At 39.7% G+C, this 288,358-nt stretch overlaps 2 protein-coding genes across 5 annotated transcripts; one reads left to right on the top strand and one right to left on the bottom strand.

The window, feature by feature from the left end:
- Window positions 1-61,038: 61,038 nt before the first annotated feature.
- On the top strand, window positions 61,039-187,086 carry epha7 (eph receptor A7). 4 transcript variants are annotated; one of them, XM_044107216.1, is made up of 17 exons: window positions 61,043-61,287; window positions 62,755-62,819; window positions 63,365-64,034; window positions 87,684-87,839; window positions 108,797-109,132; window positions 151,373-151,497; window positions 154,033-154,201; window positions 159,325-159,433; window positions 161,075-161,130; window positions 163,804-163,929; window positions 164,389-164,574; window positions 165,958-166,019; window positions 166,234-166,443; window positions 168,850-168,999; window positions 177,736-177,929; window positions 178,571-178,726; window positions 182,806-187,086. In XM_044107216.1, the coding sequence occupies exons 1-17, from the start codon at window positions 61,176-61,178 to the stop codon at window positions 182,918-182,920; spliced, it is 2,997 nt and encodes a 998-aa protein (XP_043963151.1). In that variant the 5' UTR covers window positions 61,043-61,175; the 3' UTR covers window positions 182,921-187,086. The 4 variants fall into 4 exon arrangements, with proteins under 4 accessions (XP_043963152.1, XP_043963154.1, XP_043963153.1 ...); XM_044107217.1 differs by lacking the exons at window positions 151,373-151,497; window positions 154,033-154,201; window positions 159,325-159,433; ... (7 more) ...; window positions 178,571-178,726; window positions 182,806-187,086 and adding an exon at window positions 109,626-110,027 and having other exon boundaries at window positions 61,039-61,287; XM_044107219.1 differs by lacking the exons at window positions 87,684-87,839; window positions 108,797-109,132; window positions 151,373-151,497; ... (9 more) ...; window positions 178,571-178,726; window positions 182,806-187,086 and adding an exon at window positions 67,664-68,929 and having other exon boundaries at window positions 61,039-61,287.
- Window positions 187,087-254,621: 67,535 nt separating this feature from the next.
- LOC122825702 lies at window positions 254,622-257,103 on the bottom strand. The gene is made up of 5 exons (XM_044107220.1): window positions 256,969-257,103; window positions 256,549-256,869; window positions 256,311-256,476; window positions 256,105-256,229; window positions 254,622-255,728 (listed from the first exon to the last, which is right to left on the bottom strand). The coding sequence occupies exons 2-5, from the start codon at window positions 256,687-256,689 to the stop codon at window positions 255,414-255,416; spliced, it is 747 nt and encodes a 248-aa protein (XP_043963155.1). The 5' UTR covers window positions 256,690-256,869; window positions 256,969-257,103; the 3' UTR covers window positions 254,622-255,413.
- Window positions 257,104-288,358: the final 31,255 nt, after the last annotated feature.

Raw genomic sequence — 288,358 nt, 5'->3', positions numbered from 1 at the left:
GGACTACTGATTACTCCTTGAAAAAGTAACTTAGTTAGATTACTGACTACTTGACTTGCAAGTAACTAAGTTACATTAAAAGTAACCTTTTAGTTACTTTCAGCAGCTGCTAACAACAACGCTCCGCCTCCTGCCAATACTTAATTATCAGCTATTTTATAATGGTAACATCAACAATGTGTCTCCACTTATAAGGTTGAACTGAAGAGGAGATTGTACAAAAAAACAAAAAAAGTGAGTAATTTGTGTGGTCCACTGTTGTCGGAAAACTCTAAGTAGGATTTTAAAGCCCCCCTCCCCCCAGCCTCCAGATTCTGTTACGGCCCTGCGTTTGGTGTCAGCGCAGCGTACAGAGCTCCTCCTGAAGCTCCACAGCTCAGATGGTTGCACAGATTTGTGACACTTACCGTAATATTAATTATTATAACGGTGCTAACTTGCCATTATAATTATTGCCAACTACGGACACGTTTATTCGTGGCTGTTTTCACGTTTATTGCGCTGTTCATATTGGTCTCGATGTTTGCAGTTTTCTGGAGCGCAACGCGAAGCTCGACGTCATTGAGAGGTAATAAATTAAGTTGACATTAACAAAGACACAGCGGGACGGATCATCCGGGAAATGATGAACAGGGAGAGACTGACTAAAACTACCTTAATGACGGACAAATTCTGGGATTTATTATGAGTCTCTGCTTATTTCTAAGCCCAAATGAGTAACTTCACGTTCAAAAACGAGCCCAAAAAGGCGCAACCCGCCACTCATTAAATTTTCAAGCGACTTTAAAAAAATGAAGCCCAAAGCCGTTAATAATAATCGGACTTGGCGACAGAAACTCAAAATAGTTCCAGTTTTTCCACCGACAAAATGCGCATCTCCCTCCATTGTTTACATTTCTGTTGCATAGAGACGTCGGTCACTCGACAAGACGCGTAGAGGAAATACGATTAAATAACAAAAGAAGACAGTAACGCACAGTAACGCAAAAATGATTTTGATAAGTAACTGTAGTCTGACTACTGGATTTGAAATAGCAACGCGTTAGATTACTTGTTACTGAAAAAAGTGGTCCGACGTCAATAACGTTACTGACATCACTGGCCAAAACATCCTTTAAGGGGGGAAACATTTCCACTGATCCCCGCTCCACACGCGCACCCCACAGTACCAACTTTTTCCTAAATCCACAGAGTTGATCGTGTGCGTAAAAGACGTTTCTCTCACATCAGTAGACAGCAAGCAGATATCTTTTCCGGTTTATTTTTTCCCTCGCACCGCGCCTCCCCTAAAGTGCTCTGGCGCCCCCCAGGGGAGGCGCGCCTCACACTTTGAAAACCGCCGCTGTATCATATAAATCACTGAACGGTTTAGTACCACAATACAAGATCTACAGTTGTTTTATGAACCTTCCAGACCTCTCAGAACTTCTGGTTCTCCACTGCTCTGCATCCCCAGAACCAGAACCAAACGCAGAGAAGCAGTATTCTGCTTCTATGCACTAATCTAGAATAAACTTAAAGATAACTGCAAAACAGCTGAAATACTGTGCCTTTATATCTTAACTAAAAACCCACCTGTTTAGAGTTGCTTTTGAAACATTGTCAATGAATCAGTATGTCATGTTTGGCTCAACTTTCCTAACCCACATGCAGAACACGACAGGAGAATAGATGTTCCGTTAAAGGTTTATTTACAAAGAAATCAGAGAAATGTATCAGCGCGGGAAAGCTTCCAGGGAACGGCTCGCAGTCTGAATGACACACTAGGAAGGTAACAGAGATGGTGAGTTTTAGGTCATGGGAATTGGGAGCTTGAAGAAAAGGAGTGGTCTTACTTGTGGCGAGGTGGATTACGAGCTGGGGAAGGTTCCGGGCCGAGGATCGGGTAGGTCTTCGAGTGGGTCCTTTGAGGTTCCAGGGGTCCAGAGGGAGAAGGCTGCGGCGGAGGGCGGACAGGTAAGAACAAGCGGGACAAGTTCTCGGAAGGGAACTCCACGTTTCCAGAGCGGCACCTGAAAGTGACAAGCAACAGGTGATTTACTCGAGAGGAAAACTCAGGTAAACACAGAGAGGCTCTTGTTCAGTGGCTCGGGCTACCATTGCAGGTTAACACTCAGGCGTTGAATGAGTGTCGGTCCGCTCCTCTTCAACATCCGAGCAGATGAGTGATCAGCAACCGGTGTGTCGGGAGATCCGACACACCCCTCCGGGACGGCAGCCTCTGGCACCCTCTAGTGGTAGGAACAAATAGGAACCCAACCCACAACTAAAACAAAACCAAAAACCCCAGTACCTAACAGTACCCCCCCCTTAATGGTCGCCACCCGGCGGCCTAGAAGAGCTGGATTGAAGCGACGGTAGTCCCTTATCAGGGATGGATCCAACCTGCAGGAGCCGGGGACCCAGGAACGATCTTCCGGGCCGTAGCCCTCCCAATCAACGAGGTATCGCCAGCCGCGACCTCGTCGACGGGAGTCCACGATCCGGCGGACGGAGTAGGCCGGATGGCCATCAACTTCTCGGGGAGGAGGAGGGGGCTCGGAAGGAGGGCAGAGCGAGCTGGTCTGGACGGGTTTGATTCGAGAAACATGGAACGTGGGGTGAATGCGCAGGGAGGGAGGGAGGCGCAGGCGGACTGCAGTAGGGTTAATAACAGACTGAATTTCGAAAGGACCTATGAACTTGGGAGACAGTTTCTTGGACATAGATTTTAGCGGTATATCTTGTGTCGACAACCATACCTTCTGGCCCGGGGTGTAATCAGGAGCGGGGATCCTCCTGCGGTCAGCCAGCCTCTTGTTTTGGCCAGCTGTGCGGTTGAGTGCGTGAACCGTCTCCCTCCAGATCTTGTGACAACGGCGGATGTGGTGTTGCACCGATGTAACGGCAATGTCGTCCTCTTCAGTCGCAAACAGCGGTGGCTGATACCCTATAGAGGCTTCGAAGGGGGACCGACCTGTGGCTGCAGAAACATGACAATTATGAGCATACTCCACCCATGGGAGAAAAATGCTCCAGTCAGCAGGGTTGGTGGATGTGAGGCAACGGAGAGAGGATTCCAGTTCTTGATTCATACGCTCAGTCTGGCCATTGGTCTGTGGGTGGAACCCAGATGTCAGCGCTACTCTTGCGTCAGCGCTGAACAGAAACCTTTCCATACCTGTGGCGTAAACTGGGGTCCTCGGTCAGACAAAATCTCCACTGGAATGCCATGCAAAGCGAAAAACATGTTTAACCCGTAATTGAGGTGTCTGATATGCAGATGGTTGTTTACGGAGGGAAATTAAATGACAGGCCTTAGAGAAACGGTCTATTATGGTAAGGATTGTTGTCATACCTTTAGAAGAGGAAGGCCAGTGACAAAATCAATCGCAATGTGCTAACCATGGGCGCTTGGGGACGGGTAAAGGTTGGAGGAGGCCCGAGGGAGGTCGGTGGGAGGATTTATTCCTAGAACAAACAGGGCAGGCAGAAACGAATTCTTTAACATCCTTATGTATAGATGACCACCAAAACTTCCGGTTAATAAGAGCGATGGTACGGCTGATGCCCGGGTGTGCAGAAAACTTAGAGGAATGGATCCAGTGGAGAAACGGGACCTGACTGTAGATGGAACATAAATTTTATTTGGGGAACAGGACTCGGGAGTGGGCTCGGTTCGCTGGGCTTGTCTTATAAGATCTTCGATCTCCCAAGAAACTGACGCTACCACACAGCTAGGAGGCAGAATCGTGGTAGAAACTCTGTCGGAGTCATCTGGAGAGTGAATACGTGAGAGGGCATCAGGTTTGATATTACGAGAACCAGGACGGAAGGAAATGGTGAGATTGAACCGGGAGAAAAACAGGGACCAGCGTGACTGCCGAGGATTAAGTCGCTTAGCAGATTGGAGGTAAGCCAGGTTCTTATGATCCGTCCAAACCAGCACGGGATGTTCAGCGCCCTCCAACCAGTGCCGCCACTCCTCTAAGGCCAGCTTGATGGCCAACAGTTCTCTATCGCCCACGTCATAGTTTCGCTCCGAGGGAGAAAGCCTACGGGAAAAAAAGGCACAGGGGTGAGTTTTGCCGTCAGTGTTCGAAACCTGTGATAGGACTGCTCCTACCCCCGTGTCAGAGGCATCAACCTCAACAATAAACTGCTTCTGCGGGTCGGGTTGAACAAGGACCGGTGCAGACGCAAACAGGGATTTAAGTCTCTTGAATGCAGCGTCTGCTGCTTGGGTCCAACAGAAACTGGACTTGGTCGAAGTTAGTGATGTTAGGGGTAAGGCAGTCTGACTGTAATTTCGAATGAAACGACGATAGAAGTTTGCAAATCCTAGGAACCGTTGGAGCTGTTTACGTGAGTCCGGGGTGGGCCAATCCAACACGGCTTTGATCTTCTCCTCTGTGGGTCTTATCTGCCCGCCCTCTAGAATATAACCAAGAAAGGAGATTGAAGCTTTGTGAAACTCACATTTCTCTGCCTTCACAAACAGTCTGTTTTCCAGGAGCCGCTGGAGGACGAGACGGACATGGCGACGGTGTTCCAAGAGGTTCTTAGAAAAGATGAGAATATCATCAAGGTACACAAAAACAAAAACATTAAGGAAGTCTCTCAGGACGTCGTTGACAAGTGCTTGGAAAAAAGCAGGGGCATTAGACAAACCAAAAGGCATGACCAAATACTCAAAGTGACCTAACGGAGTCTTGAAGGCCGTCTTCCACTCGTCACCTTGACGAATGCGAAGAAGATGGTACGCGTTTCTTAAGTCGAGTTTGGAAAAAATGGTGGAGCCGTGGACCGGTTCAAATGCAGATGATAATAGGGGCAGAGGATATTTATTCTTAACAGTTATTTGATTTAAACCCCTATAATCAATACAGGGACGGAGAGAGCCATCTTTCTTTCCCACAAAGAAGAATCCCGCCCCTAGAGGAGAGGAGGATGTGCGGATGATACCTGCAGCCAACGACTCCTTAATATACTTCTCCATAGTCTCCCGCTCAGGTCGGGAGATGTTATAGAGACGGCTGGATGGAAGGGGTGCTCCGGGTAGGAGATCGATGGCGCAGTCATATGGACGGTGAGGCGGAAGTGAAAGGGCCTTGGTTTTACTGAAAACTGGTGCCAGGTCATGGTACTCTGAGGGAATTGTAGACAGATCTAGTGAGGCTGCTGGTTCAGATTGCCTCGTGGGAGGACCTGGGGGAAACGCAGAGCGGAGACAGGAAGCATGACAGGAAGTGGACCATGACTCGAGACGTTTGTCAGCCCAGTTAATATGTGGGTTATGACGTTGCAACCAGTTAAAACCGAGGATCACAGATGAGTTAGCGGTGGGGAAGACAAAAAAAGAAATCAACTCGCTGTGGTTACCGGAAATAATGAGACGCAGAGGCTTAGTCTGGTGAGTGATTCGGGGGAGCGACTGTCCGTCAATAGCTGTAACTCGGAGCGGAACAGGCAACTGAACGGTCTCTAGAGACAGCTGGTGGACTAATGCTGTGTCCATAAGATCTCGTTCGCACCCCGAATCAATGAAAACAGACAGCGGGAAATCATGGCTGCCGATGGCGAGGTTTGCCGGCAGTAACAGGCGAGGAGTTTCTTTGTTAAGAGGGAGGTCCGCCAGCCTCCTCATTCTTACTGGCGGACCTGACGGTTTAAACGCTACGGGCAGGTGGCAATAAAATGGCCCGGGGCCCCGCAATAAAGACATAGCCGGAAACCATGCGTTTCTGCCTCTCCTCCGGAGAGAGGCGAATGGGCTCGGGATCGCCAGCCCTTGGTGGTGGGGATTCAGGCAGAGTAATCGAGGGGCCAGCAAACATCTTAACCGCAGAGACTCTTCGGTTTCTTTCTTTGACTCGGGAACGGATCCTGGTATCCAGTCGGATAGATAGAGCTATTAACTGCTCTAAAGTTTGCGGTTCATCAAGGATGGCCAATTCATCCTTTATCGGTTCGTTTAAGGCGTGAAAACGCACTTTTAAAGAGCTGCGGCATCCCAGCCGGAAGCTGCTCTAATTCTAAAGTCTATGGCAAAATCCGAAACGGTTCGTTGCCCTTGCTTCAAATTCCATAGCTCCCGTGAGTTAAAGGCTGTGTCCTGGTCCTGACCGAAAACTTGTTTAAACTCTTTTAAAAACTCATCAAAAGAGCAACCATAATTAGTGGGTGTGGGAAAACGGGCCTCAGCCCAGCATAGGGCGCGGTCAGACAGTAAGGACAGGATGTAAGCTATCTTCGAGCTATCATGTGAAAAACTTTGGGGCGAATGATTAAATATTATGGAGCACTGTAATATAAATCCCTTACATTTGTTGTGATCTCCAGAAAACCTTTCAGGAGTCGGCGGGCGGATCTCTGAAAACGTGGTTCTGGCCGGTGGAACTGGATCCGGAGTAGCGACTGGTTCTGGTGCCGGGGGTTGCGGAAGAGAATTCCGTAGAAATGTGGTTAACTCATCCAAGCGGCGATTGGTTTCAGCTTAGCACTCAGCTCCTGCAGGGCGGACTCGTGGGACTGAATTAGAGAGTGTTGTTCAGATAAAGTCTTCCTTATCGCGTCCGCTGGGCTAGGATTTTGGCCTGAGTGTTCTGTCATGTTTGGCTCAACTTTCCTAACCCACATGCAGAACACGACAGGAGAATAGATGTTCCGTTAAAGGTTTATTTACAAAGAAATCAGAGAAATGTATCATGGCGGGAAAGCGTCTTCCAGGGAACGGCTTGACTGAATGACACACTAGGAAGGTAACAGAGAGATGGTGAGTTTTAGGTCATGGGAATTGGGAGCTTCAAGAAAAGGAGTGGTCTTACTTGTGGCGAGGTGGATTACGAGCTGGGGAAGGGTTCCGGGCCGTAGGATCGGGTAGGTCTTCGAGTGGGTCCTTTGAGGTTCCAGGGGTCCAGAGGGAGAAGGCTGCGGCGGAGGGCGGACAGGTAAGAACAAGCGGGACAAGTTCTCGGAAGGGAACTCCACGTTTCCAGAGCGGCACCTGAAAGTGACAAGCAACAGGTGATTTACTCGAGAGGAAAACTCAGGTAAACACAGAGAGGCTCTTGTTCAGTGGCTCGGGCTACCATTGCAGGTTAACACTCAGGCGTTGAATGAGTGTCGGTCCGCTCCTCTTCAACATCCGAGCAGATGAGTGATCAGCAACCGGTGTGTCGGGAGATCCGACACACCCCTCCGGGACGGCAGCCTCTGGCACCCTCTAGTGGTAGGAACAAATAGGAACCCAACCCACAACTAAAACAAAACCAAAAACCCCAGTACCTAACACAGTAATCAACATTTTGATGTGTAATGATGACACTTGACAACCGCTAACTGTGTGGACTATAACTTTTTATTTTTTTGCGTGTTTTTATGATGTCAAGCCCTTTGAACTGCCTTGTTGCTAAAATGTGCTATACAAATAAACTCCATTGTCATGGTGAGGTCTAATTTTCTTAACCACATGCAGAACACCACTGGAGAACAGAGATCAGCAAAATATAGTTTATTAATGTAAACACAGATACGGTGGATTAAAACGACGAACTGTCAGGAGAGGGCTTCTGGTGAGGTCGGCACACTGAGAAGTAGCAGAGGGAATGGTAAGTTCAGGAGTAATCGGAAATGGGAGCTGTGAGAGTAGTAACCAATCTTACTTGGGAAAATGATGATGACAGTCCTGGAGGCACTCCGGTGGATACCGGGTCTGGGCTTACGGTAAGTTTGAGTGGCGTCCAGGAAGATCGGAGGAGGCTGCGGCAGAGAGCGGGCCAGTGGGTTCAGTGGTGGAGGACAGACGAGGAGCGGAACCACAATCAGCCGAATAATCCGGAAGAGGCTTTGAGATCCGGCCGAAGGAACGGGAACGGGGCTCGGGCAGCCCGGGGGGTAGGTGCTGTCTCGAGGTGAGTTAAACCAGGAAGGATTTTTCAGGGAGGCCGCTTGGCGTCACGAAGGAACAGCTGTAGGAGGAAAGACAACGAGAGGGATTACTCAGAGGATCTTTCTGGAAAGGCTCGGAGGTAGCTCTCTATGGGCTTAGAGTACCATATAGGCTAACACTCAAGCGGCAAGTCCGCTCCTCTTAAGCTCCATGACTGATGAGGTGATTAAACACCGGTGCGCTGAACCAAGGCACGTCCCTCCAGAGAAACATCCGCCTCTAGACGCTATCTGGTGGATAAGGGATGAAACGGCAGCAAAAAAGAAAACCCCCCAAAACCCCGGTTCCCAACAGTACCCCCCCCCTCAACGGTCGCCACCTGGCGGCCGGGAAAAACAAGAAGCCTGATAATCCCTAATGAGAGACGGGTCCAAAATAAAAGAGCCAGGGACCCAAGAACGATCCTCCGGACCGTAGCCCTCCCAGTCGACGAGGTACTGCCACCCACGACCTCGCCGACGGGAGTCCACGATCCGGCGGACAGAATAAGCTGGATGACCATCTATGTCTCGGGCGGGAGGAGGGGGCTCGGAAGGAGGGCACAGCGTGCTGGTTTGGACGGGTTTTATCTGTGAAACATGAAAAGTGGGATGGACGCGCAGAGAGGCTGGGAGGCGTAGACGAACAGCAGATGGATTGATAATGGACTCTATTTCAAACGGGCCGATAAATCTGGGAGAAAGTTTCTTGGACATAGACTTCAGCGGAATATCACGGGAGGATAGCCAAACCTTCTGACAAGAGGCGTAGGAAGGAGCAGGGGTTCGTTTGCGATCGGCCAGCCGCTTGTTCTGTTCGGCCGTGTTGTGGAGGGCGTGTATTGTGTTCCTCCAGATGTTCTGGCAGCGACGGATGTGGTGTCGAATGGAAGTGACAGCGATGTCGTCTTCCTCGGATGAGAGTAATGGTGGCTGGTAACCTAGAGAAATTTCAAATGGAGACAGACCAGTAGCGGCAGAGACATGGCTATTGTGGGCATATTCCACCCATGAAATGAATTGACTCCAGTCAGAGGGATTAGTTGAGGTGTAACAGCGGAGTGTTGACTCTAATTCCTGGTTCATACGTTCAGATTGGCCATTAGTCTGTGGGTGAAATCCCGAGGATAAAGAAACTTTAGCATTGAGCGCCCTACAGAAATTTTTCCAGACTTGAGAAATAAACTGAGGTCCTCTGTCAGATAGTATTTCCTGAGGAATGCCATGCAAACGGAAAACATGCTTCACTAGAAGTTGAGCCGTCTGAAATGCGGTTGGCAGTTTACAAAGAGGGATTAAGTGACAGGCCTTAGAAAAACGATCAATAATTGTAAGAATAGTGGTCATGCCCTTAGACGGAGGTAGGCCAGAGACAAAATCTACAGAAATATGGGCCCATGGACGTTTAGGAACAGGTAACGGTCGAAGAAGCCCTGATGGAGGTTGATGGGAAGCTTTATTTCTAGCACAGACTGGGCATGCCAGAACATATTCTTTAACATCTTTGTGAATAGATGACCACCAGAACTTACGGTTTATAAGCGATATAGTGCGGCTAACCCCTGGATGTCCAGAAAACTTGGACGCATGGATCCAATTAATAAACCTGGCCCGGACCGCAGCAGGTACATAGATCCTATTAGAGGGACAAGAGACAGGAGCTGGTTCTGATTGTTGGGCTTGTCTGATGAGATCCTCAATTTCCCACGTTACCGCTGCAACCGTGCAACTGGGGGGCAGAATAGTGGCTGGAATCTTCTCCGAGTCATCCGAAGAATGCAGGCGAGACAGAGCATCAGGTTTGACATTACGAGTTCCTGGCCGGTATGAAATAGAGAGGTTAAATCTAGAAAAGAATAAAGACCATCGGGATTGCCGGGGATTTAGCCTTTTAGCTGATTTAAGATATGATAGATTTTTATGGTCAGTCCAAACCAGCACAGGATGTTCGGCCCCCTCCAGCCAATGCCGCCACTCCTCCAGGGCCAACTTAATTGCCAGACGTTCACGATCGCCCACATCATAATTGCGTTCCGGAGAAGATAATCTGCGTGAGAAAAAAGCACAAGGATGAGTCTTGTTATCTAACTCGGAAACTTGTGAGAGTACAGCTCCAACTCCGGTATCAGATGCATCAACCTCGACGATAAACTGTTTTGTTGGGTCTGGTTGGATGAGCACGGGCGCACTGGCAAAAAGGGCCTTAAGTTGTCTGAAAGCCGCATCTGCCTCTGGGGTCCAACAGAAAGTGGTCTTGGTTGATGTAAGGGCAGTTAACGGCAAGGCGGTTTGGCTGTAGTTTCGAATAAATTGGCGATAGAAATTGGCAAACCCAAGAAATCTTTGTAGTTGCTTACGTGTCTCGGGAATCGGCCACACCAAAACAGCCTTTATTTTTTCCTCCGTAGGTCTAATTTTCCCACCTTCAAGAACAAAACCAAGAAATGAAACTGATGCTTTATGAAATTCACATTTTTCAGCCTTTACAAACAGTTTGTTTTCTAAGAGTCGTTGTAAGACCAGACGGACATGTTTCTTGTGTTCTGCGAGGGACTTAGAATAGATCAGGATATCGTCCAAATACACAAAAACAAATACATTTAGGAAATCTCTCAGGACATCGTTAACGAGTGCTTGGAAGAAAGCCGGGGCATTAGATAATCCAAAAGGCATAACCAGATATTCATAATGACCAATGGGTGTTTTAAACGCTGTCTTCCATTCAACCCCTTGGCGGATTCGGAGTAAGTGGTATGCGTTTCTGAGATCCAATTTTGAAAAAATAGTGGCACCATGAACCGGTTCGAAGGCGGATGACAACAGGGGCAGAGGGTACTTGTTTTTCACAGTTATCTGATTCAGTCCTCTATAATCAATGCAGGGTCGAAGCGAGCCGTCCTGCTTGCCAACAAAGAAAAAACCTGCGCCCAAGGGAGAGGAGGATGGCCGGAGGATGGCCGGATTATGCCTGTGGCTAATGAGTCCCTAATGTAACTTTCCATCGTCTCTCGTTCTGGTCGAGAGATGTTATACAGGCGGCTGGTGGGTAGTGGGGCACCTGGGAGAAGATCAATAGCGCAGTCATACGGGCGGTGCGGCGGTAGAGAAAGAGCTTTTTTCTTACTGAAGACTGGTGCTAAATCGAGGTATTCAGGAGGAATGGATGACAGGTCTGGAGGGTCTGCTTTGGGTGGTTCTGCTGGTGTCTGAACTGGAGAAACTGCTGAATGGAGGCAAGATGAATGACAGAACGTGGACCAGGATTCAATATGTTTGTCCAGCCAGTTTATGTGTGGATTATGTTGTTGTAACCAGTCAAATCCTAGAATTATGGGGGAATTAGCGGTGGGAAAAACAAAAAATTAGATCAGTTCGCTATGATTTCCTGAAATAGTTAACTTCAACGGCTTAGTTTGGTGTGTAATTTGCGGTAAGGCTTTGCCACTTAACGCAGAGATTCGGAGGGGAACCTGAAGTGGCACTATTTCGATCGCCATCTGCTGGACGAATGACAGATCTATCAGATTTTGTTCGCAGCCGGAATCAACGAGAACAGACAATGGGACTGGCTGATCTTTGTAGATCAGAGTAGCTGGAAATAAAAGGCGAGGAGAATCTTCCCTCCGAGCTTGGTCCGCCAGCCTCCTCACAACTACTGGCGGACCTGGGGGTTTAACCGGACGGGGCAGTGAGCGATGAAATGACCCGGAGACCCGCAGTATAAACAGAGACGGGAGGTCATCCTTTTATGTCGTTCCTCCGGCGTGAGCCGAGTATGACCGATCTGCATCGGCTCGGGCTCCGTTGGAATCTGTGGAGGTGTTACAGAATGAGTCGGAGCGGGAACTGAATATGCTCTAGCTTGCGGTTCCTTTCTTTAGTTCGAGAGCGGATCCTATTGTCGAGGTGAATGGTAAGACTTATTAGCTCTTCTAAAGTCTCCGGTTCATCTAAGGTGGTCAATTCATCCTTGATTTGTTCATTTAAAGCGTGGAAATAGGTACTCTTTAACGAAGCCGCATTCCAGTCTGATGCTGCGGCCTTTATTCTGAAGTCGATTGCGAAATCTGCTACGGTTCGCTGCCCCTGTATCATTTTCCACAGCTCCCGTGAAATAAACGTCTTGTCCGACTCTTGACTGAAAATTAGTTTGAATTCCTTTAGAAATTCAGCAAAAATGCACCCATAGTTGTCAGGGATGGGAAATCTGGCTTCAGCCCAACTTAAAGCTCGACCTGACAGTAACGAAAGGACATAGGCAATCTTCGCGCTATCCTGTTCAAAACTTTGGGAAGCATGATTAAACATTATCGAGCACTGTAAGATGAAACCCTTACACTTGTCTAAATCACCAGAAAATCTTTCTGGTGTAGGTGGTCGGACCTCGGAAAACGTGGGGCGGACCGACAGAACCGGATCGGGAGCTGGTGCAGGAGTAGAGGGTGGAGTTTGTGGAACGGAGTTCTGCAAGAAGTTTGTTAGATCTAATAAGTGCTGGTTCGTTTCGGCCTGACGGGTGCACAGCTCACGTAGGGCGGATTCATGAGATTGAAGTAGGCCCTGTTGTTCTGACAATGTTCTCCTAATGGCATCTGCAGGGTTTGACGGTTGGCTTGAGTGTTCGGTCATGGTGAGGTCTAATTTTCTTAACCACATGCAGAACACCACTGGAGAACAGAGATCAGCAAAATTATGGTTTATTAAGGAAACACAGATACGGTGGATTTGGACGACGAACTGTCAGGAGAGGGCTTCTGGTGAGGTCGGCACACTGAGAAGTAGCAGAGGGAATGGTAAGTTCAGGGGTAATCGGAAATGGGAGCTGTGAGAGTAGTAACCGATCTTACTTGAGGAAATGATGGTGACAGTCCTGGAGGCACTCCGGTGGATACCGGGTATGGGCTTACAGTAAGTTTTAGTGGCGTCCAGGAGGATCAGAGGAGGCTGCGGCAGAGGGCGGGCCGGTGGGTTCAGTGGAGGAGGACAGACAAGGAGCGGAACCACAATCAGCCGAATAATCCAGAAGGTGCTTGAGATCCGGCCGTAGGAACGGGAACGGGGCTCGGGCAGCCCGTGGGTAGGTGGTGTCTCGAGGTGAATTAAACCAGAAGGATTCTTCAAGGAAGCCGCTTGGCGTCACGAAGGAACAGCTGTAGGAGGGAAGACAACGAGAAGAATTACTCAGAGGATCTCTCTGGAAAGGCTTGGAGGTAGCTCTCTAGGGGCTTAGAGTACCATATAGGCTAACACTCAAGCAACGAAGTACTGGTAGTCCGCTCCTCTTAAGCTCCATGACTGATGAGGTGATTAAACACCGGTGCGCTGAACCAAGGCACGTCCCTCCAGGGAAACATCCGCCTCTAGACGCCATCTGGTGGATAAGGGATGAAACGGCAGCAAAAAAGAAATCCCCCCAAAACCCGGTTCCCAACATCCATTGATTTATTGATTGTCACAATTTCAAATAACACAGAGGGCATTTATCTCATTGACAGCTGCTTTTTATCTGTATGTTTGGGAGATTATAATGATGATGCATCAGGCTGAATATGGTCTCTGGAGAGACCTCTAGAAAGAAAGAGCTCTAAAAACCCTTACAGTTGTACTAGAACAAGCAGTAGGTACACCCAGGGGCATGACAGGCTACACACCTCACCAGTTTGTCCTTCAGTAGCTGCTGGGAAGGTCTTACTACACAAGACCAATAATGAAAGCAAAAGCAAACGTTTGGATTCTGCACATAAATGATAATCAAAAAATATTGATGTATCAAAAACCAAAAATCTAGTAAAAAGCAACTTAGAATAACTGTCATTGCAGGTCAGCCATGCAGAATTATCACAATGTTCACAACTACACTTATCTGTCTTCAGTATGGTTTGAGTTCATTTACATTCTGTAAATTTCCTGCTTTTATCAGCCTAGAAAGAATGATAAAAGCATAAATACAGTAGAACAGAGAAAACTGCACCTAGGATGATGCTCTGTTTTTAATTTGGAAGTCAATAAATAAAAGACCATTTTGCAGAATGTACGTTGGATAATGAGGGTTTTAAAGTTCATGATATATCTCTGAACTACTGTAAGTAGAAAATAAGATTAGAAATAGCAATTCCAGACATATTTACAGCTACAGTGCTATTCGCTAGCTTTGTATTGCTTTATTTTAATTTGTGTGACAACATTATATTGCTAGAATTTTGTGTGATAAGTCAACACATTCTTTCAGGTTGTGTTGCTACCTATCTACATGTTTGTCCCAATGTTAACTAATAAGTTCAAGCTTAGTCAGATTGCATAGAAAGAATCTTTGGACAGGAGTTTTAGATTTATGCAATGAGCTACAACTGAACTCTGTTGTAGGGTCGATTTCCTGCTGGGGGGTAAACATCTGCTTTAGTCTCAAGTCTCCTGAAACATATAGGAGTAGTTTTATTTCCTGAGGATTTTACTCAGGAAAAAACTACTAGAGTTGGCCTTCAACCCTAATAGCATCCCTGGTCCTGCTGAAGAAAAGCTTATCCACAGCCTGGTGCTGACACAGCATTGTTTCCTGTGCCGATGTTGTATTCAGAATGATGGGTAAGGACTAAAAAGTTGACCTTCTCCCAAATGTTTGCTGTATGTTCTACATTATTTGAGGCAAACTACAAACATGACCATGTGGAATGTAGGACTTCTGCTTGTTCTTATACTGTTGTCACACCATTGTTTTAGATGCAGGAGCTTCTCCCTGTAGCCTGATAAATTGTTGTCTTTAATTACTCATGTTATGGTGTCTTCATCAGATTTTATTATGGAGTTGGTACTCTGAATAGCAGAACAGTCATGACGTTCTTTTTTTATTTTTTTTTTCCATGTTTTTTCTCCAAGGAGTTTTTGCGGCGCTAGTGGCTCGTATTATTTGTGACAGCAGGCAGACAGGAAGGAGGGTGAGGAGAGGGGGGAAGACATGTGGCAAAGGTCGTCGGGACCGGGAGTCGAACCTGCGACGTCCGCGTGGAGGACTAAGGCCTCCAAACGTGGGGCGTGCTAACCCCCTGCGCCACCACAGCACGCCCCATGACGTTCTTTTTTGAAGAAAAATTACATAAATTAATCTTTAATCCTAAAGCTGATTGAGAAGAAAGGGTGTTACCATCCATGAGTCCCTCTGGTTTTTTAGAATTCTGTGATATCCACACCAAACAATTGATCTGATAAAATGTGCACATTGAATTTCATCAGCAAGGCAATTCATTTTACATCTTCAAAGTACAAAAATCAAAAGTCATTAAAACAACATGCAGTCAAAATCAACAAATTCACACATTTTTTGCAATAAGCCCATATACTTGTGGGCTTAAATTTTCTGCAAAATTAGTTAAAAATATTGGGTTTAAATAAGTTAGCTCCCAGCCACGGCAGCATTTTTAACTTCTACTGCCCTTCTGCCTCAGTCTTACTTAATGTTAAGTTATAGTTTGTGGGTGATATGGCAAATAACCAAAAGTCACATTTACCTTCATATATAGGTGCAAATATTTTAACATTTCTTGCAAATATTTCTAGAATAGCAAATCAGTGCTTCTGATTACAAAAAAAAAACACAAAAACAATTACAACATTGTGGAAGGTCTGATAAATTTACTGTCACAAATAGCTTAACAGAGTGCTAAATTGAAATGATAAGTATACAAAAAAGTTTCTAGGAGAAAATAGAAGTAAAAATGTGTTCATCAATTCACAAAACTAAACATGCAGGAGCTCAGATGTTACTCTGCTTTCTCCAAATGAAGTCAGATGAGAAAACGGTTCCTGAGTTTTTAACAAACTGAGGCTCAAAGCATTCCCCCTCTCACTGAAAAGATAACCAAACACTATTTAAAACAGCCAGTTGTCTCATTTACACACTTTGCTGTCAGCATTCCCACACGCTGGCATTATGACATGACAAGATAATTATGTACCATGGAAACAGGTTGAGCCTGGGAGCCTTCTGCAGCCGTACGGCTGGAGGGACTGAGCAAAACCATTCTTTTCTCTGAGCCATGTTTGGTTCCTAATAAGTCCTTATGTAGCAGCCGACAAGCCTCCAAAGCTGCTAAGCTCTTACTCAAACATGATCCTTGCCATGTTGGTGATTTGCAGGACAATTGGTCCACTAGCAGTGTGAAAAGGTCAGACTGAGGGGCTTGTCCAGTCCCAAGCAATAAGCTGGCACCCAGACCTCCAAATCTGACCTGCAGGTTATAGGTCTTCATGTCACCAAGAGGAAAACCTGACTGACTGGTAGAGAGCTGGTTGATGTCCAGAGAGTAAGAAAAGAAGTCTGAGGAGCTGACATAAAAGTTAGTTTCTTAATAACATGAATAGATTTGAATCCTAGATTTAAATATTTATAGAGATTCAAGTAAAAACTTCTATATATTCCAAAGAGAATTAAACTTACTTGTATTTTTATTAGAAAGAATAGATGCAATCATGTTTTTGTGTGACATTGATATGTTATTAACAGGGAGAATTTTCTTTCACTTTTCAGACACAAATTTCATCCATCCATCCATTTTCTGTTCATCAGAAAGTCCTACCAATGGCTGGAAAAAGCTGGACTGAAGGACAGCACAGAGGCCCTCATCATGGCAGCCCAGGAACAGGCCCTAAACACCAGAGCAATTGAGGCCCAGATCTACCACACCAGACAAGACCCAAGGTGTAGGTTGTGCAAGGAGGCCCCTGAGACAGTCCAACACATAACAGCAGGGTGCAAGGTACTGGCAGGGAAGGAATACATGGAACGACACAACCAAGTGGCAGGCATAGTGTACAGAAACATCTGTGCAGAATATGGACTGGAACCCCCAAGATCAAAGTGGGAAACACCCCCGAAGGTAGTGGAGAATGACCGAGCTAAGATCCTGTGGGACTTCCAGATCCAGACAGACAAAATGGTGAGGGCGAACCAACCAGACATAGTCGTGGTGGATAAACAACAGAGGAAAGCCGTTGTGGTGGATGTGGCAATACCAAGTGACTGCAACATCAGGAAAAAGGAGCATGAGAAACTAGAGAAATACCAGGGCCTAAGGGAGGAACTGGAGAGGGCCTGGAAGGTGAAGACCACAGTGGTGCCTGTGGTCATCGGGACCCTCGGGGCAGTCACCCCCAAACTGGAACAGTGGCTACAACAGATCCCAGGAACAACATCAGACATCTCAGTCCAGAAATGTGCAGTCCTAGGCACAGCCAAGATACTGCGCAGAACCCTCAAGCTCCCAGGCCTCTGGTAGAGGACCCGAGCTAAGAGGAAGAAGAATCACCACCCGCGGTGGGTGAGAAGGGAATTATAATTTTATTATTATTATTATTATATATATATACATATATACAGTACATATATATAGGGCTGCACAGTGGTGCTGTTGGTACAGCTGTTGCCTTGCAGCAAGAAGGTCCTGGGTTCGATTCCCGGCCCGGGGTCTTTCTGCATAGAATTTGCATGTTCTCCCTGTGCATGGTGGGTTCTCTCCGGGTTCTCCGGCTTCCTCCCACAGTCCAAAAACATGACTGTCAGGTTAATTGGTCTCTCTAAATTCTCCCTAGGTGTGAGTGTGTGTGTGAATGGTTGTGTGTCCTGTATGTCTCTGTGTTGCCCTGCGACAGACTGGTGACCTGTCCAGGGTGACCCCGCCTCTCACCTGGAACGTAGCTGGAGAGGAACCAGCAACCCTCCTGACCCCATTAGGGACAAAGGGTGAACAGAAAATGGATGGATGTATATATATATATATATATATACACACAACTGATCAGATGCATCAGATTTACAAATATAGACGCCTTGCATTGTTTACATGCGGAAATTTCACATGCGGACAACTACAAGACAGAAGGGTACCACTCTCTTAAAAAAAAGACTGTATACAAAAAGAAAGACAGGCTTTGTGGATGTCCTCGCAGAAACAAACTTTTTTTGCCTTCTTTGCGATCTTTTATCAACTTGTGTCGAGAATTAGCTCTGGATGAAGCAATATTTTTGTGCAGAATGAGTGGCGCACAGACTTCATTTATAGTAAAGGTAGTAAAAGTACCTGTAATCATTTTTTTGTTTAGTTTTTTAATGAAATGTGCCTGTTGTGGGGTACAGTTTGTATGTGTGGGTTATGTTTCTTCTTCATTCTTTACAAACCGCTGTTAGCTTAGCTAATAGTAGGGTGACCAAACGTCCGTATTTCCCGGGACATGTCCGTATTTCACGTCCTGTCCCAGGCGTCCCGGGATATTTTTAGAAAGTGAGGAAATGTCCTGTTTTTTGTGGTGTCCCCCGCTCAAAGGTGTCCCGGTTTTTCCAAATGAATATATGATCACCCTAGCTAATAGCAGTGGTAGTTATAATCTACCAGATTGATTACTTATTAATAATCACAAAATAAACATTAAGCCTAAAATCATACCACTGCATCAGACTGAATGTTCTGCTCTTTGTGTGATTAATATCTGGGAGTTTTTTGGTTGAGTTTTTAATCTTGAAAAATAAAATGGCAACAGTCAGTTGCTATGGCAACGAGTCTTCGTGTAGCTTAGCAATCCAGTGGTTTTCAGTTGTACTTGGGTTTTTCCCATTGCTGTGGAGCATAGCACCAAATTAATAATCCTACATTTCCAAGATTCATTGAGTTAACAGAATTGCCGTACGGTAAAAGAATAGTCTTTTTGTCATCGTGTAATATTTCTATATGTGAACAATAACATGCAAGCTGTCTATATTTGTAAATCTAATTGTGATTGAGTCATGGCCTCACCAGCTATGAACCTAACTATATGTCACTGATATGTTTTTATATAATTTATAGGGCCAGAACTGCAATAATTTTCATTTTATAATAAAAAAAAAAAAATTGTTAAAAATTTAAACTGCTGATCGCTTTTTGAGATTTTTTTTGTTACTGCATTTTTTCGTTTCTGGTAAGTCCATAAATCTGACCCACAATCTATATCTGCAAAAGACAGCGATGGATGACAAAGCCGCTTCTCTCCACCCATTATGGATTTATTTCTTCTTCAAAATCCGATCTGATTGGATACTGGAAAAAACTATTGTGTTCACGTTGTGTTAAAAGGAGTTAGCCAACCAGCAAAACTACTCAAGCCCAAAATAGCATCTCAATGCTAAACATGTTGCAGACCCCAATGCGAATGTCAGCATCTAAGTCCACGTTTCTAAAGAAGTTCCAAAAATGAGGTTTCCTGGAACACTGGAAAGCTGAATGGCTAGAATAACATTTTGGAACAATCCAGTGTTTGAAAAACTTGAATTACAAATAAAAACAATTTGTTGTTTAGCTCACATGCCTATCTATTCAATACTTTAGCAGCTGTTACATATAAATTTTCCAACTGGTGGACAGTAAAAAATATTTACTGTCCTACATAAGAATAGAATATTTTATTCTATTCTAATTCAGTTCGACAGTGACTTTGTGCTGAATGGAAGTAAACCTCTGGCTGTAACTCCACAGTAAATAAAATCATAGTGTAAGAAAAGCAACAGAGATCTTGAGACAGAAGAAAATCCGTTGCTCAGACTGTTAGCGTGGAGGAAAACATCATCATGACTGCTGCTGTTCTACCTGCGTCCCTGCCTGTTCAGAACTGAACCCATTTCACTCTTCAAATATGTTGTGAAAGGTCATAATGCTGCTTTTATGCCTCCTGTTTTGTCAGGCTTTTGTTTCCATCTGCAGCAGAGTGATGTTGCCTCCACAGCAGTTTGCAGAGCAGTAGGGAACCTGCTAGACATGAGACAGTTATTTTGGGGCTTTTGTATTTCCTATAGGCGGTTGAGCTTTTTGCTGGGAGCTGGAACAACGAGGCCACTACTCCTCCCTCCACTATAATATGAGCATCAGGTAAGAGCTTCATCTTGCAGTCCTGTTTTCCCACATTTTCCCACTTTAACAGTAGGAATCTGGTTGTGAGATCTAAAAGGGAGGATTTGCAGCAGGTACTCACCCCCCTCTCCGTGACAGTCCCTGCTCAGGAACTTGATGTGGTGTCAAGGCCAGGTGCTGTAGTGGCTCAGCTCCTCTCAGCATTCCAGACAGGCCAGATCTAGACTCTGACAGGCTTGGTCTGTAGGGACAGGCTGAGTCCAGACGCTGCTCTGACCCCGTTGCCCTCCTGTATGTTGTTTACCTTCAGGTGTTGGCACCTGCTCAAAGGAAAAAGAAAAACACAGCAATGTCTGCCTCTGCCTTTCCCAGACAGGAATCAGAAATTGACAATGCTCAGGCTCAAAACACCTCAACCAGGCGCTGTGGGCCCTTTGCAGCTGCCAAAAACTACCTGGACCTTGACCATGGCTTAAGTAGATTCTTGAGGCCAAATGCACCTGGAATCATTCTTTGCCCTGACAAGAACAAAAACGGTTTAATCAAAGGTTTTCTGCTGCTGCTCAGAAGAAATCACACCTAACACTCAGTTCATGTTTTACAGCAGTATGATTAAAAGTTTGAGATCACAAGAAAGTGAAATTGATCTAAAGTCCAAGAAAAACTTTCATTACCTCAGAGGAAGCATGAGCATCAGCCATGAGGAAGTTCCTCCGTGAGTTAACTCGTTTCCTCAGTGGCTCTCCTGCTGGATATCAGTCCTTCCTTGTAGCCAAGAATGAGGTCTAAATGAGGATTTGTAAATACAATGTGCATGTAATTTCTTTGGCCTTCCCATTTAAAGGTTGGGGTACTCAACAGCAGTGAGAGAACGCACACACACTAACTGATGCTTTCCTGCTCACAGCTCTATTCTTGTTGAGCATAAGTGCATGAGTAATTGTAAGGAATTATTCAACAGAACACGATTATGCACAAGTCCTTAAAATGACAGATAAATCCGTTGCATTATGTTGATTGTTTTGCGAATGTGGCTGATGGTTCTGTTATTTGTGTCTGGTTGTGCAGCACCTGTTCTGTGTAATTAAACCAAACTTTGACATTGGATTCTGACTGTAGCAATCAATTGAATTCTACTCAGTTATGTCTGCTAACTGAAAATATCGTCAGTTTATAATTCAGTGTTTGGACAGTGAGAGTCTGAGCCATGTGGACAACAGATGACCAGGCTGGTCAGAAAAGCAGAATTTGATTTCTGACACGATGAAAAATTATCAGAACAACCAACAAACATTAAATGTTGACACAATAAAAATTTTTCTTGTAGAATTTAAAATAAACATTTCATGTCTACCTGTTTAGTAAATAGATAAATGAATATGAATAATGGAAACATTGACATTAGCTTTAACACCAGGCAGTGATACAATCATGTTAAACGGGTCGGATATTCTGATGAAGGAAGTGACATTTTTGTGTTTTTGTTGTGTAAATTGTTTCAATGCTATGCTAAGCATAACTTCTAAGCTTCCACTTCAGTCTCGTCACATTAAGAAATGAATGATGAGAAATGGTCATATTTAATATTAACACGGCCTGTTATAGTTTTTGGTTTTTAAACATCACGGTATAAGTTTTTGACACGTAGCACCGACAGCTACCGACTTCCACCGACTTCCACCGACTTAGCTATTTATCCGTGCTACGGTAGGAACGACGAGGTAGCACAGGGGGTCAGAACAAGGGCTCATGCTAGATCCTTTCACCTTTCACCTGTATACGGTGTAATCGATGATAAATTCTTGTTGAACTTAAGGAACAGCAAATGTAATTATTATACTAAACATATAAATAGCTTTTCAAAAACTTTTTATAAGTTGCTTGTTTTTCAGGAGTGAATAAACAGAAAATGATTTGCAGATTTCTGAAGCAGGTTTCCAGAGCATAAAGATCACTATATATCCCACATTGCCAAGCTCTTTCTAGTTGGAGCCTGCCTCTTTATTTTTGGAGCCTGCCTCTTTATTTTTGGAGCCTGCCTCTTTATTATTGGAGCCTGCCTCTTTATTATTGGAGCCTGCCTCTTTATTATTGGAGCCTGCCTCTTTATTTTTGGAGCCTGCCTCTTTATTTTTGGAGCCTGCCTCTTTATTATTGGAGCCTGCCTCTTTATTATTGGAGCCTGCCTCTTTATTATTGGGACCTTGTTGGGTCTATTTTAGTTCCCAACCTGCAAGGAATCAACCAGAGACACAAATTACTTTTCTGCAGAAAAGGGAAGCTGAGCCAGACACGGAGAACCGTCGTCAAACACTGTCTGTGGTCAACTCCGTTGGCTCTCAGTCCCCAACTGCCTTTTATTACAAAGAAAGAGGTTGGCTTTTTCACACAATGGATCAAAGACCTTAACTACAGGATGATCTGGAACCTTCTGTTGACATGCCCTTACAAGGACACGAGGCTGACCATTACCAATCAGTTTCACAGGAAGCTAATAAAACAATCAGCTAATGACCACAGCAGCTGAAGACGCAAGAATGTGTAAATGTTTCTAGCCTCCAGGCAAACATCCTAAAACAGTTTATGATGTACTACAAAAGAAATAAACTAAGTAAGAAGCTAAGTAAATATCACACAGAATAATAATATGAAAACATTACCTTAAACTCATAAGTAAATGAACCTAGATTATTTTTTCTAACATTCCCTCCTGTTTTTCATATTATTGATGAAGTCTAATACAGAGATCAGGAATACATCACTTGTCACATTTTCAATGCATCCGTCATAAAATTAGACATCAGGATCTTCCACAGAGATAGAAGCAACAAGTTGATACTGATACATAACATGTCCAACAGATTTGGCTATCATTGTCTTGACACATGGGATTATGCAGGCAGTAAAAATACAAAACAAGAAAAGAATAACAATAAGAGGCAACATTAATTTCAACAGCAGATGCCACCCTGGTCCAAATATAAGCTATAAGAAAGAAATTCCTCTCGTGAGGGCACAGCATCCTGAGACATGGCCTGTTACAGGTTTTATAAGGCAGACATTGCTTCATCAATATGGGTTTCATTAGCATCAGAAATATAAGTACAACATTCTCTAGTGTCATCGTCATCAGTGTCAGCATAATCAAACAATGGCTTAAATTAAAAGGGTAAATTTGGGCTTTGTTATTTTCCATCAGGTGAAATTACTCTTTTATCAAAGAACGCAAACTTTGAATGAGACCACATCCACAGGACGCTAGAACAGCTGCAAAACTGCAATGACAAAACAGAAATCAGATTTTTCCAAAGACATCATTCATTTGTCTATTTGTGTTTTCAACACAATCTTCAATTCACTCTGTGTCGGAGTGAATTCTCCACCGCTCGTTTCCAACTGTGCCTGCTATCGTCTCGAAATAAAGATGGAACCGCTTATCCAAGCAATCGCACGATTCTTCATAGACAACAGCTTTTTGGCCATTCTGTGTGTAGAAAGCCATGAGCAACTCGTCATGCGAAGCCTCTGCTTGTCCAGTTCTACTAATTTCTGGTTATTAAATGGTGGATGTGACCCACTCAATTTACGTTTCTATTATTATAATACTACACCTCCAACAAATGGAAAACACAGAAACCCTGCTTCAGAAGACATGTTTCAAAATTAATGTTTTTCCTGAATGTTAAGCATGTGCAGATCTTCATTTTAGACAAACCTTGTAATACAATTCCAAAACATAACAAAAAATTGAAGATCAAATGTAGTTGAAAAAAACTACAGTTACCGTCAATCGAACTGTGAATATCAGTGTGAATTAACAGTCCAGTCTAAATTACTTTTATTGAACAAACTAGATCTTACTGTTTGTCTAAAGCATTCTATATAATTTCTTAAACAAAGTTTCCAAAAGAATTAAACATGGGGTAATTATTACAGTTAATGCATAACTTAACAAATCCAGACATTTTCTAGATACACCACTTTTTCTCTAGGTCTTTTACTGGTAGCAGAATTTTAAGTTTTATTCACAGTTTTTTTAAATGGATGTAAATCAAAACAAAAATCAAGTTTAGGAAAAATCATTATAGTCCCACATCTCAGACCCACTTGAGTACTCCTACTGATTAGTGTATAACTTAATCAATAACAGATATTTTGTCTACAGCTTGTCTGTTTTCTTCTAAACATTTCTTAAACCATTCTTAATCCATTAAATTAGTGCTCTGAAAATGGGTAGCACAATAAAAAGCTTTAATTTCTATAAATTTTCCATGTTAATTAACCAAAATGTCCTTCATTATCACTAGAAATTTGTCCAAATACACCATATCTATTGGAATTATCTTTTTCAAAATACTTTAGCCCATTGTCAGAACATCTTTTAATGGAAAACAACTCAAATCCATTTAAAATAAGAATATATTTTCAGCAGAAAATATCTTTCCTTTCACTTTTTGATTTTCCCTGTGAGTTATGTTTAGCACAGATCAGACATGTTCTTCAGAAAAACTTTTTTTGTTTAAGTAATATAAGTTTCAGTAATCTAATTAAGTAATATAAAAAGGTAACTCCATAACGTATTCTCCCCCTGTTGATGCATTATCTGCTAATGTATCACAATGTCTACTACTTCAAATAAAGATTTCAATGAAACAGGTTAATTATTTTACCAGAAAAATTCTACCCATATTCTATCCTGCCCTTTTTCCTAAAAGGTAAACTTTCAAAACAAACAGAGTAATTTATTTCAGCATGATTTAAACCTCAAGGATTACTCTATTTCTCCAAAACACTTCACATTACAGTTTATTTGTCTTTTAGCTTCTTCTCAATATTCAGGGGTAACCAGAGCAACCCAAGATAATTTCTATAATGTCAAATCATTAAAACATTCTGTGTTAATTTGACAAAACAGGCTTGTTCTCATCAAAGCATGAATTTAAATATTTAGCTAGATAATGTCCTCTCAAAGGATCACAATACCAAATTATTATTTTCTTTACATACGTGAAACATTTTAAGAAATATAATTTCTTTTTTTTACCAACTTTTCCTAAAGGTTTATAACTAATGTTCGACAAAGCATGTTTACCAATTTAGACTCAGCATTTTGATGCTAAAAATTTACATTTAATATTTTCCATATGTTATTGCTCTCTATTTATTTACTTGCTTAAGCAATCTGCTCTAAATAGAAAATGGTTATCTGAATTTTTAAGAAACTAAAACTTCATCCAACTTGCCTTATCTCTACAGTCAGATGGGCTGCTTCACACCTCCTTCATGAACTTTCCTGACCTTTTGGAGTGGATGGTTTTATGGCAGGAAAGAGAGCTGATAAGGATTTCAGGAGAAACTCCTAATTCTTCTGTTGTCCTATAGTACAAGGATAAAAACATACATATATGGAGACTGTTCTGCTGCTCCATTAGGATTGTATCATAGAATATGTTCCAATGTCATCTAAATTTAAAATTTGGGAGTCTTCTGTTTCTTACTTCTAAAGTTTCTTTTTACACACACTAGTGTTTTGCCACTGGGGCTTCATATGGTGGTCAGTTGAATCTAGTGGGGGTAGGAGTTACAACATAGCTGCAGCTCTTGTCTGTTCTACCCTGTTGAGCTGCTGTGTGTGGAGGTTGCAACTACTTCCTTTGTTTGATCAATTTCCATTTCATTCACTTCATTAAATTTAGGGGACGATGTTTCATTATATGAGTCTGGTGCACTCAGAGCTGATCCTCAGGTGTGGTGTTTTTCAGGACAGTTTCTAACCATATGTTTTAGTTTTTTTCTTATTTTATTTGTTTATCTCCATACTGTTGTACCAACACTGAGGTCATAAAATGACTTTTATGTAATCTGGTAATGCCAATGCAGTGCTAGACATAAGAACTCGTTTAATTGAACAAAATGCCTGTTCTGCCTCATCCATCCATTTCAATAATGATGTCATTTTGAGATCGTTTTCATACATTAAGCTGTATAAAGGTGCAGTTATTTCTACATAATTTGGTACCCAATTCCTGAAATAGTTTGTTAGACCCAAAAATTACATAATTTACTTTTAGTCAGGGGTTTTTAGTTCTTGCAAAATTACAGTTTTTCTCTTGCATAATAGTTCTTCCTCCTGCACTTTAAGTTATGTCCTAAATATTTCTCCTCTTCCTTGCACATTTGGAGTTTGTCTTGCTGACTTTGTGGCCTTCTCCAGCTAAATATTTTAAATTAAGCTAAAGTATCCTTTTGTTAGGGTCAATTTATTGAAATTTTGAACTGCAGAGTTATCCTAAATTCTAAATACAGCATTTCTCCTTCCACACAGCTCTGTTTAGACAGTGCTGTGTGGAGATTTATTTGGGAGATCTAATGAATAATCACAGGATGGTGGCTCCTTGGAGGCATCTACTTTTCTCTCGATTTCTCTGTTTAGTCTGTTATCATATATCACTACATTTTGATATTAATCCTCTACAATAATTTCACATTATCTTTTTTTCAATTAACCAATAAGTTATTTCAAACTTAATGTTATCCTTCAACAACAAATGTTGCAAATTTTAGCAAACTTTTCTGTATTTAATCAGTTGCTCTGAAGATCTTCTCTGTTTTATTCTCAAACACATTCTCATTCCCCTCTTTTTTATTTTTTCTTTAGTCCTGCCTGGGCCATGTTTTCCTTCTCAACTTTTGTTCCAGCTTCTAGATATTTTTCATTTATCATATTCATCTACTTATTCCTATATTTATTTATCTAGCTAGTTATTTAGTTAAGTTTTGTATTTAGTCATCTATTTATTTGCAAATACATTATTTTCATAATCCTCCATTTTCTCATTTTCTTGGCTTATTCTTTAGTTGTTTTCATTTATTATTTCATCCTGCAGTACAGTTAATTTTTGTGAATTTAGACGTCCGTCAAGGTTATAGTTTTTTATCCATTTATCTAAATGTTTTATTTTACGCAGATCCTGTTTTTCGACATATTTCCAGTCATTTGATTTTAAACTGTCTGTTGGCTTACGTTTGCTTATCCCTCACCCCATTTTTTTTTATTTTTTTTATAAAATTTGGTCCAGTTTGTCGACTCCTAGGGAATCCTAAAAACTGGAGATCTTTTCAGTAGGCCAGCAATTAAAAATACCTGTAGTGGTAACCTCCACTTCTACTCTTTCGAGTGGGAAGTTCTTTGCCTCTGCATCCAAAACAGGTTTGCTGGTTACTATCCTACTGTTTTATATGAGATAAAATAACAAGTGGCATTTATACCTCCAATCACACACAATCTTTCACAGCAACATGAATTGTAACACAAACAGAAACACAAAACGTAAAACAATTGGTCAGATTTGTAGTCAGTCAAAATTTCATCAGTCACCAATTTTCAGTCTGTCCTCATCATTTTCTTTACTCCAATTGTTTATCAAATTTTACTGAAGCTTCAGGAATTTTCCAATGTTTTGTTAACATTTTTCATGTTTTAATTCTTTAAACTCTAGTCTTCAGGAACCTGTTTTAAATAACTTGTGCACATTTAAAAAGAGATATCTCAAACTTATACTAGGATCTAGCAATGACCAATAATTTCCTGTTGTCTGGTACCAGTTTTTAACCTAGCGCTTATTTCAGACCTACACACCATGTGTTCAACTTTCAACACGCCATCTACACCGTACTTCTTCTTCCATTTAGTCAGATACATTACGTTTCCTGGCTTTTTACAGTGTTTTCATCACGATCATTAAACCTAGAGTGAACACTACAGAACGAGGGATAGGAAGAGTGGAGTGGTGGCACGTTCTTGTTGCTGTAATACTCGCTTCGACTCAACGGGTGATTGAGTGGAGAATTATCCACAACAAGCCCACCACTCACTTTTCCCACTGTCTTTAGGTGTCACACCACTTATTACCTTTCCCTTCATGTGTGCTTTTTATACAAACGGGGGACTTACAACCGCCCCCTTTTTACTTTACTTTACGTCAAACGGGGGACTTAAAACCACCCGGACCATTTACTTACTTGGTTGATTCCTGCTCTGTCTTGGTTTGAATCCCGTCAACCAGCCGCCAACAGAAGAAAGTGACCTAAAACGCTGGCCTAGCGAGGAATTTACCTCCCAGGACTTTTTAGACAGGTCCATAAAAGACCCGACTGCCAGCAGGTTTCAGCGCGTCGTTCTCCTTCCGTCAGCGGCGGGTATGTTGGGAATCCCGTACGAGCCTCCAAAATGTTGGGTCTATTTTAGTTCCCAACCTGCAAGGAATCAACCAGAGACACAAATTACTTTTCTGCAGAAAAGGGAAGCTGAGCCAGACACGGAGAACCGTCGTCAAACACTGTCTGGGATCAACTCCGTTGGCTCTCAGTCCCCAACTGCCTTTTATTATGATTACAAAGAAAGAGGTTGGCTTTTTCACACAATGGATCAAAGACCTTTACTACAGGATGATCTGGAACCTTCTGTTGACATGCCCTTACAAGGACACGAGGCTGACCATTACCAATCAGTTTCACAGGAAGCTAATAAAACAATCAGCTAATGACCACAGCAGCTGAAGACGCAAGAATGTGTAAATGTTTCTAGCCTCCAGGCAAACATCCTAAAACAGTTTATGATGTACTACAAAAGAAATAAACTAAGTAAGAAGCTAAGTAAATATCACACAGAATAATAATATGAAAACATTACCTTAAACTCATAAGTAAATGAACCTAGATTATTTTTTCTAACAGACCTGCCTCTTTATTATTGGAGCCTGCCCATAGCAATGCATGGCAAGCATTTATTGTTAGCAATTTGGCTAATTTTAACTTGTACACTAATTTCAACATACTGAATGGCATAAGTCCATGTTACTCAACATGCTTGTGACTCTCCACATGCTATTGAGTACACTGTAACTTACTTTAACATTGATGCTAATTTGTAGGATAAGAGCGCCCACAAAGTGTGCCAACCGACAGGCACACTTTGGCAGGCCCATTTAAATTTCTTCAGGAATTTTCTTGTTATATGGATGTCATTCAGACCCAGGGCAATCTCAGTACTGTGGTAACCATGGAAACCAAACATCAAAGCAGTTGGTTATTGTTAGGAAGATATTTTAACCGTTGAAACAGCTTTTTCAATATTTTCTCTGATCAATGGGAGGTTGGAGATTAGCCTGTAATCCTGAAGCAGTGATTTGTCCAGATTGTTCTTTTTTATCAGCGGTTTGATAACTACTGTTTTTAAAGCCTGGGGGAAAACATCTGATGAAAAGGGTGAGTTTACTATTTGAAACACATCCGAGGGAATGACAGGCAGGACTTTCTGTTTGGATCTGTGTTTATTTTGAGTTTCTGAGCCTCTGAGTCTCCATGTTGTCCTGTCTCCCCTTGATTGTTCCCAGGTGTGTCTTGTTTCCGTGATTACCCTCAGTGTATTTGAAGAATTTCTTCTGTCCTTCACTGCTCTCTTCAGAGCAGTAACTGCCATCAGATTTGTATTTATTGGTTTATATCACAATCAAATAGCTACTTAAAGTATCTGTTGAAGCACTGCACTCCATGATAAACACTTCTCATGAAAAAGAACATATTCCGTGGCCAGAAAAGGGCAAAGTGATTCTATCTTGAAGGAACTCTTAAGCAGATGCACAGAAGCAGGAAAATTCCCCCTTAAGCCTTCCTGGTGTGAAAACATTTCTCTGGTTCTAAGCTGAAAATGCACTGCCTTTTTATGCATGAGCTTTATCTGTGACACATCTAAAAAGGTCTTTGAGAAATTCACCACAGCTTACATCTAACCAGAATCCTGTGGTGTGGGCTCTTCACAGCATTTAAAATGGTGCGGCTGAGAAATTAGATGAGATCCATGCCTACAATCTCCCCCTTGGTATTTTAGATTCGAGCCTGACAAAGTGACAACCTGACAACACCTGAGCCCTAATAGGCTTACATTTCTCATCACTCGGAGATTTGAGGATCATTTCAGTGCACATTTTAAGCTCAGTTGAGGTATAATGACCACATCGAGGTAATCTCTAGTATGTGCTATACAAAAGGTGTGAATGCTGGCTTTTTATGGAGTTCAGTTTCAGTTCATTGCAAAAATAGATATTTTGTATGTTAGTTATTTATTTTGTAGGGAAGATCTGTCTTCCACTATTGGTTTTATTAAATGTTCAGCCATAGTAACACTTAGATGTCATCAAAAGCAATCTGAAGGTTTTCTAAAATGCTTAAAGTTTGTAAATGTACCAGATACACAGAGGTGAAAAGTTATGGAACCCCTTCCAGTGGGCTTTACTATCAAAGGGTTCCAATACAAAGTCATTTCAAAGGTTTGGGGCTTTAACAGTGACAGCCTTCATCCAGAAATGAGCAAACATGGAACCATTGTGAAATTTCCCAGTAGTTACTAGCCTACCAAAATACTGTAAAAGCTTACCCAAAACTCATCCAGGCAGGCACAAAGCACCTACAGCAACACTGAAATTTTTGCAGGCCTCACATCATAACCACATTTAAACCTGGTGGTGGCAGTGTGATGCTGAGGAACTGCTTTGCTTGACAAATCTGTAATTGATGGAGCCATGAATTCTGCAAATGATAAGGTCCAACCATCAGTTCATGACCTAAGGTCAGGGCCACTTGGGTTATGCAAGGAGGAAATAAGAGATTTTTTTTTTTCTGAAACATGAAGTCCTGTTATGTGTTTAAAGTAAATGTCACTTTTTTTAAGCATTCCTGTTTTAAATACTTCATCTATACTGGGAACAATGGGATTATTCATTCAGTGTTCTGAATGAATAATCCCACACTGCCACTCCGATGTGGCAGTGTTGATTGTTTTGGGTCAACAGGTAATGAGTCGAAGTATCAATTCTCTATGACTGCCCCAAAATGGTTTACAGCAGGGGTCTCAAACTCCAGGCCTCGAGGGCCGCAGTCCTGCAACTTTTAGATGTGCCTCTGCTGCACCACCTGAATAGAATTATTAAGGCTCTGGAGAACTGATCTACACAAGGTGGAGGTAATTAAGCCATTTCATTCCAGTGTTTTGTACCTGTGGCACATCTAAAAAATGCAGGACTGCGGCCCTCGAGGACTGGAGTTTGAGACCCCTGGTTTACAGGATGTTAACAAGGCTGACTTAAAAAAATAGGTCTACTAACTAGAATCCAGCATTCTGAGGTGAGTACTGGATCTTATCGGAGGGTACGCACAAAAATATCACACCTGATCCACGCGAACACAACCACATCCCCAACATGCATAAACAGCACAAACCTAATCCACACAAACATGACAATATCCCTTTATTCTCAGTGTATTTTCTTTTATTTTGTGTTCAAGAATGAATGGGGCTTACAAATCTTAGGTTGTTTACTACAGGACAGCAGTAAAGAAAAATCCCTATTCATCTGAAACAACCCTAGCTTGCCCTGATTACGTCTCGCTTGCTAAACTGGGATTTGGGGATTAGGCAAGAAGGCTCGCAAGAACTCCCTGACAAAACTTGTCAGGAGTTCCTAATTCAGCTAACCAGGTCCAGTATGTGCACATGACTTCAAGATATCAATAATCTCATTTGATCAGGCAGTTTCAGACGTGTATCTTATACTAGAGTTGTTAATGCTAAACAATGATTTATTTGGCCAATTAAACCTGTAACTAAGTAGAAGTGGACAATAAAGGAGCTGGGTGGGAACTTTCTCCAGTACACATATAAAGTGTGTCCAAACTTTTGGTCTGTACTGTATGTTACTGCTTAGTCTACTAGATATAATTGGGGTCTCTTAAGTGCACAAATTAGCAAGTTTCTGGTTTACCTGCTGTATGTCCCAATAGACCCAGTCATTGTTAGAACATCTTTTCCAAACTACAGTACACCCTTCTACACATTTGATCATGTTTATTTTTAATCGGATTAACAGTCAGATATTTTTCTTTCTTTCTGTACCAAATTATGAATAATGGAATAGGAAGGCATAGTAATTTTCTCAATGCACATGGTGAATGTGGATTAATTGAATAAAACAGAAACAAAACCTCCAGTGTTGCGAAGCATGCTAACAAAGATCACCATGCTTCCTTTGCAGATTTATGCTTTATTGACAGCATCGTTTGTCCATAATGAAGTAATCATTGTCTAATCAAATGGATTAAGTGGGTTTTTCCTACATTTGTTTATTCAATGAAAACTGTAGCTGAAACATTTAAAGAGAGGATGTCCAAACGGTGCCTTTCATTTTGGGTAATCACAATTTGAGGAATAATTACAGCATCCTGCTTGCGACATAATCATCTTTCAGCAACTGGGTCAAAGTTCAAAGTACTTTCACATAATCAAAATTAAAAGACAATTATAGTCCTTCAGATAATGGTGCTTAATTTAATTAATCAACTGATAAAAGAGCAAAGCTCTTTCCAGGTCATCTATCTATCTATCTATCTATCTATCTATCTATCTATCTATCTATCTATCTATCTATCTATCTATCTATCTATCTATCTATCTATCTATCTATCTATCTATCTATCTATCTATCTATCTATCTATCTATCTATCTATCTATCTATCTATCTATTCATCTATCTATCTATCTATCTATCTATCTATCTATCTATCTATCTATCTATCTATCTATCTATCTATCTATCTATCTATCTATCTATCTATCTATCTATCTATCTATCTATCTATCTATCTATCTATCTATCTATCTATCTATCTACTATCTATCTATCTTAGATAAACAGTGTAAGACATGAGTCCACCTAACCCTTCATTGTTTGCAGATTCATGGAATCATAGAGAAGATCTTTCAGTTGAAGGGTTTCACCTCTTTTACAGGTTCTAGAAAGATTGTTTTTGTAACCCTTGGTTGTATAAAGCAGTTATTTAAGGTCCCTAAATGGCTCTGGTACAGAAGTGCACATATGATCCTACATCTAATTGATGCCTGCATATATGTTCCAGAAAGAGCGGTTTCTGTTTTAACATACTAAATAATCTTTTGAGGTGCTGCAGTACAGAGACAACATGGAGGTCCACCATTGTTTTTGGTGTGCTGTGTGCAGGTGACAGCCTGGCCTGAGTGACGTGACTCATGTCATAGTTTCTAATTGTTTTTGATTTACATTTACACCGACATGACTCCAGACGTAAACAACAGGACAATATACAAGACATTTGCTTTTTAATGTCCTGAGATTGTGACGTACATGGGGCCTGAAAGTTTCTGCACAACATGTTAATCAGGTCGTTAGGCCTGAACTTTGACTGGACCACTGCAACATCATGTTTCTTTGGTTTTTCAGTCATTCTGTTGCAGAGTTCCTGCTCTGTTTGAAATAATTGTCTTGTTTATGAAGGAGTTAAGACCTTGATAACCGCCACATGGAACAATAATAATTGTTCTGATGATAAACAGTATTAACCGAAGAGACTGTTAAAACTATCTGACATTTCTTTAATATGATTGTGTCAATTCTACAGGTAATTAGGCTGTTTGGATGCATTATATGTGGATTAGCCAGTGCAACGTGTAGAAAACAAGTTCTTAGTAATTCTGGGTAAAGTCTCAAGTCTGACGTTAAAGGTACATCTCATGATTTGGAAATAGGCTGATGTCATGGTTTGGGTTTTCCTCATGCAAACAGGGGGCAGCAGTCTGGCTCTGATGACAGGGTGTTCTATAAAACATACACTGTCATAACCACATGAGGGAAACCATGAAGGAGAAACACACAATCAGGGCTGGATGAGGAAGAACAGCACAGTGTGAGTATTCTGGACCAAGGATCTCAGCTGAACAAGCAGAATTTTGCGATCCTTTTTTTCTCAAAACATTAAAATGTTTCACAGCCAACATCTGGTCCTCAGTCTGACAGAACAATAATCATAGAAGCTAAATAGACGTGTGATCACAGGAAAAGCGTGCTCATGACTGTTCCATCTGCCAAGATATAGCTGCGTCCAGTCTCCTTCTGTTATGCCTCTTAATATAGTCAAATTTACATCTATACAAGACAGTAACTGTTTCTTTCAGTCATTGCACAAACATATTTCCTGCAACAATTATATAATGAAAATGACCTGAAAGTGACATCTTACTTTCTATAGGATGTGTTTTTAGTTCAGATTAGAGAACAATTTATGTTTCTAATCTCGTGGAGATCAATGTTTCAGCTAGATGGCAAATGCAACAGAAAACCAAAATTAGATATGCTTTTTAAGTGAAAGTAAAACAAAAGTCAGGAACCCACAGCAGGTAACTGGTCAGTCAACTTTGTAACAGAATGTGAATCATTGCTGATCTGAAACCATGTCCTTCATCATTTTTACAAACAAAATTTCAAAAAAAGACTTGCAAGTGTTTATATTCACCCCTTTGAAAAATACTTTATAGCATCACTTTCAGCTCAGTGAGATTGAAATGAGAACATTTGCTATATAATTTTCTGAATACCAATGTTAATTTGGGTCAAAGCTTAGTTCAGTTTTGGTCTCATCTGACCAGAACGCCTTCTTCCCCATGTTTGATGTGATACCTTCATGGCTGCTTGTTAACTGCAAATAAGAATTCTTCAGGGTTGCTTTTTCTGACACGCCTCCATAATGTACGGACCTCACTAGACTCACTGGCACAAGGAGGGATAACAGGCCCTAGGATGTCAGTTCCTCTCTCTGAGGAGGAGGTATCGGGCTCCCCTGTGGTAGCAACAAAACTAACAGTGCTGTTCACCCAATGAAAGGTCCAAGGGTAAGAAGTTGACCTGGAGTAGGAGGTTGCAATGAACTGTCTTTTCACGTCTTGAGAAATCCCTGATCTTATAGAGGTTAAGGTCAGGTTTAGAAGCGAGAACCTCAAAAACTGTAGACTCCCATTTATCTGACAGATTATGTTACCCTCTCGCGCCCTTGTTTGCCAACAGCACCCAGTCCCCCACCGACAGAGGTAAGCCCTTGACCCTTTTGTTGTACTACCTTAATTGGTGTTTCTCCTCAGTAGCACTGTGTTCTTGAGCCAGGGCCATAGCAGAATGTAGATCATCCAAGAGTGACTTGACATAGGCATTGTAGTCACAAACTGTGTCATCACGAAGAACACTCTTGAAAATGAGATCAACCGGTAACCGTGGAACTCGTCCAAACATCAGGTAAAAAGGCGCAAACCCAGTCGTTTCATGTGCTGTACAATTGTACACAAATTTCATCGACTGAATCATTTGTGGCCACTTCTGTTTCACTCTAGGGGGCAGAGATCTCAACATGCTCCCCAAAGTTTGGTTAAACCTCTCCGTAACACCATTGCCCATGGGGTGGTAGGGCATAGTGTGTGATTTCATAATGCCCCCCATGTCCAATAACTCTGCTACCAACTCAGTCTCAAAGCTTGAGCGTGTATGCACTGAGGGAAACCATATATGCAGAAGAAACCCTCCCACAGTGTCTTTGCCACACTCTTAGCTGACTGGTCATGACAGGTGAAAGCATCTGCCAACTTAATAAAGTGGTCAGTGATCACAAGCACATCTACAGACTTGTTCTTGCTGTCTTCAGCTGTCCAGAAATCAATGCACACTAAATCAAGTGGGGCACAGATCTATATACTCTCCAGTGGTGCCCTGGCAGCTGGTTCAGGACCGGCATTCTCATGCATACCAGAAAGTACCACTGACTGCAGGGACTCTGATACAACAGACTGGAAGCACTTGCGCTTCGTTAAGGAATCTTTGGTGACACGGTAAAGAATCCCATCCAAAAGCACAAGTCTATCCCACTGCTTCAAAAGTCTTAAGCTCTGCTGACACTGGTTGTAGCATTCACGCCTAGAAGGCCTCCGCTTACTGGTCACATAATGGAGAACCTTGGAGAGCGTGGAGTCATGCTCCTGTTGAGACTGAAGCTCTGCCTTGGACAGTACATAAGCATCAACATTAGGAACCACAACTGATGATAAGTGGTCAGCCAGGGTCGTGGCACGGTGTCTGGATGCCACCTCCCAGTTGCTGATGGACGATAGCACAGAAAACACATCTTCAGACATGGAGAAGATGTCTGAAGATGTGTAAGTCAGCCAAAGACTGGGGGTGGCAAGTCAGATGGAAAGCTGCCTGCACAGACTCATCTGTCACATCACATGCCTGCTTCAATAGGTCGACATAGGGTTCTGCCAGCACACGGTCAGCCAGCGAACTGACAAATGGCCTTCTGCTCAGAGCATCCGCCACAATATTCAACCTGCCTGGGACATACTTGATGTCAAAGGTGTATGGAGAGAGCTTGGAGACCCAGCGTTGCTCACAAGCATCCAGCTTTGGCTTGGTCTGAATATACATGAGAGGGTTATCGGTCCAAACAGTGAATTTATGACCCTTGAGCCAATGACTGAATTTGTCACATAAAAAGCCAAAAAACTCAAGTCTGTGAGCAGGGTACTTGGTTTGGCCACAACTGAGAGACTTCCTAGCAAAAGCAACTGGTCTTGCCCTCTTCTCGCCCACCGGTACCTGAGAGAGAACAGCACCCAGACCATCAGTGGAAGCATCTGTGGAGAGGATGAAAGGCCTGTCAAAATCCAGGTGTGCCAAAACCACAGAATTGATTAATGCATTTTTCAACTGCACAAAGGCTTCCTCACACTCAGAGGTCCAATCAAGTGGTGTCAGTTTCCTGAACGTCCCAGGTCTCACATGACCACTGCTGCCCTTGTGTTTCCTCTTCTGGTCTGCAGTCAAGGCAAAAAGCGGTTTGGCAACACGAGAACATGCAGGGATGAAAAGTTGGTAAAATAATACCATTCCAAGAAATGATCTAACCTTCTGTTGAGGAGTGTGACCATCAGCCTCCATTAGATCTGCCTTTGTGAAGCCAGATATTACTCTCACCTAGGTCTGTTGCAATAAACAATAAATCAATTAATCGTTCAATAAATTAAAACTATTAACGTCATTTTAATTATCGCCTTTATCATCTCTCCCGGCCATTTTCTCTTTCTGTTGATGACATTGAATGAAAAAAGGCTCAACTCCGCTGCTCTCCACTGACCCTCCCTTCCTCACATCCTCAGTGTAATGCCCAGCACACACTACACCATCTTAGAGCTGTCAGTCGATTGTCGGCCCATTTTCAAAACCTGAGAGATCACACATTACCTGACAGAAATCCTAGGTATAACGGTTCTTCTGGTGTCCTACAATGAGCACAAAATAATGACTACAAGTCCAGTTATCTCATTTTAAAACCAGGCATTAATCAATGCTGTACTACAATCTACAATGCATGTGGCTCTAGTGTCAGCGTAACATCCTGACTGAATGAAAATCATTATAACCTATTTATGTCAGGTTAACGAAGAACAGCTGAAAAGTTACCGGGTTCATCAACTGCGTAGTAATTTCGCTCAAACTCCTCCCCTCGTCATTTTTATATTCTTTATACAAAATGTTTTAGAAACATTAATGTTATTTCCTCATATCATCTCCAATGTCCGCTGGACTTCGGGTTGTGCCTGTCAGCTGTTTGGGATTCCCCTCTGTCATTCGTGCTTTCTAATTGGCTACCTGTCACATTGACACATGTTGTAAAACCCAGAGGTCAGATCAATGGTGCTGAAAAAGGCATTCCCTCCCAGTGCAGCAAGACAATCAGCTTGGTGGGGCAGTGGATGGGCATCTTTAACCGTCCTAGCATTAAGCCAATGGAAATCAGTACATATTCTCAGGTCGCCATTCTTCTTCCACACCAACACCAAGGGTGAAGCATATTCACTGATTGATTTACTGATTATGCTTTTCATCTCGATCTCTGATTGCACTTCTCTCAACACTTGATAATGTGCTGGGGGCACCCTGTGGAAAGGCAACCTGAAGGGGTGAGCATCAGATAGATGGATCCGATGGACAAACCCTTTTGCTTCCCCACAGTCCAAATGGTCCTTGGAGAACACATCCTGAAAGCTCAACAGATCAGCCAGCTTCCTCCTCCACTCATCAGACACTTCACAACCCTCCAAGTCCACATCACCAAGGCCACAGTCCTTTAGCATCTGCACAGGATCTGATGATTCACATCCCAGAGGAAATGAGGAAGTAGTCTGGCTAGACTGCAACATGCATGAGCCTGGAGTGACAGGAAAGTCCTCAACAGCCACACAAGGGACTACATCAGCTAACCTGCTATTGTGGCGTAATAGAAGAGGCTTATTAGTGGAATTAAAAACCTTTATGGGAATCCAATGATCGCCCCACATCGGTGTAATGACGCGACCAACCAAGATGTTTTTCAGTGTGGAGTGAGCTGAAGTCGGTTCCACAATGACAGTGCGGCAGGACAATTTTCCCCAAACAATGTATTCCTTTCGGGGCAGCAGTGTAACAACCTGCTGCAATTTCACGTTTAGGGTAACACCTAGACCCAGTTACACACAAAGTTTTGTTTTTAAACAAATAAACCAATGATGTTTTACTGTTTTTAAATAAACATTTCTTTTCACAAATCATAATTGTGCATATTTATACCTCATTCTGCTTTCCAAGGGCGCTATTTTAAAGATTTTCTTCGAGTTCCTTCTGGATCCAATGCTGTCTCATCGTGCTTAGTAAGAATAGGAAGTGCCACATATCACAAAACACACGAAGAAGAAATCTACCGTTCATCAAAATAAAAGCATAAATTAACCACTAGGTCTCACTGTTTGATCAATGAACAAGAAGGATAATTTTACCATTTAGAAGCCATTTATATATAGTACCTGCATTGTTTGAAGGAAACAAAACTGGATCAGTGATTTCTCCAAAAAGCTGTCAACAAAATTGCCATCAGCTTTAGGTTGGTCGAAATGGTCCACCCAAACCTGGGTACATTCACTTTTAAAGTGCACCACCATTGCTCTATCCTTTGATTTATTATGAGATAATTTATTTTATTTTTTTCTATGCCAAAGGTGCTTCTTTTTGCAGTCTTCTCTCCAGAATTAATTTAACATTATGAGTTTCTTCCAAAACTTGCAAGATTTCAAGATTAGTAAAACGACTTCTGAAGTATAGCTCAATGATATTATCAATATCCATTCCTTTCTGTCAAGTTGAGCAACAATTTGAGCATATCTCAAACTATAGGGCCAACTCAAGTTATATCATTATTTTGAGATATTATCTCATTATTTCAAGATAGTATCTCATAATAAGAAGATAGTATTCCATCATTTTGAGTTACTCTGTCAATATTTTGAGATACTATCTCATTATTTTGACATAATGAGATGGTATCTCAATCTGGTTTCCGGTCTCACCACAGCACAGAGACTGGCCTAGTCAAAGTGTTCAATGACATCCATATAAATACGGACTGTGGGAGAACCACAGTGCTGGTTCTGTTGGACCTCAGTGTTGACATGACATATTACTGAATGGACTGGAGAGTTGGGTCGGACTCTCCGGTCCAGAGATTAACTGGCTTGAATCTTACATAAAGAACAGGGATTTCTTTGTTTCAACTGGAAACTTCTCATCAAAGAGGTCAAAGGTCACATGTGGGGTACCCCAAGGTTCAATCCTAGGACCCCTCTTATTCAATATCTATATGCTCCCACTGGCTCAGGTTATAACAGGAAATAATATTAGCTACCATAACTATGCAGATGACACACAGCTCTACATTACGATGTCACCAGGTGACTCAGAACCCATCCAATCACTGAACAGATGCTTAGAACAGATAAATGTGTGGATGTGCCAAAACTTTCTCCAGCTGAACAAAAACAAAACTGAAGTTATTATTTTTGGACCTAGAGAGGAACGATCTAGAGTCAGTGCACAGCTTCAGTTATTACAACTAAAAACCAGCGATCAGCCCGAAACCTGGGAGTAGTGATGGACTCTGACCTGAACATCCAGAGCCACATAAAGACAGTTACAAAGTTGGCCTTCTATCACCTGAAGAACATTTCCAGGATTAAAGGACTAATGTCTCAGCCAGATCTAGAGAAACTCATCCATGCGATTATCTTCAGTCGTATTGATTATTGTAACGGCGTCTTCACAGGTCTGTCCAACAAATCAATCAAACAGCTGCAGCTGATCCAAAATGCTGCTGCTCGTGTTCTCACTAAAACCAGGAAGATAGAGCACATAACACCAGTTTTAAAGTCCCTCCACTGGCTCCCTGTAGCTCAAAGAATAGACTTTAAAATACTGTTGCTAGTTTATAAATCACTGAATGGTTTAGCACCACAATACATTAAAGATCTGATGCTGTTGTATCAACCTTCCAGAACTCTCAGGTCTTCTGGTTCTGGTTCTGCTCTGCATCCCCAGAACCAGAACCAAACGAGGAGAAGCAGCATTTAGCATCTATGCACCACAAATCTGGAACAAACTTCCAGAAAACTGTAAAACAGCTGAAATCCTTTAAACAAGTGGATTTTTAGTTGAGATTTAGAGTTCTATTTGAAACGTAATCAATTGCAAATTTATTGACGGAATCTGACTTGATGTGTTTTTATTGTTGATTCTATGTTGCATTGTATTTTTGTGTTTGATTTGATGTAAAGCACTTTGAAATGCCTTGCTGCTGAAATGTGCTATACAAATAAAGTTTGATTGATTGATTGATTGATAAGAAGATAGTATCCCATTATTTTGAGTTACTATGTCAAAGTTAGTATTATTATCATAATTAGTATAGTATTGACATAGTATTTATTATAGTATTACGATGAGATAGCATCTCATTATTTCAAGATACTATTTCAAAATAATGAAATAGTATCTCAAAATAATGATAGTATCTCAAAAGTATCCCATTATTTTGAGATTCTATCTCATTATTTCGAGATAGTATCTCATTATAATAAGATAGTCCATCCATCCATCCATCCATTTTCTGTTCACCCTTGTCCCTAATGGGGTCGGGAGGGTTGGGCGCTGCCTTTCCAGCTACATTCCGGGCGAGAGGCGGGTCACCCTGGACAGGTCGCCAGTCTGTCACAGAGTAACACAGAGACACACAGGACACACAACCATTTACACACACATGCCCACCCACACACACACACACACACACACTTGTTATATACCAACAAGACATTTTCAGATTTAAATACTTGAATAACACATGGAAATCAATTTCATATGAAGACAAATTTGCCCAATCTGATATGGTAAAACTTCTAATCTGTCTTTTCCTACCTGCTAAGAGAACCAGAGAGGAAAATTGTGTTATAAAGAAACACCCCTCCCCTACCTGCTCTGAAGGTCGTCCAGCTGCTTATGGTACACTGGCCATGGGCTTCCTTCAGACAGCCAGCTTCCATAGGTGGACCTGCAGTCCCAAAAACAAACAGAGGAAGTCTGTGGGAGGAGCAGCTGGATGCCTACACTAAGGCCATTTTTTGTTGAGAGACTTCCTGAACACCTAACAGCAATATGAAGACCAAGCTATAATATTCTAAAAACATGCAGACACAATTTTCTCATCCTATTTGACAGTAATGGAACCAAATTTGTTTTAAGTGACTGAGGAACAGAAAATTCCTGAGCAGATGATGTGATTTTGCTTATTGCAACAGACTCATTAATTCCAAACACATCAGTAAAATTAGCCCAGTGTGAACAAAATTATGATTTGCTCCAGCTGGCAGCATTAAAAAGCCATGTAATTGCTTCTGGTGATTTATCATTACATTTACAGGGTCTTTTGTCTTTCAATAATCCAGTCTTACATATAAGGGGTGAGGGCTGGATCAGTCAAGATTATGAGACAACACGAATGCATGAAACAGGTCTCAGACTTTTATTTCTTTTGTATTCAGTATCTATTTTTTTAATTCTTCATTAAGGGTTTTGAATTCTATCCAGTACAAATACTTTTCTTTAGCATTGATGCGCTGTCAGTAATATTAAATTATTTGGGAAATGCCTCATTTCAGTCAGTCCTGTGAGATTTGCCAGCCTCTAGCCCAGCTGTTCCTTCTTGGCAGGTTTTCTACTTGGAGGATAAAGAACAGCCTGCCACCAGAAAACCTATGCAATGATCAGGAGTTTATCAATTAACACAAACAGTAAGGGCAATAAATTATCAAAATTAAATCTACACAAGAACATCCTGAGATGTACCAACTGTAAAGGTGTACTGACGGAAGCTCTCAGCCCTTTTCTGTTTCCTGAGCTAACTCTAGTTCTGCTGCTATAGGCTGAACTTACTGGTCTTATTCCCACTCCTCTATTCTCTCCTTTTCTCAATATATAGGTCATCATTGACATATATATGAAGTCATTATTGACATGAACTTTGAGTTATTACAGATGTGACAAATGTGTAAGATGTTTGGGATTCCAAACAAATGCCAGGAAAATCAGGCAAAAAGAGACGGGCAGGGACAAAAGACAAAAAAGGGACAAAAAATTCATAGTGACCAGTTCTGAAAAAATAAAAAAATCTGAAAGAGATAGGCATCATCTCTGAAAGAAGAGAAATCACTGCAGCAATTGAGAGAAGGAAAGAATAAAAACAGGTTGGACTCAAAGGGCCAAACCGTACATAATAGGATCAAGAGCAAAAGAAAGAATCTGATAACTTAATTAGTTTGTAAAACAGTTCACACACACCATAACAGATGGGAATTTTCATTAGATACAGGTGTGTTGTTTTACATTCTATTACTGCCAGAACAGCAGAGAATAAGATATTTACCATTAAACTCTGTGCATCCATCCTACTTTCTCTGCCTACTTCATTAGCATCAGAGGCAGCATCATTCCTCCACTAAGTCAGTCAAAGTTCTTTAAACAGGTATTAAAATGTGCATGTGCACAGTGCCAAATGAAGTAAACATTTTCCTCCAATGCCATTACAAAGTTTATGGACGTCTTGCAAGAATGCAGAGACAGAGCTCTCTAAGACACACTCTAAGTTCAGTTATGATATTTATGAAGTTTCTGTCTGCAGGTAAAAGTCAGAGTACCCAGCAAAAGTCAAAAGTCCCACAGAGAGAGGAAGCAGACCGGACCTACTGCTACGGCTACCTTCCAGTCCTGTGTTTGACTTTGAAAATGAATAAAAGGAAAAGATTAATGTGTAACAGTAAAATGGTCCCTCCAGCAGTGGCCAAAGACATTTTGTCTGCAATGTTAATGAACCACAGCAGTGTTTCTGTTGCAGTCTCAATTAGTGGCACAGTTGTTGAGACTCATTTTTAATTTTTCTGTTCATGTGACTCACTGACTGCCATGGGAAAAGAGGTGACCAGGATCTTTCTACTGTAAAAACATGTTCTCACTGTAGTCTGATGGTCAGCTAGGTGTTTTCCATGTCTGTTTTCAGTCTTGCCTTATGAGATCCATCCATTGCAGTAGTCTACAGCCAACACTGTTGGAACATAACAGTTTTAATAAATAATAGGTATGGTTTGGCTACATATAGCTTTTAATAAATGCCAAAAGAAATTAATAAAATTTCTTTGTAATAAGGCAATTTATTTCCAAATTACAAAAGTACCACCTGCTGAACAGGAAAAAAAAATCGGATATTTTATAATCAAATATATATTGTTATTTTCTCATGAATATTTGTCTGATAAGGCTTACGGTAGCTTTTAACAATGGATGAATTATTAAGTTCAGCTCTAATGTTGAATATCAAGGTCTACACACATAGAATATACATAAATAATTCCTCACCAAATTATGTTCACTTACAAAATAATTCAACTTCTAGATGAAATACTTTTATCAACAAACTCACAAAGTGCAATAATTGGCTAAAAAACTGATCAATCACAATCCATAATCCATCCATTTTCTAACACCCTTGTCCCTGGTGGGGTCAGGAGGTGCTGGTGTCTATCTCCAGCTAACGTTCTGGGTCAGAGGCGGGGTCACCCTGGACAGGTCACCAGTCTGTCGCAGGGCAACACAAAAACAGACAGGACAAACAAGACAAACAGCCATGCACACACACACACACACACACACACTCACACCTAGGGAGAATTTAGAGAGACCAATTAACCTGACAGTCATGTTTTTGGGCTGTGAGAGGAAGCCAGAGAACCCGGAGAGAACCCACCATGCACAGGGAGAACATGCAAACTTCATGCAGAAAGACCCCGGGCCGGGAATCGAACCCAGGACCTTCTTGCTGCAAGGCAACAGCTGTACCAACTGGGCCACTGTGCAGCACAGTGCCCGCTCACTAATGGGATTATCATGAATTTCATTTGGCGAAGTAGCAGCCACTCTGATGACTAGCCCAATGGTGTGGAAAGACAATTGTTGTGTAAAACCAGCAAGGAAAAAAAGGAATGAATTTACTGTGGGTGTTCATTTCCATGGACCTGTGTGAGGAGACGTCACTCAGGTTCCATCATTGGTGACAGCGTGGAAGCTTCTCCACATGACAATACCAGGCAGCATCACTGCTGGAGGCTACGGTAAACCTGATGAGCTGCTTAGTGGATGATATTATAATTTCAGTTATGTCAAGAAAAAAGCATTTCAATTTAGTGGCAAATATACCTTTACAATATTTCCCACACATAATATAACTTGTTCACATTTCCCTTGCTATATGGCAGATATTACTAAGCAGGCCTCTTGAAATAGAGCAAGTGCTCTCTGTAATTCACTGATGGTGTTCCACATAATAACCCCTTTTATCTTTTTATCTTTGTGTGTGGTGCTGTGGTGATGGGTTTCACATGTTGATTCTGACATGTAAAGGTGACATGAAGCACAATTCTTTAGAGATTCAATTATCTGATAGTATTGTATGAAGTATGGCCTTTCCAATTTTTACAAAATCTGTCTTAGCAGTCCTGACCCTGATCAAGTCCTCTCAGAGCGTCATTTGGAGCATAAACCAATCCGATTCTTTGTCTTCTACAAGCCCACTGTCAGTTTTCTCATACTTATCCTGTTAGTCACAAATCACACTGTCAGTTTTTTATTGCTTCCCTTCTCTGATTCCACATTTTCTACTCCCCTCAGGTCAGTGTTTGAAATAAGACAAAAGTGTGCATGCCTGATCCCAGCTGGAAAGACTGTGGGTGTTCATGGAATGTACACTGTAAAATGTAAAAGTAAAGTGTACTCAAAAAGAAAAGTGACCTGAACTCATTCCAGCCTAGTCTGTTGACTATACTAACTTAAACTTAGCAAAGACAACTTTCTACTGAGGCAAGTAATCAAACTCATCAGCAGCAAGTAACCCGAACTTGGAGTTATGAGTGAGCAAAACGCATCTGCATAACCAGCAAAAAACTCGGCATCATTCGGCAGCTCTCGTTGAACGCACATGCGCATTGGACACTGACGAGTGACGACGTGTTTGAAAGAAACGCCAAACTGTCAACAATACGGCGGTTGCTGCAGCTAAGTTTTGTCACGGTAAGTCCCACTGTTTTTTAGCAAACTTATATTCGTTATCTCGGCCGTATAATTCATCCGTAAGTCCAGGTTTTGAGGTTAACTTTATGTGTAATGATTTAGCGATGCCTGGGACTAACGTTAGTCGAAAATATCATGTTTATTTAGTGGCAACAAGATGGAGCGGCAGTGCAAAAAAGCTGTCCGGGCGCAAAACAAAAAAGGAAAAGGGATAAGGATAAAGATGTTGGCGGGTTAAAAAGCCGCTGTACTGTTATAGAAGGCTTATGATGAGTAGACTGCCATAGGTAGGGCAGCTGTAAACTGTAGGAGAAGCAGCCGTGATGAAGAAGTGTAGGGTCACCAGATTTGGGTTTCTGAAAAGGAGGACACTTTTTTTGTTGGCGGGGGTAGAATCGGACACACACATGCGCCAACGGGGTGGAGATGGGGAGAAGGGGGTGGGGGGATAGAACCAGCGGTAGCACAAGAAATCGGTAGCACATGTGCGCACATGTGCTACCGATTTCTTTGCCATACAAAGAAACCTGGAATGGAGTAGTGGAACGGAGTGGCAATGTAATCACAATGCACTGTAAGCTATGTAATGTGTTTTGAGGCAGTTGACCAAAATCCCGGAGGATTTTAAATTCCCCGGACATTTTTAGGTCTGAAAAGTAGGACATGTCCGGGAAAAAGAGGACGCCTGGTCACCCTAAAGAAGTGTTATGTTGATATGTAATTGTGGTGTTGTTCTATTGTTGTTAGGACTAAGACCCAGACGTGTCTCACACCCCCATTGGGATCCTGACCATCATTCCTGAGGACAGGCAGGCCTCCACTGACTCACTGCACCTCCAGTCTTCAAGTACAGCCATCATTTTGGAAGGAAGTCTTGTCATGAATGATCTTGGGAATCTTCCACATGCCATGTGCTTGCTCTTTGGACTTATTTATTCTCTGAATTTGGAATACCCTCAACAACTGAAGTTCACCTTTGACTTCATCCAAAGGGTGCTTCTGTCACTTGGACATAAATCCCTAAAACCAAAAATACAATCACTCAAAAATCTTCTGATGCAATGAGTGAATGTGATGTGACATTATGGATCAACGTTGATACCTTTACCCTTATTGGAAAAGTGATTTTTATTTCTTGTTTGATTCTTTTTTTGTTGGAGAGAGCATCATTGCATTTGCAGACTACTAAATGGTTTTATGTTAATGAGGAGAAACATTACTTCACTTCACTACTTCACTATTTACTTTATCAATGTTATGATAAATGTTGGGCTCTAGTATTGAGAATTGAGTTTTTGTTTCACACCAGTCAACAGACATTTAAGCAGGGATTCTCAAAGTTTTAAAGACTGAGGGCCATTTGAAGGATTCAATATTAGATTGAAGGCTACCCTAGAAAAAAAGTCATGTCATTTTTTTTCCCTAAAAAAAGTCTATGGAAAACTTTGTTTCCAGGTTAGTGTGTATGTAACCACACTTGAGAAACTTGTATTTAAGGTAAACTTGTTTAATTATTAAACTTTTTTTCCATTCAAACTGTTGTCTGTTGGCTCTTCGTTCCAATAACTTAACACTTTTGGTTCATCTTACTTGAACATATCAAGGCAATCGGTTTCCTGATATTTTGCAAGTAATGTGAACTCTTAAACGTGTAAACATAACTTATTTTTATGAGTATTGCTTAATTGACATAACTCACAATTTGAAGTAGTCATAATTGACATTTTATAGTAAACTTTACTAATGATTTTGAGTTAACGGCACTCAGGTTTACTGCCTTTATCTGAGTGGTCTAAACATAGTTATTTTTAGCAATAACACCTTAAAATGAATTAGCTACTTTACTTGAAGATTTTGAGGCAATCGGTTTCCTAACTTTTTTTAAGTAAAGTGAACTTATTACTTTTTACAGTGTAGACACACATCAAAACCTCAGAGCGACCAAATGAACAAACAGATATGGCCTTTGGTCTCTGTTTGTTTTGTCTTCTCCTCATTTCATAAAGGTTTGTCAAGTGCTCTGGTTTATCTTGCTCAAGAAATGGAGTTTGAAATCTTTATCCAAACCTCAAAAAAAAAAAAAAAAAAAAAAAATTCTCCATTTTGACATGTACATAATAGCCCTTATTTAATTCATTCAGTCTTTTTAATCTTCCCTGATCTCTAACTTAATTAAAAGACATTTTGTTTCCTTCTCACTTTTATTTTAGAGAAAATAAATCTTTGTTCTTTCTGTTGTGTTATTTGTTGTGTTGAAATGGAGCCTTGGAGAAAATTCAAACTGGGAGACTCGAGCAGCTTCTCCATCATCTAATCACCACGCTCAGCCGCAGCCAACCCAGACCAGAGCTCCACGCCGCTCCAGCCAATTGTTGTTCAAGGACACCTTTCAAAGTTCAAGCCACCCTGGGGTCTTCCTGCTCGCCAGCTGTGCTTCGATCCACCTCCTCCCCATCTTCACCTTCGCCATGAGGGACGTCCTCCAGGACCCTCCTTGCTCTCCCATCTCCAGGCTCCACCATCAGTTTTGGTCCTGGGGGAAGACTCTCCCGAGCTCGCCGAGCAGACCGCCTGATCACGGCGATCGTCGGCTCACGGTCTTCTGCCGGGTCCGAGCGCCAAAGATCTTGTACCATTAAACATTTTTAACTGCTATTTTCTTCTCTGTGTGAGTCTCTCCAGATTGAATTTTCATTATCATTTGTTATGATCATTATGCAGCTTGATCAAAACAAGAACTGTTGCAGTCTTGTTGACTAATTCAATTTTTTAAGCTTGAAAATATATATTTACATCTCCTGTATTGTTTTTACAAAGACCATAAAACCACATGTGAAGCAGACGAGAGCAAAAACGGCATCTTTCAGCTTTATTAATAATGGCTTCATGCCATTTCCATAAGACTGCATAAGTCCAAAAGCCTAAAACTCTCAGCTTAATGGAAAGCAGCAATCAGTGATGCTTAAGAATAATTTCCTTCCTAAAGTTTGCCCAAATAACTGCTGATAAAAGAGTCATAGCTTATACTGTAGCATAAATCATGGACACCTTCTGCCTCCAAGCCACCAACATAGTAAAGTTTTCAATGTTGAAAGCAACTTTAATCTTTAATTAGTTCATCATGAGCTGCATTTGAGAATAATTGCACACATATTTGATGTTGCCTCTTTGGCTCTAAGAACAGGACGGTCTTTAATGATGCATGGTGTAAAGTTGGTGGCTTGTTGTTAATGAAAGCACTGAGCAGCCAATCTTCATCTACAGAACAACAGTCAACGTGTGTTCACATGTTTACAGGACACTCCTATTCTCACACACCTTTCACACACAGCACAGACCACTCGTTGACTTCAGTGTGCCTCAGTCCAGTGGTTGTAAGCTTGTCTAACTGAAAGCACATGGGAAGCGGATTGCTTGGAGACAGACTTTAGTCATCCAAAGGTAATGGTTGACCACCTGAACACAACTGTGCCTGCTTATTGTTACGACCCGTCTAGGAGTGGCCAGATCATAACATGAAAGGTCCCTCCTCGTCCCATCCCAAGCAGCCAACACACACAAAGTTAAACATTTTATATTGATATTTATTAATATGTATGTATATGTCTTTGATTTAGATTTGACAAAATGGAGCATAGAACTGCAGAATGAGCTAGTGCCAAAACAACAAACAAAAGAAACTGTCTGAATAATAATCAACTTACCTAACTGAAAATAAATAAACCAAATGACAAAAACTTACCTCCCTAACTAAAAAAAACAGGAAAGAACTAAGGTAACATAAATGGCAGCTCACTCCTACAAACTCTAAACCAAGATGTTTAACATACTAAACAAACTGTGTGGCCGGTTGAGATGAGCAGAGGAGGGATTCCCAGGAAGTCCACGTCCACAGGTTTTCTACTCGTCACGTCCTGGAAGCCACCAATCAGACGTCCCCCGTCGTCCTCCAGGCACCAATCAAAAACAGGCACTTGCACACTCGTTTGCATAACCAGGTTAAACGACCCCAGTCGTATCATTATGCATACCCTTTAATGGCAGAGATATTTGGAAGAAAATCTTCAAATATCACATTGTTTCATACTGCAAGAATTTGGCTTTTTGCTCTAACTGCCACTATTCTCAGACCCATGAAACCAAATGAAACTGAGAGCCACCAAAACCAGGACTAAGAGACAATTCATGAATATGTTGTAGGTTAGTAATTTAGATGATTAACTCTTTAAAGTGATTGTTATAGTTATGTTGAGCATTACTTGAATTTCTTTGATTTGTGGCCTTAATTTCAGTTGTGCTTGTCTATCATTCTTTATTGTCTGTCACACAAGATCAGAGCTGACCTTTAGGCCTGCATGCAAACACTAAGTGTGGCACTACAGAATAAGCTAAATTCCCAATGTGACATACAATGTTGGCACTACCATGCAGTGAGGAGGCCTTTCTTTAGTGAGTACTGGGAAACTGGTCAGAGTTACTGGGGAGACTGAAAGCTAGTAAAAGAGCAATTCTAGAAAAAAACCTGTTAGATACTGCAGAAGACTCGAGACACTTTACATTTTTGCTGGTAAATAATTTAAATCAATGTATCATTTCCTTTCCCTTCATAAGCATATGTTAAGTATGCACTGTTGTTGGTGTTGGGCTGTCATCTAAAATTCAAAATAGAGCAATTGTACATCTACACTGGTTCCACATCAGCTGCATTAAAGGGGTTGTGCTCTGTTTCTTGCTCAGGTTTTTAGGTGACATGATTGTGTAAATAAGGATCAGATTTTTTTTTATATATATATTGTATTGACGCCAACGCCGCAGATGTAGTCCCACCTAACAGGGTTTATTAGAAATGAGTACGAGCTGTTATTCCTGAGGCTGCAGCTCATGCCTCTAACAAACTGGCACCCTCCACTGATAGCGTCACTGCGAACTCCCCTCTGAACAACAATAGAAAATAGTATGAGAATTATTGACAGACTTGGTGATAATATTTAAAATAGCTCTTTCTTGCATTTCTCTGTTCATAATTGAAAATTCTGAGCTTGTCTTTATAAATGTCCAACTGTCCACTGACTTTTTCCTTTTCTAACCGACTCAATGTTTTTCCAAGGAGGTTCACATTTTCCAGAGGTTACTTTTGTAATGGGAGCAATTGTATAAATAACATTTTCAATTTTCAATTTCAAATTATTTATTAAATCATTTAGAGATGTACAGGAGTGTGTAGTAGATGAGGAGAAAGCCTGGAAGAATTGGTTAACAGTTTCTGTGATGTATCCTTTTGACATTACTTGTGTACAGTTATTTTTATGAACTATAGTTACCTTCAGTAGTTAGTCACTGACTGGTTGTGCAACTTTTGCTCAAATCTATCACTGATATTTCTAAAACATTATATATATATATATATATATGTATATATATATATATATATATATATATATATATATATATATATATATATATATATATATATATATATATATATATATATATATATATATATATATATATATATATATATATATATATGAGTGCTTTTCATTTGAAAAGCACTCATTTTCTTTTCAAATGAATGCTGAATAAATTGTAGATTGAAATATGGTCTGTGAATCTGCTTTTTGTTGCTAAAATAATTTTTCTTGTGAGCCTTTTAGCTTTCTTTCTTCATTTGTCTTTTTTTAACATGTATAGTATTGTCCAACAATTTTTAGAAGTTCACTTAATATAATTTTTCATAAAGCCTCCATTGTTTGAAAATTAGTCTGCCATGCATTGAAATGATAACAAAGATCTGTTGTTGAACAGTAATGACTGTCTGACACAAACTGAGCTCATCATCGATGTGTTGCTATATAACCACATTCAGACTACCATATTTTTATAAATCCACAAGGCTTGATTTAGCAGTTGTTTGTGTCATTGCTACAGGCCAGCAGGTTCCCTCATAAAACGACCAGTTAAATTAAAGGTTTATGAAATGTATTATATTAAAACCAGTGTATGCTGCACATGACAGGCAAGATGAGTGGCTCAACAAATAACTAATTAATCCATGGAAAGAGAGAAAGGGAAATTTTAATATAGTAACTGTTTCTCAATGATGTGTTGCTCGATTTCTAAGCTAAGTTCATCAGTCCTCTCTCTTTTGACCAATAACTATCCCAATGACGAGGAAAACCATGATCCTAATAAATCTTACATAATCCCTTTCTTGTTTCCCTAAAGGGCAAAACGGACTGAATGTGGAGTCAAAAGTCCATGTGGGGGTTTTTAATGACGGAGAGCTGAAAAGTTTGCAGCTAGCCAGTGGCATCTCATTAATACATACGCACAGGCTGGAGCTGCTGCAGAAGGATGACTACCTGCTCCAATATCCCGGCTCAGCCAGAGCTAGCATACTGAGCCTGAAATGAATGGTGATGAGGAGGGAATCTAAGAAGGTGACTGATGTTATAATCATCACAGCCTTTTCACCAGGACTGCTGCCTCATTCCGCAAAGTCACAGGTTGACTGGAAGCTGCTAAAGATTGGCTACATTTTCTTAGACTCGCCCGAGGATGGAAAGGGCTAATTTCCTCACAGAGGAGAAACATGCATGAGAAATGTTGAAGAGTCCTACAGCTTAAATCAATTTTAGGCACAACCTATCCTCTATGACTTTCCATTTCTCCTAAAGTCATGGACTTTTTTGTTCAATTTATTGGTTCTACCACAAAAACTAGCCAACCTAATCATCAGTCTTTTTTAATTAGTCAGAGCCTGTTTACTTTGACACAATTTAGAATTAGCACCTATTTACAAACATTTACTTAGATTGCAAAGATTTTATTCATCCATCCATCCATCCATCCATCCATCCATCCATCCATTTTCTTATCTAGAGTTGGATTGTGGGGTAGCAGCCTAAATAAGGAGGCCCTCTCCCCAGCTACCTGTTCCAGCACTCTGGGGAAATCCCAAGTTTCAGGGCAGCCGAGAAACTTAGTCCCTCCAGTGTGTCCGGGGTCTCCTCCCAGTGGGACATGCCTGGAACACCTCACCAGAAAGATCCTAACCAGATGCCTGAGTCACCTCAGCAGGTTTTTCTTGACATAAAGGAGCAGCGGCTCTACTCTGAGTCCCTCATACTGACCTTCTCACCCTATCTCTAAGGGAGAGCCAAGACACCCAACAGAGAAAACTCATTTCGGCCATTTGTATTTGTGACCTCATTCCTTTGGTCATGACCCAAATCCCATGGATTTGGACCCAGATCCCAAAGATGTGTGAGCAAATTTGATGGTAGGTCAATCAGCAGTGGACCTGTTAGCTCTTCAGTTTCCGAAACTGCAAAAATACAAACAAACAAACAAAAACTGGTAAAATGGCGCCAGAACCACACACACACAGTTAAAAAGCTTAGGCAGCGCAGGTGACCCTAGCTTGTTTGGTGCCCTGGGCGAACCACCCTACTACACCTCCCTCCGCTACGACACAAGCGGTTTTGTTGTGGTTAGTGTGATGGTCATCTGTGTCTGTGTCATCCATAATGCGTCTCTTTATTTTGGAAAAGCTCATTTTAATTTGGAATTTCAAGTCTTCTTTCTTAATGCTTTTTGCCTGTTGTGTGTTGGGGAGAGGAAAATGAACTTGTTCTCCATTGGAAGCATGCAAGCAGAAATCATTTGGACACAGGACACCAAACCAAAACCTACAACAGCTTTAGCAATCCATTGTGCAGAAAGCTGATTAAAGAGCAAGTCCACAATGGAAAGTGAAAACATAGAATTTGTGTCCTTTCTCAGGGGTCCTGAGTGCCAGACATGCAGCGTTGGTGAGGACTGTGTCTGGGCAGAGGACAGCAGCTGGACAGGCTGGCTGGCCGGCTGCACCAGCCACACATTGCTCAAACTGGACTCCTTCAGCACTGCCACACAGGCAGCCCGAGAAACTGAAATCCTTATTTGAATCCTTATTTGTTCCAGCATTGAGGCACCTTCGTCTCTCATTCACTGGAAACCCTAACTGACTTCCTCACCCTGTATCCCAAAACTGAGCTTCAATTACAGGAGACACTTTGGTAATCCAACCCCTGACAGGAAAAGAATGAAACTATTTTTAAAAAATCTCATGTTGTGGATTAGTATCCAAAACCATTTATTCTGATACCACTGCAATTATTACTTTTACAATTCATCCATTTAGTAATTGGGGATTTTAACATCTAATAGTGCTCTGTTCTACCCATCATCTGACAATGTTAGAGAGAATGGTACAACTGCCGTCCATCTAAACTAGCAGGTCAGCAAAGGAGGCCATTAATTAGAGAAGAAGCCAATAAGACAAGATTTCTTCCAGGAAACCTTTGAAGAACTGCAGAGATCTACAGCTTAATTTTTAGTTGTGTGCACTTCAAATCTGAGACTTCTGAAAGTTTGGCAAGAAGAAAGACACATTAGAAGTCTTGGCCACCTTCATGGCATGAAGAGAAAGATGCTTTGATTGGATAAGATGAAAATGGAACTTTGCCTTTTACATGTTATAAGCTCTGCTTTTGAAAATGAAGACAAGTGTGCAAACAAGAACATTATGGACAACCTTGAGATTTATAATAATGAGTATATTCAGTCAAAATCTTCTTCAGAACCACTACAAGACAGACCACTACAGAAGATCCAACCTGCCCAAATCCAGCACCATGAAATTCATGTTACTAAACATGAATTTATTTAAATATTTGTGCTCAACATTTGAGGTAGTATCCCTTTCAAGCCAACTGGCCTTGGTAACTCTATGAAGCACCATTCATGCAATCCACTGGTATGTTAATCTTAATGCATTTCATATATGATCCAACTAAGAACTAGTTACAAAACATGTGCAGCAGGACAGACCACATGGTTCCGTTAAGCGGTGATGTTTGGATGACTTGTATTTTAACAATGCAGCTTTGGAAAAAGGACTGAGCAATCTGCACAAAAAACGGGAGGAGCAGCTTTGTGACATTTCACTCACTGACTGTGAACTTTCTATAAATCCATTGTATTTACGGCAAATGAAGAGCTGTGATCCCAGGATCATTTGAAATTAAACTATAAAAGCTGAGCAGTGCATGAGAAAAGGCCTATTAATTATTGCTTTAATGAAGTTCCACTTGCATGAAAAATCAAAGCCGACTAAAGAGGATAGTGTTCATATGTGGCAGCCATTAGTGTGCACAGCAACTGGTTGAATTTATGAAATGTTAGATTATAAGGGAATTTGAGGTTCTATTAGCTCTGTCTCCCATTATGTCCTCTGGTTGTTGTTCTTATTGTAATTGAAAGAAAGAATAAATTTTAATGGCATAATGTGACAAAACTGTAGAACCTACAATGTGGAACAGGAAGCTTAAGAAATACAAATCCATTTTCTCTTTGAATCTCCTAATTGGATCACAGAGAAATGTGGATTTTTGGTGTACTTCCTTGTTTCTTGATGAACCAATTTTTATAATTGCAACCCGAGGTACCCATGACTTCAAACACAAGGGAAGAGGAATAAGGGGGGAGACTTTGTTGTAGCATGATTACTGCCTTTCTGATGCTTTGCATTTTAAAAGGTTCATGGAGGTTGCTGACAGTATAGAGCAAGAATGTTATTATATCAACAAAACATTGTCAGGTGCAAATGGATATGAGTTGCCCCACAACTGTATCAGTTTGATTTTCAACACTTGAGTTTTTCTATGGGATGGCCTTTCTGCATTACCCATCTATAAAAAGAAGCAAATTGCCCGTTTGTGAAACCAAGCTGCCATTTGACAGGGCCTCTGGGCTGCTTCCTATGGTCGCTATTAAAGCTTGTGGTGGTGCTGTCCTCCAGAGCCCTGACAGACAGGCTTCAGACTGGCCCCAGCAGGTCTGCTGGGTCCCTGGACCAGCCTGCTGCTGGCTGAGGGACTTACCAACATAGTCTGGGAGGTGGATGGGAACAAGGTGCGGCTGTGTACAGAAACATTTCCAACTTCTTTACACACCTCAGCAGTCTGTAGGCGCCATAGCAGACATGTAATTTGAGCCTGGAGGGAGGAAACACTGGCACAGGAGTTAAGTGCTGCCTGCTGATGAAGACACTGGATGAATGTTTAACAGATTCCTGTGGAAAGGAAAACACACCTTCCCCCAAATAAAAGGACTGTTTAGAGCATAGTCAAATCTTTGGAAGTGCGCAGTTAGCAGCCCTATAGAGCGGAGTGACCCACACACCAGTTTACATGGAAGGGAGGTCACTGGGGCAGCATGAGGGATTTAAAGAGATTTACCACTTGAGACCAGAACACAAATTCCAATACATCTCAAGTCACTGCTGAAAGAAAATCACTAAGATTCATTTACCAGAGAGAAGAAACTGATTTGTTCAGAAAACTTGTGGGATAAATTTTTGTTTTCTTAATACACAACAGGAGAGAGCTGATGTCTTAAAGTGAAAACTTTGAACAATTAGATTTCTTTAATTGTAACAACATTCATTCTTCTGTCTGGAGATGAGAATTTAAATGTCTGATACTTTAAACTCTGTGTGTCAACCTCAAGGCCCAAGTGCCATATTTTTATTTTTAAAAATAAACGTCGGGACGTTATATGACCAAATTACATCAGTATGAAAAGCTGTTAAATATTATTTAATGTTAAGATGAATAATAAATCAACAGCAGAGAAAGCTATAATACTTTTTGGGTAAAATGACCTGCGACAGACTGGCGACCTGTCCAGGGTGACCCCTCCCGACCCCATTAGGGACAAAGGTGAACAGAAAATGGATGGATGGATGGATGGATGGATGGATGGATGGATGGATGGATGGATGGATGGATGGATGGATGGATGGATGGTTTTTCTCTGCTTCTATGTTTACAGAATATGTGCCGCATGTTACACTTTTATTTTAAACGCTAACATGTTTGGGATCATTTCAGAGTTTGCTCTGAATGGCTCAGTTAAGCACAGATGACATGATGGAGAATCTCAAAAGTATAATAATAAAAACAGAAGAAACTTTTGCCACTGATTCCAGTTATAGGTATGTAAGACTGTGTTTACCCATACCAAGTTCCAGTTAAATTCTTGGTAAAATCACTGTCAAGTAATGCCAGTGTTATACTAGAGCACTTTTATACTTTACCATATTAGTATCATACTTTGCATCCCCTCACCTAGCAGTGATATGTAGGATGTTCTGGCTGGAAAGTGGATCAATGTTTTATGTTCTTGCAGTGCTAACTTTTAAACAAAGGGCAGTCATTTTGGCTAACTATGTGATTTTACTCAATAAAGGGGAATATTCTACCTCCGTTCTTGCAGTGCTAACTTTTAAACAAAGGGCAGTCATTTTGGCTAACTATGTGATTTTACTCAATAAAGGGGAATATTCTACCTCCAGAAGGTTTTCTAAGGGATGACCAAATGGGAGTTTCTGATATTCTATGGCCGGCAGACCAAAACTATATGACCTTCCTGAATGTAGGAGAGTCATTGCACTGTTGTTACACAGTGAGGGAGCAGAGCAGATCTGGGGTGTGCTATGAAAGTAGAAAGAGTAAAAAACAAATTCAAGTCATTGTTCCCTCATAATTACTAAACATATTATGTGACTTTCTGACCAGAGGAGTCAGGCAGACAAACAATGATGAAGCCCAATAACTGGTTTTGCCAGTAGCAAGCAGTAGAGTCCAAAGCACTGGTTAAAATGAGCCGCATTACAACTGTGAACAACAAGAAGGAATCCACTATAGATCAAAGCATGATCATACAAACAGAAATGACAGAACAATGTTACAGTTTGCAACTGAAGTTAATTTATTTTTTTTTTTGCATGGTTTTACAGTGTTAGCATAGACAACAGGGTTGGTGAAATGTTATGTTTCCTAACTCTTCCAATCATCTTCAGACCAGTGGCTGAAGTAAAATATAGCCACTGGTCAGTAAAACTTGCAAACACAAATGTGCAATGTGTTTACCAGTATTGTGATGCTTAGATATTTTTTGATTTTGTTGCATTTATGATATTGATCTGTCTATGAAACTGATCTATGAATACATCTATCTGTCTGTCTGTCCGCCTGCCTGCCAATGTCCTAAAGAAAAATCTATTTATATAACTAAATATTAAAGATCCAAGATTTAAAGGTGCGAAGGGTATAAGAGTTTGGGTCTAAATCAAACTTGAGCAATGTCTGTGTTTCATTTCTCCATACAGAAGTGATCTGTTTGAACTGGTTTAATTCCAGTTCATTTACTTTTTTTCCCACTATGAATTCATATCTGGACTCATTTGCTTTGATCTTCTGATGTGTGGGGAATTAGGTTGATGTTGACATCTGGTGGGAATTTTATGTCATAAGAGATATAAGAAAATTATTTACGGAGAAGAAAGAATGAAATGAATGAGAAAACAAAGAAGCTACTCACATTCACTCACACTCCATCACCCTGAAACTGTATGCCAAGTGGAGAGAGAGGCCGCGGACAAGTGAGCAACAAAGCCAGTATTCAGGAGGAGAGATTTCACCCAGGGATGGAGTGCTTTGGCTGTTGTGTGCAGTTATTTTTCTGCCACAAATAGTATTTTGCTTGTGGGACAAAAAGATTGAATTTGGTCTCATCTGAGACGCTTGGTGCAAACAGGTGCTTTTCCTTCTCATCCTTCCTTTAAAACGAAATTTATGGAGTATATGACTAATAACTAATAACTGTCCAACCTGAGCTGTGGCTCTCTGCAGCTCCTCCATATGCCACCATGGGCTTCCTGGCTGCTTCTCTGACTAATGCTCCCCTTCCCTGGCCTGTCAGTTTGGGTACCATATCATGTCTTGGTAGGTTTCCAGTTGTACCATAGCTAGGGGCGTTAGAACTATTTGTAACATTTTTCCCACACACTTTTCATCCAACAACACAGAACACCTGGGGGAAACTCCTCCCACTTCAGAATATGTCACACCCTTATCCGTCCAGGTGGTCCCTCCTTCCCTGCACTCTCTCTTTTGCTTTTATGAAACAGTCACAAAGAAAGAGACTCAGCTTTCTGCAGGCTGCCTCCTCAGTGGGCAAAAATGTTTTAACGTCTATCCATTAATTTTTAGTCATTTGACAGCTTAAGTATTATAGTAAAACTTTAGTGAAGAATCATACAAATATAAATAATTCATATATTTTGAGGAATACTACCTCAAATTATTCATGTTACAGTTTTATGCAGTTAAAAAACTTGATAGTGGAAGCAGACTAGCTGAAGACAATTTCGCTGGCTGAATGTATTTCTGCAAAAAACACAGCAACAAACTTCTGACCAATCACACAACACTTAGTGTGGGGGACAAATACAAATATAGGCTGCATGCTCTTCTGAGAACATATTGTAAACTATTGATATTGTCTTTTCTCATTGCATTTACACTCATTACAGGTGGTTTGTCACACGACATGTTAATAATTTGGAATAAGATGTGATTATAAAATGTTCTTAAGGAGTATGAATACTTTTGCAAGGCTCTGTATGCATAACACTCCTGAAAAAGTCATGTCATGTCTGACGCTGGAAGGCAGAACAAGCTAGGTAAACGGAACCCTTGTAAAAATGAAACTTTTTTCGGTATGCATGAAACAAAGAAAAATCTGAGCTCCTGTCCCTCTCTCATGCTGTTTACTCCTTTGGCTCTGCTCAAATGCAAGCAATTAATAATAATAATAAAAAAGCAGTAACATTAATCCAGATTCATTTCAACAATCATTAGTTAAATACATCCATGCAGGATTCCAGTGCTTATTGAAGTCAGAAAGGATTAGAGGTAATTTGTATAATACACAGACCAAACAGACCAAATAAAAACCAATAAAAGCAAAAGTACATAAACCTTGATGAGAGTCCTTGTCGAGTCCTGACCATATTTACAAACACAGTTTATTAATCAATATTTGTGGACAATAATTACAGCTGCTTCTCCTGTTGGGGAGTAATGGAGATTAATTAGTGACCTGAAAAAAAGCTGTATGTATAAAGCATTAATGAGCCCAGCTTTATGCTTTCAATTTTAAGTGATATGCCAAGTCATCTGAGAAATGGGAAATTAACTTTCAAATTTTTAATTGTTTTCCACAATTATGATTATTATTTTTTCTTAGCTTTAAAGACCCCAGTCCATCCTTCTGGTGAATGTTTGAGAAGCAGCAGAGCAGCAGTGAATCAGTTCCTGTTGTGTGAACGCTTCGTCTCAGTGGGACTTTCCGCTACTTAAGGTGACCTTCTGCAGATAAAAACACCATTTAATGTCCCTCCATCAACTGCTATATTCGGCAAAAACATTAAAGACACAGGAGCCAGGGGGGAATTGAAAGTCTTTTCTCTAATAGGAAATTGCTCAATGGTCTAGATCATCTGTATCTTTGAAGCTTTAAAAGCCTTTGATGAAAAATTCGGATAACATCCAGTAGGCCATGTCAAGGTACTTCCCAGACGGGTCCGGTTCTTTGACAGTCATAAACAATTCAAACTTAGTTAATGTTAATTACATGAAATTATCAAATGTAATGTGGAAAATATGAAAAAAAGAAACAGTAGATTTTACTAACTGGTGTGCTCAGTGACCAGACTAAAGATCAATTATTACCCAAAATAATTCTTCACATTTGGCTCCTGTGTATTAGTTTGTAAATGTTGCCTGGAAAAATGATTAAATTCTGACAACATGAAGTTCAGCCTCTTCATCATGTGGGCTGGTCAGCAGATAACAGTAAGAATGATATATTTATATGGGTTGTATTATGAAAAATTATATTAGTTGGATAATTCAAATTTAAGTTATTTTTAATACTAATTGAGAAACATTTCATTTAGCAGCCACAAAGAATCTAAAAGTTTATTATTATCTCTTATGTAATGTTTTAATATTTCTTGCTTCTTTTCACCATACAGGACAGATGAGATGGAAAAAACCTTCAGCTGGGATTAAACACGGAACATCCTTGTTCCGTGTTTAATCTAAACTCATCTTCAATGTCTATCAAGAAAGGTGGATAATATCATGCTTGTTATAAACTGTTGGATGTGTTCCAGGTCAATTTAATTTATTAAATATACATTTTCTAATATAACCACAAGAAACTAATTTAGCTCGGTGTTTAAAATAATATTGGTAACACTTTATTTGACGGGTTGTGAATAAGACTGTCATGACACCGTCATAAACATAACACCTGTCATGAACATGAATATGTCTTCATGAATATTTATAACTGTTGTCATAAAGTGTCATTCGGTAAATCCTGACACTTATAATACAAAGTTGACGTTATTCAAAATGTCTTCGTTATGACAACTTGTCATTAACCAAGAAATCATGATCTGACATAAATTTGTTAGAAAACTATTACTGATTAAACTTTTGCATTAATAACATAAAGCTACATAATTTTAAAAGTTTAGTCATTGATACGAAAAATGGCAGAGGAGTCTTTCATTTTGACATCTGCGATACCAAACAAGATATTTTCAAAACAGAGTAAGAAATCTGGTTCGATATTAGAATATTCTTTTCCTTCAGTGACGTGGTCAGTCACTAACGGCCCAGTTGAACTCGAGGTTCCCTCCTTTTCCTCCCCTGGAAAACTTAAAATATCTTATCCATCTCCAGACCTTCCTCCTACGTGTACCTCTAAAAAAACCCGAGACACACACGCCCACGCACACCCACACACACGCGCACACACACACACACAAACACACACACAACACACACACAAAAGAAAACCAGCATTTCCTCCCTATTTGCTCTCTGTTTTCGTGACGTGTCTTTAGGCGCGCGCCCATTGGCCATTCACCCCGCCCATCTTGGTGACTGATAGCCGTGCAGTGCCTGTCTCCTCCCCGCGGCAGCAAACACTATTTGAGCTGGGACCGTCGGATCATTATAGAGAACCGCTTCAGTGTCGTCAATGGGAAGCGCAAGAGACGGTGGCAGCAGCGAGAGTTACGGTCCAGACTGAACCCGCAGCGGCACTATGCTCTCCAGCTCCAGCTCCAGCTCCAGCTCCAGCCCGTGGCTGTGGATTTCACCGTTCCTTCTCCTGTGCTGCCATGCGGGCGGCGGGGGAGCCCAGAACGCCAAAGAAGGTGAGTTCCCAAAGTTTGGACTGTTTTCGCTTGTCCCACGGAGCAGCAAGTCGTTGTCCGGAATAAACCGACGTCCTCGTGGAAAAAAATGAACAAAAGTCACGACATCCCTGGTTTTGTTATTTGTCAACTATTTTAACTTTTATTATTATTATTAGAAGCGAAGCGTGTTCGGCGATGACTTCTCGACAGCAACAACAGAGGCGGGTTGCTCTTCGTGTTTTTACGCACGGTGATCCAATCCTGAAACGTGGATTATTTGCAGATTATCTTGTTTTTTGTTCCAGGTATTAACAGCTTGTTTGCTCAGCACTAAAGCTGCTATCTGTCTTCACTAACTGGGTAATATGAGCGGATCGATGAGCAGGCTGGCCTTGCTCGGAGTGAGTGCGCCGTCCATCAGGACTCAGCTTTGGACGGTTATTTCCTCCAAAGTGGCCTCGGCTCTGACAGTCCAGCCTGAAATACGACAGTCCGCCACGGAGCCGCGGTCGCTTCCAGACGCTCAACTTCAGCCAGGCTGCGAGAAACAAAATAAGATAAAGGAGGGTACAACTGGAGGCGCTTTGCAAATCGGATCAGATATATTAAAAGAAGGACATTCTAAAATTATATATATATATATATATATATATATATATATATATATATATATATATATATATATATATATATATATATATATACATAAACTAGCCTGTCGATCAGCACTAATCGAGCGTTTTGTGCCGGCTGATCTGATGAGGTGAATTTTAAATATCTATCTGCGGGATTTTTCCGAATCCGCACAGCGCGTCGTCTGAGCGCAGCCGGCCGGGCTGTTTTTCCATCCATGCCTCTCAGAGAATCGATCTAACAGCTAATAATAAAACCTCTTTAAAGAAGTTGATTTCCAGAAGTCTCCGCGGTTCCGCCGTACGCTGCCAGGAAACACATACAAAATAAGCCGCTAGTTTTACAACATCCAACGGTCTTATGGTTATTATGATTTAAAATAATCAAGAAGCATACATGTTCTCATCTTCATATCATAATGAAACAATTAGAAGTAGCTGAAGTTAGCAGTCAGTAATTGCAAATTACGGTATAAATATTTATATATGCAATCTAAATTACACGTATATAAACTGGAAACAAACCTCGGATGTTTCCAGTGTTCAATAAAAAGTTTCCCAGCAGACCAGGACCTGCCTGCTGCTGCAGCACCTTTTGTTGCATGTTTCAGCCTTAGAGCTGCTGCTTGCAGGAATGAGGTCACAGGTAGCTATGCGTTGCAGACAGATAGACACACGCACACGCACACACACATGCAAACCTAGACAGAAAAAGGTTCCCACAAGGACACGCAGACATGTGCACACAAACGCCGCCCCCCCCCCCACACACACACATGGCCTATCAGTGATAGCAGGCCCCCTGCCCCTGGAGTGAGTTTTAACCACCTGCCTCTTGGTTTCCTGTCGCTAGTGATTCTACTGGACTCGAAGGCGCAGCAGACAGAGCTGGAGTGGATCTCCTATCCTCCCAATGGGGTAAGCCTGCAGAATCCCTGCATTGCTCAGATGCATTCCAGTGGATGCCCTCTGCATCTCGATGTTTTTTCACTCACTGCTTTCTCTGCTGTGTAATAGGGGACGATAATGGTTTAAACACACACGCACACACAGGTGATGCACTGTGGTTTTTTACTCCTCTTACAACAGGAGCAGGAGAGGGACGAGTTTGCCGGGCTGGTTTGTGCCTCCGAATGCAGCCGGCTTTTAACATTCAGAGCACAAAGGCCTTAAGTGAACCACTTGCACAAGTCTGATTAAAGCAAGCAGTGACGAACTTTTAAAATAAAAAATGCAAGGACAATCAGATGAACAAAACACAATCATTGCTTAAAGATGTGTGTGTAAGATAGAACATCCAATCTTCCTCCTCCCTCTGCAGGTTATTGTCTCTAGATTTCATACACCTTTGATCAGTTAGTTTGATCAGCTCCAATTTAAGTTTCCATCTGCATCTCACAGCAATATTGAAATGCATTTCCTTATGGATAGATTCATTTTTAATGCATCTTATTTCCTTTTAGTGGGAAGAGATCAGTGGCTTGGATGAAAACTACACACCCATTCGTACCTACCAGGTCTGCAAAGTCATGGAGCCCAATCAGAACAACTGGCTTCGGACTAACTGGATAGAGAAGGGTGATGCCCAGAGAATTTTTGTCGAGCTGAAGTTCACCTTGAGGGATTGTAACAGCCTGCCTGGTGTGGTGGGTGCCTGCAAGGAGACCTTCAACCTGTATTACCAGGAAACAGATTCCGAGGTTGGCCGGGGCTTGAGGGAGAATCAGTATGTGAAAATTGATACAATCGCGGCGGATGAGAGCTTCACCCAGGGAGACCTGGGAGAGAGGAAGATGAAACTGAATACGGAGGTGCGCATCATCGGTCCCCTGTCCAGGCGGGGGTTCTACCTCGCCTTCCAGGACGTCGGGGCGTGCATCGCCCTGGTCTCCGTCAAAGTCTACTACAAGAAGTGCTGGTCGATCATTGAGAATCTGGCCACCTTCCCAGACACAGTGACAGGATCGGAGTTCTCCTCGCTGGTGGAGGTGGAAGGCATGTGTGTGAATGATGCTGAGGAGGAGGCCGATAACTCCCCCAAGATGCACTGCAGCGCTGAAGGAGAATGGCTCGTGCCCATTGGGAAATGTATATGCAAAGCTGGATTTCATCAGAAAGGAGATGCTTGTGAGCGTAAGTAGTTGAACTTCATTCAACCTGTGTGACTAGAGGTGTCATACCACAGCAATAGTTTGAAAAGACGAAATGTGTAGTTCGCAGACTTGTAATTTGCTTAAATACCAAACAATAGAAAGCATATTAACAATATAGACATGGACAGCTGGATATTTGTGTTGGTAAAAGGATTCATACAGCTGAATCATTAGATTCTTTCTAATTGATTGTGAAGCTCTTCATTTTATCGACCTGAGTCTGTTCACTTAGGGATTACACAATAAGTTGAGTTGAGCTCTTCAGCACAAACGCTTTTCTCTTCAAGTGATCCAAAGCTGACTCGGTCAGCAGCGGAGTCCACTGGTTCAGAGGAAGCTGTGCCATCCTGTTCCCCCAAACAGTCCTGACACAACGGATAACAGATACGGCAGCTTCTTCTGTAACAGTAGAAGAAGACGGGTTCAATTGTTTTTGTGAGGCTGGAATAACAATATTACTGGAGAAGATGATTTGCCTTTCTTCTCCTGAAATATTTGCAGGATTGTTTTTTGGTGGCTACCCGACTTGAATGATAAAAATCCTTACAACAGATCCAGTAGATTAAACCGGGCCATCTCAGGTCAAGGAACTAAAGTGGCGTGCATCATCAGCCAAGACCTTTTTTTTTCAAAGTAGGCAACCTCAATCTAAACCACTTATAAGGAGCAGCAGCCAGTAATAAGTGAACGGAATGCGCTTTAGAACAAATTAGCATCCCTGGCAGACGAGCTTTCTGCCACGCTGTCATCCATTAGGGACCCCTCTGAGGGAGGTGTGCTAATGAAATATATTAGGCCATGTAATTTAGAGCAACACAGCCTGCCTCAAGTTGTGTTATGTCTCTAATGTTAGCAGGCTATCACTGATTCAGCCCCATGGAGCGACTTCTTATTGTTCTTGTTGTTTTAATATGCATAAGATCCAGAAGGATAAGATCCCTCAGGTTTGAAGAAAAGCTCAGAACTTCTCTCCACAGGGAGAACGCTGCAACTCAAAACTAATCGCTCCAACCACCTTTTCTTATTGTGTCTCACTGCAAAGCCCCCACAACGGAAGCCCGTCTTTATTAATTAATCTGTTTGAGGGCCAACTTAAGGAAGTACCTCTAGGTAAGGCAGCAGCACACTGAGTTTATCCCCGCATTGTTTAAATCCATGTGAATCAAACTCCAGCTATTGACGCTGCACCTTTATTAGCTTTATCTCTGCTGAGCCATGAGACACTTCTGTATTAAGGAGTGCTTAATCTAAATAAAATGAGAATCATGTTGCACCATCAGCACTTCTTGCAGTGGCTCCATTGACACCAAATTGTCCATTCAGTAGTTTCCTGAAGAACAGAAACTATTCAAAGTATTTCTATCAGCTGAACAACATCACAGTTAGTCCAACTGCCTGTGACTGTAAAAACAATATGAGGTAAATTTCACAAAGCTGCTCCAAAATAATTGATCTGAATGGCGAAATCAACATATAAGGGTTATTTTCTCACTGTAAGAAACAGAGTAGTGTCTCTTGGATGTTATTGCCTTCTTGCTTTCCAACTGCATTAACTAGGGTAAAAACTAATTACCATGGCAAGAAAATACCCTGGCTTTGAGGGTCACTTTTTGTTTCCCCACAAACGTTTGAGTTTTGTGGAGAGAGGGTGCTAGACATTATTTTTCAGTAATACTGGTTGAATATGGCTTGTGATTTCTGTTAACTGTCATTTAATAAAAATTTAAACTTCAGCATCTGTTTGTAGCAGTCTGGGGAGAAGAGTTGAATATCTCTAATGAGAATCCTCCTCAAACATATCGAAATGTTTATTATGTGAGGGAAAAATAAATACAAACAAAAGCCCTTTGGGATGTTAACAGATTTTTAAGAAAAGTGCTGTTGATGTGTAGCACATTCTTTTTTGAAACATGTTTCTCAGGCTCAATTTGTTAAAGATCTATGAATGCTGGTCCCAAAGGGATTAAAATACAAATCCACCACACAAACACCGTGAAGTTTAGGGCTACAACTTAAGATTTTTATCCCGAACTGACCTATCACCACTTTCCCTTGACTCCTCCTGAAACCTGGAACCTGGAACTGCCTTGGTAAAATCCCTTAGAATATGTTCTGACAACGGTTTTATGGGGAGTTTGAAGTAACCCTCTAGAATTGATGCAGCATAGTTGTTATGACAGAATTGTTAGTTATAGTTTTCTTGCTGAAAATCGTGATTTCCTCTAGTATTAGGAGCCTCGTAGACTCTGTCACCGTCAGTCGACTCTGCTGCAGTGGGATGAGTTAGATGCTCGATGTCTGAGATCTGTTTTGGATTTCACAGTGGACACACACTCACACATACATGCACACACATACACATAAAATTAATCTTGCTAAATCATAGTTCCAGAAAAAAATCTGTCTTTGTCAAATCCGACCTTAGGAGGATTTTAGGACTAGGTGCCATAGATTTAATTGGCAACATAGCTGTTTCTATTTTTTTTACATCCATTTAATTTGATGGACATGTCCTAATTTCAGATGAGCACCAGTTCTCATAAAGCAGTTATTATAATTCTAAAACAGGCTTGTTTTAGGAGAATAACATGAGCAGTGAGTAAAGCATCCAGCTGACATGTTGTTCCAGGTGGAGTTGGTGCTGTTAGCTGTCAGTCATTCCATTTGAAAACCCCCCTGTGTGGAGCGAAAGACCTTCTCCAAAACTTGTTGTGATCCACTCATTCATCACTCTCTGCAAAGAGGGACCCCTTGTCTTTCACTTGTGTCCACCCCCTTCCCTCTTCCCAGTGTGTCTTTAACTCTTTGTATTGCAGTAAATGTCACTCAGTCTCTGCGCCCGCTGCGTTCGTTCGGTGGCCTCCGTGGAGGGAGTGTTGAAAAAGGCCCGTTGAAGTGTCCCAGCAGCCTGCCAGGGTTTCACTTTGTGAAGAAGTGTGCGTTGTGAAAATAGCATCCATTCATCCCCTGGTTCTGTTCAGCACTGTCTGCTGGTTGTGGTGGAGCCACAGAGTTGTTCAGACAGAACGGGCCCTTGTTGGGGGACACTCATGTCTTTGTTTGACTCAGTGCCGAGAATGGATGTTGTCTGATTTTGATACATCACTACCAGCGCCTGTGAAATGATTAACTAGTGACCCTCGGCCAAACAAGGAAACCGACTGTGACGGCTAGAGAACAGATAAAATGCTTCACATCTTGCAGCTATTTCTCTTAGTGCATGCTAACAGGAGAATTAATGGGATACTGCAGCATCCTGTAGATGCTGGCACCATCCGTCTTGACTGTCTAGGACTTAGACAGAAGTTAGTTGGAGACTGATTGATGATTGAGCCCCCTGAGGAAAGGGGCAGAGCTTCATCTCCCTGAGACAGCTAACATGCATAGAAGCCAGTTGGCAGTTGGAGTAGCCAGGCCCAGCTTCAGGCATGGAGATAAAGTTTTGTTTAGCATTTCAAATGAAGGCAGGAAGCCAAGTGTCATGGGTCCTCATATGTCTTGATGTTCCCTCTGATTGATAAGGTGAGGATTTAATGCAGCAAATGACTGCCTTCTACTGCTCCCCCAGAGCTTAATTATGCAAATGACAGGTGTGTGCCGAACCCACAGGAGACCCAAATGGACCTAAATCACTCGGAATTGGAATAAATTGGTGATGGATGGGATCCTGTCACAACCGTGTGCTTTCTATGAAGAGCTTCCCAGGGCTTTTCCTGTCTGTTGTCCTGACCTGGCAGGTAGCAGTCAAAACACAGATGGAGTATTCTTTGCTCAAGATCCTACTTCCAAAACAGTTGACAATGTTATAAAATTGATTGCTTAGGGGCGGAGTCCCAAGATATTTAAATGAAACCAAAAGGAACTGAACTGAACTGAGTAATGAAAAGAGAACCTAAGTCATTGATCATGTAAAATGCCAATAATGTGCTGGCTCCTCTGAAAGGTGAAGATTTAGCCTTTGGCCCAGTTGACAGATGGAACTCTCAATCTGAATTGTTGGTCAGAGAGAGTCAAAAGGTTTTTATCTGTTTGTTAGAGTAATAAAGACATATTGCATTTAAAAAAAAAATTGATTTATTGTTTGATTTGTTTAAACCCACTGACATATGAAACCAACATTTTTAAACACTAATGTTTCAGAAAATATTTTGGATTTTTTCCCAGGTGATTTCACTCACTAGTCATATAAATAATTGTCTAGGGTCTTAGAGGAATTATGTTATATAACTTTTCATGTGTAAAAAGCTAGAACCTTATTTTTGATGCTTTGACATGGTTAAGTTACCTCAACTCTTTATCTCAGTGTCTCCACTAGTAGAAAGACAAAAAGCTATTTTTGTAGAATGTGAAAAAAAAAAGTAACAGATCACATTTAGTTTCAGATTATTATTCCTATATACAATCCTGACTACATTACCATATTTCTTTGTGGGTCTTTTGCTCTAATATCTTCTCATTCGTAGACAAAACCACTGGTACTTCCGCTTAGGAATGGACAAGCAGAAAGTTAGAAAATGTGGTTTGGCAAGCAGAGAGGAAAGCTATTTATTTTACTTTCACATCCAGGCCCTCACCCTCTCCCCTTTCAAATATACACTTGTGAATGAGGAGAAGCAAAGGGAGGACATACACACACTTTGGTCTGTGCCAGCTGTGCTTCCTGTGGAATTTAGCAGCGCTGTCAACACATTAAATTAAACAAAATGCCTCATTTTAGAAAAACTCTGAATCTGGGGCTCGGAGTTTGGTAAATATTTGTCCTCAAGTGTTATGTGATAAAGAAACAATGGGCTGGCATATACACTGAGAAGGCTGCATCATAAAGCACATAAAACATTAATATTCAGGTCTAGCAGATGTTGGGGCTGCTACTCAAATGCAAACGGTGTGTACCTAATGGAACATGGATCCTGTCCACCTTTATTGGATTGTGAAAATGTTGCAATAAATCATTATCAAAATTTTCTCAGGGCAACATTTTTAGATCAAAGTTTTATTTGCCAAAAAAAAGTGATTTTGGCCGGAAAAAAAAAATCTCACCATCTCTTTTTTTTCTCAAAGATATTTTAGGCAAAAAGATATTGTTTTGCCACAAAATCTTTTGCAGAGTTATTGTGCCCAATACCTTTGGCAAAAATTGACATAGGACAAATATATTATGAAGGTGACGACCTAGAATAAGACAATGCTTTCAATTAAGTTGAAGTTTTACAAATGAACAAATAAATGAGTAAAACATGTAAATGATTGGACCGATAAAGGACATTAACAGGAGTGGCTTAAATCCATGGAGGATGGTTCTGGTTGAGGTTATGGATAAAACAGATGTCTAGGCTGAAAATGGCGATGCAATTTGTTTCATGGAAAAATTGAGTAGATGTCTCAACCAAGTTCCAACATTTATTGGATGTTCACATGCAGATGTTTGAAGTCTCTCTTTACAGGCACAATCCTGTCTGTTGTGCTCTGGCCTCATGAATCATATCTAATTATTGTGAGTGAAGATAAAGCAGCACTGCCCAACATTTCCTAGAGGTGTTTCATCAACTCTGTGTCATCTGTTTTATGAACCAAAGTGTGATTAAGAGAAGTTTAATGTAAGCATGTTAAGGGACTGATAATGAGAAACTTACAGCAGTTTTGATGGAAAAATTCTGACTCATGTTGATCAATGGGAATTTTGTTTCCCTGAGATTTTCTGACTTTCATTTTGTCAGTACAGAACAAACATGCAGACATGTCTTCTTATCCACCAATATTCTCTCCCCTTTTTATTCTTCAAACATTTATCTCATACATTGATATCATAATCAGAATCTTGAAACTGATAAGAAGGTGAAAATAGTTTTTTTGCAAGACCTTTGGGACCAGTTATAGATGAAGAGCTGGCTTTTAGTATAAGTTTGTACTTTCTGGAATTTTTCTGTGATTTTTGATTCTTACACATTTTAGTTGATTCCTGTTAGCTGTGCTGTGGTTTCAATTAGGTTTTTTTTCTTGTTGAGTACATTTACGTGACGGATGACTGTCAGGCTTCTTAGACGTCTTCATTCACCAGACTCATTTGTAGAACTGAGCAACATTGCAAGCTAGCACATTTGAAATAAACTGAGAGACATTACTCTTTTTCATAAAGCATTTGGAGAGAAAATCTAAAATTAAGACAGTCATCAAATTTCTGATCTTTATTGAAAGTCAAACATCATTTTCTTTGTGATGGGGTATGCATTTCAGCCTAAGACTTCTTTTCAAATGTGAATTGGACATGACTATTTTAAATTTAGCAAGGCTTGGAATCTGACCTGCCAGGCCTAATTGGAGACCCTACGCCACATCACGTGAAGGGAGAGATTCCAAAAAAAAAATTCCTCATTCTCACACAAAGCCAGATGGTTAGCTATACTTTGTAAGCCCCAGAAAAGGAGACCTTTGTGACTTTATATCAGATAATGTTATTTCCAAGGTGACGCCAAGGTTCACATTAGACCATGCAGGGGTCGGTGAATATTACCTTCGTTTACACATGGCTGCAGACCGGCACAGGAACACAATGGAGGCCTGCCGGTTGTGTTTAGTAATGTGAGCGCATTGGTTGACAGGACACTGTCAAGAAGAAGATGGATGATCGCAGCAGTTGACCCCTGATCACCAGAGGAGTCACCTCTCTGTGCCCCTCCCCCCTGCATGACAAAGGAGCCCTCCCTGCAGTGCAGAGGCTCTCATCTCCTCTTGCACTAACAGGTTCAGACATCTCCATCGATCCCTGCTTTCAAACCTCTTGCCATTCTAAGCTTTTGCCCTTTTTAGCTATCCAAACTGTGGCACAGATGTCTTTTTTGTAATTGGTTGCCTGCTGGCTTCTTGAGAGGGATGTGATCAGACAGGCGAACTCCATGTCAGAAGACAATGGCTTTGGTGTTCTGTGTTGTGTCCCTGTGGCATGAAGGTGAAAGTGATATGTGAGGGGGGCCCTGGGGTCTCGCTACCTCAAGAAGCAGCAGGGAGCGCTGGGTTGTCAGTGGAGCTGCACTTTTGGGAAACCTCAGACCCCTGGCTCTGTGCTTCAATCTTTCTTTAAGAGGAAAATCAATAACTTATTACATAACTGCACAGTTTCTTCTCCATCAACATTCAGAGAGGTGGAAGCAGAACTTAAAAAGTGTCAAGGTGGTTTTATTGCAGAAAAAGCAGCTGCTTCTGTCAGAATTTCTTCCCAACACCAGTACTACTGTTTAATAATAACCAAGCATGAGAATAATTATGAATCATGCAAAGTAGGACTGGGCGATATGGCAGAAAAACGTAAAAAGACATAAGTATTTCATATCTGTCAATATTAATTTTTAATGATTGGTTTTTTTGTTTTAAATATATAAAAAAATGCTGCCAAACTGGTTTTGTCTTTTCTTTACAATTTCCCCTTGAGCTGTTGTATGTATTCCCTCCTTTTACTCCATCCTGTTTTTATCATTATTAGTTTAACTGCCTATTAGTTTTAGGCATAAAAAAAAGAAAAAAATGAAACTTCTCACACATACTGTGTGTATTCCATGAACCTCACTGACTGTGCAGCTATCTGGCGATACTTGAGAATTAATAGTCGAGTTTACGGCTTGCCAACACTTCTCTTGACGAATTCCTTCATTTCCCACAACTGTAATTGATACAAGCAATTCAGATGAGTTTGTTGAGTTCCTAGCCCCGTTTCTTCTCCACCATGCCCACCACCACACAGTCGTCGGTGCTGCACCAAGAGCAGCAGTCGCAGTACTGGTCCTTGCGACCGGTTCCACTGACTCTGAACATTATCAGTTTGGTGACGCACACAATACAGTTTGATGTGATTGCTTTTTCCTGTATAAGCCAGTTCATCACAAAGTACTCATCTGTGGTCACAAAAACCTTCTCTCTGTGGGGGGAGTGTCCAGTGGATGTCCGGATAGAATCGGATTCAAGTTCACACAGACCTCTGGAGAGTGAAGAGTGCACTAATGTTAGGCATTTACTCAGCAGTTTGTTGCTAGGCAACCAAAGAGCCACCATCCTTGTTTACCTGGGCTATGAGGGGTTGAGCGGCTAAAGCCTTGCCATTCCCTACATCCTCCATAATGCTTTGAGGTCGGTCTCATGGCTCTGGTTCTGGAACCAGTCTCCTTGAGAGGGGCTGGACATACTTCCACTCTGGAGTTGCCCAAGGTGAGAGGTGTTGGCCAGGAGTGGGCATACTTGTTGCTCCCCATCTCGGCGCCTGTACGTTGGGGTTTAGCCCGGTAAATGAGAGGGTAGCCTCCCTCCGCCTACGGGTGGGGGGACGGGTCCTGACTGTCGTTTGTGCTTACGGGCCAAACAACAGTTCAGATTACTCACCCTTTTTGGAGTCCCTAACAAGAGTGCTCCTCCCCCTTGTTCTGCTGGGGGACTTCAACGCTCACGTGGGCAATGACAGTGAGGCCTGGAGGGGCGTGGTTGGGAGGAACGGCCCCCCCGATCTGAACTTGAGTGGTGTTCTGTTGTTGGACTTCTGTGCTCGTCATGGATTGTCCATAACGAACACCATGTTCAAACATAAAGGTGTCCATATGTGCACTTGGAACCAGGACACCCTAGGCCGCAGTTCGATGATCGACTTTGTCATCGTTTCATCGGATCTGTGGCCGTATGTCTTGGACACTCGGGTGAAGAGAGGTGCGGTTCTGTCCACTGACCACTACCTGGTGGTGAGTTGGCTCCGCTGGTGGGGGAGGATGCCGGTCAGACCTGGCAGGCCCAAACGTGTTGTGAGGGTCTGCTGGAAACGTCTGGCGGAATCCCCTGTGAGGCGGAGCTCTAACTCCCATCTCCAGCAGACCTTCGAACACGTCCCGGGGGGGTGGGGGACATGGAGTCTGAGTGGACCGTGTTCCGTCCCTCCATTGTCGAGGCGGCTCATCTGAGCTGTGGCCGCAAGGTTGTCGGTGCCTGTTGTGGTGGCAACCCTCGAATGTTGGGTGGACACCTTCGGTGAGGGAAGCCATCAGGCCATTTTGGTACCCTTCATCAAACAGCTGAAGGGTACCGGCGGGCGAAGCGGCATACGGCTCGGGTGGTTGCTGAGGCAAAAACTCGGGCGTGGGAGGACTTTGGAGAGGCCATGGAGAAAGACTTCTGTACGGCTTCGAGGCGATTCTGGTCCACCATCCGGCATCTCGGGGGGGGGGGGAGGGGGAAGCAGTACAGCAGCAACACTGTCTACAGTGGGGATGGTGTGCTGCTGACCTCAGCTCGGGATGTTGTGGGCAGAGTACTTCGAAGACCTCCTCAATCCCACCAACATGCCTTCTATTGTGGAAGCTGAGCCTGGGGACTCTGGGTTCTGCAATCTCTGGGGTCGAGGTCGCCGAGGTGGTCAAAAAGCTCCTCGGTGGCAGGGCCCCGGGGGCGGATGAGATCTGTCCAGAGTTCCTTAAGGCTCTGGATGTTGTAGGGTTGTGTTGGCTAACACAACCCTACAACTAGATGCATCTTAGAGCAAACCATATAACTGTGGGATAAAACAATAACAATAGCTAATGACTGCAATAACATTACTGTGTTGTTCTTCAATATCGCATGGACATCGGGGGCAGTTCCCCTGGATTGGCAGACTGGGTTGGTGGTCACCCTGTTCAAAAAGGGGGATCGGAGGGTGTTCTCCAATTTCAGGGGGGGTCACACTCTTAAGCCTCCATGGCAAGGTCTATTCGGGGGTTCTGGAGAGGAGGGTCTGTTAGATTGTTGAACCTCGGATTCAGGAAAAGCAGTGTGGTTTTTGTCCTGACCGTGGAACACTGGACCAGCTCTACACCCTCAGCAGGGTCCTGGAGGGTGCATGGGAGTTCGCCCAACCAGTCTACATGTGTTTTGTGGACTTGGCGAAGGCGTTCAACCGTGTCCCTCAGGGAGCCCTGTGGAGGGTTCTCCGGGAGTATGGGGTACCGGGCTCCTTGATACGGGCTGTCAGGTCCCTGTATGACCGGTGTCAGAGTCTGGTCCACATTGTCGGCAGTAAGTCGGGCTTGTTTTCGATGAGAGTTGGACTCCGCCAGGGCTGCCCTTTGTCACTGATTCTGTTAATTACTTTTATGGACAGAAATTCTAGACCAGCCAAGGTGTAGAAGGGACCCGTTTTGGTGGCCTTAGGATTGCATTTCTGCTTTTTGCGGATGATGTGTTCCTTTTGGCTTCATCAGGTCGTGATCTGCAGCTCTCGCTGGAGCGGTTCGCAGCCGAGTGTGAAGCGGCTGGGATGGCGATCAGTGCCTCCAAATCTGAGGCCATGGTCTTGAGCCGGAAAACTGTAGAGTGCCTTCTCTGGGTCGGGGGGTGTCCTGCCCCAAGTGGAAGAGTTCAAGTATCTCGGGATCTTGTTCACGAATGGGGGAAGAAGGGAGCGGGAGATCGACAGGCGGATTGGCGCACCATCTGCCATCAAGCAGGCACTGTACCGGTTTGTCGTTGTGAAGAGAAAGCTGAGCCAAAAAGCGAAGCTCTCCATTTACTGGTCGATCTATGTTCCCACCCTCATCTATGGTCATGAGGTTTGAGTCATGACCGAAAGAACGAGATTACGGATACAAGCGACCGAAACGGGTTTTCTCTGTAGGGTGTCTTGGCTCTTCCTTAGAGATAGGGTGAGAAGCTCAGTCATCCGGGAGGGACTCAGAGTAGAGCCGCTGCTCCTTCACGTCGAGAGGAGCCAGTTGAGGCATCCACCTCACCAGGGAGGCCTCCTGGATGCCTCCCTGGTGAGGTGTTCCAGGAGGAGGCCCCGGGGAAGACCCAGGACACGCTGGAGGGACTATGTCTCTCGGTTGGCTGAGAACGCCTTGGGATTCCTCCGTAGGAGCTGGAAGAAGTGGCTGGGGAGAGGGAAGTCTGGGCCTCCCTTCTGAAGCTGCTACCCCCGCGACCCGACCCCGGATAAGCAGAAGAAAATGGATGGATGGATGAGTTGTAGAGCAGTGAAATTATCAACATTTTATTGGATGAAATTTTTGTTGATGCTGATCATTTGTCTATTGCAGTCATTAGCTATTGTTATTGTTTTATCCCACAGTCCTATGGTTTGCTCTAAGATGCATCTAGTTGTAGTTTATTTGCACTGTTGCCATTTAGCAAGAAGGTCTTACATTTGATTCTCAGTCATTGTGTGTGTCTTGCATGTTCCAACCAAACATATGAGTTTGCAAGGATGAGCTTGCTTGACATTGTTCTAACTCTTTTTGTTGCATCTGTGATGGGTTGGCCAGACTAACACAGGCTGCATCAAGGTCAGGAGGGCTGGCAGGCACAGGAACAATCCAGAGATAATGCCCAGTTGCTGACTGGGGACATTTTTAGCAGCGGTTTTGCTTGGGCTGCAGGGTGCTTTGGGATTGTCACACTTGTGGATCCTGTGCTTTCATTCCCATAATGGAGAGTTCACTTGTCTTCCAGTGTCTGTCAGCACAACTCCTTTTTTAAGCCATGTCATCCATTAAAGGCATCTGCCCGGTTACCCCTAAGGGCCCACTCTCCTGTTGTCATGTGAGTTAAATGAACTAAACAAAAGACGATTAGGCAGGGGTATTTTCCATGTCACTGAGAAGCCATTTGAAAAAGCTCACAGAAGATCAAAAAAGCAAGGTCCTCTTAGGAAGACAGTATACAGATTCATGAGACAGCAGAGCCAGAGAGAAAGGCCATCATTTCACTGCATTTCATTTCATTTTCTACATTCAAATCCAAGCAGGAGTTGAAGGAGAGAGAAGACAGGTGTTTAAGTTTGGTCTTTGGCATTTGTGCCAAATGTTTTTGAGATTATATTCCTTCTTTTGTATCTCCCTTTTAACCACAACAGATATGTTTCTTTAACAACATTCACTTTATGGTCTTCCTCTTATTTTAAGTTAAAAAGTACATTTCTGCATGTCTGTTCTGAGATAATTACCTCCTGGCAGATAAAATGAAAGTGAGCAAGAATCACCTGCAGTTTCACAGATGATTGTAAGGAGGAATTTTTAAATAATCAAGATCAGCAGGATAAACTGTCTGTTGCTCCAAACAACAGAAAATAAGATCAACACATTTACAGCTGCATCTGTTAAGAGTAAAGATTAAATTAGTTTATCTAATTAGTTGGAGTCAATAATCTGATCCTTTCTGGGTGAAGTATGTATGTAAATACTCTGAATAATCTGACATCCTGGAGTCAATTTAGGGTCATGATGCTAAATTGAACTGTCACAAAATTTGAAACAAGCATAAATATGTTTTCTTTGGGAAGCTAGTCAAACTTTTTCCTCATTTAAGAACTGGCTATTGTATTAGTTTTACCCAAACCATAGCAGAATTGGTTTAATTTTCAGTAGAACTTAATCAGAGTGTGGCTTTGATCTTTGCTGTGTACATCCGAGCCGGTGCTTCCTTTGGGTTTTCCCTTCTTAGAGGGCAAAGCTTGGTGCCCTCCAACACAGTGTAAGGGAATGCTAATCTTCTCATTGTTTCACACAGAAAGCTACTTATCTCCTGCTAAGCACAGGTACCTCGGATGAATGGCCTGGTTGTGTGGACGTGCGGAACTCGGCAGACAGACAGAGTCTTCTCCCGTATGAGTAGGGTTGGGGAGAGGATCCAGCATAATGCCAACTCAGTCTTAAGCCGTTTCTTGCAAGTTTCAAGGCTTCCTTTTTATTCTGTTTATGGTTTCATGGACACTGTGACCTTGCTTCTCTTGTTCCTCCAAACCGGGGGGAATTGTTGATGAGAAAATTTGGTGTTTGAAACATGATCTCTGTAACATGGGCAATAAATTAGCAAAGAGTCTGAGCTTTCTGTGTTTTGATGTGTTTTGTGAGCCTGAAATGCTTCTTACATTTTTGGTGTGGAGATAGTAGTAGGCCAAGGATTATAACTAATGATCCATACAATTCAAGCCCCAGAAAGAAATTTACTCACAAAAACCAAGTAGAAAAGTAAGTCAGGTTATTAAAAACAGGTTAAAATATCACATCTCAAGTTTTTAAATTAAATTACAGATTTTGCCATTTTGCCTTCAGAAGTATTTTGGTCTCCTGTGGTCAGGTTGGATTTTTTAGGCCTGATCTAAACTAATGGATGGCTTTACAATCTCGAGACTTCCAACTAATCACCTGAGATAAACTGTCAAAATATCAAAAAGCTGCTTAGCAAATACAGAAAGAGTTTTGTTGTCTGAATGACAAGTAGACAAGCAGTACTAGTTGTCTAATTACATGTACAATGATTTTTAATTTAAGCACATTTATGATAGTGATTTTTAAAAATTATTTCATGTATATTTATGTTATAACAAAAAAAATACTAGCTAACACATATTTTAGCATCGCCATATTGGTTAAAATGCTAGTAAATGCATTTGGTTTAATAAATATTCATCCTTCAAGGTACACATAAACTGTTCTAAAAGTTTTAATACTGGCCATTCAGTGACATGAGTTGAGTGTTTCATTGATTTAGAAGGAGAAATACACCCAGCCTGGATTCTCACAGGTTTGCATGTCTGTATTGCTCTAAATTACTCACAAGATGTAGAGGCTCCTACATCGGAGGGGAAAACACTACAGGCTTTAGTCCATAAAAGAGATGCAGCCATAGTTCAGCATGCATAAAAGACCAGTAAACAGAGCCTGATGAATGTCCACACTGAGGCCTGCTATTTATTGAGGCAAAGAACATAAGTCACATCTAATCAGAGCAATGCAAGCAGGCCCAGGGCAACATTAATGCATAAGAAATAAGCTCTGTGTGAGCTATTGACATCCCTCCGTATAGTCAGAACACCCGGTCATGGTTCTAATCGCACGCCTTGAAAGTGAAGCTGAAAAACATAAAATAGGAGTTGGGATTTTAAAAGGCATTTCATGCTTGTCAGAGCATCCAGCTAGACGTGGGGCTTTTTGAAACAGATGACAGAGAATGCTTATGACGGTCTTAGCAGTGGATCCCACTGTGATAGAAGCCATCAGATGAGTTTAAAGGTGAATTGGGTTTTTTTTTGCAAGGAGTGAATGATTAAATTTGCTCTCACACCAGGTTATCTTACACGACTGCTTGTGTTTAGACAACAGATGAACCTGCCAAGGGGAGAAGAATTGAGCTGCCAGGCCTTCACTAACCCCTGTTACTCCCACTCACCTAGTGATGTGTCAGGTAGTCCCAAGATGGAATACATTTTGGGCTCAAGGGTAAAGTAACTACTTAAAACAAGGCCCCGAAAAAAAACAACTCTTAGAGAAGCATGGATGCAAACTCTTGCATTTCATTTTCTTGGTACACATTTGCATTCATACAAACATGACTGCTCATCACTATATCATACTTTATGTTTCTATAGACAAACGTCTAACTATCCTCTTCACTTGACACAATTTTATCTCCAGTCGTTGTTGCAGATCCCAGGGGATTTGGGTGTTGGGAGGCTCACTCACCCCAAATCTTGAAAAAGTGTAGAATCTCCCCCCACCTCCATCCCTCCTCCCAAATAAATAATAAAAAAAACTTTTGTATGTAAACAATATTAACATGAGAAACAAAGAATTAAGTAAATCTGCCATTCATCTAAGAAAAAAAGTAAGGGTGAGCTTTTAGGTCCTCCCTGCCACTGTCAGAACAATGATTTAGCCCAATGTGTAGGAGGAGCAACAATAGAACCCCAGGCTTAGTTAGAGCGTCTGAACTGAGGAGCAATCTGTGGCTCGGCAGCACAAAGAAAAATAATAATAATAAAAAAAACTTTCTGTAATTAAATACTTACAGCAAAAGATATGTAACACATTTTATTTTCTTTCACTGCTAAGAAACACATTAATAATAAAAATTAGACTGCAGTTTGTTGTTCCATTTCTTTAGCTGAATCACAATAAACTGCCTTGTTATTGCTTGGAAATCAAAACCAGTAAACCTGGCTATTGCTTTGAGAGAGTTGAGCTTTCTTTTAATTGAAAGTAGCAAGAATTTTAATCATATTTAGCTCTCTAACTCTTACGTTAATGAGAGGAGTCTGAAACAGGAGGGAGGGGCTGAGCCTTTTGAGTGGCTGACAGCTCACTGTGTGGGAGCTGAGAGCAGAGGAGAGAGAAAGCAGAGCAGCTGGTAATAGATTGAAAAAAAGAAAATATGCCTTCATTTCTTAACATCTTCAACATATAGCTTTTTAAAGCATGAAATAAAATCTGAATATTTTTTTCTAGAAAACACGGCTGGTTTGAGGCAAAATTTAAGCTTTGATACTTCCCAGATATTCATTATTTCTACCTATTGTAGGTTTTCAATAGTCATCTAGGACATGGAAAAACCAAAAAAGTTTTAAAATAGAGCAACGTAACAAATTTGAATAATGCAAAATTTGTACTGAGGGACAGTACAATAAAACCAATGTTTATGAGTAAAGAAAAGTTGTTTTTATTTAGATCCTATCACTTTTGTAAAGGTGTAGCAGAGATTAGAAAAGTGAGACTGAACCAAAGTCACATCTAAACATTTACATTTTGGTTTGACCTCTATGGGTCTCAACATTTTTTTAATGAGGAAAACAGCACATGTGCATTGCCACTTAATAGTCAATATTGGTCTACATTAAAAACCTTTCATATAAGAGATATGTGACTAATAATGGACCTTATTTTAATGTTATTGTAATAAATATATTGAGGTGACCACTAAATATGTATTAGCCATGCAATTTCAATCCACAATAATTACCAATTATTCAGTTTACTCGATGCAGTGCTGATAAAGTTCTAACTGCACATTTTATGTTAAATTTTACCATATGTTTGCCAACTCCACTAAATTGCTATTAAGAAATTTCCCTGTTTACTGTCCCTGTATTTCCTCCCTTCTGTCCAGCTTAGCTAAGCAAGGCTGCAACAAATGCTTTGGACATGTAGAAAAATTCTAAAGCATTAAGGTCACTTAACTCTAAACTTCTGTTCATTGCTGGGATAACAAATTAATTTAATATAATTGACCATATTTGTGTATTTTCTTCACATGGGCAGCCATTTTGCTAATGTGCTAAATGAATGCATAATTTCTGATGATAATATACACATCACATGGTATCCATCCATCCATCCATTTTCTATACACCCTTTGTCCCTAATGGGGTCGGGAGGGTTGCCGTTGCCTATCTCCAGCTGACGTTCCGGGCGAGAGGCGGGGTCACCCTGGACAGGTCGCCAGTCTGTCGCAGTTGTAGTCCAGAAGACCAGGTTATAAATAAAATAAATATAATTTTGTTTAAAATCAAATTACTGATTTTGTGGTGCTACTTTATAAATATGTGAATGGAATTTTATGATTTTTTTTTATTTTTACCTTGTTAAACCCCTTTACAAAATCTACATGTAGAAGAATAAAAGATAAGAAAAAACAACAAGCGGACAAATTGAACACAAACTTGAAAGGTGAAAGGTTATCAGAATTTAATAATAAAATAAGGGATGATTTCTTACATTGAGGGTCATGCTGGAACTCTGATCCTTGGCCTTACATTAAGATGGGAGCTTGTTGGTAAGGTATCCTTTATGTGGGGCAAATTGAACACATTTGGTACATGTTGATTTCATTTCTCATTGCCACAACAAGCTGGACTTTTTTTTAATCATCTATGAAAGATGTTTATTGCTGTTGCTTTTATTTTGGGGTCACTTGTGTCTGTCGTGGTACTTTGTTTATCTTCAGGCATTTGGAGGTGTGGAATCTCCAGGACTTTTTGTACAAATAATTACAACTCGGTCAGTCACGCAATTCCATAGTAATTCTTTTACCATATTTTTTTAAAGCAGACTTTTTTTTAAATCAATAACATAATTTAGCATCTGAATCCTGTCACTGTCTGAAAAATAAAATCTATCAGTGACAAAACAGTCTACAGTAAATGTAACTACTTAGAACTGAGGCCAAATTGCTTTAGTAGAAAAATGTATTTGATAATAAAATAAGGTATGGAGAAAAATGGCATGCGGAAAGCAGAACCATTACAAACAGCACATGGTTCTCTGTGAGCGCTCAGATGTGAATATTAAGATCAATCCTTCAAAGGAAATATAACTGCAGAGATTGCGAAGCCACAGGTGACAGGATGCATATTAAACCAAAGCTGAGTTTAGAGCTGATGCTTATAAGAACCTCAGAGGCCAGCCTTTGTTATCATTTTACAGAGAGCTAGTGTTTTTTGAAAAAAAGAAAATAAACCATTTCCTTTATCATGCTTGACCCGCTCCACCTGGCATTCATCAGTGGCGGGGCCAGCGTGTTGGTCCTGTCAGCTGCTCTCCTCCTCTGCCTCTTTTATCACTCTAATGGGGTGCTATCTCCCATCCTGCTCTGCCCAGGTCTCCACAACCATGGCTGGAGCTCTTCTGCACACATTCCTTCCACATATGCCCGAGCGGATTTAACACATAATCAGGCCGGACGGGAGGGCGGGAGAAAGGGGGGCGGCCCCGGCCCTGACGGCACTCATCATGTGTAGACCAGGGAGAAAGAAGAGCCCACACTAGTCATTCTCAGTCTGGCTCCAGCAGTCTCCAAACAACAAACAAAATCTCCCACAGTTTCACACTTGAATTCACTTTTAGCCCTGTCCACAGCAATATTGAGACCAATGAGAGGAAATTTAATATCCCAGTTTCTGTGCTTTGACCAGTTCTTTTCATTTGTGCTCAACACCAATAAACAATTTTACCTTGATTGGAGTTGTGTCTTGTAAGCAAATAAGGGAGGTTAGTTTTCAGGTCCTCCAAGAGATGGCTTTTAGTCCATGTTTTTTTTTTTTTTCTTTTTTATCCTGGAACTGGTTTATATGAGATGTCTTTCCTCAATGGTTATTTATTTTGTATTTTAAATTACACTTAATTATTCAGTGCTCTGAATATAAATCAGATAATGTGTATATACTTTTTCTTTTCATTTGTAATCACCAAGCTTACAAATGAGCTTGTTGTAATGTGAATGTGGGGTTCCTATACATATAAACATATATATATATATATATATATATATATATATATATATATATATATATATATATATATATATATATATATATAAAGTGCAAACACATTGACATGTGATTCATTATGCTAAGTGCTAAGTAATCAGTACTGTGTTCTCATTCTTGGTATTGTGGATTGGATTTGGCCACCTTGTTTGTAAGTGGCCATGATAAGCATTAGCTCCACTAAGTCAGAGATTTTGAAGTGTGTCTTGTTCACCAGTACTTGCAGCAAGAAGAGAACAATCAATAGCCAGATTGCAGGTTTGTTTGCAGTAATAAGCAAGTCCTCTGGTGAAGAAGGGGACCAGATCAATGTGTTCTTGATTTACACATTGGACTCATTCCCTTCTTCACTGGAGGACTTGTGAAGAAAGGGACTTTGGCAGTGTCATGACACTCAGTCTATACTGATAAAGACTCAACTGACCCCAGGATGCTCAGGGTCAGGGTTAGAAGTTGATGTCCAGGTGACAGTGCTACAGCAGCTTAACGTCCAAATCCCATCAGTCCACAGCTTTGTAAGGAACTTGCGTTTTCATGTATCTATCTATACATTCACATCATGTAAAACCCATCATTTGAATGGTAACAAAACTATTGTTCAATTTTTACTGGTGTTTAATTCTTGTTGATGGAGACATATTCCTCCTGAATGGTCAGATTTAGAACACAACTTCTCAGCAAAAGCAGAATGCTAAGACAAGAAAATAAACCTAAGTGCCATTATGTCACCTCCAGAGAAAGCCACTAATTATTTTCAGTATGAACAAAGGGGGGCAAGTTGGACTTGGTAAATAAGGAGTCGATTCTGTGCTTTCTCCTCCTTTACTGTCCATTACCCAGAGAGTTATGACACTGCCAAACTCTGAGAAAAATTGGATGCAATTCAGGAATTTTAAGATGCTCTGTTCATAGGACAAAGGAAATGAACCCGGTCTTTGGAAAATACTGAAATCCCCTCTTCCCGTTTTTGTGCATATGTGTCAGTGCAAGATAAAAAGACTTGGTCCAGCTCTCCAGGCACTGATAGAGACATTGTAGCCACAGGAGCGTTTGATTATCTGTGTCCCACTAGTCTGAGGACCTGTCCTTTCCCAGGCTCTTTGTCCTCTCTCTTTGTAAAATTGCTCACTGCAGCTTGTCCGCCTAACATGAATGAATGAAAATGCTCGATCAGTGGAAGGGAAATTACAGATCACTGCAGCTTGTCCGCCTAACATGAATGAATGAAAATGCTCGATCAGTGGAAGGGAAATTACAGATTGCTTTTTCTTTAGCCTACTGAGGAACTGGCTCAAATGTAGCAGTATTTTTTTTTCTTCGTCTACTAAACCTCAGCCTGCTTCTCAAGAGACTGACTTGTTTGTCTGTGTCGTAAATAAGCCCGTTGTTGGACCGGGTGCTGAGCTTTTTATAACTGACCTCTTGTCAACAAGTGCAAGCCTGCTGACACCTTTTATCTTCTCAAGAAGACTAGACTGGCTCAAAAGCCAGTTTCCAAACAAATCATTCTGAAACACTTCACCCTTATACATGTAATTACATGATGGACTGTAAGTCCTCTTGTCATAGTCATTACAAGTATTAGAGTCGGGCCTTTTGTGCAATGTTTTAACATGTTTGTGTCATTGTTTGCTCGTAAGGTGTCAGTCATTTTGCCAGATGGGAAGGCTACCGGGTAAACAGAGCCAACGTAATTGCTTTGCAGTTCTTTCTCCTCAGATAGAAAGTGTTGCTGCAGGGACAGTCAACAAAGAAAGCTCTCACTCTCTATCAACTGGCTTTGACTGAGAGCGTTCCTGCAGCATGGAGAGGCAGGGAAAGGAGAACTCCTCGACAGACTGGAATGCTGGGCTGGGACGGCTATGTTTGTACTTGTCACTCAATGCACTGCCAGTTGTGGTGAGAACTGCAGAAACACTTAGTTGCCCGTGTCATACAGCCGTTCGATTTTTGAGACCTCATTTGACGCCTTGTTGGCTCTGTAAACATTTCCGGCTGCTAAACTCAGCTGGGTGCACTGATAAACACATATACTGTCAGTGGAAAGAAGCAGAAACAGTAAATGTAGGTAATTAAAAACCAGATTTCCCAGCATATAGGGAAATATTGAGTCATAAATATGTATTTGTGATCTAACTGGAAACATGGCAAGAGCGAAGGCAGAGGACAGATTTGCCAAACAGTTTGAGTTTAGTAGAACTTTGAGGTTGGATTAGTAAAAGATGTCCAAGCAGGACTGGAGCAGTGGGACACAGTTGAACCCATTGTAAAGAAAAACTGATTTTGATACGTTGCTTCATCTAATCCTAAAAAAATATTCAGTTTATGGTGCTCACAACTACTACCATTCTTTAAAAATGATGTAGCCTCTTCAGGTGGGTGTTTTCTTTAAATGCTTCCAGTAATTTAAAGGCAGGACTTTATTTTATATTGATATGTTTTGCTTTTACTCAGAGGTAACAGCCAATTAATGTGGGCCAAAAAAATATCTTAAAAAATCTTTCACTTCTCTATTATATGGTTAAATTAGTGACCATATAATGCATATTAGCTCATTTCTTAGCTGCACCTTGCTTATGCCAAATTTTTCCCCATTTACTGGAAGCATTTAAAGAAAACACCCACCTGAAGAGGCTACGTCATTTTAAAAAAATGGAGGCTAAGCATATTACAAGTGGTAGCTTGTAGCTCATAGTTATACGTAGTTATAAGCTTAGTGCACTTAACTCTTCTCCGAAAGCCTCCCACTCACTCTACTGTGGGCTGCAGATCCTCCTGTCTGCTGTCACTGTGGGAGTTAGCTTCAGTCCCAGCTGGGTTCTCCCCCTCAGCAGGCTGGCCACCCAGCAGATGAGCTCTTAGAAACCCAAAGGCAAACAGGCTCACCGCCTTATCAGAATGTTAAAATGGCTGGCATTCAGGCTGAAAGCTGCAGGATCCAGCCAATTTTAACCAGCTGGAGAAAACCCTTCAGTGTCATTATGTGGCACTGTTTACACTGCATATCAGACACTGCAACTACATGCAGCTTACGTTGCTGTTTCCTAAATATTATCTCTTGTCAGAACTTTACAAATGGTAAAAAAAAAAAAAAAAAAAGCTAAATATGATGAGTAAGCACTTGAGAGCTTTGTGAAGAGGTTTTGTGCAGTCAGCATTCAGGCTTTTCAACCTCCTCCTGGATCTGTTTTCAATTACCGGCTCACAAAGGTAAAGAAAGATTAAAGATAAAATCATGTCATTACTTCTTTTTTTTTTTTTTAAAGCCTTGTTTCACAAGGCTGCAGCACAGCAATAAATAGAGAATGACAGCGCTTTCATGTAGCCAAAGTCAGAATCCCCTCAGCTTCAGCTTTGGAGTCTTTTTCGTCCCTGAAAGTGGTAAAGCGGAAAACTCCGTCCTTCTCCTGCCAGAGCTGTCAGGAGGGCTGGTGGCTGAAGGAAAAGAAAATAAGCTGAACAAAAGAGGGGATCTGAAATCGAGGGGGAGTAAGAAGGATAATCATAGCCCTTTTACCCCAGTCGCTCATGAAAAATACATTTTAGTGTAATTTCATAGTTTGTATGCAGATCTCTTCACTGAAGTATAGACTTCTTGAAGATTGTTTTGGAATCAGAACGATTTACTTACCTGTTTTTTCAAAGAACCCTGAGCTAACTTTGGTTGTCAACTAGAACATTGAAATCATGTGGCCTAGGTTGCAGTTCCTTTGACTATTCCTCACATACCAGTAGGCATTGGCTGTTATGAGATTCTCAAGGAACTGCATTGTATTAAGAGTGTCATTCTTTACAGAATAGAATTTAATGACAAAGGTCGTACATATCCATGGAGATACTGTCATCCTTACGTTATGTATGACAGTGTCATGTCAGTCTTATGCACACCCTTTAAATCAAGTGCTATCACAGAAACTATTTAAAGCACTCAACTAACCCTCAAATCAGAGTGATGGTTGTCATTTCAGGCCTAATCTTTCTACTACATGATAAAAGGTGAAAAACTCCTGCTGCTGCTTCTTCAAAAGCCAAAGGTTGACGACCATTAATTGTTCTTTATGATAATCTCTCCATGTATAATATCTATTACATCTCACTGATAGCTCCTGTTCTAAACAAGTCAAAGCCCTCTGCTGACCTGAACATTTATAAGAACAGAAATCCTCCAGTTTTTTTCCCTCCCAGCTCCTCTTTATCCCTGGGCTTGTGCATCAGTGTGAGATCTGGGACGGCTGAGTTTATGGCTCAGCCTGCCTTAGAGGACTGACTAGATCATCAACACTTGAAAGCGGAGGTTTGTTCTGTCTTGCCTGCTTCACGATGGGAACCCTGGTGTATTGCTGGGACTTTGTTTGCACAGGACTAATCACCTCAAGACATTTAGTGATTTATAAGAACGGCTGAGATCATCATTGAATGGGATCTTGTTTGAAGCTGGCTCAGCTGGGTTATTTCAGATAAAAGTACTGGCAACATTCCAGGCATTTGTTGAATTTTAAATTAGAAATGATTTTTGTTTCAATATTGGTGTTGGACTTTTGAGCAAGTAGTCTTGACTTCTGTTTTAGAGAAGTAACGCTGGTCACAAACCTCAGGGTTGTTGGTCTGAACATACAAACTTTTATTGTAACTCTTGGCTCATTATGTTTTATTAAAGAACTGTTGACACAAATTTTAGATTTTTCTATAATAATTATGTGAACATTATTGTATATAATTATGACTTTTCTGTTGCGAGTAGCCTTTTATATTTGGAGCACAGACAGGTGATGTCACACTGTGTGAATGAGAAAGCAGTCACTAACAGACATTTACTAATAATTTATAGAGGAGACAAAATGATTAGAAACGTTATTTTAAACTGTGTTAAGCATCTTAAATTAGCAATTAGCACAGTTTGTTTGTGTTTCCTAGGGGATGTAGATGCTAACCTTAACTTTGAGATCTGAGAAGCTGTAACCATTTTCAAATCCAACATGATCCATGACTAGAGCAGATTTTAAAACTTTAAAAAAGACTAAATAGAACACGTTTGTGGTACACTTTCTGGTTTCTTGTTATCCGCTAAAAAACTTGCTCTCTTGCCGAAATGTCAAAAAAATATATACATACATATTTGTCACATATTTTTTCTTTTTAGCTTAGTTTAGAACACCTCACTGCTGCTGAATATTGATCATTTTGAGTCTTCTTTACACATAGCTGCTAGTGGATAGCTAACCTGTTGCATTAGTTGACAGGAAAAGCGTGGTATATTTAGTAATGCTCAGTAATGAAACTGAAAAAAATATTAACTATGAATTTTTTCCGAATGAGCGCAGGTACCTGGTTAGACTTCATCTAAAATATCTTCATGCAAATTCAAGCTATGTAAAGTGACAGTTATCTGGATTAGATGTTTCTAAAAGCAGAATCTCATAGCTTCCAGCTCCCTGTGGAACTTGCATTTCTTCACCTGTATGATGATTAAACTAAGATTTTGCTACTAATCTACAACTGAAACCAAACAGAAGTTGCTTAAGTCATATAGTTCCTATTGAAAAGCAAAGCAGCCTGTGTAATGTCCTGTTCGTTGTCTGTCCCCAGCGTGTGGTCGTGGTTTCTACAAGTCTTCCTCTCAGGACCTCCAGTGCTCTCGCTGTCCGGCGCACAGCTTCAATGACCGTGAGGGCTCGTGGCGCTGCGACTGTGAAGACGGCTACTACCGAGCGCTCTCTGACCCGCCATCTGTGGCCTGCACAAGTGAGTCTGCCAGGCTGTTGCTAAGGTTAAAAAAAGAACGTTTAAGATGCCACATGTTGGGGGTTGTGGGGGCCAGGGGACCAACATAGTCCAGAGCCCTGATCCAGACCTGTTGAGTCAGTGTGCTAGCGGTCTCATGAAAGCTCCAGATGTGTTCTCTAGCAGCTCCTCTGCCTCCCAGCATGTCATCATAATTATGTTTGCAGGCTTGGGTGTCTGTTTTCTGTCTTAGCTCGTTGCTAATGATGAGAGGAGCAATTTGCCATTTCCCGTCTGAAAGACTGCAATTACAGTCAGCAGCGGCGGCCCACGCAGCAGCCGTCCTTTGTCCTGGCTGGGGGAGCGGGTTTGTGACAGCCAGTGATGGCTTATTTACACAGGATGGGGGATTCAGGTTGAATTGGTGAAGTTCATTTGCTTCCAGTTCACATTCTCAAACATATTTATTTCAAAGTGAATTTCTTTTGCTACTTCGCCGTCAGCTACTGTGCACGGGGGAGAGGCGCTCGCCAGCAGGACCGTGTTAGCACTCTGCTTTATCTCTGTGGGTAAACAGGACCCCTAAATAAAATCTTTGCGCCTTTGTCTGTGTGCCTTCTCTCTGCTGATAAAGTATCACAGGACCCATGGATTGGCCTGCAGGCGCCTTGCGGCTACACATACTTGTCTGGCATTCATTATGTTTATTTTGCACATGCATCTGTTGATTCCAAACAGCTGAAACAGCTGTGCATGTGCTGCCAGTACACTTGCCTGGTCTGCTCTGCTGAGCAGCGCTGCTTTTTCCCAGTTCACACAAACTAGGGCAAGTCAGAATTTTTAATGTGACAGAGAGAGGCTGCAGGAAAGATATCTGACACAAAGCGTTGCAGTGTGGAGCGTTGCACTGGCTTGTCTGTTCAGTGAATCAGAGAATCGGAGGAGAGGATTCAGTGGTGGAGTTTGGGGTTGGTTCTCGATCTTGCTTGCAAAAACTCACTGACTCAACATGTCTGTCTCTGCCTGCCCAAAAACTTGTTTCAGTCATATTGTTACACCCAGGTGTGTTTAACTATGGAGGGGCTTCAGCTCAGTTGAATTGTTTAACCCTGCTCACTCTCCTCTGTGTTGTGTAAGATAAAATATACCAACAGAAAGGGATACATTTATATGATGGCTAATTGCTCACAGGAGAAAAAGGATAACTGGAATAAAATAAGGTGATTTATTATTTTTCCTTAGAGCAGGAAGTCCCACGAACATTATCTTAAAAATCTCCAAGCTCTTTGTTAGCACTTTAGCTCTCCATTTCCTGCTGGTGTGCCTTAGGAATTTGGACTCAGAGCATTTGGGTGTGTCTCAGACGGCTCCCCCAGAGAGGCAGGCATTTCCTTTTTGTCCTAATGTTCAGCAAAGCTAGTGCTCAAACTTGAGCTGAATTGCTAACTGATAGTTAATTAATAGCATGAAAGATGCTACTAAGTATTTCAAAAATACTAAATTCCAAACACAAATTTTGAAATTCTGTTTGGAAATTGAATTTGTCATAACTGAAGTAATTCAGAGTCGTTAACGCTGATTCTCTGGGCAGGAGGGATTTCCAGTAGAAGTCAGTCTTGCAGAAAATCTGAAGAACTATGACTGTCATAACATGCAAACAGATCAATATTTAGAGACTGAGTTCCTCAGTAACATGTCCTGAGTGACACCATGAGTTTTTGGCAATATCTGTTAATTCACAATCTTTGCCTTTGCTGCTCCTCTTTAAATCTGTCTGGCCGCATGGTTAGAGACGAGCAGAGAGACGTTGTCGTTGGGTTTAACCAAGGATGAACTGATTTTTTCACTTTGGATACCAAGACAGATACAGATATATGAAGCTTAGAATCGGCCGATATCAGTCCGGTACAGGAAAAGAGCTGACTTGATTTAAGATGGTTTGTTTTTAAAACACAAACATAAATGTACGGAATAATAGATATGTTTGTGTACCAGCCCAGCACACTTAAATACACCAATATTCTCACAAGCCTGGTTTAAAATGTAAAAACAACACAACTTGTTCAGTCAGCATAATTAGGAGTATAACAGCCAATTTAAAATAAAAAACTCAAACCGACAAAACCAAAAGGTTGACAACCTTGGTGAAACATATAAACATAAACTGCGAACAGTTTACCTTCTTTCAGATGGTTCTGAAAGTGCAGTAAGAAATTCTAAATATAATGTAAAATAAATAAGTTAGCATGACGTCTCTCAAAGTACAAAGCATAGAATTAGTCTGATTTACTGATTTATGGATTTATATAGTGCTTAACAACAACCAACAGTGACCAAAGCACTTTACAGTAAAAATACAGCAGTGGAAAAAGAAAACATAAAATAACAATAAAATAAGGAAAAATGCCACTACGCTACATTGTATTGTTAGCTTGTGTAAATAGATGAGTCTTAAGCTTAAATTTAAAGATAGGTCTAAGATAAATAAATTACAGGTTTGTAAGTGTAAAGATACCCGGGTCAGAGGGGGAGTGAAGGTCTAGAGGGAGATTGTTCCAGAATCGGGATGCTGCCACTGAAAAGGCGCGGTCAAGGCCCGGTCATCTCAGGCCTTTTATTGAGTGAATGACCTCAGGGATCTCCCATGTACAGGAAAACTTAAAAGTTCAGATAAATAATGTGGGTTAAGGCCATTAAGAGATTGAACAGATCTGCCCTTATGAATTGGGAAATTGTCATGATACTGAATCCAGACATTTTTTCAATATCGCAGCAGATACAGATATTGACATCAGATCTGTGGATCTGTAGTGTAGATTCTGGTTTGAAACAGTGTTCGCAAATCCCTTAAAGCTTCTTAGCTACAAACAACACTAGATAAAAATTAGCAATGCGCTATATAAATAGTATACAGTAGAAACAATGGAAATTTGACCCACGATACAGATCTGTAGTTTACTGGCAAATTGCGGCAATGCTTGTTGATGACGTAACTGGCCACCATCAAAACAGAGCAGAGGAAAGCAGAGTGGCTGAGAGCGCAAAGGAAGAGCTCGTTAAAAAGGTAGGTGCAAAACCTAAATGATCAGGACCTGGTTCTGGTTTGACCTCCCGCAGGAGGAGCACTGCAAATCTCACTGTCGAGTGTGGTGATGGTCCAACGGTTTTTCCCAAACTACAAAAAGAAAACCCTGTTAAAGAGCACATCTGTGTGACTGTGCACAGAGTAAAAAATTTGTGGGGTCTAAATGACCCCGTCTCTTAAGACCATAAGAGGGTTAAACAGTCAAACCAGGAGAAGAAAAATTTAATCTGCAAAATGCATGGAAGAGATGAAATACAAGCAATTTGTTTTACCACCTTGAAACAGAGCATGTGCCTGAATACCAGTAATGCATCGAAGTTCCATTCTCTTCAGTGCAGAACAATTTCTGAGAAATCTGGGTTAGGGTTGCGGCAATGCAGCACTAACCCAGGGTTATCCGATGGCTAAGACTAGTCTGCAGGAGAGGTGTTACCATCCACAACAACCCAGACCGCAAACATTTCATTGGATGAAAGGATGGAATACCGTGACAGTTTTTGCACTGCCACATTTTATGTCACAGCTGTTCAAACTGTAAAATGTTCATCCAACAACATATTATGTTACAAACAGATGAATTATTTATTTCATGTAAAAATATGTTATAAAAAACTGTTTCAACCTTGTCTCAAACTGCTATAAACTAGAAGATCTGAGTTGCTATTGCTCTGAGGTTTAGCTAGCTTGGCTTATCCTGTTGAGAAATCCTTGAGAGGAAAACCACAGTGACGCGCCGCCTCAAGAACAGAGCACTGACTCAACCCTTCCTATGTTCATTCCAAAAACAGTTTCTTACAGCATGCAGTATATAAGATGACACACTTATGAGACTTTCCATATTACATCAAATATCAAAAATGTATCAACATTATTCATTATGCCTTTAAATCAACTTGGTCTTGTTCCTTATGCAGAGCGCATGGAGCTCCCAGGCAAAACACATAATATTCCACGTTCAGGGACTTTATTGGTTCTGCAGAATGAGAGACTTTTGAAGTGCTGTTGAACTGGAGTGACTTTTGAAATGTGTTGCTAATTATCTGGTTGATTTCACTAGTCAGAGAAATGGGCTTTACCTAATAGTGTAGTAATTACAAGTGGGATGTTAATCAGTTGGAATTCTTAGAAGCATTTTGTTTCAGTAGAGAAATTCAGTAACCTCTGATTTAGCATGTTAAAAGTTGGCTTCCTCAGCCCTGTTTATCTGTTTTACTCTCTCCCCACCAATATTTGACTGAGACAAGGACATAACTCAAGCTGAGGAAATTTGAAGCTGGCCAGTGACAACAAACCACCAATCTTTTAGTGCTGTGCTGAGGCAACCATACAGAACTTGCTGTAAAAGACAGCTCCATTACTCACCTCTCCAACCATCCTAATCGGATGTTAACGCTTCACTCTAATATCCCCTGCTGATCAAGGGCGGTCCACACATGCCTTGGTAAGAACAGCAGAAAGTTTCCACTCTCACGGTGTCCTCTGGCTGTTCCCTCCTGGGTAATCACCTTGGCCAAGTAGAGCCGTAATTACTGAAGTTGCCTAATGTACACTTTCCATTATTCATTTTCATTAACTTTGGGTCTATACTTTATGACCCCACACCATTATATGTAAATATGTATTTTTAACTTGCATGGAAAGCATTGGGGCCCACATCAGTCATCCAACACTATTTTATTTCAGTTCTCTCTCATTTCTTGTTCATAGCAGGATTATGTTAGTGTGGCCAACAGTCACTGTGATTTCCCTTTTTCATGACTTTCTTCAACCAAGGAGTGGATAGCACTTGAAAATTAATTTGCTTTGGCTGAATAAATAGCTTGGTTGACAGATTTCTTTTTATTGTAAAAAGCTAGCAGTAGGCTTTAGCAAGACCGTTAGATTGATCTCTGGCGCTTAGAGATTAAGGTTGTGTCAGTGGAACTGAGAAGGGAATGAGATGAAGATGTGATGTGGGGACAAGAAAAGCCAAATTCCAATGCTGAATAAAGATGAGGGGAGACATTCTAAAAATACAGCTCGAAAGATGTTGTTTCTCATGTGGCATGTGTGAACCGGAGCTGGCAAAAGTAGAACCTTTACTTTTTTTTCTTCTTAATACTCATGCCATTCTCATGCAAAGCTGTGAGGAGATCATCTATGTGGATGGCCTTTGGGAATTATTTTCTTAAGAGGAAAAGAAGCATGAAGAGAAGTCGCTGACAGGTTGAGGAGGTGGGCATCAACCGTGCAACAGCTGTGCTCTGACAGGGCATTTGTGAGCAGTCAACTGCTCCACCCAGCCCTCTGCTGCACCCTTTACAAATGTGCCACCTCAGCAAATTGATGCTCATCAGAGGTTAGATTCTGCTGGCAGTTGTTTGGGGACGTTGTACGAACAGTGGCAGTTGGGGTTTTTTGCTACCATGTATGACATTCACCTTTAGTTTTATTACCAACAAATTTACATTTTGGTCCTGGTTCATTGCACACTGACAGCAGACAAGCTTAATATGGGTCCAACTTCATAACTTCAAGTTCTGTCCAGAACAGTTTGGTCATACTTACGGTTTGCATCTCACATAGCAGTTGGATATGTAGATCTACTTTAGTTCTATTCATCTGTATTCTGCCAATTTATAATCAAATGTTGTTGAAACTCTATACCTAAAAGCAAATGTTCACTATTTGAGATAAATGTAATATCACAAATTGAACATAATCCAATTCAAGTCCTGTTTCAAAAACTCAGGTTCACACTAGAGATGCACCGATGGGTCAAACATGATTTCCGTCGTTTTGGGAGTCTTACCACACAGTGTATAGACCAGTTTGACTACACTTACTCAAAACAGCGTACAAATAATTTGTTCATGATAGATTCACATATAAAGCCTTAAACCCTGACTGTGTTTTGTACTTGAAGCTAAAGTTGACTTCTGTTTGCAGCTTCCGATTTGGTGAAGAGCTGAATGAAGTCCACTCAATTTTACACAATCTTGAGTGTCTGTAGCTAAAAAACTACAAATCCAAGACACTCTAACGCTCTAATTATTATTATTATGAATGTGCACTGCTGCTCTCAAGCATTTACTACATATTTTGGTTATTTAGGTGTTAATTGTCTTTGATTAGATCAGCAGTGTCTCCGTTTTATTTACTTTAAGCTCGTCCTTTGTGTTTCTAGTTTTGTTCATTTCTTGTCTCTAGTTATTCCTTGGTACTCTAATTATGTTTCTTAGGTCTAGTTATTCTTTAGTGTAAGATATATTTATTTATTACTTTTTGTCTGTTTTTCATTAAAACATTTAATATGATCCATGCTCCCAGCTACAGTCTGCATTTTGGTCCATCCATAAACTCACAATTGATTACACGTCTTGCTTTTGTTTAAGACATAACAGAAGAAGTTGCTGCTATTACTTGGAAGGTTATAGAACAAACTGATTATTTATGCTGCTATTTTGATTGTCAGATCTCTGAGCTGGCAATTTCTCTGGTTTCTCTTTCGACTAACTTTAAACCACAGAGAGAAACAATGGAAGTCATACAAGACATGTCACATTTTAAAACTGTGGTTTACATTCAAACTAATAACTGTTCTGTGCCTCATTATCAGCTAATGTTTGTGAAGCATATTTATGATCAGTAGGTAATAAGAGATGGGGCAAATTTAACCAGCTTTGTTTACTTTTACACAGCATAATTTCCAGACCGTAGTTCTGAGACATAAATCTGACACAGCGTTGTAAAGGTAAAAATGACAAATACATTATATGAAAATAAATGCCTACCTAAGGTAGCAATCAAGGCAGATTATCTTTTATTTTCCCGTCTATCTGATGAGAATATAGTCATAACAAATTAGGGAATTACAGAAATATCTGAATATGACTTTTGTGAAAGTAATCTTTAGTTCTGCAGAGCTGAAGAATCTTATTGTCTTTGTGTTGCTGTTTGCTTTGGAAATCCTGCAGTATGTATTTACAGACACTAGAATGTGGATATAATAACCCGGCATATTTGAAATTGACTTTACATGTCTAATGCTTATGTAAAGTCAATGTAAATGATTGCATGGTTTTGAATCCAGCATGTAATAAGATGAGGCCATGCAAAACTGTTCCCTTCACTCAAACAAGATTTACAAACATCACCACACGGAGAGACATCTTCACTTTTAGAGAGAGAGGCGGTCATCATGTAGTTGCACAAAGCTTCCGTCAGCTGTCTCCTGGGATCAATGTTTGATCTCTGCTTATTCTTTCCTCATACATGTCCACACTTTAGTGGGGGTGAAGTCTTCCAGCCTGTCCTGGAGCTGAGAATTCCAAAAATGCATCCATTGTTTGCGGTTACATACTCTAAGAAGGGCTTTGCATTTTTTATACTCCCTCATGCCACACACATCCTCCAGAGGATGAGGCTAAAATAGATTTCAACTTGTAGCCCACAATGTGAAAGAGTAGTAAACCCAATGCTAAATTCAATAAACAGCATTGAGAGTTTGGTATTATGGTAAGAGCAGTCTGAAGCACCTTCAAGCTCTTTAATTCTTATTGCATGTCTTCCTTTTTTGGTTCTGCTGCAGCCACATCATTAGAGACGAGGTCACTGGGTCACAGCATGCATTTGTAGAGTGAGGATTACCTCATGGACGATTTGAATACCACTCACCCCTGCTGCCCCTCTCCCCACCGCTTCCCAATTAGAGACACAGCCAGCTAACAGGCTGTGGAGGGTTAAGTTAGCCCCAAGCACCTCCCAAGACTGATAAGCAGCAGATTCCTCCCTCCTAAGCCTGGATTTATCCAGGTCTTACAACTCGACAAAGAGCAGAGATGAGCTTCGAAACATGACCTAAAAACGATCTGCTGCTACTCTTGCTATGCTACAGCTTATTAGTTGCACTTCATAGATTAGCTTAACCTTGCTACCCATACCTGTTTTTTTCTACAAAAATATTTGAACTCACTCAAAAATATGTACAATGCCAAGATGGAACTGGGAATTCATAAATCTATATGCATGCAAAGCACAGAACACATGCGCATACCCATGCTTTGTCACACTGGCAGAGTTGGAGGGAAGCTAGCAAGTGATTGAGACATTTCAGGCTGTGGGGTCTCTGGCAGGCTAATCCGTGAAATGAAACTCAAATGGGAGAACGGGTGAGAGGCGAGAACATGGAAAGATAAGACAGTGCGGGGGAGTGAGAGACAGAAGAAAAAGTAAAGAGAAGCGGGAAAGAGACAAGCCCTTGAGCTAGAAGGATGAGGAGACAGAGAGACAGACAGTGGGGTACAGGTGCAAATCTGTACTGCAAGTGAAGTCAGAACACAAGTGTTTTATTCCAAAGGCCAGACACAGCCTATTCAGAGGAACAAAGAGACGCTAAGGTGGAGGAAAAAGAAAATACGCTTAGGTTTTCAGCATGCTTCAAACAAACTGGGTCACGTCATGTGTCATCTAACCACGTCAAAAGAAGAATATCTACCTTGAGTGTGCACCTTCAATGGTGCAATACACCAGCTTCAAAAGGCTTTCTCCCACTGTCCAAAATAGAATAGAATAGAATAGACCATTACCAATAAACATTTATATAAATTACTTACATCACACATGGGTGTGTATGTGTGATGGATACACACACACACACACACACACATATATATATATATATATATATATATATATATATATATATATATATATATATAATCAAGATAAATGATGGTGACTGATCCTGAGTCCTGCTACACTCATTTTGTGACAAATTACAAACATCAACCTGTGCCATACGTCAGAGGATTGTGGCTTGAAAAGGGGAAAGATCTACACTGGCTATTTCTGATGAATTCCTGTCTCTTATCATTGTTCTGTCTGGGATTTCATGGAGGTAAACTACTGTCAGTGTTTTAGGTCTAGTTTAATTCCTTATGTTGAAATCTTTTACTTTAGACTTCAAAAGTTGAAAGCTGCGTCTTCATTCATTAATGCATTTCCAGTAATGGCAGACATATGGATGTTCCCAGCTGTTTATGTTGATGCATATTGGAAAGTGTGTGTGTGAGCATGTGCAAGTGTTTTTTAAATTTATATGTGTTGAGTCATACTGTCACGTTGGACACGAGGAGAGCTGAGAGTGCATGCTGAGTGTTGGAGTCGAGTGGTCCTGTTGGCAGCCGCTCCACTTCACCTGCCACAGGTGGCTCTTTCATCTTCTCTGTCCTCAGCCTGCCTCTTCTTTTACCCAATGACCATAAGTATGGATGCTTCTGTGTTGCCCTTGGCTTTAAAAAAAGAAATCAACTCAGTGCTGCCTTAATAAGTCAGTGTATTGTTATTACAGTTTGATTTGGTAATGTGACAAATCTAATGAGCTCCCTTTTAATTTTCATCAGAGATCATACAAGCTCCCAGAGAGGAAAATGAAAATATCCTTAAAATATTCATAAACAAATAGCACTAGTCATATAACATTGACTACATTTGAGAGAGTTTATTTATATGAACATCTGGGTTGTAAAATCTTACAGCGGGGAACATGAAAGATAAAAGGAGCAATTTGTTTTTCATAGTTTTATGAGATGAGCTTATCTCTGTCATTATGCGAACATTTATGAGCAAATGGTGTTTGGGTCTTTTGCACTTTTCATGTGGCAGAAGTGGTTATAGAGGCATACTGGTGTAGCTGGCTGGAGATAATCGAGCTCATAAAAGCTGAGGGGGAGACAGATTTGGTGTCCTTTTGCCAAAAGATGTAAGGATTTCCATTCTTAGGAAACACAACAGTTCAAAGACCTACAGCTGGTTTAGACATAATTACTTTAGAAAAAAAGTGAAAGGCTTATCTCACACTGCAGCAAGACGTTCCAGTGCTCAGGTGCTCTACTACTTCATATGTTATAAACTCTAACTTTCTTCCAAATTTGGCTTGGGTGAAACACCAATTGGAGTTGCAGGTAAGAATAACATAAATTTGCTGTGAAAAATCAAAAGGAAGGAGGAACTAACAAAAGCAACAAGGTACCAAATTGGACACCTGCAATGAAAGGCTCCAACTGCATACATTTTGGTACACATGCAGACATATTCCCTTTGTAGAAACTGGACCATAGTGCATGAGTTCTAGGAACATGAAATAAGGTCAATTCTATAGGCAGTTACTGAGTGTCTGACAGTCAGTCTGAAACATGTAGACTTGAACTTTGATGGAGAGGTACAATAAGGACTAGGTTGTTGTAACATAAATTATTACATATGAGAAATGTGTCAAGATGACAGCATCTATGTTGATTCACTCTGCCACCCACTGGTTCCATCATCAGGCCACAGCTGCACATGCTAGGCACCAGTATGATAGGACAACGCACAACAATAAGTCAGATTCAGCTTAAAGTTATATTGGCAAATTAACAACATTTCAAAAATGAAAGCAAAAATAAAATACTACTTTATAAACCCAGAATTGATCAAAAAATGAATAGGCTAAAACTCCAAGGCTTATGCATATTTACCCTATTCAGAGACTCAGCAGCCTACAGTAATGAAAGATGTCTTCTGTCCATATACATACATAAGTACACTTACACACATTCATATTTATGCATGCACCTACATACATACATGTATATTCATTCATGCATGTATGCAGGTGCATCCATGTATGCATCTATGTATGCATATATTACATATATGCATGATTACACAATACATATATATATCTACATATATGCAGATATACATTGTTAGGTATAACAGCTTATACCTAACAGTGTAAGTTTTCATAATTCTACATGTTAAGGCTCTCTTAAAGCTCACAAATAAAGCATGTAATTTGAGGGCATCATAGGATTCATTCCACAGTTTCACCACAATAACTGAAACACATCAAGATTCTACTTGACTTTTTTTTTTTTTTAGCATGGAACAAGTTAAATAAGGAGTTAAAATTTTATACAATTTAAAGGGGAATATAAGGAGGTCATTTTCACAAGATTTAGAAATATGGGTGAGAGTAGGAACAAATGTGTATATATATATATATATATATATATATATATATATATATATATATATATATATATATATATATATATGTTGCACACTTTAATGATTAGACAGTGTGTTTTTCGCAGGTTCTTTATTTTCTTTACACTGTTAACACAGACAAGAGCGACAGTGAGCGCCTCCGCTGACCAGCCGTTACTGCACTAAATTTGCCGTTGGCTCGCTGAGTCAATAAATATTTACAATATAGGTCAAAATGCTCATTCAAAACTTACACATAAACATTTAGTTACTTTACTCTAGCACACTTCCCCTCAACAAGACAATTTATGTAAATAGCAGCGCTAATTGATATTTACCTGTTAACACAGACAAGAGCGACAGTGAGCGCCTCCGCTGACCAGCCGTTACTGCACTAAATTGCCGTTGGCTCGCTGAGTCAGGAGTGCTCACCGTGCTCCATGTGCCAACTGGTGGCGAACTGCTGTAACTGCATCCCAGCTCAAGCAGGGGAAGTGCAGCCCAAAGGCACGGTCAAAAGAAGTCTTTAAATAAAGTAAAGTAAAAAAAGGGAGGGGGGTGTAATACTTCTAATGTCCATTCTGTCACACTCTCCCCTCCAAAATGTAATGTCGTCCCGACATTCGGGTACCCTAGCGTTACAGCAAATAAATCAGCAAACATGTTTTAATGCTTTACAATTATGCAGAGTACTTCTAGGAAGGAGTCAGAATGAATGTTCAAAGAGATGCTATGCTGTGTCCAGTCCGACAATATGACATATATCTCCTATTAACGTCACATTGCTGCAGTCGACGTCATTGTGCACGATGACAATCCACCACTTGATCCGCCAGTAGCGTAAATATCTGCAATCTCTTCTGAGAGTAAGGTACTTTAACTTAAAAGTAAACTCTACCTTTAAAAACATGCTGAAATTGATACCATGGGTACTCATCTATCATTCTACCTAAGATACATCAAAAAGTAGTTAATCATGCAAATCATTCTAACTTATTCACATTAGAGAAAAGGCTGTCCCAAATTATGGTAATTGAATCGTAACATAGGTTTTCTTGTTCGAAAAGGATACCTTCCCACCCTGTGGGGTGATATGTCAGTCTCTTCTTGGTCACTGGCAGCTGACTGGTGAGACTCATCTCCACTGTTCATGTTCTCTGGATGAAAGTCGTCTTCTAGTGTTGCATCCATGTCCTCACCAAGAGTTGGTTGCTGCCCTGGTCCACCACCATCAGCTATGCAGTCCCTTTGCATGTCCTCGTTGATTGGGTGGAACTCTGGTGCCTCCGCTCTCAGCTGACTCTCGATGAGATGATCTGACTCCATTTTGTGATGCTGTAGAGGTGGATGAATGATGGCTTCCCAGTCGTCTTCATCATCAGAGCTGTCTGCATGTCTCTGCTTCTCTTTCTCTTTTCGGGGTCTTTTAGGTTGAGTGGTTACTTTTGGTTCTGTCGTTGAAAGGAAATCGCATGGAAGCAGCAGATTTCTGTGGATGGTCCTGATTCGCCCTTTTCCACTTTCTGGGTGAATTTCATAGACAGGACTGTCCTGATGTTTCCTTTCTTTAACAAGGTACACTTTATCTTCCCAGAATGCTCTCAATTTTCCTGGTCCTCCCTTCTCATTCAGATTCCTAACAAGCACTCGGCAACCTGGATACAACTCCCCTCCATGCAGTTTCCTATCATAGTGAGCCTTCCCTCTCATCGCTTGCTTACTGGCTGTCCTGGATGCCAACTGATAGGCTTCACTCATCCTTGTCCTCCATTTTTCTGCATAATCCCGGTGGGAAGAGCTTTGGTTCTTTTCACTGAGACCAAACATAAGATCAATGGGGAGCCGGGCTGATGACCAAATAAGAGGAAATGCAGAGCATAGCCAGTAGCTTCGCTGCGTGTGCAATTGTATGCATGAACCACTTTTGGTAGAGAAGATTTCCAATCTTTTTTTTCAATTTCTGGCAGACTCCTCAGCATGGCAAGTAGTGTCCTGTTGAACCTTTCAACCTGACCATTACCCTGCGGATGGTATGGCGTTGTTCTTGACCCCTTGACTCCACTGTACTTTTCGAGTGATGCAAATAGTTTGTTTTCAAACTCTTTACCCTGGTCATGATGCAGCTTTGTGGGAAAACCAAACTTCAAAATAAAATCCCCAAATATTTTCTCTGCAGCTGTTTTGGCAGCTTTGTTTTTGCAAGGATAAGCCTGGGCAAACCGTGTGAAATGATCCATCACTACAAGGATGTATTCATACCCACCACTGCATTTCTCCAGATGTAAGAAATCAATGGAGACTAACTCAAATGGGTATGTAGTGATGATGTTGGTAAGAGGGGCTCGAGCTGGTTTATTGGGCGCTTCGTTTCAAACAACTGCATACACGGGTGACATAGTGTTCAACATCACCTTGCATGTTAGGCCAATAGAAACGATCTCTGATGAGATGCAACACCCTCTCAACTCCAAGATGACCCATCTCCTCATGAAGCTCCTTAAAAACAAGTGCATGATATTTCTGTGGTAGAAGGAGTTGTGAGCGACTGGCTGTCTTGTGGAGTAGTCCATCTTCATCCATATATAATCTGTGTTTTTGTCTCATCAGAGCAACAGCCAACCTGTTGCCCTTGTGCCAGCCATGCTTTGGTTTTTTCTGTGCAGTAACACATCTCAATACTTCACTAATCACTGGATCATCTTGTTGAGCTTGTCTAAGAGCTGCTCTACTGATGTCCTTTACTGATGTGTTAGCTGCATCACATTCCTCTGTGACCAGACTGTTGATGGTTGCTGGGCATAGCCATGGCTCAGAGTCTTGAAACTGAAGAGCAACTGCTTGAATAACACTGTTCATCACCTCTGGGTGTACTACCTGTGTGCAGGTTTGCATGTACTCCTCCATGCTGAGTGACATTCGGGAGAGACCATCTGCATCTCCATTTACTTTACCTGGGCGATACTTTATTGAGAACTGGAAATCAGCCAGTTCAGCAACCCATCGATGAGTGGTTGCATTCAGTTTAGCTGTGGAAAGCACATATGTAAGAGGGTTATTGTCAGTGTAAACTGTAAATGGTGGTGCATAATAGAGATAATCTCTAAACCTCTCACAGATGGCCCACTTCAGAGCCAGGAACTCCAGTTTTCCTGAATGAAGGTGATAGTTTTTTTCTGGGGGTGTTAGCGTTCTGGATCCATATGCTATGACTGCTAGAGTTCCCTGTTGTCTCTGGTAAAGTACAGCACCAAGCCCTTCTTGTGAAGCATCACAATGTAGAATGAACGGTTGTTCAAAGTCCGGATAACCCAATACTGGTGGCTTCACTAGAAAATCTAATAACTGGCCAAGCACTTCTTGATGTTTTGCTGACCATATAATTGGGTGTGATGATGGTAATTGTCCACTGTTCTGATTTTGTTTCCCTACTTCTCGCTTTTGTGTTTTCCTTTTCCCTTTTCTCAGGGCTTAAGGAGAGAAGATCATATAGAGGCTTAGCTATGCCAGAAGTTTGGGATGTAACTGCGATAGTAGGAGACAAATCCCAATAATTTTCTCAGTTCTCCCACTGTGGAGGGTTTTCTCTCTCAAAGCCTGTACAGGAGCAATATCTGCAGGATCCACTGTATATCCATCTTTTGTGACCAACTTTCCAAGAAATCTCACTTGGTTCTTAAAGATGTCACATTTCCTTGGTGTCAGCTTGACTCCTGTTTCCTGATAACGCTGCAATACACTTCTAAGATGATTCAAGTGGTCTTCAAATGTTTTAGAGTGCACCAAATTATCATCCAGGTAAGGCAAACACACCTCATCACGTAGTCCAGTCAGGCACTCCTCCATGGACCTCTGAAACTCTGCTGGTGCTGATGATAATCCAAATGGTATTCTCACCCATTCATACAGACCCCACGGTGTGATAAATGCAGTGAGCGGGCGACTTGATTCTTCCAGAAAGCCCTGGTGATAGGCTTTTCCCTGATCAAGGACAGAAAACCAAGAACTTCCAATCAGGCTATTTAGCATGTCCTGTATGCGGGGAATGGGATGACGATCTGGCAGAGACTTCTTATTCAACTCTCTGTAATCACAGCACAGTCTGAGGCTACCATCCCTTTTACGGACACAGACTATTGGGCTAGAATAATTTGACCTAGACTTTGTGATCCATCCTCTATTTAACAAATCTTCAAGATATTCTTTTACCTCATTGTGCAGTGGTTTTGGAACAGATATATATGTTCTTGTCACTGGTGTGGGATCTTGCAGTCGGATTTTGAGCTGCAGTGAGGGGATGGTTCCAACATCATAATCATCATGAGAGAAGGCTTTACACTCATCTCGGAGTAGTTGTTTCACCAACTGCTGTTGTGCTGGGGAAAGGTGGCTGATGGGAACTGGTGGATCCCAAAGATCTTCACTTTCAGCCCTATTTTGGTTCTCCTTTTTTTCTCCTTTGCTCTCTGATCCTGTTGAAGTTCCCTTTTCACAATTGAAATTTGGTGTCTCTATTTCATTTATTTTTGTTGATTCTGTTGGTGCCACATACATTGCTTTTACTGCTTGGATTTGACCTACTTTGCTTTTGGAGGGTAAAATAATGTCATGAGCAGTATCATTGTTCACTGGGATTCTGAAGCAGGACCAGGAACTCTGATGTAGGCACACTATTCCTTCTTTAACCCTTAGTCCTTCTGGTAGCTGCGACTGTGACAGAGGTTCAAACAGGACTCCTTGCTGACCTGCAAGTGGACCAGCTCGTGTACTGCACTTCACCATCTTCGTCTGGCCAGCTGGGATGATGAAGTTTTCTCTCGATGCTTTAACAGTACTTATGCCCTGTTCCTCCTTCATATTTCTCATGACTTTTAGAAATACCTCTGCCTTCTTACTTTCAATGGAAAATGCTGTACTAACAGCTTCTGTGATGATGGTGGGAGGATCTAGACCCCCTTTTAATAGGTACTCAATCACATTGTAACCAATGATTGGTTCTTCTCCCACTGCATCCTCTTCAGCAACTAGAACTGGCACCCAGAGCTCTAGTTGTGTTTGACTCACTGATGGTAATTTAAATTTGACCTCAACCCAGCCAATAAAAGGGATTGGTGTCTTATTCACTGCTCTTCCATCCAATATTCCAGGTCCAATAATCTCAGTGAGACTTCTGATAGTAACATGAGGGAGATTCTGCTTTCTCCATTTTTCACTCATGAGGCAGACCTGTGATCCAGTATCCCATAGAGCTCTGGTTTCCACTCCATCCAGCAGACAGATAATGGTACACTTCTTTCCAATCAAGTTAAGCAGTTTGTCTCTTTGTGATGGAGAGGAGGTTGATACCAACACTCTCATTCAACTCAGGTGCTGCATGTCTCACTCCTTCCATACACTTAAGTTCCGAATGATGTGTGATGTCAGTGGTCAGCTTGTGTCCATTTCCTGTTTGGTCATTTTCCTTTTTATCATATTCTGTTGCTGGTACAGATGTCACACTGCTCACAGACATATCTGCTTCTCCGGGCCTGTCTGATGTGTTTTTAACAAATCTACACCCACGTGATAGATGCCCACCTTGTCCACATTTGAAGCAATGGTCACAAAACTCTCCTCTATTGTTTTCCTGGCAATGTTTACATCCACGCCTCCGACTTGGTTTTGATTTGGAAATAGATAAATGAGAGTCATTAACCAGTCTCCTGATGTCTTGCATCTCACTTTGAAGTTGTCGGATGGCATCTAGGAGCTCAGTTTCTGTGTGAGAAGCAGATGATTGTACTTTTCCAGTTCTATTTTTTTTTCCGATGGAAGATGGCTGTTCTTGCTCCCAAACTGCTCCAACTGTTGTTTTGGGAACTGCCTGTGCTTCTGCTCTAACCTCCCTCACTTTCAGATCTTTATTATTCCTTCTGAACTTCTGTTGCCTTTCCCATTCAATACTAGCTGCCTCATTAGTCTTTGCTATCAGTACATCATCTGCAACTGTCAGATCATCCAGGAAGTTCTTGAGCTGGTGTTTAACATTATCATTAATAAGTCCTGTTCCTACTGCTCTCAGAAACTTCTTTTGAATCAGTTCTGGGCCGTAATCTTCCTCAGAGCCAGGTTCTCTAGATGCCGCGAGCAATCTTTCTTTTAACTCTATTGCTCTAAACAAGAAATTTTGTGGTGACTCATTACTGTCCTGTGTGATGTTAATTAACCGATGGTACAGGTCAGTGGAGCTGTCTTCTTTGTAATGACCCTTTAGTATTGTTCGCAGCTGTGCAATAGTGAGGTCTGTTTTGATCTCTAGCATGTCGCGGAGGGGTAGACCTGGGCTAATAGCCCTGACCACAGCCTCTATGATCTCCACTTCACTGTGATTTCTTTTTAGGCCCATTTCAATCTGATGGATCAGGTTTGAATAGGACAGTTTGTCTCTCTGACCTCTTTCTCCAATTTGGCCATTAATTTTAAATTCTCTTCTTATTGTAACTTCTGGTGGATGTGCTACAATGGGGTTGGTAGGTTGTTTTTCACTTTGTTTTCCAATTTTGCCATTTCTCCCTGTAATTTCTTTGTTGCAGCCTGGAAACTTAACTGTAATGCTGCATATTGTTCTTGCAAACTTATAAGAGCAGCATTATCCTGATTCACAGCATCATCGACCATCTGTGACATCTCATTTTCGCTCACTTCTTTAGCTTTTGATATTAATCTGCTGAGGAATTCACAAGCCACATCCTCTTCCTCACAATCTATAGCTGTATCTACAGCTGTATTTATTAGACTGATCAGCTTGTGCTTCCTGGTTTGGTTTTCTGCTGAGACTTTTCCATATAAACACACCTCTTGTAGCTGGTCCACTTTCAACTGCACTAGGGCCTTACTTAGCTGGTCCTGCAGTTGCTCCAACTCCATCGCTGGTGTGCCACGATCTCTCTTTCTCTTTATTGAGATCATGATTCAGACGGGCCACCAATTAAAATTGTGGCTGACGATCAGCGGGGAAACCGAATTGATTCGATTTGTGTACATGGAAGTGTTTGTATTCTCGATTTTGTACCTTTTTTGTTTCGTTTGTTTTTGAAGTGCAATTTTTGTTGCACACTTTAATGATTAGACAGTGTGTTTTTCGCAGGTTCTTTATTTTCTTTACACTGTTAACACAGACAAGAGCGACAGTGAGCGCCTCCGCTGACCAGCCGTTACTGCACTAAATTGCCGTTGGCTCGCTGAGTCAATAAATATTTACAATATAGGTCAAAATGCTCATTCAAAACTTACACATAAACATATAGTTACTGTAGTCTACACTTCCCTCAACAAGACAATTTATGTAAATAGCAGCGCTAATTGATATTTACCTGTTAACACAGACAAGAGCGACAGTGAGCGCCTCCGCTGACCAGCCGTTACTGCACTAAATTGCCGTTGGCTCGCTGAGTCAATAAATATTTACAATATAGGTCAAAATGCTCATTCAAAACTTACACATAAACATTTAGTTACTTTACTCTAGCACACTTCCCCTCAACAAGACAATTTATGTAAATAGCAGCGCTAATTGATATTTACCTGTTAACACAGACAAGAGCGACAGTGAGCGCCTCCGCTGACCAGCCGTTACTGCACTAAATTGCCGTTGGCTCGCTGAGTCAGGAGTGCTCACCGTGCTCCATGTGCCAACTGGTGGCGAACTGCTGTAACTGCATCCCAGCTCAAGCAGGGGAAGTGCAGCCCAAAGGCACGGTCAAAAGAAGTCTTTAAATAAAGTAAAGTAAAAAAAGGGAGGGGGGTGTAATACTTCTAATGTCCATTCTGTCACACTCTCCCCTCCAAAATGTAATGTCGTCCCGACATTCGGGTACCCTAGCGTTACAGCAAATAAATCAGCAAACATGTTTTAATGCTTTACAATTATGCAGAGTACTTCTAGGAAGGAGTCAGAATGAATGTTCAAAGAGATGCTATGCTGTGTCCAGTCCGACAATATGACATATATCTCCTATTAACGTCACATTGCTGCAGTCGACGTCATTGTGCACGATGACAATCCACCACTTGATCCGCCAGTAGCGTAAATATCTGCAATCTCTTCTGAGAGTAAGGTACTTTAACTTAAAAGTAAAGAACCTGCGAAAAACACACTGTCTAATCATTAAAGTGTGCAACAATATATTGAGGCATAACATATGAGTGTGTATGGGTTTGGATATATGAATGCATATATTTAGACATATGTAAACCCAGATAATAGAGAAAATTAGTTAACCTATGTTTATTTTTTATTTATTTTTATTTTATTTAGTAATGAGTGTCCATCTGAAAACATGGTATGAGTTTATGGGGCATGAGTTCATAAGTTTCTTACTTCTTCCTACTCCTTTTCAAGCATTTTAAGATTATTTTGATTAATATGTGAATTTTGCATTCCTTATTCATGTATGTGATTTTATACTTCTATCATGTTCAAAATGAATAAATATTATGTTCAAATATTACATCTTGTAAGTTATACTTACTCTGCCTTAACTAAAGTCATAAATAAATGGTTAAATAGTTTATTAGTTGGTTCACAATTTCCCACTGACATGTAAGTTATGAAGTGGTAGCAGAGATGGTGGGCCCGTCTAGCAGCCATTACAGCTGCTGGTTACCATTCACTGATTATCCATCCACTTTCATTCGGTGTTTGAAAGAGGTTGCTGAGCAAATGTCCACTCATTTCTGAAGCAGTTCCCCTTGCTTTGGTGTTACAGAGCCCCCACGTACTTGGACATAGTTCATTGCACAGAGGATGCTTACTTGAGGCATAATAGTGTATTATAGTGAATGGAGTTTAAACTGTTAAGAATTTATTTTCAAGACTCAAGTCAGATAGATCAACTGAAACAGAGCAACCTGTGAAGTTGGAGTTCTGATGTGGAAAGTGAGTGGTTTGTCAGTAATGAAAACCTGTTTATCTACATGTCTGTTGTCAGGTAGAAACAGTGAAAGCTGCACCGTTAAACTGTTTTTATCTGCTTTGTTTCAGACATGAATCAGTCACATTAACATCACTCCTAAAGCTTTTTGATGTGCTGAGATCTCAGCCAGCTCACAGAACAGCAGTTCTGTGTTGCTACAGGACTGGTGTGATTGTATTCTCACATCACATCTTTAAAGATATGGTTGAATGTTTTAATCAACATTTTGCAGACCTTGGTGGCTGATTAATTTTCATCCAGGTTTTGTTGAAAGTAATGTGTTGTCAAAGATCAACACAAAAGTTTATTTGTAAAACTTCATTTCTGAGCATAATGTTGTAGGATGTTTTATATAAACATATTTTTTGTTATTTGTATAAAACCTGGAATAGATTCAAACATTAGGGTATGGAAAATAAGTATATTTAAAACATGTTTCTGTATATTCTCTGTAATGTGAAATAATGGACCAAAGGATCTTCACAAAAAGTCTTCCGGTGTATTCTTTAATAACTGATTTAACTTTGAGACTTTCCATTATAGGAATAAATAGAAGGGGACCCTTTATGTTTCACTTTCTCTGAATTAATAATAAGCGATATAAACAATGTTGCCTGAACTCTGACTATAAAATTTATTCAGTCTCCACTGCTTGATTTCTCTGCGTTTTACCACTGACCTTGGTACCTGCCTCGGCTCCCTTTCTGTCAGCGTACCTGCAGAGCTTTTTTTTTTCTGGCTCTGACTCTTATTATAATTGAGTGTCAGTGTTTGGCTCTGGGTCTGGTGCTGGCATGTCCTACAGCTTTTTTTCTTTTTCTCAGAGAACAGTTAAAGCACAGATCCAGTTCATGCACACACTTGGCTGTCACTTCTCTTGGCACTCATTTATCTAAATCTGGCTTCCTCTGTGTGTCCACCTTTGACAGGACCTCCGTCTGCACCACAGAACCTGGTCTACAACATCAACCAGACCACCGTTAATCTGGAGTGGAGCCCGCCAGCCGACACTGGCGGGCGGAACGACGTCACCTACAGGGTGATCTGCCGCCGCTGCAGCTGGGAGCCCGAGGAATGTGTACCGTGTGGTCCGAATGTGGGATACTCCCCCGCACAGTCCGGATTAGTGGACACTTACGTTAGCATCACAGACCTGCTCGCTCATGCCAACTACACCTTAGAGGTAGAAGCTGTCAACGGCGTGTCGGATCTGAGCAGGACTCAGAGGCTGTTTGCAGCGGTCAGCATTGCTACAGGTCAAGCAGGTTTGTTGATATTGTTACTTCATCTTAAATGTTTCTTTGGTTTTTTTTCTTTTTTGTTGTCTTTTTGTGTGAAAACCCAGAAGTTTAGAAATGCTTCCCATAAGCCTTTGCACAGATTGTTGAGTGCCAGTGAGAAGCCTGCACTTTGCTCCAGCTGAGAGAGCATCAGACATTTGCACCCTGACGATTGACAGTTTAATTTTGAAAACCTCTCATACACAAGTCCTGGTAATGATTTCCAATTAACATTAATGGGTATAGACTGATATGATCCATAATATTTCCGCCATGAATATTACCCAGATTAATTTAATGTGTGTGTCAGCATTGCAGTGGCAAACATTATTAGCTTAGCAATGATGCAAGCTCAGAGTGGTACCTAAAGAGCTGAGAGTGTATGTGCAGCTCAGTCTCGTGGGAATTTGCTGTAATTAAAATGGTGTGTTTTGTGGTGACAGACTCTAAAGCTTTTTTTTATTCATTATTTCTATAGATCCACTCAACAAGATTCCTCTTTCATGCTCAAGCGTCCATGAAACACAGTTGGCCCAAAAGGCCATGCTCAGACCAGAGTGATTAGAAGATAGCTGCAAATAGAGTATTGGGGCCCCTGCTGACTATGCAAGTTCTACACTTGGATAACTATCCTGTCAAGAACAATCTAAAGCTCATCTGCATTGTTTTATCATTTACAGTTTTATGTTTTTAACCAGAAAGAAGGATATTTCTGTATTCTGGATCCGTATGATGAAGGCATTAGAGACCAACACAGCTCAGCAAAAGCTTGAGCTCTGATGGTGGAGGTGATGTATTTGCAGAGGTTTACGTCTTGACAACCACATACATGCTGGCATGTGGAGCTGGAACCGTGTGGCAAAGGGCAGAACAATGTAGACTGGAGGATAAACTGATGATTAAAAGGTTCTCTCAGGGTCCATCATCATTACAACTGACATAAAGACAGCACACAGTCGGGCTGGGAATCGTTTACTATGTCACAATTTGATCTGATTCTGATTTTTTTTGGCAATTCCTAATCGATTCAAAACAGAAATCACTAGTTATAATAATTTCTGCCTCTATTTTTCAGGTTTGCAAAGGATCCTCATGATCCACTCTGTTTTCCAAGACAGAGTGATTAATGGAGATGTTTAAAAGGCTTTTTTACCAAAGGGAAATTAAATGTTATTGTAACTCTAATTCAGATTCTTTAAAGAGTCATTAAAGATAGTTAATGCTGTTGGCAGGGAAGATCTCCTGTAGAAGTCTGCATTACAGTGAATCTGAAGAAGCCTCTGACTGAAAACTCTCTGCCTTCCCTCTTTCATGAAAAGAAAAAAAAAAAATCCTGAATTTTCTTGATTTTATTAAGAATCCTTCCTTCAATATCTCAGAGGTGACTCCCAGAGCACACTTACAGAACGTTTTGAAGCACCTTGCTACAAACCTTGAAGGAAGTTTGACACTTCTTATAGATGCTTCATATCTGTTGTCCAGATATTGATATTCCCCAAGTATCTCCACTTCCTCTCCCATGATGGAACCCTGTTTCTCCTGAAATACACAGTCATTTAATTTGTTGTCCAGATGAGATCATTCTTTCCACACCAAGACACAAAGCGTTCCACAAGATCTCTCTACTGTTTTCTCTTGTCCATCTTTGATACACCCAAAAACTGCACAGTCTTCTGAGTATTTCTGTACATGACAGAAATAAGACTTGCGCTGGACGTTTGTACAGAGTGAAAAGGAATGGTGAGAGTACAGTCCATTCTTTATGACTTTTTTAGAGTTTTAAACTATTGTTTAAATAGTTTAAACAGGCTTAAATGGAATCACCACAATCCTTGAATCCTCTATTTTTCTTTAACAGTCACAGAGAGAGCGCCACCTTTCTGCAGACAACATAGTTGAAATTTCCATCCACACTTTTGTTGTTATTTACTACAAATGTATTTAATCCCTCATTGCATTGAATAAATACTACTTTAAAGTATTCATATTGCCTGAGGATACAAAAACTGGATAGTTAAAGTGAAATATCAATATTCAACCCCATGTTTGCCTTCAACAAAGACAGGCCGGTTGAATCTTGTTTTCAGTTTTGTTTCCTGGGTTTTGGTGCTTCCCGTTCATGTGTACATTCCAGTTCTGCAGTGTGGTGATGTCAGGACGTCCCGTGTCCTGACATAGTGGAGCCTGACAGCACATGGATTTGTCTTATTGTTTTATTTATTAAAATAAATTTTGGGACATTTTATATTGATTCAGAATCATATTAAAAAAAGAATTGTGATTCTTGGCATGTTCGTAGTACATTTTTACCCAGATTACATGTTGGAATATTAATCAGGAGTGTTTAACAGTAATTGATGCTATAAATTAGACTTTATTTGGGATCCAAAGTAGTCCAAGCTAGGCGACTTCTCCATCTGTTCAATGAAAAGGCAACAGAAATGGAATGCTGACTTTACACCAAAAGTTGGAATAACAGGAGACCTTACTGAAAATAATATATTAAGATTGAAAATAACCATATTCTTTCATGTGCTTTTCTTGAATCTAAGCAGTTGTCTTAAAAATAATGATGAGTTGTGATGGTAGCCTGTTCATGCAGGCTGCCACGTAGGGAATTTTGAATAAGTAGTCTTTGATTTAGTCTGTTTTTGTATGTGCCTTTGAAAGAAATCCATTTTTTATAGTCTTTAGTTGAGTTTCTGTTAGTTGACTGGCCAGTTGATGAATGTTAAGCTTTTTAAATTCTAGCTGAATTACACAACTGCAGCTTCTGGATAATGATTCTCTGGATCAGGGATGACTAGTTCTGTTAGTTTCTTGGTTATGGTGAGTATGATGAACAGTCCACTGACATTTTTGTTGAAATTTATAAGCTATTGACCCCCTATTAAACTGTTGATATATCTGTTCATCTTACCTACAGCATACAGTTAACCAGTTTTTATTAGATATCTATTACTCAGGACAATAAGTTCTGCTTTTATCTTATAGTTAACAAAAGGAAAGTCCTATGTGATATGAGACTTCTGTCACTGAGGATACCCTCAAAGATCTGTCTTGGATTATTGAAAATTATTTGTTGCTTATAATCAGAACATTGGAGCTTCTCACAAAGATTGCTCCTTTAAGGCAAGTATTCTGGACCATTCATTAGAGAAAGACTGCATTATTAAAACTTTTTATGCCTCGTCATTCAGAATTGATTAACCTTTGCACAATGAGGTGCTTGGGGCCCTTAACACTGAAAGAATCTGACGAGGGAAGAAGACTCTCTTCTGTCCCTTCCGTCCCTACCTGCTGAATGATAATCAGCGTAAACATAGCAGAGTGTCAAAAGGCAGTGAATGAATAAAGATACTAATGCATCTGATCAGAAATTCACACCTCCATAAAATTTAGCAAGGGGAATGTGTGGAGTGAGGCTAGAGCTACATAAGGTGCCGGGTGCTTATTGTCCCCAGAAACCTGATTACCTCTCTGTGCTGTTTTAAATGGCTTTAAGTAGAGGCTGCATGTTTTGAGCTTGATTTCTCCAGCTCTATCTTTTCAGCGGTTGAATGGTAATTCCCAGTGTTGAGGAGATGTTGCCATGTCTGCCATCACTCCGTGCTGGAAGTTAAGTGCATGTTTCAATCAGTGCTCCATTGTGAGTCGGCAGAGCTGCACAGCTAACCTCAAAGACCCTCGTTGTTCCTTGCTGCCTCAGCTCTCCACAAGCACACTTGTAAACAAGTTCTTTTGTTCTTCCTGCAGAGTCGTGAGTGGGCATTGCTCTCCATTAATATTTATTCAAGGAAAGATTGAGGTCTGAGACCAACACATCACAATGCAAAAATAGGAGGGAAAATGTTTTATAGGAAGAACTCCAGGACCTGTATTTGTTTGCAAGTTCCAAGTGCACACATTGGTTTATGTTTAGCACAGATTGGTGATGCTGGTTGAGGTTAAGTAACTCATCTAACATCCGACATATTTAAACTGTTCATGAGAAAATTTCAATGCTGAAATACCACAACCACTGCCTTAAGGTAAGATGGCCCTAAGTTTGTATTGTGGTCGGTGCCTTTCTGTGCCACACTCTGAACATGCATGCTGTTCTCCCGCAGTCCAGATAAAAACATGTTAGATTAATTGTTTGCTCTAAATCACTCATTAGATGTTGTGTAGGCCCGCTGTAAACAATTATATTAGTCTTCGAATAACATATTGATTATTTTAACTATTAATCAAGTAATTGAATAAAAGATTCGATAAAGGAAAATATAGGTGAATTCTCCATAACAGCAGTATTGATATTGTATAGCAATATCAATGCATATTTTCATTTTTTGCACACCTAACAATTACATTTCTGTACTTTAGAAAATTATCCCAGTAATAATAATAGCTCACTTATTACGTTCACTTGGACAAAAGTGATACAAAAATCTGAAATTATTTTTAATCTAATAATGCAGCAGCAAGCTCACAAATACACAATATACATATAACGTACGTATTCCAGTTTTTAGTTAATGTATTCATAATTAGTCAGTTTAATTCATAACTATCATTTTGCCCAGTCTTAAATAGCTTTTGTGTCTGAATTTGGAATTTAGTCACACACAGAATACATGCCATAAAGCTACACTTAGCATCAGCTACAGCAGCCCGCTGTGTTCCCTCTATCTGCACCCCAACCCGCTCTTCTTTGCTTTCAAACCAGCCACTGATTTATTTTTTTAAATGTAAGAAATGTTTATTTGTGAATTTTGAGTTGTATGTTTATTATTCTCACTTTAAAGGATGACAGACAAGTGAGACGGGAAATCAGGAAAAGCACTGTTGTCAACCTCTCCTCTTTATTGCTATATTTATCACATTTTCCGACTTCTCTATACTGTTTTTCCAAAGAACTAGTGATAAGTCAAGTGATTCTTTTTCTGTGTTTCGGAGACTTTTATGGTGACAACGCTCTGCAACTCGGCTGCAGTCTGCCTGTTTTGAGCGAGCAGCCATCAGCACTCCAGCTTCCTGAGCGCTGCAGCCAGTCTGACACAGTCATCAGTTCAACACCTTAGCTTCACTAACAGTCAGAACAGAGGACACCCATTTCACTCTGTCCACATCGCAAATAAATGACACATTTGTAAAGCTGAGTAACGCTATCGATCAAGGCTCGCCAGTCGTCATGGCAAAGTTCACTACTCCAACTCGACTCCCCACCGGGTGGGGAGAGAAGGGAGGAAGCACTGTGCTTTTACACTGGGCGGTGACGAAGTAGCACCTAGCTGTAGCACTGCAACCAATAGGGAAATTCAACTGCCTAAAAATCATTGGACCAAAGAGGTCAGTAATGAGATGGTTTTAGGCAAAATATTGTTAAACTAAACAAATTGCCAAAAGTGTCAAAATTTGTGCTGAAACATAAAAATAGAACCCTAAATAATCTATTGAAACAGTTTATCAGCACAGGAAGAGTTGATTTGAAGGTTGGTTTTACTTTAAAGAGAATCTTGTATCCACTTTTCCCAATATTTGAATTATTTCTATTGATAAAAAAATGTGTTTCTCTATCAGTAGAACTGATAAAGAAGTTATTTTGATGAAAAACTAGATTCTTGTTTTTTGGAATGTTTTGATTCCAATAAACATTGAAAAAACCAAACATATGTATCCACTTCATTTACACTTAATCATTACTTAATGGATATTGTTCTGCACATTTGTAAAAGTAACACCTGGGAACACGGAGTTTTCTGGAATCAATGTACATCTCAATGCCCATCAAGTAATTCTATCAATAACACAACTTAGAATGAAACAAAGTAATGTCCCATCTCTTATGAATCCTGTCCAAATAATTAATGCACATGCTTTTATTTGAGTGAATATGAAGTATGCTAATATCAGCAGATTGTTACTTCAACAGTTAAGCAAAATTAGAAAATTCTACATATACAGCTGTTTGCCTGGAACACTGTTTGACAATTTGTCATATCAAACGTCTAAACCAGTGTAGTCCTATTTGTTAATCTACATTTCTAAAGATAAAACTTCCAATCTTTGTTTTTCATCCAGACAACTTCATTTAGTTTAGATGTGTTACCATTTTTTGGTTTCATTTGCTTGTGTATTATCATGTGAGTGTTGGATGATGTCCCTCTCAAGTAAAAACCTACTTTAACATTCAAAGAGAACAACAGGCTTATTCCCTTTGGTGCAATCTCTCTGTGCAGGATGAGAAAAGGGAAAAAGCACAACGGAGGAGCAGAATGTAAGCTAAGCATTCGTCTTTGATCTGAAGAGCTTCTGTGCCTGTGCATTCCACGAGAAGCAAATATTCCCATTTAGCTCGGCCGTCTCCGGCTGACTCATTTTCCTCCAGCAGTTCAGCGTCTCACTTCAGAGAGAAAACCAGCCGAGTTTTCTGCATGGTTTGAGAGTTAAGAGCAATGATCTTTAAGACGAACAGAAGTGATAATTGATACTCGGCTCTTTGGTGGTAACCTATATGTCCACTTTATTGACACTTAATCATCTCTTAATGGATATTGTTCTGTGCATTTGTGAAAGTAACACTTGGGGAACAATAATAGCATTGATTTATCCCTGTTTGTGTTCTAATCTTCCATGGTGGCCCTAAACAGGAGGATTGATTGATTCTGAGGAGTCCCCACTGACCTGTGCCAGCCAGTGTAATTTTCTAGTTAAGCGGATCCTTCTTTGTAGCATTTGTCCCCGGTTTTACGTTACTTGGGAGTCCATTCTCTTCACCTCCCCCTACACCCTGCCCGGCCCCGCGCACTCACGGTAATTTGATGAGAGCTGGGCAAAGCAGTAAGAACCAACAGCTGCAATAAAACTGTGGTGGTCTCAGAGCAGCAGCTCGGAGCACTTAACCTGTAGCTTTTCTGTAAATGGCTCCTGATTTGTCTGTCACCCAATCCGTCAGCAATGAATAATTTTCATGGAAGGTGCACTTTAATTACTTTCCCATTTAAATGGCATTATCGTGGCCTATCTAGGTAATTAATCTCACCAAGTATCCTGTTTCAACCTTTTATTGCTGGCAGACGAGCTCGCTAAATCCCCCGAATCTGCTGTGCTTGAATGAGTCCTCCCTCACAGAAGCTGGCATTGCGTCGTTCCTTTTCATTCGCTCCCTGTTGCAGACGTTGGACACCCCTTTCTTTTGGTGCAGGAAGCCTGTCAGAGCAACCGGCTGTTTCAGCGCCTTGGAACGAACTCAGGCAGAGACATTCATGCTGGGTAGCAGACAAGAATAGACTTCAGCCACTGTGGGTTTAGTGGGCTGATATAGAAGCTTCAGATGTTTTGTCCTGATATGTTTTCTTACTGTTATACAAAAAGACTCAATAGCATGTGATATAGTTCAAAATATATGGTCCAGAATACTTCAGCCCTTTGCTCAAGATCTTTAACTTAACACCAAATCTAAACTTATACAATTAAAAAAGCAGACCCTTTTTTTTCTTCTTCCTGGTAACATATGGTTCATTCTGATTGGACAACAGTTCTGGCCTCAAATCCAATAGGTGGCGGTGATTGGATATATTCCAATATGATTTTTCTATGGGAAAAGTTGACACCATGTGTTCAGTGTTTAATGTTGCTTTTGTCCCTGAAATGTGCATTTTGCAAACAATAATAATGACTAATCCTCTGTGCAAATGTGCTCTTTTCAGCAATCAGCCATATTGTCTTCCATTTTCCATCCATACTTTTGATCTATTTACATTTTTGTCTTTTGCACTGTTTTGAAGAAGAGTTGGATGTTCCAAGTTACACACCATTGTGCTGCTCATAGACTCCTTTCAGGGAATGTAAAAAAATAAAGTAGAAGCTGAATTAAATCAGTTCCTTTTTAGCCTTTGGAGTGGAAAGGTATGAAATTTTTGTTTTTATCTCTTTTTGGGAGCGAAACAAAATGTCAGCTACTTCATGTAGAAAACAGTTATTAGTAATCTACATTGATCTGGTCATCCTTTGTCTGCACCCAAAGACTCTCTGAATATCTTTATTTGGAGGAAATGCAGTTTATCCAGAACCCCACATCATAACAAACTTTAACTGAAAGGATTAAAGAGTTGATTTTTAGAGCATGAATTTGAGTTCATACACTTATTAATGTTGTTTCAGTAACAGAATATGAATACATTCTGTTTGAACTAAACTGGGAAGTATTTTTAGAAGCTAGAGGCTCCTTAACTCTGTCTTAACCCAGAATATTTGTGAATAGGAATTGATCAAATTGTTTGGCCATCATCTTCAACACTGAAAGTTTTTGAAAGTTTTTATATCTACCATTTAGAAAAAGCTGTTTTTGCTCTCTTTTTCAATAAATGTTTTTATGTAAGGTACATTTGATTGAAGATAAAGCTGACTAGTAAATATCCCTGAAGCATGCAGCCGAACTGTAGTCATGTCTCCAAACTGGGACACCAAATGGTGCATAAAGTCACAGCAAGGAACTGAAACATTCTTTTCTAAAACCAATGGAGAAATGCCTCCAGCTTGAAAGCAACTATTCCAGCAAACCAGACAACAAGCCGATCTGTGGGTAGAAGCTTTTATGATGGAAAACCATCATAATATTCCAAAAAAGATTAAAGATGTGGAGTTCAAACAGACCTTTCCTGAATTCCATCATATCTGCTTCTATAACATTTCATGTGTGATGTGGATTTATTCTGCCCCTGACACAATAAGAGCATTTTAGAATCGGTGCATTTGTCTGCTAGTGTACCAGTCCTTCACAGGGCCTAGCAGGCGTTTTCAGTCTTGGAAAAATAGCGTTCATCACCAAGTGTTGAAGAGCAAAGCTTACTTTTTTCTGTGTTTTTAAATTGAGAGGTAGTTAAAATTTATTGCAGTAGAATTTATGACAGAGTTGCAGTAATGAAAATCCTGAATGAGTTACTTTTTACTTAGTCCTGCCTAACTTTGAGCATGTTCATAGCTAACTACACTTAAGACTGAAGTTACTGAACTTGCATTATTTTGTCTTTTATTTAATTTTTTCATTGATTATTCTGGTAACATTGGTTGCCTTCTCTCTGTGTTAGTTTTGTTTTATTTACTTATTTAGTTTCCTACTTCTCCAGCTCTGTATCAAAATGAAGAGCTATTAATATGCAGAGACGGATATGATATTTTGTTTTAAAACTATCTGGTCTGAGACGATGCAACATTTGGATGTTTATGTGGAACCTGAACCAGAGAGCAGTGATTCACGTTCAGCCTCTTCCTATGGGTTGTGTTCCCTAAGAACACACTCAGACACAGCTTCAATTATTCAAACCTCTGCAAGGCAGCAAAAAGAAATTGATGCAAGTTTCTTTCTTTGCTTTTTTTGAGCACTCAATCTGGTGTTTACCTTCCTTCTGAAAGCTTACTGATTCACTCAAACCTTCACTTTAAAGGAATATGTCTGATTTTGATAAGATCTTTAATTCTCTCATTTATTAACCAAGATTTTATGAAAATTACACTTATCAGTGTTTGTGGATGTACGTTACGATAGTTTTTAGTGAATACTGAGTGGTGATGTGTTTCTCTGCAGACACAATACTTCTTCAGTATCTCCATGCTAAAAACCACAGGCTTCATTGAAAATGCTAAAGTAGAGCATTTCCCTTCCAAATGATGGTCTGGACTGTGTTACTTGATCCAGAGGTAAAAACACAGTTATCTCTGCTGGATTCCTTTTGAAGGCTTTGAGCAACTCTCACTCAAAAAGCTCTACTTCAAGTTTCCATAATAAGGACATTTTAAATTCAAGATTTTTGAAAGGCTTATGTTGCCCAAGTGGCGGCTTATTTGCTGTTCACCATGCAGATAGTTTGTCTTGTTTTTATAGAGACATTATTCTGGATATGTTCAGTTGTCATTCTACTTCTTCCTTCTCCTTTTCAAGCGTATTGTGATTATTGTGGCACAAAACTGTCTCTTGTATTTCTTGTTTCTGTGGGTTATTTTATACTGCTATCATATTTGAAATGAGTAAATAAATAAACAAGTAAATAAGTAAGTAAATAAATAAATAAATAAACAATTGCTTATAATTGTTTATATATATAGACACATGGTGATATTGATGAAGGATGTTTTTAGGTGCAGAGCAGATACAACCTTTGCTATAAACGGTCAAGCTTTCACTAAGGGATTGCTGTTACTGAATTTTAGGCAATAACATGTTTTCTTATTTAAAAAAGGGAAATGAACTAATTGTGTATTTGTATTTTTATGTATTTCTAATATTTCATGAAGTTAGCTTTAGCGGTTATATAAAACATTTCCAGAGTGTGCCATGTTTTAAATCTTATAAATCAATTGATCATCAGAATCATCGATAAATAATCTTTTACTAAACTGATCAGTAACAGAAACTCTAGACCAATGGCCTTTATTCATTAGTAGCTGGACTGGAAGACGGGCAGAAGGAAAATGGAAGGACATGCAGGAAATGACAGGGAATCAAACTGGGACAGCTGAGGACTGTAGCCTCTGTATGTGGTGCCTTGCTCTACCACTGAGCCGCATTTAAAAAAAAGTAAAAATAGTTGAGATAAAAAATTTCTATTGCTCAAAATAATGTAAAAAATATGATGTAGAGAAAACATAGTTTAAACCATTTTAAACCCATGAATAACAGTCACCTTCCTTATTTTCCAGGTAAACACAGGAGCTCTAACAAATATTTACTGCCTCCACTTAGAAACATAGCAGCCAATATTATAAAGTTCTTATGGCACCAAGTTAAAATTGTACTGTTTTTGTTCAAACAAATGAGGCATGTCCTTCATTATGTTCAACATGGAGTAGCTGTGCCAGTCTAAAGAAAGCTCCTGAATCGGTGCCATTTGGATTTGGTGCATGTTCTCACACTGATCATAAATCTGTGGCTGATCACCATTATTTTTATAGGCTGTGTTCAGCCAACAAATAAATATAATTAGTATCAGGAGGAGAGATGTTATCTGTTAACATGTGAGAGCAGTCACAGGAAATTTTATTTTATTTAAATCTAAGAAAAATAGGCTTCCAGTTGACATTTTAACTACCGTAGAGTTTTATATTAATTATTAGCATGAATAGAGTTAATGGACATAGGGAATAGGTACACACCCATCCTTTTCTTATTAAACTGAAGACTTCTGTTTACGATAGAATATAATTTTAAGCTTCACTTCTCCTATTCAGTCTGAAGGAGGCATTAAGCTGTAGTTACAGCAGTTCGCCACCAGTGGGCAACACTCCTGAACACTCCTGACTCAGCAAGCCAACGGCAATTCAGCGCAGTAACCGCTGATCAATAGAGGAACTCACTGTCACTCTTATCTGTGTTAACAGTTGTCAACAATAAAAACATCCCACCAAACCACACTGATTATTATTAAGTGTGCAATATTTTGTTAGAATTACTAATTAACCTGCCAACATTTTAATATCCCACATTCTAGAAAGAGGTTGAAAGTTCAAACTTCACGTTAATGCTTTAAGCTTCTCTTTTTACTGAAATCAGCTTCTGGTCAGTTCGCTCTTTCACCAAGCATATAAACACTGGTGACCTGTGGCAGATAACTCCTTTTCAACACCTCATAAAGTTATGGATGAAAACTAAAAGAACATGTTTTGGGTGATCCCATCGATTGCTGACAAGCACTTCTAATCCATCTCCATTGTTTTTGTCTTTTTCTGGCCTTTTACACACAGAGATGAAACTGGTACATTTTTGTAAATGACAGAATGCCACCACAAACCTACAAAATGTTGTAATATTTTGTCGTAGGTCTGCAGCAGAGCGCTGCAACTCTGCTAGAAACAACAACAACAACAACAACAACAACAAAAAAACCACAGAAAAGCACCATGTTTATTATTTTTGAGAGTGAGGCACATGTGGGATAGAGACAGAGATTGAGCTGGGATGTCACCGTTTAAAACACAACCACAGGGAAACATGACACCAGTATTTTGGAACTGATCCCCTCTGAGACCGGGTTTCAAAGACACTGAGTCAGAGTGGATGCAGCGCCTAAACCACAAAAAGCTTCAGTAGATACACTTAAAATTGTCTGTGCTAAAATTATCTGTTGGGCAGAGAGACCTAGAATATTGATCACCAATAAAGTTCAGCCATATCCTGATGATCTGAAAATAAGGGAATGCTTTTGTAACTGAGGGTGCATGATGTATTGCAATAACATTGGTTTTGGCCAATATTAATAACCTCTAGTTGTAATAAGAGGTAACTAAACAAAATTTTTTACAAACATTTATTTTGGCTAAATTGATTTGTTGAATATTACACACAGGGGCAAATATTATTCAAAACAGGGTCACTATAGTGTCACTGGATTAAAGACTACATTACCCTGTTTGGACCAAACATCCTGTCAATGGAGTCATTTTGGAACTTTGGAAACAAAACGTTGCCCATCCCTGGTGCATAACCTTCGGTTGCTATAGAAACATCTTATGCTGGGTACATGTTTCAGTCAGAAGCTTCCAGCACCTGCCTGAGGTCTCTCCACGTCTTCACCACAGGATGACAGATTTCCGAGCAGAGAATATAACGCTCAGTGAAATTACAGACCTGAGGGGCGGCTGATGAGAAATGTCACTCTGGACAAAAATGGAAGTCTAATATATTCCATCCCAGGTTTGCTGGACACTTCTTAATGTCTCAGTGAGTGCCACTAATTAAGCTAGCCAGTCTGGTGTGGCATGCGTAGTGGGGGACAAATAATGGTGTGACTTGAGAACAAAAGAAGTGCAGTGAGAATGTACATATTTAGCAGAGCCATGCCGCCCTCAGTGCACACTGTGCTGAGCAACAAAGAGCTCATTTTGGCAGAGCAACACATTCAATTATCCCCCATCTCTTAATATCCTGATTTTTTTTTCTTTGAGACAATCCCCATTTACTGGAGTACCATCAGATAATAACAATGTTTGGATGCCAGTTGATGAAGCTGTGGAAGTTCATTAAAGAAAAGACGAAAAAAGGAAATGGTCTATCAATGCTGTTTCCTGATTTAAAAAGATTAACACACCAGTTATGAGAGGAAGGAGGCCCATTCTTCCCTCGGTGTGTGTGGATGAAAACTTGGCAGCAATAAAACAGCCTCATTCTTTCGTCCAAACACACCAGAGCCGAACATTTTGAAGGTGTTCTTGTGCTCATCTCCAAAGTACGTAGGAATCACGACCCATGCTTAAAATGGGAACAGATTTCTGTCCATATGATCAAAAACAATGAGCTGAACAACATGCTTGCAGGTATTCATACAGAAATCATGAAAACAATCACAAAATCCTGAAGGAAATGCATTTTATTTTTGCACACATTCAAGAACCAACTGACCATCTTGGGATGAAAGGTCACTGCCAAATGAATTCCCCTGAAGACATTGTTAGTGGAATTCACCACAAAAGTAGGTCAGTCTGCTGTCAGGTCCAGCATTATCCATGCAGAGGAGTAAATCTTTACCTTTTGCACCTGCAAAGCTTAAGAAAGGATTACATGACCGTAATGTCAGCAGGACAGATATGACACAGATTTTGGAGAGGTTCATCTGATCACTGGCAGCCTGACTGAGCTGGTAGACTAATTCTGAATGCTAGAATATCATAGGAGTGTAACATGGTAACATTAAAGCTGCATACCTCCCATTGATGTGAAATACTTTTTGGAGACTTAATTCCAAAAGGAAATGCCAACATAAGTCCTGAAGGTGAGGCATATGATTAGTATGCCACAGTCAAGAGCTCAATAAAATAACAGTCAAGTTGGTCTGAATGAGGAATGATAAAATATAAAAGTAAATATTTTAAAAAGTGCTCAGAAAAATACCCATTACTCTCAGCTCTGAACATCTTTCAGCTTCCACAGTTAAATTCTCCTTGCTGGTGTTTGACCATTGACCAGTCATGAAGTGCTATGAGGCCACAGCGAACCTTTTCCTTGTGCCACTTCTTTATCTTCCTGCTACTTACCATCCATCTGTTCTTTCACATTCATTTACGGAAACATGGATGCGCATGTTGCACATGCCTGGGCGGTGTGCACCTGTGACTCCCGTAGCCTCCTTCTATACGAAACATTTGCTCAGGAATGTCACGGCCCCGGCTGCAAATGGCTCCGGCACTTTGCAACTGAGTCATTCGAGTGTTTCATTTCCTGCCGGAGGAGTTAAAAGGACTTCCAAGGGTAATAAAAGCCAAGTAGGGCTGCATGTCTTTAGCTGCCTGAAGAAACATAGAATCCCTCCTGCTGGATAAAAAAAAAAGAAAAAAAAAATCACAGAGAAGGACACACACCTCACAATCTGATGTCAATTTCTAAACTTTGATTGCTGCAGGCACCTTTTCTTGTGAGCAGGAAATGCTTCCTGCCTACAGAGTGACTGTGAGCTAATTTAAGGCCCCCATACTCGAGCATATTTCAGCTCTACACATGTGAGGCGGACTTAATGCGAACTCGAAGCAGATGTCACTGGACATGTCCTCACAAAGATCCATTTTTATGACATCTGTGTTGCACATTAAACTGCCGGTTGGAAACGGTGCTCACATCGAACTGCTTTTCATGTGACACCGAAAAGGTTGAGAGTAGAGCTTCCACGACTACATATTTTTAAAAGTTAACATCAAGATGATAAAAGTCGACAGCGACTTGTTGCCGTGACATCATAGAAACGCCAGCGAAAATGCTTCACAACAAATTACAGTTTGATTAGCTATATTCATATAAATATTGACAAAATCTATTGTGCAGAATTAAAAAAACACAAAACAGAACATTATTCTGGACTTCTTCATCAGCAGCGGTGCAGAGAGGCAGTTCAATTAGTTGAGTCGGACTTTTTAATAACTGCAGGGACTGATGATCGGATATATGTTCATTTTGGATACCTGCACATATAGGACTCAAATTATTGCATTGACCACAATTGTATTTTTGGAGCATAATAAACTAAGCTTATTATTATTCCGCTTGATTACAGTTATATTCAGCGCAGCCTCCTGCTGCGAACTCAAAGGAATAATCCTGTGACTGCCATTCTCTGTCCTGCACTGACAGGTCTGTTGAGTCTTCCCAAATGGAGAAGAAACAAAATTTCTAGTTTAATGAGCTAGTCGTTGGACTGTGTGAAATAAAGGAATTTGTCACGAGACATTACATGACAAACACGAAGTACGAAATCTCAGCGGTGTGCGGAGTCCACACAGCTCTCGCAGGTCACACAGGTCACATCGGAGTATGTGGGACCCTTTAGAAACATAAATACGTCAGAATCAAGTCCTGTAAAACTGTCTTTTGTTCATTGGTTGTGTTTTTTTTTTTGTATATGTTTCAGGTCACCAAACAAATTTTAAAATAGAAAAATACCTGAGTGAAGTCATAATATTATTAATTATTTTTGCCTTTAAGATGAACTAGCTTGCATGTTTTAGAGCAGCCTAGTCAAAGATTGGTCTTAAATAAGATTGAGATCATTTGGCGTGACTGTAAACATTCAGGTCATGCTAGGAAACGTTTCAGTGTGGTTGAATTAAGACGATGCTGAAAACTGAGTGAATCATCATGTTTTACTCCCCACCACAATCAACCAACAGCATGCTCTTCACTGCCGTCTCAAGTCTGATGAATGTTAGGTCATTATCTGTGTAGATGGGTACAGTCTTATATTCCCTCACTTTCTTTTGGAATTAGATACGGAAATTCCATATTTTGTTTTTTCTATATTATTCTATATAAGACCTCAGTCAGATCTTAGAGGAAACCAGTAGATATTAACCAGGAAGCTTCTCCTAGCGCGGCTCTGTGCCTGGATCAGTATGAAACAGAAACATGGATCTAAATCCTGCAACATTTTATTGATGTGACCTTTCTTAAAAATCACTAATCCAAAAGAAATTTATAAGTTTGATCCTTCAGGATCTTTTTTTATTGCTATGCTGTTTTTTGGTCCATTTCAGTGTGTATTACATAGAAAATCTTTTCTTCCAAACATTCAGTTTTGATTCTAAAATGCTTATTGAAATAGCTTAGAATATATTCCTGAAACCAGCCAGTCAGAAAAACGACCAAGTTTATGTGAACCTTATCAAACTATTTTTATTTCTTTTTTTTATTCGGTGCCTTTCGACTAAACAAAACCTCAGCCGTGTTTGCCGGAGCTTTCAAAAACTTTAATTTTCCTTCTGTCTGCGGGTTTATGAAATGGTTTATGGGGGCAGACTTGGCAGAGCATGATGTTGTCGTACTTTGTCGCGCTCTGCAGTTGTAGGGCGTGGAGGGATTTTTCGGGGGCCTGTGAGCATTACTCACTGGTGCTTTTGTGAGATGAAAAAGACTTTTGGAAGATTGACAGCTGGGCTTTTTTCCATCTTTCATTGTCTCATCAGCATACTGTCTCCTGCAGTGAGGAAAACTAATTATGTCTTCAACCCACTGCTTCTCCCCTCACCCCTTTTATACAGATCATCACACTTGGAAATCATAATGAGTTTGTGGCAGACCTCTTTGGCTTAGCAGGAAGGGAGGGAGGACGAGTGGAGGCGGGGTAAATTCAGAAAAGTCCGTTCACTCAAACGAACCGCTGGCAATTATGGGTGACCTCCTGACCCTGGAAAGCTGTCGACCCCAAATTCTTTCAGTTCCCAACCAAAACACAGTTTAGTCCTACACACCTGCTAGCATCTGTACCTCTACCTCCTTAAACTGGAGCACCACCAAACCTTTTTGTTTTCAAAGCAGAGGGAGCGTTCGCAGCCATCTGGTAGGCTGCTTTTAATTATTTGATATAAAACAACAGTAAAAAGATTAAAGCAGCTCGGAGAAGGACACTGGTACTGGCAGCAGAACAGATGGTCCTCACATCTGGGCTGTTGAGGAAGCTAGAGAGGGCAAGGGGAACGCTGTGACAACGTAACCCAGCTGTACCCCGCCTCGGAGCGCCTCTGTTAACCCGTTTGCCCTCTTTGCTCTTTCTGGGGTGTCTTTGAGCAGCTGGGGCGCCATCTTGGTGGGAAGTGTTTGTGTCTGATTGAAGCACCCTGAACCATGCTGGGAAAGAATAATTGGCCATTTGACCTTTGTGGTTTTGGAGCTTATTGACAAAATGTAAGTGAGCCCCTCTGGTCAACTGATCATGCTTCACATGCAAAAGGAGATTTTGATGATGAAATGACAGACCAGTTGTTTTCCTGTACAGGAAAACTTCCTTCAGTTTTTGCCTTTTTATTTTACATCAGTTCTGCTTTCAATTACAAATGTGCACAAAATTGATATTCTGCCCACATTGAACCCCTAACCCTAAACACAATTTTGCAATTGCTGTGTTTCTTTTATGGAAGAAATGCACATGTGAAAAAGTCTGTTCACCCAATACATCCATGAAAACTCTGACGAGGATGGATGTAAAAACATGAGATACATTTATGTCTCATCCACGGCTCGAGCGCTCATCCATCACCCATCACAGGAGACGTTGGCGTCTTATTCAGGAATCGGAATCCTTACATTTGAGAGTGACTACGTGTGCCGTGTTTTTGGAAACTGCAGTCAACAATTTTACAAAATACCGTAGTTGGATGGATCCAACACTTGTCAATGACAAACTCCACTTTTGATGAACTGTGTGATGCTCCGGTGGTGCCAGTTGCACATTATCCATGGAGGCCATTCCAGAAAACAAACGTATGTCACCTGTAGATAAATTAGCATGATTCACACAAAATGAAAAAAATTCTATATGGCTGAAAAACCACCTCATCCTAGCACAAAACCTTTTTATCGAAATTTTTTTTTTTTTCGGATCGTCAGGCAAAATTTTATATAATATGTATGAATACAAAATTCAGTTTTCAAAGCAAAAAAAAAAAAAATCATCAGAAAAAAATTGTTGTGACTTAAAACTGTAAACACTGCAATTGCTTCTGTGATATTTAGGGAAAAAAAAGGTTCACTCTGGTTTTTGAGTAGTATTTAGCTTATTGGGAATAGTGAAATATTTCTGTTGTCTGGACATAAAGCTGTTTTCTCTTTAGGAGAAAATCAGCAGATAAACTGAACAGTTACTCTGTGGCTCTTAGACTTTGTCTGCTTGCTACGCCCTTTGAAGCAAATAATTACTAGCAAGTTAGTCCAATACACTTTAATTAGTTCAATGTGTTTGCACTGGTGTCAGAGTAACAACGATTGGTTATTGAACTGATTAGTCAATCAACAGAAAATAAGTGAGTAATGAATTGCATAATCAATAACTTGTCATTAAGTCGCTTTTCTGGCACATATGTCAAATCTCTCCTTTGCGGTCTGATTTCATTATTTATACTGCTGGTCCACTTTTGGGAAAATGGTTTGATAGCGTCAGGAATCAGAATAGAGAAACGCTTGTTCTAGCAGAACTGTGCGCTGAGACGTATTCTCAGAAGAAAGATTACATCTAAATGAAAGTTGGAAGAGCCGGCGTCCTCGGAGACTCTGCTAATTAAATTTGTAAATTCCTCCCAAATCATCTCCCCATCAGGCTGGCGACTCGTCTTCCAACGCTGCCAAAAAGTGTGTCACAATGTGTTAAGACCAGTTTACTCTGGCACCAGACACAGATGAGGGATGAAAATAAAGGCCAGTTTTGGGAAGACACACTTCTATACAGCTAGCAAGATAATCGTTGATTAATGTCACAATGTTATTTGATTTTGTCTCCTGTGTAATAATAAATTCCATCCAGCCTGTGAGACTGAGTGACTTCATGTATCGGCTGGATAAGCTCATTAATGTGACACGTTACAGATAACACCCTCCTCTGGTGGCTGGAATTAAATCAGCTGATGCTACAGGACGGAGCTGGTTGGGAAGTACTGTCACATCAGAGACATGGAATACTGTAGACCCCTCTCACACTACTTATTACCACACTTAAAGGAAGGGGGGTAATAAGGTAGCAACACCCCCACCTCCACCAACCCAACATGGTTTTTTAGTTTATCACCTTAAGCTAAAAGACGGTAGCTGCTTTTAATTTGTGTGAACATGTCATGCATTTACATAAGAATAAATCAATGACTCTCCAATTAAGTTGTGGTAAAGTGGATTGGAGATCCACAGAGTAAACATGCTGGGTGCCTGACACAAAGAGGTAAAAGCTGCTGTCTGTCATTGTCCCAGAGGTAATTGGGGAGCGGTCCGGAGAGAAAAGCAAATTTCCCTTCCAGGTTTAAGCCTTGTGTCCCTCGCGGCCTATCAGACACAAATCACCAATTACAGTAATGGCAAATCCTACGACCAATACACAAAGGCTGACAATGATGTGACACCTTGCCAGCCTTAATCAGGATGTTGGGCTTCGTCTCTCAATTTACAAGAGCCAATTGTCACTGGCTTTGGTACGGAACTTTTAAGCCGCTTTAGCCAAATATGACATGGTAATATTATTTCATTGTTAGTTCCAAAGGAGAGAAACTGTCTGACAGGGATTTTTTTCAGCTATTAAATCAGATTTTCTTTAAAGTGGAACTGACTTTTTTATTCCTATGATCACAGCTCTATTCTCCACTGCATCTTGTTAGCAATAGAAGGGCAACACTTACACAGTTTGGAGGTGTGAAGTGGAAGACAGTTATTTGTAGTTTTGGAAAAGTGGAAGAACCTTATGGTAAACAAATAGAAATAATCTGCATATCATTTTTAAATGATAACAAAGTGTAGTTAGAATTTTCCACTATTCTGATTTCAGAGATCATACTAGTCCATTGTTGTTCAATCCAAAGTACCAAAAGTTGCAGATTTAATTGAATTCAAAACACCTCAAATTAATTAATTAATTTGTTCATTATTTAATTAATAAATAAATAAATTAAATAGATAATTATATAATTAATAATAAAGCAACACAAAGCTTACAAGAGAATTTTCAAAAATTGGTTGGTGAAAGAGAGGGAGCAAACAATTGAGGAGGGAAATTTAATCTGAAAAAATAATGTGCCTGTACTACAATAAACAATCTGTATTACAAGGTGTGCAGTAGAGTGGAAGAAATCAAAGACATCAATCTAAAACTCAATATATTTGAAAAACATGCAGTCAGTCCCAAAGGGAACTTAAATGTTGTCATAACTCATGTTCATTTAAGATTCTTCAGACTTGTTATAGCTGCTGATGGCTGCTGTAGCCGTCTGTATTACAGATCATTTGATGAAGCATCTGACTGAAGACACTCTGTTCAGCTTCTTATAGTCTAATTTACATAAATAAAATCTAAGGTAATTATCAATCAATCAATCAATCAATCAATCAATCAATCAAATTTTATTTGTATAGCACATTTCAGCAGCAAGGCATTTCAAAGTGCTTTACATCAAATCAAACACAAAAATACAATGCAACATAGAATCAACAATAAAAACACAACATAGTCAGATTCCGTCAATAAATTTGCAATTGATTACATTTCAAATACAACTCTAAACAAGTGGGTTTTTAGTTGAGATTTAAAGGAAGTCAGTGTTTCAGCTGTTTTACAGTTTTCTGGAAGTTTGTTCCAGATTTTTGGTGCATAAATCTGGAACAAACTATTATCTGTATTCTGCTCATATCTTAATAGTAAGAAAAGTTAAAGAAAATTATATTATTTTTCTAACTTTTTTGTCTTTTTCATGTCATATTTTTATCTTAGCTCAAATAAATAAATAAAGTTTTAATGACAACATTGCAATCCCTACTGTAGCTATTCTTTAATTTAATGAAATGATTAACAGCATGTCAACAGCCTTATGACTTTTTTTCTGTCCTTTGTATTCCTGTTTGTGCTAATATTTTGTGCTAGTTACAAATGTTTCAGTTTTATTTTCAGCTCTTATTGGACCCATTTTTACTGTCTGGTTTCTCTCTGATATGATGAAGTTTGGACGTATGGACATCATGTTCATGGACTGCATCTGTTCAAGGCAGTGGATGTTAGTTTCTGCAGAAACTTTGAAGTTATTCACCAAACTTACCTTGACTCTGAGTTTCAGAGGGAAAGCAAAGCTTTAAACTTTCATGCATCCATATAGAACCTGTTCCCCGCCCGCTGGGTTTGTATGTACCTTGTTTGCACAAAGTTTTAATTGAACCCTGTGTGAAAAATGAACCACAGCATCAACCCTGACCTGGAACCGCTCTGGACGGTTGGACCTCAGAACTTTGAAGTTTCAGGCTAATTCATTTCTTTCTTAGTTTTGCTGAAGTGATCTCCAGTCCTTCACAACACCTGTGTGAGGCTTAAATACTGTGTGTGTGCGTGTACATGCGGGGGTGTGTGTGGGTGTGTGTGTGCGTGTGTCTTCGGTGCTGGTGGTCCTCTTGTTGTATGGAATCTACATCACAAACAGCCCCTCACCCCCCACTGCTGCTCAGAATCCACAAAGGTTTGAGTTCTCCCAGCAACCATTGTTGCCTAATGGTGAAGGATTGGTGAAGGATTACTGCAGCTCAGATTCATGCAGGATTGGCTTTTTTTATTGTCCCCTTGTGATAAATGGATGTGATTTTAGTCCAGTCACTCTGATGTGTCAGAGGAACTGACTGCTGATTATTTTCCATTTATTTTCATTCATTATTTGCTATTTGAGAAATGGCTTTCTATATTTCTTCTCTGTTGAAGCACTCTGACAGCTTCTCTTTGCACTCTACCTGCTTCTTTTCACTCTCATACCAAAGCAGAAATACAGAAAAATATAAGAACAGTCAAGAACAGGTTGATCTTTTTTTTCTTCTTTTTAGCCGACCGATCTTTAAACTGTAATCAGACCCATGAACTTCAAGGAGCTGGAGTACTTTTCCATGGCTTCTTGTTAACCAGTAGGAAAAGCAATTTATTTGCTCAGCCTGCAGTTTTATGTGACCGTTGCTGCTCCAGCCTTCATGAGCAGCTCGCCATAAACTTCACCACAAAGCCACGGAACAGTCAAGTAGAGAAAACACTGCATACATTATACAGCTGTTAGAAAAACGAGCCGGCGTCACGAGGTGGACGCAGCCGCCGAGGTTTTAGGAGCCTCTTTGTGCTGCAGTTCAGCCTCACTGATATTGGAAGCTAATATCACCTCATTAGAGGACACCCCCACCCCCACTGACCTCCCACCGGACAGACACCCCCCACTCCAACAACAGACAAGCCCGGATATTATGACGTTCATCTTTGTAAAACAGTTGATCTTAGTGGCAGAACAGGAAGCAGGAAGCCCATCTTCCAGTTGTTACCTTCCAACAATTAAAAGTGTTTCAAAATAAAAGCTGAGTGCTGGATGGGAACTGGAGCTTTGTTCAAAAACAGAAATGTTTTTGTTTTTAATAGAATGTAAGGAAATTATATTTAAAATATGTTGCAGGAGTTTTAGTGATACAGGTAGAGTTTTTTGTTTTTTGTTTTTTTTTTTAAGCGAAATCCAATGTTATACAATGTCAATATTTTAATGCATTCATCCGTCCACTATATAGTGAGGTCACCAGGGGCGCTATGCCTGTCTGCAGCGGTCAACAGGCCACCCTGCACAGGCCCCAGTCCATCACAGGGCACTTGGGATTAATCCTGATGATTTTTATTTTCATTGACTAATATGCATGCAGTAATCATGAAACAATCCATCCATCCATTTTCAGTTCACCCTTATCCCTTAATGGAGTCGGGAGGGTTGCTGGTTCCTCTCCAGCTACGTTCCGGGCGAGAGGCGGGGTCACCTTGAACAGGTCGCCAGTCTGTCGCAGGGCTCATGAAACAATCAATCATGTTTATTTGTACAACACATTTCAACAACAAGGCAGTTCAAAGTGCCTTACATCATAAAAACACACAAAAAATACAAAGTTGTTGAACACAGTCAACAATTCACAAAGCGCCGTTGTTACACATCAAAATATTGATTAACGTTTCATTTACAATGTTTCAAAAACAACTCTAAACATGTGGGTTTTTAGTCTTGACTTTAGTCGCTGTTTTACAATTTTCTGGAAGTTTGTTCTAGATTCGTTTGGCATAGAAGCTGAATGCTGCTCCTCCATGATTGGTTCTGGTTCTGAGGATGCAGCCCTAAATGAAATATCTAACTAGATGTGTTCTATAAATGTTCATCAAATGTTCTTAAACTGGACCAGAGTGTCTGATGTTCTGCAGAATGTCTGTGTGTGTGAGCACCGGTGAGCGCCACAGTGAACTCATCGGCCATGACGCTGGTGCACAGGTGGAGAGAGGGAGAGCAGGGAGGGGGGCGAGTCAAGACCCCGACTGAAATAGTCTCTGCTCAAGGACTCATCCTGACCTCCTGTCTCTTCTAATCTGAGGCTTGGTTTAACAGAGACAAAATGACATTTACTCACACTCAGTGGATCTTTTATGTGAGCGTATAGAAGAAGAGCAGTGGGAAATGTTGCTGTTTATTTTATGTAATACTCTTATTGTACCATATTTGACCCATTGGGTGGAAGTTTGGGGCAATATGGACCAAACAAACTTATAGCTGGTTTACGTAATACAAAAAAAATTAATCAATCAAACAGAATTCTACCTAAAGTGGGATAATGGGAACATACAAATCCAATATATTTAAAATCAAATGTACTGAAATTCTGAGAAGTTTTAAAATGTAAAGGTGTATAATTTATGTTCAAAGCAAGAAACCTTCAACTTCCACACAATATTCAGAAAATGTTTTGTGAGGGGGGGGGGGGGGGGGGGGTTATAATTTAAAAGAAGTACATTTTAAGAAACTCTTTATTAGAACAACCAGAAACAATTTTTATTTTGTCAGTGTGTGGTTTATGGATTTATAAATTAAATGATGAGCTCAAATAAATTGTAAATATAAAACAGCTTAGAAAACTGCACAAAAATGAGCTTACTGAAAACATGTTGCATAAGATGGGCCAAAATCAATATTGTTATTAATAATGTGTAAATAATTGTACATTCAATGATGAGAATGTGAGATTTGAGCACCATTCAATATGTGAATGTTTTAAGGATTTATCCGGTGAGGTAAAATGATTAAAATGATTTTATGTTGAAGAGAGAAGAAGGAAATCATAAGATCTCTTGTCTTACAGTTGCTCCTTTTCAAACCAATTGCGTAATGTCAGTTAACATGACTTTGTTTTAAATTTTAAGATTTTTGCTTTTCATTTTTTTGTTTGAAATAAATAAATGCTATAAATAAAAACTCAGTAGCTGCAATGCTTACAGTGCATGACTTCTATGCCACACAAGATGAACTAATGTCTAGTTTATCACATAAGAAATCATCAGATTCCTTCATGTTTCAGGAGGAAAATCTTACTGACACAAACCAACTAATGAATCAGGCCCACAGCATCACACATCCTTCACTGTGGTTAACAAAAGACATAAAACTATCAACCCTGTTTTACATCTGCTTTCAAAGCAACTCTGCCTAGTCATCCGTCCATCCATCCATCCATCCGTCCATCTATTCATCCGTCCATCCATGTTTGTGTGTGTGTGTGTGTGTGTGTTTGTGCAGTACCTAGGGTACTAACCATCTTCTGTGGGTGTTTAGGTAGTCTTTTGTGAAGAGTTTAGAACAATACAGAATTGTAAAAAGTTTAGTTGTGAAATATGTATTTTTATATTTGAAGTAAAATACATTTTGTTTGTACAGTCAAGCCTCATAAATAACAAATTCGTTTTTTATGGACTCCAAAAGCTCTGAAGCATTTTCTTTCCCCTCAGTCAGAATGCTGGGCTTGTCATGTTGGAAGCTAATATCAGACAGTCAGTAAATAGTTGGTTTTTGCATGAGTTTTTAAAACATCTATAAAAAAGAGAAGTCAAACCTGCAAACTAAAGAAAATAAGCAACAAACAAAACAATAAAAAAAAAACTCCGACTTAAATTTTTAAAAGTATTTTTTCCATGATTGATGATTCTGGGGGGAGAATTTATCTCTCTTACACTCCTACCAACATGTGGTAGGAGTGTAAAAAGACCAGCCTGCAACCTGCAAACTGGACTTTCTTACCATAAACAGGCCAGCGCAGTTACACACATTGTTCACCGCGTGCTTTGCAATTAATCAAGCGCTGAAAACTAACCCAGGGCCTGCGCGCCCCCCGGGGCCTAAGGAGCCCCTTGTGAGGGTCTGCAGGGGCCGTGGGCAGTTGTCCAGAACGAGGAAAGTGGCCTTGTCTTTGTGGAGCAGGAGGAGGAGCAGGAGGCGTTCTGCCGAGCTACCTGACAGTTGGCTTTGTCTGGGAACAGCAGCTGATCAGGCCGGTCGGTTTCGGGGGTGGAGGGCAGTCCGGTCCGACCCAGTCTGGGAATAATCAGCTCTTGTTAAACTCAGCAGCTTCTTAGTGCTGCAAACAGCGTTTACATGACACTCCGTAATAAATCATGGTAATGAATTTAATCTAAACACATTGTTCCGCTCAGTGAGTTGTGACAAACCAACGCTTGAGATTGTGTTATTTTTTTCACGGCATTCCCACAGTCACTCGTCTCTCTCTTTGCTCGGTCATCATTAATCATTATTAGCCGCTTCCACATCTAAAACAAGTGGAAGAAGAAGAAGAAAAGCTCTCTGGAGGTCAGTCTTTCTCTTTCTCTGTGGTGCGTTCTGATCCAGTAATTCTGGAGCGATGGCGACGCTCACACTGCAGCTGCTGAAAGCAGAGTCTGACCAAGATAAACGGTCACACAGCTCCAGTTTTCTTTGGCTTCGAGAAAGGAGAGGAAATTTTTTTTGTTTTTTTTCAATGCTCTAATTTACTTAATTTAAATAAAACAAGAAATCCTGAATCAACAAAAGGTTAATGACATTACTTCCTTTTAGTTGAGCAGAAATGATTACTGATTAATTTAGTTTGAAATGGTGTATTTTAGCTGTTCAGCCCACGGTGGCTTTAGTTTCAATTTGTTTGTATTTATTGATACTTTTTATAGAACAAACAGTGGAGAAAACAGTAAAACTGTCAATCCTGACAGTATGAACAGTTTTGGGGATTTTTAAATATTATTTGGAATTTATTGTGAAAATGTAAGATTTAAATTAAAAATTGAAGGGGCTTCACTGCAGCATCTGTAACTAATTCCTTCTTTCAGGAATAATTCTGCTCTGCCAGTGAAATGCTGAGTGCAGCAAAGACACATGCAGTTTGCAGTTAAGGGTGTATTAAAAACTATTTTAAATATTTAATTTGTCTTTTTGTAAAAACAAGCAAAGCTTAGCCTGAGAATAAGAGAGTGAAGTAAAACCTTTTGGCCTGCCAGGTTTATATTACACTGAAGGAAATCCTGAATGTGTTGAAGTCCACATTACTAGTCAGTAAAATTCTAACTGGAGTCTTTTCCCACAGAAACGGACCCTCAGTGGGCCCAGAGAAGCAGCTCTGTCATCCATCGCTGCTTTTGCATCTTATTTACAGCTTTATTAGAAACACCCAACAAAGGATCAGACTCTGGTCTTTTGTATATAAAAACAAAAAAGAAGTAATTGATTGTATTGAAAAGTTTCATGTATTAACTTGATATAATTAATTATATCAATGTATAATTATTTTAATTATTTAATTGAATCACTTTAAAATATTTTGATTTTGAATATTTATGGTCCTTTTTTAAAACAAATTTCTCGTCACTGGTATCAGATGGGAAACATCTCTAACGGTTCTCTTGCAGAGTTGAAGGCAGCTCGGCTGCGCAGCTGGAGCGTGTGCTGGTCGGCTGATAGAGGCGATGAGGCTGACGGTCGCCTGGTTTTACTGCTGCTGATTCTGCCTCGCTTTATTTTCACTTTTTCTGAGATGAAGGTGATCTCCCAGAATGAGGCTGCCTTTTGCACTCTTCCTGCTCTGTCCCACTTGCTGTGAAGAGGATTGTTTTTTTTCTGTCTTACTGCAAAATAAGATTTTCAAACAGCAGCCTGGCTTTGCAATAATCAAATGTTGACAGTGTTTGCTGTAAATTCACCCAGGTCAGGGAGGACGCGCTCTGCTTCTTCTGCTGCTGTCGGCCGCAGCATTAGAAGGCTCCTTTTCAGTCTGTTTCTCACTCATGCTGGACTCTGATCTGACTGGACTGTATGGTGTCTGGGAGAACTGGGAGAACTGGCAATCTGCAGCGTGTTGGACCAGACAACGGCTGGAGGGGCCCTGGATGGATGGGTCCCTGGATTGGGCCCATCCAGGGCTCTGATTAATATGATCATCCTCCTGATGACAGATTGGTTTCTACAATAAATGAATGGATGGTTATGATACCAGCTGTGTCTCCTCCACATGATGCAAAACCTGCGTTGGAATTTCACCCGTCTTAAAACCAAACACAGACTTTATTTGAGCTGATAAGGAAGTGAGAGCAGTGGGGAAATGCAGATAAGTACGATTGCAGGGATTGCAACCTCAGAATAATAACGGTGCCTCAGGATTTTGACCCGGTGAGCGCCATCCGTCTGCAGCAACGTGCATTTTGTGAAATTATCTCACTTGTCAATCAGCCCTTCCCCCACCAATTCCCCACTTGTGCTGCCCCATACTTGGAGCTCAGATGTCCAATCAGGGTGCAGATTGAAGTGCAGGGCCCCTCAGGCTGCGCTTTGACATTTAAGGGAAGCAAAGAGGTGGAAGGGCGTTTGGCTGCTTAGCAGTTCCTGTAAATATCCACAGTCGCTGCTCTTGCTGTAATCTGCTTTGTGTCATTTCGCTCTCCAGTCTTTGTTTTATTAAGATAAACGATAAAAGCCATCGACTGTGCACACGCGTGGCTCAGCTTAGCCTGCTCAGAGATTGGAAAAGGCGTGCCTTGCAGCTGCCTTCAGCTGGAAGGCAGCGGACAAGCCGAGCGTGTAGACTCTAACAAGTGCCAGCGCTTTCATTCCTCATCTGGCCTCTGCTTGTTTGTTTCGCTGCATATTTTCCCTGACTCTCCGTGCGCAAGCTGGGGTTAGATAGCATCATTACAACCCAGCTCTCCAGTAAAAAAAGAGAGAAAAAAGGACTTGGCATATCTTTATGACTTCATCAGGCTGTCTGCCGAAAGCATTCAGCAGATCTGAGGAAATTCAGCAATTAGGAATGAGAGTATCAGGCTGTATGTCATAAAGACGGCTCTTTCAGGGGATTTTCTCTGATTAAGTGACTTCAGATGGAAAAGCCATTCATGAACAAAACGAAAGAATTTAACAAGCTGAGATTCCTCCTCATGGCATTCTCTGGATCCGACTCTGTTAACTTGAAGCTTGTTTTGCACAAACATATCATGCTGTTGTGATAATTCTGACTGCAGAAACAAGTCAACAAACGTTCTCGTTAGGGCCCATCTCCGCTACAAACCACGGATCCCTGTGGTTATTTTGTTTACACCTTAAAACACGACCTGAAGGTTCCCAGTGAAGGCGGTGAATACGTGACGTTTTCACAGGCCTGCTGCAGCCTTCCTGTCGCTCTTCTCTCCGTCTCTTTGCAGCTAATTATCATGGCCTTCCACCGCATGACCTGATTTCTTCCAGACGGGGAGGATGTGATTCACAGCTGGCATTATTAAAATACACCTCAACTGATTGCTTCAGATTATATTTGCTCCACTGCTTATTCAAGAGTTAGTTATGACAGAAGCTCAAGATAGTAGAGGTGAATTTCTTCTCCTTTCTCGAAGCCAAAGAAAACTCGAGCTGTGTGACTGTGTATCTTGGTCAGACTGCAGGGTGAGCGCAGCCATCACTACAGAATTACAGGTGCAGTTATGTAAATCTAGTAAGGTCAAAATGACTCTCTTCTTGCTCAACATGAGAGAAACTAAATATGGCTATTGCAGACCCAATTCTAGCTGACTTGAGGAAATCAGGGAGGGTGCTAAGAGGTGCTGATGATAGGCTGCCAGACTTGCTCCCTAATTTGGACACTGACACAGAAATGCTGAGTGCTCCTTCAGTAAGCGGTGTCCCCGCTGGTTTGACAATTACGTAACACAGCTGACCAGTGATTTCTGCATCTGTTACTCTGCTGAATGGCATTTTGATATTTACAAGGCAGCGAGTGGACAGAAATACCACCAAGGGTTAAAATGAACTCCTGTCAGGCAGCATTGGAGGGGCAATCATGCACAGTGTGCCTTGTGTGGACGTCAGTGTAGCATGAATGCAATTTCCCCACTGACCTTCCACTGCGTTTCTGATTTCTGGCTTCACGATGTTGTACAAGGGTATACTTAAGCTGTTAAGTGTGGGTGATGCACTCAGTGACTCAAACAACAAACAATAAAGGAGAAAGGAAAAAACACACTTATTTGAGTACAAGGAGTTCTATGAAGCAATTGTACTAAACTGAGAAATGTTTCCTAACTTTCAAGTTGCTTTGTGCCTGAAGAAGAGATTCACTACTCTAAATTTTGTGGCTGATTTTTGGTCTACTTTAATTTTATTTTTTTTAAGGTTTTGTTGGCTTTAGTGACCTTTTTTTGAAAGCAGTTTGACAGGAAACAGGGTAACGAGAGAGGGGGAAGACATGTGGCAAATGTTGCCAAGTCAGGAATCGAACCTACGGCCACCGCCACGAGGACTAAGGCCTCAATACGTGGGTTGTGCTTTGCCCCTGTGCCACCACAACATCCATTTAATAAAAAACGACATATATATATATATATATATATATATATATATATATATATATATATATATATATATATATATATATATATATATATATTTGATTTACTTTTATATTTTGAGAGACAAAACTAAAAAATTTTCACATTTTAATCTGTCTTTAGCATCTGGTAGAAGTATTTTCTCAATCAAGGCCCTCCCATACTTCATTCGAAGTGTAGAGGTTTCAATACTTTGGATAAGGAATGGGAGAGCTTTCTCTCTAAAATAGTTTTCTCTTTGTGTATTCCACGGAAATGTAGATCCTAAAACTCCAAGGATGCAGACATTTTCAATCCAACATTTTCCATAACTGCTTTGTGATTCAACTTGTCTGCACTCTAGTTAACCTTCATGTTTCCTGCTCTCAGTCTTTCACTCTCTCAGTCTTTTACAGGCTGAATTAGCATCCCTCATAGAAAATACTGCCTACTCTTAAAGGCACCTTATTCGTTGTGCTTCATTTTAAACCATAATACTGACAACAGTTACTGTTGTGTCATGGTCAACCGGTAGCAGCATCCACTGTGGTCACTGGGCTGAGTCCGTCAAGCTGAAAAACATGAGAGTTCCAGTAAGACCAGATTTCTTGGTTTCTTTCTGGCCCAGTCAAATCATAGCATTACTTGATAGACACATTCCTGTCAGAATGTATCTGCATTTTATGACTACCAACTTTGAAGCCTAGAGAATTTTATTTGCTGTTGTTCAGTTGATCCATAGACGCAAAGTGTTGAGTCCTTGAAATGAGGAATAATGAGGGGGAATATGATGGCTGTGTTGAGCTGTCAGCACTGAAGGCATCAGACATGTATTAATAATCATCCCATCACCTCTGGAGCTGTCCGCCCTATAGAACATGAAAGACCCGGACTAGTCCTCCTTCAAATCAGCCCTGGCTAATTGCTTTCAAACGGAGTGGCCTTTGACCCCCCTGCATGGTCACAAAAGGTGGCCCCGCCTCGACCGGCATTGTTATGCAGTGAGTACTCTGTCCTCTACCGGACTCTTTAAAACTATTTTCAAATACAGACAGTTCAAGGTTAGTTTGTATTCTTCTGCCTGAAGTGTTCACTGTGAATAGGATTCACTGGGGTTGAAAAATTCCCCAGATATCATCCAGTTAGCCACTGGTGGGTAAACATGCTGCCTTTTCACTGATGTCTCATCACTCACATTTCAGTGAAGGACTTTGCCCTATAAAATAAGGGAATCCTGGAACATTTTGGATTTTGAAGATATTTGACCAAATAATGGAAAGAACTGAATTATCGTTTAAAAGAAGAGGTGTGGTGAGGTGAAGTGCATTCAGATGCTGAGTCCTTTCTAAAAAGTCTTAATCATCACCACACTCTGACTTGGAAACTTAAAGAAATCATACAATATGTAATATAATATAGAAAGGATTACACGACAACAACAATAAAACCCTTTGCTAAATATGAAGATTTTCTTAGTGTGTTTCAGGTATTGGAGCTTTTAAATTGTTCAACATTTACATTTAAGATCTTAAGGAGCTGGTAAGTTTACTTTGTAAAAGTGCTAAGAATAATCTTGATAGATTGTTTCGTAACATCAGCTACAATCTGATGTTATGAATTAAATTTTTTGAGTTTGAGCTCTGTTTGTTCACAAATATAACATATTTATATATTTATTTTCTCAGCAATTTACAATTATCATTGATTGCTTTTAAGATTGGCCCCTTTCTCAGATTCCATTAAATCTACATTGGATGGTGCTGTTGGTGCTGATATTCTTAGCAGTGAGAGGGGCTCCTGAATCAAATCCTGCTCAAGGCAATATATAACATTGGACCGGCCCTGGATGGTGCGCTAAATCCACTGTACTATTCATATCTCTGATGGATACAAAGGGACAAAGGGAGAGATGTATTTTATGAGGCACTGCTAGACAGTAAGCTACCACATTTTCCTGACTCTCTCTTTTTAATAACCGCCACAGAGTCTATTTGGTTTTAGGGAATACGTTTTTCCCATCTCCACACGGCCCCACGCAGAAACTCTGCCTGACTGTAAGTAGAGAAGGGATTTGTTCTGCCGCAGTTTGAAGCGTTATGGCACTGCAAAAAAAAACCCAAAAAACCTACATTGTGCGACTGAAACACGGTCCTACTAATGTACCGTCCCACCGAGGAACACATAGACAACAGACATAGAGCCACGCTCCAGGCCAACGTCTGTTAGATGTAAACGCATCTTTGTTCACAAAAATACATCATTGTCACTGGATGACACGCTCAACACGCACCTCTGAAAGTGTGACAATAGGTTACATTTGTGGTTCGCAAGCAGAGCAAACATGGTGGCTTTTAAACTTGACTCAGACCTTAATGCTGTATTTTCCGAAGAAAAATGATTCCTCACTAGGGGTTCATATAAATCCTCATACAGATGAAACCTTTCTTCAGGAACTTCTTCCAGTTTGATTGAGAGGTGGGTGCGAACCACACCAAAGTAAACTTGAGGTGCAGACCGTAACAATTCGCTACATGACCAACGTGCAGAGGCGCCAGCTTGGTGCACTCCCAGGTTTGTGCCCTGTTCAATGTAGCATCTGTAGACCCATCTTTCAGGAATGATTCTGCTCTGCTGGTGAAGTACAGTTTGCAGCACATACGCTTGCTGTCCAGGGTCACTGATGTATTTAAAAACACTATTTTAAACTTTTATTTTATTCTTTGAACAAGCAACGCTTAGCGTGGGGTCGACCCTGGCGGCCCACCAGGCTTATAATACACTGGGGGAAACCCTAAGTTTCTCTAAATCTTGTTAGATATCAGAACTTTAATCCTGGAAATGTTCTTCAGGTGATAGAAGGTTGACATCGTAACTGCTTTTATGTGGATCTGAAGGTACACTCATGATACCATGACTATTATCAGTATAGTTATGGTAGCAAATTTTATTTACTGTTATAACCTGAGCTGGTGGGAGTATATAGATCAAAGTCCAAAGTCGTTTTTGTCCAAAGGTGTTTTTAAAGCCTGAGGGAAAACATCTGATGAAAAGGATGAGTTTACTATTTGAATCAGATCAGAGGGAATGACAGGCAGGACTTTCTTAAGGAAAGGTGTAGGCTTGATATCAATACAGAAGGAAGAGGAGCTTAATTGATTTCAAATTTCTTCTAAGCTTTTATAGTTGACTGGTTGAAATTTAGTGATTTTCTCTGCATTATTATGCTTGGGCATAGTATTGGTACTGAATTTGCTGTTGATGTGCAGATTAACCCTGCAATCTTTTATTTATTTATTTTTCTGTAAAGAAGTTGGAAATTCATTGCAGGCCCTGAAAGGGGTTCAGGTTTACCGAAGGGTTTTGTGAGCCTTTCAGTTGTTGCAAATAAAGCTCAAACATTGTTCATGTTTTTATCATTTCTGCAAAGAAAGTTTCCCTTGCATGTTTTAATGTTGAGTGATTCCATAATAAACATGGGGAATATTTTGGCTCAAAGCAGGTCATCCTGGATCATCTAAGTGAGGGGTTCCTGTTAGTTGTCTAGTCAGATCCAGAGTGTGAGACTTTGTTTTCTCTATATGTGCCAGGGTGTTCCAGGGTGAGCTGCTTGGTGAGATGCATGTGACCTCTCTATTGTTTTGAAGAGGAGTGGTTTCTTTTCCAGAACCAGCAGTTATCTTGACATTCACCTCCAGTTGAATAGCGTTTCTCCATCTGGCAATCTGATGGATGAGTCAGGGTTTGACGGTTGCCAGTTTGACAGTACTTGTCTGACTGCACTGTGGCAGTGTAAAGTTTGGTGGAGGGGGATTATGGATTGGCTTGTTTTTCAGGAGCTGGGCTTGGCACCTTAGTTCTAGTGAAAGGAATTCTGAATGCTTCAGCATGCCAACACATTTTGGACAATTTCATGCTCCCAAATTTGTGGAAACAGTTTGGATCTGACCTCTTCCTCTTCCAACATGACTGAGCACTTGAGCACAAAGCGAGGTCCATAAATGTATGAATGGCAGAGTCTGGTGTGGATGAACTGGCCTGGCTGGGTCCGAGACTTCAACTGACTTCAATCCGATAGAACACCTTTTGGGATGAATTAGAATGGAGACTGAAAGCCAGGCCTTCTCGTCCAACATCAGTATGTGACCTCACAAATGTGCTTCTGGAGGAATGGTCATAACATTCCCATAAACACACTCTGAAACCTTCTGGACAGCCTTCTCAGAAGAGTTGAAGCTGTTCTAGCTGCAAAGGATGGACCAACGTCATATTGAAATGACTGGGATGTTACTTAAGCTCATATGTGAGTCAAGGCAGGTGAGCAATTATTTTTGGCAATATAGTGTATCAGAATACCATTTGAAATGATTGCCATCTCCATTTTAGCCATATTTAAGAAAAACTCTGCATCTTTAAGGGCAGTTAGCATGTGGAAAGCGTGTTGTCCACTGAGTGAATGAAGCTTTGTTAGAACCGAGGAACACGGTGCTTTCAGACTGGCTGGCTCCCAAAGCCATACAGATGGGAAGCAGGTTTAGGCAGATCAAGTCCCCCGGTCCACATATGCTCTTCATGCTCACAGTTGGCTGCAAATAAGAGCCGTTATGTGGAATTCAGCAAACGGCTCGGCTCGCTTTAAAATTTAAAGGACAAACTTCTGTTTTTACAGTTGGAGTCCTTAAAAAAAGAGAAGGTAAAAGCAGACTAGCAAGTGGTACGTTTAGCTAATAAAAAACAAGGAGTTCTTTTAGTTTAATTATCCATCTTATATGAAGCTGCAAATGTGATATGGATGAAAGTATGTGAATGAAAATATATCTTTGCTAAATCTGTTAATCAGTAGCATTTATACCCTTTCATTTTTTTCAAGGCTGTTTTAGAATTAGGACTTGAGATCAACAAATGTCGTTCAGATGAATAAAAAAACACACAAAAAAGCTAAACAAAAAACTGTCTTTTCTCAAGATGAATTTCTGAGCTCCTAATGATTACAACCTAATCTGACTAAGTTCTTATTTCAGTATGTCAAGGCAAACTGCAGTAACGGTTGCAAACGTCTTTCTAGTATTCCTCTCAAAAAGAATGATCATCATCAACAGTAAAAATCTAGTTTTTGAATGAAATTCCACAAGGAGCACTGCGAAAATGCCCCTTTCCATTCAGCTGCCGACATTTAACAGCAGTCGCTTTCTGCTCTGTTGTGGGAGTCACCACACAAAGCAGAGGTAATCTCCATTCTGTCATATTTTGTTAGTGTCAGCCCAGCCAGGGACCAAACTGTCACTAGTCCTTTGTTCCTTGGCATCTACAGACGATGTTTTAAAAGCATTCAGTCTCATAACTAGGCTCCCTCCAACAGTAAATACGTGGTTGTCGGCAGTGGAAGGGAATAGACTTGTGCTGTAAATGCAACAATAGCTGTGAGTGTGTGAAATATTTGATAGGAGAGGGAGAACAAAGACAGCTGGAGAATCTGGAACCTAACTATGTTAACACACAGTTATGGAAAAAAGAAAATCTCTGAGTATAACATGATGAAAACTCATTTCTCCATGTGTCTAATCCATTATCCCTCAGTAAGGTAGATGTGTACTGCCTGTTTTTAAGAGAAAAGATTTTGATTATGTTCTCTAGAGGAACATAATCATGTATGTTCAAGTTAAAATGCACGAGGAAAAATCTTCCTAAATGCCAACAATTTACTGAGCTTAAAAATAGGAAGATCTCAGGCGTTAAAGATCTACAAGCGTATTGTGAAAACATCCGTAAATGAATATATGAATTTATATTGATGTATGGTTCATGAGGCAAGAACAGAGGCAGACAGAGACACCCCTGAACTATCACTGTTCTGACTGTTGCCTCATAGTTAAAATCAGCCAAGCTGAGTGAAAGCAGGGAATATTAATAAATGCACTGTCTAATATATTCACAAGATATTCACATGCAGAGCACGGTGAGAATTGACTTCTGGATCAGTTAGCTTTACAGGGGAAGGTGTTTGGGGTCACTAACATGTTTTGTAATCTTGCAAAATGAATGCACAAATGCTTTCCCAAAGAGTCTTTTTAAGATCAGCATAACAATTATACAATTTTCCGCAGCGCTAGGCCCCACAGGTAGGCTGAAAAGTGTTAGAGTGGCTGGCTGACTGGTCTCCATGATATCAAGTCACTCATTAAATGCTGTCACATAGTTCTGCCTGAGTGATTCACTATTTTTATCTAACAGAACCCAAAGACTGTTCCTTTAAAAATAGTCAAACCACAGCTGTGACCTTCATTTTAAAGCCTTAAAAGACTGCTTTTCAGTTTTTGTCGAAAACCGTTTGTGCGGGCCCTATTCTCATGACCTGGACGGAAACACAGGGGCTCTGCTCTCTGCTACCAGCTGAGGTCTGAGAATGAAGTGGGAATGGGATAAGTCATCACAACTGCTGCTGCAGTTACTAGGGCTTTCAGCTCTGAATGTAGAAAGTTTCATCATGCTGCCCACTTCCACTGCAGCTCTGCTGTACTGTAAAAGCTTCTATTCTGGCAATTATTAGATAAGGGAAAAGGATGTGAAAAAAAGCAATCTGTGAATCTTTTAGTTCAGCAGCATGATCTTACCATGAAAATATGTGAACACCTACATTTTATTCAGTGTGGAAAAATGAAAATGATCAAACTCAAGTCAAAGCTTTTGAAGTTAATTTAAAACATGGTTTAAGTTGCATTTAGTAGAATGCACTGAAAGGGGAGCCAAAAAATGTTCCCACTGGTGATTCTAACAAAGATTCTAATAAAAACAAATATTTTTTTTACTTGATTGTTTTTTTCTTACCAAAGTTCAGCCAAAATGGCTATAGAGTCTTTTAATGCAACATGCAGAATCCAGCACTGTACAACATTTCCAAGAAAATAATATAATGTGCCCATTCGCACAAACGTTTATACACTGATATACAGATCAGTGTAAATGTGGAAAAAAAAGATGTGGCCATTGAACCTTGTCCAGAGGCCCATCGACGTAATAAGAGGAAGCTAAAACTTACAACCTTCCGATCACAAGATGAGGACTCTACCTACAGAACCACAGGAGACCCTCTGTCTGTTGTCACCCATAACCTGCAGCAGAGCGGTCTGCCCTCTGTTCCCTGTGGAATGGCATCAAGGGGTTTTATGTAGCACTTCTCTAATGCTGTGTTGATTCAGAGAGATTTAGCGTTGGCCTGAAATGACATAATGTTGGTAATAAAGGTGAGTTTTTGACCACTTGAGGAAAATTCGTTATTTGTTAAGTCACTGATTTATGAAACATATGCCTGGTGGTTGTTACTGCTGCCTTACAGCAGGAAGGCCCTACGTTTGAATCCTGGCCTGGGGTCTGCTGCCTGGAATTTGCATGTTCTCCCCATACATGTGTAGATTCTCTTCGGCTACTCTGTGTTCCTGCCAAAGTCATAAAATGCGACTGTTAGGTAGGGATGCCCAAAATGACATAAAATGTATATCTATTGTGATGAGTGGCTATAATGATATATTTCACAATATGTTTTCTGTATGAAGCTTACAATAGAATAAATGTAGAGTCATGGGGCAATAGATAGATGATCTACAAAAATGTGACTCATCATGACACACAACAATGCATTTCTCAAAAGACTTGTTTTATTGATCTACGTCCCTTAAACCTTTGATGTTTATGTTAGCTCTTAAATGTTTAATGGGATGTCCTGCTCTGCACCTAATGAAATCAAGGACATTGTAAAAATGTAAAATTCAAATTTCAAAAATACTTTATTAATCACAAAGGGAAATTAAATGTTGTTGTAAATCATTGTTTTAGATTCTTTGCATGGTTATTGAAGATAGTGATGGCTTCACACAAGACATTGTGAAGCGGATGGTCAGGGTTGTCCATAATGTTCTTGATCCTATGGAGAATCCTTCTTTGCATAATCATCTCTAGGGGTTAGGGTTTAATTTAGGGTTCATTCACACCAGCCCCGTTTAGTCTGCTTTAATGGAACTCTAGTTTATTTGCCTAGAAAATTGCATGCTTGGAGAGGTCAATAGTCAATCTATGGGACTATCAGTTTGAAAACTGATGCCAAGCTAAAGAAGCATATTGTAACATCTGGTCCTTCAAGCTCATCAGTTGTCATATGCTAATCACATCAGGAAACTGATGAATCTAAAGGTGAATTAAGAAATTATCATTCTGTGTTCATAATAAATATATATCTCATGTACAGAGTGTTCTAGTATAGTTGTTATCTGATAGGAGCAAAAATAATGCAGCAAAGACAGGATTATGTTCTTGAAAACCTTTGTTATGTATTTTAGTCCCCAGCTGTGTTTTCTCTGTATGTGTTTAGTGGACAAAGACATCTGCTGGTGAGGAAAATAAACCAGGTTTAATTTAGCACCTTTAAAACTACAGCAGGGTAAGACTGGTAACCAGTTCAGAGGACATGTGGTGGCAGTCAATGCAGTCAAATTTCATAAAATCAAGCTCAACTAAAGGCTTGGTGTGTCTGGGGAGTGAAAGCTTAATCGTCCTTGTGACCAGCTGACTGTGCAGAGAAAGGATAGATTGTTCTTGTGTTTTGGGTGGATTATGAGGAGACATGTCACAACAGCAGTCTTTTTTCCAAGGTCTTGGGTTCTCACTGTCGCAGCCATTACTGTCCAGAATGCCGATGAGACCTAATGAGGTTTTAATCCAGTTGGAGTCATTAGTAGCAGGTCATCTTAAAACAATCTAAGGTCAGGCTGCATTAAGGCTCCAGAGGTCCGGTCCCACTGGGTCACTGAACACTCCACCGGCTCTTCAGCACATTTACTTGTTTAGGAAAAGACGGTTCCTCTTGTTGGTCCTTGATTTATAAAGAACAATACACATGTATCTGTTTCCTCTGCAAAGTGAAGTCTGTCTTGTTGTTGTAAAGTAATTGTTGCCAGCAAGACTTGGTCTGGTGAAAATAGTGTTAAGCTAATTTTAGCACTCTCTCATATACTAGAAAGGAAGTTCTGAAGTTGCTGTCTTGTGCTAGAATTCTTTTTTCTTTCTTTTTTCTTACCTTAATTCAACCAGGAAAGGCCCATTGAGATTAAGAACCTCTATTTTAAAGGTGTCTTGGCCAAGAGACAGTAAAGGTTATACAATTACAAGTACCTATACAATTAAAATTCCATACAAATAACTAATAAAAGTTCACAAATAAGGGCTGCACATTGGCTTACCTGAAAACCCTTGGCTACATAAACATAGAAGTTGACCCAAGAACCTAAACGTTGGTACTGTTGGAGCATTTTGGATACATTTCAGAAAAAAATGAAACACTGACAGACAAGATATGAAGGATCACTGAGGGACTAGATTTAAACCTAAAATACTTAAATGATCAAATTCAAACAGCATATTTCTACACAGAGTGAAGATTATTTAAAACATAGACTGAGATTTCAAAACCAGTGATTCTGTTTGTGAAAACACAAAAGAACCATAATCAGAAGTTTTGTTTCTTTGTTCTTTTTTGTTTTGGCATCAGGGTGAGCATAGATTACAGCAAACTGCTCCTTGTGGTCGAGTCACATCTGAGGGGATTATCAGACACTGATTTCTGACAAGTTAACATAGTATGAGTTGTAGGATTTTTTTTATATGGAAAAATAGAAAGAATTTGAGTCTTCCTAGAAATACCTCTTAAATCCTTAATATAGTTGGGCATCGACTCTTGAGAATCGTTTGGATCAGGACTAACATTTTGATTCTTCTCAAATCGTTCACATTTTAAATGTTGTAGTCTAGTTTTGATTCACAGTCTGCTGACTGAAGAAGCTGCTGAATTCCAGTGAAGAAGAATCAGCTGGACGTTTGGACCGCACCACAGCGGTCGAGACTGTGGCTTCACATTAATAAACAACTGAGCAGCTGGCTCAGTGCAAAGGTAGAGCAAAGAATATATCATGCAAAGAAGTGAGCACAGTAACCATGTTTAAACATCTCTGGATTCATGGTGTAGATTTGATAGTTTACTCCATCTAGACACACTGCCAACCCCCAGCCTAACTGTTCACTGTTTATGATTTTATACTGTATCAGCTGCTAAGCTGGACTTGTTCTTTTTTTTTTTAACATGACCAACATCAGCTTTTCAAAACTAAAGTTCTCTTGCAAAAATGGAAGCCAGTGAAAAGTTTCACATTTATATTCAAGTACACATGTATGATATTTACATAGTTGGAACTAGTTCTGTGAAAAAATGGATAGTACAGCTTAGTAAAATATAGTAAAGTAAAAAAGCTTAGATTTAAAAAAAATACTAATAATAATTGAGAAGTTGAAACCTGTTTTATTCTGAATCTATAGCTCATTTAAACAATGTAGACATTTTTTTGACTAAATAGAATCGAAATCAGGAATCTTTAAGACGCAGAATGAAAATGAGGAATCGGAATAGTTTAAATTTAATTGTTAATTGTATAGGGGGCTGCACAGTGGCGCAGTTGGTAGAGCTGTTGCCTTGCAGCAAGAAGGTCCTGGGTTCGATTCCCGGCCCGGGGTCTTTCTGCATGGAGTTTGCATGTTCTCCCTGTGCATGGTGGGTTCTCTCCGGGTTCTCCGGCTTCCTCCCACAGTCCAAAAACATGACTGTCAGGTTAATTGGTCTCTCTAAATTCTCCTTAGGTGTGTGTGTGTGTGTGTGAATGGTTGTGTGTCTTTGTGTTGCCCTGCGACAGACTGGTGACCTGTCCAGGGTGACCCGCCTCTCGCCCGGGACGCAGCTGGAGATGGGCACCGGCAACCCTCCCGACCCCATTAGGGACGAAGGGTGTTCAGAAAATGGATGTATGTTAATTGTATAACTTTATCTAGGCTTGTCACAACAAATCAGTTAATCACATGATAAATTAAACCAAGTTCATTTCCATGATGTATGGTTTCTCTCTCTCTCTTTCTACCAAAAACTGGATGACAAAGGTTGGTTTGGTGTTTTGGTCTCAACCAGCCCTTTTTTTGAAAGACAATTTGTTTATAGTAACTCCATAATTCATTTTATTGTTGTTTCTGTTTTTTTGTTTATTTATTTTTGTTATTTAAAATATCTTGCAGCTGCAGTGTTAAATGTTCATTACATTTTAAAGTTTATTGATCTTTGAGAATGTGTTCTTGCATTATAATGCCAATTCAATTATATTACTTGAAAATTGTCTCTAAATAACAATAGTATCATTTACTACAATTACCTCTAGGACACTTTATCATCCAGCAAAATTAGCTATGGTGGCAGGCCTAAATGTATCATCATATCCTTGTTCTTTGGCTTTTTTCTCCTTGTGCAGAATGGCCGTATTATTGAACATTATTGCCATTCACAAAAGCACTTTTCAAATTTTCTAGTGTTGTAGCCCTGCTTGTGTTTTGCCCCAAAAGCAGCTTGAGTCATCAAGATTTCACACTGTTTGTAAACAAATAAATATAAAAATTCTGTGCTATTTGAAGATTTGTGGTAAACATGTTTGTTTCTCCTGGGGGTGATGTTCAGAAAACCAAAATGCGTGATGTTTTTCCTACTCTAGGATATTAAAGCAAAGCGCTGTAACTTGATAGTGATTATAACCAGGATAACAATAATTAATGATGTTCTGGAATGGTGGAGGAAGATTTGTGTGATTTATGAACCTCCCAACTACACAACAGGTGACTTTTACAGCTTAGGGAAGAAAATCTCCTGAGGCTGAATTGCCTTTTCATTCTCTACAGAACACGGTGTGCTGACTACAGAAAAAGTTTGGTAGAGTCTCTGACAAAAGTTTAAAATAAAGACTCTGTATCTAAAAAAAAAAAAAATCTGTGTCCAAAATTTTTCAGTTCTGGAGACCGGTTAAAAACTAGCTGCTGTTGCCCAAAGAGCACCAGAAGAACCATGTATCAGTAAGACGGTCCTGTTGGACAGTGTCCAGAAAAAACAGCAATGGAGCAGTAATTACAGGAAAGCTAGCGGTTGATACTGTAGCATCGTCAGAGGGAGTTCAAGAAGATGCATACGACATGGCACAAACGTAGCTTTTAGCCTCGTCTACACACAGTTTTTAACTTCATATGCTTTCTTCAAGCAAAAAAACTGCCTCTGTGCCAGTTTAGCAAACCTAAATATCATAGTATTTAATCCAGACAGATAGACACTTAAAATGAGTCATACAAAGAACCTGAGGTAATTGGTGTACAGGGACTGGTGTCAGGAGGTTTCAGGTACAGCCCTTTCTGAAGAGCTGCGCCATCAAGGAGAAGGGTCTGCTTGTTTTATTGGAATTAATTAAGTGAATTGTCATTCATGATTTACATGTTGTACTTTTCTGCTGGCTGGGATAATGTTTGCCCTGTAATTGAAATTTGGACCTCAGGGTGTAAACATTTTCGAGGTGTTTCCGTGAATATTCATGGGCTGATGGGGGCCGCTGAGTGTTGATAAAAAGTTTTCTGTGGGGCTAATTTCTGTATGCATGTGTGTGTGTGTGTGTGTGTGTGTGTGTGTGTGTGTGTGTGTGTGTGTGCTGAGGGGGTTTGCCCTCCACTTATTGACATGTTCCTTTCCAAACAGCTCCATCTCAGGTCAGTGAGGTCATCAAGGAGAATGTGCAGCAGCGCAGCATTCAGCTATCCTGGCAGGAACCGCAGCAACCCAATGGCGTCATCACCGAATATGAAATCAAATACTATGAAAAAGTGAGTGTACAGAACATGTAGGTGTTAATCTTTTTCTGAAAAGCCTTTTGCCTCCATATTTCATTTTACATCAACATTTCTGCACTCGATCAGTTTAGATTCCCTCTGCAAGCTGCTCTGAGTGACATTCTGCAAGGACCTCTTTGTCTTGTAATTGCAATAATGACTGATACTCATAAGATTTTAATCAGGCTGTGGTCCTTATTCGCAACCACCCTCACACTTACACTCACGCACACACACGCCCGCATGCATACCCACGCACACAGACATATTGTCTTAGGCTGCAGCAGCGCCAGAATTAGCAGTCTGTTACTATTATCTCACTTTACCTTCCACATAGATCTCAGCTCTCCCTCCCTGTGTCTCAAGTCTGAACACATCAGCTTTTTACAACCAGGTTTAATGGAGCGAATTTCACCCAGCAAATCAAAGGCAGGGAAGCAGAGCCGTGATGCCAGTCCTGCTGGCTACCGACTCTCACACTCTCTGACGAATCAGTCTCCCGTGTCACGTACTGTGGTTGAGCTCTGCCCAACTGTAAAAGTGGAAAATTGGAAACAACGACAACACCCCTAACAGACCATGGCATTCCATTTGGGCTTTTGCAGGGCAAAATGCTCAGAACTCAACAACAAAGTACACAATCCATGCAGCTTTGTCAGAGAAATTTGATCAAACTTATTTATGTCTATGTCCTTGTAGAGAAGGATTTTGGTCGACTAATGATGTTCTGTTGGGTTCATAAAATATAAAGGAGAAAGTATTTTCATTTAACTGATCAAAAAGTTAGAATAATTTTACTTTAAAACAGTTCTATTGTTCATGTACATTGCTTTTTATTAATATAAAATTATCTGTGAAAAATAAATCACATCTTCAGAAAATATTCCAGTTGTATGGGACATTGTGCGATTCTCAAAATAAAGCTAATATTACCTCCATTAAAAAATATTAATAATTATATTAATACTATGAAATAGTTACTCCCAGTAATGATCATAAATATTTTTTCATAGCATATCATAAGTAAGAAAAAGAAATACTGGCATTTATTCAAAAAAAAAATCGTATTTTCTAAGACAGACTTGGTGATTGGAGAAAGATTCCTGAATGGAGTTGTGAATGGGTTGTGAGCAATTAATATATTACTTTTAGTTGACAATTGATTGCATTTTTGTGTTAGTAGTGTGCAATCTTAAAAGAACCTGGCATATTTTTGAATATTATAATGGTGATTTTTATTTGCTATTAATCCACATGGTTTCATCATCACAGTTTTCTCCAGAACTCTTTAGGATGTTGCCCTCTGAACTCTAGATCAGATGTGGGCAGATAAATGAACCACAATAATATTTGAATAGAATTGGTTGAATAAATTTTTAATTGGTATTTTTAGGGAAGGATCAGGGAGATCTTTTACAAAATAGAACGTTCTGAGCATGCAGACCCAAAAATTCTTTGTTGCAAAACAAATACCATTTTGCAACAAATGTTAATGTATGTACTGTATATTTTTAAACTGCCTTACTGTCCCATCGGTTTATCAGCCTGGTGGATGTGCTCATTGCAGTACACATTGACAGTTCATTAATGCTGTTACAGGATTATGTTTATATATTTAAGCTTTTTGCTTTCTTATGTTTTTATTATTTTAATCTGACTGATACAATGTGTTAAAATGTGTTGATTAGGCCAGAAGTTGTCTGTGTCTGGCAGTTGTAGCAGAAGGTTCTTTTTTTTTATCTGAAAGTTGTTGTTTTTATCTACGCACTCACATGCACACGTTACGTTCCACTAGAGAAAAAATCAGTAGCTGATAACAGCACTCAACACATACTACAGAACTGACTTCAGCAGGGAGCGTCCTTTAGAGCTTAGCTTAGTTTATATACCTAAAAATCCTTATTTCATTATTAAATAATAATTATGAGATAAAGTAACATTCTTTCTGGTTCTGCAATAAGCAAAGAGAGTAATACTGAACATGTGCTGAGTCACTCCATTCACTCTAACTTCAGCTTTTGTACAACATGCCACAGGGTATGTTATTTCATTATGTTGATCATTTTTATAGTAGAACTTAAATCCTGTGAGCTTCTGTGAAAGCATTAAGTTTTTGGTAACTGCAACAAAACTAATGAGCTATTTGTAAGCAGGAAAAAAGGAATAAACCTACATGAAAAGTCAAAGGAACTGCAATGGAAAAACAAAAAGTTGTAATTGCTTTTAAAAAAGACTGAGTAGACAGAGTAGAGAAAATGGTGTGTCTCTGATGGAATTAATGCTGTGGAAATATGCATTACACTAAATCTTCCAATATAATTGTCTGTCCCGAAAGAAAGCCTCATTTGAATATTAATCTGAGAATTCAGAATGTTGTCATCTCAAATATTTACCAAGAACAGATAACTACATTTATCACCTCCATTTATCTGTGCTTGTTCAAAGCAAATATCTCTAACTAACTTTTCAAAAACCTAGACGTACCTTGAGAACAGAAACTGCTAACATATCCATATTTATCTTGTTCAGGATCAGAAGGACCGGATCTACTCCACAGTGAGGTCCAGATCCACCTCTGCTACAGTGAACAACCTGAAGCCGAGCACGGCTTATGTGTTCCAGATCAGGGCTTTCACAGAGGCAGGATATGGAACCTTTGGACCCAGACTGGAGATAACAACCAAAGAAGAAGCCAGTGGTATGGTCTATTACTGTGGGTTATGTGTTATTTTTAGTGGTGAGACTCAATTCAAATTTTTCATCAAATTAATTGCCCCGTCAGTAATTACTTTATCAAAATTAATTGCATTTTATTCCAAAACTACATAGAAACAAAATACTCATGCACAATTCAAAAATTGTTTTTGCTGCTAATTTGTTTTTAATCTGTTATTTAGGTTATTCAACCATTCGCATGGGAATGGAGAACCGGTTCTCAGTAGTCCAATTCCTTGAAATTGTGAAGTTGCCTGCTTAACAATTGTGCATATTTGAGTGATTGTATTCTACAAGCACAATATGTCTCTTTAGAAAATATCCAACATGGAAGAAGCGCTCCAAAATATCCATATATATCACAGAATTAGACGATTCTATGGACAGCAGCAACATGTTCAGAACAATAAACAATAAAAGGAGTAAATACCTCCAGCATTCTCAAACAGTTGACCACACAGCATGGAACTGATTTGAACGTAAAGTATTTCACACGTTGCTTAGCAACGGCGGTGGCTCTCCAGGGGAGAAAGCTTCCTGCACAGCGCCTCCTGTGCGTCCTTGTTATTGTATAAATCTTAGCATCATATTGTATGAATAATTTTCATCTAATATTAACATTTACAGTCATATTCAATAAATTTAAATATAGTTTCAGACAAGGCTCGTTTGTTAGACTAAGAGCACATTTTTCATGAGAGCCACATTTTTGCATTAATAATATTTTTGTTGGTCTGATATAATATTCTAATCTTAAATCTCATGTTTTTATTAGTTTTAGTCAAGAAATCATCATCATTAAAATAAATAAAAGTTGTTAAACATAGGTTGTGGGGCAGTAACCTGTGTAATGTGTGTAAAATGCTCATTTGAAACAGAGATTCTTATTTTTTAAGTCAGCTTTATTTTGTTTTAAATCAAATACATCATGGTGCATATTTTGAATACAAGAGTTTATGTCCTAACTCAATGTGAATTGATAAGAGAATCAATAAGGAATTAAATCGATAAGCGTGATTAATAATGGAATCGGTATCAATAAATTCTTATCAATTCCCATCCCTTCTTGCAATAAAGGTTCCAGCACCGAACTTTTGTATGTAGCAGAAAAGCCTTTTGCTGTGTTAAAACTTTTAACATGTTAAAGTGTATGTAATTATTTAATCAAAATTAATTAAAGACACACTCCTAATTATTTTCTATCATTATTACACACTAAAATTTGTTTGTCTTTAATTTCTGCCACCAATTTCCTGTTAGAAACATCTAATGAACTTCTTTTCTTTGATAGCTGATGAAGGGTTGGTTCTGCATGTGAACGTTATAATAGCAAATCATTCTGGAGTGTAGTTTTTAGGTCTCAACTATGCACACAACCTGTTGTGTATTCCCAGCTTTGGCAGTAATAGCCCAAGGAAATAATTTACTTTGAAGCCAAGCAAACACAAATTGCTTTGACTTTATGCTGACAACAAGTTGCAGAAAAATCACTAAGCGCAAGGACAGGATCCTGTAGTGTCAGGAGGATACAGTCATTTAAATCTAATCAGTTACATTAGCTGTGCCCTTCATGTTTTTGGGAGAACGTTAGAGGTGTTTATGGTGAGGATCAAAATGACTCGTATTATGAGATCTTTAATAACAAAGGCTTTCATCCGAGATGAACTGCAACCCAGTCGACTCTTTTGTTTTATCGATATTTTCTCGGTAGTTATACTTTGGGATTCTCATGATGTAGCATTTATTTCACAGCATCATTTAAAGCAAACAAAAAATAAACATGATTTAATTTATTTGTTTATTTCATTTATTTACTATTTAAAATGCCTTATGTTAACGTGAACAAAATATTTGAACTAAATGGAGTAGTTTGAAGAAAGAAATAATATCAACAATGCCTCATTGAGTGAAATTGTTGATGTGTGGTTTCCAGTTTATTATGATCAAGAGTAACACCCAGGAATTTGACCTCTCACATGTTTAATCATAACTCCATCAGCATCAGCCAGTACATCTGTAGGAACCTCTCTATTCCAAAATATTTGCTTTAGTTATTGATAGTTTATTTACATTTAATCATGTTTTTATACTACTCAGACTATTTTTAATCACATCCAACACATTTGTCAATTTTTTACCAGATAAAAAAAAGTAGTGTCATCTACAAAGAGAATACTTTGAAGATAGGTACGTTAACTAGATCCCTGATATATATAAAATCATTAAAAAAATTGGTTCAATAACTGACCTCTGGAGTAATCCACAGTTTCTGACCGTTTATCTCTACGAACTGTGTTCTGTTTCTTTTACGTGATGATCTTATTGCTTTTATTTAAAACAATATTATTTCAGTTACCGCTGAAATAATATTCAAATAGCATTCTATATTGATTATTATAATGTTATAACAATTCACTATTTACTTATTTTTATTTGATTTTGAAATAAAGTTCAGCTGAAATAAAGAATAAACATATAAATAGTTTTCAAGTCCTTTTTGAGAAGATCATCCCTTTTTGACATTCTTATAACAAGCTGACGTTAGCTGACTAATTAGCTAGACGATCTGCAGTCAGCTGCTTCCCAGCTGTTACCATGACTATTCTTTATAAACAGAGGTGGTCCCAGATAGGACCCACCCACCTTTGTGAAGTTTTTGAGGTGGATATGGGAGGACCTTCATGGTTGTGGGTTTTGGTGTGATAATGTTTTATGTTACAGCTTCCAGGATTGGTACCGCGGTTACAAAATGATAAGTCTGTGGAAATAGAGAAAAATGCAGCAGCAAGTTCATACAACCTGTGACTGTTGTTATTCAGAACAAATCATTTAATTTTAGGGACACAAATTATTTTTAACCGGACACTTTGACTTGTGCATGTTTGCAAGAATTTTATTAATCAATAAATAAATGGATTAAACACCAGATTTACATTTGACAACAAATGTTGTCTAAAACAGAACTCATTAACGCAGATGGTGAATGTTGATGATTCCTTTCTCCACTTACATGTGGAATGTTCATAAATGCTCTGTAGACATCTTGCTGTAAAATCTTAGGATCAATTTAATTAAGAAATCTATAACAAATGACATAGTAATGTGATAACACAAAAAGATACATAATATTTTCAATTTTGATAATTAACAATTATGACATTTATGACAGACGATGATTCTTGGTTAATGTCAAGTTGTCATAACACACATTTGAATAATGTCAGCTTTGCATTAAAAGTGTTACTATTTACCAAATGACACTTTATGACAACAGTCATAAATATTCATGAAGACATATTCATGACAGGTGTTATGTCATGTTTATGACAGTGTCATGTCAGTCTTATGCACACACCAACAAATAAAGTGTATTATCATACCGCTTTGGCACCAGATGATTCATTTTCTCACAGTAACAGTGCATTGACATCTGGTAATAAAGATGAAACGAGATTTTGACATACACAGAATAAAGACATGTCACTGCCTGAACTTCACTGAAACCTCACTGGTTTCAAGTAAGTTAGAATTGTCAAAAAGCCAGAAAACGTAGTAAGAACTTTCTAATTGAATCAAAGCAAACTTTTTAACCTCTATAAATCTGAAGCTATAGAATGCTATTTTAAGCAAAAAAAAAATTTAATTAAATTAAAAAAATCCATGTTATGTAATATAATGATGACTTAATGTAGGGGTGCACCGCTTTTAGTTTTCTGGATGATAAATGATCTTTTAAAAGTCTGACTTGTCAATTTTGATTTTAGGCAATACGACTTTTTTTGCCTGAAAAGTCACCAAATATACCCACAGAGTCACTAAGTTGGCAAAAGCAGGATGACTATTAATAACTACACACTTGCAAACACGACCTGGTGGGTGGGTCTTCAGGAAGCTGTATCACTGCAGAGCAAAAAGAACAGTTGCTGATTTTCAGCTCTTTGCAGAAGTAGATAAGATCAGTTTCTCATTTAAGTACCAGCTGATCATCGATCTCCAAACTTAAGGAAATCAGGAAGGATTTAGAGTTGCTTTGGAACTATAAGAAATGAAACACTAACAAATATTTTGATGTATAATGATGGCTTGGACAAAATGTAATGTTTTAATTGTTGACTGGGTGTTCTCTGACTTTGTATTTTTTTATTTTTCACTGTCTTGTTGCTGAAATGTACTATGCAAATTAACTTGATTGATTGATTGATTGATTGTGCATATTTAAGTCAGGCATCTTTGTGTAATTCTTTCCAGAAACAACATTTTTTTGATGCGTTTAACATTGAATATGGTTGAAACACATTTCAGTTCATTCCAGTACTTTGTGTTTGCAATAGCTGTGCTTTTATGCCAATTGCTGGTTGGGTAAAAACATAATCACTTCATAATTGTTATTTTATTTCATGTACGCTGACTATGCAGATAAAAAAAAAATCAATATTTACTATATCACATATGCACAGGTAACATAGGTAGTAAATTGCAGTCCAGTGAAAGCGGCCAGCTCACAAAGCCTCTAAAGTCTTCTGTGTGACAGTCTGAAGATGGAAACCCTCAGGTGTGTAATTCAACAGTAGAGCCCCCCCCATGTCCTTCCCATCCCAAATATAACAGCTGATGAAATACTAGCATGATTCTCCATCTTTTCCATCAGTATTTATTCTTCAGATACACTTGATTTAAAATGCATGAACTTCCCCTCGTACACAAGTTGCGTTTACTGTATATGAAGCTGCTTCAAGCTGTTTTTTGGAGCTATCAGCAGTTTGCCAGTGCAAACAGTCAGAGAGCTATGAGAGCTCTGAATAGGAAACAATTCAACCTGAATGTGCCTTTGTTTGAGATGAAGGACATTGCCATCGCCGCCTGGGACTATTAAGCCCACTTTCTGAAACAGTAGAGCCGTGTGTATGAGGACGACTGAAATAGAAAAGCCCTTATTCCAGTTCTCTCTCAGGGGGGAGAATGTCAGGGTGGGGGGTGGGATGGTTATCAATCTCCATGCTGTTCACTGGGACTTAATTACTGTCTGTCATGCAGATTGCAGTTTTCAGTGTTGGGAAGTTCATACTGAGCATCTCTGTCTGTCTGTTTGTGTTTGCCTCTCATCAGCTGCGATTGTCTCCAGTGAGCAGAACCCCGTCATCATCATAGCAGTGGTGGCCGTGGCGGGGACCATCATCCTGGTGTTCATGGTGTTCGGCTTCATCATCGGGAGAAGGTACGCTCTCGCGGGCCCCATTGACTCTCCGCTCCTGTGAGTCTGCGCTTGTCAATTAGCCTTTCTGTCACTCACAGGCCTCCACCACGGTGGAGTCTTCACACATGCACACATGTGCACGCATCATCTTGTGGCATGCTACGCTAATGGCTTGTGATGCACCATTTTCCCCTCCCCATCCACCAACCAAATTTTTAAGCTGTTTTTGTGGAGCCATTATAAGACAAGCACTCCACAGAGAGAGCTTTGGCCCTGCATTCCTGTGTGAGAGTGTGTGACATGGAGAGGTCATGATGAAGTACGGTGCTGATTTTTTTCCATCATCACAAACCACTCAGCCCACTGTCATTATCCCCCTTGCATGAACAGAATGCCAGCCAAACTTGCTAGTCATGATGAATTTGTCAGAATTTCCTCCTTGATGTGTTTTAGCAATTCTTGACTTTATTTGGATCTAAACATTCAGATGAAGTACAAGAAATGATTCGGAGTAAAGGAAAAAAATAACCTATCGCTCTTGATTTTCAGGTTTAAAAGTGTTTTACCTGGTAGGACATTAGATCACAATAACCTACCAAAGTTGCTGTGTGAAATGTTTGTCTCAGTGACTTTTTGCGAAATGCAGATTCCAAAAATATTGCAGCAAATTCTCCGGATGGTACAGTACATCGTGAGATTGACAGAAACTGAAAAACTGACATGTTAGTCATTTAATGTGAAAAGAATGCGTACCTATTTTTTGTCACACGCAGGCAAGTCAAGCTGAAGCTATTTTGTCACAATAACTAAAATTTCCACTATGGATTAAACTGCAATATGTAAAAAATATGTCTAAAAAAATATGTCTTTAACATATTTACTGAAACTTTCACCATGTTGTGACAGTATAGTATGAGATAGATTGAGCTCTTCACCTCCACCCTGAGCTTCTATTGCACCACTCCTTATCAAAAACAACCAATCAGAGGCAGGAGGAGGGTCTTTGCACTGTCAACCTCACGTAGCTAGATGCTAAAGCTGCTAAATGGGCTAAAAAAACACTTACCATTCCAGGAAAATCTACTGCCCATTGGTGGCCATGCTAATTAGCTTTATCATTCACAGCAGGTTCTATTGTGGTGAAACAACTTTAGCATAAGTTATCAGTCTACACCGACGACGTGATATTAGTTAGCATTACTTTGTATTTTGTTTTTATTCATCCGAAAATGATTTAAAAACCTGAACCCTGGTTTCCTGTATATCATGCCGTGGAGACAGGAATGTCTCCCTGCACAGATGTGGGTAAAGTTGTTCATTTAGAGAAAGTTTATTGCTCATGGTTTGTTTGATTGTGCTTTCTTAAATTTGTACGTCAAACCACGTGCTGGGGGGACTTTCAGTTCTTTCAGATTGTAGAATAACAACACATCACATACTAAACTGTTTTTTACGTTGCATGTCCTGTGTGATTATTATGTAGCTGAGCTACTTTACCTAATCCATGCTGTTGGCTTTGCAGTTCCTACTGCTCAGCTGGGTATCTTCACAGATTTGTCTTACAAAGCATTAGTTGACGCATTAAAATTTTTGCAATTTAGGATATTAATTTCTCCCTGTTGATTCTACCATTCTCTTTTTCTCCACTCCTCCCTCCCACAGGCACTGCGGGTACAGCAAAGCCGATCAGGAGGGAGATGAGGAGCTCTACTTTCAGTGTAAGTGCTTATATTCATCTGCCCAAAATACACAATGTATGTTTAGTTTGTACAGACACACGCTGCTCAAGACTAAGCAGGAAGAACACATTAAAACTCATTAGCACCCCCCATCATGACCATTATCCCAGCTCATTTGATTTGAGGCACTGCTGGGATCTATCAAGCCAGCCTCTGCTGCTGATTGGCTTAACTCCATGCTGGAGATGAAGAAGTCAGAACCTCACAGACGCAAGACTGTGACAGCTGCCGGTGAGAGAGGAAAAGGTGAACCAGGATGTAACGGGACGTTCTTCAAGATGTGTCTGGTGGTTTTACGGGTGACAGAGTTTCTTATCTGCGCATACTTTGCTGTGGTAGGTTTTTAACTGATGCGCCACCCCTAATGATGCCCCCGGAGACGCAGTTGCAGACAGCTTCTCCGAGTGGAGCCATAATGATCCGCGCTGTTGGCTAACTGCTGATTTAGAAACAGAGGGTCAGGAGTGTCACAAAGCGTAAAGCCCATGCTGCTGAGCCCAGGCTAGCCACTGTTAAGTATCTGACAAATGCAGCTCGGGCCCACCTGCGACAAAAAACAAACAAACAAAAAGAAAAACAAAAACTGAGAAAACAAAAAAAATTGGAGTGGATAGAGTTTAACGGAAGCATCTGTTGTGCTGTACTGAATGACGAGAAGCTGTCAGACTGACAGAAGCCAGATCCAACGCCAAGACCCAATTTGTCAGCCATGTACAAGTGAGGAACTTGTGATAAGACATGTACTATCAGATCCACTGACATCTTGGATGGACGAAGCAATTATGGGAGCAAGTGGAGGGAAATCTCAGCTGCCACAGCGTCCTCTCCACAGAGCACAATGGATTTGTTGTGTTTACACGAGTGAATAGACCAAGATATCTAACCACCATCCACTCTGTGTCTCTCCAGCTGTTCTGCTGTGATGTTTTTTTGGCTCAGTTCTGTTTTTTATAGTAGAGCTTTTACATTGGATTTATTGGCTTTCAGTTTATGTGCAAATTTTGAAGTACATAAGATCTAATGAGATTTTTTAATCCATTACAAGGTTATTTAATAATGACCTTTCCCTCATTGCCCAACACACTTTTGCCAAAGGGGTTTTCTCCTTTTTTATTGTCTTTTCTTGGAAAATCATAAATCATCTGAAGTCATTTAAATAAAATAAAACAATGTGGCCTCTTCTAGCTTTATTCATATTTAAAATGTCACTCATCATTTTGAGGTTTTTTACAGTGTGTAATTATTTATGTCATCTGAAAGTCAAAGGATAGAACGATGGACCCATAGTAATTTTCCCCAAAACAGTGGGACCAAAAGGGATCAAGACATAATATTGGCATAGCATATTTATATTGCAATATACTATGCAAAATAAAATAAAGAAATAAAAAAAAAACTTTATTTCAAACAAGAAACATACAGGAGAACAATAAAATAGGCTGTAGAAAGCAAGATAGAAACATAAATACTGTATGTTGGGGCATTATAGAGCTTGTAAATTATATGAATGAAATTGGTGCTCAATGGTCGTAATTTTTCAAGATATAATTTGGAATATTAATTTAGATTGAAGTTTGTGCCATATAATTAGAATCTGCTATCTTGTTGGTGGAACTAACATTTATAATTAGTGCTTTAGGGTTAGCATAACTAGTTTTTCACCATCTGTCTGTTGTACCTGTTTCCTGTTGCCTAGTCCTGAATGATTTGTCATAATTGATGGAACAATGAATGTTTAGCCTTCAGCTTATGATATTAAGCTCAGCTTGTGTTTCCCTCTGGGTGGCTTAAAATAAATGTTTGGCATGATGATCAGATAGAGATGAAGTGACATGACCCTAAAGATGCTGAAAAACCCTCCATTACAGTTAAAGCAGAAAAGACTCATCACTAATTATGGCTTGCCGGCAATTCACAAGCAGTTTTTTTCTTATGTTAAGAATTAAAATAATCACTTCAAAACTTCTCTTTTTTATTCACTCAGGTTGTCTTTATCTACAAAATTTGGTTTGATGATCTGATATATTTAAATGTGACTAAAAAGAAAAAAAAACCTGGATAAATATTTAGGGTGGCAAATACTTTTTCACCACAGTGTTGTGACAGAGGTATAAAAATAACTTACATGCATATGCCTATAAATTCCACATAAAAAGACCCAGCTGAGATCTGAAGCCAGAAGGTTGCTGCTGTTTAGGGAACAGTAGAAATACAGGGGTTGGTCTGTAAAACATTTAGAGGAAGAAAAATCAAGCAATACAAGTCAAAATAAGAACAGTTTTAAAGCATCAGAATTTGAGGGCTCCTAAAATATTCAAAAGCATTGGTGTTATATTTTTAAAAAGCCCTCTTTACCCACTCCTCTCATTGAATAATAAAGTATTTCACAATATATCTGTTAGATACTTTGAGGCTCTCTCAGCTGCTTTAGGTGAAAGGTAACCGACAACCTGATAAAAGGCACCAAGCACAGGTTCCTAAAATCTTAGCTTCTCTCTCTGTGCAGAGTTCTCAGGCTTTTTGACATCAGCATCTGACGGTTCAGCTGCTCCCTCTGGATGCCTGGCCTCTGTAATCGTTTGCCTCTCAAGTGCCTGCCGGCGCGCAGTGTGCATATTTAATCATAACAGTAATCCTCTTACCTTCCTACAGTTAAATTTCCAGGCACCAAAACCTACATTGACCCCGAAACCTACGAGGACCCGAACAGGGCTGTCCATCAGTTTGCCAAGGAGTTGGATGCCTCCTGCATAAAAATCGAACGAGTTATTGGAGCAGGTGAGCCCATCCTCAGCTCTTCCCATTTACTTCCTACGTGCTCTCATACATCATGCTGACAGGCAAATATTTACACCTTGAATGGGGACACAGCTTCATGCATCTTATATTGATAGAGCAATTGCAAGGAGGGGAAAAAGTTCATTGCAATTAATGTGTGGTCTGCGTCTGGCAGAGGCAGTCACAAAGATAACCGCAGGTGAGAAATTGCTGCCACATGGGTTTTACCGAGCCGGTCAATGACAGTATCTATGCATCTCTAGCATGTCTTATTATAGGTCTTGGTTACACTCCCCTGAGTATAACAAGGTGTTGTACTGCAATTTGTATTCTGGCACTGCACAGCTGCTTTATCTCAAAATACACTAATAAATTTGTCATTGTGAAGTGTGTGAGGTTTTTCCCTCCTTTTTCTACCTACTGGGCCCCTTCACTCATGACTGATTTCAACCCTCGCAGGAGAGTTCGGGGAGGTGTGCAGCGGTCGACTGAAGCTGCCTGGAAAGCGGGACGTGTCGGTCGCCATCAAAACGCTGAAAGTGGGCTACACAGAGAAGCAGAGGCGGGACTTCCTGTGTGAGGCCAGCATTATGGGGCAGTTTGACCATCCTAACGTGGTCCACCTGGAGGGAGTGGTGACAAGAGGTGGGAATATGTCACTGATTTGGAGAAGTATTCACATTTGGTGCTTTTGGATCATAACCAGGTTGTAAATAGAGCTTAAATAAAAAAAGGGATAAACACAGCTAGGGAATTAAACAAATAGTTTTGTTTATTTCAGTTGAAAATTAGTTGATGAAAAGTGTAAAATCATAACACTAAAATTTGAAGGAAGGACTTTCTGTCTGTGAACGTGGCATGATTATTGAGATGCACCAGCAAGTCTTATACATCACTGCTGAGGTTGACCACACAAATTTATAAGTCGAGGGGATCAAGGAGAATTGGGACAAAATGTAAATATGGGTTACCCCTGGGAATGCCATTTAACTATCTGAAGAGCCATCGGAAGGTCTGTTAATATTTATTGTGACAAATTCCTTAGTTTTCATCAATCTGAATGGATACTAGCTAGTTTGAGTGAGTTGGGTGCCTTGTCCTGTTTCTTCTTCATCAGGGCAGCCACTGCACACTTGACAATGTGGCACAAACTGGTAGTCATGCTACATGTCCTTACAATTTGTTGTGCCAACTCTCAGCCTGATCAGCTCAAATACAAAACTGGTTGATGTAAACACAGTTTTTCATGCATGTGCAGCCGCAAACATTGACCTTTGGGCAGATGTGTCTAGCAGATGTCCACTTTGAGTCCATCAACCCCCAAGTATGTTGGGGCCTTAGGAATGCATCTAAAATCAATGTGCAACTATGAACTGTACAAATAACAAGTGATGTTTTGAGTAAAGCATAAAAAAGATGTTTGTTACAGTGTCTAGGTATGGTAATTGGACCACTGTTACCTCAGGTGTGATGTCACTCTTCAAAGGTAAATGGTATCCAGCATAAATCACACCAAAGACATTTATGGATGGCTGGCAGGAGAGGCTTAAAAACCTGGACTCCTTTTATGAAGCCATCTTCATCATATGGAGCAAAACTTCCATCAGCCTCATTGGGATTTCTCACAATCAATCTTAAAGAATGAAGCAGCATATTTGTGAATGGATCGACATGAACAGTGGGCCTACTCACTACTTTTAACTCTTGTAGTTCTGCTCTCTAGGTTCTTTGATCATGTGATGAAAAGTCTGATGAGTTTTCAATAAGCTGCTGACTCTAAGATTTTGATCAGCTGGCTAAATTAGCTTCACATCCTCTGTAACATTTTCCCATTTAAAGACTCTGAGCAAGGAAGCAGATGGTAACTTTTAATTAAAAGCAAATGAAACACAGCTATAAATAACTGGGAATCAGTTTTGGCTCAACCATTGTTTTGTGAAGTATTATGAAAGCCAAATAGAAATTAGGTATTCATTAATCATCTGCTCTTCTTGTTTTGTTTCTTTTTTTTTCCATCTTTCTTTTCAGGAAAACCGATCATGATCATCATCGAGTACATGGAGAATGGCTCATTAGATGCTTTCCTCAGGGTGAGTATCTCCTCCGAAGTTAGCGCAGCATCTTTTCCAACTTTTTTCTGCACTTTACCAAAGTGTCCCAGAGAGCAGGGAGTCTGCTGCGGGATCAGGTTTCTGCATAAATATCATAAATCTTGTACTAAAGCTTTTGCAGCCTTGCAACCTAAATTCTCCCCTCTGGTCAGTGAAGATGGCTGACCTGCTTGTGTTTCTCTATGCGTCACAGAAACACGACGGTCAGTTCACAGTCATCCAGTTGGTGGGAATGCTGCGGGGCATAGCAGCGGGAATGAGATATCTGGCCGATATGGGCTATGTCCATCGAGACCTGGCCGCACGGAACATCCTCGTCAACAGCAATCTCGTATGTAAAGTCTCAGACTTTGGCCTGTCAAGGGTGATAGAGGACGATCCCGAGGCTGTCTACACAACAACTGTGAGTCAATTAAAGCGCTTGCTCTCCCTACCAAGAGCCTTGTCTGAATTCTCTAATCAAGTTGCTGCTGGTGCATGAAAATAGAGCAGAGTAAGATGAGCATGTCCAGGTCGACTCTGGCTCTGTAAAGCCAACGTCACTGTAGAAACTGTTCAAAAAGCTTTAATCAGAAGTGTATTTATTCACTTCTAATGTATGGTCAGGAACTGTTAAATTAGAATGCTGTTTTCTCATGTATACAATGAGAGTGAATGTTTAGATGAATGGAATATTAAAACACAGGGATCAGAAATAAAATTAAAGTTATTTAAATTTAAAGTACATTTGCAGTTTTGCCTGGTAAAATCCAACATCTTGTTTTACAACGTGCTTCCTACAAAGGGCCTGGACCCTCTGTTATTGAGAAATGATTGCTTGCTGGAGCCACAGACTGTTAAAGTTTGGATGAAGATCAGATTTAATTTTACCCAATCACTAATGCTTGACCTTAAAATGTGTAATGGTCAAACTCCACTATATGAAGATTACTAGAAATAGCCTTATTTACTAGCATTTCACCAGCCACTTGCCTTGCTATTAATAGAGCCAACTGGAACTGGATAAAATTCCACTGGACAAATCAAGCTCAGTGGGAGAAATTCCAGACCGAGCTGTGAAGGGAGATGAGAACTGAGCAGAATTACGTGGGAAGGGAACGGCCTGGCTATGTCTTGATAGGTTTATCTCTTTATTTCTTTTTCCTGATGATGTATTGAACAGAGCTCTGTGAGATGTTCAGTACTGAGAATATTGTTTGACAACCTGATGTTTCCTTCCTGACCTGTTTGCTCACTCTCCTCCTGATCCTGGTTGTTCTCTAATCTTCTGTTGGACTTCACGTCTCAGATGAATTAAATTCCACACAGATGGACTTTATTTATTAGTGGAGTGATAACAGTTATGTGCTACTGTGCGCTAATATGTTTATTTATTTATTTATTTATTTATTTATTTATTTATTTATTTATTTATTTATTTATTTATTTATTTATTTATCAATTACATAGACTTCTCAGTCATGTTTGATCAATTATCCTAAAAGTAAAACTTCCACGTGCTGGACTTCAGTTTTTTCACTGAAAGATAAAAAACTTAACCTTTTCCTGAGAATGAAAGATATTACAGAACTGCCAGTAAAAAATTATAACAAGTTGCTGTAAATACTTATGACTTCCTGTACTGAAGATAAAATCCCTTCAGAATTTATTAGAATGGATGATTCCATCCATCCATTTCTTTACACCCTTCTTCCCTAAATGGGGTCAGGAGGGTTGCTGGTTCCTCTCCAGCTACGTTCTGGGCGAGAGGCGGGGTCACCCTGGACAGAGACACACAGGACACACAACCATTCACACACACACTCACACCTAGGGAGAATTTAGAGAGACCAGTTAACCTGACAGTCATGTTTTTGGACTGTGGGAGGAAGCCGGAGAACCCGGAGAGAACCCACCATGCACACGGAGAACATGCAAACTCCATGCAGAAAGACCCCGGGCCGGGAATCGAACCCAGGACCTTCTTGCTGCAAGGCAACAGCTCTACCAACTGCGCCACTGTGCAGCCCCATAGATGATTCCATAAATTTGTTTTCTGTCATTGCTTTACTTATTATACTTAATAGAGCAAAGTAAAACGTAAATTACCTATCCCTGCGTCTTCAACCTTTTTTCTAGGCTTTCTGTTATTTTTCAATGTAACCTCAGTCCTCTAACTTTACTAAAGACCTGACTTGCTGTAAAGTAGTAGGGTTTTTTTGAGTAAATTCAGTAAAAAGAAGCATTTTATGTTTAAACGGTGAGAAGAATATTAATAATTCACAACATTTCTGGAGATAAGAGGCTGCATTTAAAGGTCTTGGTTGATAAATGTTATTTTCCTGGAGAAAGACAAACATCCTTCTGGTCCTTTTTTATGAATATGAATGAAACCTTGAGTTGTAATTAGTGATGTTTATGTGTAATAGGGTTAACATCTAACATAAGAGGAAAAAATTAGGCAATAATTATGCAATGATTAAAGCATTACTAATACAGCTGGATTTTTAAGTAGCTGGTTATGCTGTATAACTGGTCCAACATTGTGGAAAATGTGTTGTTAAGGCTTTTAATGACTAAACAGCAAAATTAACCTGGGGGCTTTTCCCCAATATATGCATGAAATATTCATCTTTATAGCTTTTACAATCCATGCAGCCTTTTTTAAGGCCTATATTCTTGTACCTTTCTCTGACTTAAGGTTTGTACAGATTTGGTCTGGCTCAGTGTATAATTGAAACTCTTTCTTTAAATGATGTTTTAGGGGAAACTGTAGAATGTCATGAGTTTAATTTGTACCTCAGCTGATTGCATGTGTTTTACCGAACAGGGTGGTAAGATTCCCGTCCGGTGGACAGCACCAGAGGCCATCCAGTATCGTAAATTTACCTCTGCAAGCGACGTGTGGAGTTATGGCATCGTCATGTGGGAGGTCATGTCCTACGGGGAGCGGCCCTACTGGGACATGTCCAATCAAGATGTGAGTAACTACAGCCAGTAAACATCTAACATGATACAGCATGAATTCTGTTTATGGATCACCTCATAACAAAAGGGCATAAGAATTTTAAAACTCTCAAACTGTTGTTAGATTTTATTTTAGACATGGAGACTGTTGTTTTGAGCTATAAATAAGATGTCAGTTGGCTCATTTTAAATCTTTTACAGAGGAACAGGTTCTAAATGAAAATTTTGACCAATTGGTGGCTGATTTTAATTAAAGAACTGAATCAATTTTCAGGTTTTTATTTTTATAGATTTCAAAATGTCAATTTTAGCCTAAGCATTAGACCCTTGATTGTATATTTTGTTTTATTGTGATCAGACTTAAAAGGAGAACCTGATTACTTTAAACCAAAACTCAATTCTTTCCAGTTCTTTCTCATTGTGTGGACAGCAATGTAAGCTGGGGCTCATCCTCAGGAAGTCCAGTAAAACTGCCTGAACTGGTTGAAGGGTTAGATGAGAGCCCACAGAGCCAACACAGACAAAAACAGAAAAACAATAGTCTGAAGAATGAGAGTTTCTTTCCCCAGGGAAAGAGGTTCTGTTATATTGGGTTGCAGCTGTAGAACCAGGTGAGGTTGGGTAGTAATACCGGAGCCCTGGCAGGCTCTGAGTTCACCCACCCACATAGACTCCAACCATTTCTGGAAAACAATGACATTGCAATCATAAGTGAATGAAATGAGTTTCTACACAGAGCTGCTTGGGGGCTGTTTCTATTTATTTATCTGTTAATCTGCTCTGTACAGTTTCTGAAAAAGACCAAACAAACAAACAGTGGTTTTGATTTGGGGAGATTGAAGGTGTTGCACTAAATGTAGCGAAACAAGCCGAGCGAGATTATCCAGCAGCATCATACTGTGGGAGTGCATTTCCAACAGAGGATTTAGAGAAAGTTGGACGTCTTGGAGTGACATACAGGACACCCCTGGATGAGAATGTAAAAAACACTGTAGTGCAGTTTTCCAGCAAACACACAGATATGTCACCATTTCCCAAAGTCCTTTATTTGAAAATCTGTGGCAAGCTTAAAGCTTGATGCTGACAGATCCTCTCCATCCATTCTGTCTGAGCTTGACTTATTTTTCAAATGAAAATTGGCAAAAACTTCAGGCTCTAGATATGCAAAGCTGGTAGAGGCATACTTCAAAAGACCTGCAGCTGGTATTGCTGCATTGACTCGGAGCAGCTGAATGCTAATGTGTGCCTCACTTTTCAGAGTTGAATCTGTGAACACTTTTAAAACTTTTATGTTTTCTTTTCCTTACTCTTTAAAATTAGGCTCCAGTTTGTGTTCTCTCATCAAACAAAATACAGAAGACAGAAAGTAAAATTAATCACACACCAATGTTGATATAAACATTCACTGTAGGCCCAGCTGAGAAGTCTAAGATTGAAATGTGCCAAGAATAGAAGAATGTGGAACTCCCTCAGATCTATGCATAATTATTCATAATGAAGTCCTCCCATTAACATGTGGTGAATCACAGAGAAAAATCCCGATTTGTTGAGCGCTTTTAAAGCTGTCTAACAAGGCCCTCGTGGGAGCTGCTCGGCAGGGACGGTAACCTTGGGCTTAATTAGTTCAAGAAGTCTCGCTGTAATCACGCTCGCCTGAAGGGAAGCATCTATTAAAATGAGAACATGAATTTGATTGCGTTATTAATATAAATAACATAGGTGGAAAACGCTTGTCATGCAGCATGCTTTTGATTTAAATGTCTTTGAAGGACTATAAATACTACCAGAATGAAGCAATTATCATGCATGCTGTTTTATTTCATGGACAGAAAATTGAGGATTTAATTTTAGGAGCTCAATGTAGGAATATATATATTAATATATATATATATATATATATATATACATATATATATATATATATATATATATATATATATATATATATATATATATATATATATATATATATATATACATTTTCTAACACCCTTCATCCCTAATGGGGTCGGGAGGGTTGCTGGTGCCTATCCCCAGCTAACGTTCTGGGCGAGAGGCGGGGTCACCTTGGACAGGTCGCCAGTCTGTCGCAGTATATATATATATATATATGTGTGTGTGTGTGTGTGTGTGTGTGCTGTATTGGGTCTACCCTTTGAAACAGTCATGTTGTGTAGTGTATGTTTACCTCTGTGTTGGAAAGTTGAGGACTGTGCTACTGCCAAACTTCAATAATCTAAAACAGTTGAGAAATATTTTCCAAAACTGTTTACATCACACTTCATAAGCATGTCAGTTTCTTTGAGCATTTGGCTTGCAAGGATAGTAAATCTTCAATAATCCAGATAAAGCAATGTAATAGTGTAGTATTAATAATAATAATAATAATAATAATAATAATAATAATAATAATAATAATAATAATAATAATAATAATAATAATAATAATAATAATAATAATAATAATAATAATATTTTATTCAGAACGCAGTTTACATGTGAGATAAAGTAAGTTTATCATCAGGAGAACTTGCAAAGTTGTGACATCTGCCTTGTTTATATGACCCATAATGCTTTGTGTTGTGGGTCTCCAGGAAAAGTCTTCATAATGTGAAAAGTTTCCAGGACTTGTGGACCAGCATTATTATGTAATCAAGTAACAATTCTCAATTCAACAATTCAAAAGGTTCTCTAAAAGAACACAGGTGAGAATATCAACTGCTCCACTTTTAAGTAATCATATAATCATTGCTGCATGTTCATTTTGTAAACACTGGGAAGATGCTCTGAAGTGAAGGCCTCTGATTATGTCCAACCTGTTTTGCTAAAAAATGTAAGTTAATTAAATGTAATTTAATTTAACCTTGATCTGCTTTTTAAATAGTAATGAGCTAATTAAGTTTATACTTGACTATTGTTAAGTGGATAGACAGTTTGCCTTCTATTATTGAGTTATCAATGGTTATTAAGCATAACTACATTACTCTTCATCACTTAAAGCAAAAACCATGCCTGATCAGCTCAGGTGTCATGTGTGTACAGTTCTAGCCTGCTACTTCATATTCTACACATACCCAGGATTTTACTGGAAGCACTTTCCCCCCATTCACAGTTGGAGTTTTGCTCAATTAACACTGAGTGGGAATAGAAGAGAAGAAATATCCTCTGCTTTCCCTCAGTGATTAAATGTATATTGTATCACAAAATGTGAGCACAGCCCTCACATTTCTGCAGATATTTAACTATATCTTTTTATGGGACAACACTGACAAAATGATACTTTGGCACAATAAAAATTATCCTGTGTGCAGCTTATATAGCAGTGTCAAATTATTCACTATTGTTATTTATTTAATTATTAACTCATTATAGTTATGTATTTATTGTAAATAACTACATTATTGCTGCTGGTCTATGACAATGCTTCTTAGTGCATTTAGGATGCATCAGCCTAATAAATCTAAATAATCTAAGAAACATTTACAACATAACACAAAAACTACTGCTCCATTATGAACTATAGGATAGTCTGATTTAAGAATCAGTTTTGCAGCAGAAATACAAATAATGTTGTATTTATTGGTAATAACTTATAAGTAATGCAACAGCAAGGGGTTAAGACAGCTATGTAACCACCAGGTAAGCTACATCTGATTGGATGCACACGTAAACAGTGTGCATCCAGACATCTCCAGACACCTTGGAGATGTCTGGAATAATTATGAAACTGAAAATTAGCAACTTAAAAAATGCAACTGGTTACAATTAGCTACCAAAACAAAACATTTTTCCAACATAATTTAGCAGATGGGAACAAAAAACAAAAATGTGCTGTGATGTTTCTATTGACTGACGGACGGACGGATGGATTTGAGACAATAAAGGCATCACCAAATACTTCATATGAACAAACCCTAAACTTGTTTCAGCAACATCACATTGTCTCTGCATCCCCAAAGTAATAACACACCAAATTATTACTATGGGTTTAAAAGAAGTTAAAAGAAAACCAAAACCACAATTGAGTAAAAGAAAAGTCTTCCTGCTCCCAGTACTATGAGAAATCCAAATAAGTAAAAGGCCTAGTAGTGCCCTGCGACAGACTGGCGACCTGTCCAGGGTGACCCTGCCTCTCGCCCAGAACGTAGCTGGAGAGGCACCAGCAACCCACTAAGGGACAAGCGTAAACAGAAAATGGATGGATGGCTTAGTAGTGCACTCATAGTACAGACAGTAAAGTTTTCAGAACTGTCTCCCGTCTTTCTGCTGATGCGTTAAAACTCAATACTGAGGTTTCAGGGCTCCATGCAGGGATGGAAAACAACACAACTTAATTTAAAAGACAACTAATCATGATTTATTTATTTTTTTTATCAATCAGTAGGAAAAGTACTGTAGAGCACAGTTACTTCCTTCAGACCAAAACTTCCTTCTGCAGAAATCACAAATTGCCATAATGATTGACTCACCCGCAGCTCTGTGAGTGCTGTTGCCTTCTTCCCTGCCAACTCCTGCCGAGAGAGTCCAACCGCGCCAGACCACTTGAAGCTGTTCCTCACTCTTGGACACTTGACACATTTTGATTGATGGTGGAGGGAGAGTGAGTCTGGCCTTTCCTGTACAGCTTCCAGCGTTTAGCACCCACAGCACCATAGCTGAGCATGATTAAGATTCTCCAGCGTTTCCCAGCAGGAGGCTGCTGATTGAGCGTTCGGTTGTTAGAAATGCTAAACAAGATGGCTCTACTATTTGACAGGCATCAATGTCAGAATGTATTTTTTTGCGCTTTGTCAAGATGTCAGCAAACATCCTGTGGGGATTGAAGAACAATATTGTTTGGGTACTCCCTCTCTGCTTTCTGCTCATTGACACCTTTTTGCTTCATTCTCCCAGATATTCTCTGATGAGAATATTTGATGAATAGATGCACAAACATACCAAAACCCTCTGCCATACAACAGCTAGTGTCTGCTGCACACACTGTCCTAACAGCATACAATACATGTGTATCTAAATAAGTTGGGATACATTCAGTAATCAAATTCACAAAATTAAACTAATATTTCATACATTTATATTTCAATAAATAATATAATACATAGAGTTTGAAACAGATAGGACTATATGTTTCAAACACATATTCTGACCTCAACAAAGGCCAGAATATATGTTTTCTGTCAGGTCAAAAATTATTTCTATTTGCTAAATACCAAAATAATATTTTTTAAACTTTCCTCAAATTCAGAAGTTCATAAACATTTCTATAGCATGATATTTTCATGCTTACAATTTTCCTCAAGAGTCATTGTTCAGAGACTTTGAGTTTACTTCTATCAAATCACAGGCATTGTTCTAAATGAAAATGTCTGAGTGAATTTACAAGTTGTGATCTGTCATTGTATGTTGCTTTTAGAGTTAAGGCTGCTTAACTGGCGTCTCAGTCGTTGAAGTTGTGATCTGTCATTGTATGTTGCTTTTAGAGTTAAGGCTGCTTAACTGGCGTCTCAGTCGTTGCTACATGAAACCGTGTATGATCACACTCTTACCGTGCAGAATCTGTACCAGATATTTTGCTTTAGTTCTGGGGTTGATTAGAACATTTCACTCCAAACTATCTTCAGAACACAAAAACCATTTGTTTATTTATTTGTGCGATGGCAGAACACTCCAAAGTGTTTCTATTTGCACTTTTTTTTTATCTATAATTGTTAAAACTTTCAATCCACTGGAAATTATGACCTGTGATGAAGCATGGTGGTGAAAATCCACTATTAAATACTTCTGCAAGACAATATCCATGTATGTTCAGTTTAAAAGTCATTCATGAATATTAAAATTGTGCTTTATCTTTTGATTCATAAAGGTCATAGAGGCTCCTGGGCCATAGCACAAACTATTTAAGAAACGGCAAAAGACGGTAAAAGGAGTTTGTAAAAATCTGAAGCTCTCAGTGAGTCAGTAAAGAGCAACAGGGATTTTTGTAACAGGATCCCACCTCCCTAAGAGTTGCTTTACAGCCTTGTTGCTGTTTTCTGCTCAATAAACTGTTTTCCAACTGTTCTCTGTCAGAGGAGACTTTGAGAACAAAAGCATGTACTCCATAACATTTTCAGGGTCAGTTGAGGGAAAAATTTCTGATGTTAGAAAAATGCCTGAGCGGAATATTTTTTATAAGCTGTCATAACCATGAAATCAAAGTTTGTTTATTCATTATATGGTGTTGCTCATTTCCTTGACTGAAAAATAATGAGGTGCTGAAACTGTGAGTTGACAGTGCAAGCATAATTAGATTAACAAAGGACAAATTTCTAAGTGCTTTTTAAGGTTTGGATATGTGATGAATATTCTCTTGCACAGGATGGATGCGTCCCATTCCAAATGTTCTTAAATACACAGAAAATCGATGTGTTTATTAAACATGATAGATTAACTCTGTCTTTCTGAGATAAGAAGCATGCATGTTTACACCCTGAAACAAAGCAGCAGCAGTGTGTCTTAGACGAACCTAAAGCCTTGCCCACTACAGAAAGACCTTCCTGCTCCACCTGATAGTGTATCTTGGTACAGCGCCATCTTAAATGATGATGTCAAGTGACCATATCACAGGCTAACTACTGGTCATTTTCCCTGACCATGGTTCTGATGGTGGTTTGGCCAAGAGGCCCCCAGAGTTTAATCCCCTGGTGTGTACATTTTTACAGTGTCCTTGTTGAAGATGCTGCTGCCTCCACTGCTGGACAGGCAACAACAAGATGGAAAAAAAGTTGTGTATATTGAACCTGTAATTTAATCTGAATAGCTACAAAGTCATCAGACTAATTTTCAAATAATTAATTTGCAAAATAAAGTTCATATTATACATCGATTATAGACAGTGATGTATTTCAAACTGGTCTCTAATAGATTTTATTCATGGATTGTAGCAGATGAAAACCCAACATTTAGTCTAGAAAATGGAAAGTGTTTATTACAAATCAAGCAAAGGGATTTTTAAATGCTTTTTGTCATGTCCTGTCTGACTCAGAATTATTCTCATCATCATTGTTGACAGTGGTGAAATAATTTTTAACACAGAAATGTCATACTCTGAATAAGCATGTCCATGTGCCATATAGTGCACTGTATACTTGGCTCCTTCTGCATGACTTACTGCGTTACTGTGGCATGGCATGGAGGCTATCAGCTGGTGGTTCTGCTGGCCTTCATTTCATCTTCATTGTCGGTTCTAGTGTCCATCGTCTGCTATGTGACAAAACTCCATGGATTCTCTGTGGGGTCAAGCCCAGAAATATGACTGTAACTCTAGCAGGTTTGGTAGTATTGACAGGTTGGTTTTTGCAGTACTGAATTGGACCGTACCTTATTAAAATATTAAAGGGAATTACTTAACTGGGTTTTATTAATTTACATTGGAATATAATGGCCTTCGTTGATAAATGGACTGAATATGGTGATAAAGTGGTTCGATTTATTTTTTTGTCTTGGGTTGGTTTTTTCTTGTTTTCCTTTTCTTCTTTGTATAGGACCATTAATACTATTTACTATTTTTACTGGTTACTACAATTTTAGAGACCAAAACTGCAACATTTGTGACATTTTCAGCCGGTGTGGGTGACTTTCACATTACACTGTGTCAAACGGACTAAAATCTTTGAATCACCTGTTCCCCCCTTCACCTTGGGTGGTGCTGCATCAAGAACCACTGAAATAAATGACACAAAAACCTCTGAAGAAGACACCGAGCACAACTTTCTTCTTCATAAAATGTAAACAAAAATGGAGTGGTGCAAGATTTTAGTGGTTGTAGAATTTTTGCTTTAGTCTTTGGCTAAAAACCACGAGTCATTTGGTTGTATTTACCCAGAATGCTCTACGCTGTAGTCCGCTTCCTGTTTAAGGAGCGGTCTTGGTTCCTCTTGGCATTCACATATATTCTAACCACACCAGAGTTCATTTAAAAACTGAGAGCTAAGTTGTCTTTTTAACCTAATCAGAATTTGATTGCACATTCACATCTTCCCAAACAAATCAGACTTTCTAGGAAAATGAACTAGAATTAATTAAAGCGGACTAAACAGGACTTGTGTGACTGCACTTTATTTACCCACAGAAAAATTCCAGTTTTCTAGTTAGCCTTCAGGCAATTGGTTAATCTAGGTTTGTATTAGGTATATTCTAATAATGGGGGTGAATATAAATCTCCACCAGCGTTTTTGGATTTTTAGTTCTAAAACATTTTGAAAACCTTGGGGCATTGTCCTAAGAATTTACAGATATGCCCTGGTTGATTGTTCTCACATAAATTCTACCATGAATCTATTAAAGTAGTGTTTATCTCCTAACGCATATTAATTCTAGGCACTGCACTTGTTAAGCTATGATTAGAAGGGTCATGAGTTAAATTACAAACTAAATAGAGTATGGGTTGATGTAGGGTTGGGTTGATGCTAAGGGAGATGTCAAAGAATCTGTTTAATGGGCATTGGATGATTTGTAGACAGTGATGTTAAAAATTCCAGATCAGAATAATTCCCAGAGTTTTCTGACTTTTAATATGAAAATCACACAACATACAGTACAGACCAAAAATTTGGACACACCTTCTAATTGAATTATATATATATATATATATATATATATATATATATATATATATATATATATATATATATATATATTTTTTTTTTTTTTTTTTTCAAGGCTAGTATAGACATGAAATGCTCAAAGTCCTGTTTTGTTTGCTCCTAAGGTCATAAAGGCAATAGATGAAGGCTACCGTCTCCCAGCGCCCATGGACTGCCCTCCAGGCTTGCATCAGCTAATGCTGGACTGCTGGCAGAAAGACAGAGCCGAGCGTCCAAAGTTTGATCAGATTGTTGGCATCTTGGATAAAATGATCCGCAACCCTAACACACTGAAAACCCCAGTGGGCACATGTACAAGGTAAGGAAATAGAACCTTAAATGACTAATTTTAAAGGTGATCTCCTGCAATAAAGAATTTCTACTTTTATTTCAATGCATTAATAGATGATCTAAAGTGTCCCTTGGATGATTTAGCCTCTCTTGTTCAAAGACAGAAAATAATTCCTGGAGAATCGATTGGAATAGCAGCCTCTATATGGCTTTATGGTCAATGAGAGGGCTTTTAAATCAATCTCTATAATGAGTTCCTAGTACTTTGGAGAGCAGTGGGAGTGCCAGCCCTCACTCTGACATCTGTCAGATGAATTCTATTTGCAATCAGACTATACTTTGCTAAGGTGAAATTAGAGGTTACAAATGGTTAAAAAGCCTTTTATTATATGGATACTGCAGGAAATGTATTCCCCAATCTATTTAAATAAAAAAGATATTGATAAAAATCTTTTTCTAAAGTAGAAGCTGACATTGTTCATCTACTTATGAGTTTTATTTGGATCAAAGCCACCATGCAACACATTTTTTTTCCCTGCTTTTCCCAATTTACCGCCCTGCTGGATGCCATTGGTTGCTTCTTTGTTTCACCTCCTGCTTGATTGTGATTTCAGCGGAACACTTCCTTTCCACATTAGACATAAACGTCTCTCTGTACTCATCCTGCAGACCAATTAGCCCCCTCTTAGATCAGAGCACACCAGACTTCACCACTTTTCGCTCAGTAGGAGAGTGGCTGGAAGCCATCAAGATGGAGCGATACAGAGACAACTTCACTGCAGCCGGCTACAGTTCCTTGGAGTCTGTGGCCAGGATGTCAATAGAGTAAGTACCGGTAGATATCGTGGAAAGGCATTATTTTTCATCTCCATATATTCATTGTGAGAATTTCAATTCAACTACTTAACTACCGTACTTAAGTATAAAAGCCTAGAAGAAATTATAAATCAAATAAGCTCAAGTTCCTGCTGTCTTGATATCGTCTCTACAACTTTCCTGAAGAAAGTCCTGTTTGTCATTGTGTCTGATCTGATTCATATAGTAAACTCAGGTGTTCAAACCACCGATAAAAAAGAACAATCTGGACAGATCACTACATCAGAATTACAGGCTGATCTCCAAACTCCCATTCATCAGAAAAAAAGTATTGCAAAAGCTGTTTCAACAGTTAAATATCTTCCTAACTTCAACCAACTACTTTAATGTCTATCAGTCTGGTTTCCATGGTTACTATAGTACTGAGATTGCCCTGGTCAAAGTGTTCAGTGACATCTGTATGAATATGGACTGTGAAACGACTGGAGAGTTGGGGAGGTCTCTCTGGTCTAGTACTCCAGTCTTACATAAAGAAATGAGAAATTCTGCCATGAACTAGAAAGTGTCAGGATTGTGGTGGGAGTTGTTTTTTTTTTTTGTTTTTTTTTAATTCCACTGAACAAAAAAAAAAAGATCCTGTAGCAGTCATTACCATGGGTGATTGAAATACAGAGACACATGGAAATGAAGAAACAAACATACAAATACCTGAAATCAAAATGGGTCAAAATGTAAAGTGTGACATCATGATAATCTAAAACTGCTCTCACACATACGGCCATGTATATTGACATGGCTGATAACATTACACAGGTCAAAACATGTTGTAATAGTTAGAAATTATTTAGTTAATCAATAATGCATGATGCTTATGACTATCCTTATGTTGAATAATGTATGAGTGTTGGTATGGAGGGTGTGAAATTTAGTGTGCCACAGAATCACAACAAAGTCTTTTTTCCATGACTGATGCCTTTTTCCTCATTCTTTATGATCTTCTGACCATATTGGGATGAAAGTACAAGCCTCTACACGCTGTGTATAAGGGCCCCCTAGTGGCCAAAAAACCACTACCTAATTAATCAGAGAAAAGTTTGGACTGCCATATGGTTAACAATATTTCAAGCATTTAGCATAATGAGGTTAGGCCTGTCACCATTACTTTGCTGGGCGAGATATTGTCCCAGAAATGAGTGGGATGAAAGATAATAGTATTAATTAATACAATGTTAATGGCAATTATAATACAGGTATGCCCTCTCAGAGATCAATACTAATTTCTAAAGATCATTTAACACTAGAAGTAGAAGACATTTTAATTATTTTAAATAAATAAACCAAAAGCAAATAAAATTGATTAGGAAGTCCTTGTAAACAAACCTGACCTTCAAAATATATTAATCATTGGGCTCAGACAGAAAAAACAGGCAATATTGCCAGTTAGAACTTTTCTGAAAAAAGTATAAACTTACTTCTTTTTACTGGGTGTCAAAAGTTTGCATCAGTTTTTAAAATGCTGGTTTTACAACGAGATGAAAGGGTAGCATCTCTTTAATAATTAAGCAAATTGTCTAAAGTGCAAAAGGGATTTTAGTAAGCACCATTTTGTTCTGTCATTTTAGTCATTTGCTTTTCTAGTAAACAAGTGAGTTTGGACGGTCAATCTGATGGAGTTGTAGTGTTTCTGTTTATTTTATTTTATTTTTGAAGCTTAAATCAAATTACTACATTTTAGTCACTCGAAACATGAGACAGAAACATGTTTAGTTGCTACTGTTTTACAACAAATTCAACATACCAGGTACACTGCTTAAGTGGTTCACCACAGCTATTCAGTCTGAATTCAAAGTGCTGACAGACTGCAGCTGTCATGTTCGGCGTTTCCCTGGATTGCTCCTCCTCTCGGGCATTCATGCTACGCTGTGTGGTAGCAGGCAGGTAACTGACGCTAGAGCTCAGTCATCCTTGACCCACAAGGAGTGGCAAGCGACAGTGGCAGACCAAAGTCATCACTACCCACGGTGAAGCCAACATACGTGATGCAATAGTGACTACCGTCGCGAAAGCTTTTTTTTTTTAACTATATTTTGTGTGTTTTGTTCTGCACATCTGCAAAATCAAAATTTCACATGACCAAATTTCTTCGGCCGATAGCAAGAAGAGCGCAAGAGATTGTCGCCTCATCGCAGGTTCCAGGGGTAACGAACAGAGCCGCATCGCCTCGTGTGTCGAGCCCTTTATGCTTTTTCTACAAGGTGAAGATGTTTTTCATCCAGTCTCTTTTTGGAAGAAAATGAGAGAGACGTGACAAAAAAAACAAGCATGCAAGTGGAACACATCAACCTCATTTTATTTTATCATGGAAAAAATGGATTTATTGTAACAGTCCCAAATTAGGTGAACAAATCAAACATCTGCATAGAATAGCATTAGACTAAGTTGTGTTATTAGTGGGTCAGTACCGCAAAGCAATAATTCAATCTATCAACCAAATGTTCCAGGATTGTTCCAAAGGTATTTTTCATGTGCTTTTTGGATATGCTGCAGCTGTATCATGTATCATGCTAAACATTTTGATGGAAACCGAAGAAGGACATTTGATAGAACATAATAGCATAAACATTTCAGCAGATAAAAACGACTTTTTAAAAATAAGTTGCAGAGAATGCCACTGTCATGCTGTCTGTTTTATTGCCAGAGCTATTGTAATAACCGGTCTTATGCAGATTTTCACATGCTTGTCTTTGTCATCCTAATGTTATTTTTTCCATTTTCACAATGCAGAGTTTATATGCTCAACAAGAGTTCTGTGTGTTTCGGTTCCACCCAGAGGAGCTGAGCTCATTTTTCAACAACAGCTTCATTCACATCTCTTTTATCAGCATGGATTTATACATCCACAGAAGCTGTTATTTTTCTGCCTGCTGGTTTGCTCTGCTTATTAGTTTAACACTATACATGAGCGCTAACCTCATATGCTACAAAGAACTACTGTCTTATAAAAACAATTCATCTAAAAGCCTTTTCTCATTTTAGGGCTAAAAGAATAGAATGAAAATTCCCTTCTAAACACGAGGCAGTTCACTGACTCCTTCCGTTACGCTTTTGTCTTGTATCATTTATCAAAAGCTGTCTTCATAAGCATGCAAACACTGGATTGCCCATGTATATCTATTTTTAGAGCTAAATCAGGTCACTCCATTAATGCCATTGCTTTTCCCAACAAAAGACAGAAGAACTTGTTTTTGCTGTTGGTCTGAACCTTCAGATAAAATATTTACCTGAAAGGGGGAAGTATTGACAAATGCCTGTCAACAGTAAGCAATAAATCAATTGCCTGATAAATTAAAATTACCTCAAATTGCATGATTTATCTCTTTTTCTGTTTTTGAAGGGCAAATTTGTTTACAAAGACTTCATAATTTGCTTTTTCGTTGTTTTTGTTGTTTTATTTATTTATTTTGGATATTTCAATTGTCTTCCAAATCCAGTGTCAGCTGTTCATTAGAAACTAACGTTTATAGATCTTTGAGAATATGTTCTTGCATTATTGTGCCATAACCATTATGTTTCTTGCCATTGGTCTCAAAACAACAATATTATGGCTTATTGCAATAACTTCAGGGAAAATGTATCGTCCAGCAAATTTTGTTATTGTGACAGGCCTACAACATTACAGCATTTTCTGTCTAATATAAGGTCCTGATAGAGCCCTTTGTTTTCACCCATCATAAGATGTTTCTGGTTTATATACTGTATCTTTATAATGAGAAACTAATTTAAACTAAACTAGCTGGTTTTAACTGGCAATACTTACTTTCTAAATGGTGATAGATTTAACTTTCTATTTTCTTCATGTATATCTACTCAGTGTGCAATTTTACTTCATCATACATAATGTATGGACTGTTTGGTTTTCATGAATTCTTTCCAGCTTCTGGTGGAAATTTTATGTCAATAGTTGACGTGCTGAGAACTTATTTTCTCAGCTCTGTATAATGTAAAAATCTGTTCATTGAAAAGACACTTGAGTCCATAACAGGCTCTATCCATTTGTACAGTGATAAATGTGTTGTCTTGTCTTGCAGGGATGTGATGAGCTTAGGAATCACACTAGTGGGCCACCAGAAAAAGATCATGAGCAGCATACAGACTATGAGAGCCCAGATGCTGCACCTTCATGGTACAGGAGTCCAGGTGTGACACGCTGCGACGGGACACCTCAGTCAGGGTAAAAACACTAAGGCTGGACTAATCTGGAGCAGCGCCTGGTCAAAGTACACGGATATCTGCTGTGTCTGACTCCTCCTACCGCGTCTGGAGGGAAATCATTCCTTTGTTCCTCAGTGAGGGAATGAGGTCCATTTCTTCAAAGGGCACTAAAGAGAGGAAAGGGCAAGAAGCAGCGACAAAAATCAACTACCTGTATGAGATGACTTGTTTTTCTTTCTTATTTGTAGGCGCGCTTAGGAACTCAACCACATATCAAGGGGCGAGTTGGAAAGGAGTTTTATTACTTTAATGATGGAATTAAGCGCACACCATAGATGTGAATTTCCTCTACAAGGCAAATGAGACTTGCTTTGGTTCCTTTTTCTACAGTCTTTATTTTCTATGTGCTTGCCACAAGGAAATACTGTGGCATCCACAGGACTTGTTTCCTCCTTGTCCTTGGATGTGACAACAGGGTAACTCTTATCCAGATGCAGACGGAGCTTTGCGTTGCAGATTTCAAGGTACTGTTTATGCTGAGTCGTGCAGGACTGAACTGGTTGCAGTTTTTGTTTTTCCTTTAACTTGTTTTTAACATCTTTATTGCATCCCAACATGCCTGCTTGCAGCCCAGGAAACGGGGTATGTCGCAATCTTCAAACTATTGAAGAAGTTTGCACAATAAAGGCAAACTTTTCATCTATTCACATGGTTTTTATATCAGAGTAGCAATATCTATTTGTCATAGAATTCACAACAGGACACAAAGTCTTAGAACTGATGAAAATCTGCGACCACAGTTCAAAGATTGTATTCAATTTGCAGCCACTCTGTAGTTCTGCTATCATTCTGCCTAAAATCTTGCACATAGTTTGTTCCTGCAAATTGGATGGTGTTTAAGAGTGGATCCTGGAACAGAGGAGATGTCATACTGCCTTAAAACATATTTAGATTTAGTATTTACAATGTTTTAGGTACTTTAATGGCGATGCTTTCTGTGACTCCTTTAGAGGGTTTTTGTCACTTTTTCTTCGTGTGGTGTGTCTTCTTATCTGTGACTAGATCTGGTGTGCACAAACTCAGACTATTACCAGGATTGACAGATTCAGTCGGGAAGAGATTGACTAAAAGAGCAATAATTACCAGGGAGAAGAAGTCTTCAACAGAGATCCTTTATGGTGCTATGTATGAAAAGCATGTGTGTGCTACTGTGTGCTGACAAACCCTTTGGAAAGATTCCGTCTGCCCCAGAAAGGAGAAGGAATGTACCTCTGTGACCTAAAATGCTTTGGAGCGCGCTCAGAAATGTGCCATGCCAAGTCATCAAATGAAATAATCATGTTGTGTTTTGCCTCTATGATATGGTAAACATTTGATGAAAATCTAACACAGCATGGGAATGTCAAGCTGAGTTGTCGCAAAGATGAAAGTGGCACCATTTGAAACTCTAAAAAGGTGCAAATTAGCCATGCTAACATCATCCTCCGACACATTGCACCACCCAGAAATCAAAGAGATCCTTCGGGGTTGGCGTCTGAAAAAAACCCGGGACCAAAGGATGGAGTCTTCGTCAGACGCAGGCCTTGCTGGTAAATCCTTCCGTCCTGGCTCCGCAGGCATCCGCGCAGCTCCTCCTGTTTATTTATGCGTCTCCGCCGCTCATCCCTCACAGGCGTGGATGTGACGGAACATGCATTGAAATATGCTCCTCTCTTTTCCACGTGACTTTGTGTGGAAAACAGAGCAGAAGCAGAGGCATGTGGGGGGTGAACGATGTGTTTTAAGGCTGATCAACCTCTTTGGTGCCATCTGTCGCTACTTCAAAAACGAAAAAATGTTTTCTTGTTAGCTGAATGTGACTTGTTACAATTTTTTTTGATAGAAAGATGTATTTATTCATCTGTCATGATAAAGGGGGTGGGGTCACTGACAACAGTCAGTGCAATTTATTTCTCTGCTGCCATAACCTCCTAATATTGAATTAATATATTCCTGAATATTTCACCTCCAGGACATAGAGAAATCAGACTTTTAGTGAAACAGAAGCTTGAGTCTTGCAAGTTGTCCAAGCTCTGTGTGATTTCTGTGCTTCATTCAAACAATTTTCTCCCTGATGCAAGATAGATAGACCCAGTCACTAAAACCAACAGATGGAAAAATGCTTTGCAGCACCATCACTGATGTCTTTCTCATTGGGTATTTTAAGATCAACTGACATGAAAGAATTAGATTTCCAGGTACTGTAATTTCTGGACTAAACAAAAAGATGGAAAAAAAAAAGGGTTCACTTTTAGCCCCCACTTATCTGACATGAGTTATTTACACACAAAGATTTTTGTTTAACTTTTAATGAATTATATACCAGTTATACAAACAGGAAAATGCTTTTTCTCAAACGTGCATGTAACATGGTCATTGAGTGCTATCTTCATCTTCCTCCTGTACATTAAAGCCACTAACGTCTTCTTCAGCGACATCGTCACACAAATTTCCTCAGTCTCTCTTTGTTGTCACTCTCAGTGTCACTTTCATCTTAAGGCTCATTTGCTGCTGACCTTGTGCTGTCCTCTTCATCACGCAGCAGTCCAGCCTTTCCAAACCGCTAACTAAGATTTTGCTACTGAGGATGGAGTCTGGCCTTCTGTGTCTTGCCCTCTCCAGTTTAACGGTAAAAGTAATGTGCAGCAGCAGCCACTTCATGTAAAGTGAACAAATAGATAAAATGTAAATGCAACAAAACACATTCAGATTCAATCTCCTTAAATTATTTGGATGTTTTTCAAGGCAGTGGATGTTCTTACTGTTTATTTCAGACTGATGCTTCAGTCAGATGATTAGTTTCTGATGTTTGAAATTAGTTGATTGTCATTTCTAATACAATACTTTGTTTTCATCTGTATTAAAAGTTGATTTTGTGTGAAAGTTGCAAACACATTTGATCCAGTTTATTTTTAAAATGAACATAGAATGAGATATGGATCTGATCCTTTTTTGCTTCAACAGTTATAGTAGTTTTTTTTCAATGTGGGCTTCACCCTCTGTGAAGAGACACCAGGAATTAGCCCTGACCAGAACTCCTTGTCACACACTCCCTTCTTTCATCTATACAGCAGAGCTCAGCAGTTGGGTTTCGGCCAGGCCTTTGAATTGAATACAGCCATGAAGTCATTCAGTCAGCACAAAACTCCCTAGTTTACAGACGGCACCCCCTTTCTTTCACCCAGCTCTTTACTTCATGGTCTGATTTTCTAACCTGGCTCTAAGATGCCTCACTCCCATTGGTAGAAGGCCTTTGTTCTTTTTTTTCTGGGCTTGGAAGGCAGCAGTTGAAGCCAAATTGAGATTACAGCCAGGTTACAATTGATTCAGTGAATGAATCACCTGCAACTTTTACAAACCGGTTTCTGCTACTTTATTGGCATGCTGTAATTCAGGTCACTTAGCTCTGGATAAAAAAGATTTTGATGTGAAAGAAGGTTGTAAAATCAGCTCTTTTTTTTTAAGTCTAATATACAAAAAGACAAAAAAAGAGCTGAAACTCAGAGAGGTGGTTGAAATCAGAAATGACAGAGTATGAAGTTATTTTACAAATCAAGATGTCAAGCAGCTGGACGTTACCTTTTTGGGGAGGAAATGGATAATTCCAAAGACAGCCACACTGTCGATTGTGTCAGAAAGAGCTGAGCTCTGAAGGGATCTTTGACTACGTTTGAACTGTAAAACTTGTACATTTTATTTATATTGGGGTTTTTTTACACCTATTACTTAGTAGAGAGCTCTGATTACATGGAAAATGCACTATATTTTTGTATATCACAGAAGAATTATTGTCATCCACAAGATTTCAGTTGAACATATTTTTTTTTCCATTTAGGACCAAAGACAGCTGATAGGATGTTCATTTTTAATCTAGTCTTTGTTTTCATGTTGCCTTCAGTTTCCTGTACAGTAATGCAAATTTTTGATTTAATATTTATTTTTTTGTGATGAAAGTATTGAGAATATTCACTGGTCAAAAAATATTTTCCCTAACAACGGAAATGTGAGATGATTTAAATTAGATAATTTCTTGTTACATAGACAATTCTTTTTGCTTTGTAATCTTTGTAATAGACTGTACATATATTTTTGGAAATATAATACAATCTCTACAGAAATGCCTTGTGTCCTTTGTGAGTCATTCATAAATGTGTAATTAGATGGTTTTGCGTTTTTTTTTTCTTTCTTCTCTTTTCTTCTTATTGAACTATAAGATCTTTTTTTTTTTCTTATATTTTAATCATTTGAGAAGTTCTATGATCCTGGGGATTTCCCAGGGCTTTCCATACCCCACCATTCAACACACCTCACCCGCTTTATGCAGACCAGGATGCCCTCTGGGGGGTCCAGTCAGGCCCGTACAGAGGGAGGGAGCTGAGAGGCCAGAGCCCCTGCCCCTTGTGTCCTTGATGCCCCAAACGCCCTTTTGTGAGTTTTTGTCTTATTTAATCTGTGCATCAGGAAGCCGGTTTGTGCCCCTCAGCAAGATTTTTTAGCTAAAAATAACAACTTAGCAAAGAAATTAGTCTGTCTGCCCTCAGTCTAATACTGACTGAACTGATTGTCAGTTCTTCAGCCTCCATGGTGGTAAGACACTGGACTTTAACTGTATCATTCCTCCCCAGTGCTGGACTAAATGTCCAGTCACCTCAAAGCCCCGGTATCACCTGCTCATTGTCTGCTCTCTGCTTCACCTTAACCTAATCTTACTACCAGGTGAATTTGCACCGGTGCTGATGGAATCTGGGCTGGAGGTGAGCATCCAGCAGAGAGATGCGCTGCCGTTTGAGCGGCTCTAGCTCTTCATGCAGGGCCGTCCCACGGTAATATAGGGCCTTAGGCAGAATTTGATTAAGCCCCCAACCAATTTCCTACTAAAAACATGAGCATCAATAACATTGCTTAAAAATAAACTTAGTAAAGTCTAAGATTGGGCCCAGGTTATTTAGCCACGCATAAAATCACTCACTGATTATTGGGTATTATTTGCTATGATTCTAGTAAATAGAATCATATTATTTACTATAATAATATAGTAAAAATATGGCAGAATAGATGCCACATAATGCATATCACTGTGTTAGGAACATTGTTTCCTCTTAGATAATATATGACTGTGACATTTTCTCCATGGTTACTAATGATTATGAGGTAAAGTAACCTTAATTCTCATACCTTGTAAAAAGTGTTGTCTGCACGTCTGTTGGGGCTGCCTGCCCTTAAAATTAACGACTGGTATCCATGATTGTCTTCTCTGCTCAAGAAAAGGTTTATGATAAAATGACAGCTGTGGTCTGTATCCTTGTTTGCTGATCGTGCAGCTCCCTATGGGCAATTTTACAGTGAGACCAACTGAATAAAAGTGACTGTAGGCTACTGTCTGTTTTTTCTGAAACTTTACAGGAGCCAGTAGGTTGTCTTGACGTCCGTCCTGGTGGTGTGGACCACTTTCCGAAAAAAGTCTGTTTTATGGGTGGAGGAGGGGAGGGAAGTGTACTGAACTGTTGAATTATCTTTTCTGAAACCTGTAAATCATTTGTACCTGTTTACTTGATGAGACAGTAAAATCTCCTCTGCCCATCCTATAAACTCCGTCCATTTAAATCAGCCATAAACGTCAATTCCTCAGCAGAGATTAAAAGGATTTCACTTGATCACATGTTTAAGGAGTTCCTGTATTTGTTGTAGGGAGTCCTTTAGTGGCTCTCTATGCTGCTTCCAGGTCTCAGCTGTCTGTGTGAAACCAAGGCTCAGGTTTCACATGAGATTTTCTTTTTTCATTAACAGCACAATCTGTCCCAGCTTTAGTGTTTTGATCATTTGCAGAAGTAACAAGGTTTTTAAAATGGAGTAAAAGAGCAATGTATGATCTAAAGATCACACATTGAGATTCTATCTCTAACTTCCTCAGACATGATTCACTTTGCTCAACAGGTTGCTCCTTCTCACCGTCTCTTCTGTTAGAAAACTTCAGGAGTTATTCATAGATTATGCTGCAGCTTTTGTGTTGATAAAAAGTCCAAAATTACCAATGATATTTAAAATACTGAGGAGAAAGGCAGAGGGGAGGATCCATAACAGCAAAACATAAAAAATTGAGCTTTGAGTGCCATCTTTAAAAATAATTTTGAAAGGCAGAACATCATTTATTTCTAAAGTGTATTTATATGAAAGGCACCATATAAAGTTGATTTGACCAGCATGAAATACCATTTTTGATCCTACAAAGAGACATCCAAAGAGCGATGAGCTGAAAGCTGGGTTTCTTCCAGCAGTTTGGCAGCTGAAAGCCCTGAACGCAACATGCAGAGGGGGGAAGCATCTGAATGTCACGTCCTTGAGAAAAAATAAATAAATCTCAGCCAATATTTGGCAAAAGATGTGAGTGAAGTGTGTGAACTCTTGACTGATCTATTGTTCACTGAAGCCTCTGAACTGAACTTCAGTTCCAACACATCCAAAAAGGTGATGGATCCAATCTTCAAATTTCAATTATGAACATAAAATATGAATAGAATGGAGAGTATTTTTTTTGTAATGTTATTCTTCTACATAATGTTCATGCCCCTCACAATGCAGCAAACATCCACATGTGTGTTGAGCACCATTAGTGGTGGACTGTCCTCCTCAGGGTTACTGAAGCAGAGTGAAATCATCCTGACAGAGATGGAAAGAAATGCTGCTCATTTCCACACAGTGGGACTTCTCGACAGCTACAGCTAAATGACAGAATAATCAACATGATTGTTTGTTTCAGTGATCACATTTATTTATAGAAATGTCAAACTCCTGAGCAGTATGTCCATTTATTCTGCAGTAGATGCACCCAGGACTTGGTGAAGGGACTTTCTAAAAGAATTACTGTGGCGTGGTGTGGAGGTGATCAGCCTGTGCTTCTGCTGAGCTTTAATGGAAACCAGCTGGACCCTTTCAAGCATTGTCTGCATTGTTCACTCTGGTGTTTCCCATCTTCCTCATGGCAACAACCCTCACTTTCTCTAAGGGCTTCGGGTGAAGAAAGCCCAGTGATACCACGGCTATTAAACCAGTAGGACTTTGGGCAGTGTGACTAGGTGCCATGTCCTGCTGGAAAATGAAATCGTTTTCATAAAGCTTGTCAGCAGAAAGGCATGAAATGAACATTTCCTGATAAATGCAGAGTTTAAACTTGATAAAGCCCAGTGGACCAACACCAGCAGGTGACATGACACTACATATCATCACTGAATGGCCTCAAGCAAAGTAGATTTTGTGCTTCTTCACTGTTCCACCAGACTCCAGTCCTTTTTCCTCTTAGACCTGCTAAGATATTTTTGACATTGTCTTTTTTCCAGAGTGGTTGACTTCAGGAAAGGTGACCATTGCAGGCCAGGTTCTTGATATGTCTGTTAGTGGCTTTTTGTAGTACACAGATTGGCTCAAGGTCCCTTCAAGGCTCTCTCTTTCTTGTTGTTTCTGTACGTGTTTCTGCCATGTATCTTATCTTAGTTCACTTTAATCAAACTCTAGTCTATTTGTGCAGAAAGTCCATTTCATTTGTGGAAGTGTGAATGTGTAATCAAATTCTGTTTCCTGCAATGGACTGATGACCGACCAGGCTGCACCCCACCTCTTGTTCAATGGTGGGAATGGGCACCAGCCTACCTGCTGGACAACTTTAAGGTCAGTCTATAAAACTATAATATAGTCCAAATATAACTGCATTGTATTAAAAAATAAAAATAATTGCTCTTTTGGAATCTCATTTCCTAGAAAACAGAACTGCTGGTTTGAGTTAGCCATAATCATCAATATAAGTACAAATAAAAACTTGAACTATACCTCCAGGTGTGGAACAATTTATGTTTCACCTTTGAATGAAAAGATTGAAATCGGTTCACTTAATTATGTTCTAGTTTACTGAGATTTGCCTTTATTAATGTGGACTATACAGACTTTTAAACTATTATCAATTGAGAAACTGTTTACAAATATGAGCACTGGAGAAGGAATTAATATTACATGACTGAAGTACCGTATTTTCACGACCATAGAGCGCACCGTACTAAAAGGCGCAGTCTCAGTTTTGTGTGCCATTACTGTATTTAACACACACATAAGGCGCACCGTGTTATTTTTACATCAACAACACACACACAAGCATCAAGTGTGTATTTAAAATAGAGTGGAAGCAAACTGATTTTGGTTGTGCTTTATTTAAGCATCAATGTTTTACCGATCATCAGAGTCCTCACTTTCCTATATATATTGTGAAGCCCATCATCGTGAGAGCAGAGAGTCATCCATTATCTGCTGCCTTTGAGGGATGACACACCTGGATTTCTTGAACGCACTCAGAAAGTCACCATCAGTAATCTTTGCTTATGTTGAACTGAAAAAAAAATCTAATATAAATCATAACATGTAGAAGCTCAGTGATAATGACTATGTTTTCAGAACTCTTCCTTCCCTGCTGCTGAGTGTCGGGGCTTTTCCTGAGAGCTGTAAAGATGGCAAGCATCAGCTTTGTTTTTCCTGTATTACCTAATACCACATGACTTGGCTGATTTTATGCTTGAGGCATTTTGAAGAAAACTTGTTGAAGCCCATCATCAGAGAGCAGAGAGTATTATGGAAGGCCATTTGAGTTAAATGCTGCCTTTGAGGGATGAACACCTGGATTTCTTGGAACGCACCAGAAAGTCACTCAAATGGAGTCACATTAATCATAAATATTTTTTGGAATATTCTGAGCAAAATACATATAAATCACTGACAGATGAGGATTGGCTCCAAGTCTTCACTTCTCCTCTCTCAGGGAATGTTAGACATTATTTATGTCTAACATCCCCTCCATAAATATTAGGAATATAAAAAACCCATTGAGAACGTATTGAAGTTGTTCAGAACTCAACTAAAGGTGATATTCTTCAGGCAGATCTATGAAATGTGACCAAATCTGTTTGTAGCTTTTATGATCTAATCTCAGTAAAATGAGATACAGCTCTGATATTTGTTTATCTGTCACCCGGCAACCTGCTGAAGAAATAATTTTGATGCTTCTCTTGAAGTTTTTTAAGAAAAGCAAAATTCTAAAAGTATTTCACTCTGTTCAGTTTTGTATTTATTGAACAGACTTGCAGCAAAATTATACCCAGATATTTTACATGTGTGAGTTTCATTAATGACTACTGTATATATTTCTACTGAATACAAGTGCAACGAAACTGATACCAGTTCAATCCATTACCAAATACTGAAATCTCAGTCCAGCTCATTTTAAAATAAATACATTCCATTAGTTCATGTTTTTCTACTTAGATATGCGTTCCAGAATATTTGTGCTAATAACTTCATCTCTGTCTATTTTTTTCTGTACTTGTTTGATAAAAAGATTATTTAAATTAAAATGGATTACATCACAGAAAATGAGCCTTGGCCTTGCATGCTTAAGTGATCTGATATCACATAGAACACATTTAATATATTGAATGAAATAGATAATGATAAATAGACAGATTCAGCCATACTTTAATGATCTGCTAGTTCAGATGCCTGGTAACTTATGAATGTAACGTTTTTAGAACCACAATCACCCAAAGTATTTTATGACCTAACTAAAGCATCATTCATTTTACCTCTACCATTTTTGAACATGATTGGTTGAACTGCCTTTGAGGTAACTTCAGGTGAATGAAACCAGTTGTTGTTGGCTGGCACCATGAGATGCCCTCTGCCTCAAAGATATGCACCAACGTTGGTCTGAATCTTTTCCTTCCCAGCTCAGACATGCTTCACCTGGATGATTTGATAATCTCACTCCACCTTGAAGTTTTCACACTTCCCACCTGCACTAGATGAAGGGCATGAGGTCAAGGGTCAGAGCTGAAGACAGAGAATTTCTTGCCGACAGACTGTAATAATGAAGAGATTTAAATAGAGGTCCAGCTGGCTTTCTAACCAGTATAAGCCATGTTTTGCTTGGCTAAGCACATGGAGAACACGCAGAAGCAAAAATAGAAGTGGCCTTCTCAATATGACGCAGGCCTTTTTTGGGGGTCTACTGAATTTGTCTTATTTGAAAAAGATAAGCAGGAGCATTAATTTGATTGTAGCCAATACGTTAGATTCCAGTCATTTTCAGCTAATCATCGCCTTGTGTTGCATAATATATTGAATCATTATCAGAGAACAAAATGTCTTCATTTAAATGTCCTCAATATCTTGATGTGCCACAGCAAAAAATAAAAAAATTTAAAAAAGTAAAAAAAGGAATATGGCAAGGCGCCAGAGGAAGATAATCAGGGAAGAAATCATTTGTGTTTGGCAATTCTGCAATAATCCAGAGCTTTGCTTCACCATTATTACACTATCTGACATTTTGCATCTAATAAAGCAGTCAAACAGGGACATGGAGATGAATGGTTTTAAGCTGTGCAAATTGATTGAAAAAGGAATGCAGATGCTTGACAAATGACTTACCTGTTGGACTCCACAAGGAAAATGGATCACGACCCATTTAGAAAACAAAAGCTTTGCTTTTCAACATTCAGCTGTATCCTTTGGGGAAATATTAGGGGATATTTACAGATGCAAGAAACCAGACTCTTTATGCAAAATCTGCCTCTCCTGTCTTAGAGAAAAATTGAGGTGGTTTCTGCAAAAGTGTTGTGTATCCTAAAAAAAGAGAAGGTGCTTCATCAAAAACATTTAGCCAACATGAAGAGAATATCAATCTTTTCTGGTTAGATTGATGTTTATTTTCTAAAAGGATCCTGGATGGATTTCATACATGCTGCACATTTCAGATTTCAGACAGCAGCATAAAATACCAACCTGTGAACATTTACACTATATATATATATATATATATATATATATGGGAGCTTGAGGGTTCTGCGCAGTATCTTGGCTGTGCCTAGGACTGCACATTTCTGGACTGAGATGTCTGATGTTGTTCCTGGGATCTGTTGTAGCCACTGTTCCAGTTTGGGGGTGACTGCCCCGAGGGTCCCGATGACCACAGGCACCACTGTGGTCTTCACCTTCCAGGCCCTCTCCAGTTCCTCCCTTAGGCCCTGGTATTTCTCTAGTTTCTCATGCTCCTTTTTCCTGATGTTGCAGTCACTTGGTATTGCCACATCCACCACAACGGCTTTCCTCTGTTGTTTATCCACCACGACTATGTCTGGTTGGTTTGCCCTCACCATTTTGTCTGTCTGGATCTGGAAGTCCCACAGGATCTTAGCTCGGTCATTCTCCACTACCTTCGGGGGTGTTTCCCACTTTGATCTTGGGGGTTCCAGTCCATATTCTGCACAGATGTTTCTGTACACTATGCCTGCCACTTGGTTGTGTCGTTCCATGTATTCTTTCCCTGCCAGTACCTTGCACCCTGCTGTTATGTGTTGCTGTTATGTGTTCCTCTTAGCTCGGGTCCTCTGGTAGAGGACCCGAGCTAAGAGGAAGAAGAATCACCACCCGCGGTGGGTGAGAAGGGAATTATTATTTATTTATTATATATATATATACATGATGTAAGTCATGTTGGTGTTCTGTTGTTCACCCAGCAAAAGTTTACCTTTTTTAAATGCTGATTGAATAGAAAGCAACCCAGGCTCCAGATTTGAGCTACATGATCTGTATCAAATACAGATGTTGTTTCTGCAATATTAGAGGAGTAAACATCATATTTTTAGCACAGAGGACTTGCATCTGTCTGAAGTGCAACTGATTGATAAATCAGGATAAATGGTTTTTAACAGAGGTAATTAAGAATCCTCAGTGACAGTACCAAGGGCATTTGAAGAGCAACACTTTGAAAAAGTCTCAGAGAATAACGAGCTGTGATTCTCTTCATCCTCCATCAAGAAATAAGCAATAATCAGATCATCACAGAGCTCATTCATCATCACTGAATTGGGTGAAATGTTCTCATTTCAACATCTGTTGGAAATGTACATGATGTTCATAATAGAGCACATTATACAGACACAGAACACACTGGGTTCTGTAACTAAAAGGTTCCATCGTTAATAGTTATTTTATTATTATAATAACAAATTATGCGGCTGTACAGTGGTGCAGTTGGTAGAGCTGTTGCCTTGCAGGAAGAAGGTCCTGGGTTCGATTCCCGGCCCGGGGTCTTTCTGCATGGAGTTTGCATGTTCTCCCTGTGCATGGTGGGTTCTCTCCAGGTTCTCCGGCTTCCTCCCACAGTCCAAAAACATGACTGTCAGGTTAATTGGTCTCTCTAAATTCTCCCTAGGTGTGAGTGTGTGTGAATGGTTGCGTTGCCACAGACTGGCGACCTGTCCAGGGTGACTCCGCCTCTCGCCCGGAACGTAGCTGGAGAGGAACCAGCAACCCTCCCGACCCCATTAGGGACAAGAGTGAACAGAAAATGGATGGATGGATGGACAAATTATGCTTTTCACACAATGTTCTCTTTCCACTTCAAATAGTATATCACATTAATAGCAAATATATTTTTAGAGAGATGAATAATGATTGATGAGCCAGTAGAGAATTAGTTATGTAGGCAGATGTCCTTAATTCTATGAGACCTTTTGCTCTTTCATTTCATTTACAACCTCATTTAAAACCATCTAAAGAACCTTGTAAAAGTATTCACATATAATTACATCTGGAACACTGAGTGACCTTTCACTCAGTGTCCCAGTAATTCTGCTACAGTCTTATTTTATTCACAGCTGAAAAACTTTTTTGTTAGTTTTCTTTTCAGAACCTTGACGTTTGTGGAAAAGAAAAAATTAAGATGCTAAGTTGAGATTTTTTTTTCTTAAGTTATTGACTTAACACATAATTTACATTTTGTCACACCTTACACACAATAAAAGGGTTTACTTTTATTGTGTGTGTTTTTCTCATTTTGATGGTGTATAATCAGAAACTTCTATGTTTTTTAATGGCCTACTAAATAACGGGACAAAAAGTAGTAGAAAATTCTGAAAAGAGAGGAAACGTATACACATCTTGGTCTAAGTTGAATGATTTTTTTTAAATGCTATTTTGATTTCAGAGATTTCATAATTCATTTTAGTCATTGTTTCATTTACATACTTTGAATATTTGAAATATTTTTCAGTTCCAGTGTAAAATGTTTATTATAATATATATAACCCTTGAGAGTGTGTACTTGTGTTAATATAGTATTAATAGTGATTTATTAGTCAACAATGGTCTCAAAAAAAACCAACAATATTATAGTTTCTCACAATTATTTCTGGGACAATTTATCGTCCAGCAAATTTTATTACAGTGACAGAATCTCACAGCTCGATTCCCACCTGGAATTCCTGCATGTTTAGGTTGTTTCTCTGCTTCTCACCAGCTGACTCACATGACGGTTGACCTCTTTCAGAGGTCATCATGTTCTGCAGAATCCTGGTAATGATTAAAACATCTAGAATGTCCAACCAGGACCACATCTAAAGCATCTACTGACTTTGGACATTCCTGATTTACTCACAATAGCTTAGTGGAAGTCCAGACCAAAATACTGTTGCAGATCTGTGGAAAGACTAACTGAGAATGTTAGGAATAATTCTCAGTTTTAAGATGCCCAAAAGCTGGAGGATACAAACCATTAAAGACCTGCAGCTGTCATCACAAATCCTCAGAAAACCTTTCAGACTTTTAGGTGTAAAAATATTTTATGTTTTATGTTTTAGCAACAAAAAAAAAACAAAAACAAAATAAATAAATATATAAAAATCTGATCACCACAATGTTGAATAAATTTATCAGACTTACAGGTGTTGAATATTATTTAAGTTTTTGGTGGGATTTGGAAATAAAAGTTATCTCACCATAATCTCTCCATAATTAAAACATAACATAACATAATTAAAAGCTTATGGATACATCTGCTCACCACTATAAGATGGTATTTCAAATGTATCCAAGAGTGTTCAATAAATCTAAACCCATTAATTGTAATTCCCAAAGACATATTTCAAAAACAGATTTGTTTTTTTTCTCCAAAGAGTTTTTGCAGAGCTAGTGGTTTGTATTTTTTGTGACAGTAGACAGACAGGAAAGTGGGGAAGACATGCAGCAAAGCTTGTCAGGACCGGGAGTTGAACCCATGATGTCATCGTCGAGGACTAGGGCCTCCAAACGTGGGGCGTGCTAACCCCCTGCGCCACCACAGCAAGCCCCAAAAACAGATTTTAAGTCTGGATGAAGCACACAGTTCTGGACAATAATTGGAGAAGGGATTTTGTTTGAGGAAGCAACCTTTCAGAAAAATAACCTCATCTGTTTGTTATATTTTTTTGTCACAAATCAAAGAAACGTTTTGTAAAATGTTTATAATGCAACTAAATAGCCTTTCTCAAAGAAAAGAAATTACCCAGCTGTTTCTTTCTTCATGAACAATGTGCCAAAGCAATTGTCAAATCTCTGGACTGCGAGTTGCTCAAGACGTTTTTGGCTGATTGAGAGTGGCCCCGGGCTCTTGTATTCATGGATTCTTTTTTATAACCAGGCCTGTGGCACCTCATCGCATTAAGTATTAAAGGGGGCAGTAAAATATGGCTCCCTTTATATGTCCCGCAATCCCTAAGGTAGATGATCAGTTTCACAGACTGGCAAATGCCTCTGTGGGAAAGGTTGATGGATTTGGCAGAACAATGGCTACTTCAAAGGCAGCCGAGCAGCTGCTGCTATTAGCTGGCTGCTTACTGAGGGAAACCAAGGTTCTCTTTCAAGCTTTTATAAGCCTGCTTCATAAAAACATAAAAAATGTGATAGACTCAGTAACGGTCACGACACATACTGATGACAAGTCAAGAACTTTAAGAAAAACACTGATAGCCAGTTGATTCAGAAGGGCAGATTGAAGCTGCATTCTGTTCTTCTCTCTGTCTGTAAAGCACAATATATTTTCAACTTTACTAGAATTCAAAATTTGCCAGTGGACAAACCATTATGAGTTTGGGATAAGGAGTGGGGATGACATAAAAATGATAGAAAAGGTTTCATGCAGTATAAATATTAGTCTTGTATTTTTCTTCACATCTAGGCCTAATTTAAAAACAACATAATTGACCACAATTTGATATGGTGAGGGCCCAGACTGATCCAGTTGTTGGTGCCCATGGGCATAAATATTTATGAATTTTCTGGACTGTGTATATTGGGTTGTATATTGGATGGGTTCAGTAAGATATCATAAGCATTCAATTGCTCCTGCTCCCTCCCAAGCAATACACTGTAAAAATGATCACTTTATCCCATTTAACAACAACAGTATATATTGACTGAAACCGTTTCTTCATCAGTGTATCAGCAGGATGCTTTTTAGCCTGACCACTGCCTTCTTGTGCAATTTCACTTAGTTCAAATTTCGCTTACAGCTATGTCTGGGATTTCTCCCATTCACTTTGATTCCCTCCAGTAAAATTTCTACCGAGCCAATCAGTGATCAGAAGGAGAAGTTGTGAACGATGACTAGTTTTATCAATGTAATGGAGGAAGTGAGGAAAGTCGTTCAGTCCATGTTGGTCTTAACAGCTGCCTTGTTCAGATCAGCACTTCACTCTTCACATTGGAGGATTGTTGTTTACAGCGCAGGCAATTTTCAGTAGTCATGATAGTGTTGAACTGGTGTTGAACATTACATTTGTCATGGGCAAATGACCGCATTTGGTCTCGGTCTCGGATATTGAGGACTCTGGATATTATTTCAAGACCACAACTGTGGAAATGTCACTAAACTGCCAGCATATTGTCCAGTTTATTTGTCAACATCCTTGTTTTCAAAACATACTGATTCAAATCCAAGCAATAACGTGACTTACTAATTGCATTTTTTTTATGATTGCTGTCATCCATCCTCCCCCTTTAACTCGCACACGCAGAAGAAAATATTTGTCTAATTGTCTGTAGTAAATTTCCCTACATAAATCATAAGAAAGCATATGACGATGTGTGGATTCAGCAGCGCTTCACTTTCAGAGACGGTCGGAAGTATGTCCAACTTTTAGCATCACTTTGAAAAGAAGCTAAAAGAAAGGTAAGTTATGTGGTAGTGACGTTAATTTGTGATGATAAAAATGCTGTCACTTACTGTGGAGGTGCTGACTGACATGCCACACGTGTTATGACACTGTGACCAAAGTCTGCAACACAGGGATGTGACATCCACCATCCGATTCTTCTGGACGGCTCTTTACTATGAACGATAGGACTGGAGTCTCACTCAGAACCGTTCTTTGTTTTTTGTAATGCCCTGCACACACTGCAGTAGCTGTTATTACTATTATTATTATTATATTTTAATTAAATGTATATATTTCTTTAATCACCAAATAAATAAAATACAAGAACGTAAGACAACACAGAGCATATGCTCATTGCTCTTTGATAATTTTTGTCACCTGTACACTACCTGGTCTCATGCAGCAGGAGACAGAGTACAACAGTCACAGTGCACAGTGCCAAGATTTTGCTTGGTTATTTCTTGTGTATTGCTCCTTGGACAGTGTTCATAGTTGAACGGTGTTTACTGTTAGAGCATTTCATGGCTCTCTCTGAGCAACCATCCAGGGCGTTATCTTGTTAGGGCGACATGGGACCTCCACAAATTGTGGCACAGAGATGGAAGCAAAGCAAAACAAAGAAGCGTTTGAATTGTTAATTATAATTTCTTTCAGCTTTAAGCATTTAATATATAGCTATTTTTATGAGAATGTGGATCTTTCAGATTAATTTTGAGAAGCAATTTTGATCATATTTCACATTTTATTGTGTCATGTAGTGCGGGGCTCTGGTTTGGGTCTCGACTTGAACTCGGACCATAAAAGTCTTGGTCTTGTCTCGATACACTCTGGTCTTGGTCTTGACTTGGTCTCGGGTTAGGTAGTCCGGACCTAACCCGCCTAACGGAGGCAGTCCATGCCTTCAGCTAGCTGTCATTTCCCAACAGACGAGAACCCAGACCTGATGGAGGAAGCAAATAGCCATGGACAAGAAACTGGCTTTCATCAGGCTAGATACTTTTACTTATGTCTGTTTACTTTTCTATTTTTTTCTCATGTGCTTATTGTCCAGATAAATTAACTGTAAATAAAATAAAACATGGAAGCCTCACTTAAAAATTTGTCTCTCAATGAACCACAAGCCTTCCGTAATATTGACCCTTGGATCAATATTATGAGTTAGTTAATCTAACTCGGACCAGCGACCAGTCCAGAGACCACTGCAAACACAAAGCCTGTGCTAGTGGGATAAATTACTTGTGTTGGGCCCAGAATTGTGAGATCAGATTTTGCCTCTTTGAAAATCTGTTCTTTCTCTGTGTGCAAGCATTTTAAGGCATGAAGTGGAGGAGAAATCACAGTATGGCCTATTGTAAATTGTGCTGAGCGGTAGATATGGGGCTTGCATCGTGACACCATTATCTTTCCATCTGACACGAGATGGGCCACATTATTCATGGAGAATGAATAGTTGGAGGATTCCAAAGGGTTAGGTGAGAGTAGAGTGACGAACAAAACAACAGATGAGTATCTATTCAGCGAAGTGTAGCCTGGAGATTACTTGCAAACCATTCCTGTGTGTAAGAAGTGTTATAGGCCACTGCTTTTGTGATGATCAGAAACATGCAGATTTCAAAAATCACAAAGACAAACAGCAAAAGTTAACATCTGTCCCTCAGCTGATTTATTTTGCCCACATTAGCAGATTTGATTCTGCTGCTTCTCATATCAGGCCCAATTTACTATAACTCTGATGGTGATGCCATGGTCTCAGTGACAAGCAGCTGTACAGCTGTTCTCTCACAGAAGGCCTGAGTTTGAAAAACACAGCTGATAAACAGCATCCAGTAACGCCAAATAATAACCGAAGACGCTGCTCAATGGAGAGGAATGGCCCTCTGCAGCTGTCAGGATCTCTCTTCCCCAGCTGGGTTAGTTGGGTCGATGCTTGGTGGCTGAACCCAACGGGGGTCCTTAATGGGACCTGTATCGATCCTAGCATGGTGTTCACCCCATGGGTCTAATGGAAAACTTGGCAGAAAAATAAAGCAAAAGTGTTCCCCTCTCTCTGAACTTCAATCTGATATTGGAGCAGAAATGTTCACTTTGTCTTGTCTTTATTATGGACACAACTGCTGTGAAGCACAATTCTTCTGGTCAGTGAGAACAGAACTATAGTTGAAAGATGAGCTAATTTAATAAAATGGTAGCTGTGGGGAACTGACTGGAGAGCAAGTTGCCCTTTAATGCTTCACTCTAAATTTGAATAAGCCCTTCTACTCACCACCAATGATGCATATTCAACATGTTCGTCTAATGGCCATGCTGGGGTAGATGACATTCAAACCCACTTTAGGAGAATGCTTGCAAATAAAACAGTACACAATGCTAAAGAGAATGGTTGTTGGCCCTTGAGCTACTTAAACAGACTTTCCCTATTGATTGTAGAAATCACAACAAAATTGATAAAATAACTGTTTCTGAAACCAATGTAGTTTGTTTATGTCTTTTCTGCACTGTTTATAATTTAACAAAGATAATTAGCATTTTGACGCAAACTTACCACCAACACGTGAGCAGCCTTTGTCCCTTCGGGCTCCTTTTATGACTCACATTTCACTTCCCATTTGGTTCTTTTCCAGTTGAGTTATCATCTAACTCAGACTAGAAAGTCACCAGCTTGAATTTACCAAAACTACTAACTATTATCAAGGCCCTCCCTACTTTAAATTCAATATTATACAAGTAAAAATGACAAATTTGAACAGCATATCCTGCATTACCGCCACCATCTGGTCTGGAGTGTGAACTGGAGCTAATGCCGTTAACTAATAGATTTTACATCATACATCTGAAAATAGATTGGGTAAAGATGGCTTCTGTGTTTTACTTAAAAAACTGAAAACAACAAATCATATTTGGAGGGAAATGAAGATAGTGGCTTCTTTCAGTATTAAAGAGAAGTATTGATTTTTTTTGTAGAACTTCTGTCACTAAAAAGTCAACATTTGATGTTTTGAGGAATGAACACATTATTTTCTTTGTTAAACAATATTACAATAAGATCCACTATAAGGATTATTATTTTTTATTCTTTGCCATTTTAACAAAATAGTAAAAGATTATTAAGGCTCCTAAGAAGGCATACTTTATCAGCCTTTTACATCTCTGTTTACACTGAGATGTAATTTAAAAGATACTGAAATTTCAGTATATTTAATAGTTTACTTTTTTTTTTTTAGAACTTAGAATTTTATTATTTTTGCAGAGCAATGATACAACCATGCATTAAAGGTACATGACACAAATGTTGACAATATAAAGTTTTCCATAAATAAACATCTTAGTCACAAATGTAGGTTCATCGTCATACAACCCCAAAATAAGGATACAGTTTGGGAGGGACAGCTAGACATCATATGCCAAGAGACAAACTTGTTGGGTTTATTTACATCAACATTGGTTCTGCTGGCCCCCAGCGCAGGCTAAAAGTGTTTTTTTGAAGTCTTAATGAGTAGGTTATCTTTTCCATTCTATACAATTCCCTTACTTTTTGGACCCATAAGTCATAGGAAGGAGGCTCCAGCTGCATCCACCTCATTGTGATGCATTTCAGGGCAGCTGTAAAAAGGACATTTAACAGATATGCTTTGGCCCGTCCTTGCAAACCATCTGGTATAATACCAAGTACCGCAACTGCAACATCCTTTGGTACAACTCCTGGGAAAATATGGTTTATAGTTCTGTACACCTCATCCCAAAAGTTTTGAAGTTTGGGGCATGACCAAAAGATGTGTGTATGATTGGGGACAGCTGAGCCACAATTTAATAGTTTACTTTTAAAGAAAGATTTAAGTGAATTAAAAAAAAAATCTATTTTGAGCATATATTTTAAAATATACACAAGATATCTTTAAAGCATATTCTAATAAATATTTAGTTCACTTAAAGTATACTTTAATTTAATATATTTCTTAAAAGTATATTGTGGAACAATTACATTTAGGTGTATTTAAAGTCATAATGTCAAAATTGGTATAAGCATGCAGTTAATATACTTAGTATAAATTTATGTGTAGTACACTTAATACTTATTATACTTAAAATATACTTAAACAAATGTAAGTATGTTTGAAATATACTAAAATATATATTTTTTTCACTTGGGTAGCTTACCTGAGAATACAAACTACATTCATAAGGCCGACGTGAGTCACACTGATGGCTGCTATGTTCTACTGAGCTTTCATTTTCCAACACAGATACTTTGGACCCAGGGATGCCCAAAGCGCCTGCTTGAACTGATCCCTTTCTAAACTAATTTCTCTCTCAGCCAACGTGTTAGCTACCAACATTCATATAAATACACAGCTTAACATGGATAATGAAACACAGTGCTTTTAATTACAAAACAAAATATTTATAGGAAAGAGAATCACATGTTTTAATTTAAGCAGGGGTCCCTTGATCTAAACAACTGGTCCCCCACATGTACCAGACATTTTCTATTTCTATTACAAACTTATACTTTAATTCCCAAAGCTTTGGAAGCCTTGTTTGATTTTGAGTCAAAAACAAATGTTTTCCTTTGTCCTAAGTCACAGCAGTGATTATTATTGCAGATTTGCTGATTACTGATTTAACCTTCACAATCATTCAAATGGAATCGTCACCTCATTGTGCTTATTTGCAACTTCTTATTCTATTTTAGCAAGTGATGCAGCTGTCAGCTGCAGAGCACATCTGCATAAACAATAAAGGACAAAGGAGATGCATGAAGCAAAGACTTCTAACTTAGAAAGAACATCCTGTTATATAGGGAAGAAAAACTTTCCTATATCAATTAATAATGTTAACTGATTTACTTTGGTCTATTTTGTCTATGCAGCATAGTCCAAAATAAGCCTACTATTTTTGTCTAAGTTGTTGTTCTTTTGGCCTTTGCATGTCAAAAACACAACATGCATGGTACTGCACTTGCAAACACTCCAGATAATCCAGCTATCAGACACTCTATGGTGATCTTAGAGATGTGCTATACTGCGTATTTTGGTATTGATCCCATATCAAGTAAAAACAGTTACTTATCCTTTTACCAGTACCATTAGTTATGTTTATTATTACTACTAATAAGTAATGATAACCCTCATGCTACCTTTGGGTTTATACTGAATATAAGCATTTTAACTAAATTTGTTTTATTTGCTATGTTTACTGTACTGAATGAATTAAGCCAATGTAAATCAACATGCTGCTGACAGCATTTAAGCTAACTTTATCATCACTAATGTTAGCAAAATGAACTTTGACACCATATTAGAGAACACAACAATGATTCTCCACATGTCATTAACTAGATTTTAGTACACCTTAGCATTGTTGCTAATTTTCAGCATCAGAATGCTAGGTACCAGCCGACAGGGACTCTTTGGCAGGCCCCTTTTAAATTTCTTCAGGAGATTTCTAGTTCTATAATTCATCACACACAAAGAGTAAAGGACAATAGATTGCATGTGAGACTCAGCAAGAGTCCTGAGCTGTGCTTCTCAGCATCGGAAGAGGTGAAAAATAGATGCAATTACAACTGTGTCATTGCTTGCATTATCATAACTATTGCAAGGTGAGGGGCAATTTATATGACTGATTGACCTTTCTGACCAAGTGCTGCTTCACATATGAATTCTAGCACTGTTTTGCAGATGAATGCTGGTCAGAGTTCTGTAATTCTTTTTCAACATTTTGTCCAGGATGGTCTACCGTTCCCTAAGATGTATTGTCTTCTCTGCAGGCATTTTTTTTATTGAGAATAAATCCTGATAATGTCTATTTTATATGCTTGCTAGTGAGTGTTTCCGTAGATTCTTTGGAGGTCTGAAAGTAGACATCACTTAGCTGAAAAAGAACGGGCACAAAAATCATCACTTTTTCATAGGCTGAAGAGCTACATACACACAGACTTATGGGGGCGAAAATTCAAAATTAAATTTTGAATAATTTAATTGCTAGCAAATTATTATTCATTGCAAGTAAATTATTGACCATTAAAAAAAGCAAATAAAGTTCTGTTCTTCATCTGTCTTGGAGATATTCTGTCAACCCTGCATCATACTTGTGTTTTAAGTTGCATCTTTGAGTCACAGAGCTGCTGGCAATGTATGGGTATTGCAGCATTAGTTGGAAATTAGGATTCTTGCTGACTCTGACTCTTAAAGCTCATATGATTCCACAGACTGTCCTACAGTATTTTATGTCATTTTGATCCACAGAAAAATTGTATATTGTTCCATTGTCTCAATTTCTAGTGCACAAGGACAGATAATATTTTACTCAGTATTATTTCCTCAATATAAAAAAATTAATTTATGAAAAAAAATAGGTTTCATGTTTACAGTGCATGTTTAATTATTAGTCTTATCTCTAATGACAGACAATATTCTTATGTTAGGTAGTTTGGTCCATTTCTAAAAAATATATATTTGTCTAAATAAGGATAAGCTTAACAAAAATAATGTATAAATGTCTATCATGCATACATGGTGTATGCATGGTTGATCTGACTGAAAGAATAGTTTCTCTTGGTGTCTCATCTTGGTTTTACTTCAGTTCAATTAATTAATCAAAATGATGTGTTAAAGATGCAGTGTAAATTATATTTAAAAAAAATGATAAAATTGTCACCATGTCGTGACAGTTTGCTAGGAGACAGATAATCTGTGAAAAGATAGATCTTTTCCACCGGCTCCCAGAGCTTAATGGCTGTCTGAAGAAATGCACTAAAAACAACCAATCACAGCCAAGAAGAACATCTTAGTCACTCAACGTCACAAGTCACATTGTCATGATGGGTGTGGTGGAGGTGAGGCAGCACGCAGTAGACCCAGATGAGGTGAGGAGGAGTTTTAATGGTGAAAAAACAGAAAACAGTCCACAGACCTGGCAGCACTGCTGAGCGGAAGGCTAATGCTCAACACAGGTAGCAACAGGCAGATACGGACGAACACAGACGTAACCAGACGTAGATTGACGTAGGACCCGACAAACACACGGAGACACAGGTGACATTAAATACACAAGAGGAAATCAGGGAACGAGATACACCTGGGGACTAATCACGGGGAGACAGGACAACACAGAGACTCAGACACACAGGAAACTAGAAATAAACATACAGAAAAACACAGAACACAACACACATACTGCTGCTAAATGTGCTAATGGTGAAGAAACAACTCACCATTACAGAAAAACTGTATCCAGGCCTGTTATGATAACAGATTTTGTTGGATGATAAATTGGTCCAGAAGTCATTGCAATAAATGATAATATTGTTGTTTTGAGACCATTTTTAAGTAATGTAATGGTAATAATGCAAGAATATATTCTCAAATAGGTTTCTTAAATTCAAATAAATGTTTATCACAGGAGGTGGAAGGCATTTTACATATCCAAAATGAATAAATAAAACAACAAATACAATGAATTTTAAAGTCTTTGTAAACAAAATTGTCATTTTTAAGAGGGCTAGTTGAGACCAAAACATCATCTTTTTTATCAGTTAGAAAGAAAGACAAAAAGAGATAAACGATAAATCATGCCAATGGAAATTACTGAGTTTGTTTTAATTTATCATGCAAATAATTAATTTATTGATTATTGTGACAGGTCTATGTGCATTCACTGTCATTGATGGCTATGCTAACTAGCCTGAATGTTCACAACAGGATTTGTTGATGGGGAAAAGAGGTAGAGGTATCAAAGAGCAAAGGGTGGGTGGTTTTGTGCTGTGGGGGGAATAAGGTGACTGATGGCACTTAGACCCCGCCTCAGGGCTCTGATTGGTTGCTTCTAGCTAACGTTGAAGGCAGAGGAGCTCGATTTTTTTCACAGATTATCTGTCTCAAGTCACAGTGTAGTAACAGGGACAATAGATGTAAATTAAGACAGATTTAAACACGAGGAATATTCAAACTGCCTGATGAGCCTGCTTGATACAAAGTTCCATCTGTACATGAGACAATGTAAATATGTCGCCCAGCACGTGTCCCAGCTGCAATTAATCCTCTGAATTTAGTTTTTCCACATTTGCATACATGATTCCATCAGTCTGGAGATGCCATATGTTCCACCTGTAGTAATTGCATAAGAGTTCTTTAGTGGGTGTTGGACTCACATAAAGAACTTTCGTAGAAGTGAATGCTAGGAAGGTTGTCAGATATTCAGTGTGGCCTTTTTATATTTATGTGTTCATTGGTTTTCACAGTTCCTTGTGTTTAAAAATGTGAAAGCTCCTGGTTGGATCTTTATCACACTTCAGATACAAAGACTCTGGAATTATGGATCCAGGATTGTTTTCATGTCACTTCCTCTGGCTGCTGTCTAGTACTGAGTTCATCCATTGAGGTCAGCTATCAGATCGGTCTAACTCAACCAATCTCCAGGATCTTCAACCAGGTTACTTTCTTTGTTGCTTTTGAGCATTTTTGCAATTAAGGACAGACACAACTACAGCACATGTTGCTCTTTTCCTGTCTAATGAAATGGTTGTTTCCACTGCCACCATGAAATCAGAGTTTCCTGTAGTGTTTTTTATTGAGTGGCATGTAAAAAAAATCATCTTTAGTCAGCAAAGTGATCAGAGAACATTCTTTATTTCTACCATTTAGCACAAAAAAGAACACACTTTCACACTTGCTTCCTAACTGATTTGCATGCCAAACTTGTTAGCCACTAATTATTGGAAAAAAGAAACAAAGTTTACTTTGTTCATTTTGCTACATCTGTAAATTCTCATTTCATACTTGGGGTTCATTTTATCCACATAGCCTCTCCATGACATCACAAAGCAAATTACGTACAAAGGCCACAGTGGTTTGCATGTGTTCCAAATTGGAATTGTTTATTTCTGCTGCTTCATTGTTTGTAATTGTGTTAACTGTTCACATCACAACTCCCGATATAAATTTCTTTTTTACAATCAAAGAGGAAAAAAATTGCATTAAGTAAAATGTGAAAATAAAATTGCATCATTGAGAAGTTGAAATGTTGAAGGGTTTGTGTAAAATTGACCTTTCGGAGCTTTAATGTTATTTCCTCATCTTGATTCTTTCATGTATGTTTGAGAAATGCCATAATCTAGTTTTACTCCAACTGTGATCCCGGACCACTTGTTATCTGGATGCGCCCCCCGGGGCCTGCACTTACTGCACATAAACAACCATTTCTTTTCCGTGACATGAAGTCAATGTGCGACATGTACAGTTAGTTTACTAAAGGATTGTGTTAAACATACTAATGGATATGTGGTTTAAAACAGGGTTACTAAAAAGAAAAGTTGACGATACCAGTGGAAAGAAAACAAACACCAGGAGTACTTCTATGATCAGAGGAGCTCATTCATTCCTGCTGAGTGTTGAAATGTCGTTCACTATCGATTGGATTCATTTGAACAGCTCTATGCGGTGAGCAGTAGGACTCGTCTGTTAGTGAGAACTGTTATTTGTTTTTCATGACTTTACTTGCTTATAATGCTTACATGTCAACAGTTATTGTTATTTTTATTTAATTAAAAATGATTAAATTAATTAAATGCAATAAAAAAACTATTGCTAGAAATGGGTGGATTATTTTTTATATTTGATGATGCAGAAAATTATTTTTTTGTTTCTGTTACAACAAATCCTCTATTTTTTTTTGTCACTGGGCTTCTAAATTACAAAGAGCCCTAAATGTTATTAATCCACACAACATTTGGAATATACTACTTCTGTTTTTTAGTTCTATGTGTTGGACATCTTTGGAATGCAGAATCTGTAGATGACTCAAAATGCCTGAGGAGACGTTCTGATGGCTTTGTTGTGGCCAGTCACATTTACAAAACAGCATTACTCTTCTTATTAGGATGAACAAAGAAAACAACTGTAAGTACATTAAGAAGCTAATATTTTCATTTCAGATTGTATTTATTAAGATGTGTATTTGTGGGGACAATTTCAAATCAGGTGGTCTGTGAGTGTTAGATTGTGTTAAGGGGCCCTCAGCCTGAAAAGGTTTGAGAAACTGTGTTAATCTACTGTGGCAACCTTTCAGCTGTGCAAACCCTTGGAGCTGCAGTTTCGAAGCATCTGAGCTTTTGCCACACAGAGCACTCTCCTCCACAACTCCCCCAAGTTAGCTCCTTTAGACTAGCCAGCAGTAATTAGTAAATAACTGGTGGTACTGCACATCTGCTGAGCTCATTGTAGGAGCTACCTCTAAGTGCAACTAGAAAACATAATACGATGATGGCGGCGACGGTGGTAAGGGTTTGTCCCTCATTCGGTGTGTTGCTGGTTCCATTCCCACTCTATCAGCCTCTGTTGTGTCCTTGGGCAAGATACTTCATGTGCCTTGCCTGCTGGTGGTGACTGCATGGCAGCCTCCAGTAGCTAGCCCCCTTCAGTGTGTGACTGAATGGGAAGCCCTTTGAGGGCCATTTAACATTTACCATAAGAATGCTCCTTTAACATCTAAGTCATAGCTATACTCTAAAAACACATCTTAAATGATGAAAAGAAAATCAAACCAAGTTCCCAGAGTGACTGCATGCCATATGAGAAAGCAGTGTACCTTTACACCACTTTCTCTCTGTGGTATTTAGTTACAGCTAAAAAATGATCTCATGTAAAGAAATAAACTACTTTAGTCTGATTAGAGTAAAATAAAGTAAAATAAACAGAATCATAAACATGTAGAATCTGGAGCAGGCGTTAAGAACGGAGAGAGGAAGACCACAGCGGATGGGGATCAGTGAGTGGAGGATAGGGTCAGATGGAGGCAGATAATCCAAGGTGAAGAGAGGTCACTGAGCAGCTGCATAACTGAGAGATATATTGGTATTAAATTGCTTTCACATTTTTAACATTTTTATCAAAGTGCAGCCACAAATTCTAATATGTGATCTTTTATGTCTTTATAATCACAAAAGCTTGGTGTACTCTATGAATCTATATCAAAAGCTAAACTTGCTGTTGGTAGAGTGTTGAAAAACTCTCCAGTGTTCATCTGGGCCACTGACCCTTGGTTAGAGGGAGAGATTTCTGTACTTTTAACAAAATGAAAAACAAAGAACTGTTATCGTTTGAGTAATACGGCTCTTTATCACAGTGGTCTGAACTAAGTTGTAAAAGATTCACAGCTAAAAGGGAGTCCAAGTTTTCTCGGGGAACTCTGATGAAATTAGCTGCTTAACAAAGCTGAATATGGCAACTCCAGCAACCCAGAAAAGTGCCTGTTAAGGCAGGCAGGAGGATGATTATCAGAGATAGTCTGCCTGCTGGCCTGTGTAAGGCCAATCCATTTTTTATGAAAATACAATACTGGCAGCCCAATCAGCATGCAGCACAGCATGCAGCAATGCAAGCTGCTGATCTCGCTGCTATTTCTGCCTTTCGTCGGGTCTGAAGCTGACTTTCTAAAGCACTCTACCTTCCGCTCTGCCGTGTAGGTTTGCCTCAATATTGACTCAGAGAGTTTTCAAGCGTATTAAATCCAATGACAGTTCCTGCAGTAAGCGGGTGGAGACGTCGTTGCGTCCATGTCAGATTGGATAATAATACATTGTGCTCTTTTTAATCAATGTCTTTTTATCTGGTAAAATAGTCTCACCAGAGTATAAATGTATCCACATGTCCTGCATGGAGGAGCTCTATGCAGGGAAAGAAAACAAGAAAAAAACAACAACTGATGTTTGTCAAGCAAACCAACTGATTAGTTTTTTTTCACTTTGCAGCCTGGAGATGCATACAGAACTCCTGCACTCTGACATACAACTTTTTTGAGTCACACTAAGCAGGCAAAGCTGTTTCATCTAAAGCTTGAACTCAAATACAAGAAGGCCACTCTGCCAGAGGGCTTCTGGAGAGATTGTTAAAGGAACTCATCTGTTCCCCTTTGTGTTATTCACAGGACACAGTTTGTTCTAAAAAATAAATGCTAATTGTCTTTTAATGTGTCTTCAAAAATAAACCAATAAATCAAATGATAATAAAGTAAAAGGGGATTAGTGACTGAAAGGCCCACTGGCAGAGCTAATTTGACTGTCAGATGAGAAAAAAGGCTTCTGAAAAGTGCTGGATTTTCAAACAAATCCAGATAAATTGCCCAATTCCTCAGCTGACCACAATATGTTCAACAAGGAGCCATTAAGCTCAGAAGCTGCAGCTTATAAAGGCAGGGCATGATGGAAGCGGCATGGAAAGGATCCAAGATCTGGGATCATTCCTGGCTGAATGCGGACAATGCTTCCATCAAAGGAGATGAGCCGGGATGTGATGGGCTTTGAATCAAAATAAGAAGGCAATCTGTTAAACCGACAGGGCATCTGCAGGTCAAGCAGGGCTGATTTCGTAAATGTGAGTCAGACAGGCGTGAGAGGATGTGTGTGGATGTGTGTGTGTGTGTGAGAGAAAGGGAGTATTTCAGGCCCTTGTCACACCTGCCATCTTCAGACCAGTGTTAAAAGGGCCTGAAGGTTCAAAGGGCATATGTTCCACTGGTTTTTGAATGGTTGGAAATCATAGCATCCAGTTGAACCTTTATTCTAACTGAGCAAAGCAAGGTTTCCATCAATGTTTTTTATGCATATTTTGAAGTATCACATTAGAAAAGACTGATGGAAATTACTAAATTCAAAACAACTTCATTGCAAAAAGGTTTTTACACTCACTAGACATAGCTTTTTAGTTTTTCAAAAAGTTTTTAATGTGCTAAAGGGGAGATGGAAACTCGTTTGTTGAATAAGTTTTGACATAGTAGACATTTACCTCAGATGACTGACAAGCTGTTTCCAATGAAGGTGTGGATTATAATTACATTTTTTTCGCTGTGGCTACGTTCACACATCAGCCAAATGCCACACAAATAGACTTTTTTTGCCCATATGTGTCCTCTATCCAACTTTTCACTGCAGTCTCAATAGCCCACTTCTGATCTTTTCACCTCGAAATACTTCTCCAATCTGTGCCACTTCCACAAAGCAGCCAAAATCACTGTCAGGATTTTGGGTTGTTTGGTGTTTTGACTGTTTGATTCTAGTTCTATTATTATTGTTACCCTAAGTTACTTATTTTTGATAGATCAGCCTTTTGTTTTACCTTAGTGATACAGGAATGATCCACCAGGAGCAGATTGTTTGGAATAGCAATACATAAATGACTAATTAATTCAATGGGAATATATAAAAAATAGCTTGTGTTCTTTTCAAGAAATGTTTTTCTTTATTTGTGCATGAAAGGAAGCACACACTTAACCAAACCAACCCCTGTGAAAAATAAACTAGTATATTAAATCTTAGCATAATTGAGCATACTTGAATGCAGACTAATAAGTAAACTGATGCAGTAAACTTGTTAGCTACTTATCAATGTTTTTTATCAATTTGTTATTCTACTTTGTACATTCTATGCTTCACTTATACGCTCTACAGTTAATGTTGGCATTAATTATAACGTGTGGTTTACCAGTTAAACAATGAAGGGGAACAAATGACCTTCCATCCATCATCTAACATACTTGCAGGGTGGTGAGGGGGGCTGGTGCCCATTCCCAGCAGTCATCAGGTGAGAGGTGGAGTTTGTCCCAGAAAGGTCACCAGTCAATGTCAAGATCCTTAAAAGCCAACAATAATAAAATGTATCAAAACAAAGTGGCACTTATTAAGAACTTTGTGGTTTTTGTTGTTGTTAAAGAAGAACAGCATGTCTTACACCATGAAGACATTGTGGAGAGTCATCCTCAGAACTGGTGTGGTGAACTTGTGGGGCCAGGCTCCTCTTCTGAGAGAGGGAACAAACCAGTCCCCAGTAATAAACGTTACATTTTGATGAGTTCCATAATCAAACTTATCAATACATATCAAATACATATAAATTATTCACATTAGTGTGAATTTATTTGTTAGCTCTTCTGACATATAAAGAAGAGCTAACATAGACTGTCCCCCGGCAGTTAGCTAACTCCCACATAAACCACATAATTGTGAGCAATGTTTCATGCTGGATGCCAAACAAAGATTTTCACAAAGGGAATCGATACCAAAAGTTATACAGCTGTGCTATATGAATATTCTTAATGTATATTTGAATCAGATGTACTGAATATGATGTGAAAGGACATAAGTCTCATATCTTAAGTCTCAATATGGTAATATATTGAGACTTAAGATAATCAGAATGTGTGAAGAATTGGAAACTTGACAGACCCGTTCTCCCAAACAGGCATATATTGTGTGCATTTCATCTATGGCTGGAAAGGTGGAGGATAAGCTGCTGAAATCTTCCCGTCAGACGTGGCTGCCCTGATCTGTTGTTTTAACAGAATTAGGAGGATCTGAGGTGGATTATTGTTGGGGCTGAACTAACACTGTGTGGGACTGTCGGGCTGTGCTTAGATGTGCCATGCATTTTACACTGTTGTCAGAGTGATGTGACAGGGAATGAAAGGCTTTTCTGTGCACACAGGCTGAGATGTTGGGGGGGATAGGAATGTAGGTTGCTATTGAACTCTGCTGGAGACACAATGATTAAGGAAGATATATATTACTATTCACCATATGAATCAGGGGATTAAATAAATTCCAAACTGATTACATTTTGGCAAGAGAAACTTTTTGTGCTGAAAAGTCCTGTTGCTTTGGAGCCGTGTCGAACTAACTCTATCATGCAGCTGCTGAGCGATTGGTCAGACAGCGCTTATTTAGAGTGACTAAAATGGGTTTAAAAGTAATCTGACAGCTAACTTAGATGGATAGAATAAAAAAAAATACAATAATCCAAACCAGTGTTTGACTTTTTTTTACTGTTCCTTTAAGTTCAGGTGTTTTTGTTTAAAGCTCTGCTAATTTCCTTAAACAACAGATTTTGAAAGGGCAGTGTTACATAAAATCACTTTTCTTGAAACTTTACATCATGTTATAATGATGTAAAACACAAAAACATACCTTGAATCTCCATGGCAACCATTCAGCTGTGCAGAACGTTTGTGGTGGACCGAGCGCCGCCTTCCAAGACACAGCTCCACCTCAGAACTGCAGTTTTCAAGCGTTTCCGATCTTTGGCCTCACCAAACAGACCTCCACTGCGACGCTCCCACTCGACTCCTTCAGACTAGCCAACAGCAATTAGTAAATACGGAACTGCACATCTGCAGAGCTCATTGTATGAGCTAAATTTCAGTGAAACTTTTGTAAGAAACATTGTTAAAGGATTATAGAGGAGGAATGTTGTGATGACTTCCTGAAGGTGGAGTTTCAGAAAGAGCAGGAAATTTTAAAGCGACAGAGGCCCAATTTCAAGGCATTAAATCACAAAGTTGTATTTGTTATACTATCATTTTTATAACAAGTTAAGCAATCCTGTTTACTTGATTGTGCTATAAAGTGGCATTATGTGGTTGGAAAACATAATTCTGTCACCTTAAAAGAACTTTTATACTACAAGACAGGACTAATGAACAATGGATAAGAGGTAAAATGGTATTCAGTGCCTTATCCAGGACACTTCAATTCTTGCTAGGGAAACAGGTGACCAAATCACACTGCGTCAATTGGGAGGAAATGCCGGGACTGATCTGACCTTTGGGACTTAGATCGTCCACTCTCTGGTTAGTACAGGGGCTTTTCTGCTGCCACGTCGCGCTCTAACTGGTTAACATGTGGTTCAGTTCTTCCCCAGGTCGTGAGCTTTTCTTTTATACCCTCTGTTCCCTGCTATTGTGGGCGGGACGTGAGAGCGACCATCTGCGGTCAACTCTACTGATGTTTACAGTTGACACAAAGTAATGGAGAACCTTAAGGCTCTGGTTCTGATGGAAATTAAACCCAGATATTTTATTTGTTTTAAAGAAATTCATTGCTGGCCAAAACATAATGATAAAGGCACAGATCAGCTAATTATTTTGCTACATATAAATACATTCTGGCAAAATATTTCTTTAAATGTGCAACCTTATAGATTTAGGTCATTGAGTCAAGCAATGTAAACCATTAGCTATACATAAACTTTATTATTATTTATTTTAATCCAAATGGAAAATAAAATTCACATCATAAGATACTGTAATATCATGTAGTTCTCGTGTTTCACACAGTCAACACAAAACAGTAGAAAGTTGACCACAGCTGCAGTGTTTCTTCTTTGTTACTGTCCTATTTCAGAGAGATGAGTTGCTACCAGCGTGGCTAATTCATGGTCATTCTGATGCAAAACATGTGCTCCTCACCTGCTCATAATTAAGCTCATAAATAAACTCCTCCTTACAAAGCAGATCTCAGATAGCGTGTTTGCGGTACACAGCTAAATGAGAAATGTTGTTTTTATTTTTCAGTGACATAAATTACGAGCAAATCAGTGAATTTGGTCAGCTGTCAATCAAATTGATTCCGTGTTGTACCCTGCTCTGTGCTGATAGGTCTACCCCTGAAGTAGGTACAAGGCTCTGAGATCAGCTGGACTGAGACGCGTCGGATCAGCTAATGGAAAACGAATCTGGTCGAGGCGGACCAGGACTGAACTGGTTAGAAGTGGGCTGGTGGGAAAAACACCTTAAGGAACCAAAATCTTTGTGTGAGATTGAGCAGAACTACCAGGTATAGTTGGCCTCCCATGGGTTCTGGTGCTGCACTGCTGGAGAAGCACTGGATGCACTCTCACTCTAGAGCTGCTAAGGGACAGAGGCACTTGGCAGGTGTGGAGATACAAGCGTGCCATGTTATCATATAAGCTATTTTCAGTGTGTCATGTTTTGGTTTGTTTTCTAATACATACAGCTAGCTCTAAGAATGCAAGCATGGGAAAGGAAACATACTTTCTACACAATTTCCCAGAATGTGCTAGTCAAGTCATTGGGGATGTGGATGAGTACAGGAGCTGGAGCAGAGGAGTTAGATTGAAGCCATAGAAGATAGTGAATATAGTTGGTAAGTGGAAGCATTAGGTGGGGAAAGTGAAAGACGATGGATGTGTGGATGGATGGATGGATGGATGGATGGATGGATGGATGGATGGATGGATGGATGGATGGATGAAAACAAGAACTGAAATGCAAACAACTGACAGATTTAAAATTTGTTTGTTTTACCAGCTTGTTTTTTTTTTGGTCACTCCAATTAATATTTATGTTCTGCAGTGATTTAGCCAGAGTCCTTAAATCTGACAGAGGATCTTTAGTGTTAAAGATTGTGATGATTTCGAGAAGGCCTTCAAATACTTTTCACCAAAGACAATTTTTGACATTACTAATGGTTAAACAAAGAAGCAAAGCATCTAGAAGGAAAACATTTGGCTAAAATTACTCCTGCTAGCATTCGTCTCATTCTACATACACAACCAGAAACATCAATGTTCAGCTCTTCAGAGGTAGTTGGATTCACAGATGCAATCATAAATTCATGTCTGGGAATCAGCCCACGACTGCTTTGAAGAGAAACAGTTACTTGGTTCTAGTGTTACAAACATGATGTCTGTACAATTGCAAGATGTCAGTAAAGCATATTGTTTAGTATGAAAGCTGTAAAAGTAATATTCAAATGCTTTTCTCTTTTTGCACAGATTGTGCTCCAAGGTCGGGAGAACACAAAATTATTTTATGCAATCAGAGACAATTTATAAAGACGTGTAATTCTTTTATGTCCCTGTGTGACTGCAGTTTGGTAAAATGATCTCCAATAAAGGTTTAGCAATAAATTATTTCTAGAATCCAGCCCTTTGAGAAGTAAAAGGACATTTAAACGTTTTGCCAAAGTATGAGCTAAATTGAGTGTGCAGTGTTGTGTGGAAGAACAGAACCTGAAAGCAAGCCTTTAAACCCTCACCGTGAGAACTTGGAGTAAAATGAAGCTACCCTTTATTTCTAGCATTACTTTGCTGCTGCTAGTTAGGATTATTTTAAACAATAGGACATAAGCCTAATGAAAAGCATTTAGGATAATGTAATGATCAATAATTGGAGAATTTATGGAGGGTGGTTGAGTGAAAAGTGGTCATCCATGAAAGAAAGTGCTGCCAATGATGTCTGGGAGAGAAAATTAGGCACACAAAGCTGTAATGTCTGTTCCTCTCTGTGAGCGCTTCTAATCTGGATTTTCTAAACTGAAATACAACTGAAAGCAGGAATGGGTTGAAAAGAGGAATAAAGACAAGAAGACAGAGGTAAAAGAAGGGGTAGAAGCAAATATTTCTTTAAATAGTTGTAATTTCTGTTGTCAACCTGCAGCAGTCTGTCCCTGTCAGAGGCTTTATCTATCAGTTGGACTCTTGCCCATGGACAGCTCTGGGCCCAGTGTGGGACTTCACAGTGGATTTTTTCCTTTCTCCCCACAGCTGCCTGTGGCAGGTGTGAAGTCATCACAACTCTATTAGCTTCACTGTGGCAATAAAAGCACATTAACCCACTAAGCAGAGGACACGCTAATTACACTGCTGGATCTTTAGGAACCTCTGTGGACTGTGACTGGGTGTGTGCAGAGACTACCTGCTACTTTTATATTCCTTTTGAAAACCTAAAAACATGGAAAGCCACAGAGGACTCGACTGTAACAGCACTGAACTTTCCTATACAACATGTAAAATGAACTTTGATTACAAGGAAAAATGCAATGCCTCAACTAAAGATATTTTTCACCTTATAGTCTGGTAGATTTGATTCAGTTGGAGACCAAATTACTAATTTTGTGTCATTTTCAGCTGGTGTGGTTCACTCTCATGCTGCATTTTATCAAATGAACCCTTTGAAAAACCTGTTTAACCCCTCACCAGTGGTGGTGCTGCACCAAGAACTACTGAAATAAATGACATTGAAACCTCTGAAGAAGATCAGGACAACTTCCTTCTTCATGAAATGTAAAGAAAAATAAAGCGCTCAGATTTTAATTGTTGTCAGATTTCTCTTTAGTCTCCCACTAGTGTCGGACTCCTGTGATTGTTTTGGTTATACTCACCCCATCTATACCCTATATGTATACCCTATATAGATGCCTATATATAGGCATCTATATAAGTGCTTATAATTTCAGAGGGCTTGTTTAATTGTATTTATTCTACGTTATCAGGGCCACAGTCAGTAGTTTTTATCACTACGGAGAAAAAGTTAGATGCATTCATCTGCTTTATGAGTGACTGGTAAAAATAGTACATGATCAATTTTTATTTAAATGCTGTCAGTCAAAATGAAGGACAACAAAAGATTCTGGTGTGACCTCTTTAATACTCTATATATCTATATCTATATACTCTGTGGATTTCACTATAAAATATGATATTAAGGACAAAATCAAGAACTCGTGCAAAATTCCCCATGTACCAAGAGATGGCAATGATAGGTTTAAGAATGACAGCTATGATTTAAATAAACCACTTTTCAATGAAAACTTTATTCATTTCACTTTCTGAAGTAGGAAGTTCAAACATTGGTAGGGAGCAAAAAATCCATCCTAATGGATAAGGATTATATCCTCAACTTCAACACCTCTCTGCTTGGCTTTCTAACCATGCTTACAGATATTTGCGATAAATAAAATAGTTTTGAATTGATGTAATAAACTACACATGTTTTTAAACAGTGCCTCATGTTGGTGTGACCTTAGGTCATAATGTTTGGTTGGTAAACTGTGAACTTGAACCAATACATGTGGCAGTATCATGCAGTGGGAACTCTTTTGGTTGACAGGAAAGATGGACAGAGTTGCAGGAAATGATTGGATGTCCTGAAACATGCAGGTTAATGAACAATTTTACAAGGGGCTTTGTGGTTCCAAAGTGGGAATTTAAACTTGTACTATAATTATTGTGTATAAATTAATCAAGCAAATGATGGGGGTTTTGTTGAAATATGTTAAAATGTGCCAAAGTATCAGTACAAGATGATCCTATTCAGAGTAGAGGGACCCCAGTGTTCACTGAAAGACAAGGTGAATATAGATTTCCACACCTCAGGTTTCAAGATTGAGCATTAAAAAGTAAGACTACTTGAAGCTCTTTCCCAATGAGGATGACACATTAATATTATCTACAGTATGTACAGCATAGCTTTATATGATGTAAGTCCTCCTTGTACCTGAATTCCACCTTCTTATAAAAACATCAGAGCAGTTTAGATAAATCACAGTCTGTTTTGTAAAGCTTGAAACCTTTCAGAATGCTCAGCAGGAGTAGGAGTTAGATCTTACTCTACTCTGAAGCTCACAAGCCTGCCTTTGAAAAGATGAAATCCCTCTGCCCTCTCCCCACTCATACCATCTCTCAACAAAAGACAAGCATAATAGGTAGTCACAAAACACACTTGGGCCTCTCCATGGGCACTTCCATCCACACCCTGATAAAAAGGTTCATTTGAGCCCTTGTCAGATGGGGTGGAGTTCAGACTGGCTCACCACAGGGGATTGTCCCCGGCTGTCTCCTCTAATCCTGGGCTTGACAACCAGTGAGAGGACCAGTGAGAAGATGCCTGGCAGGTCCTTCAAATCCAGCAGGTCAGGAATAATTAGTTTGTAGATTTCTCTTTTTATCCTCATCTGAGAACAGGCCTGGTGTGAGTCTCTTTTGGTTGTTCTTAAAAGATTTTGTAGGTGCAGAGAGGTGAGGGTCAGCTTCTTGTGTCCAGCCTCTCCAGGATATCAAAACCTGGCCTCCTGCCTTTTCCATGAAAGTCTAGTTTGTGTGCGTGTGTGTTTGTATGCTTAGAGATCTGGTGATGATTAAAAGCCCTGCAGCACTCCATATTCAGCATGTTCAGTTAGCCAAGAATGGCTGATAAAAAAATCCTTTTGAATTGGAATAATCCCAAGAACATTAACTTCTACATTTTATTTTAGTGATATTAAAAATAACTGTCTATATAATTAAAGTAAATAATAATAAAAATGTAAAAAAATACTGTTAAAATACATTTTTTTATTTATGGCAGAGCCTTAAATCAAATTTATTTAAATGTGTTACATCAAAGTGAAATATCAACTATGTGAAAGTCTGGAGATTCCACTGAAACAACCAGATTCCATCAAACCTTTGTTGTTGTCCTTAATCCTGGAAAAACATTGATGACAGAGGAGAGGAATGATTTTGTTTTAATGGAAGGAAAGTTATAATTTTAGGATGAACGGCCGTCTGCATTGACCAGCTGGAAGTTGAGAGAACAGAACAGAGTCTGAAAACACTGAAGCACTGAGACTAGGATTACGTTCTATGGGAAAGAAAAGCATAGAGGAATGGAGTTAATGACTGTAAAGACTGCAGATACATACATTTAGAAAAGAAGCATGGAAAGTAAAAATGACCTTTAAGCAGAGAGCAGATTGGCTACAGTCTACTTATGAGGTTCTATTCACTGTCATCTATTACTTTTCAACTGATTTAATCTCTGGTTCTCACTATTCAGCTTCTCACATCAATGTCTACTTTCATCTCTTTATTTGAACATTTTCATGCTTTGATCTTTTTTATTCCTTACTCGACAAATTTCTGATTTCTTTGACACTTTGATATCGCAAACACCAAACAGCCCTTCTGAACATAAAGATGAATGTTACTCTGCAACTTTTCAGCATTTCAACAGGGAAACATCCTTGTGTAACATTAAAGTTAGGCATTAAAAAGTAACCATATGCCATGAACATTTTCATGTTGTCTCAGGAAAAACACACGTTTAGACTCAAACAATAGTTTATCATTTATTGGTGTTCATTAATGACTTTAAATTGTAAATCACAGTGCCTCATTTATGAATTAATAAAGCACCTCTGTATGTAGGTTCTTACCACATATGATTAACTGGACCTGCAAAGAGAACATATTCTGATCCAAATAACAAACCAGAACATGTCATCACAAAGATGAAACAAGCTAGCTTTAGCCTGCTGTCACAGGAAGCTCCTCCCTCAGCAGAGCGAGATGTGTACTTACTGACTTGTTCTAGCAGAATGTGCCGAATCAGGACATTATTTAAGGCCAAAACAGACTGGATGTGTCAGGACGGAAAATTGGGTCAGATGATGTACAATTAGAACATGTTAAAGTCAACAGGGCCATGCAGACTGCGTCACCATTCTCTGACCAAGATGGAGATCCGTCTTGGTTGGTGCTATGGAGCAAATTAACAGGAATGTCAAGTGGGACAAGAAGTGAGACACGGTGCCAAAGTAAAACACATCTACTTTGAGTTCAAATATAAACTTTATTTTTTTACTCACAGCAAAAGCAGTGTACTTACTGATTGTAAGAGCTCAGACATACAAAGAAATTAAAGAGTGAAACGTCAATCTTGTCCAAGCAGCTTAGAGTTCCCTGCCAGACCAGCTTATGTTCATACTGGCAGTATTTCTGGTGGTCTGTAGGGGGGCTGTCAGATGCTCAGGGTGTGTTTTGCAGGCTGAATACAAATGGATTCCATTCTGGTTAATTATTATCTATAACAATATATAAATTTAGTCTCTTTTCACAACTATGTGCATTGTTCTATTAAAACCCTGTGAAACATATTGTAGTTTGGGTTGAAATGTGTGAAAGTCTACAGAAGTGAAATAGCTATGAAAACCATTTCAAGGTCAGCATTTCCAGAGACTCTTCAATTCAGATCAGTAAATCGGCTTCTCTAAGCACAATCAGGTATCATGAGACAAACTGAGTAAGTTTCATAAAGCAAGTTCTCTGTTGGAAACAAAATTGAAGGATCCAACCAGACGGTCATATATTCACATGTAATTTTCTTCTCCGTGTCCTCAAGCAGCGATTCCACAGCTCTGTGTAGACAAGCAGCCCTAAGAGGAACATTATTGAAGCTACATTAGCACTGCTGTTATTACCCAACTTCAGGCCCTTATTTTATTCCCCACCCATTCAAGAATCACATTAAGGTTGTGGAAAGCTGTTTTATTGCTTTGAGCTTTTCAATTAGTCTGGATAATTTGTGTCCACCTTCTTTAGATTAGATTTTAAATGAGAAACATGATGTGCCATTAATTATCACACTTCTTATTTGTGGACAAAGCTCTTTATGGTCCAGAGAAGGAGTGGAAAGCTTGGAAATGGGGGAAAAGAGGAAGAGAAGTGGGGATGTAAATGTGATGAGGGATTGCAGGAGGGTGGACAGGCTGAGTTATTAGGTCAGTGAGAGTGGAGGGAAGTGTGACAGTGACGGCCCTGAACGCCTGGCGCTGTCTGTCAGACCATCTGACAGCCTGATGTTTTCTGTGAGCTGATCTGATCTTATCTTGATGCTGCTGCTGGTGGGCCTCCCGGGATGTTTTTTCCTCTGTCCAGCCCCCCAGCGCCCCACTTTCCCACTCAGCAAACACTGAGTTGATTGCAAACACTTTACTCCCAGTCAGCTCTAAAAGTGGGTCAATCTTCTGAGCAGATTCCAGTGAGGCTGTGGTCTGAACACTGCTGTTACCGACTCAATGTGGTGTGGCAGGAAGCGTTTCTGAAAATTAAATTGAATAAGAAATATGAAGTAAAAGTGATCACTGGATTTTATGGAATAGGATTCAACTTTTAAATATAATATTTTTTACTGTTTTATGGTTGTTTATTGTATGATGTTTTGATGACACCACTCCATGAATGTCCTGGATGGGCCAAGCCAGAGCCCAGACTGGAATCTGATTGAATCTGGAGAGATGTGAAAATGGCCGAGTGGTGTCTCCATCCAAACTGATGGAGAAGAACTGCAGAGAAGAACGAAGCAAACTGGCTGAAGTTAAGTGGACAGAGCTGAAGGCGTCCGATTCAGGAAGACTAGAGGCTGAAAAAGCTCCCAAAGGTGGATCAACAAAGCTGTGAATACCTACATGAATGTAATTTCTTTGTTTCCACATTATCATAATAACATATTTCTTTGTAGAATTTTGAGGAAAGTGATTAATTTAACACAATATGGAATACCGCTGGAACATAAAATATAAAGACAAAAGCGTTGTGAAAAACATTCCAAATACATTGCAGCAGCAGAACTGCATGGTGTTATCCCACATTTGCCCTTTTTATTTTTTAACCTCCGGATGGGTCTAACACTTTAAAACATGTCACTGCAGTATTCTGATGTGCCCCTGCATTCTGTAGAATGAGCAGAGAGAACTTAAATCTGCACTAAAAGTGACAGATTTGTACATACAGTAACTGTCTATGCGCTCTGTGTCTCTATCTACAAGGCGTATGCATGGAGCTCCTCTCAAATCCCTGGATGCACACCGTGATAAAGGCCTTGCAGGCTGAATTTAAATAAGATAACTGCACTCTCGTGGGACAGACTGCGTGAGCATCTCACATTAAAAAGCTCTTCGAAGCTGCTTGTTTCTGCAGGACGATGAATTGCTGCAGTGAAGCAGGCGTTGGTAAAAACACAAAAAAAAAAACAGGTTGGGGTCTGATGGCTCACAGGTGATTAAAAGAAGCGTATGAGGGTGTGACTCATATGAGTTTTGATTTGACAGACGTGTGATAAATTCTCCTGAGCCAGAGGTGGCAGACACTGTGTGGCACAAACATGCTGACCATCTTGATTGTGAATATGGAGTGTAGTAATGTGATGTAATCTAGCACAGCCAAGGGGACAGTCGATGTAGCATCCTGCCTTTTTGCATGATTCAATCTTTATAGTCCGTCTTTATTGGTCAGTTAGAATCAATTTAGCAGCCAGGATGGCAATATAAGGTTAAGGAAGATAGTAAGTTAATATATGCTGTATTCTTATATTAGCTATTTAGGAAGGTGAATTTACGTAATTTGGTGCAAAGCAGTAGTCTTAAGAGAAAAAACCCTTAGGGTTTTCTGTTTTACATCTGATTCCAGACTTCAGCACCAATGAAACCTGTTCTCTGAGCTGTCTCCTCATTTCAACCAAAGCCTTTTTAAATCATTTAAAATAGAAGAAACGAACTACCTTTGAAAAGCATAAATGTTTATAAACCAAATCAAGCTTGAAATATTGAGTTATTCATCTATCCCAAAACTCAAGGTGTCCATGCATTAACACAATGGAAACTGCCTGCACAGCACAGAAGCCAACTTGTATGCCAAGGAAATTTGGCACTCCTTGATTGGCTGCTTTGCAAATAGCAATCATTTCTCAACTTCCCATTCCCAATTTAAAAAAAAAAAAATATATATATATATATATATATCCTGTCCAAGACGAGACATCCAAGATCCATAGATACATAGATACCTCAACAGACAATGTGCTCAGTGAATGTCTCAAACAATGGGGAACAGAAGCTGAGGTGCCGGAGGAACCATCATGGGAGGACAAGCCCCTGCATGGGATGTACCACCGGCAAATAACCGAAGTGGCTGACATCAGAAAGTCCTACCAATGGCTGGAAAAAGCTGGACTGAAGGACAGCACAGAGGCCCTCATCATGGCCGCCCAGGAACAGGCCCTAAACACCAGAGCAATTCAGGCCCAGAGCTACCACACCAGACAAGACCCAAGGTGTAGGTTGTGCAAGGAGGCCCCTGAGACAGTCCAACACATAACAGCAGGGTGCAAGGTACTGGCAGGGAAAGAATACATGGAACGACACAACCAAGTAGCAGGCATAGTGTACAGAAACATCTGTGCAGAATATGGACTGGAACCCCCAAGATCAAAGTGGGAAACACCCCCGAAGGTAGTGGAGAATGATGGAGCTAAGATCCTGTGGGACTTCCAGATCCAGACAGACAAAATGGTGAGGGCGAACCAACCAGACATAGTCGTGGTGGATAAACAACAGAGGAAAGCCGTTGTGGTGGATGTGGCAATACCAAGTGACTGCAACATCAGGAAAAAGGAGCATGAGAAACTAGAGAAATACCAGGGCCTAAGGGAGGAACTGGAGAGGGCCCACAGTGGTGCCTGTGGTCATCGGGACCCTCGGGGCAGTCACCCCCAAACTGGAACAGTGGCTACAACAGATCCCAGGAACAACATCAGACATCTCAGTCCAGAAATGTGCAGTCCTAGGCACAGCCAAGATACTGCGCAGAACCCTCAAGCTCCCAGGCCTCTGGTAGAGGACCCGAGCTAAGAGGAAGAAGAATCACCACCCGCGGTGGGTGAGAAGGGAATTATATATATATATATATTTCAGATATGCTCTCCAAACAAAACTGTGAATAGTTGAATTTTCCACTTTCTGGGTAGTATAAAGAGTGAGTTAGTGAACTCAGAAACACTGCAGACGCACAGTGTGGATAGATGAATGTGATTTGAGCTGTTGATGTGACAAGACGAATTTAATCCATTTACAATGTAATCTTTGCACATAAAATGTACTACAGTTTTGGATCGCAATTCCACTAGGATTTTATTTTTTGTCCTGTGGGCAGGGAAACTGCCACATCTTTGTTCAAAGGAACTCCAAAGCTGCTTCTAATAAACAGCACTATACTGATCCAAACCACAAACGTTAGAGTCATTGGGCCAATTGAGTCTGAGAGACAGGTTAACAGCACCCTTTCGTCCCATCAAGTGCTCAAGCAATTTAATCCATGTTTTGCAGCTTTTGTAATTCAGCCTCCACTCAAACACCCCAAGATACTGGTAATTACTGCCAATAATTGAGTTTATGTTGATGTGAAGCACTGCTTGGGCTAGACGGGACTGGGAGGAGAGCGCATTTGTTGTGTTCGTTTGGCAGAATGACAGTGATCCAAAGCTGCAAAGACAACAAACGCAGCACCTATTTAAATGTTTAGTCGAATAAAATGAGTTGTGACATGATGAGAGGAAAGGGGAGTGGACCGCTCAGCCCGTCTGGGGTGGTTTTAATTAACTCCTGTGTTTCAGAAACACAACCAATACACATCAGTGTTTATGACAGCCAAGCAAACGCCACAAAACCAGACTCCTATCTCAGAGTAGAATTGCTTTTGTTTTTCTTCTCTGACTGATTGGAGAAAGAAAAAAAAATGCTATAGTGTATTGAAAAAGTATTGCTTTAAGGTTTAAAGCATTCTTATATTAAAACTACAAATCCAAATCTATTTTTTTATGACAGCAAAGTCTGACCTGTATTTATGTTCAGCACAGGAACATACCTGTGATTTGATGCCCCTAAATAAATTCTAACACAGCCAGTTTTCATTAGTAAAACAGTTTACTGGTGTGCAATTTAAGCAGATCTTTTTCTGGCCTCAAGAGGTGTAGAGAATATTTTATTATTGCATGGGGCTGTTAATTTGGCTTTTATATCTTGTATCTTTGCGTGACTCTTCATGTTTTGATTGTTTGTCAATTTCCCTGTTGCGGGAAGAGAAATAATATTTCTAATATGGTCTTATATTCTAAAATGGGTAGATATCAGTTCTCTAACTGAATGGTCATAAACTGTTTATTGTGTTTGTTATACATGACATTAAAATTAAGAAGTAACTGGAAGAAAATGATTGTAGTGTTTTATGTATGGCTGTATGTCTATATAGGTCTAAAATTTACAAATAATTATTTACTCTTTGTCTTTAATTTACACGACTCTTCCAGTTATTTAGAATTGTTTGTCTGTGAATAACAAAAAAGTGTTTGGGTACATATAAAGTAATATGTATGTATAACATCCGATTACTTTTCCCAGGGAACAGAAGAAGAGGAACATGGCTTCTCAGATTAGAAGGAACAGTTTTATTCAAATTCAGGACAACCTGAAAATCAGGTGAATCATAATTAAACATATTGAGTAGCTAAAATCAACAGATTGTTAATGCATTACAACTCTGCAAGAATATCAGCCACATTTCTTTAAAATTGGAAATGTTTCATCAGCACATTGAGCTCATGTGATTCCTGCTCCAGAAAGGTGAAGGTCTCTGGACATCCTGAAGGTTAACACCGACTAGCAGTCAGGAGACATTCTGCAACTCAGAGGCTGCAAGAAGAACCGCGATGATCTGCAGCAGCAGTTTACCAACATCTGAAAACACATTGAATTATACTATGAATGTGCGGAACCCACACACAATTCTGACACTAAAGTTATTTGCAACACACTGGCTAACATTACTGCATGTCTTTGGATACAAAACTCAGTGTTACCTCACACTGCAACGTCTTGGCCACCTGCGGAAATCTGCTGTTCTTCTGTGCCTTTTCTTGAAAGCCCAGAAAAATCTCAATCAGACTATAAAACTATCTCAGCTCTCTCTTCTTCTTTGGAAGTGGGTGTTAATATGACAAAAAGCAGGAATGAACACTTATTTATATACAAGCATAATGGTAAACCTTGTCACCGGTTTCTATATACATAGAATATTCCCTGAAAGCTGCATCACGTTTCCTAAAGCTCAACTAGAATGAAAATTTTGCTGTTTGCAGATATCATTCCAAAGGACTACAGTCTAGGAAGTTAAGGAGTTTTTTTTTTTTATTTTTTTATGAAACAATACATTTCCAAGTGCTCCAGAGAAACAAACAAGGGAGAAATATTAAAAAAATGGCTGCAAGAGATGGCAAGTAGGGTTAATTTTATATTACAAAGCAAAAATGTGAAAGGGGGTGGGAGCTAATTTTTTTCTGTTAGTAGATCAAAACAACCTGAATAACCAGAAAAGAAAATAGTTCAACAAATAAATAAATAAAAGCAAAGTGGAGCCACACTGTCTGGCCTTTTCTTTGTTTACTCCTCCAGTTACAGTATGTTCGCAGGGCTTCACTGCACTGCAGACCGCAGCACTACATCGCTTGGATCACTGCCTGGAGAGCATGTACAGATAGAGACGATGTCTGTGGAGGGCAGTGAGTCAGAGCCTGCTGGGGAACAGGGAGGGCCATGGGTCAGAATTTTGGCTGACCAGTGCATCTGTCCTGGTGTCCTCTGGAGTCAGTCATCTGTGCAAATGAGCATCAGAGCAAGACAACCGGCATCCTGGCCAAATAACACATATGTACCCAAGGCGATGTCCTTCCACTGGTTGTGCTTAGTTTATTTATCTTCAGGCTTTGTCATGGCCAGTTCCCCATGCAGTGTGATTGTGAGATATTGTGTTGCAAACAGACTGACTCCTCTGGAGCCATCTGTTTGGCCTTGGCCAGCTGGAGGGAGAGATCCAAAAGCTCCCGACCTCTGCTTGCAGCTCCACTCTCAGCAGGCTTCACAGAGCAACAACCAAATTATGAGAGGGGAAACGAGTTCCAGCATGAACTCATTATAACATTATGATCAATGTATTTTTTCACCTTGATCATTTTAAACACATTTATTATTATTATTATTATTATTATTATTATTATTATTATTATTATTAGTTACTGCACAGTGGTGCAGTTGGTAGAGCTGTTGCCTTGCAGCAAGAAGGTCCTGGGTTCGATTACCGGCCCGGGGTCTTTCTGCATGGAGTTTGCATGTTCTCCCTGTGCATGGTGGGTTCTCTCCGGGTTCTCCGGCTTCCTCCCACAGTCCAAAAACATGACTGTCAGGTTAATTGGTCTCTCTAAATTCTCCCTAGGTGTGAGTGTGTGTGTGAATGGTTGTGTGTCCTGTATGTCTCTGTGTTGCCCTGCGACAGACTGGCGACCTGTCCAGGGTGACCCCGCCTCTCTCCCGAAACGTAGCTGGAAAGGAACCAGCAACCCTCCTGACCCCACTAGGGATAAAGGGTGAACAGAAAATGGATGGATTATTATTATTATTATTATTATTATTATTATTATTTGTATTTGCATTTTCTTTTAGTTTGTATTTTGATTTAGGAATTGTTCTATACTTTGCATTTAATCATTTTGCAATTCCCTCATATATTGTATTTGGCTGTTCTTTAATATTAAGATATTTAGATAAAAATATAATGTCTTACTTTAGCCATTATATTCTTTTTTTTAGAATTCTAGTTCTGATAAGTGACACATAGTTAAGCAACCAAACAAATGACTAAATTCCTGATTGCTTTGTTAATGCCCAAAGCGTAGAAACTTATAGAATTAAGGAGACATGGGTGAATAAAGAAGTTAGTTTCTTGTGCACATAGGAAGGTATTAGGAAAGTGTGAAATTAGATGAGAAATATAAGTGAAATGCTTTTATTATGAAACATTTTCACTTGCTAGACATTTGGTTCATTAAAAAAAAAAACCTTAGCTGAGGTGCTTTTATTGAATTGTTACCAATAAGTACAATGTTTGCTTCCCTGGTGGTTCAGCCACTGCAACAGAAGCCTCTTCACACTCTTCCTTCCCCTTCACCATTCACAAACCTTTAAAATCCCTTTGTGTGATCCTTGAAGGCCAAGAAGTCTCTCTGCCTGTCATATTTAGTCCATATCCCATGGGATGTGATATTTTTGCCTCCTGGTTCCTCAGGATAAGATATTAATCCTCATTAGGCTGTAGTAAGACACTCATTGACTGCTCCGAGGTCTTTGAACCAGGGGGATGCCTTCTGCTTGGAGTTGTGAGAAGCGGCCCAGTTCTGTCCAGGGAGAGCCTCCATGCAGCGGAGAGGAAGGAGGAGACTGGAAACACTCTGCTTCGCTCCAGGATGTCTGATCTGCTCTATTGTGCTCTGTTTGAATTCCCTTCATCTATTTGATCCTATCTGAGGTTTCATCTGAAGGCAAATTTGTTCATACATTGTGTATCTATAACTTTTACTGATAAGGTTTCCTGCGATAACAGAGAAGGGAAAAAGATAAAATGGGGTTGCAGTTCTATTATCTCAACCACAAATGACTGTCTGACACATCATAAACAAATGGATGAAGGAAGGTTTTAGGTCATTTGTGAAACTAACAAAACACACTTAGCCCATGACAGGTGAGATCTTTATTGTTTAGTTAATTAATTAATTTGCATTTAGCTTTTGTTTTTACCTTGATAAAAACAACATATTGAGATTAAAACCCTTTTAAAACCCTTTTTCAAAGGAGTCCCGGTCAAGAGGCAGCAACAAATACACCCAGTTCTAAAGCATCTGGATAGTCCATCAAGCAGTAGAAGTTCTGACTGTTACCACAGGAGGTGTGAGGAAAAGAAAACAGAAAGTAGATTGAAAACAGTGTTTCCTTTTTTGTACTTTGATTGTGAATGCATGCCGATACACAGCACTCCCCCCTCGCTCATCCTTCTCTCATGAAATGAAAAAGACTATGGAGATTTTTATAAATGAAAGGTGACACTAGTCTATAATGAGTTGGAGGTGATGTGTAATAAATAACTGCCACAGTGTCAAATTTCCCAAACAAGGTTATATGGATGCATTACGTGAAAAGTGATGGCTAGGTTTTATTTCCAGCCAGCACATGACTGATATGCATGGCTTACCTCTGTAATTGTCTAGGTGCGCTGGACCCAAAGATGGACATAGCAGTATTTCCAGCCTGGTGATGTTGTATATGCTAAAAGGCTGCAGAAATAAATGATCACTTTGGTCACTGACACAAAGGCGCAGTCACCTCCTGAGATGAACATCACAGTTCGCTTCAACTGTGATACGTTACTGGAGCAGTATGTAGACAGAGCAGGGTACGGTTGAGCAGCAGGTACGAAGTCAACCCACTGACCTTTAGAATAACCTTTAGAATGACCGTCCTGTAAATACAAGGTTGCTCTGACCACCAAGGGAGATGGGACATTATCAGGTAAATATGTCTATGATGCTCCTATGAACATAGAGAAACAATGAATAATTAGAGACAAGAAATGAACTAGACTCACTAAAAAAACGTAAGTGAAAGTAGAAACAAGGCAGAACTAGTAGAAAAAACAAAGAAACACAAAAATGACAAAACCCTAAACCAAACTCAAACAACCTCTGACATAAAAATTTGCCCTTCTGTGTCATTTCTGTGCTTTGTCAGTTATGTTTTGTGAGTGTAGTCAGTGTTTTTGATGAGTTGACTTTTTTCTGCCTGAGTTTAGTTTTGTGTTTGACATCTCTCATGAAGTCAATAATCACTGTTGTCTTGCACAAAGCATTCTGGCTTTCTGTTTCTCTAAATTCTCATTGTAGTGTGTATGCATGGTGACCTGTCCAGGTGTACCCTGATGACCCTGCATGGCTGTAATTAATAAGCTAATCATTTGACTGATTAGTGTGCATCAGTCCTTTAACATTGGATTAAATAATTGTTTATGATTAATTTATGTAAATGTAAATTATTCTATTTTTCAACTTAATTTCTTTGATAAATTATAATCAATTTATATTTTATATCTGAATATACTTAAATAAAATTACTAATTGTAAAAGATCTGAATTAATTACCTTAACCTCAATTCCAAACATTGTAAAATCTAATTAATAATATTGATTGCAATGTCCTGCCTTAATTTTAGTGTAAAGGTTTGGGTTATTATATATTACAGTGTATTTTTTGGTCCTTATGATGTTGCTTGTTCACTAATGTTCTCTAGCAGACCTCTGAAGCTCTCACAGAACAACGGCTTTATGCTGACATTAAATAAATGTGTGGACTCTATGAAAACAAAGTATTGATTTAGGGAGTACAATTTATTCCACGCTGTTTTTGTAAACAGTTAGGAGCCCATGAATCATTGGGGCCTGCCCATAGCAATGCATAAGGAGAGCAGTGACTGACTTGCGAAGCAAGTCAGTCACTGCCTCCATGCATTGCATGGCAGGCACCTATTGTTCTACACCCAATAGAATGTCTCTTTATTATTATTCTTAACTTCTTCTTCCGTCAACCGGAATGCGGCTCGTGCAGCCATGAGCCCCCCCACAAAAGTGGTATCAAAACGTGCGGCTCGATCCCGGGAGGTGTGCTATTATTTTTGGTGGGATTTGGAGTTACCATGGCGACGTAAAAAGCAAAAAACGACCCCAAAATCACTAACGAGCTCACCAGGTGCAAGTCTCGTCGTCAAGGGGACGAGGCAACCAGTAAATCCTGAAAATACCCTATTTTTGAGGATTTTCTGTGTCGTCATAACTTCATGTAGAAACGCCATTCAAACTTCATTTTGTAGATACGTCCGTGATCTCTTTTAAAGTGAAGACAGCACGTCAATATGAATTATGGTTTGTCCACAACTTCTTTCTAAGCGACCCAAAGTTTTTGATTTTTGGAAAAATCAGAGTGTGAAGGTCAGCTCCGCTAGAGTGAGAGTCAGAGTGACATTTTGACCCCAAATCATTTTTTAACTCGCCCTCACGCTCACAAATATTGCATGATTGGTATGAAACTTGGTCCTGACATTGATACGCGTGCCTGCTCCGGTCAAATGTTTTAAAAAATTATCTAGCGCTTACAGTTTTCTCTCCAGGTGCTTCAGAGCAAAGTCATGCGCCAGGGTAGCAGACAGATCTCACTGATTCACTTCCATGTATTTCTGAAAAATTTCAGACCTTGGCACACACTTTTTTTATCTCATCGCTGTTAATACTGTGAGTGAGGTAGAGATATGAATGGCGGGACTATGTGAGACGACAAATAGCCCTCTCATATGCTTCAAACGGTTTTCGAATATGTATTACGGTTCCCGAACGGGAAACAGTTTTTTGCAATGCTTTTTTTAGTCAAACTGGCTGGCTCAAACAGAGAATTGTCTCCCCCTGGATGTCTCACTCACAGCTGGCAGAGAGGATTATTTACCATGGCAACGGAACCCAGAGCAGGGAGAGCTGCTAAGGACTACAAATACGCATCACTGTAGTTCTAACTAGTAGTTCAGTTAAAACAGAGGAGGACTGAGCTGGCCTTTAGAAAAACTTGCTGCTATGGGCTGTATATAACTCATTTAACCCTGTCACTGTTACACATGGGATGAGTTTGGCCCTTTGAAATTAAGCTTACTGAAAATTTCAAAATAAAAGCCCTTGAAAATTTTTACATCAGGTAATTGCTTTTTTGAGCGTTATATGACTGATTTAATCCAATGACTGTTACACATGGGATGACTTTGACCCTTTCAAATGAAGCTTAACAAAAATTTCAAAATAAAAGCCTTGGGAATTTTTACATCATGTAATTGCTCTTTTTGGCTTTATGTGACTGGTTTATCCAAAGCACTCTTACACATTGGATTAGTGTGGGCATTTAATATGAAGCTTACTGCAAATTTCAAAATAAAAGCCTCAAAATGCCCCTCTGGACAGTGCACCGCCGGAGGCGGTGCAATGATATCATTCTGCATTATCTGTTTATCCGAGGTTAGGGAACTGCCTTGCGCAGCAAGGCAGTTCATTAGCATTAGCCTTTTAGCTTAAATAAGCTATTTTCTATTTTTCAGACTTATTAGCCATGTTTAGTATACTTAATGGAGTAAGTAAATGACAGTAAACATTCTAATGATACCCCACATGCTACTGAAAGTATTTATGCTTACATTAGCATATTTGCTCATTTTAGCTAATACACTTGCTTTATCATACTGAATGTTGCATGTCCAGCTTACTTAACATTCTTGTGATTCTATTGATTACATTGCAGCTTTCTTTAGCATTGATGCAAATTCTTAGCATCAGAACGCTGGGTCCAAACCGACGGGCACACTTTGGCAGGCCCCAGTTAAATTTCTTCAGGAATTTTCTAGTTGGGGCCTGCCCATAGCAATGCATAAGGAGAGCAGTGGCTGACTTGCGAAGCAAGTCAGTCACTGCCTCCATGCATTGCATGGCAGGCACCTATTGTTCTACACCCAATAGAATGTTTCTTTAATACGTATTATTTATTATTCTTCCGTTACCGTTAATGCGGCTCGTACCGCTGCGAGCCCACCCACAAAAGTGGTATCAAAACGTGCGGCTCGTTCCCGGGAAGGGAGCTATTACTTTTGGTGGGATTTGGAGTTACCATGGCGACGTAAAAAGCAAAAAACGACCCCAAAATCACTAACGAGCTCACCAGGTGCATCTCTCGTCGTCAAGGGGATGAGGCAACCAGTAAATCCTGAAAATACCCTATTTTGAGGATTTTCTGTGTAAATCATAACTTTATGTAGAAACGCCATTCAAACTTCATTTTGTAGATACGTCCGTGATCTCTTTTAAAGTGAAGACAGCACGTCAATATGTATTATGGTTTGTCCACAACTTCTTTCTAAGCGACCCAAAGTTTTTGATTTTTGGAAAAATCAGAGTGTGAAGGCCGCTCCGCTAGAGTGAGAGTCAGAGCGACATTTTGACCCCAAATCATTTTTTAACTCGCCCTCACGCTCACAAATATTGCATGATTGGTATCAAACTTGGTCATGACATTGATACGCGTGCCTGCTCCGGTCAAATGTTTTCAAAAATTATCTAAGCTTACAGTTTTCTCTCCAGGTGCTTCAGAGCAAAGTCATGCGCCAGGGTAGCAGACAGATCTCACTGATTCACTTCCATGTATTTCTGATAAATTTCAGACCTTGCACACACTTTTTTTATCTCATCGCTGTTAATACTGTGAGTGAGGTAGAGATATGAATGGCGGGACTATGTGAGGCGACAAATAGCCCTCTCATATGCTTCAAAGCGGTTTTCGAATATGTATTACGGTTCCCGAGCGGAAACAGTTTTCTGCAATGCTTTTTTAGTCAAACTGGCTGGCTCAAACAGAATTGTCTCCCCTGGATGTCTCACTCACAGCTGGCAGAGGATTATTTACCATGGCGGAACCCAGAGCAGGGAGCTGCTGAGGACTACAAATCGCATCACTGTAGTTCGAACTACTAGTTCAGTTAAAACAGAGGAGGACTGAGCTGGCCTTTAGAAAAACTTGCTGCTATGGGCTGTATATAACTAATTTAACCCTGTCACTGTTACACATGGGATGAGTCTAGCCCTTTGAAATGAAGCTTACTGAAAATTTCAAAATAAAAGCCCTTGAAAATTTTTACATCAGGTCATTGCTTTTTGAGCGTTATATGACTGATTTAATCCAATGACTGTTACACATGGGATGACTTTGACCCTTTCAAATGAAGCTTAACAAAATTTCAAAATAAAAGCCTTGGGAATTTTTACATCATGTAATTGCTCTTTTTGGCTTTATGTGACTGGTTTATCCAAAGCACTCTTACACATTGGATTAGTGTGGGCATTTAATATGAAGCTTACTGCAAATTTCAAAATAAAAGCCTCAAAATGCCCCTCTGGACAGTGCACCGCCGCAGGCGGTGCAATGATATCATTCTGCATTATCTGTTTATCCGAGGTTAGGGAAGCAAGGCAGTTCATTAGCATTAGCCTTTTAGCTTAAATAAGCTATTTTCTATTTTTCAGACTTATTAGCCATGTTTAGTATACTTAATGGAGTAAGTAAATGACAGTAAACATTCTAATGATACCCCACATGCTACTGAAAGTATTTATGCTTACATTAGCATATTTGCTCATTTTAGCTAATACACTTGCTTTATCATACTGAATGTTGCATGTCCAGCTTACTTAACATTCTTGTGATTCTATTGATTACATTGCAGCTTTCTTTAGCATTGATGCAAATTCTTAGCATCAGAACGCTGGGTCCAAACCGACGGGCACACTTTGGCAGGCCCCAGTTAAATTTCTTCAGGAATTTTCTAGTTCTTAACTTATTCTTCCGTCACCGTGAATGCGGCTCGTACCGCTGCGAGCCCACCCACAAAAGTGGTATCAAAACGTGCGGCTCGATCCCGGGAGGTGTGCTATTACTTTTGGTGGGCTTTGGAGTTACCATGGCGACGTAAAAAGCAAAAAACGACCCCAAAATCACTAACGAGCTCACCAGGTGCAAGTCTCGTCGTCAAGGGGATGAGGCAACCAGTAAATCCTGAAAATACCCTATTTTTGAGGATTTTCTGTGTCGTCATAACTTTATGTAGAAACGCCATTCAAACTTCATTTTGTAGATCGTCCGTGATCTCTTTTAAAGTGAAGACAGCACGTCAATATGTATTATGGTTTGTCCACAACTTCTTTCTAAGCGACCCAAAGTTTTTGATTTTGGAAAAATCAGAGTGTGAAACCGCTCCGCTAGAGTGAGAGTCAGAGCGACATTTTGACCCCAAATCATTTTTTAACTCGCCCTCACGCTCACAAATATTGCATGATTGGTATCAAACTTGGTCCTGACATTGATACGCGTGCCTGCTCCGGTCAAATGTTTTCAAAAATTATCTAGCGCTTACAGTTTTCTCTCCAGGTGCTTCAGAGCAAAGTCATGCACCAGGGTAGCAGACAGATCTCACTGATTCACTTCCATGTATTTCTGATAAATTTCAGACCTTGGCACACACTTTTTTTATCTCATCGCTGTTAATACTGTGAGTGAGGTAGAGATATGAATGGCGGGACTATGTGAGGCGACAAATAGCCGTCTCATATGCTTCAAACGGTTTTTGAATATGTATTACGGTTCCCGAACGGGAAACAGTTGTTTGCAATGCTTTTTTTAGTCAAACTGGCTGGCTCAAACAGAGAATTGTCTCCCCCTGGATGTCTCACTCACAGCTGGCAGAGAGGATTATTTACCATGGCAACGGAACCCAGAGCAGGGAGAGCTGCTTAGACTACAAATACGCATCACTGTAGTTCTAACTAGTAGTTCAGTTAAAACAGAGGAGGACTGAGCTGGCCTTTAGAACAACTTGCTGCTATGGGCTGTATATAACTCATTTAACCCTGTCACTGTTACACATGGGATGAGTCTAGCCCTTTGAAATGAAGCTTACTGAAAATTTCAAAATAAAAGCCCTTGAAAATTTTTACATCAGGTCATTGCTTTTTTGAGCGTTATATGACTGATTTAATCCAATGACTGTTACACATGGGATGACTTTGACCCTTTCAAATGAAGCTTAACAAAAATTTCAAAATAAAAGATTTGGCAATTTTTACATCATGTAATTGCTCTTTTTGGCTTTATGTGACTGGTTTATCCAAAGCACTCTTACACATTGGATTAGTGTGGGCATTTAATATGAAGCTTACTGCAAATTTCAAAATAAAAGCCTCAATAAAAGCCTCATTGCACCGCCTCCAGCGGTGCAATGATATCATTCTGCATTATCTGTTTATCCGAGGTTAGGGAACTGCCTTGCGCAGCAAGGCAGTTCATTAGCATTAGCCTTTTAGCTTAAATAAGCTATTTTCTATTTTTCAGACTTATTAGCCATGTTTAGTATACTTAATGGAGTAAGTAAATGACAGTAAACATTCTAATGATACCCCACATGCTACTGAAAGTATTCATGCTTACATTAGCATATTTGCTCATTTTAGCTAATACACTTGCTTTATCATACTGAATGTTGCATGTCCAGCTTACTTAACATTCTTGTGATTCTCCACATGCTATTGATTACATTGCAGCTTTCTTTAGCATGGATGCAAATTCTTAGCATCAGAACGCTGGGTCCAAACCGACGGGCACACTTTGGCAGGCCCCAGTTAAATTTCTTCAGGAATTTTCTAGTTGGGGCCTGCCCATAGCAATGCATAAGGAGAGCAGTGACTGACTTGCGAAGCAAGTCAGTCACTGCCTCCATGCATTGCATGGCAGGCACCTATTGTTCTACACCCAATAGAATGTCTCTTTAAGTATTATTATTTATTATTCTTCCGTCACCCGGAATGCGGCTCGTACCGCTGCGAGCCCACCCACAAAAGTGGTATCAAAACGTGCGGCTCGATCCCGGAGGTGTGCTATTACTTTTTGGGATTTGGAGTTACCATGGCGACGTAAAAAGCAAAAAACGACCCCAAAATCACTAACGAGCTCACCAGGTGAAATCTCGTCGTCAAGGGGACGAGGCAACCTCTAAATCTTAAAAATACCCTATTTTTGAGGATTTTCTGTGTCGTCATAACTTTATGTAGAAACACCATTCAAACTTCATTTTGTAGATACGTCCGTGATCTCTTTTAAAGTGAAGACAACCGTCAATATGTATTATGGTTTGTCCACAACTTCTTTCTGCGACCCAAAGTTTTTGATTTTGGAAAAATCAGAGTGTGAAAACCGCTCCGCTAGAGTGAGAGTCAGAGCGACATTTTGACCCCAAATCATTTTTTAACTCGCCCTCACGCTCACAAATATTGCATGATTGGTATCAAACTTGGTCATGACATTGATACGCGTGCCTGCTCCGGTCAAATGTTTTCAAAAATTATCTAGCGCTTACAGTTTTCTCTCCAGGTGCTTCAGAGCAAAGTCATGCGCCAGGGTAGCAGACAGATCTCACTGATTCACTTCCATGTATTTCTGAAAAATTTCAGACCTTGGCACACACTTTTTTTATCTCATTGCTGTTAATACTGTGAGTGAGGTAGAGATATGAATGGCGGGACTATGTGAGACGACAAATAGCCCTCTCATATGCTTCAAACGGTTTTCGAATATGTATTACGGTTCCCGAGCAGGAAACAGTTTTTGCAATGCTTTTTTAGTCAAACTGGCTGGCTCAAACAGAGAATTGTCTCCCCCTGGATGTCTCACTCACAGCTGGCAGAGAGGATTATTTACCATGGCAACGGAACCCAGAGCAGGGAGAGCTGCTGAGGACTACAAATACGCATCACTGTAGTTCGAACTAGTAGTTCAGTTAAAACAGAGGAGGACTGAGCTGGCCTTTAGAAAAACTTGCTGCTATGGGCTGTATATAACTAATTTAACCCTGTCACTGTTACACATGGGATGAGTTTGGCCCTTTGAAATGAAGCTTACTGAAAATTTCAAAATAAAAGCCCTTGAAATTTTTACATCAGGTCATTGCTTTTTTGAGCGTTATATGACTGATTTAATCCAATGACTGTTACACATGGGATGACTTTGACCCTTTCAAATGAAGCTTAACAAAATTTCAAAATAAAAGCCTTGGGAATTTTTACATCATGTAATTGCTCTTTTGGCTTTATGTGACTGGTTTATCCAAAGCACTCTTACACATTGGATTAGTGTGGGCATTTAATATGAAGCTTACTGCAAATTTCAAAATAAAAGCCTCAAAATGCCCCTCTGGCAGTGATATCATTCTGCATTATCTGTTTATCCGAGGTTAGGGAACTGCCTTGCGCAGCAAGGCAGTTCATTAGCATTAGCCTTTTAGCTTAAATAAGCTATTTTCTATTTTTCAGACTTATTAGCCATGTTTAGTATACTTAATGGAGTAAGTAAATGACAGTAAACATTCTAATGATACCCCACATGCTACTGAAAGTATTTATGCTTATATTAGCATATTTGCTCATTTTAGCTAATACACTTACTTTATCATACTGAATGTTGCATGTCCAGCTTACTTAACATTCTTGTGATTCTCCACATGCTATTGATTACATTGCAGCTTTCTTTAGCATTGATGCTAATTCTTAGCATCCGCTGGGTCCAAACCGGCGGGCACACTTTGGCAGGCCCCAGTTAAATTTCTTCAGGAATTTTCTAGTTATAGTAACTTATTCTTCCGTTACCGTTAATGCGGCTCGTACCGCTGCGAGCCCACCCATAAAAGTGGTATCAAAACGTGCGGCTCGAACCCGGCATTGGAGCTATTACTTTTGGTGGGATTTGGAGTTACCATGGCGACTTAAAAAGCAAAAAACGACCCCAAAATCACTAATGAGCTCACCAGGTGCAATCTGCGTCAAGGGGCGAGGCAACCTCTAAATCTTAAAAATACCCTATTTTGAGGATTTTCTGTGTCGTCATATGTAGAAACGCCATTCAAACTTCATTGTAGATACGTCCGTGATCTCTTTTAAAGTGAAGACAGCACGTCAATATGTATTATGGTTTGTCCACAACTTCTTTCTAAGCGACCCAAAGTTTTTGATTTTTGGAAAATCAGAGGTGAAGGTCGCCCGCTTAGAGTGAGAGTCAGAGCGACATTTTGACCCCAAATCATTTTTTAACTCGCCTCACGCCACAAATATTGCATGATTGGTATCAAACTTGGTCATGACATTGATACGCGTGCCTGCTCCGTCAAATGTTTTCAAAAATTATCTAGCGCTTACAGTTTTCTCTCCAGGTGCTTCAGAGCAAAGTCATGCGCCAGGGTAGCAGACAGATCTCACTGATTCACTTCCATGTATTTCTGAAAAATTTCAGACCTTGGCACACACTTTTTTTATCTCATCGCTGTTAATACTGTGAGTGAGGTAGAGATATGAATGGCGGACTATGTGAGACAAATAGGCCTCTCATATGCTTCAAACGGTTTTCGAATATGTATTACGGTTCCCGAACGGGAAACAGTTTTTTGCAATGCTTTTTTTAGTCAAACTGGCTGGCTCAAACAGAGAATTGTCTCCCCCTGGATGTCTCACTCACAGCTGGCAGAGAGGATTATTTACCATGGCAACGGAACCCAGAGCAGGGAGAGCTGCTGAGGACTACAACACGATCACTGTAGTTCTAACTACTAGTTCAGTTAAAACAGAGGAGGACTGAGCTGGCCTTTAGAAAACTTGCTGCTATGGGCTGTATATAACTAATTTAACCCTGTCACTGTTACACATGGGATGAGTCTAGCCTTTGAAATGAAGCTTACTGAAAATTTCAAAATAAAAGCCCTTGAAAATTTTTACATCAGGTCATTGCTTTTTTGAGCGTTATATGACTGATTTAATCCAATGACTGTTACACATGGGATGACTTTGACCCTTTCAAATGAAGCTTAACAAAATTTCAAAATAAAAGCCTTGGGAATTTTTACATCATGTAATTGTTTTTGGCTTTATGTGACTGGTTTATCCAAAGCACTCTTACACATTGGATTAGTGTGGGCATTTAATATGAAGCTTACTGCAAATTTCAAAATAAAAGCCTCAAAATGCCCTTCTGATAGTGCATCACAGAGGCGTGTGCAGTGATATCATTCTGCATTATCTGTTTATCCGAGGTTAGGGAACTGCCTTTGCAGCAAGGCAGTTCATTAGCATTAGCCTTTTAGCTTAAATAAGCTATTTTCATTTTTCAGACTTATTAGCCATGTTTAGTATACTTAATGGAGTAAGTAAATGACAGTAAACATTCTAATGATACCCCACATGCTACTGAAAGTATTTATGCTTACATTAGCATATTTGCTCATTTTAGCTAATGCACTTACTTTATCATACTGAATGTTGCATGTCCAGCTTACTTAACATTCTTGTGATTCTCCACATGCTATTGATTACATTGCAGCTTTTAGCATTGATGCTAATTTTAGCATCAGAACGCTTGGGTCCAAACCGACGGGCACACTTTGGCAGGCCCCAGTTAAATTTCTTTCAGGAATTTGGTCTGTACTATATATATATATATATATATATATATATATATATATACCGTAGACAGAGACAGAGAGAGATATGTGTGTGTGTGAGTATATAGTATAGTAAAATATGCTATATATATGTAATTATAGTCTAAAAATAGACAAACAAATAGCAAATAGAAGTAAACAAGTCGTCAAGTCATCTCTTTGATTTGTTCCTGTTGGAGGTCAATATTTCATTTTGCTCTTTAGAGTCTCTGCTTGATCTGTCACTTATTGGCAGTTAGTGATAATTACAGATCCCCCACCTAATTAGACTGTCACAAAGCATGTATTCAAATCATGCAGCCAGTATCCCTTGCCTAATGACAGGCTGTGCTGTGATTTTCTAGATGTTTGACATGGTGTATGCAGGGCCCATCTCCTGGGAGGCAGAAAACCGGATGCTGACTTCTTACCGTGTGTGTGTGTTACTCTGTGTGTTCTTGCCTCACCATTGTCTTCCTGTGCTACTCCACTTGCAAATATTCACTCTTCCAGCACAGTCTGAGCTTTCTGCACTTCACTTGGATTCTCTCCATTAGATCCTCTACCAGGCCAGTCAGTGAACAGAAGACGTTGTGAACGATAATGTTAATTTACTGTGCTCACCAGGGCCGGGTTTTGCCGTCAGCATCATGTGCTCTCTGTCCAGTTCTGAAGCTTTTCCCTATGTATCTCCTCCAGAGACATCCAGAAGTACTTGAGAGAAAAAATATTATTGGTCATTGTCTGAACAACTGGTCATGATTCCAGTAAAGCACAATACTTATTAAGTTAACAAGCATGTAGTGAAATTATGGAAGAGTAGTAGTGCTAAAGGTGGAAGCTTCAGAAAAAGTGACTACTCCACTCTGCGGTCCAACCGGAAGTCCTTACTTCATTACATACATATGAGTTCAATAAACACAGAACCATATTGTAATCATTCATTTTATTGATTATTCTTATTAGCAATAAATATACAAATTATACTGCAGCCTTTAACCACATTTCCCCTCCTGCTCAGGGCATTCAGTGCTATTCTTTAAATCGTGGGTGGGGGGGTGGGGGGGTGTTACCCTGGACAGGTCACCAGTCCATTGCAGAGCATTCATGCACACACACCTAAGGTGAACCTAGAGAGACCAATTCACCTAACAATCATGTTTTTTGGGTGGTGGGAGGAACAGCTGTACAGCATCTAAGTTTAGACGTACAGCCCTTTTCAACCCTAAGAGTTATTCAAACTCTTTCTTTTATTGAAGAATGCATGTGTTCACTTATAGATGCCTTTATTTGGAAACATCCAATGTGAAAGTGTCAATGAAATACTTCAAACCAGTCAGTCCTGGTCCTAGATTAGCAGCTGTCTCAGTAGTAAACTGTCAGGGTGTTCCCCATCTCAGGCCTACAGGTGGCCACCAGCTCAGCAGGATGAGGAAATGTCCGATATTGCCAAACAAGAAGACAATTTTAACTTTTTAATTTTTAAAAGAAAAAAAGTCTTCCTTTTCAATCATAGATTGCAGCATTAAAATGAGTTTTTATTTACATTTGATATAAAAAAGGTTTGATAATATTTCTCTCCCAAAGTTTGTCAAAACTAAATGAACAAATCTGGTCATATGGCCTATTTTGGGGGAAAGTTTGGGGCTGTGATTAGCCTGCCTTCCTTGTCTCTAGGTTTTATGTTAATTCGGGTAATAGCCTCCTAATAAAATATACTGAATCAGTTCATTTGGATATAATTTACAGGCCATCAATCTTTAAAATTCCTTAGAACACTATCCACTCTGGTCTGATCATCTTAACTTTTCTTTGCATGAAATCATTTCTGCTAGATTAAAGCTCGGATTCTTTCATTATTTTCCACTAGACTGGTTATGCCCTGAGGGGTAAAAGCCTGGCAGCAACAGCCTATTCAAGATTCCATGTGTGCTTTAAAATTGATAAGTGAATCAGAACAGCATTGCTTATTAATTATTAATTCCACAATGTGATGGTGAGAAGAGAAACCACTCGATCAAAATCACTTAAATGAAACAGAATGACTGTGTGTTCCACAAAGGTGCAGCAGAACGGCTGCTGCATGCCAATAGGCCATTTTCCAGCATCAGTAACTTCTAATGGAATGATGCTCCCAGCATGCCACTCTGCTCACTTGTCAACTAATGGTCTACTAGATCAGTTAAAGACAACGATCAGGGTTTCTTAGTGACTTGTTCACATTAGCAACACTCTTTAACAAAAAATACTATGGCCCATTGCCACCTACATTTTGTTTTGGTCATGTTAGTTTTGGTGTAAATAAGTAAAATATCCACAGATCCATCAGCCATGGTACGTACACTGCTGGTTTTCTATAACTGAAGCGTTATCTGGAATGTTCAAAATAATAACAATGAGGAGTTCATTCAGTCAGGTCATTCAGTCTGGGAAAATCAGCTGTCTAGCAAGTCAGCCTTATTTAAGGAAGAAGGCTGCATGCAATGTTGCACACACAGCTTATTGTGCAAGTACAATGGGTCATTGCAGGCATTGTTACAAAATACAGTGTACAAAGAGAAGAAAAAATCCAAAACAGCGAATGTACTCAAATACTTTAAAATGGAAAGTAAAACGAGAAAGGTGTGGAAAAACACCAGTCTGCTTCCTGCTTCCTCCACTCGCACCTCCAATCAGTCGCCTCAGCAGCCGAGGTCTGTTGCTCAGCATTCAACTCTTTCAACATTTAAGCTTCTCAACTTCAGTCACTACTTGCCGGAACCTTTTCTCTACTTTTCGTCACTCTCTCATTCCAGCCAGAGTTTTTTTCATTCCTCTTTCTCTGGATATTCTTTGGATTAATTATTGGTATTTTTCTCTGGCTGCTGTGTTTTTATAAGTTTTTGTATTTTCTCCTCTTTATTACTGTAAAATGCAACTGTAAAAGAACATATTGACTGGCCTCAAGAAAAACTGCACTACACTTTACAAATGAAAGTTTGACAGAACCCCAAGAATTTACTATATATAACTGTGTGTAATATTCATATCACAAATAACTACTTAGAGTGCAAGAATTGCTGGTTAGTATATTCCAAGTGTTACGAACTTGCATTTTAAAAGCTGAAGTAAAACTTAGCCAGGAGGACAGACTCTCAGCAGCAGATGCTCACAACAGACACAAAGATATTGACCAAAATGCTAAAGGTCACAGTGTTGGAAGCACATGAGAAAAAGAAGCCAGAAAATAGTCATATGTAACAACAAATATCGGCATTGTAGCTACCAATTTTATAGACATCATGAGATTTTCAAATATCTAGCTGCGCTAGGTATGAGGCATCATGTTGTGGCAATATTTTCTATTAAATGGACCAGGGTCAATTTGAGAAATAATGCTGCCATATGCTGAAGTTAATACCCTTGACATGAATGTTTTTTAGCAAGACATAAGACTTAAGACCCCATGTTGTTGCCATTTATGCTAAATTTTGTGGGTATTAATTTTGTACCAATTTAGTTTTCTTCTTTGAGTAGTAAGAACATATCTAAGTTTGTTTAGAACCAAATTTTAAAATAAATTTTAAAATTTGAAATAGTTTAGATTAGGTTGTTAATTGTTAGATCCTCCCTTTAATTTGAGTAATTAAGAACATACCGGGTGCTTGACGGAGATCTATTGTTTGGTAAATGTCTGGTCTGTTGACGGGAGGTTTTGTAAATGATTTTTTGACCACTTCTTAGAGATTCAAACATCAAATTGAGATTATTTTTCATTTTCAACTAAGTTGCAAGACATTTTTAGTAATTATTTTGTCTCTACTTTTACAAGAAATAAATCACATCTATTTTTACAAAACAATCAAGTGGGAGGTGCGTGCAAATCAAACCACCTGTTGCCACCCACTGCACGTTGTTGGAAATTTTGGTATTTGGAACATAGAAGGCCGCTACACCCCACACACACTAGTTAGTATCTTGCTTCCAGACCAGGAATAACATTACATAGTTGCCATCTGGATGCCTGGACTTCATCCTAACAGACACAACCTGTGTGCAGGACAAGCAAAAAGAAACAAAGAGCTTCAGATTGCAGCGCCATCACCCTGAGCTGCAATACTTGTTAGCAGGTGCCACAAGTTGATCAACTCCATAAGACACATATGAGAAAGTGTTTATGCAACAAAATGTTAGTTCAGTGATTGAAAGAAAAGCTAGACATTTTGCTGAGAAAATGGCCTGGAATTTTTTCAATACCCTAATGTTCTTTTATCCCACTTTCTGTAAATTATACCAGATCTAGAAAAGATGCTTCCATTTATGTTTTGAAGTGTTCCTACAGAATCTGTGCATTTATGAAAATATGCATATGAAAATAAAACCTAATGATGTTGGGCTTTAGAGTCTCTTTTAGTATCTTTTAGAAAGACACCTGTAATTGTTTTTTTTTTTTGTTTAAAAAAAAAAGAAATCTCAGTTGTTTAGGAGAGAGGGTATGAAGAAAACCTAAAGCTAAGGCCCATTCCCATTTCTTACCTGATCTAGAGAATGGTTTGACCTCTGGGTGCCTGGGGAAATAATCAGGTTGACATCAGGAGGCTTTCAGCCAAGTTTTCTTCTGCACCCCCAGCAGAAATATCATCCAGCCATGCTGCCATACAGATTTCCTGTTGTCCAGATATAAAAATCTATCAAGACACTATGTGATCCTTTAGGGCTGATATATTATGTCATTTCAATGCAAGTCAGGGGTGTTGGGCCTCTACCTAATTATTAAATGGACCTGAATGAGTATAATAATGACTAAATGCAACAAATGCCATATAATGACTATTAAAAGCAACAGTTTTCCCGGCTGTGGGAGAAGAAACATGAAAATAATGATGATAATATTATATTTTGATACTCTGTAGAACCAAGAAATGGTGATGACTGACAGACAAGTTCAGTGAGATTACTGCAACTGGCTTATTTTTAGATTTAGCTGCTCAACACATTCCATTAAGTCACTTTGAAAGGGTCTCAAATCTTAGAACCTCCTAAAACATGTAATTTTCTTCACATAACAACACATAAATAGCACAAACTGAGTATGAAAACCATGATATGAACACTTCTGAGAGGTTACACAAGGTGACCCTTGGCAAATTGTAAGTCAGTTTTTATTGCTTTGTTTTACAGGAAGGCCTTATTTATCTGCTGAGGAATTCTGTGTGGCATGAATATAAAACAGCTCTTCCCTGACAAATGTGGGTTATGGTTATATGTAGCCGGAAGGTGGTAGTGTCTGGGCTCTGGACTCAAGGTCAGTGGTGGTTCACATTTTGCACATGTATGTTCAAGACAACATTGGGATGAAATGGAAAGAGCAAAGTCTGGATGAAGAAAGCAGTGACTCAATCCCAACGAGAGAGATAGAAAAAAGATTTGTTGGCAGTTGAAGACCAACTCTTTCACATGATATAGTTGTGCAGGTTTGATACCTGCACATATTGGTGCCCTGTAGATGTACAATTTAACATCTTTATTCATTGTCAGTATAAGTTGAATATCAGATCAGTGATAAACATTTTCAGTATTTAAGACATCAGTCTGTTAATGCACTTCACCTCTATAAGAACATCAGCCACATTTTCTTTTACCTGTGCATGTTGGTTTGTGTTTGCAAGCTGTAAATGTGGTTATGTAGTTGTCATGATTCCATGTACTCTGATTTACTTTAGCTAAGTGTTTTCTATATGCAGCTGTGTTTACTGTTGTTCTTGGTATTCCATTTGTATTTGATGTCATTCATCTAAAATCCTCACGTCCTTTGCGTTGCTCCTGACTCAGATGCCATTCATTCTGTACACACCTGGTTTCTATCAGACAATCACATCCACAGAATTTTTTTTCTGTATTTTTCTGACTGCTAGATCCAAATGTTGCTTGTTGCCCTGGTTCTGGTGTTTCTCTTGTGTTCTGTGAGTTCATCAGTTTACTGATTAAACACCATAAGTCTGTACAAGTACTGTTGCCTTTTGGGTCCTGATCAGCAAATCACAAATGGGACAAATATGTTTCCTTGAATTTCCACTGGATGTCCTCTATTGCTTCAAATTCATACCCAAGTAAACTAGGCTTTTGTTGAAGTTGTAATATGAATGATTTAAGAGCCTTAATGAGGGGTAAAAAATTAACAGTTTATTTAGTTTTCATACGGTAAATGATACCACTCTACACTGTGTTCCAAATTATTATGCAAATTGGATTTAAGTGTCATAAAGATACATTTTTTGTTGCGCTATTAAATTTATAGATTGTATTGTGTGTCAAGGCTCTTTGAATGACTATAATTAATTTCAGAGAGCTGGTTGATTAGTTTGTCTGGTGAGCTCAATTAAAGGAAATCTACTTAAGAAGGATGTTCCACATTATTAAGTAGGCCACAGGTTTAAAGCAAGATGGGAAAGAGAAAGGATCTCTGCTGATGAAAATCGTCAGATAGTGTCATGCTGTATGACAAGGTATGAAAACATTAGATATTTAATAAAAACTGAAGCGTTATCGTACTGTGAAGAGATTTGTGGCTGATTCAGAACAAAGATGGGTTTGTACAGATAAAGACAGAATGAGGACGGTTTCTGTTAGACAAATTCCTTGGATTAAGAGAGCAGCTGTTAAAATACTCTTACAAAGCAGCAAACAGTTATTTGAAGCTGCTGGTGCCTCTGGAACCTCAAGGTGGAGGATCCTCCAGAGGCTTGCAATGCATGAACCTACTATTCAGTCACCCCTAACCAGAGCTCACAAGCAGTGGGCCCAGCCGTACATGAAGATTAATTTTCAAACAGACTTGTTCACTGATGACTGTTGACCAACCCTGGATGGTCCAGATGGACGCAGTAGTGGATTGGTGGTGGATGGCCACCACGTCCCAACATGGCTGTGATGTCATCAAGGAGGAGGTGGAGTCATCTTTTGGGCTAAAATCATGAGGAGAGAGAGAGAGCTGGTCGGCCCTTTCAGAGTCCCTGAAGGTGTGAAAATGACCTCAGCAAAGTAGATGGACTTTCTGACTGATCACTTTATTTCATGGTTCAAAAAAGTAGAGCCGAACCTTCAGTAGCAAAATCATCTTCATGCATGACAATGCACCATGTCATGCTGCAAGGAATACCACTGTGTCATTGGGCACAGTGGTCATCTGACCTCAACTTCAATAGGGTTGAGGTCAGAGGTCACCATCCTTCTCTGACCTCACCCCTATTGAGAACCTTTGGAGTTTCCTCAAGCAGAAGATCTGAGGGTCGGATCCAGTTCATATTAAAACAGCTCTGGGAAGGTATTCTGACATCCTGCAGAGAAATTCAAGCAGAAACTTTCCACAAACTCACAAGTTCAATGGATGCAAGAATTGTGCAGGTGATATGAAAGAAGGGGTCCTATGATAACATGAAACTTAGTCTGCTGAGATGGTTTTGATTGAAATAGTTTTTGATTTCAGTACATGTGATGCTGCACATTCATGAATGACCATTTGCAGATCTTTATAATCCATCAAATGTTTAGAAAATCTGCTGTGCATAATCATTTGGTACAGTGCATATTGAGGTTTTTTTTAAATATTGTTCTCATGGGGAGCTTTGTTCAGTAAAATTTGATTTATGCTGTAATAGTTCATGACTTGAAAGTTATACTGACCATCATTTGCATTGACCATTTAAGAAAATCAGAAAATATCACTTGCATAATAATTTGGAACACGGTGTAGTTAAATAGCATCTGGTTTTTAATATAAATTTTCATTTCAGCATTTTTATTACTATTATTTGAACTCGTGTATGTGATATTGGGACTAGTCTAAAGGTACAATATCATTGTGCATAAGCCAGTCTTGACTTCTCTACACATATGCATGCAGGAACCTGTATGCATGCTCGTGCACACACAGATGGCTACACAAGTGTGTATGCATTGACACACAAATATATTTAGAAATATGGAATTCAAAATTACAATGACATGCTTGATATCATACACTATTTGATATACTTAAACCTTTCAGTATATCAACTTATATAAATGTAAAGGAAGAAATGACAGCTTATGTATATGTATGTATATATGAATATATTTGTATGTCTATCTTGTTTGTTCAATAGTCTAATTCTGTCTCTCTTGTATTGATTTTTCACCACAGTATTTATTATGAGACTCTGACATTGCTTAACACAACAAAGTGTCTTAAACCTCCTTCATCATCAGGGAATATCACACAAATACAAATTTCCACAAAAGTCTAATTAGTACAAAAAATCAAGAGTCAAATTCAGAGGTTTGAGTTGTTGTGGTCTGTTTAGCATTTTTAATTTGCAACACTTCATGGTTGCAAGTTACTCAGGAACCTATCTGAAGAAAAGGGAGTGATGGTCCAAGTAATCTGTGAGTGAAAGCATTGCAAGGAAACGTTAACAACAAACCTTTAGATATTGAAGCTGGCCAGGGCTCATTCAGTTGACTGGAAAAAGACAATTAATGTCTTCCTTTTTTTCTTCAGATCTTTTTTCTCAAGCTTTGCCCCACATAAACTGCAGCAGAATAGAGGGTCCTAATCTCAAGTATTGTTGGAGTGGTATATTTCTGGAGGATGATTAATGATGCCTCTTTTGCCCACAAAAACTAGGAATGTTCTTCCTCATCAGACAAGTGATACTGATTAAGCTGGTGAAGTGTTATCTGATTACTATAGCTCAACTTCTTATTCAAACTTCTCATTTCATACCGGGTATTGTCTCTATGAGCCTGTGTGTGCATGTTTGTGATAGCTGAGCTGATTTGATGAGCCCCTCCTGTAAATTGCTTTTCTATGACTAAGTCTACATACATTACCTCCCATCACTGTGACGTCTGCAAAGGCTGCATACATTTACTGCTGAGCAGCAAACAAAAGTCCACTGGCAACTCAACTCTCTCTGGTCACCAACATGTTTTATATATTGTGCATTTTTACCCCGTAAACTGTTTTTGGCACATTACAACAAGTTTTAATGCATCACATTCAACAGGCGCTGTCCTTGTTTGTCCTTGGGAAACAAGTACTGTAATATCGAGCCGAACAATCCAAATGTTGAATATCCCCTATTTTGAATCAGAGTGGTCCTAACAATATCACTCTCAACACACAACAGGAATATTTCATAAGATTACCTTTACAATCATCATGATCGTAGTGAAGCATCTGAAACATCAAACTGAATGTAAATATTACAGGTACAGGAGAAAAGTCAGCTAAAGTATAAACAGACTGGTACTGTTGTGGGGAGTCCCTGCTGCTGAGCTTTCATGATGCATTCAGGTACATCTCCTACATCGGATAGTCTAAATATCCAAACAACTCTGAAGTGGTTGTACAGTTCACTCATCCATCTATCGCTGTGCTCTCTTGTCATGTTTGATAGTTGAAGCAAACGACAATGCAGGCATGACATTGGGAAGAGCATGGTGATGAGAAAACAAAGCACTGACTAAAGTAAGACAGGAAATCAGAATGAGAATAACAGAAGAATTAACAATAAAACCAGGGAGCTTACATATGAAGGTGAAAATTGTAAACAAACCAAGATATGCAAATGCAAGAGACAATGAGAAAGCAGACACCCAAGGATCACAAGGATCTGTTTTGCAACTGAATGTCAGCTGTTCAGTTCAGCCATCCTAGGAATGATTGGACTATTTGTGAAGCAACATGAGTATTTAAAGTATTTCAAGTATTTAAAGTCTGCAGCTCTCAGTCAAATAGCATTGATCAGCAGATCAAGCTGTCCATGAATGAAACAAGTCAAATATTAAAGTAAAGAACTCATTAATCTGGTCTGTGAGCTAACGAAGTTAACTGATGCAGTATCGGTGGTTCTGTGGTGAAAGTCAGTTTAATTTCAGCCTTCTCCATTCATAGTTTTGGAAAGGAATGAACAAAGAATAGTAGATTTAATCTTTGTTAAATATTTCTTGTAATCTTTTTAGGAGAGTGAGTTTGGAAGTTAGATATATCATAAAAAATGATCAGATTATAATATATGTGCGGCAGTTACTCAAACAGCACATGGGCTCACATTCATCTTACTGAAATACTTCAAAAATATTTGAAGGAAATTCAAACCCCAAACGGTGTAAACTAAGGATGAGCTGTTCTTCCAGTGTCTACCTGAAGAAGGAAGATTCCTAAATGCTTTAGTATATAACTTTCATAAAAAAATCTGTTTTACATATATTTATTAAAGCTCACAATGTCGTGACCATGTAATATAAGACACATAATCCACCCTGACTGACTACAGACCTGTTGCAGCATAAAGACACACGTACAAGACCCCGACTCCAGCTCCCTGCCAGAGGACAAAAAGCTGCTCACTGACGATGACTACCATTGCCTTTCAGGTTGTCATCTCTAATGTGCTAAATCTTAAGTGTATGCAAGATATACAAAAGAAAAAGGGATGCAGTGCTTTGCTACTAATTGTGAACACAATTAGTAGCAAAGCTAGATAAGATCAGAAATAATTTTAGTTAAAAAAGTAACAAGGGAGAGGGTATTAGGTCAGTTATAATAGATCAACTAACAACCATACCATGTAGATATGCTGTGTTAAAAGTAGTTTTAAAAAATTTAAAATAAATAATCTGGCAAACATGAAAGTTTTCGAAATTATATTGTGCAATTAGAGATACATTTTCCCTTACTAACCATAAAAGAATAAAAAATATGTCACTCATAAGCAACAATTTATGTTAGTATCTTGAGACTAAACAAGCCAGAAATGCACATGAAGCTAAAACAAATTACTTGGTGGTGCAACTCCAATAGGGGAACCTTCTGCTGAAACAATATCAGGGATTAATAAACAACTTCAGATCAATTTGTTGTCATTTCATTGTTGAGCAAATAGCACTCAACAAAATGAGACAGGGTTTCTTTGGGATCTAAAGCAAACTAAATTATTGAACAGCTAAAAAAACAAATAGACATGAACACAACATAGAAACAGTTGGAAAATATGTGCAGTAAATAATCATAACAAGCTTGTGTGCTTCCAAGGCACACAAAGTCTGCTGGATTTAAACAGAAGCACCCCTGGTGACCCCACAAGGGACAAGAGTTTATGATATTGGATGAAAATTATTTTTTCTCATATTTTGCTTTTTCTGGACCTTTTGGATGTACAGTATATTGTCTTTTTAACCGGTTCCTTTGTTCTTTCTCTAAAGTTCTTTAAATAATCCCATATGTCCAAATTTCTATACAAATGAACCTGCCTTAAACTTAGAAATGAACTTGATAATGCCTACTGCACAACCAGTAAAGGATGTGTTCCTAAACCCCAAACCACCTACATGAAGTAGAGTGAGCTCAGCTACACTGGTGTCATCTGTAAATTTAATGATCTGGTTTCTTAAATGTGAAGATGTCCAGTAAAACTTAACCTCATTTGGCACAAAGTGAGGGAAATTATGTTACGGTAGGTGCTCGCTTTCAGTTTGGGTTTTAATGTGCAAAAAATTTGATTTAGAGATGATGAAGATGAGAGACAGAATGAAGAAACATGCCCAACTATATGGATATCAGTTCTTCTGAATATTTATGATGTAAATCCTCAGAAAACAGACAATAAAACAGTTTTGTGTTTATGATCTGTACATGAAACGTAGAACTAGACTGAGTGAAAGTAAAGAGCTGTGTTCTATGTTTTCTTTAGCGCCTTTATGCCTTAACACATCCAAGCTATCAGAAAAAAATAAGTTACAGATCTAAACTTTTGCCTTTGTACAGCATTCTTAATAATTGTTGGAAAGATCAAAACCGCTTTTCTTTTGTGAATAAAATTTCACCTTTTCCAAGACTAAATTTTATGTAATTTGTGTTTGGAGCTAAACTGCAGTTTCCTTGAACCTTAAAATAACCAAGTCTGAACCAGTGTTTTGTCAGTAAAAAAAAAAGCAAATTTGTAAAATAATCCAGAACTAAAAACATCATATGCTAATGCCTACAAAAAAGTAAAAAGGCAAATAAATAAAGAGCAATAAAATAAATTCTTACAACTACTGAAAATGAGGTGGGAATGAATTTGATTCTGACCTTTATCCATTAAGGATCAGTATAGAATGTACCCAAATAGACTCAGAAGGTAAGCAGCAGCATGGACATGCACGGCCTTTCCCTGAAGCCTCAAGAGGGCCCCCCAAAGTGTTTATACAGTACACATAATTCATATTTGTTTACCCACTTATGTGGGCCTGGTGGGAAATGACGATCACTCAAAACAACATTAGCACATCAAATATTGTACCAAGTTTTACTGGAGCCACTGTGGGACACAGTCTGCCAAGCAAAACAAAGAGTCCCTATTGATTGTTCCTGTATTTGGCCAAACAGCTTCTCTGCACCAGCGTCAATCACTGGACTACAGTAAACACAGGTCTAGTGAAAAGTGCAACATTCCCTTATTATGTTTTTTGAACACAAAGTAAAATTTGCACTATTTAACTTGTGTCCAAAAAGCTTCTGTGAACATTTGAGTGTGGCGCCAAATGTACGCCAAAAGTCCAGCATGACCATGTATTACGCTCCACACAAACATACACAGGCAGGAAGGTAACAAAGTTAAAAATGCACTTTATTAAGTATTATTTCTAATTCATGTTGTATTTACTATTTGTTAATTTTACCTCATTGAGCTATTTTTATTTGCTGTTGTTTTGTCGATGTTGCCTGTGGGAAATGCCCTTCTGCACTGCCTGGTTTGTGCCTCCTGGGCTTTGATAGCTCTTCCCGGGCTTCATAGTTTTGCCCCTCCCTCATCAGCTCACAGGGTAAGTCTTCGGAAAATTTGCTGTCGTAATTTAGTAATATTTTCTGTGTGAAAGTAGCCATGTTTGCCGAAGTCTCTGGCACGTGTTATTTATTGTTCTTTAAATGTATGTTGTGAAGCAGTTTTGTGTCGTGATGGGGTAGTGAAGCTTCATGCTGCAGTAAAGATTTCCATCCAATTGTTCAACATGTGTTGCTTCACTTGCTCTACTGTGGCATCATGTGGACAATATATTCACACCAGGCAACTTGAAAATAACATGCTGTGTGAAGCTTTAAATAAAATAGCAAATTATGTTTGTGAAGTGAACAGATAAATTCTGATTATGATTTGAATATTGTCTTTTTTGTCATGTTGGTCTCTAATTGCTTTGCCCACATGCAGAACACCACAGGAGAAGCAGATATCAGTTAAAGATTGTTTATTGTTTATGATGTTGATGATGAGTTCAGGGGGGTCGGGAAAAGGGAGTGTTAGGAAAAATTGGATCGTTCTTACTTCGTCACAAAGGAACACCTGAAGACAGGACAGAGAATTTCGAGAAGAAATCACTACGAGGAAGATTCTTATACACAGTAAAAATGGCGGTGGTGAATTGTCAGCTGGTGTTAAAGTAACACTTTTCAAAGTGTTAAAAGTTTGACACCCATTTTTTTGTTAAATTAACACCAGATATTGTTAATATTCAACAATATGGAGTGTCACATTAACATTACAACGGTGTTGGTGTTAAAATATAATGTCAAAAGTAACACTAGTGTAGTGTTAACCTCAAATATAATATCGTGTTAAAAAGGTAAATAATTGACCCCACAAGGTGTCAATATCAACCAAATCCAGTGGTAAAAAAATATTCAAAACAATACACAGAAATGGAAAGTTCAACTTTTATTAAACCCATTTCAGTATTACAGACCTTCAATGCACAGCTCATACAAAACAGTGTTAAGGTGTGTGAATAGATTTTCCATGTTCTCAAAACATTCTCTGACTTTGTTTAAGGTTTGCTCATTCCGTTCAGATGAAAGATATGTAAGAACAGCATCCTGTGCTTGAATATGAACATCATTAACAACCTCTTCCATTGAACAAGTTAAAGATTGCACAATATTTTCAGAAAGTCCAGATGTTTGAACTTGGGCAATAACAGAGCTACACATGTCCATTAACTGCCTCTTTTTAGGAAGTCTTTGTTGACTAACAGAAGTACTACTCAATGCGTCATCAGCACAAACATAATCAGTCTCAGCACTATCTGCTCCAACATTGTCCACATAAACAGAATCTATAGCAATAGTACCTCCATGTGCGTTCATCAAGTGCTTTTTGAACCCAGAATACGTGTAAAAAACAGATGAACAGCTATGTTCCCCACGTTTAAAATGCAATTTGTGCCCTGGATACAAAGCATGACTAAATTTCAAACGCTGAAAAAGAGTTGACGAATTTCTGTGCTGAACCTTACAAATGTAACATGTTGGCATATTTAAGAGTTAATTCTCACTCTGATTTCCTCGACTCTGGGGCTCTCCTTTGCTGTTGCCGCATCAATCCCATAAACTGTTGTTTGGATGAATGTGTAGAAGTTGAGGAGGGTTGCATCGTAGGACACAGCAAACACAAAGTGTGCCTTAAAAAGTTCATCGAAGGCAGCCACTGCAGTCTGTGCCACACAAGGAATGGGCTTCTGATCCAGGATGATGTAGAACTTCAGAAAACTGCTCTTCTTCTCTCCAACACAGAGGAGGAAGGGCTGTGCAGATCCAACTTTGCCAAGGAGTGTCGCCATGCTTGTTCCAACCTAAGATTAAAAGACAGCACTTTAGAAATAATGATTTTAGTCCCTCACTAGCAACAAATTAAGAACATTTTCCACCTTCCTTTAGCTGTGAACATGCCACAAAAGGGGATATGACTTGCAAGGAAACTCCTGTGAGCTTAAGTGAAAAGATAATTTCTAATGGGCTCATACAATTCTTTGTGCCATTATTTTCCCATAACCAATTTTTTGTTCCATTTTGTCATAAAATTAACCCTGATCTCTCCCATCCCCTCCAAAAATAACTATAAATTTACAATACAAATAACGCGAAATAATGACTTTACATTTTACAGTCTTGTAAAAATTAGATCAATTTACAGTAAGTGAAGCACAATAATTCATGTCAAAAACATACCTTCATGAACTTCACAACACGATCAGCTGCCTCAGCTGCACTAACTTTTACATGTTTCTTCCCTTTGGCGGTTGGAGGCAAGAGATGAACCAGCAGGAGAATGGCTGCCAAGTCGCTGTCCCATTCTGATAAAATCATAACAAGCCATGCTTAGAATGCATATACATAGAAAAGACTGTTGAACATATTTATCTATCAATACATACCATAATCACTTGATTCCTCCTGAGCAGACAGAAGGTCATCCAGGTGAACGCTCTGTCCAAGGCTTTTGCTGACAGTGATGACCTTTGGTTTGTAGAACGTTGGCCATCTTGCAACAAACTTCCCTGAGATGTCTTCTCCAAAGAGCATGATGAAGTCCTGCTCAATCTAACAGAAGAAAAAATACCATCAAAAAACTAAATTCAAAAGTTCAGTTAATCAAATCTGGGAGTTTCTCACCAAGCCTGGTGTATCCAAGAATCTTGGGAAGTGATCCAAGATGAGTGATGACTGATCCAGATCATGTAGCATATGCTTGAATGTTGCCTCCATTTTCCCCTTAACAACGTCCTGGTCTGATGCATGCTTCATTATGGACATTGCTTATTTGCATCCATCACCAAACAGCTGTTCAGATGTTGAGATCTGCCTCGTAGTTCTTTGGCCGCCTTGATGAGCAGTCAGGGAGTTCCTCTTAAAGTCACTTGCAGTGTTACGCTGAACGTTTTTCAATCGATAGGCCAGGTAGCCCTGTCCACTTTGAGGATCGTAGAAATGTTCCTATCCCAGAACAGAAACCACAAAATGTCAATTACATTGTATTCAAAAGGACAGTTACATGGTTAATCCACATTGTGAAAAAGATCTTTAGGTACTCACATAGCCAGTTGGTGAGCAATTATTTTTCAAACTGGGAAAGAGGGTGACAATTCCCAGGGCACAGGTGATGCAGACATTGACAGGAGGGACTCTCCTCAAACACAATTCAAAAGGAATATACCTGTTTCACATAGGGGTTATGAACAGAAAACCCATTCTCAGCAATTACTAATTATTTGAATGATCATTATGTTAATAATTATGTTTTTTCAGATATATCACTTCCACCATCACTTTGAACACATCAGCTCTGTCAACTATATAAACTTCATCCAAGCTAGAGTGTTGAGCTAGCTAGCTAGTCAGAATCTGCTACCATATCGGCTAGCCGTAACGTGGCATTTTATACTTTTGCTTTGCTTCTGGTGCAGTCTACGGAGCCCTCTAGTGGACATGGGGATTTATTTATTTTTTCGCTCTCTTTTGCGTCCCCTCCCAAAAGTGTATTGCAAAGTTGACGAACCAGACAACACCCACAATGAGTCCATAAATTATATAGAGTTGAAAACATTCGACATTTATGTTGGATTAAAAACTTTTTTTATTTTACGGAAAATTAACTGCTTCCTTAACGTAAGGAACAACTTCGCCAAGGAATTTAAAAAACATCCCCATATCCTCTCAGAGGCTAGCCGTTTGCAAAGTTAGCTTTTTAGATACACACATCGCCAATATTTCAAATAATATAGATATACAAGTATTATCCATGGTTTAAAACGACAACTAGAACTTACCAAATATAACAGAATTCAAATTTACCTTTCGCCAAGATTAGGCAAAACGGCGGGACCTTGAATTTGGTGGATTTTCCATGCAAAATTAGTTAAATATCGTGCAGTCTTTGAAGTCTCAAACTAAAAAGCACATTTACAACGAAACCATGGTCATATATGAATATTTAGCTTACCTTTAGGAAAGAATTGTGTCTTTCGTGGCGAAATGAAGCCGATCGACTGACTGCTGGCGTGACGACAAAAAGTAGAACGAACTCTGCAGCCCTTACGTGAAGGCGGGGCTTAAGCAACACCAACCAATTAACACTGGAATTTAACAACGCGAATTTTACGGAATTTACACTGGCAGTGTTATTTTAAAGCTGTGTGGTGTCAAAACAACACTCACACTCTTTATTTAACACTACACCTGAGATTTCAACATTGGCATTTTTACTGATACAGTAAACACAGAGACTAGCTCTAAGCTGCACAGTGGCACAGTTGGTAGAGCTGTTGCCTTGCAGCAAGAAGGTCCTGGGTTTGATTCCCGGCCCGGGGTCTTTCTGCATGGAGTTTGCATGTTCTCTCCCTGTGCATGGTGGGTTCTCTCCGGGTTCCTCCCACAGTCCAAAAACATGACTGTCAGGTTAATTGGTCTCTCTAAGTCCTCACTAGGTGTGAGTGTGTGTGTGAATGGTTGTGTGTCCTGTATGTCTCTGTGTCTGCGACAGACTGGCGACCTGTCCAGGGTGTGCCCTGCCTCTCACCCGGAATGTAGCTGGAGAGGAACCAGCAACAGAACAGAAATGAACAGAAAATGGATGGATGGATGGATGGATGGATGGATGGATGGATAGCTCTAAGGAGGCTCAGAATACCATTGCAATCTGGCGTCGAAGTACTGGCAGTTAGCTCCTCTTGTACTCTGTGGCTGATGAACTGATTGAATCCTGGTGTGAAGGCTGAATGCACTCATCTCTGGAGAAGGGGAAGTAGGTGCCATCTAGTGGATGAACGGTGAGTAACAGAACAGAAAGAAAAAACAAAACCCACAAAACCCAGAACACAACAGTACCCCCCTCAACGGTCGCAACCTGGCGGCCGAGAAGAGCAGGAGGGGTGCAAGGAGCGGTAGTCCTCTATAAGGGAGGGATCTAAAATAAAGGAGCCAGGGACCCAGGAGCGATCCTCCGGACCGTAGCCCTCCCAGTCGACGAGGTATTGCTAGCCGCGACCTCGCCGACGGGAGTCCACGATCTGGTGGACAGACTCCGCCGGATGGCCATCGAAATCTTGGGTGGGAGGAGGGGGCTCAGAAGGAGGGCACAGCGTACTGTCTGGTTGGGTTGTATCTCGGAGACATGAAAAGTGGGGTGGATGCGAAGAGAGGCTGGGAAGTGGAGCCGAACTGCAGATGGGTTTATGATAGTCTCAATCTCAAAGGGACCAATAAAATGGGGGGAGAGTTTCTTGGACATGGATTTGAGAGGAATGTCACGGGACGATAACCAAACCCTTTGGCTGGGAGTGTAGATGGGAGCCAGGATTCGTTTACAGTCAGCTAGGCATTTGTTCTGCTTGGCCGTGTTGTTGAGGTTGTGGATGGTGTTTCTCCAGATATTTTGACATCGACGAATGTGGTGGCAAACAGACGTGACCACAATGTTTTCCTCTTCGGAGGACAATAATGGCGGTTGATACCCTAAAGAGACTTCAAACGGGGAGAGACCTGTAGCAGCAGAAACATGGCTATTATGTGCGTACTCTACCCACGGGAGGAAGTTACTCCACTCGGAGGGGTTAGAGGAGGTAAAGAAGCGGAGGGTTGCTTCTAGCTCCTGGTTCATTCTTTCCGTCTGTCCGTTAGTCTGCGGGTGAAAACCAGATGTTAAAGAAGCCTGAGCTTCTTTAACATCTGGTCAAGCAGACTGCACATGCTTGAACGAACTGCTTCACATCCTTGTGAACATAGGACCACCAGAACTTATGGTTTATGAGGGAGATAGTTCTACTGATTCCTGGATGACCTGAGAATTTGGAAGCGTGAATCCACTGGATGAAATGGGCTCTCACTGAAGTAGGCCTGGATTGAGCCTCTTAGCTGATTTGAGATATGACAAGTTCTTATGATCCGTCCAGACCAGCACCGGGTGTTTGGCTCCCTCCAACCAGTGCCATCACCCCTCCAGGGCCATCTTGATGGCTAAGAGTTCTGGATCCCCCACGTCATAATTACGCTCAGGGGGAGGGGGGATAACCTACGAGAAAAAAAGGAACAGGGATGAGTCTTTTTATCGAGGCTGGAAACTTGGGACAATACAGCTTCCACTCCGGTATCGGAGGTGTCGACTTCGACAATGAACTGTTTAGTGGGGTCCAGTTGGATGAGGACTGGAGCATTAGCGAAAAGGCTTTTAAGTTTTCTAAAGGCGGCTTCAGCCTCCGGAGTCCAACAGAATGCAGTCTTGGTAGAGGTTAGAGCGGTTAAAGGTAAAGCGGTTTGACTGTAGTTTTGTATGAATCGGCGGTAGAAATTAGCGAAGCCTAGAAATCACTGCAGTTGTTTACGTGTTTTGGGAGTAGGCCATTCCAGGACAGCCCGAATCATCTCCTCCGTTGGCCTTACCTGTCCACCCTCTAGGATAAATCCCAGGAATGAAACAGAAGCCTTGTGAAACTCGCATTTCTCCGCTTTGACGTACAACTTGTTTTCTAACAGACGTTGAAGGACGAGATGAACATGATTCTTGTGATCAGCTATTAACTTAAAATAAATCAAGATATCGTCAAGGTGGGGAGAGTCACGTGGGCAGGCGAACAAGATGGCAGCTAGCTAACGGCTCTCCGTTCCCGACATGTAATTAGACGACAATACTGTAGTAAGGGGCTCTTATTTGATACCGTTCTCAGCAAGTGAGGGAGCAGTATAGGCTTGTGGACTTCTTTTGGGAAAAGAAATTACTTTAATCCTGCAATGGCCGCAACGAAACACTCAAAGAGTATAGGCCGCATGTCGACCCGCAACAGCCCTCCACATGAGGAAGAACAGGGGGAAACACCTCCTCCTAATATAACGAATTTGTTCTCGGAAGTGGTTAAAATGAGTAACATGCTACAAAGCGTAGCTGCTGATGTCTCCACAATAAAGCAGACGACGTCTGAACTGAATGTAGCGGTGGCCGCAATGCAAGAAAGGCTAACGGAGGCTGAAACACGCATCTCCCGCTCGGAGGACACTTCGGAGCGGCTGCACACCGCAGTTGGTGAGAGAAGCAAGCTAATGGAAGCCATGCTGGACCGCATGCAAGTTCTCGAAAATCACAGTAAGAGGAATAATGTGAGAGTTATTGGGTTGAAAGAGACTATCGGTACTGATGGGACACTTTTGAGCTGTGTTCGGAAGATGTTAATCGAGGGTCTTGGAGTTCGCGATGATGCCGAGTTCGAGATTGAACGAGCCCACAGGATCTTCGCACCGTTACCCGACCCGAATCGAGCCCCGAGACCGGTTCTTATTCGATTCCTGAGGCAATCAGCGAGGGATAAAGTGATTATGGCAGCTAAGGAGAAGCGCGGGTTTGAGTGGCAAGGATGTAGGCTATCAGTGTTTCCAGATATGACTAAAGAACTGGCGGAGAAGAGGAAGGCTTTCACCGCAGTGAAAAAGAAGTTGCAAGAGCGCAACGCTAAATACACCCTGGCGTTTCCAGCCACGCTGCGCGTGAGGTGGAAGGGTAAAAATCTAAGTTTCAGCTCGGCGAAAGCAGCAGAGAAGTTTTTCAATGAGGAGAGCCGGGAGGAGAACGAGCAGGGGGAGGACACCCCAAATTCAACTGATTGATGTAATTCCTATGAGCCCCATAGAAGATGTTGTGTCTCACCGTTGGGAGGCGGACCTCGCCACCTGTCATCATGAACAGAGAGAAGCAGAGTCCACGGACCTGATAAGGTTTTTTCTCTTAGTTATTCTTTCTTTTTCCTTTTCAGCTGCGGTAGACAGCAGCAATAGAGTAGGTTTTAAGTTTTTTTTTTAGTTTTTTTTTTTTATGCTGTTTCTATCCGTTTACATGAGGAGAATGTTTATTGCCCATGTAAATTGTTTTCATTTTGGCTGGGTGCACTCACAGAGTAGGTTGGGGATCAGGGGACCGGGGTATAGATATATCAGTTCAGAGTGTTTTGTTACAGGTTTAAAACGTGTATCAATCTATAATTTGCAATGACTGGGAAGTATATAAAATTCACATCTTGGAATATTAATGGATGCAGAAATCCAGCCAAAAGGCGCAAAATATTGGCGTATTTAAAGACGAATCAAACCGATATAATATTTCTCCAAGAAACTCACCTAAATGAGGGGGAAGAGTCCAAGTTTAAGATGGGTTGGGCAGGACATATTTTTCATAGCTCTCACTCGAGTGCTCGCAATGGAGTAATTATCCTTATTAAGAAAAATATTCAGTTTTCATTGATAAAACAAGTTAAAGATACAGAGGGAAGAATAGTTTGCGTCGAAGCAATGATGGAAGGGGTAAAGGTCATACTCTGCAACATATACGCACCCAATAAGGAGGACCCCAATTTTTTCCACAAAATAAATAGTATATTGGGGGATATGGAAGGACAAATAATATTAGCAGGGGACTTTAATGAAGTTATGGATCCTATTCTTGATAAAAGCGCACCAAAAGGTTCACTTAGCTCTAAAGGAAGAGATGCAGTCCATATGTTAAAGGAAGATTTGGGTCTAGTAGATGTTTGGAGGTTAATCAATCCGTCTAAAAGAGAGTACACATTTTATTCTCATTGTCACGAATCCTATTCTAGGATCGATCTGTTTTTGGTTTCAAAACTCATAGTAAATAATGTGCGGAGCTGTGATATTAAAACTATTGCACTCACTGACCATGCAACTACAGAATTATGCATAAGATTAGGACTGGAGAATATAAGAGGTTCAAGATGGAGAATGAATGTCTCGATTTTACAGGACAAACTCTTTAAAGAACAGTTGGGGCAGGACCTGAGATACTTTTTTGAAATAAATATTGGCAGTACAGAGCATGTTCAATCTGCATGGGATTTCTGCATTTCTGAGAGGTAAACTTATAGCATACACTTCATGGAAGAAAAAAGAGAGTCTATGTAAAATTTGTAAATTGGAAAGAGAAATCAAACTTAAAGAAAGCAATTTGGCTAGGTGTTATGATGATTTACTTTATCGAGATATTTGTGGGCTTAAGTTTCAGTTAAATGAAATTTATAACAAAAAAGTGGAATATTCTCTATTTAGATTAAAAACTTCCTTTTATGAGGGAGGGGAGAAAACAGGCAAATTATTAGCAAGACATGTTAAAAAAGAGGATTTTTTGAACACAATCCCTGCCATTAAACAAGGAGATACTTTAGTAACCTTACCAAAAGACATAAACAATGGCTTCAAACAATATTATGAAACATTGTATACATCTTCAGTGTTTAACGAGACAAACCAAAGAGAAAGTGATGTTTTTCTCTCCAAACTCAATCTACCAAGGCTATCTCAGGAGCATGTAGAGTGGTTGGAAGCACCAATTACTGAAGAGGAGATTAGGAAGGCAATCTTAGCGATGAAGGTGGGGAAATCCCCCGGGTATGATGGTATTCCATCAGAATACTACAAGGAGTATATAGATATTCTTGCTCCAGTGTTACAAAAGGTCTATCAAGAGATTTTTGAGAGAGGACAGCTGCCTCCTACTTTTAATGAAGCTCTGATATCCTTGATTCCAAAAAAGGATAGGGATAGCACGGACCCGGCAAATTATAGGCCAATTAGCTTATTAAATGTAGACTGTAAAATATTGACCAAGGCGCTGGCTGTGCGCCTACAACAAGTCCTTCCTAGTATTATTCATCCGAATCAGACAGGCTTTATGAAAACCCGCTCCTCCTCTGATAACATTAGAAAATTGTTACATCTGATGTGGTTGAGTCAGTCAAAGGAGGAGCCAGTCGTTGCTATCTCCTTAGATGCGGAGAAGGCGTTTGATAAAGTGGAATGGAGCTTTCTTTTTTCGGCTCTCTCAAATTTTGGATTTGGACCCTCTTTTATTAAATGGGTCAAAATATTGTATAAAGAACCAAAGGCTGCTGTCATAACCAATGGCACTATTTCATCCTTTTTTAACTTATCACGTGGGACCCGTCAGGGTTGTTCTCTCAGTCCATTATTATTCATCATGTTTATTGAAACTTTAGCAGTGAGCATTAGGATAAATAAGGACATCAAAGGAATATTATGGGGACAACAAGAACACAAACTGCTTTTATATGCAGACGATATTTTATCACTTATAACACATCCGCTTACATCTTTGCCGCACCTGATGGACACTATGCAGATGTATTCGAGGGTTTCAGGGTACTCAATAAATTGGGCTAAATCTGAAGCCATGCCATTATCCTCTTTATGCAATTCACACATGGTTAAAGATTTTAAATTCAAATGGGTACCTGAAGGTATGAAGTATCTTGGGATTAGGCTCAGTAGGGAGTTGGAAGCGTTACCTTCGCTAAATTTTGATCCGGTGCTCTCAAAAATTAAAACAAATTTTGAAAAGTGGGGGAAAATAAAACTAACATTATGGGGTAAGATTAATGTTATAAAAATGATTACCGCCCCTCAGTTTAATTATGTGCTTATGATGCTTCCTATTACAATTCCACTTGATATTTTCAAAAGGTATGAAAATTTAATTAAACATTTTTTGTGGGAAGGTAAAAGAGCGAGAATAAAATTAGAAAAATTATATGCTCCTAAGGAGAAGGGCGGCCTAGAACTTCCAGATCTTAAGCTCTATTGCTTGTCATTTGAAATGGCAAAATTAGCTAAACATTGGGAAGGTGAAAATGGGCAGGAATGGTTACATATTGAAAGGGATATATGTTTGCGGTTTGACCCTAAACACAAATTATCTCAAAAGATCGACACAACAAACCCAGTTTATGTTCATTCTTGTAAAGTTTGGTCAAAGGTACACAAACTGTTAAAGCTCCCATATCAGGTAGAGCAGTATGCATCTCTCTGGAATAATCCTGAGATATGTATTGGTAAAACACCTGTGTTTTGGAGGCAGTGGCATTCACGTGGCATATGCGTCATTGGTGATTTGTACAAAGATGGACGATTCATGTCCTTCAATGAACTTACTCACACATTTAATTTGGAAGGTAAAGCAAATTTTTGGAAATATCTACAGATGAGACATTGTGTTACCTCAAAATTTAAAAAGATTGTAGAAAATGATATATTGAATTATATTAAGATGCCGCGTGAACGACACACTGCCTCTCAATTTTATAAGCTGCTAAATTATAATCTGAGTAGTGAATCGTCGAATATTAAACTTCTATGGCAGAAAGATTTGAGAAAAGAGTATACAAAAGAAGGATGGTTGAGGGTACTGTCAGAGAGTGGTAAATATGTGAAAGAGGCCAGAAGTAAATTTATACAGTATAAGGTGCTACATAGATATTATCATACACCTACGAGGTTACATAGAATGAAACTAATGTCAAACAATAGGTGTTGGAAATGTAAGAAAGAAGTGGGCACATATTTGCATTGTTTTTGGGACTGCTCTCTGGTTTCACCATTTTGGATTAAAATCTTGGAGGCTCTGAGTGCATGGCTTCGCTCAGAGATCCCTCAGACTCCAGAACTGTGTTTACTGGGAGACCGATCTCAAATGCCAAACACCCCAAAAGGAGCTTTTGCAGTTGTGATGGTCGGTCTGGTGACAGCCTGCAGGATCATCTTAAGACATTGGAAGACCACAAAGTGTCCCGAGCTAAATGAGTGGATTAAATCAATGACGGATACAGCTTCTTATGAAGTCATGCTCAACAACATGGATGGGAACAGGGACATGGAATGGGATAGCTTTTGGGACTCATTGAAAAGAACTATGGCTTCGAGTAATGTATCTGGATGAAGTCTGATTTTCCCGGACAATTACCTTTCTCTCAACTACTGAATGTTCTTGAATTGACACTGTAACATACAAATAATATATGACTGTACCCTGGGTATTGGGGGGTGGTGCACCAGCCTTTTTTGTTTTGTATTTGTGTTTTATGTGAGATAATATTCAGAAAATCAATAAAAATCTGAATTACACAAAAAAAAAGATATCGTCAAGGTAAACAAAAACAAAAATATTCAGGAAGTCTCTCAGAACATCATTGACCAGGGCTTGAAAAAACGCAGGGGCATTGGATAATCCAAAAGGCATGACTAAATATTCGAAGTGGCCAATGGGGGTCTTAAACGCCATTTTCCATTCGTCCCCCTGATGAATGTGAAGTAAATTGTAAGCATTTCTCAGATCTAACTTGGAAAAAATTGTTGCGTCATGGACCGGTTCGAAAGCGGAGGACAACAGAGGCACGGGGTACTTATTTTTAACAGTTATTTGGTTTAGCCCTCTGTAATCTATGCAGGGTCAGAGTGAACCATCTTTCTTACCGTCAAAGAAGAATCCGGCACCCAGGGGAGACAAGGATGGGTGGATAATGCCGGCGACTAAAGAATCTTTGATGTAGCTTTCCATCATCTCCCGTTCGGGGGATGATGGAAAGATGTTATAAAGACAGGAGATGTTATAAAGACGGCTTGAGGGTAATGGAGCCCCAGATATAAGGTCAATGGCACAATCATAAGGACGATGAGGAGGTAACGTTGGATTTACTGAACACTGGAGCTAAATCATGATATTCATCTGGGATGGTGGACAAGTTGGGAGGATCTGTCTCCTGTGGTTGTGTCAGTGATGGACCTGGGGGAACAGCTGAATGGAGACAAGATGAGTGACAAGAGGCGGACCAGGACTCGAAATGTTTGTCTAACCAGTTGATGTGAGGGTTATGTTGTTGCAGCCATTTAAAACCAAGGATTACGAGGAAGTTTGCCATGGGAAAAACAAAGAAGGAGGTGAGTTCACTTTGGTTTCCAGAAATGACTAGTTGTAATGGCTTGGTCTGGTGTGTTATTTGGGGAAGTCCCTTACCGTCTATAGCAGTGACTCGGAGGAGAACTGTTAGAGGCTCAGTCTCAATCGCCATCTGTTGGACTAGAGCGGAATCAATGAGATTTTGTTCACAGACGGAGTCTATGAGGACGGACAGTGGAAATGATTGGTTATTAGAGATTAGGGTGGCTGGTAACAACAGGTGAGGAGATTCTTCTTTTAGTAAATGGTCCACCAGCCTCCTCATATTTACTGGTGGACCTGAGAATTTATCTGTACCGGGCAAAGTGCGATAAAATGTCCAGGAGACCCACAATATTAGCATAATCGAGCTGTCATTCTCCTATGTCGCTCCTCCGGAGTTAGATGTGTGTGGCCAATCTGCATAGGTTCAGGTTCTGTGGGACTCTGAAGGGAGGAGACCGACTGAATAGGTGTGGAGACTGAAAAAGACCTAGCCGGTTCTCTGCGGCCCTCTTCCTAGTTCGGGAACGGATCCGATTGTTAAATTAATAAAATCCTCTAAGTACTCGGGTTCATCTAAAGTGGCGAGTTCGTCCTTGAAAGACTCATTTAACGCATGAAAATATACGCTTTTCAATGCAGCGGGGTTCCAGTTAGTGGCCGCAGCTTTAACTCTGAAATCCACAGCGAAATCGGCCATGGTTCGCTGACCCTGTTTTCATTCCCATAATTCGCAGGAGTTAAAAATCTTGTCAGAATCCTGACTGAAGATTTGCTTAAATTCTTTCAGAAAATCATCAAAAGTGCACCCATAACTGGCAGGGGAGGGAAATCGAGCCTCCGCCCAATCTAAGGCTCAACCAGACAGCAGAGAGAGAACATATGTGATCTTTGCGCCATCGTGAGAAAAAACTCTGAGGTGAATGATTAAATATTATTGAACATTGTAAAATAAACCACTTGCACCTACTGAGATGTCCGGAGAATCTCTCCGGCGTAGGCGGACAGATCTCCGAAAACGTGGACCGGGCTGGCGGAACAGGGTCTGGGGCGAGTTCTGGTGACGTTGATTGGGGAACAGAGTTCTGGAGAAAATTTGTGAGTTCTGCTAGGCGCCGGTTGGTCTCAGTCTGACGGGTACTTAACTCCCATAAGGCAGACTCATGGGTTTGCAATAGGGAATGTTGCTCCGATAACGCTCTTCTGACAGCGTCTGCTGGGCTTGTATGTTGGCCAGATTGTTCCATCATGTATGTTGGCCAGATTGTTCCGTCATGTATGTTGGCCAGATTGTTCTGTCATGTTGGTCTCTAATTGCTTTACCCACATGCAGAACACCACAGGAGAAGCAGGAATCAGTTAAAGATTGTTTATTGTTTAAAAGGTAGGTGGTAGTTCTAGGAACCAGACTTGATCGTCACTAGGAGGTTCCAGAGCGTCACAAAGGAACACCTAAAGACGGGACAGACAATTTCGAGAAGAAATCACTATGAGGAAGATTCTTAGAGATAAACACAGAGACTAACTCTAAGGGGGCTCAGAATACCATTGCTGGCTAACAATCTGGCGTCGAAGTACTGGCAGTTAGCTCCTCTTGTACTCCGTGGCTGATGAACTGATTGAATCCCGGTGTGCAGGCTGAATGCACTCATCTCTGGAGAAGGGGAAGTAGGTGCCATCTAGTGGATGAACGGTGAGTAACAGAACAGAAAGAAAAAACAAAACCCACAAAACCCAGAACACAACATTTTTATAGGAAAAGGAAAACTGGACACATGGAGAAGAGTGTCAGATCCTGGGTGTTCTGGCATTTGATTTGATTCTAGTTTCAATATTCTTTCTTAGTCTTCTACTTTGAATAGATCAGCCTTGTTCCTATTTTACTGTCATTCAAAGTTCAGTTCGTATATGAATACTTTTGCAAGACATTGTATTTGGTCATCTGATAGCTGCCTATCTCCGCCTTGTGTAAAACCTGTGTGCTTGCCTTAAACTGAGTATAAATAGTCAAAGCTGACATTCAGTCAAGAGCTGTTCTCAGTTAAGAAGAGGAAAGCACTCCAGCTTGGAGAGATCGTCTGATCAGTGTTAGGTTGCAACCCTAACATGAGAAGAGCAGCAAAAGCCAGTAATGCTAATTAAGCCTGATAGCATTTAAAACAGCAACTGTTGTTATTAAGTTTATTTATGCAAAGACCTGATTCTTAATTTGATAAGATTAAATCCTTGACTTAATTATGACGGCTGTCGTGTAAGAAATACAATACAGCAACCACTTCCCTCCGCCACATAGCCTTGTTATAAGAAGAAAAGCCAGATGATTTTATTTTAAGTAATATACCTGGAATACCACAGATTCAGGTTTACCTGACTATCAAAATACTAAATAAATTTAGCCTTCAATCTTTTCTTCTAACTGTTACTAGGAATTGAATGTTTTCACCTGTTTAACTTAATTTCCCTTTGGGATCAGTTGAGTATTTTTGAATTGATATATTTCTGATACAGTGGTATTTAAAATAATCATAATCTTGTTGGACACTCCAGGATGTCCGATTACGACAGCAGATATATACATATATGGTCAGGTGAGTTAATAAATGAGAGATTGTCCAGGTCCAGAATTGAGCTTTACTTAACTTTAATTGATGTTCATCCAGACAAATATCATCATGCCAGTCTGGGCTGTTAGGTCAGTATGAGTGTGAATGTGTGTGCTTTCTGTACAGATAAATTAATTAATTGAAATTATAAGTACTGGTCTGCAAATAGTCCTTTCAACCAAAAATGTCCCCAAAGGGAATAAACGTGTTTAAATCTATAACAAAGCCATAAGCTGATGAATCTTCAACTATGAAAATGTGCATAATTATTGCACATAAATAATAATCAACCTGCTAATAATTATGTCACAATAAAATATACAAGATAAATAAAGCATTTCAATTGGAAAATTAGGACCTCAAACAACAGCTGCATCAAATTATGTGAAACCGAGTTTAATTATCTAATGCTAAATGGCTGGGAGATAGCTCCATGAAACATGCACAAAACTATCTCAAACCTCTGTAATGTTCTAACATGCAAAGTGCAAATACAGCTCTTATGCATTCAGGAAACAAAACTAAATCACCAAAAGTATTACTCACTTTCAATGGATGCACTAAGGAGACATAAATAATATCTTTGTATCTGAACTACACAGATCTATGTGACTGAACAGCAACTTAGTGGCAGGAAAATACACTCTACTTATAAAACACCTGGATAAAAGATGTTTTATATGGATTAACAATCCAAATGCATCTTGTTTCAGTTCTTTATTTCAGTTGTATTGTGACATTTGGTAAAATTTCATGCAGAGGGACTGGCCATCATTCCTGTACAGGGAGAACATGGGGGAAATTGTCAAATTGTTTGATCATTTCTATTTGTTTAATTTCAGTTCAACGATTGTTTGAACAGCAAAGGAGACAAAAGCTCCTGGAGCATTCCATGTCAATTTGGAAAGGTAATGCTCTGAGGAGTTACATTAAGATGCATTTATTCATTACTTAACCTTAGATTGGTTTAGTTGAAATGATTTGTATATAGGTACCATTTATTGTTTTTGTGTAAATAACGTTTATTTCCTGTATTAATTTTGATTCCTCTTTTGTATTGGTATGTCTGAAGTTTGCTGAGGATATAAAAACCAGCTTTTTTGTCTCACTGTGAAATGTTTGACCTGCAGTACTCAAACAAATGCACCTCAACTGTATTTTTGTTGTCTTGCCTCATTCTAACCGCTGAGCCATGCTTGGTCAAAGTGATAGTCTTTTTCACATAAAATTCCAAAACCGTCTATTTATGTTTGTGGTAGTAATGTGACAAAATATGGAAAGTTCAAGGGGTACAAATACTTTTGCGAGCAATTGTAACTGTAACTATTCTCTTTTTCAAGTTAATGCATTTTTCTTTTTGCCAGCTATGTAAAATGGTATGAAGAACATCCATCCATCCATCCATCCATTTTCTGTTCACCTTTGTCCCTAATGGGGTCGGGAGGGTTGCTGGTTCCTCTCCAGCTACGTTCCGGGTGAGAGGCGGGTCACCCTGGACAGGTCACCAGTCTGTCACAGTGTATAGAGAACAATTTAATCAAAATTAAATAAATTGCCCATTAAATACATAAACGCTCTCATGAAATAAAAAAACAAAAACCAAAATTAAAATTGTTTTTTTACCTGCAGCTTCCTTTGTCAATCACAGTTTTATTGACTTATTTTATAATGGTTTAATTTTGTGACGTTATGTTCAGTTATGCTCTTCCTTTGTTCTAATAAGCTCTTGTTCGTTTCTAAGACTCTACCTTCCACCTCTGCTGAGGCTTCAGTAGAAGTAAAGTTGCTAGACAGTTTAGGGCTAGAACTTCAAACATGACAGTTCAAATGATTCCCTTATAGTCTATAGAGTTCTCCCCCAATAATATTCTTAATATAGAACTAAGTCTGCAGGGGGTCGCTATGCACAAAGCTCCAAAGTCTCCTGGACATCATTTCAGCATGGAGGTGATTGGATTCCACATTAGAGACAGAGGCCTGGGTTCACTAGTGAACGACACAGAACACACCTTTCCCTATCTGCAGTGTCAGGGGGAGCTGCATCTGGCATCAACAGCCCTGAAGGAAGAGGGCTTACCTCATGCTGTTCTGCAGTATAATCTCAACCCGCTGAGATTCATTCAGCTGCAGCTGTGACCTATTGCTGACCCTGCTCTCACTCTACACCTACTCTCCCAGCATTCTGTATGTTCGGATGTCCCAATGTCTCTGATGACTCAAGAATGATGAATCATTTTGCTGCCAAAAACTCTTCAGGTTCCACATGAGATGAAGTATTTCCGCTTTCAGTGAGTGGGTGGAGAAGGAAAAGATGGAAAGGGAGAGAAATGAAGTTTGGGAAGCAAATCATTAACTGAAAATAGTGAAATATGTACATTACTAATCTGAATGATATCCAGGAATAGTTAAGCAGAAACCTTTATGTGTGTGTTTTCTATGGAGTTATAACAGATAGGAGAACAAATTGGCGTCTTTAGAGGACTATAGCTCACCTCACATTGTTGTTCTGCTATTGCCTTTCATATCTCTTAACAATGACAATGGAGTTAGGGTTCCCAAAGAGGAGAAGACATCTGTGGATTGACTGAGAAGACCACTTTGAAAAAGCAACTGATAGGAAGTGGGCTAAGTGTCAGGGCCCTCTCAAGGAATATCCACAGAGCCTGTAGGTTCAGCTGCAAGAGTGGGTTAGATAAGAAGAACAGCTTTTAGAAGGAAGCTATTGCTAAGCCTTATTTCTGTGATGCCTCTCACCTATTGCTGCTTGAGATACAAATGGGGTTTTGGAGTTGGGTCTTCACAGAATTCGTCTTTCTGCTTATCTTCAGTGATTTCATCCTGCTCACTGTCCGAGGACTCGTTCTGTACCACCACCAGTTCAGCCCGCACTGTGCTTCCCCCTCTGGAGTCAGGTGATGAAGCCTTGCTTTGTGGCTTGGGCCCTGTAGGGCTGAGAGCTGGGCCATCGTTACTCTTGGGGTTTTCCGGGTGTTTATTCCGATCTGCGTTCAGAAATCCACCAGCTGACGGCAAAGGCTGTTTCCCATCCCTTGGGGGTGAGCTCGATGGTTTAGCACTAACAGATGTCCTACTAAATCTATAAACTGCTGGTGAGGGGTACTTGTAGCTGTGGCTAACTGAGGTCGTTTGCTCTGGTGAGCAAAGTTTTGGAGTTTCTCAGTTGATTTAAAATTGTCTCATCATGGGGCGTGCTCCGGTGGCGTAGAGGGTAGCGCGCCCCACGTTTGGAGGCCCTCAGTCCTCAACGCGGCCGTTGCGGGTTCGATTCCCAGACCCGACGACATTTGCCGCATGTCTTCCCCCCTCTCCTTCCTCCTTTCCTGTCAGCCCACTGTTGTATAAGGGACACTAGAGCCCACAAAAAGACCCCCTGGTGGGGAAAAAAAAAATTGTCTCATCATATTTATAGACACCATCAGCCCTGAACACTGTGACAAGGTTGGGTCGTGTCTGGGTTCTTGGGATTGTTTTTGCTTCAGACACTACACACTAGAGCAGGGGTCTCAAACTCCAGTACTCAGGGGCCACTATCCTGCAGTTTTTAGATGTGCCTCAAATACAAAACACTGGAATGAAATGGCTTTATTACCTCCTTCTTGTGTAGATCAGTTCTCCAGAGCCTTGCTAAGCTATCTGTTATTTAGATTTTAATTTACTTTTCCCGAATCCACAGTTAATAAGTTTTCTGTTTTAGGCACATGATTGTTTTTGAGCTGCAGCACTATGGATGCTCTGCTGTCTTGTCTTGTTGGTGGTTGTTTGGGCCACTCTTAACTAAACTTGTTCCTGCTTGGGCAGGCTAGTGGACGGGGCATGACTCCTGTGGACCTGTTGAAAGCACTCTGAAACCGGACAACAACAATTTGTTTCATTGCTTGAGGTGTTTTTCTTTTACATTTTGCCTTTGCTGTGCATTATTGAAATGGCTAATTTTCATTTTTTTTTTGGTTTGATTTACTAATCTGCTATTTATTTATTTTTTTAATAATTAAGAGTTGTCCTTACTTCCTATGATCTCTTTTCTTTCCAGGGACCGAGTAGTAAGCCTGAAGCCATGTTTTTAAGAGAAATGTTTTAAGGTGATTGTTTAATATATATCTTCAGTTGGCCATCACTAACACAGGGATTAAGCCAAAAGCATCACAGGAAAACTCCTGGGAAACTTCAAGTTGCCTCTTGGCAACTTGAAGTTTTCTCAGAAAATAACTCAAAGAGCTAGCTCAGAGGGGCGCAGAGTACCAAAACTGGCAAACACTCAGGTGTTGAAGTGCTGGCAGCCTGCTCCTCATATACTCCTAGATGATGATGTGATTGATCACAGTTGTGCTGGATCCAGACATCAGGCACGCCCTCCAGGTAAGTACAGCCTCAAGGCACCCTCTAGTGGATAGTGACGGAAGCAGCAGATAAAACAGAAAATCCCCACAAAGTGCGAAAACCCCATTTCACAACAATATATGCATATAAAATATGACTTAAAATAAATTTGACTTTGTAATTTAATGCCTTGAAATTGGGCCTCTGTTTCTTTATAGACTTTGGCTCTTTCAGAAACTCCACCCACAGGAATTCATCACAACATAGTTCCTGTATTCACCCTTTTCTGCTTTTGCCAGAATTGCATTCGGAAGTAGCTCATATAATGAGCTCTGCAGATGCGCAGTTCTACCAGGTGCTTGCTAATTGCTGCTGGCTAGTCTGGGGAGCAGAGTGGGGGAGGGCTCCTCTGTGAGGCGGAAGCCCTGAAGCTTGGACACTACAGCCACAATGAGAAGCTTCATCTACCCAGGCTTTTTGCAGAGTTGAATGGTTGCCACAAGACATTAAAGGATTTCTCAAATATGCATGAAAGAATCAAAGCAACAGTCCAGGTATGTTTTTTTATGATATTTGATCTTATATAATTTTACACTCTTAAAGAATTTTTTTAAATGAGCAGAAAAAAAAAAGAAAAAAAAACAAGTTTATGATCTGTTGTCCCAATTTCTCCTCCAGTGGAAAATTGTGTCCTTAACATAAGCATAAAACAAATCAAACTTTTAGATATATGTTAATCTTTGTTTTGTACACAATACAAAATAAGAATCAATTGTACAATGTGGTAAATGTGATGAAATACTAGGGAATAAGGGAGGAAAAAATGAATTCTAGGCATAAATTCAAATGGGAACACCCTCCCTCCATATCTCGATCACCTCATTATGCACCTCCATCCCAGCCTATTGGCGCCAGTCTTCTTTTGTCCTCCAATTGTCAGGCATCGCTCCCCTCAGAAGGTCCTGTCTACACCTTCTCCTCAGCTAAGCTTCAGGAACTCATTGACTTCCATTATCATTCTAAGACTGGCTGAATCAAAATCAGACTTTGATTCAGATGATTTTGCCACAGAGATCCCTAGTCCTTTCATTTGTGTTTTTGATTAGAACAAAAAATGTGGATGTCACTGTCCGACAGTATCCAATGTTAAAGGAAGTGCTGGTAACACACTTAGACAGCCCACTAAGGGCTCTGCAGGGCTGTGTCCATTTTGCAGCTCTATAAGTGAGATGAGCTAAAAGTGGTCTGCTGTTTTCATTAACAGGTGTTTCATAACTTTAAAATTTTCATTTGTGTCTGGGTATCTTATTGTTTAAGAAAGTTTTAATTTTGGTTGAATTACGCAGCTATGTTCTACTGAGAATGCATGCTCTGTATTGCAGGCGACAGAAAAATATTTTCCTTTTCCAGCAGCCATTATGCAGTGGTTAAACCAGCAGAACAAACATAGTGTTGTCTTATAAAGAAGTGGGTGGAGCTCAACTACAGTAGCCAGGTGATGCAACATTTTAGAGGTTTTTAAAACCAGTCATTTTGGAGACACCAGCAAAACATTTACTTATTCCCAAAAAATGTCCAGATGTTTTTTTTTTAGTTTTTTTTTTAGCTCTTATGTCCTGGAAATGCAGCTAGCATTCTGAGTAGAGTTCAGCTCCAACCTGACTTTTCATTAGGTTCCAGTAGGAGAAGACTTCACCAGAATATATTAAATCACACTCTCACAAATGTGAACTTGCCTTGGTGTGATGTACATTTAACACAGACTCTGCATTCTGCCCCTTTTTTCACTCTCATAAATCAAACAATTAGTTTAGTGGAGAAGTTTTTCTCTATGCACTTTTTATTTTTATTGCACTCTGTAATAGCAAAGCACTTCTTTTTATTGCTTACAACCCATTACATGAAACAACCTATTATTGTACATGTCTAAACTGGTTTCTTTAACATTAAGTTGGAGTGTAATCTTCAATTGTCATTATTCACATCAATCATGCTCATAAATATCTACTTTAATTGAAATATTCCAGTGTTTAGGTACTATGTAGAACAGTCTCATCCAGTCAAGACTGATCACCAAATGCATTTGTTCCTATCTTTTCCAAGAGTAAAATATAAACATATTTACATTATTCGTTTTCACAGAATGTTACCAGCACCTCTTCTATTTCTAAGCTGTGACCACAGTAATATGAATCACTATGCTCCATTCTAATGCACTCTGCTGCTAACAGATCTTAAATGGGACAAATAGTTGGAGCATTACCAGGGGAAGAAGTGGCTCATGACTGAATTACCCAGGGTGCAGCAGTACTGGATCACGAATAACCCAGATTATATATGAAGATCGAATTATTCTAGGTAAAAGTGAACTGAGTTTCTTTAGGAAACTGTTTAGTCATGTTTACTTTGCAACAGTTTAAAATACCACTTCCTGTTGGACCTAAAACATCTCACAAGTTAAATGCAGACATCTTAACATTTCTACTGTCAAAAAATAAATAAATAAATAATAATAATAATAATTAAAAAAAAAATCACATAGAAATGTTGTGCGTTTTTTTGGTGTACTTTTTCTCTTTCAGCTTTACATACCTGCTGTTAATTCTTTTGGGAACATGAATCTTTAAGATAGTAATGTATCAATGGTCATAATTATGATACCCTGGTAATATTTAGCAAATGAGCTACAGTTACTCGTTTTCACCCAGATAACTACTTTGTCTATTCTTGCATTGTACAATTTTTGTCCTGATATGGTGATCTTTCCAATTAACTATGTACAAAATTATCTCAATATTTGGTATATTATAGTCACACACACCCACTCACATGCATAACACACTTAGATATGTGTATTATAGTGAGTGTGTGTATGTTTTGTTTTTTTATGGGGGGTTTTTTTTTATCTTGTGGAACTTCCACCCACACTGGGGCTTTTAGCTATGAAAGCAGGTGGGTGTCTGAGCAACCGCATCAACTCCTGTTCCATCAGACTTGTTCTGGGTGTTTCCTGTGCAGAAGAAGAGATGGCAGACGTAGCAGAAGACTCTGAGGGAAACGTCCTCATGAATAATAATGAATACTGGAGCCCTGAACGCAGGCTATAAGAGTTTTATTGGTGTGGGATAAATCCATACTGTAAGCCTCATCTGCTGGGAACCTGGCTACCCAAAGCTGGTGTCACCCCTAAAAATTTATAGATGCAAAACAGAGAGAAGCAATCAGCTATGTGCTAGTGTCTCCAAGGTGCCTTGGAAATTCTGTCCTTAAAAAAATCAGCGTGAAAGATGACATGCTGCATCACAGACAGTATGTCCTACAGAGACCTTTGTCATGTTTACAATCTCTTCTGTCACTGACGCAATAATACACCGTTTCTCAATTATTTTCTGTCATCCCCTTACCCCTCCCCCAGGGTTCAGAAATTTTTTCACACCCCTCACCCCCTTCACAAATTGAAATGCTATTACGAATCTGATAATATTTAATGATTTTATGTTTTATAATCATTTTAGCTGTTTATAAAAACAGCTAAAATGACTAATGGTACCCAATTTTATTGATTTAAATCTCAAAACTATTTCCACGTTCAGTTTATTTACTCAATCAGCAACATTTAATCAAGACTGCAAAGCCTGTAAGATTCTCAAAAGAGAAAAAGTGCAAATAATTTGCAGGGATGAGCATTTTTAGACTAACACCGTAAAACTTTATAAAATTGTTATTGTTATACGCATCAGCTTCTTCAGCACATTTTCCAAAAGGTATAAAGTTTTTATTTTACATTTTTTGTGCAAAATGTGCAAGCTTGTCACGAAAAATGTATAACAGTTCATATTCACAGTAAATAGGCTTCATCTATTTCCTGGCCTTTTTCTGTGAGCTATAGATACATACTTTTGACAGAGAAGGGCCAGACTAAGTTTTAATAATGTTACAATAAAGTCATAATAATTGGACGCTACACCACACTGAGTTACAATGTGGAACACTTAGCATTTTGTAAAGTTATCCCTCTCAAGCATAAATGGGTCCTTTTGGACCCGGTAGGTCATCTTTTTCCAATATCCTTGTAATGAAAAGTTTTCATCACTTCATATACCAGGTATTCCTCAACAAACATGTTATTGATATGCAATTGAAATTTTTAATCTGCCATTTATACATTTTAAGAAATAGCATGTTTTATATTATTACCCCATTCTTCCATAAGTGGGTCCAAAATGACCTGCATTCATTTCCTATGGAATTTAATGGGAATCTTTGTTTCTTACCAATATGAGAAACACATTTGTTTGTGAACCATACACACTGAGTCCTTAGTCTCACCCCTGAATAATAATATTTTACACAGCAAGAACTTTTACATATTGTAGTGGTATAGAAATATATGTATTGCTATACAAATAGCTTTCAGGTGCGAGGTTCCGGTTGGGCAAAGTGGGCGTGGTATATAAGAAGCCGCTGCGCCCAATCGGACACACATGTCTTCCTCAAGCTTTGGCTGTGACTCGCGTCTCAGGGACTGACAGTCAAAAGGCATAACATCAGGTGCACGCTGCTCTGATCTTGTGGTGGCAAAACGCTACTGTGCGGCTCTCCTCCTCGTCGTCGGTTTGTGTGTGTGTGTGTGTGTGCGCGCATGCATGAGTTTGTCTGGATTGGGAGATCTCCCCATATTACCATTGCTGCTCTGTTGATATCCCGGATTCTGCGCATCATCAACCTCGGATTGTGGTGGCGGCTACACGCCCTAATTGAAGTGGTGTTTGGCTTGCGGCACCGGCGCGCTCAATTCACCTCCTGTTGCGGCGTGGCCAGAGGGTCGCACCAGATTCGGACATTTTAATTTGTTTTTCTTTATTTTTGTTCCAGCCTTTTTGGTTTGATATAGCTATTTATACATTTAGGCTGATATTGTTTTCCTTTTGTTGTACATTTTGGATTGTTGCCTTTATTAATTGTTTTTTTTCTCTTTGTTGGCAGTGCTGAGGCCCGGCGGCGGTGTTGGTGTGGTGACGGTGTCTTCTCTTTTTGTGTGCCGTGATTCCTGAGTTTGGGTTGTCTCACTGCGTCTGGTGCTTTACAGGGGTTTTGTTTGCTGTGTTTGGGTGGATACCGTCCTATAGTGGCCCCCTTCCGCCGGTAACCTCAGCTACTGTAGTTACTTTTCTTTTTTCCCCTTTAGTAGCCTACTATAAAGAATTGGTTTTAAAAAGAATATTTTAAGAAGCATCTAATAAAAAGCTGTTTGTACATTTTAAAATTGTCTCAGTTGTCTTAATCCACGCATGAGCGAACTTGTGTGTCCTATCAAAAAGGGGAGTAATATTCCCAAGGTGGCGCTGTGGAGCAATTTTATTTGGGTTCAGAAATTTACAATTTCCCGATTTCAATCTAGTCTCGCCACATTTTGATTATCTTTATTTTTACCTCACAAATGTGAGTGTGTGTGTTGATCATCAGTGTTATTGTCACAAATCAACCTATTAGCCTTCTTTGAAGTTAGATAACTAGTTATCTAACCAAGCTAGCTAACATTACTGCCTATACTTTATTGAGCATGTGTAACCTCAATAATTGTGATCGGGTACTTCAATCGGGTCTGCGTTGTGTTAATAATGAGCCAGGAGACAGGATGAGATGGAATGCTGTTTAACCCTCTGTGTGGAACAGGATAGGAACTGATCAGGGATCAGGATAATCACCGCGGGTACAGCACCTTACAAAGAATAGCATTTTGTTAGCATCAAGCTAACATAACATTTCACTAGAGCGTTAAGTCAGTGAACCTACCTCACGAACCATTTCTCATGAACTGGCAACGAGCTGTCTGTGTCCACTACATTTAACGATACCAACCACCAGAAGGGGGTGCTGTTTCGCCCATTACACATTAACCCAAACTTGGGAGTAATGACAAGTGGAATTCTCTACTACAACATTAACTATGTTACACATGTGTATTATTTGTTTGTGCGTGTCGTCTTGTCTCTGTCTGACACCCTGGATGGGAAAACCAAGAGAAAGTGTGTTGAATGACATGCAAAACCTGTTGATAAATGTGTTTAAGGTTCTTTCTTTTATTATCTCAATAAATAAAATAAAAATTTATTGCTATCTAAATAAATGAGCTGAAAAAGAATAGAGTGCCTTCTCTGGCTCGGGAGGATGTCCTGCCCCAAGTGGAGCAGGAGATCGACAGACAGATTTGTGCAGCATCTGCAGTGAAGCGGGCGCTGTACCAATCTGTCGAGGTGAAAAGAGAGCCGAGTCAAAAAGCGAAGCTCTTGATTTACCGGTCTAAGTTCCTACCCTCATCTATCATCATGAGATTTGGGTCATGTCTGAAAAAACAAGGTCACAGATACAAGTGTTAGTATTTTAGGGTGCCTGAACTGTCCCTTAGAGAGAGAAGCTCAGTCATCTGGGAGGGAATCAGTGTAGAGCTGCTGCTCCTTCATGTCGAGAGAAGCCAGTTGAGGTGAAACCGGGCATCTGGTTAGGATACCTCCTGGTCGCCTCTCTGGTGACATGTTCCGGGCATGACCCACCGGGAGGAGACCAAGAGGAAGACCCAGGATACGCTGGAGGGACTATGTTTCTCAGCAAGGGACGCCTTGGGATTCCCCAGGAGGAGCAGGAACAAGTGGATGGGGAGAGCAAACTGTGGGCCTCCATACTTAGGCTTCTACCCGCAACCTGACCCTGGATAAATAGAAGATGAATGGATGGATGGATGGATGGATGGATAAAAAAAATGCACACCCTTACACAGGCCCACATGCATGATACACACAGCACAGTAGAATACAGACAGTAACGTTAGCTAGCTAGCTAACATTACAAAAAGTCAAGATGGCGCCAGTGTTTGAGGCTTGCCGTCTGATGCTCCTCCTGTTTTGCCTATGTCTGCTTTCCACTCTTTATTTTATTACAAGTGCAAACTCTCTGATTGTGTATGATCGTCAAACACTGCTGGACATTGGAGCCTCGACTGGAAATCTGTTATCGAGGACTTATACTACAGACAAATCCTCGACCCTGCTGTCGGGGGTTCCGGCGCACCTGTGTCGTTTCTGGACTCTACCTTTCCAACGGAAGAGAGCTCACCGCCGTGGAAAGCACAGCGGTCAGCTAGTACGATTAAAGGCTGCTTTGCGGTGTAGTTTCTCGGCCTCGTTCAGGATGTGCGGGCTGGTGCCTCGCCTTTCCTGCCCCTTTTGTGCGCTAGATCCTGTGGACGCCTGTCTGGTACCCGTCAGTGGAGGCCAACATGGAGTCTTCCTGTCCCGTGGTCCCTGCGCTTCTCGGCCCTGAAGACGCAGGGTGAATCACAGCTTCCTGCGGCCTCTTTGCCGGGAGTCTCGGACACCAGCTGATGGTGCAGAGCTGCTGATTTCTGCCAGGATCGGCTTGGTTAATGCCAGGTCGCTGGCAAATAAAACTTTCATCATTAGGGATTTCTTTTCCTCTCAAGGATTATTCATAACAGAATCATGGACAAGTGGTTCGGGTGACTCCAGGATCTTTAATGAACTTGTCGGGCTCCGGTGGAGGAATAGTGACTGTTTTTAAAAGTTGTTTTGCTTGTAAACAGTTGCCTCTACTCTCGTTTAGTAGCTTTGAGCTTAGCCTATTTGAACTTGGCAGCTCTCACACTGTGCTATGTGCGGCGGTCTATCGGCCACCAAAGTACAACAGAAACTTGATAAAGGATTTTTCGGATTTCTTGGCTGATATCATGCTGAGGTATGACAGAGTTCTCATTGTTGGTGATTTTAATATTCATGTCTGTGGCTCAGTCATTTCTTAATGTTATTGATTCTTTTCATTTGGTGCAGTCTGTGACTAGTGCTAACCATGAGCACGGCCACACTCTTGACCTGGTTTTATCTTATGGTCTACCTGTTTTTAATTTAGGGATTGGTGACTCATTGTTTTCTGATCATATGCCTGTTTTACTTGAGATAACGCTGTCCTGTGCTAAAGCTAAAGCTAAAGCAGGCATTGCAGCTCGGCTCTGTCGTGTTCTTAATCCTTCTACTGCTGGTCAGTTTTCTTCTGTTTTTAATCAGAACTGTACCATCCTAGAGGCTGTGGGAAATAACACCCAGGAACTCAGCAACTGGTTTTATTCTACCAGTAAAGCAGCTCTGGATTCGGTGGCACCACTAAAAATTAGACTTCCAAAATCCAAGTGTGAACCCTGGTTAAATGAGGTCACTCGGGCTGCCAGGAGAGACTGTCGCAGAGCTGAATGCAAATGGAAAAAGGACAAATTACAGGCGTCGCTCCAAAAAATGATGCTATTCCACCCCAATTATTTAAAGATGTTTTCTTACTATAGGTCCCTCAGTCCTTGCTCTTGTAAATAGCAGCTTGTCTTCAGGTGTTGTTCCTAAAACTCTGAAACATGCAGTTCTCCAGCCTCTACTTAAGAAACCGATTTTGGATCCTACTGTTCTGGTGAATTATAGCCCTATCTCTAAACTGCCTTTTATTTCAAAAATTCTTGAGAAGGTAGTCTATAATCAGCTAATGGCTTCTCTTAATGAACATAACATTTTAGAGGTTTTTCAGTCTGGTTTTAAACCATTTTGTAGCACAGAGTCAGCTCTTTTAAAAGTTTTTAACGATATACTTTTAGCAACTGATTCTGGTCACTGTGTTGTGTTGGTGCTCTTATCAGCTGCCTTTGATACAGTTGATCATGGCATTTTACTTTCTCGTTTGGAACAGTGGGTGGGCATCGGTCACATCACGCTAGATTGGTTTAAGTCTTATTTGGCCAAGCGTACTTTCTGTGTCTGTCTTGATGCCCGTCGGCCCCCTCTGCTCCACTGTGGTGTGAGGTCCCACAGGGCTCAGTTCTAGGCCCGCTTCTTTTCTTGTTGTACCTCCTTCCTCTTGGCTCTATTTGTAGAAAATATGGGATTGCTTTTCATTGTTATGCAGATGACACACAGATATATTTACCAATGAAGAACACAGACTCCACCTCTCTTCGCTCTCTGTTTTTATGTCTGGAAGATTTGAAGACCTGGTTGGACCTAAATTTCCTGAAACTTAAAGAAGATAAGACAGAGGTGGTGATTTTTGGCAGATCCACTGTAGATTCCCTGACCAATCTGGGCTCTTTGGCTTGACATACTGGGCCAGTCATTACAAATTTAGGGGTCAAGATGGATGCTGGTCTTAAGCTGGAAGCACAGATTAAAGCCGTTGTAAAATCCAGCTTTTTCCACTTAAGGCAGCTAGCCAAAGTAAAACCTATTATCTCAGACAACGCTTTGAAACAGTGATCCATGCATTTGTGACCACACGGCTGGATTACTGTAATGCACTTTACTTAGGAGTCAGTGATTTATATATTTCTCAGCTTCAGAGGATACAAAATGCTGCTGCACGTCTTTTAACAGCTACACAAAAATTTGACTGGATTTCCCCTGTTTTAGCTTCCTTACACTGGTTGCCAGTACATTTTAGGATTCATTTTAAAATCCTTTTATTTGTTTGTAAAGCTCTTAATGGTCTCACTCCTCCCCATCTGTCTGAGCTGTTCCATTTTTACACGCCCTCCCGTTCCCTCAGGTCCGCTGATCAGCTGCTTCTGAAGGTGCCAAAGACGAAGTGTAAGCTCAGAGGGGACCGTGCTTTTTCTGTGGAAGCTCCCAAGCTATGGACTGATCTTCCTCTGGGCATAAGACAGGCCTCTTCACTCGTTGATTTTAAGTCCCATCTTAAGACCCATCTTTTTTCTTTGGCTTTTGGCGCAGTCTGAGAGGCTACACTTTGTTTTACACTTTGTCTTATTTGTTTATTTGTTTTATTTTGTCTGTATGTATTTTATATTTCAGTCTTCTCTATTTTATAATCGCATTGTATGTTATGATTGTGTATAGCACCTTGCTCCTGTCGGTGTATAAAGTGCTTCATAAATAAAGTTGATGATGATGATGATGATGATGATGATGATGAAGAAACGTGCTCTTTCTGTCCCCTCTCCCCCTCCCCCTGCCCACACACACCCACACACATAATGGACACTGACATTGTTCCAACATTGGTGTTATAAAATTGCTGTTTGTTTTAAAAATGTTCTACAAATTGTCTCAAATGTTCTACAATTTCTTCTAAAAATGCTTAAAAAAGTGAAAATGAGAATATTTCAAACATGAAATAATACTTGTGTGAAATAAAACACAGCAGAAAATATCATACTAATCATTATTTTGAATCAAAATGACAAAAGTAACTTAAAAACACATTGATTTCAACGCGGGCTCAAAAAGACCCACTCATGGAAGAATGTATAGTCAATATGTCATGCATATTGGTTTACTAATAATAAAATACTTATTCTTTTAACACATCAGAATCAAATGATCTGCTGCAGGACTTTGAAACAATGTTTAAATAGCTGCTTGTTCCAAAGAAAGAACTAGACTCGCTGAGCCGGTCAAGTCATCATAGCTTCATCATAGCCTTTTACTTATTAAAAATATGTTTTTTTTTAATAAGTGTTGATTCATTTGAACAGTGCTGCCACCTAATGTGCTTTTCCATCAGACTGCCTCTAACCGGTTCGGTCCTGGTCTGACTCATTTCCTTCATTTCCTTTGATAAGAACATTCCTTCATTAATCAGTTCAAACAACTATGAGTACAATGAGTATTTAGGCTGTTCATGTTCATTTATTTTGTGGACAGTAAAGACAGCAGACAGAGTTATCACTCAAGACTCCCTAGAAATTCTTTTTTCTTCCCCATCATAGTAGGAAACCTTTGAGTCGAGGCTGCACTTTTCCCCACTTGATGCAAATAACTTAAACTCTTTTCAGGTATATTGTCAGTGCCAGAGTAACATGTTGTAGTTATCTTACAGACTTGTAAAAGCTGTATAAACATGAATGCTTATTGAATATAAACGCATCAATTGATGGAGCTGTTAATGAGGTAGGATGGAGCCTAAGGAGATCAACACCCTATATAATGGTCTGCATATTTATTAGGCAGCTTCTTTGCATCAGGCAAAATGAATCAAAAAATAGATTTAAGTGACTCTGAAATGCCCATAATTGTAAAAAGTCTGTCAGAGGGATGCTGCACTCTTGAAGTTGCTAAGATATTGGAGCGTGATAACAGAACCATCAACTTTTTGCTGCAAGTAGTTAACAGAGTTGTAAGAAATGTGTTGAGAAATAAAGATGTAAATTAATTGTCAAAGATTTGAGAAGAATCAAAGATGAAGCTACCAGGAATCTATTATCTTCCAGTGTCATAGTCCAGAATTGCAACCTACCCGGAGTTCCAGAAGTACAAGATGTTGAGAGACTTGACCAAGGTAAGGAAGGCTGAGACACAAACACCACTGAACAAGACATGTACATTGAAGACTCTTTTATGTTAAGAAAATCCATAACTTGTGAAAATGCTGACTGCCATCTGTAGTGTTAGCGGGTCATTTTGGACCCGTGTATTAAATCAGCCATAAAATACCCTAAAACAATCTTTTATCATCCAATGTTTTTCTTAACTCTTGTTTAGCTTTGTATTGGGCTCCCTTATCCATGAAAAGATTGGTTTTAATATTTTTGTGGACACCCCTGGGCCTTTTGTTTTAACAGCACTAAACAGTGGTCAAATGAACCTTAAGAGAAGAAGGCAACAAAATAATCAGTTGTTCTGTTATCTGAGTGTAACTGAGAGATATTAAAACACATTTCTTAAATGTTCAACAAAAAAAAGATTTTAATTTTAATATTATCAAATCGAGGACTACACGTTTTTCTGTTTTTTTTTAGGGATGCCTTGCAGATTTGCCTGTGTAAATCTGTAGGTTCCTGTTGTTTTGGCTGTTAGCATCACAGGCTGCCCAGATTTTTATGCCATATTTGCCTGGCTTGCTGGGCATGTATTGCGAACGGGCATTTTCCTTGGAAAGAGAAAAAAACGTTCATCCACTGTCACCTCTGGCCCTGGGTTGAACATCAGTGGAAGGAGTTGCACTCATCTCTCCCAAACATCCGTGATGGGAGCAAGCTTGTCAGATTTTGCTCTGGTGTCTCGATTGTCAAATCTGAGGACTCTTGAGACCATCTGAAAGGTTGTTGCCCGGAAAATATTTCTGCCCGTTGATGCATCCCAGAGACGCTCAGTTGCCTCATTGCTAGATCTGTAAACTCCAGCCAGGAGAACACCAATTGTAGGCATCCAGGTCTATCCATGTGTTGCCATGGACTTTTCCCCTCAAGGTTTGTCATAATTTTGACTTTTTTAGTGACAATGGCAAAAGAAAGATCAAAGTACGTCTTGACTTACTCTTGTCACAGCAAACCTCGTGACCCCAGGGGTCATTTTGATGATGTTTGCAGCAGCTGACCTTCCATGCACATCAGGAGGAACTGTGCTCCAACGGATGTTGCCACGATTGGATTGGAATGATTCAATATAATCGAAAATTTTAACCGGGTCACAAATGACCCGAACACCACAAAAGTCATTTTTTTCACCAGAGCACTTTATAATTTAGTGAAAAAGAAAAATTTGATTTTACTTTGTTTAAATGGAAGTCCCTGACAAAGTCAAAAAGTTTCAATGCAAAAAACAAATGTATGAAGTACTTTTATGCATGCTAAAAATCAAAACGGGTCCGTAGGGACCCTAACACCATAGGAAGGTTAAGAAAATCCATAACTTGTGAAAATGCTGACTGGGAGTACTCTGAATGTTTCAGAAAACATATTTAGCAGATTCATTGCTCTGAATGGTGCAGACCAACATTAAAATCAAAGTCTGATTTTCAAAATCTTCAGTAAGTTAAAGAACTAAAACTAAAACTCCATATAATTATTTTGTATTGCCCTGCCACCTTGACAACTGATCATTTAATCTATCCATGTAATTAGTGTGAAAAGGGACACAAAATCTTTTTTTCCTTTTTTTTTTTTCTTTTTTTATTGACAAGAGCACAGTTGGTGTCAAGTGAAGAAAACAAGAACTGTAGATTGTACACTTTCGAGGGCTTCTCCAAACCATGAAAAATTAATGAATAGCCAGCAGAGATAACAGCGCTACATTTTTAATGCGCCTTGTCACCAGCAGGTCTACTGCAGGAGTCCCCAGAGATATTGATTAGCTGGTATAGAGTGACAGATGACACCCATGGGGGTACAGGAAAAAGAGAGTGAGTCCTGTTGTGGCTGTTGTCTGCTAAACATACTCATCAATATGTCATTAAACATTGACAGCACCTCAGGGCGTTTAATGGAGTGTTTGGAAAAGTGATTGGGTTCCTAATAGCTCGAGCATTGACGATCATCACGAGCACCAAAATAGTGTACAGCATTCACACAAAAAATTTGTGTATGGGCAAATTTTGAAATGTGTGACATACAATAAAAAGAACAAAACAAAACAGATGTATAAAACCATGTGCACACATGTGGCTGCATGCCTTTCCAGTTTTTGCAGGAAATAGAGCACAGCTGCTGTTCCACCCTGTTGCTACCTTTAAAAACATATGAAAATTAGTATACATTCCCAGAAACTGTCACCACGTGTGCCAATAACCATGGCAACAGTTCCGGCTTGTAGTAGTAAAAGTAGTTATAATAATAATAATAATAATAATAATAATAATAATAATAGTAGAAATATATTTTATTGAAAAGGTGTTTTTCAATAGATGGTTTAAAATATATATATGTATACTGTGAACACAACTGTGTGTCCAAACTTTTGGTCTGTACTGTATATATAAACAACACATTTTACAGAACATAAATCCAAATGTAACAAAAAATAAAATAAAGAGTTTACTTTTTTTGCTTGAAGAAAAATGCTGACATTAAACGGTTATGAAATGATGAGACCTTTTGGTGATTGATTGCAAAAACTTTTTACCTGCTCCAAAGAGCAGAACCATGTTGGTAAAGCACAAAAATCCCCCAGCAATGTTGACGCTGTATTTTTAGCCATGCTATTGATTTTAGATTTTCCAGACCAATTTCAGTCAAAGATTGGCGTTTCAATTGGTGCTCCAACTTCCAACTGTTGCATAACAGCTAGTGATGAGGTTGTTTAAACTACAAAATCAAAGAGAGAGTGGCTAAAAGGGGCAGTTTTTATGGTGCTGATTGAAATGTGTTAATAAAATTTAACATGTTGTAAAACATGTTGAGCCTCCAGCCATGAAGGACTGAACTACAGGCTGGTACAAGAACCATTAATCCCACAATACACTGCCTTACCATTCCATTTCTCCCATTTTTGTCCTGGTATCTTAAATCTTTTCAGCATGCTTTCCTTTTCCACCCTGCATTTCCTAAAATATGTATCTCTGTCTCTTCCTCTTTACAATGCTCTCAGCCTCTCACAGCCTGGTGGCGTTCATCCCTGTCAAATGTAATGCGTTATATAAATACATGTAACCCTACTGCAATCTGTGCCATACCATCTGCCCACATCACATCTTTTAACCTCCTCCAACTTGTAAATATACCCAGTTAACAAAGGTGCCTAACTTTTTCTATTGTATCCAAGCAACCCGGCGATTAGTGTATCATTTATTACCACTGTGTCCCACCCATGCGGTCAACGATGGACCCAGTCCTCAAGGCCTGGTGTCCAAAACGTTCACATGCGTCCCTGAATCAACAATTATCTCCTCAGTACACAGAGTCCTGATAATAACCTGGTCTGAGGTGAAAATAGAAATGCATCTAATATGTCAGATGCTGTTTATAAAACTGTAG

Source organism: Gambusia affinis, linkage group LG22, assembly GCF_019740435.1.
Source record: "Gambusia affinis linkage group LG22, SWU_Gaff_1.0, whole genome shotgun sequence".
Taxonomy (NCBI): Eukaryota; Metazoa; Chordata; class Actinopteri; order Cyprinodontiformes; family Poeciliidae; genus Gambusia; species Gambusia affinis.
This window is presented reverse-complemented; position numbering and strand designations above follow the sequence as displayed.

Coding starts and splice junctions, on each gene's coding strand:
- epha7 (XM_044107216.1), top strand. CDS start 61,176: ATGCTCTCCAGCTCCAGCTCCAGCTCCAGCTCCAGCCCGTGGCTGTGG. Junction 161,131..163,803: donor TGAGGAGCTCTACTTTCAGT/GTAAGTGCTTAT, acceptor ACCTTCCTACAG/TTAAATTTCCAGGCACCAAA. Junction 166,444..168,849: donor AGGCTGTCTACACAACAACT/GTGAGTCAATTA, acceptor TTTACCGAACAG/GGTGGTAAGATTCCCGTCCG.
- LOC122825702 (XM_044107220.1), bottom strand. CDS start 256,689: ATGTCCATAATGAAGCATGCATCAGACCAGGACGTTGTTAAGGGGAAA. Junction 256,477..256,548: donor TCTTGGATACACCAGGCTTG/GTGAGAAACTCC, acceptor TTCTTCTGTTAG/ATTGAGCAGGACTTCATCAT. Junction 255,729..256,104: donor GTGTTGTGAAGTTCATGAAG/GTATGTTTTTGA, acceptor TTTTAATCTTAG/GTTGGAACAAGCATGGCGAC.